The sequence below is a fragment of the Equus przewalskii genome, chromosome 10 (genome assembly GCF_037783145.1).
Source record: "Equus przewalskii isolate Varuska chromosome 10, EquPr2, whole genome shotgun sequence".
Classification (NCBI taxonomy): Eukaryota; Metazoa; Chordata; class Mammalia; order Perissodactyla; family Equidae; genus Equus; species Equus przewalskii.
In genome coordinates, this window is record NC_091840.1 from 59,005,942 (window position 1) to 59,247,049 (window position 241,108).

The following is a 241,108-nucleotide window of genomic DNA, read 5'->3' on the forward strand; positions in this document are numbered from 1 at the left end:
CTGTCTCCGGGACACATGCGGTTTGCGCTGTGTGGTGCATGTACTTTTTCTTTAGTGACATGTTGAAACCCTGCGCTTCTAAGAGCTGGATGCATGATCGATTCAGCGTGTGACTCCTCTGTGAAATAGTGGGTTTCGCACGGGGTGGTGCATGAACTCACTTCTTTATTAATACGTGTTCAAACACTGCGTTTAACAGAGCTTGGTGTGACATTGGTTCAGTATAGCGATATGTTCGTGAAACGCTATATTTAGTAGTAATTTTGGTAGATGTCCTCCTTTCTTCAATGACGTATGTTGAAACTCTGTGTTTAACAGTTGGGTGCATCATTGATTGGGTGTAGTGTGTCTCTGTGTATAACACTGTTTTAGTGCTGTGAGATTCATAAGCTTTCTGTAATGATACATGTTGAAACTCTGTTTAATGAAGCTGGCGGCATCATTGGTTCTATAGAGTAGTGTCTCCATGTAACACTGTGTTTAGGACTCTATGGTTCACATACTCCGAGCTTTAGTGGCGCATTTGGAAGCATTGTGTTTATAAGAGCTAGGGGCATGCTTGGTTTGGAAAACAGAAGTCTCCGGAAAATTGCATTGAGCACTGTGTGGTGCATCCACGCTTTTATTTAGGTTGAAATACCGTGTTTACTAGAGCCAGGTGCATAACTAATTCAGACTACTTATGTTTTACACATTCTTCTCCTTTTAGTGAAATATGCTGAAACCTTGAATGGTGCAAAGCTGGGTGCCTGATTGATTCAGGAAAGTCACATCTGTGTAAATACTGGGTTTAACACTGTGCAGTGCATGTATATATTGAAAATGTATTTTTAAATTCTGGTTTAAAGTAGCTAGGTGCATGATTCATGTAGTAAAGTGAATCTTCCATTCAACCTTCTGAGAGGCTTGTGTGTGGTGTGTGTGTCTTTTTTGAGTGGCACAGGCTGAAACTCTGCGTTGGACAGAGCCAGGTGTGTGATTATTTCCGTAAAGCACAGTCTTTGTCAATGTATTGTGTGTGGGCTCCACTTTTTAGTGAAATGAGTTGAAATACTGTGTTTAACACATCAAGGTGCATGACTGATGAGGATGGTGATGGCTCAGTGAAACACAGCACCTAGTGTGGTGTGAAGCATGTTATTACTTTCCTGAGTGACCTACGTCAAAACTCTGTGTTTACGACAAATGACTCAGTTTGGAGATGCCTCTGTGAAATAAATGTGTTCAGCATCACAGGATGCATCTACTCCTTTCTTTCGTGATATGTTGAAACTCTCTGTTTAACAGAGCTAGCTGTGTGATGGACTCAGCATAGGGAGGTCTCTGTAGAACAGTGTGTTTAGCGTTGTGTGGCACCACGTGATGACGTTTCAGTCAACGATGGACCACATATATGATGATGGTCCCACAACATTAGTACCATACAGCCTAGGTGTGTCATAGGTGATACAATCTAGGTTTGTGTAAATACACTCTGTGACGTTTACACAATGACAAAATCGCCTAACGATGCATTTCTCAGAACGTGTCCCTGTCCTTCGGCAACACATGACTGTATTCTTATTTTAGTGACCCATGTTGAAACTGAGTTTACTAAAGCTTGGTGCATCATTGAGTCCTTACAAAGACGTCTCTGAAACAGTGTCATTAGCACTGTGCAGTGTATGTTCTGTTTTCTTTAGTGATACATGTTGAAAAACCATTCTTATCCAAGCTAGCTGTGTGCCACATTGAGTGTTGTGACTTCTCAGTGAGACACAGTGTTAAGTACTGAGTGCTGTTTGTACATCTTTCTTTAGTGACATATTTTGAGTCTCTGAATTTGAAAGGTAGTTGCATAATTGATTGGTTTTATGGTATCTCCGCAAGACATGTTTTAACCAACGTTCGGTGCACGCATTTCTTTCTTTCATAACATATGTGAAAACTCAGGGTTCAGCATAGCTCGGTGTGTGATTGATTCAGTATCATACTGTGCTTCTGAAACTGTGTGCTTAGCAACATGTGGTACTTGTATTCCTTTATTTAGTGATATTTGTATAAACTCTGTGCTTAACAGAGCCAGGGGCATGATTTTCACCATAGCGATGTCTCTGCGAAACCATGTGGTTATCGTTGTGTAGTCTTATACTCCTTTTTCAGTGACATATGCTGAACACAGTGTTTTACTGAGCTATTTGCATAAATCAACGAGTATAGTGCTACATCTGTGAAATACTGTATTTAGAAGTAGGGGATCATGAAATTCGTTCTTCTGTGATACCTCTATAAACACCGCATCGAGCAGAGTTAGGTGCAGAAGGACAGCCTGGCGCTGTCTGCGAGAAACAGTCCTCAGAAGTGCATAGTTCGTGTAATTCATACTTTGGCAATCCATGTTTAAAAACTTTGTAACAGAGCTAGGTGTGCGAGAGAATAAGCACCTTGGTATCTCTGTGAAACACCATGTATAAAAGGGTGCAGCTCACCTCCTTCATTCTTCAATGATACGTGTTGGAACCCTGTTTAACTGATCTGTGTGCGCGTGTGAAAGAGCATAGTGTTATCTATGCAAAACACGTCACTTAGAAGTGATGTGGATCATGTATCTCACTCTTCCGTGACATGATTAAGCTCTGTGTTTACACAGCTAGTCGTGTGAGTAACTGAGGATAATCTTCCTCAGAAACCACTGAGTTCAGATGTGCGTGGTGGATGTAACGCATCCCTCTGGCTACAGGTTTGCACTCTGTGTCTAATCAGGCTGCGTGTGTGAGTGAAAGCACCTCATGTTATCTCTGTGAAAAACGGTGTTTAGAAGTGTGTGGTTCAGATAATTCACTCTTCTATAAAAATGTTTAAATACTGTGTTTAGACTGCTAAACGCATATCTGTTTAACTGAGCTAGTTGCGTGAGTTGAGCACGATGTTACTTATGTTAAAAACTGTGTTCAGAAGGATGCAATTCACGTACTTCACGGTTCAGTCATACATGTTTAGACACTGTTTCACCTGTCTTGGTGTGTGAGTGAATAAGTATAGTGTTATATCTGTGAAATGCCCTGTCTAGAGCTTAGTGATTCGTGTAATTCATTCTTCTGTGATACATGGCTCAATTCTGTATTTTACAGAACTAAGCACGTGGGTGAACGCGCTCTGTAATCTCTCTGAGAAGTTGTATTTGGTAGTTTGCATTTCATGCACTTCATTCTGCGATACGTGATTAAATACTATTTAAGACAGCTAGGTGAATGAATGAATCGGCATAATGTTATCTCTGTGAAACCCTATGTAGAAGCGTGTAGTTCAGGTAATTTGTTATCTCTGTGAAACCCTATGTAGAAGCATGTAGTTCAGGTAATTTGTTATTCTGTGATACATGTTTGAACATTGTGTTTAACAAGCTAGTTGGGAAGGGTATGAAAATACTTGAGTAGAAGTATGTGGTTCAAGAACTTCATTCTTATAGGACACAAGTTTCAACTATAAATTTAACTGAAACAAGCAGCTGAGTGAATGAGCGTAGTGTTATATGTGGAACACTATGTTGGCAGTGTGGTTCACTTACTCCGTTCTTCAGTGATACATATTTAATCTCTGTGTTTAACAGAACTAGGCATGTGAATGAACGGATATAGTGTTATATCTTTGAAAATCTGTGTTCAGAAGTCTGTGGTTCATGTGCTTCATTCATCCATGGTGCCTGCTTAGGCTCTTTGATAACTGAACTAGGTGCACTATCTCTGTAAAACACTGTGTAAAAGGGTTTTTAAGCAAAACATGTTAAAACACTGTGTTTTATGAGTCTACATGTGTGAGAAAAATGGCAAACTAGGAAACCGCAAGCCCTAACAATCCTTAGTATGATTATCAGTCAATTTCTCAGCAGTAATCTTGGAAAGCAGAAGGCAATGAGATGATATCTTTAAAGTACTGAGTGGAAAACCTGTTATCTGAGAATTCTATACCCAGAAAAACTGTCCTTCAAAAATGAGGGAGAGTGCTTAACACTATTGGGCTGTACACTTAAAATGCTTAAGACGGTAAATTTTGCTGTGTATTTGTTTGTGTATTTTACCACAGTTAGAAATTTTTTTAATTAAAATTTAAAAGGTGAAGGAGAAATTAAAACCTTCCCAGGTAAGCAAAAGTTGAAGGACTTTGTTACAACTAGATCCCCCTACAAGAAATGCTGACAGGAACCCTGCAGGTTGAAACGAAAGGACACTAGACAGTAACTTGAAGTTATACAAAGATATCAAGTTCTCTGGTAAAGATAAATACATGGACAAATATAAAAACCAGTATTATAGCAATTTTGGTTTGTAACTCCACTTTTTATTTTCTACAGGATTGAAAAGACAAATACATATAAAATAATTATAAATCCCTGTTAATGGGTACACAATATATAAAGATGTAAGTTGTGACATCAATAACATAAAGTGCAGGGGTGGAGACATAAAGGAAGAGAGTTTTTGCATGCAATTGAAGTTAAATTGGTATCAATTCAAAATAGAGTGTTACAACTTTAGGATGTTACATGTAATCCCCACGATAACAACAAAGAAAATAGCAATGGAATATACACAAAAGAAAATAAGAGAATTGAAATGTGTCACTAAAAAAACTAACTAAACACAAAGGAAGCCAGAAATGGAGGAAATGAAGGACAAAAAAAACCCCATAAGATACAGGAAAAAATAACAAAATGAGAAAAGTAAGCAATTCTTTATCAGTAATTACTTTAAACATAAATGGATTAAACTCTCTCATATAAAGGCAGAGATTAGCAGAATGGATTTTTCTTAAAAAGATCAAATTATATGCTCTTACAAAAGACTCACTTAACAGATGGTTCCTGACTTATGATTCAACTTATGATTTTTTGACTTTATGGAGATGTGAAAGTGATACGCATTCAGTAGAAATCATACTTTGAATTTCGGTCTTTTCTCAGGCTAGCAATATGTATACAATACTGTCTCATGATTCTGGGCAATGGCAGTGAGCCGCAGCTCCCCATCAGCCATGCAATCACGAGGATAAACAACCAACACACTTACAACCATTCTGTACTCACATAACCATTCTGTTTTCTACTTTCAATAAACTACATGAGATATTCAACACTTATAAAATAGGCTTTGTGTTAGATGATTGTGCCCAACTGTAGGCTAACATAAGTGTTCTGAGTACACTTACGGTAGGTTTGGCTAAGCTATGATGTTTGATAGATTAGGTTTATTAAATGCATTTTAGGCTTGCAATAATTGCAATTTATGGTGGGTTTATTGTGACATAACTTCATTGTAAGTTGAGGAAGATCTGTGGATCTAAAGTCACAAATCTCTTGAAAATGAATGGAGAAGACATTCCATGCAAATAGTGACCAAAAGAGAACTGAAATGGCTACATTAAGACCAGACAAAAAAGATTTTAAATCAAAGACTGCTCCAAGAGGCAAATAAGGACATTATATATTGACACAAGGGTCAATTCACAATAAGTTATAACAATTATAAACACATATGCACCAAACATCAAAATCAAAAACATATAAAGCAAATATTGACAGAATTGAATGGAGAAATAGACAGCTCTACAATAACAGTTGGAAACCTTAATATCCTACTTTGAGTATTGGACAGGATAACCAGAAAAGAGATCAACAAGGAAACAGGGATGTGAACAGCGCTCTGAACTAATTGGACCTCACGGACGTGTACAGAACAGTCTACCCAACAGCAGCAGACCCTGAGACACATTTTTCTCAGGTGCACATGGAATTTCTCAGAAGAGCACATTTCTCATGTGTTCTTGAAGATAGACAATATGTTAGGCTGTAACTTTTTTAAAAGTTTAATAAATTTTAAAAGATCGAAATCATACCATGTGTTTTTTCTGATTACATGGTGTGAAGCTATAAATCAATAATAGAAGGAAAACTGGAAATTTCACAAATATATGGAAATTAAACAACATACTCTTAAAAAACCAATGGATTAAAGAAGAAATCACCAAAAAATTAGAAAATATTTTGAGACAAACCTGAAAACACACCATACCAGAACCTATGAGATGCAGCAAATGCACCGGTAAGAAAGAAATTTATAACTGTAAAGGTTTACATTTAAAAAGAAGAAAATTTTAAAACAAACAATCCAACTTCACATCTTAAGGAACTAGAAAAAAGAAGAACAAACTAAGCCAAATGCTAGCAGGAGGAAGAAAATAATAAAGATTCAAGTGAAGACAAATAAAATAGAGAATTTAAAAAATAAAGAACATCAATGAAACCAAAGTTGGTGCTTTGAAAAGATCAACAAAACTGACAAATATTTAGCTATACTGAATAAAAGTACAAGAGACAAGATCCAAATTACTAAAATCAGAAATGAAAGTGGGGATGTCACTACTGATTTTACACAAATTAAAAGGATCATAAGAGAGTACTACAAACAATTGTTCACCAACAACTTGGATAACCTAGAAGAAGTGGACAGATTCCTAGAAATACATAACCTTTCTATTTCATGAAAAAATAGAAAATCTGAATAGATCTATCACTACTAAGGAGATTGAATCGGTAATCAAAAACCTCCCAACAAAGAAAAGCCCAGGACCAGATGGTTCACTGGTGAATTCTGCCAAACATTTAAGTAAGAATTAATACCAATCCTCAAACCCTTCCAAAAAACTGAAGAGGAGGAAATACTCCCTAACTCATTTATGAGGCCGGAATTACTCTGATACCAAAGACAGAGAAAGACACTACGAGAAAACTACAGACCAATAACCTTGATTAATATTAATACAAAAAGTAACAAAATACTCGTGAATTGAATCCAATAGCATATTAAAAGGACTATACACCTGATCAAATGAGATTTATTTCTGGAATACAAGGAAGGTTCAACATATGAAAATCAATCACACTAATGGAATGAAGGAAAAAAATACATGACCATCACAGTTAATGCAGAAAAAGTATTTGATAAGATTCAGCATCTGTTCATGATAAAAACACTTGACGTATTAGGAATAGAAGGATAATCACCTCAACATATTAAAGGCCATATATGAAAAACTCACAGCATCACGTTCAATGATGAAAACTGAAAGCAAGCATGCCTGCTGTCACCACTTCCATTCAACAGAGTATCAGAAGTTCTAACCAGAGCAATTTGGTAAGAAAAGGAAATAAAATCATCCAAATTGGAAAGGAAGAAGTAAAATTATTTCTGTTTTCAGATGACCTGATCTTATATGTAAAAAAACCTGAATTTTCCACAAAAGACACTGTTAGAACTAATATGCAAAGTAAACAAAGTTGCAGGACCCAAAACAATACATAAAAATCAGTTGCATTTCTATGAGCTGACAGTGAACAATCTGAAATGGTAACTAAGATGACAGTTCCATTTACAATAGCATCGAAAAGGATAAAATACTTAGGAATAAACTTAACCAAGGAGGTAAAAAAATTGTACCCTGAAAACTACAAAAAACTACCAAAATAAATCAAAGAAGACATAAATAAACGTAAAGATAGCCTGCGTTCATGGATTGGCAGAGTTACTATTGCTAAGATGTCAATACTACCCACAGCAATCTACAGATTCAATGCAAGCCCTATCAAAATCTGAATGACTTTTTTTGAAGAAATATAAAAACTCATCCTAAAATTCATACGGAATTTTAAGGGACCCCAATAGCCAAAATAGTCTTGAAAGAAAAGAACAAAGTTGGAGACTCACACTTCTTGATTTCAAAAGTTACTGCAAAGCGACAGTAATCAAATGGTGTGAGACTGGCATAAAGACGTATAGACCCATAAAATAGAATAGGAAGCCCAGAGATAAACTCTCACATGGACAGCCAAATGACGTTTGACAGGGGTGCCAAGACCATTTAATGGGGGATGGATGGTCTTTTCACCAAAGGTTGTTGGAACAACTGGACATCCACAAATGAAAGAATGAAGTTGAACATTTACTTTACACCATACGCAAAAATTAACACAAAACGTATCAAAAACCTAAACTAATAACTATAACATTCTTAGAAGAAAACATAAGGGGAAAGCTTTACAACATTGGATTTGGCAATGATTTCTCGGATATAACACCAAAACCACAGGCAACAAAATAAAAAAATAGATAAGTTGGACTTTATCAAAATTTAAAGCTTTTGTGCATCAAAGGACACTATCAGCAGGGTGAAAGGGCAATCCACAGAAGGGAAAAAACATTTGCAAATCATATATCTGATAAGAGGTTAATATCCAGAATATGTAAAGAACTCCTAAAATTCAACAACAAAAAAATCAAAATTCAAAAATGGGCAAAGTATTTGAATAGATATTTCTCCAGAGAAGATATACAGATAGAAAATAAGCACTTGAAAAGATGTTCAACGTTGCTAGTCATCAGGGAAATGCAAATCCAAACCACTTCACACTGAGCCAGTCCTGATGGTCTACTGGTTAAAGTTTGGTGCTCTCACCACTTCAGTGGCCTGGGTTTGCTTCCCAGTCACGGAACCACACCACTTGTCCGTCAGTAGCCATGCTATGGCAGCAGCTCACATAGAAAAACTAGAGGGGCCAGCCCCGTGGCTGAGTGGTTAAGTTCGCGCACTCCACTGCAGGTGGCCCAGTGTTTCATTGGTTCGAGTCCTGGGCGCAGACATGGCGCTGCTCATCAAGCCAGGCTGAGGCGGTGTCCCACATGCCACAACTAAAAGGACCCACAACGAAGAATATACAACTATGTACTAGGGGGCTTTGGGGAGAAAAAGGAAAAAAATAAAATCTTTAAAAAAAAAAGGAAAAATCAGAATGACTTACAACGAGGATATACAACCATGCACTAGGGGGCATTGAGGAGGGCAAAAAAAGGAAGATTGGCAACAGATGTTAGCTCAGGGTGAATCTTTCCCTGCAACAACAGCAACAACAACACCCACTTCACACCTGCCAGGATGGCTACTGCAAAAAAGGAAAACAAAAGTGAGAATAACACGTGTTGGTGAGGGTGTGGAGAAACCCTTTTGTAGACGTGGTTGGAACGGTTATGCATCTCTGGGGAATGTAAAACGGCGCAGCTGCTGTGGTAAACAGTATGGCAGTTCCTTGAACATTTAAACAGAATTACCAAATGATCCCACCATTTCATTTCTAAGTATATACTCAAAAAAATTGAAAGCAGTGGCTCAGATAGATATTTGAACACCAATGCTAATAACAATAGCCAAAAGGTGGAAACAATCCAAACGTCATCAACAAATGAATGAGTAAACATAATGTGATATATACGTGCAATAGAATATTAATTAGCCTGAAAAGGGACTGAAATTTGCATACATGCTACAATATAAATTAATACTGAAAATATTATGCTAAGTGAAATAAGCCAGATGCAAAAGGACCAATATTGTATATCCCACTTATATGAGGTGAATAGAATAGGCAAATTCATAGAGGCAGAAAACAGAATAATTATTACCAAGGGCTGGGGGGAGGGAGAATGGGGAGTTATGGTGATAAACGTTCTAGAGACAGATGGTGATGATGGTTGAACAACACTGTGAGTTGCTTAATGACATTGAACTCTACAACGAAAAATAGTTAAAATTGTAAGCTTTGTGCAGTGTATCTTTTACCACAATAAACAAAATCCTATAATTCAGAGAACAGCAAGAGTCTGTGGCATTTAAGCCACAGCTTGTTCCTTCTCCTCTGTCTCCCTATCTCACCTTGATGGAAACTCCACTCCCAAGAGTGTGTCCAAAAGTACAGGGCTCCCTCTCTCCTCAGCTCCCAGTCAAGGGTCACCTGATCTCACCAGGGTCAGGCCACAGCATTTCCCATCCTCTCCAACTCCAGGCTGAAGCAGCTAAATTCCTGACAAGTACAGTTGAGAGGTCGGGGGCTCTTTTCCTCCATGCAGCCCTCACCAAAAGGATGAAGACTCTAGCCCAGGGACAGCAGCAAGAACACTGGGGCCCTGATCATCCTCACTCCAGCTTGCTCATAGGGCAAAGGTTCTGATACCAAACCTCTTAATCTCAAGTTCGTGTGCCCAATGAGCAGTAAGCCAACCACTGAGACATGTGCTGGGAGATGGAGAGAGGCTCATTCGAATTGGCCAAAATGAAAAGGCAGGAAGATAAGTTCTCTCAAATATGCCTTAATAAAGAAGAAAGCAGAGGGTCTTTATAGAGCTAAGAGGCTTAGGAGGAGGAGTTTCAAAGAAACAAAGGGGAAATCCATGTTTCTTTCACTCCAGATAAGCCCTTGGGAAATCAGACTTCTGGGCATCGACAGTAGCTGGGGGTTGTTTATCTGGTGATTGTAAGTTCCTTGAAGACATTCTTTTTCGTCCGCAAAACAAGCTCATAAATCCTTGTGACCCTTGAGTCACCCCTCGAGTTAAACAAGAAACTAGCAAACTAACAAGATTAACTTCTTTTCATCTGTGTCTGTGTTGGGAACAAGGTTGAAGGTTTATCCTATTATTACATACCTGGCTCCAGTTCCATACCGAGGGAGGCAAGCAGAGAAGACCAGAGGCTACTGTCTGCTCAAAACCCAAAGCAGTAGCTCAGACACTTTGCCCAGGGGAAGAGCAGACCATAAGAAAAGAGAGCCCCAAGCTCTCCCCAAAGGAGTTGACTTTTATTTGAAACAGAGTTTGGAAAAGTTCAATCATAAGAGCACTCTTGAAAACAAATCTCCTCTGAATTTAGAGGAGCAAGCTAAATCATAGGCCATGTGGTTCACTGGAGAGAACTAGGGAAAGTGACAGCTAAGGTCATAACAAACCTCAAAGCCTGGCCTCAAAAATTACCCCCTGCCAGCATTTGACTGGGTCAGATTGCTGAGGAATTTGTGCCCCAGGACATCGTTAAAAACAATAGAGCAATCAGCTGGTAATTAGTGGAGCCTAAGGGCTGGGTGTGATACAAAAAATGAGTCACACAGCTAAACAGAGAAATCAAAGAAAGAGTAATGAAAGAGAGAGCCCTGCAGAAACCACTGCCATTCCAGGGTGACTGTGCACAGCCCCAAGGCTGAGCCTCTAAGAAGGGACACCAAAGGCTACACATGGCAGTGGGTAGAGTGGAGGGGGAGAGACTTCATTAAAACACACTAGCCAAGTCACAAAACAAATAAAAAGCTAACAACAACAGAAGCAAGTCCCGTAGAGGGGGCAGGGGGATCAGTATCCAGAGTTACTGCGATGTGTTACCAAAAATGTTCAATTTTTATTAAACTTGTTTTTTAAATAAGACATGCAGAGAAACTGGAAAGTAACATTCATACACAGGGAAAAAGCAGGCAACAGAAATGGCCTATGAAAGGGACCAGATATCATATTTAACAAACAGAGACCTCAAAGTTGCCATTATAAATATTTTTAAAGGAAACCATGCTTAAAGAAGTAAAGGAAAGATCAATTTCTGGCATGACAGCATGAGGAGCTCCACCGACCCCCTCCTCAGTGGAACTGGTGAAAATTATTTAACAAATTTTTTTAAAAATTTTTATTGAGTTAATGATAGGTTACAATCTTGTGAAATTTCAGTTGTACATTATTGTTTGTCAGTCGTGTTGTAGGTGCACCCCTTCACGTTTTGTGCCCACCCCCCACCCCACCTTTCCCCTGGTAGCCACCAATCTGTTCTCTCTGTCTACATTTTTAAATTCCTCATATGAGTGGAGTCATACAGAGATTGTCCTTCTATATCTGGCTTATTTCACTTAACATAATTCCCTCAAGGTCCATCCATGTTATTGCAAATGGAATGATTTTGTTCTGTTTTGCAGCTGAGTAGTATTCCATTGTATATATGTACCACATCTTCTTTATCCATTCATCTGTTGATGGGCACTTAGGTTGCTTCCATGTCTTGGCTGTTGTAAATAATGCTGCAATGAACATTGAGGTGTACAGGACTTTTGGGATTGCTGACTTCAAGCTCTTTGGATGAATACCCAGTAGTGGGATGGCTGGATCGTATGGTAGTTCTATTTTTAAATTTTTGAGGAATCTCCATACTGTTTTCCATAGTGGCTGCACCAGTTTGCATTCCCACCAGCAGCATATGAGGGTTCCTTTTTCTCCACAACCTCTCCAACATTTGTTACTATTAGTTTTAGTTATTTTTGTCATTCTAATGGGTGTAAGGTGATATCTTAGTGTAGTTTTGATTTGCATTTCCCTGATGATCAGTGATGATGAACATCTTTTCATGTGCCTATTGGCCATGCGTATATCTTCTTTGGAGAAATGTCTGTTCATGTCTCCTGCCCATTTTCTGATCGGGTTGTCTGATTTTTTGTTGTTGAGTTGTGTGAGTTCTTTATATATTATGGATATTAAGCCTTTGTCAGATATATGACTTGCAAATATTTTTTCCCAGTTAGTGGGTTGTTTTTTTGTTTCAATCCCGTTTTCCTTTGCCTTGAAGAAGCTCTTTAGTCTGATGAAGTCCCATTTGTTTATTCTTTCTATTGTTTCCCTTCTCTGAGAAGACATGGTGTCCGAAAAGATCCTTTTAATAATGATGTCAAAGAGTGTACTGCCTACATTTTCTTCTAGAAGCCTTATGGTTTCAGGTCTCCCTTGTAGGTCTTTGATTCATTTTGAGTTTATTTTGGAGAATGGTGAAAGAGAATGGTCAATTTTCATTCTTTTACATGTGGCTTTCCAGTTTTCTCAGCACCATTTGTTGAAAAGACTTTCTTTTCTCCATTGTAGGCCCTCAGCTCCTTTGTCGAAGATTAGCTGTCCATAGATGTGTGGTTTTATTTCTGAGCTTTCAATTCTGTTCCATTGATCTGTGCACCTGTTTTTGTACCAGTACCATGCTGTTTTGATTACTGTAGCTTTGTAGTATGTTTTGAAGTCAGGGATTGTTGATGCGGGGTCGGTGAGCCGAGGAGTCGAAAGAAAGATTTCTTAGACTCTTAAGATCTGGCAGTAGTGCTCTTTTATTTAGAGAGTAGAATAGCATAGGGACAGGACCCATGGGCAGTCAGAGTTTCTGCTGCCGCTGCTTCTGCTGCCCCCGCTGGCATGGGGACAGGGCCCATGGGCAGGTAGAGCCGCTGCTGCTGCCCCGAGTTGAGGGTTAGGGCTAAATTTAAGGCATAGGTATATGATTCATCTCTTTACAAGACAAAGGAAAGAACATGAAAAAAGTTAAAATGGTATCAGTGCAGGTGGGGTCTGGTCGTTGGGTGATCCCATGACTTTTAGACAAGAATCAAATCGGATTAAGTAAAGGTTAGAAAGGTTAGACGCCACCACCCTAAACCAGTTACATGAGATTGCCAGACAGCAACCAACTTAAGTTCTTGCCTTCCCCATTAAGAGTTTCTAGGGACAAGGTCATCTCTCCTTTTCTTCCTGGTACAGAGAGGGAGGCACCTTTTACAGATAGAGATTTACCTTACAAATGTAAATGTGTCCCAACAAGGGCAAGTTCCATTTCCCAGAGCCTCCTTCCCTGTCCCAGTTTATCAAAAGCAATCAGCCCCAAACAATCCCGATGCCAAAGAGACATATCTTGGGGTGGCCAATTTCAGGTCCCTACAAGGTCACCCCCCCTTCCTTCACAAACGCAAATGTCTCAAAAAGGCAAGCAAAATTCCAGTCCTTGGAGCCTGCTTCTCATCTGTAGTTTTAAAAGTAACCAGCCTAAAAATCCTCATCATAAGCCGTTTTAAAATTAAGCAGCCTAAAAATCCTCATCAATTGTGATGCCTCCCGTTTTGTTCTTTTTTCTCAGGATTGCTTTAGCAATTCGGGGTCTTTTGTTGCCCCCTATGAATTTTAGGATTCTTTGTTCTAATTCTGTAAAGAATGTCATTGGGATTCTGATTGGGATGGCGTTGAATCTGTAGATTGCTTTAGGTAGAATGGACATCTTAACTATGTTTATTCTTCCAATCCATGTGCATGGAATGTCTTTCCATCTCTTTATGTCGTCATCCATTTCTTTCAGAAAAGCCTTGTAATTTTCGTTGTATAGGTCTTTCACTTCCTTAGTTAAATTCACCCAAAGTATTTCATTATTTTTGTTGCGATTGTGAATGGTATTGTGTTCTTGAGTTCTTTTTCTGTTAGTTTGTCATTAGAATATAGAAATGCTACTGATTTATGCAAATTGATTTTATACCCTGCAACTTTGCTGTAGTTGTTGATTACTTCTAAAAGTTTTCCAATGGATTCTTTGGGGTTTTCTATATATAAGATCATGTCGTCTCCAAACAGCGAGAGTTTCACTTCTTCCCTCCCTATTTGGATTCATTTGTTCCTTTTTCTTGCCTGATTGCTCTGGCCAGGACCTCCAGTACTATTTTAAATAAGAGTGGTGATGGAGGGCATCCTTGCCTCATTCCTGTTTTCAGAGGGATGGCGCTCAGTTTTTGCCCATTAAGTATGATGTTGGCTGTGGGTTTGTCATATATGGCCTTTATTATGTTGAGGTAGGTTCCCTTCTGTGCCCATTTTGTTCAGAGTTTTTATCATAAATGGCTGTTGGATCTTGTCAAATGCCTTCTCTGCATCTATTGAGATGATCATGTGGTTTTTATTCCTCAGTTCGTTGATGTGGTGTATCACGTTGATTGATTTGCGGATGTTGAACCATCCCTGTGTCCCTGGTATGAATCCCACTTGATCCTGATGTGTGATCCTTTTGATGAATTGCTGAATTCAGATTGCCAAAATTTTGTTTAGAATTTTTGCATCTATGTTCATCAGCAAAATTGGCCTGTAGTTCTCCTTTTTCGTGCTGTTCTTGTCAGGCTTTGGTATCAGAGTGATGTTGGCCTTGTAGAATGTGCTAGGAAGTATTCCATCCTCCCTAATTTTTTGGAATAGTTTGAAAAGGATAGGTATTAAATCCTTGCTGAAAGTTTGGTAGAATTCCCCAGGAAAGCCACCTGGTCCTGGGGTTTTATTCTTTGGGATGCTTTTGATTGCTGTTTCAATCTCTTTCCTTGTGATTGGTCTGTTCAAATTGTCTGCTTCTTCTTGACTAAGCTTTGGGAGATTGTAGGTGTCCAAGAATTTATCCATTTCCTCTAGATTATCCATTTTGTTGGCATATAGTTTTTTGTAGTATTCTCTTATAATCCGTTGTATTTCTGTGCAGTCTGCTGTTATTTCTCCTCTTTCATTTCTGATTTTGTTTATTTGAGCTTTCTCTCTTTTTTTCTTTGTAAGTCTGGCTAGGGGTTTGTCAATTTTATTTATCTTCTCAAAGAACCAGCTCTTTGTTTCATTGATCCTTTCTACTGCCTTTTTTGTTTCAATAGCATTTATTTCTGCTCTGATTTTTATTATTCCTCTCCTTCGGCTGACTTTGGGCTTTGTTTGTTCTTCTTTCTCTAATTCGGTTAGGTGTAGTTTAAGATTGCTTATTCTGGATTTTTCTTGTTTGTTAAGATGTGTCTGTATTGTGATGAATTTTCCTCTTAATACAGCTTTTGCTGTATCCCATATGAGTTGGTATGGCATATTATCATTTTCATTTGTCTCCAGGTATTTTTTTATTTCTTCCTTAATTTCTTCAATGATCCATTGCTTGTTCAATAGCGTATTGTTTAGTCTCCACATCCTTGTGCCTTTCTCAGCTTTTTTCTTGTAATTAATTTCTAGCCTTATAGCATTATGATCAGAGAAGATACTTGTTATTATTTCAATTTTTTTAAATTTGTAGAGGCTTGCCTTGTTTCCTAACATGTGGTCTATCCTTGAGAATGTTCCATGCGCACTTGAGAAGAATGTGTATTCTGCTGTTTTTGGATGAAGTGTTCTATATATGTCTATTAAGTCCAATTGTTTTAGCTTTTCGTTTAGCTCCACTATTTCCTTGTTGATTTTCTGTCTGGATGATCTGTCCATTCATGTGAGTGGGGTGTTGAGGTCCCCTACTATTATTGTGTTGTTTTTAACATCTTCCTTTAGGTCTGTTAATAGTTGCTTTATGAACTTTGGTGCTCCTGTGTTGGGTGCATAGATATTTATAAGTGTTATTTCTTCTTGATGAAGTGTCCCTTTGATCATTATATATTGTACCTCTGTGTCTCTCTTTACCCACCTTATCTTGAAGTCTGTTTTGTCTGATATAAGTATTGTGACATCTGCTTTCTTTTGTTTGCTATTAGCTTGGAGTATTGTCTTCCACCCCTTCACTCCGAGCCTGTGTTTGTCCTTGGAGCTGAGGTGTGTTTCCTGGAGGCAACAAATTGTTGGATCTTGTTCTTTAATCTATTTTGCCACTCTGTGTATTTTTATCAGAGAGTTCAATCCATTTACATTGAGGGTGATTATTGATGCATGAGGGCTTAATGCTGTCATTCTGTTGCTCATTATCCAGTTTTCTTGTGTTACCTTTGTTTCTCATTCTGTGTGTTTTAGCCTACCCATTGACTTCTGCAATTTCCTATGCTGGGTTTCTTAGATTTTTCCTTATTTATGTTTTGTGTCTCTGTTCTGTTTTTCAGTTTAGTGGCTACCCTGAAGTTTGTATTCAGATTCTCGTGTATAACATAGTCCATTTTCTGGTGGTCTCTTACTTCCTTAGCCTAGACTGGTTCAGTCCCTTTCCTCCTCCCCTCCTAAATTATTATTTTCATCTCTTATTCCAACTCGTGTTATGAGTTTGTAGTTAGAGTGATAAGATCGTCTTTGCTTTGGTGGTTTCCTTCCCTTTATCCTAATGCTATAGTTGAATATTTGCTATCCTATTCAGATTCTATCTATTTGTCCCTACTCTGTGTTTTGTGACCCCTTTCTCCCTTTTTTTCTTTTTTCAGGTATGAGAGCCTTCTTGAGGATTTCTTGTAGTGGAGGACTTTTGGTTACAAATTGCCTTAACTTTTGTTTGTCTGGAAAAGGTTTAATTTCTCCCTCATATCTGAAGGTAATTTTTGCTGGATAGAGTATTCTTGGCTGAAGATTTTTATCTTTTTAAAGTCTTGAATATGTCATTCCATTCTTTCCTAGCTTTCAAGGTTTCTGTAGAGAAATCCACTGAAAGTCTGATAGGAGTTCCTTTGTAGGTTATTTTCTTCTGTCTTGCTGCCCTGAATATTCTTTCTTTGTCATTCATTTTTGCCATTTTTACTACTATATGCCTTGCGGTAGGTCTTTTTACATTGACAAATCTAGGAGATCTGAAAGCTTCCTCCACACACATTTCTCCCTCAATCCCTAGATTTGAGAAGTTCTCCTTTATAATTTTGTTAAGCACACTTTCTGCTCCATTTTCCTTTTCCACACCCTCCGGTATTCCGATAATTCTTAAATTGGATTTCTTCATTGAATCTGCTAGTTCTCACTGATTATTTTCATTTTTTTAAATTCTTAGTTGTCTTTGTTCCTCTGTCTGGAGCCATTCAGCCTGTCTATCTTCGATTATGCTAATTTGCTCCTCTATGGTGTCTACATGTGCATTCAGGGACTACGTATTCTGTTTTATCTGATCCATTGTATTTTTCATCTCTAATATTTCTGGTTGATTCTTCTTTATAGTTTCTATCTCTTTTGTGAAGTAACTCCAGAACTCATTGACTCATTTCTCTATAATTCCCTTTACCTCATTGGGTTTTTTGATGATAGCTACTCTGAACTCATTTTCACTTAGTTTACCTATTTCCAAGTCCTCAGGACTTAATTCTGTGTTTCTACTGTTTTCCTTCTGGTCTGGAACTTTTATAAATTGCTGGATGGTAGAGGAGCGGTTTTTGCGCATGATGCTATTATTCGGTTGCAGTTACAGCCTGTCACCACTAGATGTGGGTCGAGAGCCACGCATTCTGAGCCCTCCACCTTCAGCTGTGATGGTGGCGTGCACCGTGGGTTGGGGGAGGAGGGGCACTTTCTCTCGCCTGCTGACCTGGATTCCGATCAGCTCTAACTTTCTCATGTCCCGGGTCCCTGGCTTGATGGGGTCCCCACACATGGAAGCTTTCCCCCGTTAGAGGGTTTCCACTGCACAGGTGGTGGGAGTCCTGGACGATCCCCAGACACGCGGCCCCTCCCCTGCTCCTTCTGTCACTTGCAGCAGCAATCCCAGACTCTAGGGGAGGAAGCAAAGTTCTCTCTTACCCCGTCCCAGCTCCTCCGAGAGCGGCTGCAGCCTCTCTGACCTCTGTTGTTTTGCTGCTGTGGGTCTCTGACGATCTCTGTATTAGAGTTATTAGTTGAAATTCAGTTCTTCCGGGTTTTGGTTGTAGTTTGGAGGGGAGAGAGTCCCAGGTCAGCTCACCCCGCCATTTTGCTGATGTCACTCTGCCTAAAGTTTTTTAAAAATCATTCAAAGCCTATAGAAATGATCCTAATGGCAAACAGCAAGGGAAGAAATATCTATTCAAGAAAACCTATGAAAATTTGGTAAGAAATGTGAGTCTATGACATTTGAACCAAGACTGCACCTCCCTTTTTCTCTCCCCATTCAGAAATTCCACTCCAGACAGCTGCAGCCCAAAACACAGGACTCCCTCTCCCTCAGACAAGAACACAAGGCCCCTCTTCCCACAACTCACAGCCTGAGGGTTTTCTTCCCAGGAGGTGCAGGACTTGTGTCTCCTGTCCTGCCCCAGCCACCTGTTACTGAAGCTAAGTCCCAGCTGAGTGTGTTTGGGGGCACCCTTCTTCTGTTCAGGCCCTGTTCATGGAATGAAGGCTCTACCTTGGGCATAATGCACTGAGAATAACGGGGCCCCAATCGCCCTTACCTCAGCTTGTGAAATGATGGTTCCACACCAGGAAAGGGAGGCTGACAGGACTTCAGGCTCCTGCCCCACCCCAGCTCCTGGAGTGGGAGTGTCACTCAGAGAGAAGCTTTCCATTGTCCCTGCCCCTACCTCCAGAGCCCTAGATCAGAGATTTTCGCTGTGGGGGGAGCAAGTCATAAAACATGTAACTCCTATTCTCTTCTCAAATGATGTGACTTTGTTTGCAACAAAGTGACAAAAAATTTTCGCATCTTGAGGTATACGGGGTAGGTATTCTGGCCTGAACTAAAGCCTGACTTACGGCCTATCAAACATACATTGTACATCTGCTCTAACCATTAATATGAAGAATGCATTAGACATTATCCCAAAGGCAAAGGGTGCATCTTTTCTTTCCTACAACTGCCAGTATCAGCAGTCCTGAAGATGTTTCCTTTCCGGGACATCAGGGTCATGTTGACCTGCTAATCTGCAACTGAATACCTCTTTGAAACTTTGGTGAATATACATCTTGGGCATGTTTGATGTATGTCCTAAGAGGTATAAAACTGCACTGAAAACCATGCTTCTCTGGAGCACTTTCTTCCTTTGTGAAGGCTGCTTTCCCAGGTTGTAATCCTCAGCTTGGCTCAAGAAAAATTCACCTTATTGCTCCTATCCACAGAATGGTCATTGGTTATTTGCATCAAGAAAAGCACGGAGTTCAAGCCTAACATGCTCTCAAGAATGGAGGTGGCTGTGAAGAAAGGCAATAGGGAGAAGATTCATGGGTTTAATGAAAATACAGGCTCAACTGTGGACTAGCTGGTTTGCAGGAGGGAATGGAAGGGTAACACAAGTAGGAGGAGTCCCTCTAAGGTCAGAACAAACATCAAAAACTGACATCAGAAATTATTCCTTCGATGGAAACAAACTATGATTGGATTCGTTTGTAGAACAATTTACGCCCCAGGACATGGTTGAAAACAGTAGAGCAATCAGCCAACAACTAGTGAAATTAAGAGCTGGGTGTGGACAGGGCAAGAGGGGAAGAGAGCCCTACCAACACCACTGTCATTCCAGGGTGACTGTGGATATACTCAAAGCGGCATCTTTCTGAGGAGCAACAGAGGAGATTTTACACTGTGTGTGTGTGTATGTTGGGGGTAGGGGTGGGGCAGCACAATAGACTTCAGTGAAACAATCTGGCCAGTCACCAAAAAATAAACAAGCAAGTGATAATAACAAGCCCCAGAGGAGGGAAAGAAGTACCTAAGGTTGCTCCAATATATTATAAAAAATTTCTAGTTTCCAACAAAAAAAATATGAGCCAAAGAAATAAGAAAGTATGACCCATACATCCTAAAAGAGCAGCAAGAAAACTGCCTGTGAGAGTAGCAAGATGACTTAACAGAAAAACCTCAAAGGAGTCATTATAAATACATTCACAGAACTAAAGGAAACCGTGAGTAAAGAAGTAAAGGAAGGTATGATGACAATGTGGCATCAAATAGAAAATATCAATAAACAGACAGAAATTACTTTAAAGGAACCAAATGGACATTCTAGAGTTGAAAAGTACAATAACTGAAATAAAGAATTCACTAGAGGGGCTCAACAATATACTTGAACTGGTAAAAGAAAGAATTAGTGATTTTGAAGATAGATTGAGAGAAACGAAAGCCAAAAGAGAGAAAGAAAAAAGAATAAAAACAAATGAACAAAACCTCAAAGAACCTTGGAACAATATTAAATGCAACAACATAGATGTGATAGGAACACCAGAAGGAAAGTTGAGAGAGACCGCAGCAGACAAAAATATTTGAAGAAATAGAGGCTGAAGACTTCCAAAATTTACTGAAAAAACAATAAAATACACATTCAGGAAGCTCAAAGAAGTAAAGGAAGATAGGAAGACAATGTCCCATCAAATAGCGAATAATAATGAATAAATAGAAATTATATACAAGAATCAAATGAAAATTCTGGAGTTAAAAAGCACAATGAGCAAAATGAAAATTTTGTTAGGGGGCTCAACAGCAGATGTGGACTAACAGAAGAAAGAATCAGAAAACTTGAAGATAGATCAGTGGAGATCATGCAACTGAAGAACAGAGAACACAGAATGAACGATACTGAACAGGGCCTCTGAGCAATGTGGGATATGCTTAAGCACACCAACATACATGTAATGGGGGTGCCAGAGTAGAGGAGAAAGAGTTGTGGTTGGGCTAATTTACCACAATAACAAGTAAGTAAGTGAGTTGGTTATCTTTTATTATTTTTTGGCCTCTTCTCCTGACTCCTCACACTAGCCTGTTTTGTGATAGAATTCTCCTGTTTTTTGCATATGGGGAAAGTGAGGCACAGAAAGCCGTATTGAACGGGACAGGGTACGCAGCAGATAAGTGGCAGAGCCGGAACCCTGCCCAAGCCCACTCCACAGCCAGCACACTCATGTGTACGGTAGACTTATCAGTGCCCTTGAGCTGACGCCCTGGGAACATGGGTGTGACTGACCAAGCTGGGCTTTTTACCAGCTGGAGGCAAGGAGGATGCCCGCCATGGGAGCGCGGTGGGCGTTAGTGAGGGCATTAGAGATAGCCAGTTCCAGGACCTGGGTGTGGGTGGGTGATCTGAGGGAGGAGCTAAGGAAGTGGGGGATTTGCTGTAGATTGAGTGCTGTTAGAAAGCAGGGGACAGTTCTATGATTGAGCTCTTTCTAGGTGACACGGTGACCCTATTTGCGTCTGTTTTTAGACAAAATTATGAAGCAGCCTTGTTTTGCTTCATTTAATCCTGGTCTCTGAGTAACCTCGGTAAGCTCTGAGGTTGATAGTCTGTGAGGGTTTTTATGTCCCACAGAACAAAAGGGGCTGGCTGAGAGCCTCAGGCAGACTCAGGATCATATTGAGGTCTAGCTACAAATGTCAGATCAGTTCCCGGTGTCAGGGGCAGCTTTTTTGTCTCCCAGTTCCTCTTTTGGCCAAGGACAAATGACGTCAGGCCTCAGGACATTAATTCATGGTGTAAATTTTTACCCTCGTCAAGATTTTGTTGATGAAGATCAGAAGTGTGTGCATGAAACACCCTCTGTAGTTGGTCCAAGGCTAATCTCTGCTTTCTTTCTGTCGTAGGATGAGTTGTTGAACCATCTGATGTGACAACGGCTGTGTAGAAGCATTTAAAGCTCTGGACAGGGCATATAAACCAGCTGTAAAATAGGCAATTAACACAAACAAAATGGCAATTAACGCTTGCAATGGGTTCCAGAATCTAGCTGAGTCTGTTTTAGACACTCTGGTCCTTTTTCTTTCAGCTTAGTCACCGACTGCTCCATCTGCCCTGGAGGACTTAGGTAGGCGTAACAAGAAGTATTTGCTGGAGCACTAACTCCCCTTCACTAGCTGAGAACAAATCAAAGCCTGCATGATTGTCCGTGACGCTTTAGTGCATGATGCATTTAGATCAGTTTGTTGGGCCTTCGGAACAGAAGTGCCATCATTTCTGACTTTTGTGAAGGTTAGAGACAAGTTTGAACCACCTTTTCTAGCTGTTTTATTCCCTTTGCGGGATTGTATTTGTAGAGTATGCATGAACAGGGAACCACTTATCCCTTCTATAAGCCTTTTAAAAAATAACTTGTGTTTATTTTGTTTTAGAAGCTTCTGGATGCTCTTTTCAGGACCTATGATCGACTGGAGGGCGGTAGTTTTCAACATCTGGATACCTCCAACAATTGCTCAGAATATACAGGATAAGTTAGAATATTGTAGACAAGTATAAGGCTGATGTCCACATGAGAGGTAATATCCTACTGGAGTCCACATTATATTGGGAGTATAAATATCCTTTATTATAATAAGAATGAGTAATTGGACATGTGTTTCTAGATTTATGGTGCCTTGAGCCTTCACTGATACCAATACAGTATTTCAAAGTGGCCTTTTGCTTAGTGCTCCTGAGGTTTTTTTCACCCAGCAATCTGACTTGGAACTTGTAGACTGAACAATTGTTGGCGCTCATTCAGGGCTGGGAAGAGTTCCAGCACGGAAAGACATTGTAAGACACGGGGCTAGATACTGTCTTCCTTGAAAGACTGTTGTACTTTGTTCTGGAGTACAGCTAAGCTACTAGAGATCAGTTTGATCCTTTCAAGCTGTCTGTTAGCAGAAAATCCCACACTTTTTAAAGGAGTTCAGCAATACATTGGGCCAAACAACGTAAAAGTCACAATGTCTAGCTCCAATTAAAAATCAATAGGCATAACTCATAAAGGAAGGAAATACTGACATGAGCCGCTACATGGATGAACCTTGAAGACATTACGCCCGGTGAAACTAGCCAGTCACAAAAGGACAAATACTGTATGATTCCACTTATGTGAGACACCCAGGATAGTTAAATTCATGGAGAGAGAAAGTAGAAGGGTGTGTGCCAGGGCCTGGGGGAGGGGATGAGGAGTTAGTGTTTAATGGGGACAGAGTTTCAGTTTTTTAAGATGGAAAAAGTTCAGAGACGAATAATGGTGATGGCTGCACAACAATGTGAATGTTCTTAATGCCACTGAACAGTATACTTAGAAATGGCTAAGATGGTAAGTTTCATGTTATATATATTTTACCAATATTTAAAATTTTTTCCGAAAAAATCAGTAGGCGTGAAGAGAAGCAGGAAGAGAAAATATATTTTCAGGAGAAAAATATATCAGCAGAATCAGTAAGAGATCTGTAAGAGACAGAGATGATGGAATTCACAGACAAAGACATAGAAACAGCTATCATAAATGTGCTCTGTGTACTCAAGAATGCAGAGGATCAGGAGAGAAAGAGAAGCTATTAAGAAAAGAAAGACTAGCTGGGATTAACAACAGAGTAGATATTACTGAGAAAAGACAGAGAAAGAATGACGAGAGAGAACAAAAGAAAATCAGCAACTTGGGACAATGTCAACTAGTCCGGCGTACATGTCGTTAGAATCCTAGAATGAGAGAAGCAGAAAAAAATTGAAGAATGATGTCCTAAAATTTTCCAAATTTGATGGAAACCAAATTTGATGAGATCCAAGAAGCTCAATGAACCCTAAGTACAGGAAACATAAAGAGAACCACACCAAGGCACATTCTATTAATAATTAGTTTAAATGTAAGTGGCTTAAATTCTGCAAACAAAAGGCACATATTATTAGATTGGGTAAAAAAGCAAGACCCAAATATGCTGTCTATAAGAAACCTACTTTAAATATAAAGACACAGATAGTTACAAGTGAAAGAATGAAAAAAAGATATACCTTGCAACCACTGAAGAAAACGCACCTGGGGTACCTGTATTAACATCAGACAAAGGGGACTTCAAAAGGAGTATTACCAGGGTTACAAGAAAAAATTTCATTATGCTGCATTCAAGAGGAAGACATGGCATTCCTAAATGTGTGCATGCCCAAATGACAGGACTTCAAAATACACGAAGCAAACCCTGATAGAACTGCAAGGAGAAAGAGACAAACCCACAAGTACAGGTAGAGAGCACAGCATCCCACCCTCCTGGGGATAACCAAGCAGACAGAAACTCTGGAGCGACGGAGAAGTTTCGGCAACACTATCAACCACGGTGACCTAATTAACATTTTCAAAAGACTCCATCCAACAATGAAGAATCCTTTTAGACTGTTCCTCTTTCTCTGAGGTTCCAACACAGGCAGGTCCTCTGATCGAGCAGGAGGTGTTCTTGCTTTCTCCTGATTCTCCTATAAGCCCACAGGGGAGAGACCTGCTGTGGAACTGAAAGGCTGCCATAGTCTACACTCTGATGGCGTGTTTGAGGAGGGCCCTGGAAAAAGGCCCCTGACTTGGTTACTCTGTGCCTTCTTATGGGAAAGGGGAATGGCAAAGGGTGGCAGCCTCACACCGTGCTGGAGAAGGACCATGACAAAGCACATCCTTGCACCGCTTTGGGCCTAGAGAATACTGACACTGGTTTAATTGGAGATACAGACAGGATGAAAACGGCTTACGGAAAGCATAAGCCATGACCATGTGTGACACACCATCCTTCGGAAGGGCTCAGGTAGAAGAAATCAAACCAGTCACCAAAAAAATTAGAAAAGTAAGGGATAGTGTTTAAAGAGGGACACTCCTCCTGTCATACTACCATACTTCCAGCTGGCAGGGAAGCTGAATCTGAGAAAGACAGTTGGCCACTGTGGAGATTTGTACCAGATCGTAAAGAGGTAAAAGCTTTTGTTGTTTCATTAAGTAATTGCAACTTTTCTGACTTTGATTCTGTGGTCTGCAAAATTTTTCTCCGTAGTTGACCTATGTTCTGCTTTTTTCTTTTTTCTGTCCCTCTAATTAATGAGTCCAAATTCTGGTTTCTTTTTACCTGTGAAGGAGTCCAGCGTTTATAGCAAAGGATTCCTCAAGAGTTTGGGACCCCTACTATTTTGTCATTTTGCAGGAAATCGTGGGGAACTCTGCCCCTCCAGGGGGATCTGTAATTATCCAGTGTGTAGTTGACTTGCTGGTAGCCTCAGAAACTACAGCGCAACACAACACCGACTCTTAGGCCTTGTTACAATTCCTCACCTCACAGAGACATAAGGCCTCATTAGACAAACTGCAGTATTGCCAAACTGAGGTCAGATATTTAGGGCATTTTCTGTAGAAGGCCACAAAGTGTTAGAATCTAGGAGTGAGCCCACTTTGCAGATGAAATGGCCTACAACAAAAAAACAACTTAGACAATTCTGAGGGACTGGCTGGATATTTTCCACAGTGGGTTCCAGCTTTTGCAGAACAGACAAAACCCTCTGATTGGTAATAGAAGATCCTCTGATTTGATCCCTAGAATCTGAAGAAACTTCTGAACAACTGAAATTGGCTGTAGTCTCTCCCCAGGCTCCGAGGATTCCAAATTTTGAAAAAACATTCCACATGATTTCCCATGAAAACAAAGGCACTGCTACCAGAATTTAACTCAAAAGTTGGTGTTAGACTCTTGACTAACAGTGTATTTCTCAGTATTTCTGCATGCTCTGAGCTGCGGCAGCAGCAGCCACACTTATTGGAAGGGCTCAAGCCCTTCTCAGGGTCATCTGACTTATCCGCATGTCCCGCACGCAGGGACAGCTATCTTTCAAGTGCATAAGACCCAGCATTGTAGGTGCCAGCAGACTAGCTATGAGCAAGCGTTATTATCCAACCCAGACGCTGTGCTTGAGAGATGCAACGTCCTAAAACTCTGCTGCCCCTTTACCAGACCCTGACCAAAGAGCCAGTCGTGGCTGTACAATGGCAGCAGAGGAAGACGTTAGGCCTTGACCTGATTCGTCTGACATTCTTGTTCAAAGTTCAGATCTAATCATGTTTCCTGCTGGGTCATGTGTCAGGATGAAAACTGCCGAGTTAAGACTTCCTGCGTTGTGGTGGCTGCTCGTGAAATCTCGGAAGTTTAGGGTTTGCCCAGAATTAAACCAGTACAAGCCGAGTGAACTACTAGCAGTTGCTTGGACCACAATTCTCAGTTCAGGACTTAAATTGAATCTACATACTGACCGTAAATATCTGCTAAGGGTATGGCATGCAGCTGGGCAAATTTGGAGAAATGGGGCATCTTGGCCTTGATGGGAACTAAAATATCTCACGGAAACATAAGGGCTGAATTGTTAGGGACTTTACAACTCACACGTCAGCAATCATTGCAGCGTTCACATGGGGTAAAACAACAGTGTCTAAAGGAGATGGTTTTGCTGACAGAGCTGCAGAAGCCCCTGTTAAAATGCAGCAGACCCCAAACTTAGAAATCCCACTGATAATACAAGTAACTTCTGTTCATTTTCAAAAATATGCTTCACAAGAGGAAATGGACAAATGGGTTGAGAAAAGGGCTAAAAGAAATTCGACTGAACTCTGGGAATCAGCTAACAAAATAACTCCAATGCCACACCGCCCATCTGCTCGATTAGTAACGTATCATCAGCAAAGTCACAAGAGCCAGGCATCTGGGAGGGATCTTAAATGCACGGGACTCTTCCCGTGCCCACCAGCAGATGACTTATGCAAGGGCATCAGCGACATGCTGTGCGTCAGCACAATTCTTCCCACATCACTGCCCAGGTCAGTACGAGAGCTTTCCCGGACCAGCTTTGCCAGGCGCCTGGGGGTAGTCGGACTCCGTAGATTCAAGGGCTGTGGAAGGTAGGAGATTTCGTCTCATTATGGTTTGCAGGACATCCAGATGCCCTGAGTCCACTGTCATTCAGGAATCCTGTAAATCTTGCTATCAAACACCCTGTCACCCTCAGTCCTCCGGACGAGTAAACTGGATGAATCCAACTCTGAAATCTTCATTCAGCAGCCTACCAGGTGAAAATGGCCTAGAGCTTTGCCGTGAGCCTTGTTAAAAATGAGAGTGACCCTCCCAGCAAGCATGGTACTGCTCCCTTTGAACTTACTAACTTTTGTTTGGCAGGCCTGTGAATTTGGGTCTGAGACCATGCCCTGTGCCCAATTTAGCTGAATCCCCCTATAATCATGTGGAATATTTAAAAGGGCTTCTCTCCTCTCTAGAAACCCTGAGACTCAAAGTCATAAGGACCTGGAAGGACCCACAAGAGGAGGTCTGCCACCCCACCTGCAGGGAGATGTGACGGACAGAAAGGTGCTCCGGAGGAAAGACGGCCGTCACCGCACTGGGAGGCACCCTTTGCAGTGTTTTGATATGGCTGCCAAAGTGAAGGAGAAATCCAGTGGGCTTCCTGCTTCTGAGGGAATAGAGCAAGGTTCCCACAAGGACTTGAAACTTAAGTTTCCTAGCATCGCTGATATTGGTACTTGAACTCAACTGAAAAGAGCTTTTCTGGTGAAGTTATTATTATCATAGACAGCCCTGCTGTCTTTTTCACAGTAGTGATTATCTCAATTACTTTAAGACTCACAATTTACCAGAAACAAACGTCATTTGTAACGCTGCTGGTCTTTCCTTACTCCCAGTAATAGCCTCCACAATCACACATTTCTGATCAGCTCCATACTATACTCCCAGGATAGACATGGTCTGAACATAGAGGTCCAACAATCCAATTATCAGCAAAGTGAAGCTGGGACTATCTTCCAGAGTAGTTTTTGGTAATACTAAAGTAAAAGTAACTTACATGCATTCAATACTATTAAAGAAAAAGTTATGCATGACACTTGTTAAAGCACGGTAAGGCAGACTTTATCCAAGAGGGGCCGTCCAGGCAAGGGACCACTGCGAGAGGGGCTCGCAGTGGGGAAGAGAGGTTGGGCTCAGCTCCGAATACAGCAAGGAAACGTGGGAATATATAGCCGAGGAGCAGCATGGGGGTCAGCGGATGGAAATGACAAAGAAAACATCAGGGATAAGGAGGGATTCTGGCTGAAATGACCCAACAAGAGTCTGGCTGGAGGCAGGCCAGGGGGGATCAGACAGTCTCTGGGGAGTGAGGAACCTGATCAGATACCGAGGGTGATCAGATGTCAGGGGTGGAGGAGGAGGGATTCTGGCTACACTGACTTAGCAGGAATCTTGCTAAAATTGGACAATGCGGAGACAAACACAGAAGCCCCAAAGTCAGGCCTAGTTGGCAAGAGAGTCAGAGGAGCCCGAGCAGAGCTTGGTCAAGGAGAGAACCTTTGTCAGTGCTCAAGCCCAAAATCTGATACAAAATGTCTGAGGCTAACAGTTTTCCTAGCTGGAATCGTGTCCCCTGGGCCCTCCGATTGTGGAATCTGTTTATTAAGGGGCCTGTTTGGGGCCATCCAAGGACAAAAAGACACCTATTAGATACAGCCCTTGGAGGAATAGAACAGGCAAGGTCTAGCTAATGACTTTTGATGTTAATACTTTGACTACCAAACTTGGTGCTTTGGGACAGTTACAACAACACATGGTACAATTGCAATGGAAATGGGGGGAAACTTGGAAATGGACTGTTGGGAATAATTTAATGGTGGACCCAAAACTCATCACAAAGGTCTCAGAGGTGTGCAGCGGTCCAGCAGCTCGGCAATTGGTCACAAGCTGCTCTGAGGTGTCACTGGGAGTTCAGCATGACCAACCTGCACGGTAGGAGAATTATTGATTTGGACTGATATGAGAAGCGGCCTATAGGTGGGTTTGTGCTCAAGACATATTGTAATTAGAGCCCTGGACAGTCAACACTGGAAACTACCCTGCCGAGGGGCCCATAAGAAGGCTTTGACACTAGGTAATGGCCAGGGTGTCTTTATGTTTGGCATCTGGAAAATACTATTTAGAATGCTAGACCAATTACTGAAGGGCCTAAATTATCATGTAAGTGTGGACTTACTTGTGCAATTGATGGGAACTCAGGAGAAAGGTATTGGGCTTTACAAGAAAAACTCTTAGAAAGTTGGACTATTAGGCTCTGGTGGTATGCTATTCCTTAGGCTTAGATTGACTTAAGACCTTGAGTAACTACAAAATAATACACAAATAGTTGATCGTGTGAAAGTGCAAGCAATAAAGACAACACACAGTTTGTCGAATTAATACATGCCGAAGGAGAATTTTTGCACATTGCAAATCAACATGCTCCCCCAAAATGTGGCACCTCGGCACACTGAACATTTTAAGCAGAAGGAATCTGAGAGGCAGCGGGTTCAGGAAGGACTCTGACCTCCCCTGAAAGGTCATAAGCTCTATGTGAGAGGGGCCCTCCTGTACCCGGAGGAAAGGAGAGCCACATCTCCGAAGACAGAGGGAGTGAGAGGACGCCGAGCGAACAGTTTCCTCCAGTTGACGGCACTTAGCCCACGTCCTCTTTTGCTGCATCACATTCTTCCACGGCTTCCCACTCTTCCTCAAACCCGGCACAAAAACACTCAGGCGTAACCACTTCTTCAGGTCTTTTCCCGACGAAGGCTCCCATGTCACACAAAACTCACATTAAATCAATGTGTGTGCTTTCCTCTTGTTAATCTGTCTTTTCTTACAGGGGCCCAGCCAAGAACTTAGAAGAGTAGAAGGAAAGGATAATTTTTCCTCCCCTACATAATCAAGAATTTGCTTTAAGGGGCCGGCCCCGTGGCCGAGTGGTTAAGTTTGTGCACTCCACTTCAGGGGCCCAGGGTTTCACTGGTTCAGATCTTGGGTGTGGACATGGCACTGCTCATCAAGCCACGTTGAGGCAGCATCCCACATAGCACAACCAGAAGGACCTACAACTAGAATATACAACTATGTGCTGGGGGGCTTTGGGGAGAAGAAGAAGAAAAAATGAAAAAAAGAAGATTGGGAATAGATGTTAGCTCAGGTGCCAATCTTCAACCAAAAAAATAAGAATTTGCTTTAAGCATTTGCCATGGGTATGACATGTTTAATGGTTTTTCCCCCAGTCCCATACTGCACTGCATTTTTAATTGATCCCATTGTGATTCTGATCATTTCTTTGATTTGGATTTTACTGTGAACTTGCTGAATATTTAGATGGCTGCAAAATGCCAAGAGAAAGGTAGAAACAGCAGTGGCGAGCATTAAAATTGGAGTGTCATGATAGAATATTAACAAAACGGGGGAAATTTAAGGGTAAATAAAAATAAGATTGAATTTTCTTTGTTACAAAAGGGAAAGAGAATTTTTCTCCTTTCCCTTTTCTTAGAACTTTTCCTAGAGAAAACTTGTTTTCGTAAGGACTTCCTCTGTCCTTCCAACATGTGTGCAAATCTTTTTTTTTTTTTTATTTTTTTTTATTTTTTATTTTTTATTTTTTCCCCAAAGCCCCCTGGTACATAGTTGTGTATTCTTCATTGTGGGTTCTTCTAGTTGTGGCATGTGGGACGCCGCCTCAGCGTGGTCTGACGAGCAGTGCCACGTCCGCGCCCAGGATTCGAACTAACGAAACACTGGGCTGCCTGCAGCGGAGCGCGCGAACTTAACCACTCGGCCACGGGGCCAGCCCCATGTGTGCAAATCTTTTTAAAGGCCAGAATTAAAACCCAGGAGCGTGCTTCTGAAGGGCCTGGGAGCCATCTCTTTTCAGTGTCAACATCAAGGAAGACAATGCCCATCTCCCTGTCACAGTGTGAGTTTGGCCGAGGTGACTCAACGATCTGCTCAACATGGAGATACAAGAAATTTTATTTTTCCTTCAGATAGAAGCAATTAACTAGCACAGACGGCCACCCCAATTACCAGGCGAATTTAGGGTGAACTGTGAAAGCAGGTACAGCAAATGGGGCTGTCAAGTTCCCTCGCCTGAGAAGTCCTCATACCTGAGAGCGTGCGTGTAATGGGTTGTATCTGCTCCTTATGAAAATGGTGGTGGGGCCGGCCCCGTGGCCGAGGGGTTAAGTTCACGCGCTCCATTGTGGCCGCCCAGGGTTTCCCCGGTTCGGATCCTGGGTGCAGACATGGCACTGCTCGTCAGGCCATGCTGAGGTGGCGTCCCACATGCCACAACTAGAAGGACCCACAACGAAGAATATACAACTATATACTGGGGGCTTTGGGGAAAAAAGGAAAAATAAAATCTTTAAAAAAAAAAACGAAAATAGTGGGATTTCTTTTCTGTCTTTGTAATCTCATTTTCTCATTTTTTAAATAGCAGATTACCCGTGGCACAGCCCAGTCTGGTTTAACGTTTATTCAATAATAGAACTATTTCTTTTCTACATTTGTGGAGAGAATTGTCTGGGTTGGCAGGAGATTTTATTTTTTTTAATTTTTGCCTCAACAGCACAAAGTCTGCCTTCCACATTATTGTAGGCAAGAGTTTTACCAAACGTTTTGTCTTGACATAAAATGGACCCAGCAGCATGTCTCCTTGGCGCCCCCCAGCCAGCGATGTTCAGGTTTTCATTAGAGTTCGCCCCACTTCAAGGAGCAAAGGCCTTGTTAGGCGGGGGAGGGCGGGGTGACGGCCAGCTCACCCACTTAACGCAGGGACGGCTCCTGCTTGCTCCCGGCACCGTGTAACGGCGGCCAGCGGAGTCAGGGCTCCAGCTCCGGACAGTCAAGCAGTGTTGTAAGAAAATGCCACAGACTAGGGGGATTAAAACAACAAACATTTATTTCTCACAGTTCTGGAGGTTGGGAAGTCCCACATCAGGATGCCGGCAGATCCACTGTGGTGGCAGTTCAGGGCCCACTTCCTGGTTCATAGATGGCTGTGTCCTCATGTGGTGGACCGGGCTAGGGTTCTCTCCCAGCCTCTTTATAAGGGCACTAATCCCCCTCATGAGGGCTCCCCCCTCGTGACCTAATCACCCCCCAAAGGCCTCACCTCCTAATACCACCACACTGCGGATTAGGATTTCAACATACGATACTGCGGGGGGCGGCGTGGGGGGGGAGGTCACAAACATTCAGTCCTTAGCAGGGCTTAAGAATGCAGATTCCTTTTAATTGTGGTACTGCCATCTTCAACACAAGGGAGGCCTCAGAAGCAGGAAGCACAAGCTATGTCAGCAGATCTCTAACCCAGAAACGTGTCATCTGAGAATCTTAGAGTCAGTGACCTTCAACAGGTCATAGAAGAGAAAGCAGTCAGACTTCAGCACACTGCCGAGACTTTGGCACAGAGGCCCGTGGGCTCTCCTCAATTATACAACCGATTCTAGAAGCTCAGGAAGCCCCCTAATTGGGTTTGGGACCCAGAGGCCTGGTTTTGGGGTCTGGAGAGAATTGTAGGGTGAGAAGGGCTCACCTGAGCAAGGAATATGGCATCAGGAATCCTGGGTTCAAGTCCTGGCTTCTGTCTGACTGGTAGTTTTACTGAGACCCATTTCTCTGAGCTTTTGTAAAAATAGGTACTCTCCATATTACATGAGATGGTTTTAAGGCTTCAGCGAGATGATATTTGGGAAGATGCTTTGAAGACTATAAGGCATAAGACCAATACTACTTAATATGACTCCTCTTGCCTCTGCAGAGCACTCCACACCCCGAACTCCGCGGGGCCAACGCCTCCCCTTCAAACAGCAGGGAGAAGCAGCCCCACTGCAGTTCCCTCCAGCGCCGCTGGGTGGCATTCTAGCTAGACAACACCCTCCCTCCGTGACTCCTCTGAGGCCCCTCCAGTCTTGAGCCTGCCAGCCCCCAAATCTGGGAGGTTTTGTAGCTCATGTGTCTGCCAGATGATGATAAAAGGACCCGGAAAGATGCTTCCAGGAAGCCTTTCTTGACAAACACCACACATAGTCTAGACCCACCCCACCCCGCCCCCCAGCCCACTCCTCAAAAGTTAGAGAGAATCACCCTCAGCCCTCCGTCTTCACCCCACCCATCCCCCACCTTGGCTTTGGGATTTCTCTGCATCATTATTTTGTCCCCAGCTTGCTAACTGCAGCTTCTGCTGTTGAGCCATGTGTCCCAGACCACTTCCTTCTGCCTCTGTCCGCCCAGCACTGTTTCCCAGAGCTGGACCGGATCGAGGGGAAGAAATCACCAAAGAGGAGCATGTCAATTTCCGCGCATGAGCCTCACGACACCCCTTCTGTGTCTGTGGGGGAACGCCAGCAGGGGGTCGGGAGTTCAGGGCTCCCCTGCTTCTGCCATCGGTCAACCGGGGAGTGCTAGCTGAGCCCTCCCGTCTGTGGCTTGCACCTGCAAGAAGCAGGGTTTGGATGCAGTGCCGCTGCTGTAACTCTGAGACGGGAAGCTGAGGCGGGGAGGAGAAGCAGCAGGTGGACGGCTGACCCCCCGCAGAAGCAGTTCTGGGCTCCTCCACCCTCCACGGCTTTAGGACTCCCCGTCTGTGCCTCCACTACCTCCTTCTGCCAGGACAGATGCCACCTGTTCACAGGGTTATCTGAGGCAGAAGAGACCAGAGAGCAGGGACCCTGAGTCCTAGGGGACAAGCCTGAGAAGGTGGCCGTGCCCTTGGCCTTTGGCCTGAGTGAGCCCTCTTGCATCTCTCAAGTGGGGGCCTCATACACTCAGTTCCCAGAGCTCTTGAATTTTGGTCTCCCTCTTCCCATCCACAGGTCCCCAAAATGGAGTGCCTCAGTTCACCTCTCCCCGCCCCAAAGCCCCCTGGGGTCTGAATTCAAGAATTGTTACAATAACTTAGGGGGAAGCTGACATTCAAGCACAAACATTTTATTTTTCATAGAATGCACCCATTAATCCTTTACAGCTTAATAGCCTGGAAGTCTTCCTAGTAGGACTTTCCGCCCCCTGGGAGAGGCGCTGCAACCTCAGGTTCCCTGTGGGGCTGCACCCGGGTCTCCTGCTAGGGCGCAACAGAGGGGTCTTCTCAAAGGCTCGGGGAGCAAGGGCGTGTTCAGGGTGGGCTGTGTCCCCTGTGCGGTCCCTTGCAGGACGTTCACAGACTGCTAGAGGGCTATCTGTTTTAGCTCAGCATGCAATGACAGGTGTTTTTCTTTGGCATTTAATCCGTTGCTGGGACGGCATTCCACAAAGAACAGGGGCACGCTGCCGTCTGCCCAGGCTTGACAACGGGCACAGCCACACGGGAACATCGACAGGGATCTCGTTCGAGGTGCACATGCGGACTCCCTGGGCTGAGGGAGGAGGGGCGGCCCTCTTTTGTTGTGTTGGGGCCACTTTGGGAAGAGTCGTAGGAGCGAGATCCTTCACTCTGGGGTTTAGGCTGCTGTCCACCACACCCGGACTCTTCACTTTTGCCCACTGGCCTTTCCTTCTGTCTTACCCTCATCAGTGCTCCCTGTCCTGAACACTGAGGTCACTCCACCTGGGGCTTCTCCCATCTGTGAAAGGACAGGTCCCCTCTACCCAAGAGGAGACTTCCAGAATGGCACCTACTCCACCTTCCTACAATCCAAGGTCATCTGGGGAAATACGCCAGGGTGGGGAGGGTGGACCTCACTCTCGGTGGGAGACGCTGGGGTCAAGTTTATCTGGGAACCATGGCAGGTTAGCAGTCATCTGCAGCCAGAAACCGGCCCTATAGTCTATTCAACGCCCCCAAACCCCCAAATACTTCCTCCCGCCCCAGGAGGCCTCCCCAGGGTCCTGGAGCCACCTGTATTCTCCAGTTCAGCCAGCCGCCAAAGACAGTGGGCATTCACCCAGGTCAGTGTGGTACCTGGGGACCCTCAGAACACCACCCTCAACCCCTCCTCTCGGGCGCTTCCTTCCCTACCCTCCTGGCATCTCTCCCTCCCGTCAACATCTCCTGGGGGCTGTTACTCCTCCTGGAGCAGAGGCTCTCGGTCCCCTTCTTGCACCCTCTCATCCTCTTCCTTCTCCATGCAGCCCACGGTAGCAGCCAAACCAGCACCCACACCACCCCCAACCACAGCAGCCCCCGTGGCCCCCACTGCAGCTCCAGCTGCCACCATCCCAGCCTCTGCAGCCAGTGCCGCTGCCGCCATGCCTGCGCCCACCACGCCCCCCGCCAGGCCCATGAGCCCAGCCCCCACGGCGCCCCCCACGGCAGCCAGGTGGCCACAGAAGCGCATGGTGTAGGAGTCCATGAAGATCTTGGCCTCGGCCTGCAGCTCAGCCTCCAGGGCCTCTAAGGCCTGCTCTCTCTCCTTGCACAGCAAGGCTACACCGTGGCGAGCCAGGATGGCATCCTTCTGGGTGGAGAGAAGGTTCCGCATGGTGTCGGGCAGGACCCGGAGCGCAGAGAATATGCGTTTGGTGGCCATATCCTGTGACAGGGAGGAGGAAAGAAGGCGCCCTGACCAGGAGACCCAGGAGCCCTCCCATGCGTGGGCCCCACCTGGTGGGACACCTGGCCTCCCGCGCAGCACCTGCGGGCTCACCTGCTGCCGCACGTATTCCTCAAACTCCTTTTTGGCAGCTTCCACAGTCCTCAGGTCGTGCAGCTGGGCGGCCATCTGTCCACAGGAAAACCCAGGCTACCTCCCTCCTTCTGCCTGCTCTGGGCGTGCCTATTCTTCATCACCATCCCAGGGCACTTCGACCTTGCCTCCCTCCTGGCCCTGGATCCTCCTGGGGAACTCCCTACCTCGTCCGGAGAGGTGAACCCTGGCCCCGTCCTCCCCATCCAGCCGGAGAGGTTCTGCAGAGACATCATCAGAGGGGGTCAGGGTGGGCAAGGGGCCAGGTGGGGTCTGCTGGTCCTTCGGGGGGGGTTCGCACCTTGATTTCCTGAGCTAACTGCTGCCCTGTGAGCAGGCGTCTGTCCCCCCTGGCCACGGGGCGCCCCTCGCTCCAATACCCCTGGCAGCGGCTCTTGGCATGCTGGGGGGCGGCACTCAGCACATCCAAGACATAGGCACGGAGGTGGTGGGAATCGTCATCTGTGTCTGAGGAAGAGATTCCTCCTGCTGAGGAGACCGGGGGCTGAGCAGGACCGGGCTTTGGGAGGAGAAAGGGTATCAGAGGCTGGGAGACGCTGGCTAGTGTGAGGGGGCTCCGGTGGCCCGGAGGAGGGCAAGCTGGGGAGGCCTTTGCCCCTGGGGACACTCACCTTCCGGGTTTCCGTGGGCTCTGCTTGCCCACCGCCTCCCTGGAGCAGGCAGGAGGTAACAGCGGGCTCGCCTCCCTTGGAGCAGCTCCTGAACCTTAGGGTATTTCCTGGATGACTTCTGAGAGATTGGGGAGCACTCTGAGCTAGGGGATCCAGCCTCCAGTTCTTAGCTCGCCTACAGGACCCCTCCTGGGCTCCCCTCACCTCCTGCCCAGTCCACCCGCCCCCTCCATCCCCTCCTTCTGCACCACTCACCTGGATGATGTCACCCACATGCCCCTGCCCTGCCTTGTTGGCGTGGGATGAGTCACGAACTAAGAGATCCAGGTGCTGGAAGAAAAGGGGTCCTGACACCAGCAGCCAGAGGGTGTCAGGATCTGGGGTGACAAGTCCAAAATGGGTGTCTCACCTGGATTGGCACCATGCCATAATGCCTGCCCATCACCTCAGCCACATGGACAAACATCTAGGGGCAGAGCAGAGGGTCACAGCTGGGCCACTCCAAGGACTGTGCCTCCCCTCGCCCCCTGGGCCCACCGTAGGACCCATGCTCCCGGTTCTCAGCTCCAGGGCTCTCCTGTCTCTCCCCCAACCAGGCATCTTGTGCTTCACCCTCTACCCTCAAGCCCACCAACCCAGTTCCAGTGTCACGAGATCCTAGGCCAGAACTGGAAGGCACCTGCTTCCGGTTGGGCCAGTCCCCTGGCCTTATAGTCAGGGCAGAGACGGGTGGCACCCCCAAGACCAGATGTCCCCTCACCTCCAGATAGTCCAGGTCTGTATCCTTCAGCTCCTGGGAGGTGTTGAGGATCTGGAACCAAGGAGAACAAGGAGATGGAAGAGCATCTGTGAAGGCAGAGACACTGGGAAGACCCCGGTGAGGAAGGAGCTCGCAGGCACTCCAGGCGGCTCAGGCCTGGGAGAGACCAGCCCAAGGGGCCTCCACAGCTTGCGAGGCTAGACCGGCCTTGAGGAATGGAAGGCAACCTGGGAAACGGTCCTGCAAATCTTCAGCTGTCCCCAGGGACCTTCAACGAACCTTTAGAACAAACCATGCTCCCACCTTCACTGACCAGGGGCACTCACCAGGGGCAAGCTCCTGCCCCGACCTGGGCCCATCTCCTAATCCTCCAAGAGAAGAGGTTAGCAGTGCCTGCCTCGGGGCGCCGTTGGGGTCACGAGATGGGACAATGGGTGCACGCCCAGCCCAGCTCCCGTACAAAAGTTCATGGAAGTCCTCCCCCACTGCCTTCCGCTGCAAGGATGCCCTTGACCCCCAAGGAGTGATCCCCTCTACTGCCTCCCCGAAGCAGCTTAAACACGCCCCGCAGAGCAGGGCCTAAGGGGACCATGGGAGCCTCCCGGCGGTGGGGCAGATGGCACCGCCCCCCTTGCAGGGACACCCCCAGAACCTGTTGGGACCCCGGACACAAAAGCTTGTGAGAGCAGGGTGACCATTCCCAGTGTGCTGAGGGCCAGACCCGACTGAGATGCCCCGGGTCTGGAGGAAGCTGAGCTGGGGGGGCGGGGGGCTGCACCCTCACCTGGTAGGAGCTCAGCATCGTGGTGAGGGCACACAGCTTGGTCCTTGTTTCTCTGCTGAGTTCAGGGCTCATGGCATCTCCCGTGTCTACCAGGAACACAGCCACCTGTGTGGGAAGCAGGACGGGGGACAAACAGAGGAGCCAGGCCTGCCTCACTCCACCATACTCTCCCCCTAACCTCTGCCCACCCCATCTTCTCACCTTGCCCCCAAAGATTTTCTGGGTTCCCCTCCTCTTTGACCATCTCTGTTCTCTCTCTTACCCCTCCCTGACCCAATCTTGACCTCTGCTGCCCTTTCCCCCCTCACCTTCCTCCCCTCTTTCCCCAGCAGGAAGGGGTGGCTCCACATCCATATGCCCCTGGTGAGGCTATTGGCACCCCACCTGAACCCCTGGAGGGACCCCCCTCCTCTGGGCCAGCCGCTCTCGCCGGACTCCTGTGGGGCAGACAAGCGCAGCATCAGTTGGTACATCGTGGCCCCATTCCCCTCCCAAAGCCAGGCTGGGACCCCGAACCTACCCCCCAGCCCCGCCCTTACCAGGCCCGGCAGGCCCCGCAGCAAGTGGTTGAGGAGGAAAGTCTTCCCTGAGTGCTGCTCCCCCAGGACAGCAAGGAGGCAGACAGGGGTGTCCCGGGCCAGGGGGTGCTTCAGGCAGCGGTTGATGGCCCCCATCCTCAGGATGAGGCCTCCGGAGGCATTGATTCGCACCAGCAGCAGCGGTTCTGCCCTCACGGCACAGGTCTCCTGGGCCAGGAGGAAGAGGGTCCCTGAGCATCCAGCTTTGGGCGTCGGGACCCAAGTCGGCAGTGTGTCCAACCCTGAACTCTGTTCCCACCCCGACATTCCAGAATAGGGCCGAAGCCCCCTGCCTCCTCTGGGATTGGCCCCGGGTCTCTCTGTGCCCCCCACTCCGCGGTGAGGCCGGGTCCCCTGACCTGGAGCACGGCGGGCAGGGACTTCTGCGGCAGGAGCTTCATCTTCTCCCCCAGACTCCGGAGGCCCTTCTTCTGCTTGCATATCTTCCGGCACTCGGGGCAGCAGGGTGGCTCGCAGCCCGGGACGCGGTGTGTGCTGAAGCACCGCGTGCAGAAGTCGTGGCCGCAATCCAGCGAGACGGGCTCGCGTAGCCTCTCCAGGCAGATGGAGCAGGCAGGAAGCTCCCGGGGGGCTGTGGGCCGGGGCCCCAGGCCCAGCTCCAACTTGGGGAATGGCGTGCGGGACCTGGGGTCAGAGCGGTGTGTGGGGTGCAGGGGCACAGGCCAGGGATTCAGAGGGCAGGCTGCTCCCAGAGAGACCATACTCTGCCCATTCCTCACTGACTTGTACCTCAGAGCTTAGGGATCCCAGAGTGGGGGCAGCAGAGCAGTGGGGAGAGTGAGCCAGACAGGGAGAAAGCCTGCATGGAACCCTGGGTCTGCCACACCACCACGTACCACCAGGGGCAAGCTCCTGCCCCGACCTGGGCCCATCTCCTAATCCTCCAAGAGAAGAGGTTAGCAGTGCCTGCCTCGGGACGCCGTTGGGGTCACAAGATGGGACAATGGATGCACGCCCAGCCCAGCGCCCATACAAACGCTCATGGAAGTGCTCCCCCACTGCCTTCCGCTGCAAGGATGCCCTTGACCCCCAAGGAGTGATCCCCTCCACTGCCTTCCCGAAGCAGCTTAAACACGCCCCGCAGAGCGGGGCCTAAGGGGACCATGGGAGCCTCCCGGCGGTGGGGCAGATGGCTCTGGTTCTTAGAAGATTCCTTCCACTCTCCTGCTTTCAGCTGGAGTCGGCCTCCCTGAGCACCCACTGATTTCCCCTGCCGCCTCCTCTCCAGCCTGGCCGATCCAGCCTCGAGCTGCCTCCCCTGGGCCGGCCCTCTGGAGGCTCGGGGCCACAGGCCTCCCTTGTTTGCTCCTGGACCAGGCCCACTGCGCCAGCCCCACCGGCAGGCCCTGCTACTTACCAACTGTTGCTGCTGTTTCCCATGAAGCTCCGTTTTCTCTCCTTGGAGAGAAAATTGGGGGAAAAAACAACAACAACAACAAAAAGGTTTTTAGAAGAGAATCTAGACTTCTATCTTCCTCCTGGGTTCCGGTGGCCCCTCATCCTCCCCCCACAGACCCATCCCCCAGCCCCAGGTGGCCCCTTCCTGCCCCAGCCCTCCTCCCCAGATCTCAGGACTGAAGACTTGCCTGTTTGCCAAGCCGGTGACAAAAGGAAATGACTGACAAGGCGGACCTCGGCATGGGAGGCTGGGAGTGGGGACAGGGTCCGGAAGCAGAGGCCAGAGACCCAAGAGACCTTCAGCCAGTGGCTGGTAAGGATGGCTTTGCTCCTGGAAGGGCTGGCCGAGCTGTGGCAGGTGGAAGCCGGGGTGGGGGATGGTCTCCCCAGGGGAGATGACTCCGTCAGAGCTGGAAAATAGATGTGACAGTCGGGAAAGAGGAGGCTGCCTCTGGACTCACCCAGGGGGAGGAGACAGGACTGCGGGAACCAGGGCTCCGGAGGAGGGAGGGACCGAGCTAGGCTCAGAATCCCTGGCAGAGGCTGGGATGCAAGCAAGCCGAGGTGGTGAGTCGCCATGGAGACGGAAGGGAAAGATAAGGACAGGGAGGGGGAGGGTGGATGGAAAGAGAGAGAAGCCATATGGATGCACAGGCAAAGATGAAACCGTGGGCAGTTACTGCCCCTACTGGCCCAGGCGGGGTCCTTCCAGGGACACCAAGCAGGGTGTGCAAAGGGGGGAAAGCACAGCCAGAGCTGCCCTACTGGACGAGTATTCACTGAGCACCTACTATGTACAGAGCCCTGTGATGCCCCAATACCACCTCTGGCCCTCACACCCCCGCCCCTGGGGGCCAGTCCCAGCTGGCACCAAGCTGGTCTCATTGGGGCCAAGTCCCAGCGGAAGCTTTCCTCAGCACCCTCACCCCACCCACCCACGCCTGGCTTCTCTGACATCGGCTACGTGTCACCTGGCATCTTCCCCTTTCAAGGGCTTTCACCCTGCTTCCAGCTTGTGACAGTCACCTCTGGACCTTCTAACCACCGTCTACCCCCCAGTGCACAGCCAGCATAAACTTCCACAAGCAGAGCTGACCCCATGTTGCTCAAACACCTGCTATGGCCCCTACCACCATCACGTCAAAATCCAAACCGCCTGGCCTGCAGGCACAGGCCTGGTCCCCCGCTCCAGCCTTCCCTCTCGCCCGCCCTCGCCTGCCTCTGCACCTTTGCTCTGTGTTCCCAATGCCTGCAGCACGGCTCCTGCTCATTACTCCTGAGAGACCCTCGGGGGCCCAGCTCAGGGGCAGTGCCCTCCTTGGAGACTCCCTGCCTCGTCCCTCCCAACTGGATGTGATCTCACCCTCAGGTGGCTTGTGGCTCAGGGACCTGATTTGTGACGGATTCAGTGTGGCCCAGACTCTGGTGTCAGGCTGATCCAGGCTCGATTCCCGGCTGACCCATACGAGCCGAGGTCCTGGGTGCCTCCCTTCACCTCTCCAGGCTCTGAGGGGTCACACTTACGTAGAGAAAGCCACTTGGCCAGGCGGAGAGTCTATTCTTAAGCCCTAAGCTAGGATGTAGAGGCGGTGGGGCATAGGATTCATACCCTAGAGAAGTGTGGTGAAGACCGCCCCCAGCAGAGGACACCCCTGCAGCCAGAGCTGGATCTTGTCCACCCCGGTCTTTTGCACTGGGGACCAGAGGGCCTCTGTCTGTGGGACTGAATCAAAGCCGGAGAAGCAGCACCATCGACTCAAGCCCCTCTGGGCTGGCAGTGAAGCCTCGCCTAGGATAGGAGCAGGGCAGAGCTGCATGCCCAGTCTCCCCTCTTGGCGGAGACCTGGGTTTTCTAAATCACCTGGGCCTTGCTTCCCTGGCAGGTAGATGCAGCGAGAGCTTCTGTGCTGGACTCTCATGGAAGTTCTAAACCTGCCTCTGTCCCAGCACGAGATCCTGGTAAGTTGCTTTCCTCTCTGAGCCTGCTTTCTCAGCAATGGGCAAAGCTGTAGCAGAGCGGATGGGCACCCAGTCTTCCCCGGGCCACACATTGGTCTCCAGGCCCTTGGGGTGCAGCCGGGAACAGAAGAGACAAGGTCCCCTCTAGTGGGCACATGGACCAGTGGGAGACGGAATGCACCACTGTGATAGAGTGAACCAGACTGGTGGGGGTCGGGGTGGGGCACAGGGGTTAGGGCGGGCTATCCTGGTGAGCAAAGGGGCAGGGAAAGGTTGTTCTAGGCAGAGTGAACCAGAGGGGACGTCACCCGCTGGAAGGAATGAAGGTACTCAGGTGGTGGGAACACTCACCAAGGCCAGAGCCAAGGAGGCCTGGGCATGCAGGACCTGATGAGTCATAGGAAGGGATACGGGCCCATCAATGGGTGTCCCAGGAGTGGTCCAGCCAGGTAGACGTGTGTCACAGGAGCATCATGCTTAGGGATGGCTATGTAATTTGTGGGCCTGGTGCAAAATGAAACTGCCGAGCCCCTCTCAGGGGCAGGAAAGTCAATCCCTCTCCCCACAAGTCCACCGCCCCAACCCATGGCCAATGAGTGACACTAAGAGAGGCCACCTTCATGCTGGGACATGCTCCGTAGATGGATTAGGGGTGAGCAAGAGGTCTCACCGAGTTTCAGCCCTGGGAGAGGATGGCTGCCACCCTGTCCCACCCCAAGGTGCCTGGAGCCAATCCGGGTCCCCAGTTCTCCTGAACCCCAGTTCAAGCCTCCAGGTGGTGGGAGTGCCAGGGAGTGGGAATGGGTAGCCCAGAACCCGTCCTGGGGAGGCAGTGGGAGGCAGGACATGCGGGGAATTGAGGCTCCAAGCCCCCAGTGCATGCTCCATTTTCCCATCAGACTCCACTTACGAAACTCAAACTCAGAGCTGAAAAGATCAAGTCTCCAGATGGCAACAACAGAACACTGACGCCCAGGCACAGGGCCTTCTGAAGGCTGCCCTGAGCAACTGCACAGCCACACTCCTGCCAAGCCAGCCCTGGGCACTCTGGCTTCTGTATGGACAAGAGGTTAGAAGGGCAGGGCTGGAAGCGGACAGGGAGGCCAGCCTACAAGGAGTGGAGACCCCACCCAGGCCCCAGGCTGTGCAAGAGATGCAGTGGGAACAGACCAGGCAGAGAGGCAGGTGGGAGAAACTTGGAGCTCGCTGTGGTAGTGGAGAGGCCGGCCTGCTCCTCTGCTCTCAGAGGCCCCTGGCAGTACCTGGGGTTCGGAGGGGAACCTTTGCCCAGCGAGGCCGACTACGAGGTCAGGTGCCGCGGCCGCCTTCTGTCCATTAGGCTCCGCAGGCCTGTGAGCAGTTCTGCAGTCTCTGACAATGTTTGCAACTTGATGGGGAAATAAGTGTTCCCAAACTAAGAAAAGAAAACCTCAAAATCAAAAGTAGAGCCAGCTCTGATGACCTAGGGGTTAAAGTTCGGCACGCTCTGCTTTGGCGGCCCAGGTTTGGTTCCTGGACATGGAACCACACCACTCATCTGTCAGTAGCCGTGCTGTGGTGGTGGCTCACACAGAAGAACCAGAAGAACTTACAACTACACACAACTATGTACTGGGGCTTTGGGTGCGGGAAAGGAAGAAAAAGGAGGCAGATTGGTGACAGATGTCAGCTTAGTGAATCTTCCTCTGCAAAACAACAAAGTAATACCCCTTCGTTCAGTGTCTGCTGCCCCACACATCAGCTCGCATTGTCACGTGAAGTTAGATTTACATCACACAAGTGCCACTGAGTGAGCAATGTTTATCAAGCACCTGCTGAGCACGGAGCACTGAGCTGGACTCCGTGGTGTCAGCGGTGACCAAAACAGAGAAAATAATAGCAGTTACGTGTTCATGCACAGCAGCAAGCAATTTGTTCTTATCAAATTCAACACTGTTAAAGGCTATACAAATCCTTTTTAAAAACTCGTGGCAAAATTTTAATTCCATGTAGCTATGGGGAACACTTGTCTTGACATGTTTGCTGTGATGTCAAGGGAGGCCTCCAGATGGTCAAAGGGCTGGGGGCCTGCCATGTCCCTGAGCCTGGCACGTAAGGCCCACCCAGGAGGCCCTCTCTGCCTGCACAGGACCACGCTGTCTGGAAGGGAAAGGAAGAAAGCCCACTCTGTCCAGTTCCCTGTTTTCTAACTTGGGTGAGGACTCCACGCAGGTCCCCCATGGTGCCCCGACCCCCCACAGGGACTCACAGGGACAGTGAAGACGACGCTGAGCCAGGCCTGGCCCTGCAATGTAGACAGGCCCCAGGTGCTGTTGGGGCTGAGAGGTGACTTCAGTGAGAGCGGTGTCCACAGGGAGGGGCTGGGGCCGGTGGGTGGTCCTGGGATTCAGGAACTTGAACTGAGGGGAGGGAGGGAGTTCCAGGCCCTGGAGACAGACTCGTTCACTATTTCATCCATTTGTCCCTTCATTCACCCAACGAACATGGACTGGGTCGGTGAGAGGTTCCGGGAATGCAGCCATTAGCAGCCCCGACAACGGCCCTGCCCTCAAGCTTGCAGAGAGTGCGAGAAGCACAGACTTGGACGGAGGCCCAAGGCCTATGCACTGACTGCACCCTTCAGTGCTAGTCTCAGGGTGGGAGCCTAGTTGCCTGTCCATTGGCCAACAGTCTGGTGTCAAAGCTTCCTTCACTGGACAGAGATGACTGTGGTGTCTGGATTCAGAAGGGGCCCAGGGAGGGCCAGAAAGAGGCCCTGGTGTAGCCCACCTGCCCACAGCTCAGTGGCCAGCAGGACAGCTCCCGGCTGGGCCTCAGGGGCAGGCGAGGCCCCGAGGCTGTGCTCACGGCAGGATTTCCTCTTCCTGCCCGAGGCAGCCGTTCTTGTACTGCCCACCAAACGGCCCTCCGTCCCCAGATCCTGAAGCCAAAACTCCTGGCACCTCATCTTGCCCTGGCTCCGCCCTCTCTGTGGGACCAGGTTCCTGGTAGCCCAGCTCAGGCTGCTTACCTCCTGACCTCCTGACCTCTGGCTCCAGCTTCTGGGCTGGGACAAGATGAGATGGTGGAGTCACTTCCAGAATAATCAGCTTCAGGAGGCAAAAACACAGTCTCCCAGCCTGGGACCCTGTTAGGGAGGCTTCTGGGTCCCCTGATGCAGGCGGGAGCCCCTTCACACACACAGACACACACTTGCACACACACATACACATACTCACACACTCACTCTCCTAGACCCCATGCAAATTCACACACACTCACAGTCAAAATACTCCCACCTTCCCACACTCCGTGTACATACCTACATTCGCTGCTCTCGTCTGTACAGACCCGCAAATGCTCATGCACACACATGTATACATGTAGTCACACCTACCTGCGCTTAGACTTACACACTCATTCCTTCCTCGAACATTAACACTCACAGGCATTCGGGTGTCCACCAAGACATCACACTCGTGCCCACTTACACACGCGCTCACACTTACCTCCATACATGCACACACACATACCACATATTGCGAGATAAGAGAAAACATGTATACTGGTCTCTGCCCCCGCCCCTGGCACAGCCTCCTAAAACCCCTGTCACTTCCTAAGTGATAAGAACACTAGGAGTGTCTCTGGTTCTAACATTTGGGCTTTGACCCCGTCCCTGACACAGAGCTCCTAAATCCCAAGGAATTTCCTGGATGACAGCAGTGTCTTTTGTTCTAATGAGGTGACTCTGGGGGGACTCCTGGATGGCTCCTGAATTGGGCTGATCCCCCACCAGAAAGACCAAGCCATGATTGGAAGCGTGGCATTGTCAGCCCCAGGCCCATCCTCCAGAGAGGGGAGAGGGCTGGAAACGGAGTTAATGGTTGATCGCACCCACGTGAGGAAGCCTCCAGAAATCCCAACAGCAGGAGTTTCAGAGAGCTTCTGGGAGGGTGGCACACCCCAGCTCCACGGGGACAGAAGCTCCTGCACTCGGGACCCTCCCAGACCTCCTCCTGTGTGTCTCTTCACCTGGCTGTTCCTCTGTGTCCTTTATAGGAAACTGGTAATAGTAAGTAAAGTGTCTCCCTGAGTTCTGTGAGCCGCTCTAGCAAATTGATGGAGCCCGCGGAGGGGGTCAGAGAACCCCTGACTTGTATCCAAGTTGTACAGAAGCTGTGGGGACCTGGGGACCTGCCACTTGCAATTGGCACCTGAAGTGGGGGCAGTCTCGTGGGACTGAGCCCTTAACCTGTGTGTGTGTGTTGGGGGGGGGGGGGTCTGACGCTGTCTCCAGGTGGACAGTGTCAGAACTTAATTAAATTGTAGGACACCAACTGGTGTTGCAGAGTTGATCGGTGGGGCAAAACCCACACATCTGGTGTCAGAAGTGCTGTAAGTGTGGTAGCAGTGTGAGAGGAAAGCAGAAAGACCCAGAAGAACTGTAGGTTTTTCCAGTACACATATCCTTACCCACACGTGCTGCTCCAAACACTTTGTGTGCATGAACTCACCCTCCACAACACAACCTGTGAGGGAGGTACTGTATTATTTCCACTTTACAGATGAGGAAACTGAGGCCAGAGAGGTTAACTCACTTGTCCAAGTCACACAGCTATTAATGGCGGAGCTGGAATCCAAACCCAGGCTCCCACACCCGCGCTCTCAACCACTGCATTCTATGGTTTCTTGGCTGGCAGAAATAATGTCAATTATAATAATAAACCTGGGGAAGAGCTTGTGTCCTTTTGTGTCTCAATTTGCAGTCACTTACCTCGGAGGGGGAGAAAATTATTCCAGCCCCAGTCTATGTAGAGTCTTAGAAACGGGCAACTGAGTTCTGGCTGGTTCTGACCCCAGCTTGTTTTGTGGCTTTGGGCAAGTCACTGATCACTTGGCCTCAGTTCCCTCCTGTTGGAGGGTCCTATTCCTTTCCCGCTTCCCCAGGCAGGCTGGCACGGTGGGTGCTGGTAAGCACTGGGTCCCTCCCATTCTGGTCCTGCCACCTGGATTCCTCTGCCTCCTCTGTGCTCCTGGGACCCCAGCTGGACACCCCCGCTCTGTCAGGGAGGTGTGGGCTGTGTGGAGGGTCATCACACCCTCCTTCACTGGCACAGCTCTCAGGGCCCGTGCCCTTCTCCCAGAAGATCCAGCCCATCTGTCTCCCCTCATCTTTGCCCAGCTTCCCAAGGACACTTCCTGCTGGCTGACTGGGTGGGAGAAAGTGAAGGAAACAAGCCCAGACCTGGGACCCTGGGGTTGAGGTGACATCCCTCCTGGCACCACCACCCTGAACCCAGACATGTTCTTCTCCACTCCTCCTGCCCAAGCCACTCCCAGTCCCCTGCTCTCTCCAAAGCCTGAAACCGAGCCTCCAGCTTACCTCACCACCCCCACGCCCCCAGCCACAGTCTCTCTCCCTGAATGCAAACAGCTCTTGGCCGTGGCCAAGGCAAGACTCGGTCATTCCTCATCTTCCACGTCTCTCCTGAGCTGCTTCCTCCTCCATAGTCTGTCCAGCAGGCCCACGTGCCACTCTTGGACTGGGAAGCCTGTGAAGGTCTCTTCTGCAGGTATTGCCAGGACAGCCCAAAGACCAACCCTGATCATCGGGCAAAACACGCGGTGTGCTGACTCCACCCAAGGTGTCCCAGATGCCTGCCAGGTGAGTGAGGAGTCCACCCATCCACCCACCCTTTATCCATCCACTCATCCCCCACCCACCCATCCATCCATCCATCCATTCACCCATTCTCCCTTCCTCCAACTGTCCATCCATGCATGCACTGATTATCTACCCATTCATTATCCATCTGTTTATCCACCCACCCACCTAACCATACATTCATTGTCCATCCATTGATTAATCCATGTAGCCACCATTCATTTCCCATATTCTTTCATCCATCCATTCCCCAACTACCCACCCACATCTCTCTCCATGCAGGCACACATGAATGATTTCCTCCACCCAGCCATCCACCTATGCAATCATCCATCCACTCATCCATCCATCCATCCATTCACCCATCCATCCATCCTTTCACCTATCACTTATCCACTCATCCATGTGTCTACCCATACAACCATCCATTCTTACACTTATCCATCCATGCATCCATGTTACAAACATTTATTGAGTACTATACAGCAGGCATCATGCTGGCCCTGGGAGTAAACTGATGAACCTTCAAGGTGCTTCCAGTCTAGTGGGAGAGACAAAACAGTCATTAGATGAATCCTGGGTGATAAATTCTCTGATGAGGGTGAGTAAGGGGTGAGGTACGAGGACCAAGCAAAAGCACCTCACTCAGATCTGGGCATCTGGGAAGGCATCCTACACAAGGTAATGCCCAAGGTAATTCTCAAAGATGAATATGGGTTGGCCAGCAATGGCGTGGGGATGGGTGGACAACATTTCTGGCAGAAAGACCAGCACATATGAAGACCCAGAGGTGCCAGGTAAAGAGCCTAGCTGGAGTGTAGTTTGTGAAGTGAGCAGAGGTAAGGAGAACAAGACTGGGGCGTATAGGGGCACATAAGTCCTCCACTCTTTGACATCATCCCTCTGTCCCAGCCCCACAGTGCTCTCTTTCAGGGCTCAGGAGGCCACTTTCCTGTCAAGTCGAGGCCTCTGGATGCTGTCAGGGGGTGGGCTGTGGAATCCCCAACCACCCTGGTGTCCATGCCAACATGGCCGCCCTCATGCCCTGGCCCCTCACCCCGGTCCCGAAGGTACAGCAGGATGTGGTTCCTGTGGCCCCAGGCCTGTGGCCATCCCTGCCAGGCCCAAGCAGCCTTAGGGGTTAGGCTCTTTCAGGCGAAGGAGAAGTAGGTGTTAGAGCAATGGACGAGGGCCAGGACCAGAGACAACAGAGCTGGAGGGAGGCGCCAGCTCCCCAGCAGCTGCCATATTCGGCTGGCATCTTTTAGTTTCAAGTAAAGATCAAGATGAGGCCGAGCATGGTGTGGAATTCCTGCTTTTATGAAGAGAAAACAAGGTAGGCTGCTGTCGGCTCAGTCAGGCTCCCCATGAATGAGGGCTCATGTCCCCCTCCCACAGATGGCCATGCTTACAAGTGGTACCTACTTTTGACTTGTGTTCAGAGCTGGGTGGGGGAGGGCAGTTAGCGGAGAGGGACACCGAGGCCCATCCCTGAACTCTACGGCTGGGCAGGAGACAGTCCAGATGCTGGAGAGGCCAGGCCCATGTGTGGCTGCTCATGACCCTGACTCCTAAACCTGGCTCCACCCCCTCAGGGACTTCCCATCAACAGCTGGAGGAAGGTTCGAGCTCCCCACCCTCCCTTTCAAAGCCCCCACCATCGACTCACTCCCTGGCTTCCTGAAGTAATGATTCATAATCGTAACACAGCCATCCAACATTTGCTTAGCGATTTACACTTCACAATGCGCTGCCACGTGAGCTCCTCCATTGATTCCCACAACACATGACTATTAGCCCTGTTTTTTAAACAGGGAAAATGAGGCTGGGAGAGCTGAGGAGACCTGCCAGTGACAGCGGTGGAAGGAAGAATCAGGTGCCCTGACTCGCGGGCCTATGTAACCCCTTCACCCCGCCTGCCATTTGCTGTGTATTTTATCGCAGCCAGAGGGTCTCCCAACATTCCCACCCCCACGCATTTGCCTGGCCTCGCCCCTGCCTGGGACACCCTCACTGTTCTCACCCGGGTCCAGGTTGGCTCAGACTTCCTGCAGGGAGCCTTTCCCCATCCTTCTCTCTCCCTGTTTGTTCCTCAAATATTTAGGAAATGCCTTCTAAGTACCAGGCATGGAGCTGGATGCAGGGGCTGCAAGTAACAGACAGGGTCCGTGCCCCGAGGAGCGAAAGGGCTATGCACAAAGAGGAGCCAGGCAGCGCCCTCAGCATGGTCAGTGCTGGTGTGGAAGCCCAGGGAGCCATGGGACCCCAGGGGAAGGCCCTGACCCAGATGTGGGGGGTCACTGAGGCTCAGTCTTGTGGGATGAGTGGGAGTTAACCCCCTCGTGAAAGGTATGGGGGCATTCCAGGCACAGGGAACAGCCTGTGCAAAGGCCAGTGTGGGTAGGGCTGGAGCACAGGGTGAGGCTAAAGTCAGCCAGAGTAGAGGCAGGGTGAAGGGACTGAGGTCTCAGTCAGCAGAGAACAGGTTGCGGAGGGCCATGTGGCAAATCTTGGACTTTACTTGCATGACACTGGAAAACACAAACAATTTTAAGCAGGAGGCATGTGATCAGAGCTGTGTCCTTGAACCGTCACATTGCCCAGGTGAACAGACTGGAGAGACACCTGCTGTTTTGGACAGCCTCTTCTCATCAGGGGCCTTCGAGTGTTTAACCAGTCCTCCACCAGGCCTCTAGTGACAGACGTCACGAGTGTCACTAACGCTTTGCTATCACAAATGGGGCGGTAACAAACGTCCACGTTCTTACATCACTTCCCAGCTGGGTGAGCGCGATGTAAAGATGTCCTCACCAACACAGCGCTTTGTCACGCTTTGTCACTCATGTTGATCATTGCCAATTTCAGATACCGATGTCAAAGGATGTTTCTTATAGTTAACTCAGCATTTCCAGTTTGGTCTGGAGTTTTAAGCTTATCCATCTGCCATGTTGCCTAAAACAGAGGCTTTTTGTTTTTTTTTTTATTAAAGGGGAAGATTTAAAGCATCCTAAACTTCCAGTTATAAATAAATAGTTGATGATTAAATAGCTAGACACGGTAGACCCAGGGTTACTCCAGCAAAGCTGTTGGTGGTTGCTGGGCACCCAGAACACTGTCTCTTGGACTGGGTCCATTCTGGATTAGAACTGGGGCTGTTTCTCACATACAACAGGAGTATGTGGCACCTGCTATGTGCCAGCCACAGGCTCCTGGCTTGCAGCAGACTCAGCTGGGCCTCAGGGGCTCGCTCTGGCAGCTCACCTGGCATAGCTGGCAGCAACACCAGAGGCCCCTGCCATGAGGGCAGGTGCGGGCAGGGAAGGCCCCACAAGGAGCAGCACTTCAAGTGCACTTTGAGAGAAGAGGAGAGGGGAAAAGGGACGGCGGGCACCACAGGCAGAGGGAGGAAGCCAAGCAGTGGCTGGGTGGCCCTAGCCACTTCCAGTCTGAGAGGCTTCTGGCATATTAGTAAGTGAAGTAATGCCAAAACAGGGTTATAGAATCAGAGGCATATTTTTAAAGTTTGTACTGCATGCTTTAAACAACGATAAATTCATCTTGCGATAAAAGTCTGAGGTCTAAATTTGCGGCCCTCGGTAGCTGGCCTGTGACAGGCCCTGTATGAGTTCGCTGAGGCTGCCCTAACAAAGCACCAGACTGTGCGGCCCAAACAACAGGAGTTTATTTTCTCACAGTTCTGGAGCTCGAAGTCCAAGATCAAGGTGCTGGCAGGGTTGGTTCCTTCTGAGGCCTCCCTCCTTGGCTTGAAGATGGCCGTCATCTCCCTGTGTCCTCACATGGTCTTTTCTCTGTGTACGTTGTGTCCTAATGTCCTCTTGTCGTAAGGACACCAGTCATTGGATTAGGCCCACCCGATGACCTCATTTTACCTTAATTATCTCTTTAAAGGCTCTGTCTCCAAATACCATACAGTCACATTCTGAGGTCCTGGGGGTTAGGACCTCAACATATGAATTCTGAAGGGACACAGTTCATTTCATAACGGCCCCAAGTGGACAACTAGCATGTGAATCCAGAGAGCATGAAGAGAGAAGCCTGGAGGGGCTGGCAGGGGCCAGAAAGGCCCTGGATATCAGGCTAAGAGGCCTAGACTCTGTCCCTTAATGATAAAAGGGGATAACCAGAAAAGTAGCATTTTCAGGAGGGCGCTGGCACCCTTGCTCTAGCAGTTGGCATGTAGATCAGAAGGGGAGAGAAGCTGGGGAGCCGGTATGTGGGGAATGGGAGGGGGGCAGGAGACCCCTGGAGACTGGAGCTGCCTCCTGTTAACCCTCACAACCCCCTGAAAGGGGAATGCACCTCCTCCCCATTTTACAGAGGAGCAAACTGACACTCAGGGAGGTTGAACGACTCCTTCAGTACTCACACCAGCTTCTGACATTGAAGCTTCAACAGCTAAAACAATCAGGCCTAGAGTGGCCCAACAAACATTTGCTGAATGTAATGAAAAAAGTAGAAAAGCCAAAATTCAAACATGGGGGGACAAGAAGGTAGCCTGCAGAGACAGGATGTATGTTTGTTGGGGAGCACTAACTGATGTGGGGGACAGTGGGAGAGGAAGGAGGAGGAGACAGTGGTAAAGCTGGAAGACCCCATAAGTACCTGTCTGGAGGTTCACACTGGCACTGCTGGCAGCCAACCCACCCTCACCCACCATCTTCCCCCAAAATCAGAATCTAGACTTGGCCCCAGACCCCTGCCCAACTCTGCACCACCCCCATTTCGACTCCCATACCACCCACCCGAGGTCTGGAGTATCCAGGCAGTCAGCCAGGAAGCTGCAGGATGTGGCCAGCTGGCCTAGACAACCCTTTAGTGCAGACCAGACCGGCAAAGTGGTGGGTTCCTTGGACAGCACCCAGGCTTTGGCAACATATGGGTTCTGCCCAGCTCACTGGGCCAAGTCACGCCCCTCACTCAAGCTCAGTTTCCCCAGCAGTAAAACTGAAGATAATCATTACTCCTGTGCAGGGTCACTGCAGAGAGCCTGACACGCAGTTGGTGCTCAATAAATGCTACCTGTTGATCAGCCTTGGAGGCAAGCCTGGGTCATTCACCTCACTGTGCCGGGATCTCCCCATGCGCCATTCCTCCCCTACCTTGGCTTTCAGGCCCCCCTCCCCAAGGCCTCACTCCTTCTTATTTTTCAAATAAGAAGCCAAGGGATTCCTACAGAAGCAAGACCTTAGGGAGTAGGCATGAGGACAGATGCCCAACAGATAAAGTACCATTTTCAGTTAATTTATTACATTGATAATGATGATCACACATATAACTGGGGTCCTGACATATGCTGAGCCCTTTATACAATAGAATCTCCAATTCTCCCTGCATTCCTCCAAAGGTGGGGATTTAGTTCCATTATACAGATGAGGAAACTGAGCTTATTCAAGTGCCTCACAGCCAAACCTATCTAACTTCTGACCTCCCTCCCTCCCTCTCTGTCTGTCTGTCTGTCTGTCTGTCTCTGTCTCACACACACTCACTCACACACACACACGCACACACGCACACACAGTGTTTCTCCCCGCTCTCTCACACCCCTGGCCCGCTGCTTTCCCCTCCCAACTCCACAATCCAGGGCTGGGCAGAGTCAAGTGGCCACAGCAGCCATGCCCTTAGCAATCCACAACACAGCCTTTTTGTTGACGAAATGAAGGTGGAGCCACTGTGAAATGAGGTTAGGTAACAGGAAATTAACAGCTGACCCCAGAGGTCAGGAAGGAGGGTGTCCAAAGGCTGGAATTTGCTTCTGCTTTCCGACAACAAGTCTGGCCACAGCAAGGGCAGGAGTTCCCCACCCGGATCAGATGGCCTAGGCTGCTCGATCCCAAGTGACGTTCCAGTGCCAAAGAGGAGGGAGGCGGTCAGCCAAGAGGCCTGAGCAGACTTGGGAGCAATCCACGGAGCCCAGCCCAGCACCCTGCTCCACCCCCCCCCCCGCCCCCAGCCCCCACTGCAGGGGCCACCAGGAACAGAGGACAGGCGTGAAAACCCCAGGCTGCCACTCCCTCCCCCGTCTCTCATCAATCCACCCTCCACCCGCAGCCAGCCCAGTTTTTTAACAATGTGAATCAAAATGCGTGCTTCCCAGGGCAGGGGAGCCAGCTGGGCTGCTGAGAACGTTTCATCTGGGTGCTGGCTACCAGGTGCACACATCTGTGAAGACAGGTCCACTGCAACGTATGGAAGTTACACTGCATTATAATGTTTTTAAGGGACTTCCACTTGTAGGAAGATGGAGAGGATGTGCTTTTTCCTATTCCTGTGTGAAGTACGACTAAAAACCCTGGATGTTGTATATAAGGCAAACTAAGAAGACTGAAAGGTGAAGAGAAAAGGGCAGACAGGCTGGGGACCTCGGAACCTTAGAAATGACACAGAGGTACGGTGCGCTGGGTTTTCTTTTTGCCTCACTGTCCCAGACTTGGGACTGTAGGAGCCAGAAACCTGGTAGTGCCAACAGGCACAGACAAAAAGGAGCCCCAATAAAAGCCTGTTCTCTCTGACCGAAGAACCAGGCAAGGCACAGCTGGGTGAGAGAGAAAACTCTTAAGACAATAGCCACCCTACTCCAGACACATACCACAGAAAAGATGCAGCCGCCCGCCCACCAGCAAAGGCCAAATGAAGAGCCCAGACATCACCCCCCAACCCTGTGATGTCAGAGAAGGCTAGGTAGGTAGCCTTGACTTTCCTCCCAGCTGGTAACAAGTGCTCTCCCAAATCCCAAGGTGTTAGTGGAGGCCACGTGGGGAGCCAGAACTCTCACCCCATTTAGCAGGGGCCCCTCCTGGAGTGTCAACAGAGGCAGGAGGAGGAACCTGGACTTCTGCCTTCACCTGGCATCCTAAGGCAGCGCCCCGCTTCCCCTGCCAGAGGGGCGTCCGAGACAGCCAGCTAAGACAGGTCTAAATAGGATGTGGTGTCTCCAGATTGAAAAACGTCCAGGTTTCATGTGAAAATCACTCCTCACACTAAGAACCAGGAAGATCTAACAGTGAATGAAAAGCCGATCAACAGAAGCCAACACTGAGATGACAGAGACGTGAGCGTTATCTGACACAGCCGTCGGGACAAAACGCTTCAGCAAGCAATTAGAAAGACACTGGAAACAAGTGAAAACATAGAAAGCCTCAGCAACAATAAAGGCTGTAAAGAAGAACCAGATGGAAACTTTAGAACTGAAAAATACAATAACCGAAATAAACAGCTTAAGGGACGGGCTCAACAGCGGAATGGAGTGGACAGAAGAAAGAGTCAGCAAATTGAAAGATAAAGCAAGAGAAATGACTCAAGCTGACAACAGAAAGCAAAAAGACTGGAAGAGAAAACCCCAGAGACTCAGGGATCTGGGGAACTATAACTAAAGATCGAATCTTTGTGTCACTGGAGTCCTGGAAGGAGAGGAGAGGCAGGATGGTGCAGGAAAAGCACTCAAAGAAAGAAAGGCGGAGAACTTGCCAGATTTGACAGGAGACACACACCCACCAATTCGAGAAGGTGAGCAGACCCAAACAAGATAACGCCAAAGAGATTCAAGGCAAGACGCATCATAATTAAACTTCTGAAAACTAAAGACAAAAAATAGTTAAAGCAGCCAGGAAAACAATCTTATCTATAGGGGAAAATAATGCAGATGACACCAAATTTCTCTTCAAAAACCACAGAGGCCAGAAGGAAGTGGCACAGTATTTTTCAGGGAAGAAAAATCTACAGGCCCACGTGGTTTCCTAAGGAAGGAATCCTCAGACAAAATCTTTGGGCACAACGAAAATTTGTAGTTGTTCTGGATTTAATTCAGTGCAAATATAGTTCTTTACCTCATGCTTACTTGACACCTGTCTAGATTTAAAGGTAAAACCCATAATGCAAAGTTTCCCAAAAAAATCTTTGGGACCTAGAGCCAGGCAAAAAGTTGTTAGACGTGACACCAAAAGCACAATTCATAAAAGGAAAAATTGATAAATTAGACTTAGTCAAAATGTAAAATATTTGCTCTACAAGGGACTGACCTTGTTTAGAAAATAAAAAGACAAGTCACAGAGTAGGAGAAAATATTTGCGAGCTACATTTCTGAGAAGGACTACTGTCTAGCCTATAAAAACTGGGCAGTGGAAAGGAAAGCCTCCCAATTCCAACGGGGGCAAAAACACGGACAGACATTCCACTGAAGGAGAGCTACGACAGCACACAGCACAGAAAAAGACAGTCAACATCATCGGCCATTAGGGAAATGCAAATTAAAATCACAATGAGATATCATGTATCTATCAAAACGGTTAAAATAAAAAATAATGACAATCTCAAATGCTGGCAAAGATGTGGAGAAATGGGATCACTCACACATTGCTGGTGGGAATACAAAACGGTACAGCCACTCTGGAAATCAGTTTGGTGGTGTCTCAAAAAACTAAACATGCAACTACCATATAGCCCAGAAATTGCACTCCTGAGTGTTTATCCCAGAGAAATAAAGAATGATGTTCACACAGAAACCTGTACGCAGATGTATAGCAGCTTTACTCCAAATAGCCCCAAACTGGAAACAACCCAGATGTCCTTCAACAAGTAAATGATTAAACCAAGTGGCACATCCATACCATAGCATACTACTGAGAAAGAAAAAGAGAGAAACTATTGATACATGCAACGACCTGGGTGAATCTCCAGAGAATTACATTGAATGAACAAAGCCAATCCCAAAAGATTATATGTTGCATGATTCCATTTATATGACATTCTTGAAATGACAAAATTATAGAAATGGAGAATGATTGGTGGCTGCCAGGAGTTCAGGAGGTGGTGGAGGAGGAGGGAAGTACGTGTGACTATAAAAGGGTAGTGGGAGAGATCCCGTGGTGATTGACATGCCCGGCGTCTTGACTGCATCAATGTCAATATCCTGGCTGTGATATTGAACCATAATTTTACAAGATGCTTCCACTGGGGGAAACTAGGTGCAAGATACACAGGATCTCTCTGTTTTATTTCTTACATGTGAAGCTACAATTATCTCAAAATAAAAATTCTAACTTAAAAATAAAAATTTAAAAGAAACAAGTCCTTTCCTGCTTAAAATTCTCCAATGGCTTTATGTTGCCCTTTGGATAGTCTGAAGTGCTCCTGGCTGCCAATGCCCTAGGTGGCCTGCCCGCCGCCACGCGCTCTCTCCCTTCCCTCACCTCCCCTCACTCGCTCTGCTCCAGGCGCACTGGCCTCCCCACTGCTTCTCAGGCACTGCAAGCACAGCCCACGAGAGAGGTGCCCTCAGCCTGGAACACCGCTCCCCTCCACCGTCTGGCCCACTCCTACTCATCCTTCAGGTCTCAGCTTAGATTTCCCTTCCCCGACAGGCCTTCTCTGACCCTCCAGTCTGAGTGGTCCTCCTCTCTTTCAGAGGGGACACACTGGACTTTACTTCTGTCACTGCTTTTGATGATTCAGGGCCTGCACGTAAGGCCGGCCACAATGCCTGTATTGGTGGGACACCAGGACAATCCCCTCGAAAGTGCCACTGTACAGAAATGTATCGCTTAACAATGGGAATACTTTCTGAGAAATGCGTTGTTAGGCAATTTTGTCACTGTGCGAACATTACAGTGTACTTACACAAACCTAGGTGGTATAGCCTACTACATACCTAGGCTGTGTGGTACTAATCTCATGGGACCACCGTCATTTACGTGGTCCATCGGTGACCAAATAGTTGTTATGTGGCACATGACTGTATGCTGGGGTGTCCCCTTTTTGGGCACCAGAACATGCCCTGAATTAGCTGCAGTCAGCGAACCTTCGATTAACATCAGGTTGACTCTCCTGTGTCACTGCTGGGCGTGTGAGCCAGTATACCCACTGTGGAGGGTGTGTGACCACCTCTCCCATAGCTAACTGCCCGCTACCCATGGCCCAGCATCCATGCCTGGGCACACATCTGAGGGGAGTGGCAGCTTATGTCCACAGAAGAAAGACCACGAAAGTTCAAGCAGCCTTACTCATAATAACCCTACAGGAAATAGCCCAAAGGCCCACCTACAGAGAATGGGTAAGTAAATTATGGCGGATTCACGCAACGAAACACTATAAAACAGCAGCTTTCAAAGAGCTTGTTCTCAGGGCCCCTTTGCTCTCCTACTAATCATCAAGGACCACAAAACACTTCCATTTATGTGGTTGCATCCACTAACATTGACCATGTTAGAAATTAAAAATAACAGGTTAAAAGACATGTATTTACCAATTTGTTTAAAATAACAATAAGAAACCCATCATGTGTTTACAAAAACATTTTTATAAAACTAACTGTATTTCCCAACACAAAAAATAATCAGTGAGAGGAATGGCATTGGCCTTGCATTTTTGCAAATCTCTTTGTTATCTGGCTTACTCAAAAACAGCTGGCTTCTCTTGTCTGCTTCTTCATTCCGTCTGCTGAGACGCCACACACTGCGCAGCCTCTGGAAAACTCCCCTGTACACTCATGCGAAAACCAGAGTGGAAGAGGCCATTTTAGTATTATTGTGAAAATCATTTTGATCCCTCAGAACCACTACACAGACCAGTGAAAAAAGAACAAGTCATTGTGCTAAGGAAAACAAACCAGACACCAAAGACCATATACAGATTCTTTCCATTTCTATGAAGTTCAAGAACAAGCAAAATTAACGTAAGATGAGAGGAGTCAGAGTAGTGGCTACCTCAGGTTGGGACAGAAGCGTACAAACTTGGAGGGGCACAAAGGGAAACTTCTGAGAGCCGGGAATACTCTATCTCCTGATCTGGGGGCGGTGACACAGGTGCTCCCCCATGTAAGAATTCATTGAGCTGCACACTTAAATCAGTACACCTGCTCCCTTTTCTTTATGACTGTTATACCTCAATAAAAAAGAAAAATGGGGTCGGCCCAGTGGCGCAGCGGTTAAGTGCGCACGTTCTGCTTCGGCGGCCCGGGGTTTCGCTGGTTCAGATCCCAGGTGCGGACATGGCACCGCTTGGCACGCCACGCTGTGGTAGGCGTCCCACATATAAAGCAGAGGAAGATGGGCGTGGATGTTAGCTCAGGGCCAGTCTTCCTCAGCAAAAAGAGAAGGATTGGAGGCAGATGTTAGCTCAGGACTAATCTTCCTCAAAAAAAATAATAATAATAATAACATCTAGGTAATATACCTTGAACTTGGCTTCAGCTTTATTAGTATCACCAGGATGCGACTGTCCTTTAGCTTGTAAGGATCAGAGGTCAGCTGTGAGGCCCCAGCCCCCAAAGGCATGACCACTCTCCATAAGAGCCAAGACCACCCCCATCCAGCCAGGGCAGACCTGGGAGGCTGCCAAACACCCACCTGGTGATGCCACCACTGGATCAGGAAGACCCAGTCCCATACGGGACACACAGGTGGCCCAGACAACACACCATTCCCCACCCCTGCCTGGCCCCACCCTCTGCTTGGCTCTGGGCAGGACCTGTGCTCCTACCAGACCTGGAAGGTAGAGGAATACATTAAAACTGGCTTTGGTCTTTCTCATCCTGGTGGGTCTCTTCTCTGACACATGACCAACTTTATTTTCAGAGAAAAGAAGAACTTGCTCTTAGTTCTCCCTCAGGCAGAAACTAGACTTTAAGGCTTTGTTTAAGCAGCTGAAGACAACTGTGGACAGGGCTTGGAATCCTTTACAGCCCTTCCTTCTCACGGTTTATAATTACATAAGCCAAAGCCCTTCCTCCATCGACAAGGCCCTAAGAACCTACCCCATCTCCTCGTTGAGCTCTTCCACTACATTCCCACTTTTATCCTCTCTGCTCCAGCCACCCCAACTGACTCACTCTCCCTCAAACATACTGGCACACTCCTACCTCGGGGCCTTTGCATGTGCTCCTTCCTTTGCTTTACTGTTCTTTACTCAAATATCTTCATGGCTGCCTCTTTCACTTCCTTTAATTCTTGATTCCAGGAGTATTTATTCCAGGGATCAACAAACTATGGACCAAACCAGCCCTCACCCATTTTTGTCAACAAAACTCTACTGGAACACAGCCATACTACGTGGTTATGAATTGTCTATGGCTGCTTTTGCACCACACGACCTACGGCAAGAAATTATTTAGAATAAGATGAAATGTGTAAATAATTCAGGGGTTTAAATCTGGTGGATTCATCTCTTACATTTATTTCCTCTTCCTTCCAAAACCCACTAAAAAAAAAATAGAAAGAAAACATAAAAAGTTATCAATCCTCAAGTAGTCCTGCTCAGCCAATTTCTGTGTTTTGTTTGTTTGTTGTGTAAAAATAAAAACAAAACGCTTCCATCTGGTTGTGCCGCTGTAGTCAGATGTTCTGTTCTACGGAGCAGAACACACTTCTGATCCATCAGCCATAGCATGGCCCTGTCCCCCTGGGCCCACAGAGCTCCCTAACAGGTCCCAGAGCTTCCTCTCAAACCTGAACAAATCAGCAGCAGGCATTTGGAGAAAGCCTTAGATCCTTAGATCCTTAGACACAAGAGAGTGACCAAAAAACCAAAGAAAGAAAAGGAGGAAATAGAGACAATGCAGGAAACAGAAGAAAAATTCACAGATTACAATTCATCCTCAAAGAAGAGAAGAGATATATCTACAAAACAAAACAAAACAAAACCCTGCATGCTTCTAAAATGGAACTGACTCAACAATAAGAAAACCACCAAATTTTAAAAATGGACAAAAGATCTGAACAGACACCTCACCAAAGAAGACACACAAATGGCAAACAAGCATATGAAAAGATTCTCCACATTATTTGTCATTAGGGAATTGTAAATTAAAACAACAAAATTGTACACCTATTAGATGGTTAAAACTGAGAACGCTGACACCACAAAATGCTGGTGAGGACGTGGAGCAGCAGGAACTCTCATTCGTTGCTGGTGGGGATGCAGAACGGTGCAGCCACTTGGGAAGACAGTTGGGCAGTTTCTTAGAAAACTAAACATACGCTTACCATGCGACCCAGTAATTGTGCTCCTTGGTACTTACCCAGATATAGCAGCTTTATTCATAACCGCCCAAACTTGGAAGCAACCAAGATGCCCTTCAGTAGGTGAAGGGACAAACTGTGGTGCATCCAGACAATGGAACATCATTCAGCGCCAAAGAGAAATGAGCTATCAAGCCATGAAAAGACATGGAGGAACCCTAAATGCATACTGCTGAGTGAAATAAGCCAGTCTGAAAAGGCCACATACTGTATCATTCCAACCACATGACATTCAGGAAAAGGTAAAACGACGAGAGACAGTAGAAAGATCAGGGGTTACGTGGGGAGGGTAGGACGATCAGCAAAGCACAGGGGAATTTGAGGGCAATAAAACTATTCTCCATGATACTTTAATGGTGGACACACGTCAGTATACATCTGTCCAAACCCACGGAATGTACACCACCAAGAGTGACCTCTAAGGTCCACTGTGGACTCTGGGTGACTATGATGTGTTGATGCAGACTCACCAGCTGTAACAAGTGTCCCACTGTGGTGGGGGGGGGGTGTGCATAGTGGGAGAAGCTGTGTGTGGGGACAGTAAGGAGTATATGGGAAATCTCAGGACCTTCCCCTCGATTTTCCTGTGAACCTAAAAGTGCTCTAAAAAAGCAAGTCTATTTTTATTTAAAAAGGAGCAATTTTTGAACTGCACAGTTGCAATGGGTAGATTTTATGACATGTAAATCTCCATAAAGCCTTAAAACAAGGGGGAGACGGAAAACAAAAACATTATGATACCTAATTTTTTAGTCAATACAAGTGTTAGACATTAAGGGTATACTCCAGAAATCAGAATTAAAAACACAGAGATGGAAAATGTCAGAGAAAAGATAAGAACAAATAAAGAATCAATTCAGAAGGTCCAACATCCAACTAATAAAATTATCTGAAAGAGAACAGAGAAAATTCAGGGGAAGAAAAACAGCTAAAGAAAAGGCAATAAAGAGGCATATTCTCAGCACGAGGGACACGAGCCTCCAGTGTGGAGGGGCTGCAGTGGCCACACGGTAGAGGGAAAACACCCAACCCACGGGGGACTCAAACACCAGGCGGGGGACTGCTGCTTTTCAAGAGAGGGCCTCACAGTACCCTTTCTTTCCAACTATGGGCATGCATTCGATTCCTCAGAAACCAAAAACCTTCCATCTGCATGTTCTCTCCCCAGTATGCGGCACACTTCTCACACATCAAAAAACCAAGCTCCTAAGTTACATAAATCCCAGAAGGTAGACAGAGGACAGAAGGTCGTATCTCAACAGAACCTAATCTCAAAAGCCTTCAGGGTCAAGTTCAAACATCCTAGCAGGCGCTCAATACCCTCCCCATGTCCAACCTGTCTCTTCTCCCGGCCATACCCTGAGCTCAGTCAGCTGAACTCACCCCAAACTATGAAAAGAAGTAGGGAGAGACACCAAATCCCTCCTAATTTCCCCCTTTAAAGAGAAGGAAAATGGGGCTGGCCCCGTGGCCGAGTGGTTAAGTTTGCGCGCTCCACTTCAGCTGCCCAGGGTTCCCTGGTTCAGATCCTGGGCACGGACATGGCACTGCTCATCAGGCCACGCTGAGGCGCCATCCCACACAGCACAACCAGAGGGACTCACAACTAGAATATAGAACTACATACTGGGGGGCTTTGGGGAGAAGAAGAAGAAAAGAAAGAAGATTGGCAACAGATGTTAGCTCAGGTGCCAAACTTAAAAAAAAAAAAAAAAGAAGAAGGAAAATAAGGGGCGTAGGGACTGTGTTCCCCAGCACGAAAGCCCCGGGTGGGGCTTGGACCCAGTGTCAGCCATCACCTCTGCCCCCACGGCCTTCTCTCCCAGCCCCAGCCACCGAGCCTGCTTTCCTCTTCGTGACACCTGTCACCACTGCACTTTAGTTTCCCCGTTTCCCTCTCCAGCTCCAGGAGGGCCGCAGCCTGTCTCTCCTCACCGCTGTCTATACAGTATGGGGTTAGAGTGGCTCGTGTGTCCCAGGTAAGTGTGCATTATGGGCTGGACCGTGCCCCCCGAAGGTCATACGTTGAAGCCCTCACCCTCAGTACCTCAGAATGTGACTATATTTGGAGACAGGGCCTTTTAAGAGGTGAGTTCAAATGAGGCCACTAGAGTGGGCCCTAAACCAATGCAACTGACATTCCGCAGCGCCCCCTGGGACCCGAGACACCACGTCCCCGTCCTGCCAACGCCGTGCAGGCCCTGCCCTCCACACGCAGCCCTGCTGGCACGGTGACCTCGGGGATCACCCGGCCTGGGCGCCCCAGCCACAGCCTCTCCTGCTGGCGAGCAGCCCCGTCTCTCTCTCCGAGCCCCTCACTTGACCTGGTCCGGGGGATACGCCCCTCCCCTGCTTCAGCTCTCTGCCCCTAGGAGTTCCCTTCAAAACCCCTGTCCTCACCCTTGTGTGGCTCAGGCTGAACGGGGCGAGCAGTAGAGGAGGTGGCACGTCCCACAAGAGGTGCCCGACACTGCGGGGAGACATCAGTGTGCCGTTCCACAGGCTGCCGGGCTTTTACAACAAAACCAAAGGAAGACCTTGCGTCGGCCGGGGGCCTAGCAGGAAGCAAAAGGCAGACTCAGCCTCTCCGTTTTGTTTTTAAGAGAATTTAATGAAGAGACACTTCACTTGCGTGCAGGCAATAAGGAAGCCAGCACAGGGTGTGGAGGGGACTAGCATGGTGGGAGCCATTACCATCCCAGGCTGCAGGGCCCAGGCGAGGAAATGGGGTTACCAGAGCCGCGAAGGGGGTTATGGCAGGAGCTGTAACCGGGGGTCGGGGGGGCGGCACAGCCACTGCCAAAACTACAGTCCTGGGCACCACGGGAGCCATGGAGAAACACCCAACCTCTCTCTTCTCCCATCTCCTGCCAGTGCTTCCCATCGGCCAAATCCAGCCAGAAGCCAGGGGCCATAGAACCCAGCGAGGCTCTCCATACAGGGCAGCACCCGGGCACAAAGCAGGACGGAGAAAGGTGGAGTGGAGAGGCAAACGTCCAGAGGTAGGCAAGTGACCCAAGAAGACCAGTGGGATGGATGTTCCCCACCTCCTGGAATCTGGCTCCTGAGCAGACAAAGCCATGGGCCTGCCCAGTGAGCAGCATCACCCTGACAGACTGTCCCTCCTACACCACCACCACGAGGGCTGATGCCCAGAGCCCTGGAGCAGCCTCAGCTCCCACCCGCTCCCAGTCAAGCTAGCTCTCCACCCTCCCAGCAACACCTGGAGACCCTGCAGGCCTCCCAACAAAGTCGGTCAGAGTTGGCATCTGCTGCTGGCAATGCAAAAGCCCTGATATAAACATCTTCACACATTTGAGTCCAGGGTCTTTTTCAAACAGATAATGGGCAGGGCCATCGAGTTGCCTGGAGAGCCAAGAACAAAGCTCAGAGCTTTGCAGCCCAGGCGAGAGCCAATATCACTCAGCGCTGCACTGGCAAAGCCACCACGAGCCAGCCAGAGACCCTAGAACCCAGACGCCGTGGGGTTACCACCACCCCAAGAACAGAGTCTTCATTTCCTGCTTCTCAAATCAAGAGCTCCCCAAATGACTCCCAGGGCAGTGCATCTGACTGGCTAAACCAAGGTGATGTGCCCTCGACCCAACTGCAAGCAAGCTAGGAAAGCAAGTGCCCCACTTTCCGGTTAGGAGGGAAACTCCCAAGCATGGGAATGTCCACAAATAAGTGTACCTTTTTCAATACGTCGGAGTATTTCCTTCAGACAGTATCTTCAAATGGGATTAATGCCTCTTGGGACGTACTGCCCAATTTCTTTCAAAGAGTTAAACTAATTCCACCTCGATCCAGTGAACAGAGTGCCTGCTTTGCCACACCCACACACGTTATCAGTAAGTTTTTTAAAAAACTAATTTAATAGGCAAAATATATTGATATCTCATTGCTTAATTCTCTCATTTCTTTTTTCTCTTTTTTTTGGTTCCTATGTTTGTTTATTAGTTATATTCTGCAAAAGTCTTTGATACTTGACTTAGGACGTGTTTTATTATTTGTTTTGACGACTGATTTTTCATTATTTTCCTTTCTGTAGCCGGTGCTAAAATTAGCTGGCATGTGCTGAAAGAAGAGAGATGTCTTACGATTAGGTTCAGCTGTGTCTAACAGGAAAAACAACAGCGGCTTAAACTAGATACTACCAGCTTCTCTCTCTGCCACATAGGAGGCCTAGAGAAGGGCAGTCCAGAGCTGGCCTCGGAGCCACTCCACAAAGTCGCGAGGGGCCAGTTCCTTCTTGATCACCCCTCCACCAGCCCCGACAGGGCCTCATTCTCACTGTGCAAGGCGGCGGCTGGAGCTCCAGCCATCATGACCAGCCACAGGACGGAGGGAGGGCAGGAAGAAGAGGGAATAGCTGTCTACTGCTATAACACTTCTGTTTGCATCTTCTTGGCCAAAATTCAGACATGTGGCTTCACGAAGGGAGGCTGGACAATGAGCCCAGCTAAAAATCAAGATGTTCCTCCTCAGGACGAAGGGAAGAATGGGCAGTGAGAGGCAGGGAACTATCTCTTCCACAGACAAGGATAAAAACCATGCTGAAGACAATCCATTCACGTAAGAACCACCATTATGTTTATGACAATGACAGCTAATATTTACCAAACAGTTACTAATTGTGGGCACTGTTCTAGGCACTTGATATGTATTAACTCAGCCCTTGCCACACCCCTTTGAAGAGGATCCTATTACTTCATTTTACAGAGGAAGAAACAAAGGCACAGAGAGGCTAGGTAACTCATCCAAGGTCACCCAGCTAACAGGTGGCACAACCTGCATTTCAATGCAGGCAGCCTGGCTCCAAAACCCCAGGACATGACACAACTCTGAAGTGAGGCAACTCCTACTAGCAATTACAGAACCAAGCCAAGGAGGCCAACAGGGCTTATCCAAGAGTCTTATCAACTCAGGAATGAAAAGAGGGGACCAGAGCCAGAGCTGCCTTCTTACTTCATGCCTCTGAATATTTCATTTGTTCATCCCTTTGGCAAAGGTTCTTTCATAACACACATTACATTTGCACTCTAAAGCCTGTGTTTGCCACTCCTTGGGGCAGATAACTGTATACCCAGCAGCCAGCACAAAGTAGGTGCTCGAAAGATATTTGATCTGTGAATGAATGCTGTGCCCGGCCTGCTCTGTGCCGTGCTCTGTGATGGGTGTTGAGTGTCCTGGAATGAGAGCCACAGACCCTGGCACTCATGGCCAACCAGCGGAGACTGACAGGTAGGCCCAACAGGGAACAGAGCAGGCAAAGGAAGGGGAAGCCCCACGGCAAGAAGTGTGGTGTGGCTAGATTGTACTTTATGGTCAGTATGGTACGTTGGAGCCAGACTTAAAACTCCCCTCAAGTCCAAGGTGAGAAACTCAGCCTCAGCCCTGAGGTGAGGGAGCCACCCCAGGCTTTAAGCAGGCGCTAACAGAGCAGCCATCTAGAAAGGCTGTTCTGGCAGCCTGTGCAGAGGACGGAAGGAGGGGGAGCCCAGAAGCAAGGAGATCTGTGAAGAGGCTGGAGCAGTGAGCATCCTGGCAAGAGGCTCCAAGGAGGCCTGGGGCCTGAGTGGAGGAAGGAGCAGACGGGCCTAAGGGATGGTCGGGAGGCCAACAGGACAAGACCTCGGCTCAACAGGGGCAAGGGGAGAGGTGGGTTTTCAGGGTTGAGGATGGGACACTGGTTGAGAGGCGCCTGGAGGGAAGTCTGAGGTGGGACGCCAGCGAAGTGAGCGGTTTGGAAGAAGGAAGGGGGGTGGGGTGAGGTGAAGAAAAACAAAAGAGGCCTCATGCTCGGGTGTGTGAGCCAGACAGATTGCCCAGGGAACTCTGCGGGAGGGGAAAGGAGGGGGCCTGAGGGGGCCAGAGCGAGGCGGGCTGGAAGGGGGCTGGAGAGGGGCCCTGGCTTCAGCTGGGGCAGACAGCAGTTGGACGTCTGCAGGCTGTGCTCATGGCTCAGAAATGTCCCAGCCCTGCCAGGAGACTGCCTGGCCCCCGCTGCCCCTGTCCCCCACCCCCAGCCCCAGCCCGGATCCCACATCAAGAGCTCTGAAGCTGCACCCCCCCAGCCTTCTGCTCCCCCAGAATGGGCCTCCCCTCCCCAGAACCCAGGCATGCCCACACCCTCCCCACCACTGCTCAGCCTTCCCCCAATGCCTGATGAAACACAGGCTAGGAAAGGAAAGGGAGAAAATAAACAGACATCTGAAGGGGGGCCATCAGGAAGCAGGGGATGGGCTGGGGGTACCAGGGGGCCCACAGGTCCAGGGGGCAGGGGGCGGAGGATCCAGGGAGCAGTCTGAGCTAGCAGGGAGTTAACGTCTGCGGCGCTCTGGCCTGGACAGGCCTAATGAGACACAGGTGGTCCCCCGGCCCCAGCCCCGCCTCCCCCGGCCCCCGACAGTGTAAGCGGATGCTGGTTCAGTGCCGGGAGAGGGGGGTTCTCCAGCTACAGGGGGCGGGGTTGGGGAGGCTGGCCCGAGCCCAGCACATAACTGTGGGCGGCTGCAGTCTGGGGCAGCAGACACCCAGCCGCTCTGAGCTGAACTGGCAGCATGAAGGTACGGGCCTGGGGAGGAGGACTCAGGGCACTGCGGGACAGAGCCCACCCTGTGGAGAGGACCCTTGCCAGACAGAGGGTTGTGAAGGCACAGGGAGTTTTCACGATCCAGTTGAAACTTTCAAGCTATGAGGGCACTGAGCCTGTCCCAGAGTGCGGGGTTTCTTAGGAGGGGAAAGAGGGACCAAAGGGTAGGCAAGGGGTTTCTGGCGGGGGTGGTTTGTGTGATGCGGCCACTGCAGAGAAAGCAGAGGGCTCCGGGGCTGGGGAAGGGGCTGCAGGGAGGTGACCCTGTTTTCCTGTTGCCAGGCCCTCCTGGCCCTGCCGCTTCTGCTGCTTTTCTCCACACCCCCCTGCGCCCCACAGGTCTCCGGGATCCGGGGAGATGGTAAGCAGCCCATGTTCACAAACACAGCCTGGCCATCGGGGCCGGGCGAGGAGAGGCTGGGTATCTGGGAGTCAGGCCTCACGGCTGAGCCCAGCCTGTCTCCTCCTATGAAATGGGGCAGGTGGATGAGCCGATCAGCACTCCCCTCTAACAGAGATCTTGCAGTTGGTTGTGGCAGAGTCCTTGGGAGGCAAACTGGCGTGATGAAGTGTCCTTTATGCCTTAGTGGCCTTCTCCTCACCCTCCCCGCCCCCCAGCTCTGGAGAAGTCTTGCCTTCAGCAGCCCCTGGACTGTGACGACATCTACTCCCAGGGCTACCAGACGGATGGCGTGTACCTCATCTACCCTTCAGGCCCCAGCGTGCCCGTGCCCGTCTTCTGTGACATGACCACCTCGGGTGGGAAGTGGACGGTGAGTGGGAGGAGAGGGACAGAGACCTGTTTCTAGTCCCCACTGTGTGACCAGGCTTCACCTCTGTGAGCCTCAGTTTCGTCATCTCTAAAATGGGGATAACAATACCTGTGGCATAGTTTGTGAGCTGCTGCCAACACAGGATTCCAGGTGCTTAAGGTAGGTTAGTGCATGTAATCCTCACAGCAGTCCTGGGAGGAAGGGACCTTTTAGAGACTAAGAACTGAAGCCCAGAAAGATGAAGTAACTTGCCCAAGGTCACACAGCCAGCACCACGACTCATATCCAGGCGGTTGAATTCTAGAACACCCCCCTCTTAACCTCTTCCTGGCACTCAGCAGCTGCTCACTGAGGGGCCTGATGCCAGCATGCGCCTTGTTTTAGGCCCCTCAAGTCCTTTAACAAACAGCCTCAGCATCACAGGGTCCGTGCCTGGGTGAGGCCCCTGCCCACTGGACCCCTGACCGTCCAGGCCCGTCCTCTCTGCTCCAGGTTTTCCAGAAGAGATTTAACGGCTCGGTGAGTTTCTTCCGGGGCTGGAATGACTACAAGCTAGGCTTCGGCAGAGCCGACGGGGAGTACTGGCTGGGTAAGGTGGGGCCCAGGCGGGCTGGAGGGCTGCCCCAGAGCCAGGGCCTTGCTGACCAGCTGCCCCTCCTCCCCAGGGCTGCAGAACCTGCACCTTCTGACGCTGAAGCAGAAGTACGAGCTACTGGTGGACCTGGAGGACTTTGAGAACAACACAGCCTCTGCCAAGTATGCCGAGTTCTCCATCTCGCCCAACGCGGTCAGCGCCGAGGAGGACGGCTACACCCTCTACGTGGCAGGCTTCGAGGACGGCGGGGCAGGTATCCCCCGCCTGCCAGCCTAAGGAGGGACCGTGGGGGGAGAAGCCAGGGCTGGCACTGCCCAGCTGGCCCCTGACCCCCTTCAGGCCCCTCCTTTCCCCTCCTGGCCTGGAAGGGCCACAGCTGCCTGCCAACCAGCTTGGGCCTCAGCTCTGGAGAGAAGCGGTGTCCGCTCACTCCAGGCAGCCCCGTGAGGAGCAGCTGTTTCTCTTCATTGCAGAAGCACAACTACCCAACATCTGGCTCAGGGAGGGTGTCCCATCCTGCCAGGCTGCCACGTGATGTCTCTCTCAGCGTCACTCGTTACTGCCGTCACCCTCCTCCCTGCCAGCTCGGGGCTCAGCTCCCAGCCTCAGCAGCCCCATCCCTCTTCTCCTCCGCCAGGCGACTCCCTGTCCTACCACAGTGGCCAGAAGTTCTCCACTTTCGACCGAGACCAGGACCTCTTTGTGCAGAACTGCGCAGCTCTCTCCTCGGGAGCCTTCTGGTTCCGCAGCTGCCACTTCGCCAACCTCAATGGCTTCTACCTGGGTGGCTCCCACCTCTCCTACGCCAATGGCATCAACTGGGCCCAGTGGAAGGGCTTCTACTACTCCCTCAAGCGCACCGAGATGAAAATCCGGCGGACCTGAGGGGCTGGCCCCGCAGGCTCTAACCCTCGCCTGGCTGCTCCAGGTATCCACGAGTGCTCCCTCTGCAGCCCCTGCCCCACCCCAGGGCCCCTGATACGCTGGTTCTGCTGCTCTCTTAGCACCTGCTCCTCACAGGGGGCCTTGCGGCTCTAGCCCCAACTGATCCCGTCACAGCCAGGGCATCCATCTCTAAGCCAGGCCTCTGACCCCTCCACCTGAGGCTAAGCTGCCAGCAGCTTCCCAGGCCTCCTCTGAAAGGCACGGCCATCCCAGCCTGCACGTGGCTGGGCTCCATGAGTCTCTCAGTTGCCTCTGCCCTATCTCAAAGGCTGAGACCCGGGAGCAGCTCTCCCAGACTGCAGGCTTTTGTTTTCCACCTTAGCCAGCTCCCTTACCGTGGACTCCTCCGTCTGGGGCCACCCTAGCATGTTAGACTGAGCTGGTGCAGTCTGACCAACACCCAGTGTACACCAGACCACCTGCATGTGGCTGCCATTGCCACACCCCAGCACTTTCCCTGGCTGTTCTCAGAGTATCTCCCATCCTTCGCCTCCCTCTCACCAACTTATTTCCCAGTGGTGAGCACCATGGACCCCCAGCCCCACTCACTATCATACTGAGCTTCTCCCCTGCCTGTCCCAGGCCCCCAAAGCTCAATATCAAACTGTATTTCACCACGGCTACTGCACGCCACCCTAGAACAGCCATAACCAAGGTAGGCATAGATGTGAGATCTCCCCACCAACCCCAGGTTGAGTTTGACCATGTGCGGGGGCAGAGGACCACCTCTGTGGGGCTGGAAACGGGTGGGGACTGGAGGTCTCAATAAACCTCAAGACTTTAATGAACTGGCTTTGACTGTTGTGCACGCAAATGCATTTGCTTGGCCCCCAAATGTGGGGACCTGGCTCCTCCTTGCTCCCTTACTGACGGCACGCTGCCCTCAATTTCAAAAAGACAACTGGAGTTAGGCACTGAAGGGGACCATATATTTCACGGGCCTCATTTTGATGGCAAAAACATCGTATAATAATAATAATAATAATAACAACAACAACAATAATAATAAAAATACAATACTGAAAAGGATCGCTCCGGGAGTGGGGGTTTCCTGATGGCTTGGTGGTGGCTCAGGTGACTGCTTAAGGCTGCAGGGTGGGTCTGAGATGAACCTGCAGAATAATCCAAGCCGAGCTTCCCCTGCCGGGCCCATGGCTCCAGCCCTCAGGGATGCTCCTGTGGGCCTTGGAGCTGGGTCGGCCCGCCTCTGGTGGCAAGGCACAGGCTGTGGGCCTCAGGGCTCCTGGAGGTCAGGCAGGTCAGCCAGCAGCATCGGGGAGTCCATCTGAATCTCACGCTGCAGGGACTCAATGTCAGCAGGGTTCATGCCGTGGCCCTCAAGCCAGTCAGCAAGAAGGGAGGCTGAGAGCGAGGCCGAGTCCGCTTGGCTGCAAGGGAAAGGGAAGCAGGGAGGGTAGAGGGGAGAAGCGCTGTTAGCCTAGGGGCTCCCTGACCATCCCACGGGCAAGCTCCTCCTACACCAAGAACCCCTGCCCACAGCCCCATTCTAGCTCGGTCCAGCCATCTTACCCATCCTGTGGCCCGTCAGCCACGCCCATGTCGAAAGACTGGTTTAGGAATTCCTCCAGATCAAAACCAACACCATAGCCGGCCCCACTGCCCTTTGGAGTGCCCGAGAAGACAGGGGGCAAGGGATCCTCCACCTGCAGGGGATGACAGCAGGTTACAATGCAGGCACCATCAAGAGCAGGCTGAGGTCTGCAGGGCCCTGTCCTGATGCTGCCAGTGACTGTCTGGACACCCATGGGTGACAGCACCAGCTTCGACAATCACTGAGTGCTGGCTGGGGCCCACCTCCAGGCCGGGCACTTCCCTGGAGGCATCTTACTTGCCTCCCAACAACCTGCTCATCGCCATTCTGTTCCTTCCATGAGCAGGGGGACAAATTCAGAGATAAAGCTCCAGCTCCCACTCAGTTTTCATAGAACAAGGACACATCCAAACCTCTCCCATCCCCCTGTCCCCAACAAACAGCAAGGACATCCCAAACCCATTTTCCCTGGGCCCGGATCCAGGTGTGCCCATGGCCTGGGCCTCTCCTCTCACCTGCGACTTGGACAGCTGCTGGGTTACCAGGTTGACATCGGGTGACTCTGAGGTGGAGGGCTGAGGGGCCCCCCCGGGGTCTGGAGGGGGTGGGCCAGATGGGAAATAAGGCAGAACACCCAGAGTGCTGGGGCCAGGCAGCCCGGCAGGTGGCACAAGAGACTGGGGGGCCAGGAGGCTAGAGGAGGTGGTGGTCTGGAGAGCAGGGCCAGGGATGGGCCCAGGAGGGCCAGCAGGGTGGGGAGCAGGACCAGGGGCTGGGCAGGCAGGCTGTGGTACAGGACCAGGGGTGGAGCCTGCAGGTTGTGGTGGGGGGCCAGCAGGCTGGGCTACAGGGCCAGCAGGAGGGCTGGCGGGCCGCGCTGGGGCGGGCGTTGGTACCAGGGCTTGGGCTGGTGCTGGGGTGGGGGCTGGGGGCTGGGCCATGCGAGTCCAGCGCTCCAGCAGGCTGCGATCATTGTCACTGAGCACCAGCCCAGCCAGGGGATCAGTGGAGGGGCCCCCAGAGGCCCCAGCTCCTCGCTCCTTGCGCTCCCGCTCCTGCCGACGCTTTTCCCGCTCCTTGGCTCGCTCCTGCCGCCGCCGCCGCTTCTCTTCCCGCTCCCGCTGGCGCTCCTGGGCTGTCACTGGCTTCCGAGGCTCAGGAGCTTCCAGGGGAGCACTAGGGCCATCTGCAGGGAAGTTGGGCAGGGGAAAGGTAAGAGCCTGAGGCCCTGTCCAAGTCTGGAGTCACTCCTCCGCCACCCCACCCCCTGGCCAGCCACTGCCTCCACAAGGCACCTCTGAGCCGGCTCCGCAAGGACTTGAGCAGGGCAGCTTTGAGGGCTGCCTTGGTGTTGTCTGAGATGGCACCTTCTCTCTTCGGAGGGGCTGGTTCACTGGGCGGCGGGGGTGGCTGCAGGGTCAGATCAATGGTGTCAGGCGCAGGACCGGAGCATGGCGGTGGGGCTGGAGGAGGTGACTCCATGGCACAGTCCCCACTGGAAGCCCATGGACTGGGCATCTCAATGTCGGAGCAGCCAGGCTCACTGGCCACAGGCTGCAGGGAAGGCTGGAAGCGGATCTGCTGGCGAATGCCCTCACGCCTTGCATGGAAGTCCTCAATCTCAGCCACAATGGCCTCCTTAATGCGCTCCCGGGTGAGGGCTTCACGGTCAAAGGCAAAGTCAAAGGGTGGGGCACAGTCAGGCTCATCATCAGGGTCATGATACTTGGCCAGGAAGGGGTGGCGAAGGGCGGCAGCTGCTGAGATGCGGGCGCTGGGCTCGAAACGCAGCATGCGCCCCAGCAGTGAGAGGGCCTGGCGGTCAGCACCTGGATACACTGTCTCCCAGGGCACAGGCTGGCGCGGCGGCAGGCTCTGGATGTAGGCCCGCACCCTCTCAGCCCCCACAGCCTGAATCACAGCTGGCGATGGGGTACCCAGCACCATCATGATCAGCTGCAGCTGGTGCACGTAGTTTTTGCCTGGGAAGAGCTGGCGTCTGGCCAGCATTTCACCGAAGATGCAGCCCACAGACCACAGGTCAATAGCCTGGGTATATTCATGCAGTGAGAGCATGAGCTCAGGGGCACGGTACCAGCGCGTGGCCACATACTCAGTCATGAAATACTGGTGCTCAGCGGGCGAGGTGCACAGGCCGCGAGCCATGCCAAAGTCACCAATCTTGAGCTCGCAGTTCTCATTCACCAACAGGTTGGAGGGCTTGAGGTCACGGTGGATGACCTGAGCTGAATGCATGTACTTGAGGCCCCGCAGCAGCTGGTACAGGAAGTAGCGCACGTGCTCCAGCGTAAGCGGCTGCGAGGAGTGGATGATCTGGTGCAGGTCACTCTCCATCAGGTCCAAGACCACATAGCTAGAAGGGGCAGGGAAGAGAGACATGGCTTGTCTCGCCCACACTCCAGTCCTATCTTCACCACACCCTTCTGGCTTCAGACACGTAACAGCCTTACCCTTCGACTCTGTAAGGGCCAATGGCATGGTATGGTACGAAGATTCTAGATTCTCTATGACTTTTCCATGAACTTTAGTGAAGTTGTATCACTTTTCTCTCCAGACGTAGTTTCCCCATCATAGAAAAGATGGGGGTGGACTAAACCAGGTCTGGCCAATAGGTTTAGTTTTGGGGCCATCTCCATTGTTTGGTAGTGCCTGCTTGAAAAACTATGATGAAATTACGAAGCCTCCTCCATTTTCTGTAGGAAAGTTCTGAGATTGATTAGTGATGTCTGCTATGGGAGTAGGAGGGTGCACTTATGGTATGAAAGTCCCACATTTGCCATCCTATATACTGAGATTCCATAAAACCGCCTGTCCTCTTCCTGAGGAATCACAGTCATCCCGGACAAAGCCGTAAGGGAGCACTGGTACTGGAACTGTGGGAATTTTCCCAGCCTGCCACGTTAGGTTCAGCTGCCCTCCCAGAACTTCAGCAATATGGTCCCAGCCTTCAGAAAAGGACCCAATTCTGCCTCCCTCTCCCACCCCTGCTCCTTACACAGATTTGAACTCGCCATAGGGCACGGTGGGCCTCAGGATGTCCTTGATGGCAATGATGTTGTCGTGCTTGAAGTGTTTGAGAATCTTCAGCTCCCTGAGGGTCCGCTTGGCATTGGTCACCACGTCAAAAGCGTTAGGGATCTTCTTAATGGCCACCTGCTGGCCTGGGGAGCAGAGAAAAGGCAGACAGCATAAGGCACGTGGGGGTAGGTGCGCGCGGCCCAAGGCCCCTTTCAACACCTCCCTGCCAGGATGCAAACAGCGGCCACGCGCCAAGCCCCCACCGCCCAGCCCTGAGCTCAGCACTCGCCTAAGGGCTCAGGTTCCCCCACATCTGTCCCCTGAGGCAGGTGCCAAGAGCGCAAAGGTAGCGACAGGAATCCCTGGCGCAGCCCGCTGGGGGCTGCACAGCCGGCCAGAGGCAGCCTGGACCGCAGCCCTGTGCCCACTCCGCCTCGCGCCGCGCCGCCCGCGCGCTCGGGCCAGGCTCTGCCCCGGACATGAGGCCGCCCCGGCCTCACTGGGACGGTCACGCAAGGAGGGAGCGGGCTGCCGGGCCGGCATCCAGCCCCCGCGAGCAGCACGCCCAGCGCAGCCCGGCACCCGGGCGGCACCCCCGATCCGCGCACCGGAGCGGGACCCCCGCCGGCCTCCTGCCGGGCCGCGGCCGGGGCTCACCGGTGAGGCGGCGGCGCGCGGAGGACACCACGCCGTAGGCGCCGTTGCCGATGGTCTCGATGATCTCGTACTCGTCCCCCACGTCGAAGGTCACGTCGAAGGAGCGGGCTTTGAGCAGGGCCAGGTTCTTGGCCGCCACGGAGGCGGCGGCGCTGGCGGGCTCCGCCTTCACAGGCCCGGGGGGCTCCCCGGAGCCGTCCTCGCCGTCTTCCTCCTTCAGGGGCTCGGCCATGGCGTCTGCGTGGAGACGCGGGAGAGGAGGGGCCCGCCCCCCGGGCCTCAGTTTCCCCCCTGTGAGGCGGGGCAGGACCAGGGAACTTCCGAGTTCCCGGAGCGGAGCCAGCGGGAGCCGGGGAGGGGGCGGAAGAGAGCGCGGGCGCGCGTCGGCCGCGCACACCCGGGGCTCGGCGCCGAGCGCGGGTGCGGGCGGACGCGGGCCGGCGGGGGAGGCGCCGCGAGGCGCGGTCCAGGAAGGGCGGGAGGGCGGGGCGCTCCGCTTCCCTCGCCCGCGTTCACGCACGGCGCCTCACCTCGGCGTCGCCTCGCGGCTTTCGGGGGTCCCGGGACCCCCCGACCTCCCGTCCCCGGCGGAGAGGCACTCCAGGAGCCGCTCACTCACTTATTCAAGGCCGCCGCCACCACCTCGGCGTCGGGCTCGCCCTGCCGGCCCCCGCCCCGCCTCCAAGAACACGCTCCTTCCAGCCTCTGGCCAATCGCTGGGCGGCCTCCGAGGAGGTTCCCACCCCTCAGACTTGCGGCATCCAATCCGGGCCCGCCGGCCGAGGAAGCCACGCCTCCGCCCGCGCGCGCGCGCCGCTGTCCAGCTCGCCGGCGGGAGCCGCCCAGAGGGCGCCCGGCTCTTCCCAGGGGTGTGCTCCCGGCCGGGCGCCGTCTTCTGACGCATGCGCGCTGGCGGCCCCGAGCGCGCGTGAACGGAAGGCAACGCCCCCGTACGTGCGCGCGCGCGCGGGCGTAACCCCAGCTATCGGCTCGGTCTCCTCCAGCCAGTGGTAGGTGGTCACGGGAGGTCGGAGGGGCTAAGGTGCTGGGGACTGTTACCTTGGCGGCCGAGTCACGAAATCCCCCTCTTTTAGGCCCTTCCTCCCTCGTCAGTCCCCATCGCCCGGGGGATTGTGCCCCACCATCTTCTGGATCAGTCGGGGAGCCGGGCTGTGAGAATGCATGATCCCGAGTAGAGGGTGATCCGTCACGTCCAACCACAGAGATCCAGGTCCTCCAGGATTCTAGAGCGTCCGGCCTGAAGCTGCCACTGACTTCCGGTGGCTGGTCCTCTCCGCGCAGCTTCCGGCGTCCCTGGGCCTCGGCTGACGGTTTCCCGTGTCCGGCGCGTTGTCTCCGGGCGGCGGCTGTGTCCCACGGCTTCCGCTGGGTGGGTCGCGGCGGGGCTGAGGGGCAGCGGGTGGGTCGTCCGGCCTCGGCCTCTCGGGCCAGCAGAGCCCGCGCTGGAGACCAGGTGCCCTCGCCCCCTCCAGAGCCCCGTAATTCGTTCATTCGTCCAGCACGTGCTTAGCGACCACCGTTCCCGCTCGGCCCGGTGTCCAGGTGGTGGAGGCGACGTGGTGGGCAGTGGGAGCGGGGGGAAGGTGTTAAGCAGGGGCTCGAGGTGGGGCTGGAAGGAGGAAGGTTCTGGAGTGCGGACTCCACAGGTGGCTTTCTCCACCAACTGCGAAGAGCGGGAAGGGCCGAGCTCGAGCCGGGGAAACAGGGAGGCGGAGGCTGGGAGGCCGAGGAGCAGAGGAGCCAGTGTATTGAATTAAACGAAAGAATTTACCAGCTCCTCAGAAGCCCTTCTCTTTTCTAGTGGTGACAGTTTCTTTTTGTTCACTCTTTTCCATACTTTTGCACTGAATTTTAAGAAGTTTGTTAGAATCTAAACATTAAGGTAGAAAAGTAGATAGTACTGCATTTTTAAAAACTCAACAAAGAAACATGTATTTAGGAGTATTAGGTCAGCCCCAGGATAAATAAATATCTAGTATTTAGACAAAGATCATATGGGCCTCCTGAGTTTAAAACTATAAATTTGTTTCTGATTTTCCTGACAGCTTAGTAAAAAGCCGAATTATCTGTCACACGATTTGCATTGAACATTAATAAAGAAATCATATTCATGGGAAGCGGACATTTTCTGTCACTGAGGTCTGAAAGAATTTCTCCGATGACCTTTCTTTAGGTGATACAGTGGACATTCTTCCCTGACTCTGAGGCACGTGCAGTGTAAGGCCTGCGGGGCCCCTCAGTGGAGGTAGAGGGTGTACAAAAGCAGGACACAAACACGTCTCCAGGGGGCCGGGTGGACAGCTGTGTGATGATGCTGTCTAACCCAGGAATAAAACCTGAAGTATCAGAAGAGACTCATAAACTATGTATCTTCTAAGTACCTCTCTGTGACTGTTTCAGCAAGGCAGGGTATACAAGTTACAGACTATTCCACAATCTCTGCTAGAGACTCCCTGCTTCTCATTTACCTTCAATCCCCTATGAGCTGCTTTGCCTTTCCCCTCACTCAGCCCTGAATCTGTCCTGGAAAAGTTATCAATCATCAAACTATAGTGAAAGCCAATGGACATTCTTCAGTCCTTGCCTTACTGAGCTCTGCTGCATGTGACACGACTGACCTCTTCTTTAAAAAGGAATGTTTCACGTCGTTCAAAACAATGTAAAAAGGTTTAAGTAAAAAATCTTGGTCCTTCTTCTGGATGCCTGCCTTTTTTTCTTTTCTTTTTTTAATTGAAGTACCGTTGGTTTGTAACGTATCAATTTCAGGTGTACATCATTTTGATTTCCGTATAGACTGCATCGTCTTCACCACCAGAAGTCTAGTGGCCGTGTGTCACTGTACACATGTGCCCCTTTACCCCTTTTGCCCTCCCATCCCCTTTCCCTTCTGGTAACCACCAATCTGTTTTCTATATCTTTGTGTTTGTTTGTGTACCTTCCACGTATAAGTGAGATCATATAATATTTGTCTTTCTCTATCTGACTTATTTCACTTAGCTAATACCCTCAAGGTCCATCTATGTTGTTGCAAATGGCAAGATTTCATCTTTTTTATGGCTGAGTAGTATTCCATTGTGTATATATACCACATCTTTATCCATTCATGCATTAATGGACACTTAGGTTGTTTCCACGTCTTGGCTATTGTGAATAGTGCTGCAGTGAACATTATAGTTTCTTACTGGAAATAAGAAACAAGCAATAGAGAGTCAACACAAGTAAGTACAAATACGTGTTTTTATTATCCTCCCCTTCAATATACACAAGGTAGCATTTTACATGCACTTTTCCTGAAGATCATTAAATATCCATAACCAGAGAGGTCCCTCATTCTTTTTTTATAACAGCTTTTTTGAGATATAATTCACATACTATAAAATTATTATAGTGAGCAATTCAGTGTTTTTCAGTGTGTTCACAGAGTTGTGCAACCATCACAACTACCTAATTTTAGAACATTTGCATCACCCGAAAAGAAACCCGTTAGCAGTGACTCCTCAGTTCTCCTCCCCCATCTACTTTGTGTCTCTGGATTTGCCTACCCTGGACATTTCACATAAATGGAATCTTACGATATATGACCTTTTGTGTCGACTTCCTTCACTTGGCATAATGATTTCAAGATTCATCCTTGTAGCATGGGTCAGGATTTCCTTCCTCTTTTTTTTTATTCGCACCTGTGCTAACAACTGTTGCCAGTCTTTTTTTTTTTTCCTACTTTTTCTCCCCAAATCCCTCCAGTACATAGTTGTATATTTTAGTTGTGGGTCCTTCTAGTTGTGGCATGTGGGATGCCACCTCAGCATGACCTGATGAGCGATGCCATGTTCACACCCAAGATCCAAACTGGTGAAACCCTGGGCCGCTGAAGCAGAGCGTGTGAACCCAACCGCTTGGCCATGGGGCCAGCCCCTCATTCCTTTCTAAGACCAAATATGTTGCATTGTTTGGACATACCAAATTTTGTTTATTTGTTCATCAGTTGATGGACATTTGAGTTATTTCCACTTTTTGGCAATTATAAATGATGATGCTGCTGTGAACATTTATGTACAAGTTTTCATGTGGACATGTTTCCAGTTCTCTTGGGTATATGCCTAGGGTTGGGATTGCTGGCTCATGTGGTAAACTTTTATGTTTAACTTTTTGTGGAACTGCCAAACTGTTTTCTCCAGTGGCTGCCCCACTTTACAATCTGAACAGCAATATTTGAGGGTTCTAATTTCTCCACATCCTCACCAACACTTGTTATTTTCCCTTTTTTTTTTTTTTTTACTTAGATCCATCCTAGTGGGTGTGAAGTGGTATGTCATTGTGGTTTTCATTTGCATTTCCCTCATGACTAACGATGTTCAGCATCTTTTTGTGTTCTTTGGGGAAATGTCTATTCAAATCCTTTGTCCATTTTTAATTGCATTATTTACCTTTTTATCGTTGAGTTATAAGAGTTCTTTATATATTTGGCATATAAATCCCTTATCAGATATAAGATTTACAAATATTTATTCCCATTCTGTGGATTGTCTTTTCACTTTCTTGATAGTATCATTTGAAGCACAAAAGATTGTAAAATTTGAAAGTTTTAGTTGAGATGAATTCCAATTTATCTGTGTTTTTTGTCATTGTGCTTTTGATGTCGCATCTAAGAGACCACCTCATTCTTTTTTACAGCTGCATAGTATCCATTTACAAGTGCAATCGATTTAACCAACACCCTCCAGGTGACAGTTAGATTCGTTTACATTTTTTGCTGTTGTAAACAGTGCTGTCATGAATCGTCTTGAACACACCATTTTGCGCCCTGCAATCGTATCTGCAGGATAAATAGCCAGAAGTGGGAGTGCCAAGTTAAAGATTGTGCTTGTAATTGTAAAAGTTAATATCAAATTTCTGTTCTTAGAGATTGTACCCATTTAGACTTCCACCAGCAGTATGGGGGAATGACTCACACAGTGCTTTTTAAAAGCTTGGAATTATTTGCCTACGTTAAAAATGGGGCGATATCATAAAAATCATGATTTCTGGGTTGGTTGGTTGGTATTTTCCAGAAAATCAGAAGATCTGTCAACATCAGACCTACATTTCCACATAGCAGTTATGGACTAACTGAGCAGTAGCCCCACCATTGGACGGGCGTGGGCTCTCCAGTTCACCCACCGCTCCCTGATACCTCCCCAGCACAGTTCAAGTGTCACATGCCATTTATCATTGTACTTGCACCATTGTTTTCTACATATTATTAAAAGCAGGAAAACAAAAGAGGCTGACAGGACATGTGTCAAAACAATGAAGACTATCACATGTATTATATACAAATATTCACGTCTCTGGACTCATGTCTCCTGCCTAGCCACTGTGGGCATTTGAGTTTACGATTCCTGGTTTGGGCTACTGGGAGTGTCTGAAGACTTTTGAGTAGGAAACTGCCCTTCAGAGTTGCCTTCCTGAAAAATCTTTCTGGCAAACAGCACGGAGGGTGTCCTTGAAGGAGGGAGGCTAGAGACATGGGGATTACTGTCAGTCCAGGTGACTGATGGGGGTCTGGACTAGGCAGTGGCAGCAGGAACACAGAGCATGGGTCCCTGAAAGAAGAATGTGGAGGGAGGCAAGTGCAGGAGGTGTCAGAGTTTCTGGGTAGGCAGTGGAGATGTCATCGAGATGGGGACCCCCAAAGAGGAACCGGTTGGGGTGCGTGATGCGCTCTGTGGTGGACGTTTGGCTCCAGTCCCGTCCTATCACGTGGTGATTCCCAGCTCTGATCAAGCCCCAAGGCCGTCCTGAGCTGCAGACCAGTAGCCCTCATCCTTTGGGAAGCATCAGGGAGCTCCCAGCGGCAGACTCCTTCAAACACCCTCCAGGGGCTGCACCCCCTGCCTCCCTCCCCACCCCGCTCCTTCAAACACCCTCCAGGGGCTGCACCCCCTGCCTCCCTCCCCACCCCCCGAGCCCACAGCCTCAGCCAGGGTGTGTGCTGATTGGCCAGACCTGAGTCATCTGTGCCTCTGGAAGGAGGAGGGGACTCCAGCCCCAGCCAAACACCTCAGATTGTGAGCAGCTGAGAGCCATTGTCCCAAAGGAAACCTGGGCTTTAAGGAAAGTGGGATGGGTGCTGGGCCAGTAGAAATAGCAGTGTGCCCTACCCATCCATACCTCTGCCGCCTGAGGAGGTCTGGTCAATGATGTGGATTAAGGCTGCCCCAGCTAGAGAAGCCCAAGGTGACCTGGGCTACATGCCAAACTATACGACCCAGTGGACTTTTTTTATGGTATGAATTAGGACTGCCCCAGGGAGAGAAGCCCAGGGCATCCTCACCTACATGCCGATCTATATGGCCAGATTCGTATCTAAAGTTATATGACCGCACAATAACCAGACCCCATCTGCACTGAAATCATTTAATGACTTTTTACATCATCTTTTTTTTTTTTTCCAGTAAAAATAAGTCACGTACCCATGCCTTATAAAATTAGCCCTAACCCTCAACTCAGGGCAGCAGCAGGAGCTCTGACTGCCCGTGGGTCCTGTCCCCACGCACCAGCTCTGCCTGCCCATGGGTCCTGTCCCCATGCTATTCCACACTATTCTCTAAATAAAAGAGCACTACTGCCAGATCTTGAGAGTCTAAGAAATCTTTCTTTCGACTCCTCGGCTCACCGATCCCGCATCAGTTAAGTCTGAGGAACTCAGGGTGGGGCTCTGTCCTGGAAAACTGCTCCGCCGATGTTCCTGCCTTCATTCCAGTCCCAGAGCGCCTTAATCTAAAGACACTTTGGGATCAGAGACAACCTGGTTTTGAAGCCTGCTCTGCCACATCGTGGCCCAGGCATTCGCTATTGTCTGTGCTGTGCTGGGGTCATAACCGTGAACGTGCAGCCCCGGCCCGCTCCCTCACAGGGGAGCCCCGTCCTCACCCAGGCAGCTCCTGGCCCTGTCACAGGTGCCAAGATGGGGATGCACAGGCACAGGGGAGCTAGGAGAGGCCCCTCGCTCAGCCGGGGAGGTCAGGGGTGAACATCTAAGTTGGGACCTAATGGACAAGCAAGTGCCAGCCAGGCTAAGGGGCCAGGAGCATGGAAGAGGGAAGGGGCCAGAGAGGTAGGCAGAAGCCTGACCATGTAGGACCCCAAGGCCATGGAGGGTGCGGAGACTGGACAGCCCTGACCTCAGTGTCCTCGTCTGTAAAGTGGGGATGTTCAGACCTCTCTGGTTGGGCTTTTTTATGGATTCGAGAAATGATAGCCAGGAAAGCACCTGGCGCAGAGCCTGGCCCCTCAGAGATGCTGGACCAGCAGTCATTGCTTGGAACTCCCCCCAGACTGGGAGGCATTTGAGTAACATCTTGGGTGTGTAAACATTTCTACCTTCACCTTGTCCTTCCAGAGGAGGCCATTGTCTCGGTTTACAGCTGAGAAAACAGGCTCAGCGGGGGAGGGAGAGTGAGTGACCCAAGGGCCACAAAACATGGGTGGGGGGACCGGCTGACTCCCGGCAGCCAGTTCCCATTCTTTACACACAGACACACCTCGCTGACCAACGCCAGCACCATGAATAATCTGGTTCTGTCACCCAGTGAGTGGCTGGGGCATCCGGGGGGAAAGCCCACATGGCCAGACCACATCTCACACCCACGTCTGCAGAGGCCAACGGAAGCTGCTCCCCGGTCCCCCTCTTTTGAGGGCAGGCAGTTGTCAGTCTGCAGGGCCCCCTCCCCTTTCTCCCCCGCTTTCCTCAGCCTGCTGCTCCTGGTGCCACCTGTCGGACAGGGTGGCCTGTGGAAATCGCAAACAGAATGTTCCCTCCCAAGAAGGTGGCCAGTTTAACTGATGAGCCTGCAAAGGATGCTGCCTCTTCTCAACAGGGCACTTCTGGTGCCGGTGGGACAGCGTGGCGAGGGAGGTTGGGAACAAGAACTTCCTCCATGAGCCCTCAGACCTTGCCATAGAGGTAATGACTGAGTTGTAATCACCTCAGCTGGTGACCTTAGGCAAACCTCAGCCTTCTCTGAACCTCAGTCTCATCTTCTGTGTAACAATGGTAGTGATTGAGTCCACCATCATGCATGAAGGAATCTGTCTCCCCAAGGCTGGAAATAGGGAGTTGGTCTAAATTATGACTGGTTCCAGGCCTGATTTGAAGATAGACCCTGCTGTTAACCACACAAATGGTATGGGCTGGGGGCGGGCAGGAGTCTGAGCAGTCTCGAGGGAGGGGCCCATGGCTGGAGAGGGAGCAAGGCAAGCCAGAACAGCCCATTCTCTCAGCCCTCAACCTGGAATGATCAGTAAGATTGCATCACGCTGCAAGTAACAAAAACCCACCAACCATGGTTTAAACACATGGAGATTTATTTTTCTTTCATCATAAGAAATCCAAAGGACCTTGGTTTAGCTGCCCGGTAATGCTTGTCAGGGACTAAGGCTCTATCTTCCCAATTTGCCATCATCTTCCTGACATTTTGTCCCTCTTAACTCATGGCTGCAAGATGGCTGCTGTACTCCAACCATCACATTCATGCTCCAGACAGGATAAAAGAGGGAGAAGGACATGGTGCTACATCTGTCCCCTATCATCACAAGAGCAAACACCTTCCTGGTAGCCGCCAGCAGACAGGCACTTACGTCTCCTTAGAACTGTGTCACGAGGCCACCTCCTGCTGCAAAGGAGGCTCAAATGGGCACATAGCTACCCCCAAATCAGGGTTGGTTAGGAAGGAAGAAGTGAGGAACATATTGAGTAGGTGGCCTACAGGTGAAAGGGGCAAAGCCAGGTCTACTGGGCTAGAGGGCAGGTGGGAAGCTCCTAGTGCCCGAGCCCGGATAGGCCTCTTCTAGGGGACCCTGAGGGCTGGCAGCCTGGGGGGGCTAGGTTCCCCACTCAAGGTCCACAGTCTCCCCAGTGCAACCACCTTTCTCGTCTCTCCCAGCTCTGGGAAATCCTGTGCTCTTTCCAAAAGGTGGCGGGCACCGAGGCCCCGCTCAGCCCAGAGCCCAGTGTCTCCAGATGACAAGCAGGAGGGCCAGGGCGGGGGCGGCAAGGCCAGGGCTGGCCGGCAGCTTCAGCCTGCCCCTCCCGCCTCCACCCAGCACTGCCAAGCCCAACAGGCCACATGTCACACCACGACGCCCGTGCACACTGGCGGTCACCAGAGTTCACATGTGCACACCGTCACAGAAACAGGACACGCTCATATCCACACAGGGATGCACGAGATACAGGGACCCTGCTCTGCACACACACACGGGGATGCAGGGGCACGCACAGACAACCCTCCTACATACACATTTACATTCACACTCAGATGTGCACAAGAACTCACAGAGGCTTGCATAGGCACACACACAGGGGCATATGTGTGTACACAGGAACGATACACACACAAACTGTTGGGACATACACTCTGGGAACACACGTGAGGACTTGCACACACATGCAAACACACACACACACACCCCTTCCTTCTGTGGCGCTTCCCCTTGGTCTGCTTTTACCTGAGCACACAGAGTGGCCAGGACAAGCTGCCTCCGTTCCTGTAGATCATGAGGAAAATAGGAAGGGCAATTTCCGCCTGAAAGTGCCTTACACGTGGAGACCAGGGGGGCAATGCTGATCCCACAGGGGCACAGGCCTGCCAAGCGTGGTGGGGCTTGTAAAATCCCAGAGTCAGGGAGCTGGGAGGGGGCGCAGGCGGCTGCTGCCTGTGCCCAACAAGCAGGCGGTGTGGCTTGAGGCAGCGCACACCTGCCCACAGGGCACAGGCCATGGCAGAGTGGGATCCCAGTCCAGCCAGGGGCATTTGCATGCCAGCCCCCTGCAGGAAGGGACTGCCCCCGAGGCCAGCCTGGAACTGAGTGTGGCTGGTGGAGGGAGAGCAGGAAGCCTGTCGGGAAGTCGCCGTCCCTGAGGCCTGGGTGGTGGGCTGAATTCATGACCAGCTTGGGGCCATTTGTGGTTTCTCAGCACCCCTCTCCTTGCCCCTGCTTCCACTATTCAGCACACCCAGGCCAACCACGCACCTGGGCGGGGTGTGGAAGGTGGTCTCATCTGTCACAGTGCCTGGAGCTCCACTGTTGGTGCTGCAGTCCCCCATGGTCCCAAGAGAACCCGGGAGCTGGGTAGGCACACAGGCTGACACTGCCCGTCCCAGAGCACTCCCAAGGCCTGCCTGTGCTTGTCCTGGGTGAAGGATGGAGAGTCGTATCTGCTCTGCCCTTGGAAGTCCCAGGACTTCCAGGGAGACTGACACAAACGAATGTCATCAGGGAGTCAACCTTGTAGCCGTATGCCTCTCCCGGCTCCCCCGCTGCTCCCGTGCCTTCTCTGGAAGCATGGAGAGACACGGCCATGGCTCCATCCTCTCCTCACTCTGCTCCTCCCTGAGCTCAGCACGACCATGTCCGACCCTGCTCCAGCCCAGCCCTCTCCTCTGAGCTCCAAATCCAACACCCAGTGCTCCCCAGACATCTCCCTGAGGATTCCCACAAGCCCTCCAATTCCTGTGGCCAGTACCACGCTCGCCAACCCCCCGCCCCAGGTGCCTCCTCTCAGCAAATGGCACCTCCTTCCAGGCCAGGCAGCTGGGGGTCACCCACGACCCCGCGCTCGCCCTCGCCCTCACCCCTGATCTACCACTCCAACCTACTTGGGCGTCCAGAGCAGGCCCAAATCCAGAGCTTTAGCCACTCACCCAACAAGACTGAGTGCCTACTACGCACTCGGCACTGTTCCAGGTGCTGGGGATTAGACAGTGGGCGAGACAGACGCAAATCCCTGCCCTGGAGGAGCTTAGAGTTCGGTTGAGAGAGAGCAATAAAATAAGTCGACTCAATTACACAGCGTCTTAGAAGGTGAGAGGCACCATGCAGAAAAAGAGAGCAGGTGATGGAGGTGGAAAGTGCTGATGAGGGAGGTGATTATAATTTTAAATAGAATGGTCAGAGAAGGCCAGATAGAGATGGTGACATCAGAGTAAGGATTTGAAGGAGGAGAGGGAGTGAGCCCTGTGGAGATGTGAGGGAAAAGCATCAGGCAGAGGGAACAGCAAGTGCAAAGGCCCTGAGGCATGGGTATGCATGGCATGTGTGAGGAAGCTATAGCCGGAGCAGAGTGACTAGGGGAGACAGTGTTGGAGAAGCACCATTTTTACTGCTAGCTGCCTAGTTTCAGCTACGATCGTTTCTCACCGGGACTATTGCAGTCACCTCCTGCTGTCCTCTTGGCGTCCTCTCTTGCTTCTGTAACCTGTTCCCTGCACAGCACCCAGAGGGATCCTTCAAAAAACATGGATTGGGGCCGTCCCGGTGGCCCAGCAGTTAAGTTCCCACGTTCCGCTTCTCGGTGGCCTGCGGTTCGCTGGTTCGGATCCCGGGTGTGGACATGGCACCGCTTGGCAAAAGCCATGCTGTGGTAGGCGTCCCACCTATAAAGTAGAGGAAGATGGGAATGGATGTTAGCTCAGGGCCAGTCTTCCTCAGCAAAAAAAAAGAGGAGGATTGGCAGTAGTTAGCTCAGGGCTAATCTTCCTCAAAAAAAAAAAAACGGATCAGATGGTGTCTCTGCAATAACTTCCCCATCCCACGGGAGAGACTCATTACCTGCATGGCCCTGCTCACCAAGGATGGAAGGGAGATGGAGGAGGTGGCAGTCGGTGAAGGGACCAGCTTCTCTGAGGCCTGAGGCCAAGTTCAGTGTGTGGTGGTGACTCCGGCTCATCTGGTTTCCTGTGAGACCATCCCTCTCACCTCTCTGTGACCAGACCCCTACCCAGTTTCCCTCAGATCTTCTGGAAAAGGCTGGAGGAAATGGCTGAGGGGCATCTGCAGGTCCTGGGTCGGCGTGGGTGGAGGCTGGGAGGGGTGGTAGGGTCCTGCTTGGAACACCCCAGGAGGAGGGAACGGCCATGGGGAAGACTCCCTCCCAGCGGCCGGGTGAGCCCTGTCTGAGTGGCGAGCCTGTGGGGGCAGTCATGGACCTCCGCCTTCTCTCTCCTGGCACCTACAGGTAGGCTGCCGGGTAAAACACAGGATGCCCAGTTAAGTTTGAATTTCAGATAGACAACGGATCATTTTATATCCGTTATATCCGATATTGCATGCACCCTGTACTTTCATTTCCTAATATGACAACCCTACCCAGATGGCCACACCCGCCTCCTCACTGGCCACCCAACTTTGTCCCAGCCCCTGTGGTCTCTTCCCCACACGGTGGCCAGAGAGATTCTGTTGACACCCAGGTCACTTCACCTACCTCCTCAGCTCAAAACCCTCCCGCCACTCTGAGGCCCTGGGTTATCTGGGCCTGGTGAGCTCTCCCGCCCCATCCCCTACCCGCAGTGGTGTGCTGGTAAAGTGGTTCTCTGAAAAAAAAGATTTATAAAAAATCGAGAGCCCTGATGTTAGCATTTGCCAGTTTCCATGGTGTAAACATTCCCCTTATGGCTGATTTCAAGCTACTAACGTGATGCCACTGAAGGCAGAGCTGTACACAGTTCTCTCTTATGAGTCAGTGCAAGCCAGTGTGAGCCGGCTCCAGTCTGCCTCTCTGTTCCCCAAGCATTGTCCACCTCAGGGCCTTTGCACTTCCTGTGCTCTGCGTCTGCAAGTAGTCACCCCCAGATCTATGCATGACTCAAGCCTTCACTTCTTGTGGGACTTTGTTCAAAGTCTCCTCGTCAGAGAGGCCTTCCTTCTGCACCCATCCGCATAACACTTGCCCCATCACTCTTCAGCCATTTATGCTGCTTTATTTTTTTCTTCATAGCGCTTACAATTGTCTTAAATTATTCTGAACATCTGATTACTCGTTTGTGTCCCCCACCAGAAAGTGAACTCCACGAGGGCAGGAGCTGTGTCTGTCTTGTCTTCAGCGTCACCCCGAGCACCTGGCAGAGTGTCTGGTACACAGCAGGTGCTCAGTAAATACCTGAGTGAGTGGTAACTCTAGGCTCAGGAAGGTGGTTCTCACGACCTTGATGGTCATATTTTATGCTTCAGTGGGCCGATTCAAGACATCTGCAAGAGTCCCATCCAAGTGCTCGTTCCTTCTACCCCCATCTCCCACTGAGGCCACTCCTCCTGCAGGAGCCAGCCAGATACAGACACAGGCTCTAGTCCAGCTCCACTCCCACTTTGCTGTGCAACCTTGGTGAGGCTCTCTCCATCTCTGAGCCTGGTGGTTCTGTCCCCTGTGAGGTAGCCATTAACTTCCACCTCCTGGGCTATTGTGGGGACCACATAGCTGAGTAGAGGGAGAGCACTTGCAATCTACAGGCCCTAGAATGTACCACCAGGAACCCCACCCACCCACCCACCCCACCATTTCTCACAGGGGAAAAAACTTTGTAACTATTAGAAAGAAACATCTAGAACTGCCAAAAGTACTTACAATCAGCTACATATGGTGTAAAAACATAACGCATGGTTCTGTTTATTCTGCAACAGCATTTTTAAAAATCACCAATTTTGATCAGGTAGAAAAGAAAACTGAGGAAGTCACTTTGACGATGCAATCTCCACTTAGATTCTCCGTGACTACTGCGTGGAGACAGTTACATGGCTTTATCCTATCTGGGACACTTTTTTAAAAATCCTCCTTCTGTTGTCTCTTTTCCCAGCCTTGGTGACTTTAGTCCATTAAAAATGATGTCACTCTGAATTCTCCTAGTTCTCAGCAGTCTCTCTTCTCAGGAAGCCTCGTCTGCCGCTCCTGGACCGCTGTGTCCCTTCCCTTCCCCATCTGTCTCTCCCCTGGTCTGTAATTCCTGAGATCCTGGGATGCAGTGGTGTCTCAGAGGAAGGAACCATCTGTCCAGGACCATGGAGAGCGACCGGCACGGCCACCCCCTCCCACAAGCTAGTCAGGCCACGCCTATGCCGCAGCAGGACCCAAAGTTGAGGGATTACCTATCAACAGCCGCAAGTGGTCTTTCTGTGACCTACATAGTGTCACCTAAAAACTCACCCAACATGGCAAAATTAGGAGATCTCAAGGAAACATGGAGATTTCCTAGCTGTTCGTTAAGCAGCAGAAGTTCAGGCACGTGTGGACCCAAATGCCTACAACCAGGGCTGCTCTTCTGCTGGGGTGTTAACCTGGGCTGCTCTTCTGCTGGCATGCAGCCGTCAGGCCCGTTGGCAGGCATCCATGCCAACTGGTTGGGCATACGTTTTGATCAATTGGACATCTGATCAGCTTGGTTGGTGCCCATGCCATATGAGTTATTCAGATTTTAAATACCACCCCATCCTCAACAGCTGCCTGGGGCTGAGCGTGCCCCATTATTCCCTTGATTATTTCTATGCCTGAACTGCCATGTTTTCTTAAAGCAGAGAAGTACTTCTAGTAGCTATATCTTTCAACAGAGGAGGAAAACAAAAGCTAGATGTGGAGATATGTTTGCTAAGATTGACAGAAGCATGGTTCTTCATGGAAGGGAAGAAGTGGCTAACTCAACACTCATTCTAACTGCCTTTTCCCTTGCTGTCCTATCCTATGGAGCCTGGGAACAAAAATGCCCAAGTTCCCCGACTCCTTTGCAGCTGGAAGTGTCCCCATGACTCATTTTTGGCTAACGGGGTGTGTAGGAAAGTCCCCATGCAATCAGTGGTTTGTGTAGGATGTCTGGTCCTACATAAAGTCTTGCCAGGAACCCCCATGGCTTCTGCCCCCTTCCTCTGCCTAGAATATGGTGCTATACTTGGCACTGACTCAGCCATCTTGTGGTCATGAGGACAAAAACCACATGCTAAGAAGGTAGAACAATAAGACAGAAGGACCCTGGGTCCCTGTTGGCATAAGTGAGCCACGCTGTCAGTTCTGGACTGTCTTGATGTTTGAGACAAATGACCCCTATGTATTTAAGGCCTTGCCAAGTTTTCTGTTACATGCAGCCTAACTGCCATGCCACGTGCCCAGTGAGTGATCTCCTGGCATGCCTCACTCATCCGCCTGGCTTTCACTGACATTGAGTTTGTATCCACTGGATTAATGATGAGTAGCTTTTAAAGACCTACAGTGTTTTCCAGAATTTGGCCAGCAATTCAACTTGTCTGTCTACAAGCAAGCTGGACTCCAATCACGTCATCATCTTCACTGTGGAGACCGTTGCTGCCACTTACCGAGCCCTGCTAGGTAGAGGTTTTATGACCCCCATTTTCCTGGAAACTGAGCCTCAAACAAGTTAAGCGCTCAGCCTGAGGTCAGTCACACAGCTAGCGAGGGGCAGAGTCTGCGCTGGAACCCGGGCTGCCTGACTCACTTCTCTACCGCTCCCTCTGCTGGTTACCTCCTGGAAGAAGCCGCTCCAGGCACTTCCTCCCTCGAGCTTCAGGGGTACAGAGAGCAGGCCCCGCCCCCGAGGCAGGTTTGGAGAGGCCAGGGATTCCCCTAGCCCTACAAATGACTTAACAGGAGAATGAGATAGTCCAGGCAATGCCTTTCTCTTACTAAGGTAGACCTTGAGGCCCAGAGCAACGCGATGACTTGCCCAGGGTGACACACCAGGTTGGAGATACGCTGGAGATGGGAACGGAGGGCCCTGCACCCTATCTCAAGCTGTGCCTCAGACCCAGACCTGGTTATTCTGTTGTACTGCTGGAGGCCGGGGTCCCTGACTCTTCTCTCCTTCCCCGAGTCTAGAGCCTCCCTCCAGCTGGAACCTGAGGGCTCAGCCTGGCCCACAAGGCTCCGGGGCCCCTCAAAGTGTCTCCCAAAGACCTCCTCTCACTTCTTCAGTCACTCACGCAGTCATTCGACAAGCATTTAGTGAGTGACTCCAATGCGCCCGCCTTCCATGGGTGCTCAGGGAGCTCTGATGCGCTTGGGGAGACCGAGTCAGACCACAGCCTCTTCATGGTAGGGCTGTGACCGAGGGGCCCAGAGAGAACCCCTGGACCAACATGGGGGCCAGAAAACAGGCAGCCTGGAGGGGAGGGACATCTGTCTGGATCTTGAAGTTCAAAAAGAAGCTTTTAGGCAGAGAAGGTGGAAGGGATCTCCCAAATGTGAAGGCACAGCACGTGCAAAGACAACGTGATACACTGAAGGCCACTGAACTGTACTCGTAAGAAGGGCTGGTTTTCGGTCCTGTGAATTCTACCTCAATAAAAAGTAAATCCATACAATTTTTAAGAAGGTGGTGTGTGTGCAGGCACCCAGTACTGTGAGGCTGAGGAGCAGGTGGACGTGGGCCAGCAGCAGGAGGGGCCAGAGGGACCCAACAGGCCACAAAGGGCCTCGGCTTTGTGTCACTTGTAAAATTCAGCCATGGGCCTGGCCTGTGTCGCAGTCCACAGAGAATGGTCAGGCGTTCCTGGCGTGGCCTCCCCGGGATTGCTGAGAGGCTGAGCCGGGAAGAAAGATCCATGAGGGCTGTGAGAGAAGCCATCTGGAGACCTGGAGTCACAGAGACCCCGGTTCCAACTGCTTCCAACGCCCTGTGACCTTGGCAAGTCCCTTCCTCACTTCTCTAAGCCTTGACTGCCCTGGGAAAGGACCTGGCCCCAGGGCTCCTGGGGAGGGGCTGGGAGGAGCCCTGCAGTAGGGGCTGCAGAGCCTCGTGGGGGTGGAGCGAGGGACGGTGGCTGGACTCCTGTTGCAGTTGGCCGCTCCGCCCCTCCTCTCAGACGGGAGGCAGGGCAGGGCCAGAGCCCCTGCCTGTCTGAGCAGGAGGGCCAGGGTCTGTGGGCAGGACGCCGGCTCCTACCTCGGCAGCTTCCTCTTCCCCAGGCCGGTCCCCCTTTGCCCAGTGACGTGGGCCTTATGGGGCGGTAGGGAGGGCGCATGGAGAGGTTAAATTTCCTGGGCTGACAAGGCAGCGGCCAGATCCAGTGGTGTGAGACCCAGGGCCCCTCTCCCAATGCTGCTGCTGCTGCTGCCGCCGCTGCTGTTCGGTGAGGAGCAGAGGGGAAGGGAGGGAGCTGTTGCAGAGCGGGGCGCCCATCCCTTGAGGGTTGAGTCCAGGTCTCTTAAAGATGGTAACCCAGACTTGGGTTCGAGCAACAGGAACCTGGGCGCAGGGGACAGGCAGCGGGGATGTCTAGTCTGCAGAGAGGAGCTCCATGTGGATGGGGACTGACCTTTGAAGATCCAGAGGGTAGAACAAGATTTACAGGGCAGGGCAGCTAAAGGAGGCCCAGTCGCCTTAGTAATAAGTGAGTTCCCTATCTTGACAGAAAAGCAAGCGGAGCTGGACACCCACATATAATGAGCTTCTGGGCAGGAAATCTTCCCAGGGGGTGGATTATAGGGGAATGAGAAGAGGAGATCAAAGAAGACTCCACAAAGGTGGGCTTTGAAGGCTGAATAGGAGTTCTCTAGGTGGAGAAGGTAGGGTATGATACACTAGGTAGAGAGAAAGCATGTGCAATCCCGGAGGCATAAAGAAGCATGAGTATACCAAGAGCTACCTTTAGTAAGAATAGCTAAAAACGTATCGAGCTTCAGTCCATTCTGAGTATCTGACATATACTATCATATCTAATCTTCACAATGCCTTCCTGGGCATGATGAGGAAACGGGCACTCTGAGAGGTTCAAGAGCTCTCTCCAGGCCATGCTGGACTCCACTGCCAGTGGCTTGGTTTCAAGCTGGAGGGTGAGCAGTGGGAGCTGGGGCTGCAGGTTAGTAGGGGCCTGGGTGGAAAGACGGGGGTCAGATAGGACAGAGATGAACGGCAGGATCCCAGGCCCCAGAGCTGGGCTGTGAAGACTCAATCTCCGGCGGTGCAGGGCCCATGCCAGCGGAGGCCTACAGCAGGAAGGGCCCAGCCACATGGCCTTGGCAGGCAAGCATCTTCCTGGACACCAGGTACCACTGCGAGGGAGCCCTCATCTCCCCAGAGTGGGTGCTCACAGGCGCCAGCTGCTTTGGCAGGTAGATGCAGGGGCCAGGGCGAGGGGTGGAGAGGGGCTCCGGGAGAGAGGCCCCCAGACTCACCACCTTCAGCTCTCCACAGCTGGCCTTCGTCCCTCTTCAGCGTGACCCTGGGCGCAAATCGGCTGGCACTGGATGCTTGCGAGAGCATGTCCAGCGTGGAGGAGCTGCTCCTGTCCCCAGGAGGGCCCGAGGGCTCTGGGCCTGGTGGCCTGGCCCTGGCCCGGCTGGAAAGGCCACCATCTCTCAGCAGTGCAGTGCAGCCTGTGTCTCTGGCCACTAGCCCCCAGCCTTCCCCCTGGCCGCAGCTCTGCTGGGCCCAGGGGTTTGATCTTGATTTTGGTGAGGATGGGAGCAGATCCCTGGGATGGCTGAGGGCAGCGGGGGACGCTGGACTGGGCAAGGCAGACGTGACAGCCAGGGTGGAGCTGGGACCCTGCAGAGGAAGTAATCCCCAGAGTCCCTGAGCCCCAGAGAGCCACCAAGCTCTGGCCAGCTGCCTGGTGAGCACCATGGGCAGGGCAGAGGGCGGGCACTGACACCTTGCTGTGCCTGAGTCAGCTTCCAGCCCCACCAGCTCAATGGCTGGCACTGGGCACTCTCCCCGCCCCCTCTAGGACTGCAGTGTGTCCCAGATCTCAGTAGGCTTGAAGCTTCCTTGAGAGGACTTCAAGAGTCTAACGGAGGATGGAGCTGCACTAAGAAGGAGCTGGGGGTGGGGAGTGTCAGGGAGGACTGGAGCCCCAGGAGGGGGTTGGGGGTGCGGGGGTTGGGGGGGAGACTTGAGGCTTTGAGGCAGGGACGAAGCCTTGCAGTATGTTAATAACCAGCAGGGCAGGACTGGTGCAAATCTGCAGTATGTGGGTCTCGCCTAAGGGTATGCCCCCTCCCCCACCCCGCCCCACATGCAGATCCCTACATCCCACCGAAAGAGCTGCACAGTGTCCCGCTGGAACCGCTGGACGTCAGCTCCTGCAAAGATGCCTTTCGCCTCCAACCTGACTGTCCCAACCTGAAGGTCAGCCTGCCCAAGGGCTCCCAGTGCACCAGGCTCCCCTACAGCTACTCCAAACTGGTGGTAAGGATTTCAGCCCTGCCCCGGGCAGGCATCGAGACGCACCCTCCCCCACAGTCCTTCCTAATGCCACTAAACCTGGGAGAGCTGGGCCTGGTCACCCTCCCACCCGCCTAGGGTCTCTCATCCCACAACACCCAGAGAACTGGCTTAGCTGCAGCCCTGATGGCCACCCCAGAGTTTCCAGGCTGCTGGGGAGACTCCCCCTTTAGGTCCTGTTTGAATGTGAGGCAGCCTTTGACACAGCCAGGTTTTAAACTACTGGGTGCCCCCTGGTTATTTGATAATTGCAAGCATTTTGTTGAAAACTGACTTTGGTGTAATACTGAGCCTCAAAAGCCACAAGGAGGAAAGAGTTGGGCGAGGTGGTAGAATTTGTGGGAGGAAGCGTTTTAACCGGAAAGAGAGCCTGTGAGGGGTGAGGAGGGGGTATGACCGAGTCCCTGGGGAGGTGGACAACCCTGCCAGAACTGCGTATGTCGCACTTGGGCTCCCACCCATTCGGCCTCCCCAGCCTCAGCCTCGCCCGTCAGTGGTGTGAACCCTGGCTGCACAGTGCCCTCCCCTAATCAGGCATCTCTGCTCACCTCCGGTGGTGTCCAGGCTGGCTGTGACCCCGCCTTCTCTCTCCTGCACAGGTGTCTGATGGGGCCCCCCTGGTCTGTTCCCAAGGCAGAAACTGGTTGCTGCAGGGTGTGATGACCTGGAGTCCCTGCTTGGGGACCCGCCTCCCTGAAGTCTACATGCCTGTGTATCCCTTCCGTTCCTGGATCAGAGAGAAGGTCTCTAACGCCACCTTCTACACGTTGGCTAAGAAGTGCCCTCTGATCTTGCTCAAGACCAGGAAGAGGAGGCAGTGAGCCTCTGGAGTCCTGGGTTTGAATCCTGGCTCAGTTACTCACCTGCTGCTGTGACTGAGTCCCAGTCACCTCCCCTCTCTGAGTCTGCTTCCCTTTTTGTGTAGTGAAGGTATATTCAATCATTCACTCACTCAACAAGCCGTTACCACTGCTTACGATGCGCCAGGCAACCAGGACTCCAGATCAGCGCGGCCCCTGTGCTCATGGAGGCTAGATATGGCAATAATAAATACGCAAATACGAACCGTGGCGAGTGCTAAGAGGAACCAGATCCACGTGTTAATAGAAGCCGTGACCTACTGCGGCGGCCAGGGAGTGTCATTTGAAGTGTCCTGACAGAGCCGTGGGCTCTGTCACTCTTCCCCCGACGGCTAGGTGACTAGGAGACCAGCGCTGCCCCTCCCTGAGCCTCAGTTTCCCGCTTCACTTTGAGGAGCGGCGGCTTGAACTTCAGGATTCTTTGGTCCCGCCCAAGTTTGTTCATTACACTTTCTCGGGGACGAGGGTCTCAAAGGCCACAAGGGAGCATCCCCTTGACCCGACGCACAGCGCTGCTCCCGCAGACGCCGCAGAGCCGCGCGCCCAGGCCTCCGCGCTCCCAGCCCGGCCTGCGGGCCCCCGCCGCGCCCTCCCCCCGGCGCCACAGCGGCCTCTCGCGGCGGACGGCTGTCGGTGCCGCCGCGCTTCGGGGCGGAGCAGGGCGGAGTCCGGGAGCACGCACTCCCGCGGGCGTAACCGGATCGGGCGGGGCCGCGTTCTCCACGATGGGCCCACGGCCGAGCCCGGGCCTCGCGCGGACAGGGCCCGGCGTCCCCGAGAGGCGTGGGAACACTGGGCTCCGCCCGCCCGCAGGCCGCCGCGACTGCGCCTGCGCACCCCCTCTCGCACGCACGCGCCTTCGCTGAGGCCCCCCGCGTCCAGAAAACGTGTCCCGCGCGGCGCGCCGTCTGTTTCCAGGGCAGCCGGCGCCTCTTAGCAACGCGCGCGCAGCCGGGTCTCCTCCCCGTCCTGAGCCTGCCATGGCGGCCGCGGGTCCCAGCGTCTTCCTGCTCATGGTCAACGGACAGGTGGAGAGCGCCCAGGTGAGCGGCCTGGACCCCGCCGGGGCCCGTCCTGCACCTCCGGGCTGCTGCGTGGCCCCCGAGAGACGCGTCATTCCCCCGAGCCTCTCTCCCTGGGTTAGGCCGGGGAGGGGACCAGCATTTGCGAGGTGGCTGGGAATCCTTATCCCGGATGTGCGGGTGTGGAACAGACCTCGAGAGCCTCAGCTAGTACCGAGGCCACACTCAGCCAAGCCCGTGGCTCCTGGCTCGGATCGTGTCTGCTTTGTTGAGCCACGGCCAGGAGCCCAACGCGGGTGTAGCGGGAGGAGCCGAGGCTTGGCTGGCGCTCAGGGCCTGATCCTCAGTGCTTGAGCCCCCGGCGCAGGGAGTGCCCCGCACTCAACTTTCGGGTCCTTGAATTTGGGTTAGAATGACTTGGTTAATGTGATCCAAGGACGGTGGTGGCCTGGAATGATCCAGGGAGGGTGTGTCTGTCAGATGGACTCCTCTCCATCACCCTACACTTTATAAGAACCATTATATATATGTAAAATATTTAAGACATATGGCACGTAAAATATACGCCAAACTCCATGCTCAGCACTGCTCATGCAATCCTCACAGCCCTGTGAAGTAGGTGTTACTGGCATCCCCAACTGACAAATGGGAAAAAGCTGGGATTTGAAACCTGGTCTGTCTGACGTCAAAGCTTTGCTCGACTGCCCTTCCAGGCTGTTGGAGATGGTGTTTATTATTATTATTGTTGTTGTTATTATTATTATATTATTCTGAGAATGAACTGAAATGGTTTAGGTAAAGCTCTGCCAGGGCCTGGTGTCTCCTGCCTTCCTGTTTCCTCAGGGATGCTGCCCCATACTCCCACTCTGTCCGCCTCCCCTTTGGCCTAGTGCCCAAGACCGGCTCCCCCTCTTCTGTTCTGTCCCATTAGGGGCCCTGAGCTGGGCTTCGTCTTGGTGTCTTCTCTCAGCACCCACCTCACCCCTCCTTTCCTCCCGATGCTCTAGGCCCCTCCCTGTCTTTAGGTTTTCAGCTCCAGCCGTGCGTATCCTGTGTCCTGATAGCACACTGGGTTCTCAGACCTTTCACTCAGCACCCTTCCATTAGATCTCTGTGCCCACCCCTGGGCCAGGCGCTGGGGACCCAGAAACGTATCACCTGTTTCTTGTTCTCAGTCTAATGGGGTTGACGGAAATAAATGCAGGCAATCAATACTTTGATGGAGGGAAGTACGAGGGCCTGAAGGAGCCAGGAGGTGGCCCTTAAGACAGCCTGGAAGTCAGGGGCAGGCTCCCTGAAGGGTAAGTTTTGAAAGACGAGCAAGAGTTTGTCAGATGGAGGCATGGGAAGGGCGTGTCAGACAGAAGGCAGAGCCTGAGCAAAGGCCCAGGGGCAGTAGCAGCCGTGGACTCTCCCTTGGACTCCCACATCTCGGGCCCCAGCCCCGCCGCTGCACTCCGTGTCCACATCCCCAGCTGTCTCATCAACCCCACCCGAGGGGCCATGTTCAGAATTCCTATCAGCTCACCACCATGTTGGCCTCAGCATGAGTCCCCGTGAACAGAACCCGTGTGTGCTTGTTTTCCAGTTTCCTGAGTACGATGATCTCTACTGCAAGTACTGTTTCGTGTATGGCCAGGACTGGGCCCCCACGGCGGTAAGCTGGCCTGTTGGGCCTCCCTAACTCACAGCCTGCGTGACTATTGGGGTTTCTGAAGGTGGCCATCACACCCCTTCCCTCACAGTTCACAACCAGTTGAGAGGTAGTTTGGGGGGTTGTAGATGTGAGTTTATTCCTGGTAAAGCTGGAGCAGAGAATGCAGCCGCCAGTGGGCTCCCTGACCCCTCTCCCAAGGCCGTGCTCACTCACATACCCTATCCTGGGAGCTTGCACGTGGCAGCAAAGAGGAGTGTGTGGACAGCGCAGGCAGGCAGGCCCCAGAGAGCCAGCCTGGAGGTGGCTGAGCTGCAGACACTCTGGGCCAGTCCTTTTATTGTTTGGCCTCTCCTGAGCCCATGGGGAGGACTCTGGAGCTCTCCTTCCAGGACTTCCCCAGGAACAGTCTGTCCCTCCCAGGAGAGGGCCTCTGATGGCAGCTTTGGCCTGCACCACACTTTACTGTCTGGAGAGCACTTGTTTAATCCTCACAGCAGTTGAGGAAATGGAGGCTCGACTTATTTAAACTCTCTGAGCCTTTTTCATCCTCTGGGTGCTGGGGATGCAGAGTTGACTGGGGAACAGTGGCCGAGGCAGGGAGAGCGTCACCACTTAGAGTCTGCAGGTGAGAGCAGATGGCAGCGTGGACAGGGCGCAGCAGAGGGGGTGGTGAGAGGTGCTTGCATTTCAAGTGTATTTTGAAGATGGAACCAACAGGTTTTACTGCTGGACAGATGTGGGATATGAGAGAAAGAGGAGGTAAGAATAACGCCAAGCTTTGTAGCCTGAGCACTTGGAAGCGGAGTTGCCATTCAATGGGAAGACTGTGGATAGAGCTGATTTGGGAGAACTCTCCAGAGCCGAGCCTGGCGTGTGTTCCCACTAGAATCTGAATGAAGATGCAGGGTCAGCAGTAGGGATGGGGCCATGCTGATCTTGAGTTCAGGCTGGAGGCGAGGACCAGGCTGGAGACACATGCTTGGGAATCATGCACACAGACCACATCGAAAACCCTGAGACTACTGAGATGCCACGTGCAGGTAGACGAGTGTCCAGAGACCGAGCACAGGACACAGCAGACTAAGGAGGAACTGGCAAGAGTGATGGAGCGGGAGCCAGCCGTGAGGAGGAAGGACCCAAAGACCTGAGGAGTCCTGGAAACCGAGTGGAGGAAGTGTGACAGGAAGTGGTCAGATGCTGCTGGTGGGCCACGTAAAATGAGGACAGAGAAGTGACCTAGATATGACAATGCTGAGGTCACTGGTGTTACTTGCCGAAAATTCTCTGGTGGAGCGGGGGCCAGTAGTCAGGTTGGAGTGGGTTCATGAAAGAAGAGCAGAGAAGGAGTTGGAGCCGGGGAGCATCGACAGCTCTTTGAAGATTTGCTGTCAACGGGAACAGAGAGTGGGTTGATGGGTGGAGGAAGAAGTAGTCGAGAGAGTCTTGTCTTGTGATCGAGAAGATAGCATACACACATCTGCCGATGGAGCGATCTGGGGAAGATTGGTGATGGAGGAGAGGGCACCGATGTGCTGGAGCCCTTCCTTTCAGTCAGGCGAGGGGACGAGACCTCGTGCACAGGCACAGGGTGGCTCTGGAGGTTGTCACGCTCTAATGAACTGAAACGGTAGAAGACCTAGGAGCTGCTCCATTCTCTCTTAGTTCCCTTTATGTGAAAGTTAGTGTCTTGGCAGAAGAAAGTGAAGAAAATAGCCCTGCCAGCTGCTGCCCAGGTAAGGGGAGGGGTGTGGCAGCCTGGAACTTGGACGCTAGCTGTCACTGTCATTGTCCTTACAGGGTCTGGAAGAGGGCATCTCACAGATCACATGCAAGAGCCAAGACGTGCGGCGAGCACTGGTGTGGAACTTCCCCATCGACATCACCTTTAAAAGCACCAACCCCTACGGCTGTGAGTCCGCAGGGGCCCTGCAGGGAGGGGAGGTGCCCCAGGCAGTCTTGGCCTCACCCTGCCCACCACCGTCTGCACTCAGACCTTCCCTGCCGGTCACCTGGGCCCTGCACCAGCCTTGTCATGCGTTTTCTTGCCACCTGGCCGTTTCCCCTGCTTCCTCCTCCCATGCACTTCATCCGCACGCTGTGCACGTGCCCTTTGGGAAGTTCAGCGTGACCGAGGTGAGGCCCCAGCCTGAAGCCTTGGACAGCTCCGTGCCTGTGAAGGGCAGAGCCTGGTGTCCAGGGCTGCGCAGTCTGGCTGGAGAGCTGACCCTGATGTCTCTCAACTTCCCGTCACGTGTTGTGCTCCAGCCAAACCCAAACCACCTGCGTCTCCTTTGCAAGGCCCTCAGGTCCCCTTTTCTGAGCTGTGGTTCGTGCTTGTCCCTCCGCCTGGGATACTCTTCCCACGTCCCACCACTGCCCTCCTTCCCAAAGCCTCCCTTGCTTCAGTAGTTACTTTCTACTTTGTCTGGTGGTGGTGGTTCGCTCTTGCTTAATGGACGCCTACTGTGTGCAAAGCCTGGAGTCAGCTCCAGAGGGCTAGGAATACTCTCCCTATGTGGCTTGTCCAATCCTTTCTGGTGGATAGATTTCTCTCTATTTCTTTTCCCATATTGGGAAACTGAGACTCCACAAAGTGACATCCTTTGCCTTCAGCTTTACCTCTAGGAGCCGAACAAGGATTTGATTTCAGGACCATCTCATTTCACAGTCCGGGCCTGTCTGCTGTGCGTGGCCAGGGCCCAGGCTTACCGGGTGCAGAGGGTCTAGAGCAGGGGCTGCCTAGTGGTCCTCCTGGGCAGAGACTGCTGTCCTAGTGTCATCATCCATGAGTAAGAAACTTGCGTGGGCTTCCTGGAATGGGGCACTAGGTAATAGACCAACCTCCTCCTGCTGAGCACAGCTAGGACAGGCAAGTAAAACATTAAAAAGCAAAACCAACAAACAACTGCTTGAAAGTATCAGAGAGCTAGCAGAGTAGTGGAGATTTACCAGGTCAAGATCCAGGAGAAGAACAGAAGTGCAGAGACGTCGCCCTACTCACATCTCCCCTAGGGGTATCTGCACATTCCAGCAGAGGTGACCGAGAGCTGTTGATGACTTCTGACAGCCTCTCTGGGCTGGGGGCACAAGAGTCAGGAAAATCCCGGCAGCTTGGGCCAAGACCTTACAGAGCGGTGCCCTGGGAGGGAGAAAGGGAAGGAGAGCAGCCCCTGCTCATTCCAGACCTTGAACGTGGTTGCAGAACTCCCGGACAAAATGTTTGCAAACTGAATCTAGCAGGATACGAGAAGATTCTACATCATGAGCGTGCGCCAATACAAAGCTTCTGTCACATCCAAAATCAACCAGTGTGATTCACCACATTCAAAAGAAGAAAAGTCATGGTCCTCCCCGTAAATGAAGAAAAAGTGATAAGATTCAACATCCATTCCTGGTAAAGACTTAGCAGACTAAGGAAGGAAACATTCTTAATCTGATAAAAGCTATCTATAAAAAACTTAGAACAAACATTACTTTTTTTAGTGAAATATTGAAAGACTTAGATCAGGATGCTTGTTATCACCACCAACATTGTACAAATAAAAGAATTAGAAAGGAGGAAGAAAAGTGTCATTATAGGGGCCGGCCCTGTGGCCAAGTGGCTAAGTTTGCACACTTCACTTCATCAGCCCAGGGTTTGACCGGTTCGGATCCTCGGCGCGGACATGGCACCGCTCATCAAGCCATGCTGAGGCGGCGTCCCACATAGCACAACCAGAAGGACCTACAACTGGAATGTACGACTATGTACTGGGGGGCTTTGAGGAGAAGAAGAAAAAACAGAAGATTGACTACAGATATTAGCTCAGGTGCCAACCTTTAAAAAAAAAAGTCATTATCCACTGATGACATACTTGTGTATGTAGAATTTCCAAAATAACCTACAGATAAATTATTAGAATTAATAAATTGGCATGAATGCTAGATATAAGATCAATATAAAAAAAATCAGTTGTTGGGGCCGGCACAGTGGCGCAGCAGTTAAGTGCGCACATTCCACTTCAGCAGCCTGGGGTTCACCAGTTCGGATTCCAGGTGCGGATCTGGCACCACTTGGCAAGCCATGCTGGGGTAGGCGTCCCACGTATAAAGTAGAGGAAGATGGGCGCAGATGTTAGCTCAGGGCCAGTCTTCCTCAGCAAAAAGAGGAGGATTAGCAGCAGATGTTAGCTCAGGGCTAATCGTCCTCAAAAAAAAAAAATCAGTTGCTTTCTGTGTAAAAATAAATATGTATGCTGTTCTATATGAAAAGCAAAATATTTTAAAATAATTTATAATTATATCGAAATATAACTTATTCTACCAGATATGAAACTTTAATTATAAAGCACAATAACTAAGACAGTGTAGTTTGGCACAAGGATAGATGAACAGATCCATAGAGGCCCCAAGACAGACCTAAGCCCTGTGGATGATGGATTCATGAGCAAGGAGCACTATAGAGCAGGAGGGGAGAGAGTTTGATGGACCGAGAGTCTGTGCTGGGACAATTGGACATGCGCGCGAAAAAGTGAAACCCGATTCCTGCTTCGTGTCGTGCATTCACGAAAGTCCATCCCAGGGGTGTATAAATGTAAGTGTGAAAAGCAAAATAGTAAAGCCTCAGGAAGATAGCCTGGGAGACTAGAGCTGAGCTCTCAGGGTAAGGGAAGAACTTTTAAAAGGACTCCTTACAGGAGAAGATCCATAAATTTGACTATGCTAAAACTAAGGGCTTCTGTTCATCAAAAGACATCATTAAGAGTGAAAAGACAAGCCACAAAATTCATTCACATACTACAGATCAATGAGAAGAAGACCATCCAGTAGGAAAATGGGCACAAGACTGAGCAGGCATTTCACAAGAGGACGTCCAGGTGACCAAGAAATGGGCCAAGGCCTCAACTTCAGTAAGAACAATTCGAATTAAGGACAATACAAGTTAAAGCTAAGGCGAGCTGCCAGTACTCACTCACCAGAGTAGCTCAAATTGGAAGGATTGAGAACACCAAGCTTTGAGGAGGGTGCAGAGCAGTGGGGACTCAGATGGCACTCTGGGGGGAGTGGGGGCGTCCGACCCCTGTGGAAAACAGTGTGTTCTTTTAAGACTGAACATATGCATACCCTGGGCGCTTCCCTTCTGGGATATGTGCCCAACAGAAACGTGTGCACATGTGCACCGAGAGCTTGTACAAGAGTGGCAGAGTGCTCGTGGCCTCGCATCCGTGAGAGCCCCAAGGAGAAACAACCCGTGTGTCCATCAGCACTGGAGCGAGCCGAGTCGTGGGCCGTGCAGAGGAGGGTGTCGTCCAGCACTGAGAAGAAGCAGACCCCAGTGCGTGAGACGATTTGGATGAACTCACGAAGATGACGTTGAACTAAAGCAGCCAGATGGGGGCAGAGGGGCCGAGGGGCACACATGTCTGGGGACGTAAAAACCAGACTGTTGGTGGTGAACCCGATGCCGTCTATACAGAAACTGAAATAGAATCATGTACACCTGAAGTTACACAATGTTATGAGCCAATGTGACCTCAATAAAACAATTTCTTTTAAAACAATTTAAAAAGCAGCTGGATACAAAAATATTTGTACTCTGTGATTCCATTTATACAAAGTTCAAAACAGCGGTAGAACCAAGTGCCGTGTTTGGGATGCATTCTTTGGTGGTGAAACCCTAGAAAATAAGTGGCTTCCTAAAATTCAGAGTAGCGGTTACCTTTGGGGGGTAGTGACGGAAAGGGCTATTCCAGGTGGCTCAGAGATGAGGAGACTGAGGGGCAGAGAGGGGAGGTAATTGCCTTAGGCCAGTGCTAGTGGCCACAGGATCAGAGCCTGATAGGCCAGCTCCTGGGGCCTCCCTGGGCCTCCCTGCCTCTCCTGTCACCTGGGCAATGATTCGTCCCCTGAATATGCTGGCGGAGGTGAAATTACCTAATATGCCTTGATGTCAACAGCGAACAGGTGGAATTGTTAACATTTTAAAGGGAGGTGCATGGAAGCCCTTTGCTTTCTGACCTCTCCCACAGACACCCCAAAACCAGCTCCTCTCTGGCCCTTGAGCCCGTGTGGTCTGTCCGCCTCCATCAGAAAGGAAGCTCCCAAGAGTGAGACCTTTGCTCAGCGTGCAGCTGGGTCCCCGAGCCATGAATAAGGCCTCCTGAGGCACTTCCTGTGTTTGTCGAAAGACTGAATTGGGCAGCATCCGAGCTTGTGACTTCTGGGCATCCAGACTGAGCAAGGGGCCAGGCCAGCAGATTCTGGCTCCCCCAGCCACCTCGCCGCCTCCCTGGGTCCTGGGTTGGCCGAAATGCTTGGTGCAGCAGTGCCAGGCACATGTCTACTCTCGCCCTTCATCACACCCACGCCCCTGGCGCCTTGAGTGTTGTCCTCCTTGCTCTCTGCCCAGCACCTTCCCCTTGTGCTGTTTCCTCATGTGCTGACCCCTGCCTTGTCCTTCCCAAGGGCCGCAGATTGTGCTCAGCGTGTACGGGCCAGACGTGTTCGGGAACGACGTGATTCGAGGCTACGGGGTGGCGCATGTGCCTCTCTCGCCCGGCAGGTGGGTCCTCACTCTGAGCTCGGCCATGCTGGCCCAGGGACCTGGGCACCTTCAGCAGGGTTTTTCTGGGGACAGACTTCACCTCTAGGCTGGGAATGTCCTGGGTCCCCAGAGGGACTGAGCTGGCTTGGGGGTGGGAGTGCAGCCCATATCTGGGAGGAGACCCAAGCGGGTGAGGCTAATGCTGCTGTCCGAGCACAAGGTGGGGTGGGAGGGAGTGTCGGAGGGCCCGGCAGGGAACATGGGGACATCCTGAGAGGGGCTGGGTCTAGCTACAGATGCTTCCCGGCAGTTATGGTCTGGAGTTCAGATGCTCGTTCCTTCCCTCCTTCCCTCCCTCAGTGTCCTGTGAGCCCCCACCGATGCCCCTTCTGGGCCTGGCTCTGCTGACATCAGAGGACACATCTGTGTCAGACACACGTGTGATCACATGGGCCCTGCCCTCAGAAGCCCCCAAGTAGTAGACATGGATGGAGAGACGTGATTCTCTTGTGGAGCACAGCGACAGGGTATAGACGCACAGTGTTCCAGGGCACAGAGGAGGGCCAGGGTTAGCTGGCCTTAAAAGTTGAGGAGTTTGTCTAGAGAAGGTGGAGGGAGAAGGAGCAACAGCAGGTGCGCTGAGCGCTCTGTGAGTTACTGTGGAAAGAAAAAGTGCCAGATGCCGGGGGGAGCCTGGACAGGAGGAAGGGACCAGGGCGGCGAGGGGCAGGACCCCAGGCTCTGAGGAGGGGACAGGACCAGGGCAGGTGACCACAGTCCTGGGAATTGTCAGGGGCTTCCTGGAGGAGGGGCATCCAAATGGGGCCTGGAAGATAGCAGAGATCTTGGACATTTGAAGAAGCGCGGGGGCCATCTGAGGTGCATGGTGTAAGTTGGGACCCCAGGCTTGGTTTCTGTAACCCTCAGCATTCTCCCGACTCTTTAAAAGAAACAAGACTCTCATGGGACTCTGAGCTCTGCAAGGTTGGGCCCAGGCCCGCTGTGTCCACGGCGCTCTCCGGGCCCTAGTGCCTGGCATGGCCCTGTGGGCACGGTCAGCGCAGGCTGCACTGGTTGGCCTCGGCACTGACTTGGCGCTGCCAGATCCGTGAGAGCTTCTGCTTGCTGGAGGCTCAGAAAGCTCCCTCGCTTTTCTCTTACTCAGCACGTCTGTCTGTGAAAACATTTGTTTCAGGCACAAAAGGACCATCCCCATGTTTGTCCCAGAATCTACATCTAAACTGCAAAAGTTTACAAGGTGAGTTTTCTACACGTCACCCCGGCCCCTCCTCCTGACATGTGGTGGGAGTGGTGGGAAGCATGTTACGTCCACCCCTCATTTGTGCCAGGCAACCTCTCCAGATCTTCAAGCTGCTCCGTCTTTTGGGGACAAATGGAAACGGACAAATGGGTCCTGTGGGGTTGCTGAGGGTCACTGGCCCCCTTCGGTCCCAGCAGCATAAGGCCATGCAGTTTTACTCTGTGCCCTGTTAGAGGTCAGTCAGACAGAGCAGAGAAAAACTTGTCAGATGGGAAAGTGCTCATAACATAATGTGACATTACAAAGGTGCGATAGGAGAGCGTACAGCAGTAACAACCAAACACCCTAAAATACCAATAATCCTAATAGGTACCTTCTGTCAGTCAGTTGCTAAAAGCCTTCACGTGTGGAAGCCTCTGCAAGGAGGTGACGCCTGAGCAGAGACCAGAGCGGAGGAAGGGGCCAGCGTGGGAGGTCTGGGAGGAGACGTTCCAGGCACAGGGAACAGCATGTGCAAGGCCCTGAGGAGAGCGCAGGCTTAGTGTGTTAGGAGCAGCCAGGAGGTGGGTGTGGCTCATAACTGGTGAGCAAGGGGGAGTGTGGGGAGATGTCAGGGAGGCGGGGGCTGAGACACAGCCTGCGGGGGTGCTTGTGGACAGATGGCGGGGAGACTGGCCCTGAGGCCTCTTGCCCTCTGCCACATCCACGTAGGAGCTGGAGGGCCGGCTGGGCCCTGGCTCACTGACTCAGGCTTGGGGATGGAAGCCCCCGTCAGCTCAGCTCAGCTGCAAGCCCCCCGTGCTCCCCAGCAGGTCAGGCGGGAGTGGGCCTGGGTGAGGGGGAGACGGAGGACCACCTGGGTTCCCGGGCAGCCGCTGGCGAGCAGTCTCTTGCAGGCCTGGCCAGCATCAGGGTGACACTTGGCCAGAGGCCTGCTGGGTGGAGCGACAGCGTCGGGCCCGAGCCAGAGAAGTGTCACTGAGCTGTGGAGGCTGGGGAGGGGACAATTTGAGTGCCCGTTGCCCCTAGAAGCTCTAGGAGGCCACCATGATGGGAACGGGCTTATTAGCCAGATGCCCTGGGCCAGTGTAAGCTGGAGGTGACAACATCCACCGCACGAGGCTCTCAGGAAAGTGGGGAAGGAGGGCAGTGGCCATCAGCGGGTCCAGGGCAGGTTAAGGTCTTTGCGAGTCCACACGGCCGTCGTGGCCAGGGCAGTCATGCAGCCGCACATCCCGCGGCTCCGAGGGGAGAGTTTGGGCCTCGCCGCACGATCTCACTGAGGAGAGGGTCCATTGCTGGAAAAGTTCGACTTCAGCTTGCCGAGCAGCCAAGGTTTTTGCCGATGCCTGGGGACAGCCGGCTCGGTGCAGGGGCCGTCTCCCGCCCTCTGGAGGGGCTCTCAACTGCCAGGCGGCCTGTGCTTGGGTTACGGAAACTGGGGAAAGGTCCGATTAGTGAAGACAGTTTGATCGACAAAATCTTCCCAGAATGGGTTTGTGGAGACCACTGAGTGACCAGCTCCGGCAGCCCCCTTCACTCCCCCAGAGACCCTGTGGCTCTGATCCGATCCGTCCCTCCCTCGCTCCCTGGCACCCTCCACGGCTCCCTTCTCTGCTCTCTCCCACTGCCTCCCAGCCCTCCTCCTTCAGCCTACGTGGCCTGCCCATTTCCACTCTCAGCTCCTGTGTTAGTTTCTCATGGCCACTGTAACAAATTACCACAAATTCGAGGGCTTAAAACAACGGAAGTTTATTTCCTCATAGTTCTGAAGGCCAGAGTCCAAAACCAGCATCAGGCCGAAATCAAGGTGTGCCCCGAGGCTCTGGGGGCCAATCCTCCCGCCCCTGCCAGCTTTGGGTGGCTGCAGCCTTTCTTGGCTCGGCATCACTTCCGTCCCTGCATCTGGTCAAATGGCCTCTCCCGCCTGTACCAGATCTCCCTGGGCCTCTCATAAGGACACTTGTGATGGCACTTCGGGCCCACCAGGATAATTCTGGATAATCTTCCCATGTTAAGATCATTAACATCTGCAAGGATCCTTTTTCCAAATAAGGTCACATTCGCAGGTTCTAGGGACTGGGACCTGCTGTCGTCGGGGCTGTTCAGCCTACAACAGCACCTCCGAGCTAGTCTTCACATAGCAACACAAAGCGTTTTTTGAAAACACAACTTCAGAAACTCCTCAGGCTCATCTCTGCATTTAGGGTTACCTTCAACTGGAAGGCCACGGGGCCCCAAGTTCTCTGGCCCTGCTGACCTATGCCCTCCTGCCACCCGCCTCCCCTGCCTTGCTTCCTCCAGCCCCTGGCTCCTCCCCTGCCTGGGCCCCTGCCTGGAGCACTGCCCTGAACAGCCTGCCTCTTGCCTCCCACCCGCCGACCTCAGAGAGAAATGCAGTGGCCCTGGTAGCTCCCTGTGTTTGCACCTGGGGTGTGCCAGGCTCACGGTGGCTGGTTCCTGTGGCTTGGTCCTCACAGCGGCCTGCTAGAGCCACGCTCCTCAGATGGAGAACTGAGGTGCCGAGAGGTGGTGATGCCCATCCAGCCCCGGCTGGAACCTGGGTTCCCCGTTTCCCCTCCCTGTCCTCAGGGCGGGGCCTCCGGGAGCCTCCTACAGACAGACCTGCTTCCCTCCCAGCGCCCAGTGGCCCCAGAAGGTGCCCTGCCCTGGGCAGCACCGGGTGGCGCCGCCTCCCTCAGGGCGTTGGGTCCAGGGTAGACTCACCCAGCCGCGGCCGGCTCCCTGCCCGTCGGGCGATGAAGGCGGCCTCTCCTGGACCGCTGGAGCTGTGCCGCAGGGCGCCAGCTTTTACAGGAACGCAGGGACCTCCAGCGGCACGGGGCCCCGCCTCTTCCACATGGGAGGCCACAAGGCCTTCTTGGCACCCCGCTCTGCCCAGGTGGTCACATTGTTGGCCCAGGAGGTGGCTCTGGGACAAAGCCCGTGTCTGCCTGGCCCACCCAGCCGGGAATAGTGCACGAGTTTGTTTCCGGCTCGAGTGGGTGTGTCGGAGGCGAGGCTGCTGCTCCCGAAGGAGCTGCCCCGGTGCAGCGCCCTGGGGCCTGGAGCCCGGAGGCCATGGGCACATCCTGCTCCACTGCTTCCTAACCATGGCCTTGGGTGAGTCACTGGACTCCTCTCCGCCTCTGTAAGGCGGGGATGCACAGAGCAAGGCTGCTGTGAGAGAAGGCAGACAGCAGGGGTCAGGGAACTTCCCCGGGGTGACGAGTTGGATGGCGGTGTCTCTCCCTGCAGATGCGTGCACCTCTGCAGGTGCATTGCAGAGTGAAAACCATAAATAGCACGGTTAATGTTTTGTGTGGCCGTGGACGGAGTGCCTTCACCTGGGAGCCCCATGAGGTAGGCACCGTTATTATCCCCATCCCAGTTGAGAACACTGGGGTTCAGAGACGGGAAGTGACTTGTCCTGGATCCCACACTGTTAAGAGGAAAGTGGAGAGCCCAGATCTGGCCCTCTGCCACACCAAGGATGCTTGCTGAACTCTGGGATGGGGCCTCCCTCCCAGGGAGGAGGGGAGGTCACACTGTCCCCAGGTCCCACTCCCCTCGCCGACCTCAGCTGCTGTCACCTTCCTTGGATTTCCACCTGGTTCAAGCCATGCCCTCACGCCACCCCAGCCCGAAATCTCCCTCAGCTTTCATTCTCAGTGAATCAAACCCGTGGTTGACCACCATGGGAAAGCTTGATATCCTGCCGAGGAGGAGTGGGCTGCGGAGCACCACAGGTCTGGAGAAGCCCCCCCGGGCCTCCGTGGAGCCCAGCAGCACCGCACCCGGCCTCACCTTGCAGAAAGCAGAGGGCCTGGGTGTGGGAAGGCTGCCCAGGGCCTGGCCCTGCTGGAGGGGTAGGAGGAGGGCTGCTGGCTTCCGAGGCGAGGAGAGAGCCCGGGTCCAGGGTCTGAGGGACACCCAGGCTGGGGCCGTGCTCATCCAGTGTTCTCCTGTCTTCCCAGCTGGTTCATGGGACGGCGGCCTGAGTACACAGACCCCAAGGTGGTGGCACAGGGTGAAGGCCGGGAAGGTAAAGCTTGATCTCCCCACTCCCATAGGCAGGTTGGGGCCTAGGAGGGACTATGTGGGCCCCCAGGAAATGGGGTGGATGCCAGGGATCTGCCAGGCACGTAGGCATTGGTCCTGCAGGAGCAGGGCCCAGGAGTTTCCCAGAGCACCTCCCAGATGTGGGCCTGGTTGGAGGGTTTGCCATGTCTGTCTGTCCCTGCTGCAGCCCCTTCACCTCCCAGTGAGGTTACAGGCCGGGTGCTGTCCCCATTTTACAGGAGAGAACACAGGCTGAGAGATTCCCAGAGCAGCCTGGGTCTCTCTCTGCCCCAGCCTGACTGACACTGCCCTTCTGTCCCCAGTGACCCGTGTCCGCTCCCAGGGCTTTGTCACTCTCCTCTTCAACGTGGTGACCAAGGACATGAGGAAGCTGGGCTACGACACTGGGCCTCCGGACACACATGGCATTTTGGGGCCCAGCCCCCCTCAGGGCCTCCCCCGGTGAGGGCCCTTCCACCGCCCGCTGTGCAGGCCGAGCAGCTCTCCGAGAATGCAGGGCTGTCCTTCCGCTGAGCGTCTGCCTGAAGTGCGGCCGGCGGGGAGGGGGACCTTATACAATAAAGAGTTACCTCTTCACAGAGCTGGTCCAGGCCGCCTCCTCTCCCCTTAGCAGCCCCTCCGTGGGAGCAGGCCTCCAGGCCGGCCTCCAGCCCTTCCTGAGCTGGGCCAGGACCTGCCCTCCTCCCCGCACTGCCCAGGGCATGGAAGTTGCTGGGAGACGGCCAACTAGGACGTGAGCCTTGGCCCCACGCTGGTTCTGCGCCTCGGGGCTGTGTGGCTTTTTCTGCGCCTCAACAAGCTCATCCCTAAAACAAGCGCATCGTCTGCCATGGAGGCTTCGGGACTTCTGCTGGACCTGCTGAACCAGGGCCGCCTGCTTGGTGCCTGGCACGCGTGGCAGCCGTGCTCCATGACTGCCAGCCTCCCCTGGCAAGGAGAGAAGCCTGTGAGTGGGACCTGGATGGAGAGGCCCCCAGCCAGCACTCTGCGCCCAACTCCGCACCCAGAGCGGGGCTGCAGACCCCCGACGTGGGAAGCTGCTGGGATTCCACTTCTGCCAAGTCACAGCAGGAGGGGGAGCCCCGCAGCCTGCGCCCTGTGCCCTGGGAGCCCAGCCCTCAGCACAGCTGTGCTGGAGGCTCCCTCCCGCCCTGCCCTCAGCCTGAGGCTGGGCCGGGCAGAAGCAGCGTGAGTGTGAGTGTGTGTGTACCCCCTCCCCCTCCCTGGCCTTCACATGCCCTGGGCAGGATTTCAGGGAGCCCCGCCCCCCAGCCTGGAGGTCACCAGCCTGGCCACTGCACATTGCCCTGGCTGTGGTTTACACTTGCCCTTAGAGACCACACGGACTGCCTTGCTCTGCCCTTGTCTCACTTGGTCATCTCGGCACCCGAAGCGTGTGCCGCCTGCGGCACTCCAGCCCTGCCCCCAGCTTTGTGCCCTGGTGCTCCAAAGGCTTGACAGCCTGTCTTTTCCTCCAGCTATTTTGGCAACATCACTGTCCACGTGGATGATCCTTCCCACGACTTGGCCTCTTCTCCAGCCTTCTCCCCTGCCCTATGCCCCTCAACAGCTGCCCGTTCCCACGGTCAGAGCCTGCTTCTCATTACCAATGACACCATCGCCTGGAGAATGTGCATCCAAGCACCGTCTCCCAGACGGCCCCCTCCCTGTGTGGTCCCCGCTTCCACCGTCCTCCATTCCGTCCAGTTCCTCCAAGCCACCGACACACCCCTCTGTGCGGACTGTCGCCCCTTCCTTTCCTTTCCTCCCTGCCCGAGTTTGAATTCAGCTGCCATTTACGTGCACTTTCCCTTCAGACACCCTCAGCTCCTGTGCCTCTGGCCCTTTATCCTCCTCTGGCCAACCTCAGTCCTCGTGAAGGCTGGCCATCCATTAAGGCCGCGGCATGGTCTGAGCGTGGCCAGCAGGAGGGCTGCCCGCTAGGCCCTGGCCAGGCCTCCATCAGCGCTCCCAAGCAGTCCCCTTTACTTCCTAGTCAGCTCTCCCGCATTCCCGGAGGAAAACGCACACCGTTTGTCCTCTTCAAACCTCCACTACCCCTCCCCTCGGCCGAGTGCTCGCGAGGAAATGGAAACAGAGCTCCCTCGTGTTCCCACCGCCACCTCTGGCACCAGCCCACGTTTGCTGTGGGCGCCCCCGTCCCACTGGTCCTGCCTGAGGACCACAGTGCACGAGATCCAGGCCCTCTGGCTTCGCAGGAGTCGCTCCCCCGCTCCTCCCCTCCCGCGCTGCGCTGGCCTCTGCACGTGTGCTCCTCCTTTACGGAACCGCCACCCACAGGAAGCCCCTGGACCCTCCGCGTGCTGCGCCACGTCTCCGCCTGTCCTGTCGCGGCGCCTTGAGGGGCTGCGTCCTGTCCCTCAGCTCCACTTGTGCCTGTCAGCCTTCTCCCTGTCACCGCCCAGAAACACCGTCCTGTCAAGTCCATGTGCAAGTCTCAGGTCACAGGTACCGCCTGTCAGCACGTTTGACATAGTGACTCACCCTCTTCTCATTACATTTAATTTTCTAATTTTTAATTTTTTCAACATTTTATTATTAAAATGTTTAAATAGAAAAGTTGAAATAACTTCAGTAAACACTCATATACAAACCCCCTAGATGCTGCGATTACCACTTTCTTGTACTGTGTTTCCACATCTCAACTCCTCATCTCTCCATTAATCCATCCTGTTTTAGTGCATTTTAAGATGCAGAGGGCCAGCCCGGTGGTGCAGCGGGTAAGTGCACACGTTCTGCTTCGGTGGCCCAAGGTTCCTCAGTTCGGATCCCCGGTGCAGACATGGCACCGCTTGGCAAGCCATGCTGTGGTAGGCGTCCCACGTATAAAGTAGAGGAAGATGGGCACGGATGTGAGCTCAGGGCCAGTCTTCCTCAGCAAAAAGAGGTGGATTGGCAGCAGATGTTAGCTCAGGGCTAATCTTCCTCAAAAAAAAAAAAAAAAGACCAGTCCGCCTCCTGCCTATTTCAGCATGCTTGCCAGTAACTGGAGCTCAGTATTTGTTTTTAGGTGTGTTTTTTCTTTTGAGGGAAGATATACATAGAATGAAATGCATAATATTAAGTGTACCACGTCCCGAGTTTTGACAAATGCACCCTCGTCCCCGTCAAGGTACAGGAAGATCCCATTGTCTGGGAAGCTCCCTCGTCCTCTTCCCAGTCCCAGCAGGACGACATAGCCAGGCTTTGGAGGCTGAGGGCATGCGCTTGCTGCATCTGGGAACTGGGGAGCGGGGTGGAGATCTGTGACCATGTACAGGAGCCACAGTCAAGGCATGCGGCCCCCAAGCTCCCCCTCACTTGCTGTTCGCTCCGTTCTCCGCTCTCCGCTGTGGCAAAGCTGTGTGCTCACCGGCCCATTTCCTTTTTCTCTGCGCTTAGGAAGACTGCATTTCCCAGGCCCCTGTATCCGGGTGGGTCCCCGTGTGAGCTCTGGCTGAGGAAATGTGGGTCAAAAGGATGTTTGCCACTTAGAGGTCTGACCAGTTTAAAACCTCCCATGAGCCATCCTTCTCATTCTTCCTTCTCCACAATGGCACATCCTGGGGCCTGGATCACCAAGCTGCCAGGAATATCCCCAATGGGCATTTTGTGAGTGAGGATCCTTTACTGGGTTCAGCCAGAGAGTTTGTGGCTCGTTTGTTCCTGCAGAGCCCATTCTATTCTGATTATCAGGAGTGGGTATCTGGTATGACCAAAACCAAACCAATAGGAACGCATGTGGCATTGGCTTAGCAGCGGGTTGGCGGGCAGGAATAACAGAGAGAAAAGGCTGGACAGCAGGACAGAACTCTGGGTGAGACCCTGTGCTAAGCCGGGAGGAGGCCACGTGCCCGCTAAGCTGACAGCTCCAGGAGAGGGGGATGGCAGGTGTGCCTTGTGCGGTGGCTACTGTTGGCTCCATGTGGAAAGTCATCACGGTAAAGAGATGAGCTCGGGAAAGAACTGGCCAGTTTGCAAGCAGAAATGACAGGAAATAAATAGAATCCAAAAATTTTGGGCATCAAAAGGTTGGAAAAGGAAACTGTTTCTAGACCTCAAATGGGAAGAGAGAAGATTGAGGAATGCTTTGAGCAATGAAGGCCTGGTGGGACTTCTCATCTCATCTGGACGAGTAACTCAGCCTTTTGGTAAATGTCTGATTAAGAAGGTGGCCTTCCCACCATAATCCCAAACGCCTCACAGTAGTTCCCATCAGGTTGAAAGAAGGCTGGGGATAAGGCAGCAAGGACATAAAGCAGGCTCATGTGTAGGGAAGAATTTTATGTGTGGGCTTCCAGTTCTCTATTGCTGTGTAGCAAACCACCCCAAAACTCTGTAGCCTAAAACCACCACCATTTCTTTTCTCTCATGATTCTATAGGGGACTGGACAGGCTGCAAGGAAGCCTCCTCTGGGGGAGGGGATGTGGTTTCGTGTATACGTGTTTGCTGACCAGAGGGCCAGCTGTGACAAACCCATTTCCCATCCCCCTGGGCACAGAGGCAGCCAGCACTTCCTTACCCCCCTGCACCTAGAGGGAGCCGTGGGGCCAGTTCTGGCACTGGGACAAGGGTGGAGGCCACACACTCCCACGCCTGGCCCCTAGGAAATCTCTAGCACTTTTCCCTCTGCTCACTCGTTCCCTTCCATGGCAACCTTCAGGGCTGTGTTTCGAAGGTGGCAGTGTCACAAGATGAAATCAGCTGGGGTCCCCAATCACTGGCGAGCTGCCCAACCAGACGCTGGACTTTGTGAGAAATACACTTGACTTGTGAAGCCACTGAGATGTGCTTTGTTACTGCAGTGTAAGCTAGAGCACCTGGACGAACACACCTCTCACCTGTCCTCAAAGTGGACCCCTGGCTGACCCAGCCTCTGGCGAACCCCCCCAGGTCCCCCGCTGAGTCCTGCTCCCCGAGCGGGCACCAGGCCAAATGTCGAGCACAGACGTGGGTGTGCAGGGCAGCCCCAGAGCAGAGGCCTGCGCGCCGGCCCCGGCCTCCCTCACCACCTTTCCATCTGCGTCTCCCTCCGCCCGGCCTTGCCTTTGCTGTACACACTCCTACGATCAGAGCACCTCTTCCATCTTTGCCTGGCAAGAAATTTCTGTCCTTCAGCTGTTGTGCCTCCCCTGATCACAGGTTCCAAAGGGGACAGGTCCTCTGCCCCAGTCAGCTATTGCCACAGTGAAGCTGCACAAGCCACCCAAGAACCAGTGGCTCCCACGGTCACTCTCTCACGAACATGCAGGTGAGCCAGGCAGCTGCTCAAGCGGGAGCTCTTCTGGCGGCATGGCCGCGGAAGAGGAAGCCAAGCCCGTGGGCTCTGGAAACGTGGCCTTGGAACTGGCAGGCTGTCACTTACACCTCATTCTAAGCAAACCTTGTGGCTCAGCCCAAAGTCCATGGGTGGTGAAATGCACCCAACGACAAGGCCATGGCACAGGGTAAAGGACTATGACCAGCACTTGCACCACCTTGCCCTTGCAGACCACTTGTTAGGGTCCTGAGGGCTGCCTTCTAGCCTCTTTCCTTCCCTGATGCTCAGAGGCCCCTGTGGGCACCAGGACCGGGCAGTGGCCTTGTTAACTGCAGGCCAAGCTGGGTTCCAGAGAACCGGCTCCCCCGCCTGCCCACCCCTCTCCTGTGTGTGGGATTGATAAAGACGGAGAGAGGGAAAGACGCAGCCAGACACCGCATCATGATACAAATGATAAATTATATTTATACAGTAAATAAGTATCAATAGTCAACACAAGTTCAAAACCAGCCACCGGCCCCTGGGACTGAGAAAACAGCTGGGTGACCCCCGCTACCACGGTGCCCTTGAGGAGGGAGCTCGATGGCATGTGTACAACATGCATGGCAGCGGCCGGTGGCTTCACGATCAGTGCAGCGGGCAACAGGGTCAAGGCGCCTGGGGAGGGGCCTGTGCCAGTAGGTGGGGTAGGAGTCTTCTTGGGCCTTGGTGGCTCAGTGGCTGTAATGTTGGGGCCTCAGAGTCACATCAGGAGGAGCCTGACTGTTACAAAAGAATCACTGCCCCACGGAGACGAGTGGTCTGCTGACTGTGAGGTGGTCGGGGTGCACCATCTGAGTGAAAGCACCTCCCTGGGGCAGCATCCTGCCCCGAGTCCCACCCTGCTCCACCCTCCCCCAGGCCGGAAGAGGCCAGGCCGTGAATGACTTCAGAGCGCACGGTCCAGCCCCACATCTCCGGCTCTGGCAGAGGCACGGCTGGGCAGGAGCTCTGGGCAGGTGGCTCCTGGAGCCACTGGCAGCCTCCGGGGCAGCACGGGTGAGCTCTTTCCCAAAGGCAGCAGGAGAGGGCCTGAGCGGGCAGCTGTGATCAGCCTGCGCCTCCTGGCGTTTTACACCTCTCCCGCACCCAGGGCTGAGGGTCCATCTTCTCTGGAACCAGAGAGAGGGGTGAAGGGGCCCCGTCCCCCTCGGAGGGACCACCAGGTGGTCAGCTGCCCTTGGAGTTGAATTTAGAAGTCCACGGTGGAAAGTGAGACTGGAACGCCTGCCAGGCGAGCGGGCCGGACACAGGACTCGGGGGAGGTACGTTCCCTGGGGAGAAGCAAGTTGTTTCCGTCTCTGATTTGTGACCTAACACTTGCTGGACAGTGGTGGGTCGGGTGGGGAGAGGGTGGTAATATTAGTGCATATTTGTTAAGTCATTGTGTGAGAATGATTTTTTTTCTTCCTCTCCAAAATAAGAGATGATTATTTTTAAGTCTACAACGTGTGACTGGAGTAGCAGGTGGGTGGATCAGGGCCAGCCCTGGTCCCTCACCTCGTCCCAGCCCCGGGGCCATCCCCCAGGAAGCCAAGGGCCCAGAAGTGCCGCTGCCCCCCAGACAACTGCTGTCTCCTCACCGTCCCCATCTGTACCCTGAGCGTGGAGTGAGACAGGAGATCAGAGAGACACAGGTTCAAGGCGTCTCTTCCACTCAGCTTTCCTTGTGAACGAAGTCCTCATCAATCCGTGCACGCCTTCAGTTACAAAAAGGAACTCACTGATACAAACTGGTGAGTCACATTCATACGTTACATTGTTTTCTTTAACTTTCTTGATGTTGGTATCTCGGTAAGAAGAGCCTCTCTCTTAGGATCTAGCCCAAAAGGCTGAAAGTCAATCCGTTTGGTAATTTACCAAGAGGGGGAGTTAAAGAAAGGAAAAGGCAACTGGAGGCTAGGATTTTTTGTTGCTGTTGTTGTCTTCTTTCTAAATAAACATCATCTTTTATGTGTAATCAAATTCCCATATTTTTCCCTATAAAGAATTTGCTTTAGTTTTTCCATAAGGCATTTTTTTGTCTCTTCCTATTTAAATTTTCTTACAGAGTTAAAACCATAAATAAGAGGATTTAAACCACTAACATGACATGTGCCCATATCTTAATTCAGCCAGACCTGGTAAATTCTATCAAAACTAGACAGTTAAATAAGAACCACCTTATAAAAATATTAGCCAAAAAAAGACTATTAGATAATTCTGCAAACTCAAATATGAAACTGTGCAAACGGATGCCAGCATAGAGCCGCGTGGCAGGGTTACGCTCGGGTGAGTTTAAAGCTTGCTCTAGTGGACTTAGTTCGAGTCGCTCCACAGCTGAGTGTTTACTTTGAACTCACACACGAGTCAAAGAAAAGTAAAATATACACAACCACTTCCCCAAAAGGTCAGTGTCTAACGGAGCCGGCACTTCATTCTGTCCACACCTGGGACTGCCTGGGGTGTTGCTAGGGCTGGGGGGCAAAGACAAGGTGGCCATCCCAAGTCCTGGGTGGAGGCAGTGGCTCAGAGACCCTCAGGCTGAGGCTGGGGGCAAGGGCAACACTGAGGACTCCCGCCTCCTCGTCCAGGGCCCCAGAGCGCCAGCTGATCTGCACAGGAGCCAGGACCCCGGACCCCGTACATGGGAGGCAGCAGTGAGGGTGGCCGGGCTGGGGCAGGGACCCTCCCGTATGCTGCAGGCTGCAGACGGGGGACAGGTGAGCAGGCCGCCTCGGAAGGCTTGGAGACCTGCGTGCTGTGTCCGATGTCTCAGCAAACCTGCCGCCACTGAGTCCGAGGGTCGGGGCTGTAAAGACAACCCCTTATCAGGGGGCCAGAACTGGAGATCCCTCATAGCCGCCCCAACTCTGAGATACCATTCCACAAAGGACAGTCCCTGCTCAGCACCCTCGGGCAGAGATGTTCTGGGCACTCGCTCTGCGGCAGGTCCCAGGCCCGGGCACTAGAGAAGGAAAGGGTTGGTTGTGCCACTGGCCTGAGCTGCCGACGGGGGGATGCCCACACTGCCCACCATGTTCATTGTGGTGGGGCCCAGTGGCGTCAGGGAGGAGCTGCTGGCTCCCAGAGCTGGGTGTGAGGCCGTGGAGGTCACAGAGGCCATAGCCATGGGCTCCACACCTGGGCCAGGCCCGAAGGACGTGCTGGACCCCAGGACTGGGCTCCCCCGCAGCTGGTTCAGCGTTGGTGGCTGGGGCTGGTTCACCTGGAAGGGGTTGACAGGGGCCGAAGCTGCAGCCGCACCTGCGGAGAGAGCAGGAGGGGCAGTGGCTCGAGTCAGAACAGCATCCATGCCCAAGTGCAAGGGCTGGAAGCACACAGCCACTGGGAGCACAGGCTCTCAGGGAGCCCACCCTGCAGGGACTGGGCGCATCCTGACTCCTGCTCTGCTGCAGCGCCCACAGCAGGCCCATGTGCGAGCTGAACACATCTCCAGTGTCTGGATGAGGAGCCTGAGGCTGTGAGAAGCCAGGAGACTCATCCAGGGTCACAAAGCCTGAACGAGGCAGTGCTGGGAACATGCCAGGCTTGTGGGGTTTCAGCTGCTTCTCAAGGCTGGACCCCAGGATTCCTTTAGCCACAAACAGCTGGCATTGCTCCCTTATTCTGTTTGTCAAGCTCTGTGACCAAGGTGCCTGGGAGAGAGGAGAGCAAAGGGGATGGTGGGAACTACAGTGTGTGGCTTGAGAGTGGCAGTCTCCGTGCTGCACCCTGGGACCCTGGCATAATAAAGGCTCTGAGAAGTTCTGTAGTCATGAAGCATATGCAGCTCTGTCTTACCCAGTGTTTCCAGAACTGATCAGAAAGCTTTTTCCCCCTTTTAGCAAAAACATCTATTGATTCTCTGCCAAAAAACACAGGAGCTGCAAGCAGTGAGTTTCCAACGCAGCCCAGCCCCTGCTCACAAAGGCTGTCCAGCAGGAGACTCGGCGCCACACTGCGGGGAGCAGGCCCCACTGAGGGCACACTGACATTCTTGCATCAGCCCCTCCCCGTAACCCTAGGAAGTGGGCTCTGCAGATCACCCCTGGTTAGAGACAAGCAAAGTGAGCCTCCAGAGCAGGACAGTGACTTGCTTGAGGCCCCCCAACTAGGAAGGGTCTGAGCCAGGACCCCACACATGACAAATGACAGCCCAGAGTGACCTGGGTGGCCTGGAGAATGGCCCTGGAGGTCCAGCGGGGCTGCCCAAACCTCCTCCACCTTGGCTGCAGCCCCCAGGGACCACGAACTGTTTGCAGACAGCACAGTTGCCCCAAGGCCCTAACAGAGCACCCCTGAGACCCTGGAGGAGGCTGCCGATGGACACAGCCTGCTGGTGGAGCTCTGCAGGGCCCCTGAAGGCTCTCTGGGCAGAGGCAGGCACCCTCCAGGGGCAGGGATGGGGCTCCAGGCTGGCTTAGGAACCTGGGTTCTAATCCAGTTCCACCCAGGGAGTGAGGAGCCATAAAGCCACCCTCCCCTGAGGGCAACCACAGCCTTAGCCACCTCAGGATGGCAGGGTTGAGTGGAAGCCAGGCACTCCACACACCCCACTTCTGCTCTACAGTCCCCAACTTCAGTCCTTGGGTCCTCCTCTGTAGGGTTCTATCAAGGGCAGTGGCCCAGATCTTCAGATCTCCTTGTCGTGGAGCAGGTCTAAGGCTGAACACCTTGTATGTGACACATTCCTGTCCTTGGGGAGCCCAAGGCCGTGCTGGGGAATCTGGGGAAGGAAGAAGGCTTCCAAGAGGAAGGCATCTGTCTGGGCTGAGTGCTTAAGGACGGATCTGATTTCCCGCTGGAAAAGAGGCAGGAGACACTCCCGGCAGAGGGAACAGAAGGCATGTGCGTGAGGAACGTTAGGAGGGTCTGAGCACACAGGGAGAGAAGGAGGGGTGGGGCCGGGCCACGAGGGCCCTGGACACTAAAGCAAGGGCTGGAAGCTTGTCCTGCAGCCCACATGGAGCCCCACAGGGTGGAGAGCAGATCTTTAGACAGAGCCTGCCAGCAGGAAGATGGATTTAGGGGGTGGGAGGGTGGAGTTCCTGGCCCCGGACAAGGCAGAATCCAGCCATCAGGGGTCAAGTGAGGATCCTTGGGTCCCTGGAGGATGGCCCCGCCAAAGGGCCCCATTACACTCCACCCAAAAGGGGGGATGTTGGGGGGCCAACCCTGGCTCTCCCTCACCCCCAGCTCCGCCCTCTTCCAGCTGACCCAGAACTGGTGCTTGCTCGAGGGTCTCCCTGGTTGGGGGCACCAAGTCAGGAGCAGCTTCTGCTCAGTGGGCTCAGCTGAGGAGAGGGGCTGTTTTCCAGCCCCCCTTAACTGAACAGCAGCTTTCAGGCCCCAGCCCACAAGGCCCTAGAGAGGCAGAAGAGCTGGTGCAGGAGCTCCCTGCTGGCTCCCCTACTTCCCAGCCCGAGGCGTGGCGCACCACTCAGTGTGGTGCCCGCACATGGGACATGCCCTCACGTGGGACACAGCGGGAGGAACCCCCTCGAGGTAGAGGAGAGGTTGGGGCCTGAGGCCTGCCCCAAACCCATTCTCAGGAAGAGTGGACAGCTAGAGGAAGCCCCAGGAAGCGAGCATACCTGGTGCCAGGAAAGGGTTGAGGGACTGGGCTGGCACGGCTGGCCTGGTCACCAGTGAGTCCAGGTTCACCAGGGCTGCGTTGGGGCCCAGGAAGGACTCGGGTGTTTTCCGGGTGCTGCTGGGCTTGCTCGAGGCGACGGTCAGGGGCTGAGACTCAAAGGGGTCAGGGCTTGCAGTTCCATTGTTTTGGGATGGCGGAGAGGCCACCGCCTCGGCTACAAGACAAAGACACACATGGGCATGGTGAGCCTGGAGGGCAGGGCCCCGAGACTGGTGCACCCAAGCCTGCCAACCCCAGGCGCGTCCAGAGCAGAACACAGCCATTCCCCAGACATGCGAGTCCCTGGGGGACACGAGAGCTGTGCAGAGGATGGGGATGTTCATTGCAGTGTCATTTCCAACAGCCCCAAACTAAAGACACACAGTCACAGGGCAGGTCCCATTATCCACTAAACACATAACCAAACCCCAGAGCGCAGGGACAAGAGAGGACTCACTGACAAGGAGCAAGACCTGCACCAAACATCAAGTGAGAAAGCAGGGGCAGGACAGTTGACAGCACAGCCCTGCAAACACCTTAGGAGGTCGTTCTGATGTTATTCTGGGTGTGTGGCTGGGCACAGGTAATTCACGGTTTTTATGTTTTCATTTTCTAAATTTTCCACAATGAACATGAATTTCTTGATAGTTAAAAAGAAAGCCAATTATTTTTTAAAATTCAGCCAATAGAGGGTGTGTGAGACAGGCCAGGCCAGTGGCAATGTGGTTGCTTTGCCAAGATGCAACGGGGCAATGCGTATAGAGGTTCTTAAAAATGGTCATACTTTCCACTCAGTAATCCCATTTCTAGGAATCCAGTCTCGGGAAATAATGCAAAATGTGAACAGGGATTTAAGCACAAAGATGTTCACCACAGCATTATTTACTTTAGCAAAACTTAAATTCAACCTAAAATGCCCTCCCCAAAATTAATGATTAAATTATAACTGAGCCATACAAAGAGATACTACATAGCTATGAAATATTTTCTAAAGAGTTTTTAACAACATGAGAAAATATTTTCATCCTGTTACTCCATACAAGTAGGGGGGCAGCATTCAACTCTATCTGAGTGTTGGTGGAACAAAGACCATGTGGAAGAGCTCAGAGAAAACACTGGAAGGAAACACAGTGCTGAGGGCAGGTGGAAGGATTAATGATGATTTTCATTTTCTCCCATAGACTTTTCCACATTTTCTACCATGGAATACTTCTAGAACTGGGGCAAAGGTTTCCCACGTCCACGGAAGAATGTTCACGCGGCGACGCCACGTGCCTTCTCACTGAGGACGGAGGGCAGCAAGGACAGCTAGGCTGTGCTTTGGCCTGCGGAGAAGACACACGGAATCTTGTTGCTTTATTAATACAAGAAGCAGCACGTTCTAAGTTGCCTCTGGTCCCCTGAGCTGAGAAGGGGCGGAGGAGCTGGTCAGTAGTGCCAGCCTGCTCATACCTTAGACCAGGAACAGCCAGGCCTGTGGCTGCAGCCAGGGGGAGAGGGGAGGAAGTGGGAGAGAGGCAGTAGGGGGTGGGGCGTGGGGGGCACAGGGAGAAGCAGAGAGAGGAAGAGAAAGGAGAGAAGTTGCTCTATGTGGCTAGGAGGGGTGGCCCTGAGATGGGACACAGGCTGCCCAGCTCTGTCCCCAGCCCCACTTAGGGATGTGTGAAGAAGGCGTCCAGGCCTCCGCCCTCTGCGCTCTACCCTGAGCCCCTCCCAAACCGGGGCGCCCAGGGGAGGAGCTGGGCCTGGAGACTTGATGGTGGGTCTCCTGGACGGGCTGGGCATGAGTGGCAGCCAGGGGTGATCGGGTGGGCAGGGATGCGGGGTCCACGCCCAGAGCCGGGGTTGTCTGGAAATGGTGGCACCTTTGGGCAGTGGGAAGTTGGGAGGAGGAAGGTGAAGAGAAATGATGGCTCCGACCTGGGGGTGGCGGCCGTGCTGGGCAGGCCAGGGCAGTGGGCTTCTGCAGGGAGACGGGGGCCCTAGGGGAGCAATGCTGAGACACAGAGTGACCCAGCCAGGAAACCCGGGGCCCAGCACGAGGAGAGAGTGAAAGAAAAACTCAATCACATGACTTTTCTCTGCTGATGTGTGAATTCTTGCAACTAGACTCTTTTGGCTCCCAAGATCAAAACACAAAGAAAATGCATGAAGTTGACAGGTTTGGGGAGCTGATGATTATTTCCACAACAACTGGGTTGTCAAATGCACAGGACATTGTGGAAAGCATTACCACCTTTACATACCTGTTTTTTTTGAAGTTCGGAGGTTGTCGAATTCAGAAAAGTCATCTTTAATTGTACCATTCAAATTACTGAAGAGATCAAAGGCCCCTAGGCGACATGAGAGGCCAGTGACCGTGGGCGCACCACGATTGGCTTCTCTGCGCTCTCTGCTTCTGCTTGCCAGTCTACAGCGGCAGCGGGCAGGGCAGCGGGCAGGGCAGCTCCCCGCCTCAGGGGAGAGGGTGGAGAGCCAGAGGGGAGCTGGGAGGGAGCGGGGGAGGGGCCGGGCCAGGGTCTCTGGCCTCCCTGTGCACAGTGTGGGGTGTTCATCTGCCACCGCTCCCATCACCCCCACCCCAAACTGAACAGGGGGCTAATGGTGACACATCTGAGCTGGGTCTAGAAGCTTGACAGGGCCAGTAGGAAGCTACTGGAAGGAGTGCCTGGCAGGCAGCCTGCCCAGGGCCCCCTCTGGAGGGAGGTGCGGGTGCCCAGAGAGCCTGATACCTCACCCCCTACACTGGGCATGTGGCATCCAGGGATCAGGGAGGAGGGCAGCAAGTGCAGGTCCCATGCCAAGGAGCCTCGAGAGGGGAAAGCGCTGGGGCCCAAAGGGGCTCTCGGCCGCTGGGTAGGGTGAGGTCTCACCAGAGGTGGACACAGGCTTGGCAGTGGAGGCTGCAGCCCAGGCGTCGGCTGTTTTCCCAGCACTGGAGGCAGGCTGCTGCGGGGCTGCCCAGGGGTCTGAGCTCTTGGCGATGGAGTGTGTGCTGGTCCCAGTGGGCACTCCCCACGGGTCGACAGAGGCAGCTGGCTTGGCACCTGTAGGAAGGTGGGGTAGAGCTCAGAGATGCCCTCAGAAAGTTCTGGGCATCAGGCATGAGAAGGGAAAAGACAGTGGGCCATGCAAGCCACACTGGGGTCTGGGCCCTGTGTCTGGTGAGGCAGCCACCCAAAGGGTGCTGTCCCACAGCAGCAACGGTAAAGAGAGCTGAAGCCCAGGGCCGACAGCTGTTGGGGGCTTCCACGCTGCGGGGTGTGCTGGGCCAGGACTAGCTGGACAGCCCCAAGAAAGGGAGCAGAGAGGAAACAGCTGAGAAGCCTTCCAATCTCCCCACCACACATGGTCTTGCAAAAGGATCCTTGAGCTCAATTCAAGCCTGCCTCCCACAGGGTCCACAGGCTTCCTCCTCAGACAAGAGCTGTCCCTGGCATTCGCTGCTCAAGCCTCAGGCCCAGGCGGCCTCCTCTCCCCACCAGCTTTGAATGGTTTCTGCTTTTGACAGAAGGGTGAATAAAAGAGATGAGCACAGAATAAAGAGGAAAAATAAAACAAACGTCTATGTACTGACCACCCACTTAAGCAATAACGTTTTCAAACTGTGACTGACAGGTCAATTTAGTAGGTCACAACTGGCTTTTTTGTTTTGAGGATAGAACAGAGAACACCTGAGCAAATCTGACGTAAAGTGTCAATCCTGCTGGGAGATTCTTCTGCTTCAGTTGCATGTAGACACACATGTATTTGTGTGTGTGCAGACACACAAAAGGCTCATGTGCCTCCTTTCTTCTGGGAGAACATCACAACCAGTGTTTGAAAGCCACTTGCTGCCTTTCAGGAACCAGAAAGTGCCTCCTCCAATGGCAGCCCCAGCCCAAACTTCATGAAGTGTGTTAGCCCTTCTCTTGATTTTCTTTCTCAGTTTTTCACGTAGAGTTACCTTTAAACAATACCGTGGTTAGCTGTGCCAAGCGTCTGAACTTTATATAAACGGAAACACACCGTATGTCTTCTTCTGTGACTGGCTTTATCAGCTTATTTGGAAGATTCACCCGTGTCGAGGTGTGGCTGAAAGGTGTTTCTCCTCACTGCTGTGTCACGTCCCACTCCACGGTGGGGTCACAACCGATGAGTCTGTTGCAGGCACTGGTTTGGTTTCGCGTCGCTTTGCTGCTTGCTCTTGCTCACACCCCGGGCGCATGCGTACACATGAGAACTGCAGGTCAGAGCTCCTGCCCCTTCACTGCATGGTACCAGGGACGTCTCCATGTGGTCGTGCCAACTTCCACTCCCACTGGCCATGGACACAGGTCCCAGGCTCCGGGAGGAGCCTCATAACCTCACATGCCATCTCACTTTCTCACGTGTGCCAATCTGGTGGTGTGAAATATTACTTGCCCGTGTTTTGACTGTGTCTCCTTGGTCCTTAAGGAAGCTGTGCATCTTTTCATCTGTGTCCAGGGCCCCTTGAATCCTCTCCTGTAAAGTACCTGCTCCAGTCTTTCCTCTACCTTCCTGTGCAGTTATCTTTTTTTTATTCTTTTGAGAGAGTTCTTTCCATCTTGTGAATACTGATTCTTTTACTTATGTTACAAATATCTTCTCCCAATTTGTGGCCTTTCTTTTCATTCTCTTTGATAACAGCAAAATTCTTAACTTTAATGGAGTAGAACCCATGGGTATTTTCCTTTGTAATTTGTGCTTTTTGTGACATTTACGAAATGCTTCCCTACACTGGGCCCTCAAAGCTATTCTTCTGTGGTAAGGTCTGAAGGATTTAGAGTGTGCCTTTCACATCTCCATATTGGACCCCTTAGTAATGGATTTTTGTTATATGGTATAAAATAAGGGTTCGACCGCACGGTTTCCTGTATGACTGATGAGTCACCCCAGCACTCTCTCCCCCCTGAAGTCGCACAGTGCCTCCTCCATCGGAAGTCAAGTCTGCATGGACTCCTCACTGGGCTCTCCGTTCTGTTCCACTGACCCACTTTATCGGTTTCCATACCTGCACTTTCTTGACAATCCTCACAGATATTATGATGATAAATCTTGATATCTGGCACAGCAAATCTCAACCTTGGTCTTGTTCTTCAGGACTATCTTGGCTATTCCTGGCCCTTTGCTCTTCCATATTCATTTTACAATCACTTTGTTAAGTAAAAAAAAAAATTAAAATTAAAACCTTGGTGAAATTTTCATCAAAATTGCACTGAATCTCAGATCAATTTGAGGAAGGCTGTCATCACTATTAGACCGAGCCTTCCAGAACAAAATCACAGGACATCGCTAAGTCTTCTTTACTATCTTTCAGTGAAATGCAATCTTTTTTACTTTATCCTTTATCTCCATAAGGGATTTATACAACTTCTGTAAAATGTATTTAGGAACTCATCTGTTTTTTTAAAACTCATTTTCTATTTATTGTTATGCAAAAAAGTTTAACTTTGTATACTTACTTTTGTATCCAGTAATCTTGCTAAACTCTTAATTCTAATAATTGAAATTCATCCTAATTACTCTTATAATAATTACAATAACTCAATTCTAATCAAGTGATCTGTGGAAATTTTTGGATATTCTATGTACATGATCACATCACTTGCAAATGATGACAGCTTCGTTCTTGCTAGTCCTTATGCTTGTTCCTCCGTCTTCCTGTCTCAGTGTGCTGGCTGGGACACTGGTCCCGGCACAAAGCAGGAGTGCAGAGTCTTGCTCCTACAGGATCAGCTTTCAACATTTTACCACTAAATGGTACCATTTACCATAACAGGCTTTTTTTCCTTTTAGAAGTCCTTCATCAAGTTATGGAAGTTCCCATTATTCCAAGTCTGCTAAGACTTTTACAGAGAGCAGCTGATGAATTTTATCAACCTGTTTCTGCCTCTCTTAAGAGGATCACATGATTTTTCTCTTTGGGTCTGTTAATGTGGTCCATTAATACAAAATGACTTGGTCCTTGCGAACAAAGTGTTTCAGGGTGTACTGTATCATTTTCATATTTTTCTCATTTTGGTTTTGCAATTGTTTCTTTGCTTAGGATTTTTGCGTCTATATTCCTAAATGGGACTGGCCTGATGTGTCTGTTCTCACACTGTGCATCGCTGTCTGGTCCTGGTGTTAAGGTTATACGACCCTCATAAAATGAGGAAGAATACTCCCTACTTTCCTATCCTCTAAAGGAGTTTGTATAAAAGTAGAACTGTTTCTTGAAAGGTGAAAACACTTGCCAGTAAATTCTGGGTGCGTGTGGGGGCGGGGGTTTTCTAAGTAAGTGACTCAGTTTCTTTAGAATTCTTTAGTAATCGACTCGGCCCTCAGATTCTAGGACTATCCCTATTTCTAAGTCTTCCCTTGTTCTTCAGTCAGCTTTGCTAAGTTTTCCTTTTTGAATTTACCCGTTTGATCTAAGTTTCCAGGTCTGCAAGCACAGAGTAGACCAACAGCCTCTTCCTCCCCACTGAACCTCGGCAGCATCTGCAGTTACATCCTTGGTGTCACTCCCAAGAGTGGGTGCCTTTCCTCTTGATTTTCTGAAATTAATCTTGCCAGAGATTTGTCTAGTTTATTACTTTTCATTCACCAACTCTGTCTTTGTGGGTATTATTTGTGTTCTAATTCATTAATTCCTGTTCTTATCCGTATTATTTCATTCCTTCTACTTTATTTGGGTATAATACTATTCTAACCTCTAACATTACCTCGTTAATCTCGTGCCTTTCTTCTTGACTTCTTGACTTCTGTAAACATTTAAAGCTACAAATTTCCCCTTACTATTGCTTCCATTAACCCACAAATTCTGATATGAAAATATTTACATTATTTGGTTCTAAATAGTTCTGATTTTCATTATAATTTCTTCCTTGACTCAAGAATTCTGTTTTTAAAATATCAAGTGTATAAAGTTTTTCTAGTTATCTTTTTGTTACTGACTTTCAACTTGAGTGAATTGTGGTCAGAAAATATGTTCTATGTGACCCCAATTTTCTGAGATTTGTGGAGGCTAGCTAGCTTTTTTGCCTAGCACGTGATCTTTTTTTGTAGGTATTCTGTACGTCATTGAAAAGAATGTGTATTCTCCAATTGCTGGGAACAACAAACTCACAGGCTTACGAATTAAGCTGCTCAAATTTTCTTATGTTCTTATTACTTTTAAAATATCCCCCACATCAGTTCCTACTTCTGATACTCTTCGTTCCTCCCCCAGGAACTCCCTCAGTGTTTCATGTGGAGCAGATGTGCTGGCCACAGATTCTCTTAGTTTTCTGTTCCCTGGAAATGTTATTATTTCACCTTTATTCTTGAAGAATACCTTCACTGAACACAGAATTCTGGAGGGTGACAGTTTTTTTTGTTGTTTCAAAACTTAAAGTATTTTTATTTCACCATCATTCTTGGAAGAAAGATGATTTCGCTAGCAATGGGAACCTGGAGTGACCAATTGTCTTCCTTTCCGTGCACTGTCCTCTGGCATCTGCCGTCACTGTTGAGAAGCGAGCTGCCAGTCTGACTGCTGTTCCTTTGTCCCACATGTCTGGTCCCTATGGGTTTAGGATGTTCTCTCTCTTCGGCGTCCCGCAGTTTCCTGACGACGTGTCTAAGTGGGCATTTCTTTTATTATCCTGCTGTGATTCACAAGGTTTCCTGGATCTGAGAAGTAGCACCTTGCCATAATTCTGGAAAACCCTCAGTCATTATTTTTTCAAATATTAACTTTTCTAGAACTCCAAAAAGATGTGTTAGATGTCCTGATTCTGCCTCCATGCTTCCCCAGCTACAATGACTTCCCCATGGCTCTCCAAACACATCCAAAGGCCCACCACCTGCCACCTCTGGGTCCCGCCTTCACGTCCCTCCATCTTTTCCCTTCTCTTCTTGCCTACCTGACCCCTCTGGAAGCCTCCACCTGGCTTTCTTTTAGAGCACTTCTCATACAGCACCATAACTACTCATTTGCGTAAGAGTCTCCCCTGGACTGTGAACTCCCTCCGGGCGAGGGCTATCTCCTTCCCCTGCACCAGGCATGAGGGCAGCAGGAGGGGTGGTAAGCGCCGATCTTAGAGAAGACGGGAGAATGGTCCCCTGAGCCTCTGAGGACGCACCTCCCCGGGCCCCCTCCCATGCACGCCCCTCCTTCACAGCCCCTGCAGCAGCGTGCAGGTGTGGACGTGTCAGTAGGAAGCTCCTTGGCTTTCAGAAAGACAAACCTTCTGCTAGGCGTTCTACCGTGCTGCCATCATCCTTTCTAGGCTCTGAAATGCTGGCTGGCCTCAGAGTGGCCTATCAAGCCTGTCCCAGCTACTGCCTTGACTGCCTTCTAACTTTCGGCAGGGTTAGCTGACAGTGAGCAGGGAGCGGCCCGGGCAAGAGGAGGAAGAGAGTGCTGCTCTCGCTCCTTGGCCTTTGCTCTGCCTCCAACACAGCACCTCACAGGGCCTCAGTTCTGCATCTCAACCGAAGGGAAGTAACGTGGTGGAAACAGTGTGTCAGGGAGAATGCTGCACAGCAAGTCAGAAGAGCTGGGACACATCTTCACAGCTGCCGTGATGCAATGGAGGACACGGGATTTGGTCTACAGGAAGACCTAGGACAGCTGCCAGGTTGTTTTTGGCACCCTAAGGAACCATGAGGAAGTTAACACACTTTCCTCAACTTCTCCTTGCTTACCAGCAACTGTGAGAACCGAACAAGCTCACGTCAGGAGACCCATGCTGCACGGTCCACGTCCCCCTAGCCTGTCTGTGCGTGGAGGACATGGCCGGTGGAGTCTCGTATCCCTTGCACCCCTGACCACGCTGGGTACCTTCCCCGCTTCCAGATGAGCACTACTGTCCTTTCCTTCTTGCCATCAAGAGATACTCCCTGGTGACTTTCCAGCATCCATCCCGCCTTTTTTCCTGTAGGATACTCTGATTTTCCTTGGCACGCTGTCCCCTCACCCACTCCCAGTCCCAGTCTGAGTGGGACGGACCCTGCCCTGGCAACAGGGGAGTGTTTTCGCCAGCTAAAGTCAATCTGCACAGTCACCTCCAGCCCCCACCCCCCGCCCCCAGATCCCAGAATGGTATAGGAGCCACAGAGGAACTCTCCTTATCCAGACTGGGAACATGAGGTGGGCACCCAAGGCAGCAGGACCTTGAGACTGAGGCTGGAGGGGACAGGGGAAGACATACTGGGTGGGCAGCACAAAGAGGATCTGGGTCTTGGTGATAATCTCTGAGCCACGGCATCAGCTGGCCTCAAGGCAGAGCCACCTGTCTCTACTAAAGCTGTTCGCAACACAGCATCCTGACCAGACTACCTCCCCAACATGTCCCAGGGCGGGAGCGGGCATTATGCTGGGAAGGCACAGTCCCCACCCTGCAGCCTCCATGTCATCTCATCACACAGCCACCCACACTCTAAACCCAGCCCAGAGTCCCTCACAAGGCACTCATCCCCTGCTCTTGCTCATGTGAGAATCTGTCTCCCCAGGTGGACCACGTGCTCCATGGGAGCAGGGGCTGGGTCTGCTTTGCCCACGCTGTTCCCCCTGAGCTCAGATCTGAGCCTGACACACAGAAGGCGCTTGATAACTAATTGGGGACTGAAGGGAAACAACAAAGGGAACCACAGAGCCTCAGGACTAGAAGGGGCTTTGTGGTTAATCTACTCTAACTCCCTCCAGTGAAGAAGCATTTTTGAATTTGAACACTGGGGTTCAGTGATCACTTCTTCTAGAAGGTTCTGGGTAAATGTCTGATTCAGATGCTAGAAACACATATAGCTAAGAGCTGCCCCTAATCTCTAACACTCTACCCAGAGTTTTCGAACATCTTAGATTCAGTGGGACTTTCCTCACGACGCAGCTCATGGGGCACCAGACCAGTGGTTCTCAACTGTGGGTGTCTTTGGGAATCTCTTGGGGGATGTAAGTAAATTACTGACACTGTCCTGTCCTCCCCACAACACACACAGATTCTGGGGAGGACCTGGGCATTTGGGTTTTTAGAACCTCCCCAAGTGACCAGAATGGGCAGCCAGGATGCATGAGAGCCCCTGAGCTCCTGGAGCACTTGGGCCCCTGGCCAAGCCTCCTCAGAAGTGAGGGCCCACCATCTAATGGCCCACATCGGACACACTGGCCTGAATGGATGGACACCTGGGGGGACAAGCCCTGCCTCCCACAGACAGATGGTCCTTGGAGTCACCTTACTCTATCTGAGCAATATTTGGTCAACATTCACCAGGCCTAGGTCCTGCCTCTGAGAGAGAAACACAGACATAAGCAACTGCAGCCAGCAAGGGGGTCATGGGCAGCCAGTGACCATGGGATGGGGTGAGGTGGTCCTGAAGACAGGGTGATTACATCTCCCCAAGCATGGACATGTGAACCATGTTTTCAAGAATAAACAGGAGTTTGCCAGGCAGACGACAGGACACAATATTAAGTCAGGATCAGGCATTAAAGGGAATCTAAGCTGCCCTGCCAAGCAAAGATGAGTTTTGGCACTCTTTTCAGCCACCCCACCAGCCCTAGCCTTAGGCATTGTCCTCCTGACCTCACATGGGCAAGCCCCTCAGTGACCACACACACATAGGTGTGCAAAAATAGGATTTACTTCTCTATCTGGACCACCTCTCAGGCCATGAGGGTCTAAACACACCAGTTTTCCCCAAAACTGATATAGCTAAGGGTTGCAACAAAGTATTACAACATTTCTGGAAGACCTCTGTCTACATGAACGCTCTGCAATATGAAGCTGCATGCACTGCATGCATTCTAATGCTTTCTCCACAAGCTGGTGTCATGCTGAGCCCCACCATCTGGGGCTCTGAGGCAAGGCTTCCACTCAGAGCGCCCCACGGCTATGCAGCTCCACCCTGAAATTGTTTGAGAGCCTCTTCTGACACCTCCAGTTATCTCCCATGGGCCCTGCTCCCCTTTAGGATCTGTGAAACAAAAAAAATAGCAGCGTGGTCAAGGACTTTACAGATCAGCAACCTCTATGATGTACGATGTTGAAATCAACAAGCCCTGGCCCGGAAGGAACCCCCTGCTCCTATACCACCATGCACATGGACAAAGTTGGTCACAGATGGGAGAGCTCTGGATGTGGAGTGAAAGATGTGCTCAGTTCAAAACCTGGCCACCCCAAATCAGCCGGATGACCATGAATAAGCTCCTTAGCCTCAGTGAGCTTTGATGCGTTTCCATTCTGTAAGTGGTGGTTGGGGACCTACGTGCACACAGGACACTGTGCCAACTTTCTCCTCCACTGTGCACCGGGAGTCACTAGAGGCTACACACTGTGGCACCTGTCTTCAAACCAAACCTGGGGACAGTTAATGTTCCCTCCGCCTTCCCACGGGTGCCGACGGCCCACATAAGCTAGCCCGTGGGAAAGCAAGCAAAAAGTCAGGCACAGCAGGCCCCCACTGAACGCCCGCTCACAGCACGGCTGCTGGGGCCCGGCACTCCGTCCTCCTCCTCCTTCATGAATGGACAGTAGATTCACTGCAAGGCTCCTCTGTACTCTGGCCTCCACGTCCTCGGCAAGGCCCAGGCCTTGCCACACACCCAATAAATAAGTGCTTGTTGAAAGCCCGAGTGAATGACAGGAAAGGAGGACGGAACCAAGGGCGGAAAGATCAAGCAGGTTCCGGCCTCCTCCTCTGTGGGCCCATTCATAGGGAGCATGCGTCCCTTTGCCTCTCACTTGCCAGCCTGGCTCATCCCAAGCCTCATGTATGAATATTCATGTGCACAGGAAGGCAGTCACATCGTGGGGTCACGGAACTGAGCCATCATGGGGGTCATCAAGAAACCAGCAGCACCACCTGCTGCCGCCAGGGCAGAAGACAGCCTCTGTCCGGGCCTGCGCAGTGGGTGGGGGCAGAGAGAGGGCCCAAGCCAGCCAAGGCCTTCTGAATCACCAGACTGTGAGCCCTCCTCATGCCAGGTGGCTGCTTTGTGTGTCTGGAACAGAGGAGGAAGTGCCCCGCTGACCTGGCAGGCTCTAATTTCCCTCCTCTCAGCCCTTAGCGTTTCCTCCAAAGGACACTTGTCCAAGCTACCCCCAGTGCTGCTCGGAAAGAAGTGGTAATGGCAGGGCTCACTACAAACAGTGACTTTCAAAACAGTGTTTCTTTCATCCAGAGGGTGCAACTAACAGAGCTTGGGAAGAGACTCTAATCTTCCCAATTTATGAACGTGTTTTGGGACGGTGGGGTGGCCCTGAAAAGGCACATTATCGGATTTTACTAGGACTAATCCATTGTGCTCTGGAGCTCTGTCTTGGAAAACGGAAGCAAAGGGACTGTCACCACGCTCCAGTGAATTCGGGAGCTCGGGTCAGGCCGTCTCCTGCAGAGCTACTGAAAGCAGAGTGCTAAGAACTGCAAAACCACTACGTGGATAACAACGGGCTGCTGGGTTACGGCAGACAGCCCTGGGCCGTCCTGCTGGAGCCATGTTGTTTAGAGTTTCTAATGATGCCGGAAATGCTCATCATATAGTATAAACTGAAATATCTATCTATATTTATAAGATTGTATATACAATATGACCTCGACTACGTAAAAACACAAGTGCCCAGAAAAAACAGGAAGCAGATAAGCTAACATTTCAACACTGGTTCTCTCTCGATGCTGGAATTTGAGGTGACTTTTCCAGGACATGCTCACCACACAGGACTTTGTTTTCCAGGATGGCTTGGTGATTCCAGGACGAAGTGGCTGCCCCTAACTTGCTGTGTGACACCAGAGGAACTCTCTGGGCTTTGGCAGCCTGTTTTTCTCCCCAAGTTACTGGTAAAAATGCCCAGTGCATCAGAACCAAGGAGAGGGCCCTAGCCTGGGCAGGTAGCAAGAGACTGCAAGTTGGTGTCCACAAACCACATGTGGCCACCTGCAGGTCTATTTTGATTAGCCCCAACCATGTTTTTAATTTTTAAAATTCATTGTCAACATTTAAAAAGTAATAGTTTCAAAAATTTATGTTTCAATCTTCTCTTAAAAAAATTGGATTCACGGGGCCAGCCCAGTGGCGCAGCGAAGTTCGCACACTCTGCTTCGGCAGCCTGGGGTTCACTGGTTCAGATCCCGGGTGCGGACCTATGCACTGCTTATTAAGCCATGCAGTGGCAGGCGTCTCACATATAAAACAGACGAAGATGGGCACGAATGTTAGCTCAGGGCCAACCTTCCTCAGCAAAAAGAGGACTGGCAGCAGATGTTAGCTCAGAGCTAATCTTCCTTAAAGAAAAAAGAAATTGGATTCACAACAGCCAAAAAGTAGAAACAACCGAAATGTCCATCAGCTGCTAAACAGTTAAACAAAATGTGGTGTAGCTATAAAATGGAATATTATTCAGCCATAAAGAGGAACGAGGTAGGGATACACACTACCACATGGATGAACTTTGAAAACATTATGCTAGTAAAAAAAAAAAAAAAGCAGTCACAAAGACCATATGTGATATGATTCCATGGTATATAGGAAACATCCACAGTAGGCAAATCCAGAGATAGAAAACAGACTGGTGGTTGCCAGGGGCTGAGGGGAGGGGCAACGGAGAGTGATGGCTTAATGCGAATGGGGTTTCTTTCTGGGGTGATGAAACATCCTAGAATTAGCAGAGATGGTTGCACAACATCATAAATGGCTAAGAACCACTGAACTGTCCACTTTAAAATGGTTAAGATGGTGAATTTTGTTACGTGAATTTTATCTCGATTAAAAAAAATGGGAATAGCAGAGCCATGTGGGCAATGCTCAGCTGCTACGGGGAACCCATAGCCTGTCCCCAGCTGTGCCCTGGCCTCTGGCCAGCTCCTGGCTTACGGTGCCTGCAGGTGTGTGAGAAACCCAATCGCTGGAGGTGGTGCTGCCCCACCCACCAGAAGACTCCCAGCTTCCCGGTGAGGTTGGGCTCCTGGCTCAATCAAGACACGCAGCTCCAGGGCGCAGCCTTGTCCACCAGCAAAGGAAGAAGGGGGCAAACCGTTGTTCATTGAGAATATATATATTTTGTCTCTTCTGACCAAGTAATACTCACCCCTGGTGAGTAAGTCAAACAGTAAAAAAAAGGCAGACAGGGAAAAGTCTGTCTTCCCCCGACCACCGCCCAGGCCGCAAGGCCCTCCCCAGTATCAACCACTGACCCAGCATAATGCAATCCTGAGAAACTTACCCAGCTCCTAGTGTGACCGTTTTCCTCTCTGGGCACTAGAAAACCACCCGTCTGATTAATGATCCATTAGCCAAATCTGAAAGGGACTGACAGTCTTTCCTAAGGAACATCCTATCCATAACTGAAGGTGGCCGTCTCTTTACGCAAGAACTGCTATTTAGATTTAAAAATACAGTCAAAGCCACCGTCTGGAAGGCCTGTCCTCTCCTCGGGCAGCACCATGTGGGCGTTTCCAGAAGATCTGTCTTGCTGTCCCCACACGTGCTCAGCAAGACTTTACCCCACAGGCTCCCTGGGGGCACAGCACACAGGCCATGGACCATGTGGACCAACCTTCTGGCAGCCCTGGTGCTGGCCTTCAGTGAGCGAGAACTATGGACCATTTGGCCTTGGGTTTGTCCCAAGGCCCAGAGGGCTCCTGCCAAAGGGTGCGTGGGGCTCTGCCTGGGTCCCCGAGGCCAACAGCATTGCCAAAGGACATATGGGGCCTACACTGAGCTCTAGATAAGGCTGCCAGGCCCTGAGGGACCAGGCCTCTCCTCCTCCCACCCCACACTGTCCTCTCCCCTACCCCATTCACCTGCTGTCTATTTCACCAGGAGGTGCTTGTATCTGTACCCGCTACAGCACTGCATGCCCTCATGCCTCTCACCACACCCTTGCCTCTTGGTGGCCTGTCCACTCCTCCTCCTTGAAGATTCCTCCAAGATGCCTGCCTCACGTGCTCTGGACTCCTGGGCTAATCCCCGCCCCAGGATACTCTCAAACAGCCAACAATGAGGCCCCCAGAGCGCCGCTATCATACTGGTGTTCCCGTCTTGCCTACACCTGCCCAGGACCTTGAGGGCAGGACCATCACCTGTTTGTGTCTGGGTCCCTGCATGGCAGGACAGAGCCCGGTATTTGGTACATTTTGGTAAACATCCAGGGAACTGAGCTGAATACAAAAGATGGTTCCAGTCTGGGGAAACAGAGACCCCAAGAGACACAGGCAAGTTGCCACAAAATATACAATTCAAAGTTCCTAGACAGAAAGCCCACTGACCAGCCATGGGTGGCAGAGTTCAGAGAACCCAAAGGGAGCCTCCTAGAGTAGCAGGCTGGGTAGGAAGCCATCACGAGCCTGCAGGCCAAGCCCTGTGTCCAGCAGTCAGGAAACCCATGTGACCAAGACCTCCATCCAGATTAAACTGATTGTGCCACACTCAATATTTCAAATCTCCTATCACAAATTCTCTTACATTTGGCATCAAACATTAGGACTTTAAAATATTCATTTAGCCTAGTAAACTGATTTACTATTGCTTTAAATAACAAGAAGAATTATAGCAAATGTATCCCCTTTTCATTAGCAGTCCAGTTGAGCACATCATAATTTCCAGCTAATTACAGCAACCTGATTTAGATGTTTCATGCTGTATACCATAGCTTCACAATCTAGGGTCCTGGGTGCAATTCTGAGGCTGAGGGAGTTGACATGTGTCCCAGAAAAGGGACAAGCCATTTCTGATGCACATGGGAAGCAGCGAGGAAGTCAGCTCTCCCTCTACCAAAGCAGAAAATCATTCCAAATGGAAAGGAAGAGAGTGCTGCACCACAGTCCTCAGGAGGAGGGCAGCAGCCTGCTGGACATTATCGTTGGGGTCTGCAGAAGCCTGGACACCCACCGCCATGGACCAGGTGAGCGAGAGCAAGGGCTCTGCCGTTCTCCCTCACCCATCCAGCAGGCAAGCACGGGAGGCGAATGAGGGGGCTTCTTTACCGTATGATGGCCAGGGGTCCGATGTGCTGGCTGGGGCCACTGGCCCGCCCCAGGGGTTGTGCTGTTTAGCTGAAGCTGATGGGCCCCAGGGCTCTGCTTTCGGGGCAGCAGGGCCTGAGCTGGGAAGGGCATCCATTAGATCCAATAGCGTGGTCTGTTGTGGGTGGGAGCCGTGCTTTTGAGACAAAGAGAAGGGGACAGGTTTTACTTTGCTACAGTTACAGCAAATATCCATGCCATTAGCCATAAATATTGCCCGTACCTCCTTACTAGAGTAGAGGCCTTCTGGGAGGGGCCAACAAGGACCTTGAAAATTGAGCTGCCCCCCATCTCCCGTCCCATCCTGCCCACTCTCCTGCATCAGGACTTCCCAAAACAGCCTAGGCTCCAGCCACGTCAGAGCTATTTACTATGTGCCAAACGCCCCACCCACTTTCAAATGGTCCTCAGGGCTTACCAGGATAACACTGGCTTTAGCCTGGGCTATGGCCTCCAGCCAGGAGGCTGTCTTTCCCCATCTTACTCCCCCAGCCATCATCCAGGGACCTCTCTCCTAGGCGCCCTATACCCTTCCCCTCCCATGGCCACCACAGAGCCACAGCCCTGTAGTGTTGAGGGAGGTCTGTCTCCTGACAGGATGATGAGCCTGTCAGGAGCAGAACCACATCCTGGTCACCTTTGGGTCCCAAGCAGGGAGCCTGGCATAGAGTAAGGATGATGATGGCGATGAAGACCAGTACTAGGGAGAGCTTACCCTCTGCCAGGAAATTGTTCCAAAGCACTTGACACTTTGCTTAGGTAACAATCGCCACAACTGCATAAGGTGCCCTCTGTTATTCTGCTCATTTTACGGAGGAGGGAACTGAGGCACTAGTCAGTGGAGGGAATGAGAACCCAGGCAACTGGGCCCCTCGCTTGTGCCCATCTTCTAGGGTGCCCTCGGGAGAGGAGAGGAACAGCAGAGGTAGATGAGTTTTCAGTTAAGTCCCCAACTCACTCTTGCTCATCACAGGCCTGAGGATTATTTGTTGAGTGAAGAGAGAAAACAGCACCTCTAACTCACCATAGGTCACCCGTGAGCTGTGGGTTCCATCTGGGACACTGCAGCCACAGCTACAGGGCAGTCTCACACGCTGACCTTCCCAGTAAAGTGCTTACCTCTTTCTTTTTTGGAACTTTAACTGTGTCTCTTCGGCTTTCTTCTAGGGCCATCTGTAATCTGAGGTCATCACCCCGCCTGAGGCGTTCTTCCTGTAGAGGACAATGTAACTTGAAGTTGGTGGTGACTGTTAACAACATCACTACAGAACAAAGCGGTATGGCCAGGAGCAGGAAATGCAAAATTGTATTATGCATTATTTCAAAGGAGGATTTGAAAACAACTTGTAAAACAGTTACTTTTCTATTCTGAATGTGTAGCCCAGAGCGCTCCTCCCTGAGTTTCTCCTCCCTGAGTTTCGGGGTCCCAGCAGGGAGAGTGGGGCGTAGGCAGCACCAAATTGGAGAAAGGGAATACTTATTCCAAAACGGTTTTTTCCTCAAAATTAAAATGGCTTTATAATTCTTTCTAATTACAGAAGATGTCTCCTTATAAACTACAAAAATCTGACAACTCAGAAAGGAATTATAAAGAAGATGAAAATCAGCTATTGTTCCACCTCTCATTGTTCCAGAAAATGACTGTATATTTATTTCTATGATTTCTAACAAATGATTCATTACATTTAATTTATATTTATTTAAGGCAAAGTCACTATAGGCAAAAGACTAGGTCACCCTAGCTATTATATAATGATTAAATATAAATAAATACAGTCATTATATTTTAATCATTATAAATACAATAAGCCATAGAGATGTTATTAACGAAAATGGGCTCAGACTGTCTGTCCCTGTATTTCTGCACCTTCTTCCTGGGCGGTCGATAACAGAGCCAGGCAAGCACAGGGACAGATATGATGGCTGTGTATTTCCTGCTGCAGACAGAGGGGCCATACTGAAGCTGTCCACTGCTGTGAAGCTTCAGGATATTTCCGGTTACAGCGAAAACATATCATGCTGAGACAAACATCTTTGCACTTCCATCGAACTATCCCTAATATTTGTCTCTAACACCACACGACATCTGGCTCCTTCTTCCCCTTTTTAACCACAGGTCAGCAGAGACAGACCTGATAATTGCGACCAAAGGGCTTACGATTTTGAAAGGTCATTTTAACCATTCCTTTCCCTCCTTCTCTATTTTCAAGTAATGCATGCTGATTAAAGAAAACAGGAACTGAGAAAACAATTAAAACTACACACATGTATGTCATCTGACTATAAGCACTCTTATTTCCTGGGGCATTTCTTTCTAGCCTTCTTTTCCTTCAATGTTCAGATGCTCTTGGTCCATCTTACCAAACTGCCCTCCAAAGGGGCTAAGCCTGATCTGTGCCCACACGCCCTGGGTAAGGAGGCTGTGCACGTGCAGCTCCTGCAAACACACAGCCGACAACCTGGTCCTGTCTGCAGACGTGTTTCTGGGAAGCACTTCTGATTGGTTCGTCCCTTGGCAACAACTTCCCTTGAAACCCTTTCCTAAATGTAACTTTGCAAAGGACCCCTCCCTGACTGGGGGCAGTAGGAGGGAGACAAGCACTTGTGGCAACACGAAGTCCCATCTCAGTCACTTGGAGGCAGGCTCGCCTGGCACCGACCTGCTCAGCCACCTCTCTGCTCATGGCGAGCGCCAGCTGCAGCTGCAGTTCCTCCTCGCCGCTGGTCTGGGGCCTGGCCTGCTCCAGCTCGGAGGACACCCGCGGAGACGTGGCTGTAGGGGGAAGGCAAAGTCACCATATGCAAAGGACAGGCTCATGCTCAGTAGTTACATGGTCAGATCAAACCCCATTCCCATCTCACACTCACAGGTCTGGTAACAGGCCACGGCTTACGAATATTTCAAGGTTAAAATCAAGTAACCTCAAATGTGATTTCACAACTACATAAGCCACATGGCACAGACCAAGAAGATGCCTTTGGGTGCAAGCCCAGGGGTCAGGCCTCCGGGGAATTAGAACCTCAGTCTTCACCACAGAGCTGCACTGCTTCGAAGAGGGGAACAATTTCAAAGATCAGGAGGATAGTTCTTGCAAAGCTGCATCAAAGAACATCATTCAAACAAGCGCAGGGCCCCTGAGGACCGAGAACCCTACTCGAGATGTCCCCAACACTTAAGAATCTCACTTTACATCTTGTAGTGATAAGGATCATGGAAAATGAAGCCCAAACATGTCTGCAGTAACCCTGAAAATTTTTGTTTTTTAAATAAAATTCTACACTGACTTGAAAAAAAAAAACACAAATGCGGATATTTTTTGTTTTAAGTACGTACTACTTTAAACACTTGTCAGCAGCTCCTGGAAAGGCAGTTTTTATTGAAGGGGTGTGATGTGAATTCCAGTTGATCTAACCAACCCCCGGGAGAGAGGCCTCGGCACATTCACGCTGTCAGGCAGGCTGGGCCTCCCAAGTGAAACATGCTGGGCCGACAGTCATCAGGATGTTTTGCGCATTAGGGAGGTCTCGGTGCCTCCAGAAATTAGACATAAAGCTTTGGGAGCTTGTCCCTGATTGTGTGCCCACCTCTGCCCCCACCCCAGGAGAGAGTCCAGAGCTTCTCTGAAACCACCGGCTTGGCTTAGGCGACTGCAAGCTCTATCCTCCCTCTGGGTGTTTGTGCTGCTGCTCCCTCAGTCCGCCCAGCCGCTCCGCAGTTCTCGGAGCTCAGCTTCCCCTTCCGACCTCCAGGACTGCCCTCCCCGCCGCGGCTAGGTCAGCACGCCTCCACATTCTGCAGTTTGGTAGGTCATGCCAGAGTGAGGCTCTGTCGGGGAGGACCCAGGCCTGTCTTCTCATTACATCCATCCCCAAAGTCTGGCAGAGCAGTTAGCAAATACCCATTGGACGGATGCATGAACGGATGGATGGAGAGACAGACAGACAGATGGAGAATTCAATTTCATGGCTGATGAGTAGTCGTTTGAAAATGCTCTAATTGTGTATTAGTTTACTTCCTTCTTTCATTATATCCATTCTAGCAGACCCAGTTATCAGGACTCACTCACCAAATGCTGCTTCTGCCTAAGTCTCCAATCTAAACTCGCCCCTCAGGGTCTGCCTCTTTGGGAGAAAGTAAAAGGGTAGGGATGATTCCTGACCGATGAGGTTTCCAGGTGGCTGGGCTCTGGCTAAAGTGAGTAAAACAGGAGAAGAGGGCTAGGTGCCGTTGGGGTCGGGGAGGTAATCCACAGAAGGACCCGGCGAGGCTGCAGGGGCTGCTCTGGACAAAGGCTGGGGCGATGCAGGGCAGGAGACTGCAAATGGCACTACTCTGTCACACACTGAAAAGAAAACACACAGAGGAGAGCAGAGAGAGTTCATCTGGAACAGCTCTGTGCGGGAAGCACGGTGTGTCTGCCGTGATTTATTGTCAACGAAAAGAACCATCCAAAAAAAAAACGCAAAAAAGCCAGCAACCAATTGCTTCATGTCTATTTGAAGCTACATTAACAGGTCAAAGAGCAAAAAAAATGCTGCCGTTATAAAAAACACAAATATATTTTTCTAAATAAAATCAAGTTGAATTTCAGCCTAGTATATGACTTCCAATTATATTTTCCAAAGTGTTTCTTTAGGAAAAAAGATAGATGGTAACAAAATGTTCTCAAATCCATCTTAATAATTTGATTTCTTAATAATATACCAAAACAAAAGTATATTTTTTGTTGGTTTTGATTCCAAATTTGACCTATGCCAATCACAGTGTTTAAGTTTGGGCTTTCTTGTGCTCTAGAAGCAAAGACGTCACCATCCAGATTGGTGGAAACAAAGGAAGCCAGACAGTTCTGGGGGACAGTTCTGGAGGATGGTTCTGCAGGAATCTCCTCAACTAAATGTGGCTCTCCCATCCAGATCATTAACCACCCAGGCCACCGGTTTCCAGCCTCTTTCCTGATCCAAATTTTCTGAGGTTTGCTTCACAAAACCCTCAGTTTATAACAAATACAATATATCCGACATCCTTCATTTACTACCAAATGGAAATCATGAGTGAATAAAGGAGAAAACCTCATACCCCACCCTACACCCCATAAAGTGCTCTGAAAAATGAGCCCCAACTTGGCACAGAAAGCTGCTACTTGGCTGCACTGTCACAGGGCCTGATTCAGCCAGACCAGGGATCAATGGGACGGGGCTCCGAACAGGGACCTTCTGGAGAGATGAGGCCTCCCTTGTCCTCTAAGCCTTTCAGCACATCTGCAAGGCCAGACGGGCTTCAAATGCAAATGGACATGTTTATGTCTACCATAACCGATGCTGTTAGAATAATGCACAGCCGGCACATACGGAAATAGCTTACCACATCAATGTGGAAATTAAAGACAAAGGGTATTCCCCTAGATGCTGTGGTTTTTATAAAACGGATGTACAGCTCTCAGTTCCGCAGATGGCAGAACTCACAGCCACCAGCCCTGAATATCAGCTGAGCCGCACAGCAGTCTCAGCTGCGAGGGAGGATTCCAGCGGCGATGTTCTTTACTTACTAACAACATTTTGGTCCCACAAAGGACCTCTTGTGCCCGTGCACATGACAGTGAACACAGATGTGGTTGTGAGACAGGCCTGAATGGACCCTTCTGACCACCTGAGCCTGGCCCTGGCCCTGCTCTGAGGATCTGAAGGTCCACAATCACAGGGACCCATGGAAAAAGCAAGTGCCCAAGAGAGTGCCCACTCTCAGGGCAGCCGGCTGCTGGCTTACCAGCCACCCTGTGGAAGGAACAGCAGCAATTCTCAGCATAAGCTAATCACCAAAGGAGCGTCGAGTGCATCATCATCCTTGTCCTACTGCTGCGCTGTCCTTTTGTGTCCGGATCCTACCTGGAAGAGCTCAAAGTCTTCACTTGCGGTGGCCAAAATGATGCTCCTGAGTAGGCCTCATTCTTATCTTTCCTGGTCTGTTACCCTGGCTGAGAAAGCCTGAGGGGAGAGGTTGAACAGGGAGCCTATAAAAGCCCAACGCTTCCCTCAGAATACAGCCTCAGAGGAAGACCAAGCAACACCTCCCAGTGCAGGAGGACAAGGGCCTCCCACATTCACTCCACTCTGCCTGCTCCAGGCACAGCCAGGCCGAGCCTGCGTGCCTGCACCCTGGGCTGCAGGAAGGACCCTGCTTCCCAAACGTACTCCTAAACAAAGGCCAAAAGATTTTCTAACAAAGACGCTTCGGCTGGCCAATCTTGGGTAATTCTGAAAGAAAAAAGCGAAGCAGTCAAGGTAACAGAAAAACAGGAAATCACTTCTTCTCATCTGCTATGTTTTACCATTTTCCTAGAAAGTACTTAAGCAGCGTCTGCAATCACATACATTGATTAAAGGGAACAGACACTGTGGGACACGACTTTACCAGCAAACGGTTGTGCACAATGACCAGCATGACTTCTGGTGAAGCTTCAGGTACATGAGCCTTGCAGAGGGTGAGGCCTTGTCTCCACATGTCCCTGGCTGATGCTGGGCACACAAGGGACATCTGACAACTTGGCAAGAATGCAAGGTCGTCAGGCTCAGGGGCCTGTGAAGACCCTGTCTGGTCTAGCATTGTTGCCACCACTTATAACCCTGTGCCTGTCAGCTGACAAGCAGACCAGGGTTCAAATCCTGTCCCCACCAGTTACTAGCAGTGAGACCACACACAAATGGCCTGACCTCTCTGGGCCTTTGCTTCCACATCTATGAAATGGAGACCAATGGGGCTTGTGGGAGGACTCAGGAGTGTCCAAGACACAGTTGGCTTTCCCTGGAGGATGTGCCTTGCCCAGGTCATTGCTCTCTGCTCCATCCCATAACCACCAGACCACCTGGGGGCTGGAGTTCCATCCAGCACTCCCACTCTCCACCTCGCACAGCAGAAGCCACAAATGTGTATCCTGGGGGACCCTGGCCCTTCCCAGGCCTTCCGGGAGAAGCACTGGGGCTCCAGCGCAGCTGTGCTCCTCCAAGGTAGGGGCTGGGGAGCCAACACCGAGCCCAGGGCCAGCTTCCACCTGCCAGTGACCAGTTCCCCAGTCCAGCTAAGTTCCTTCCTCATTAGTGAACTGCAATCAAGGGCTTACTGGGTCTTCCTCAACATGGCGACATCTTCCTGTGGTTCCACGGGTCATTTCCTGAGTCAGCGATGACTCTCAGCCACTGAGGACACTCCCTCCCACTAGCCTGGCCTGAGCTGAGCTTTCTAAATCCGTTCCCCACGGAAGACCCTCCAGGGCCCTCACATACTACCTCATAGGGAGGAACAGGAAAGACAGCTTTTACTTGAACAGGGCAAATAAGAAAATAAGCTCAGATTACCACAGCTAACATTAAAAGAGAAAAAGATATAAATACATGGCGGGAAAGCCAAAAAGGTACAAGATGGGAAGTGCACCAAAGCACCACCACAGCCAGATCACTTTCAGGCTGTGAGGGGGGATGTGACTTCACAACAGAGGGACAAACCGTAGGCACCTGGTGCTATGGCCAATTCTTGGCCATCACGTGATGTCACTCCACCACCCATGACAGTCCTGGCAGAACCTCGGACTTGATTCCAATCCAGACTCTTTGATTCCCAGTTCACAGACGTACAGGGCGAGGACTGAGCCGAACACTGCGTGAGGCAGTGGATGGACAAACCCCAGCCAAGGGATGCTCTGCAGGGCAACTGGCCCGGCCTCTTAGTACCTTAGGGTCACGAGAAAAAGGGAATGAGCTGCAATAAGACTGAAGGGACAGGACAACCAGACGCAACATGAGGTCCTGGAGTGATCTCAGTGTAGACAGATCAGCTACAAGACACTTTCAGGACAAGTGGCAAAATGTGGCTATGGACTGCGTATTAGATGATATTGGTATTGTTGATTTTATTAGGTGTGATAATGGCTTTGTCACTCACTCTTCAGCAAGAGATGCATACAAAAGTATTTACGGGTGGAATGTGATGATGCCCATGACTTATTTTTAAATACTTCAGCACAGAAGGAAGTGAGAGCCACTCCGCTCATCCTGCCCCCATTCCGCTTCCCAGAGGAAACAGCTGTTGACATTTTGCTGTGATTCCACTCAGGAAAACTTTGAACGCACATTCCGCGTGTTGACATGCATGTGCTTCTCTGACGTTTACCCACAGGAACCACGTCTACTCCTTGCTGTGTGTGCTGCTTTTTCTTGTCTTGGCTTGACCTAGGCTGAATGTCTTGAGCCTAAGAGAGGCAGCCTAGCGTGGAGGGCGAGTCCAAATGCCTGGGCTCACATCTGGTTTCTGCCCCTTCGCAACACGTGACCTTGGCCTAGGCAGGCAATTCTCTGTGCCTCAGTTTTCTCATCTGCAGAATGGAGACAGTGCTTGCCTCCCACAGCTATTGTGAGGATTAAACGAGTTAATATGTGAAAATCACTTAGCCCAGCACCTGGCACACAACACTTGTACGACACTTACTAGCACATCAATGAACCCTCAGACTAGGAGCGGGTGCTGCTCCCCAACTCAGACCAAGGCTGAGGCAGAAAGGTAACTGGACTTGCCCACGGTCACTCAGCCAGTGAGAGATGAAGTCTGGCCCTGAGGGCCTTGCTCTTTATTATCAACCCTTTTCACAGAAGAGGTAACTAGGGCCCAGAGAAGTTAAATGACTCACTTACTGGCAGGAGAAGAACTCAAGGCCAAGTCTTAGAGCCAAACCTCATGCTTGCTCCCAGCGCCCTAAAGGTACTCTGCGACCCCCACCCTTTACAGTCGCGGACACATGCCCAGCACTCCTCTAGGCCTGAGGAAAGTCCCTGCTCTCCAGGAGCTCGTGTTCTAGTAGGAAGAGACAATACATACATAAAGAAGCAAGGAAAGGGGAAGGGCGGTGTCAGGGCAGAGGAGAGCTTACTCTGTGCGTTCAGAGGTCAGGGAAGGCCTTTCTGACACAAGATATTGGAGCAGAGGCCTGGGGCGGGCGGGGGCAGCGAGGAGGCCAGGCAGAGAGCAGATGGGAACTTCGCTCGCAGGGTGGAGGGCTCTGAGGCTGGTGCAGGCAGAGTGCACCCAAAGGGTCAGGATGGAAGACAGTGGCGGTTCCAGGGGCCCTTGGCGGGGCTTTGAGAGGGCCTAACCAGAGCAATGATGCAATCTGACAGGTCCAGGGAGCAATGGTGGGAGCTTGCGCCAGAAAGTAGCTTTGGAAGGAGGTAAGAAGCGGCCGGATTCTGACTATGTTTAATTGAAATTCTATTATACCTGGAAACATTCCTGGACCATCTGGCCCAAGGCCACAAGCAACGCTCTGTGGCTCTGCCTGGCCTGGCTCACACTGGCCCTCAGCAGCACCTCACCGTGCCACTGTGAGCAGGGCGCAGCCTCTGATGCTTCTTCAAGGCGGGGACTCACACTCCGAGTGCCTTCTTCTGACTGGGTGTTGTGGGCAGAACTGGGTCCCCCAAAACGATATGTTGAAGTCCTGACTCCCAGTACCTCCGAGTGTGACCTTCTTTGGAAATAGGTTGTTGGAGATGTAATTCGTTACCTCATACTGAAGCAGGGTGGGCCCTAAATCCAATATGACTGGCGTCCTCACAAGAGAACAGGCACAGGGACAGACACACAAGAGGAGAACACACGTGGCGATGGGGCAGGGACTGCAGCGCTGCAGCTGCTAGCCAAGCAACACCAGGACTGCAGCCACCAGCCGGAGCCAGCAAAAGGTGAGGAGTCGCCCCAGCAGGTTTCAGAGGGAGCACGGCCCAGCCGACACCTTGGTTTTGGACATCTGGCCTCCAGAAGAGTGACACAATCCATTTCTGTTGTTTTAAGCCACCGGGTTTGTGGCACTTTGTTGCAGCAGCCCTATCAGCTGCGAGATCAAAGCCTTTCCCAGAGCACATCTCAGGGCCTTCCCAGCACCTCCCGACACACACCAAAGCAGGCATCCTCCTCACGAAGGGGAAGGAACCGCACCCACCCCTGGCTGTCGGGCTACTGCTCACCTGGCCTGGCCCTGCTCACGAGCCCATCCTCCCCCTGGGCACCTGCCGTGCCAGCCTCCACTCAGTTCCTAGAATCCTCAGGCTCCTTCCTGCCTTCGGACTGTGCACTCTCCTTCTGTTCCTCAAATGGAAAAAGAAACATGTCCTCACCCCTCAGTGTCAGTTCCAGTGCCACCTTCTGTAGCACATCTTCCCCAACCGTGCCATCGGGACGTTCCACAGGGCAGAGGTTCTCATTGGCCTCATTCATCACACACTCCTCCCCCCCCCCATCCCCCAGGCATCACCCAGGCACCTGTTAGCAGGCCAGGCACTCTGCAAGCACTCAGGCAGCGTTAACAAAGAGGGCCCCTCGAGGCCCTCACCTGCACCCCTCATGATCAGTACTTATGCACTCTGCACTGTTGACCTATCCAGTCAGGCCATCTCCCCAACCTGGCGGCAATCTCTACACAGGTAGGGGCCATAGTGGCTTTGTTCCAGGCACAGAGCAGGAGTTCAAACACCTGTGGGTTCATTTTCAAGTTTAGTTTCCAGTGAAAACAATGGTTGTGACTTCCAAGGGTTCACCTCACACATTCGTCACCACTACCCTGAGATATTAGTGCTGCCACCTCAGTTTACAGACCAGAAGCTGAAACCCAGGGAAGGAGGCAGAGCGAGGGCAGCGGCCATGTTCCTACTTGGAACAAGGGTGGAGCCTGAAATGGGGGCAGGCGGGTGGAGCAGAGACAAAAGGCAGTCCTTTTATTTGTCTGCGTGATTCAAAGCCCATCCTCTGTCTGAAATAAAGGAGCAAGTCTGTGCTGTTCTCTTTGGGCTACAGCTTAAACCCTCTCCCTCACAAGATCACCAGCATGGGAGGCGGCGAAGGGAGGGCTTGTCCAAAACATTAAGCAATTTTTTCTCATTGCTGTTTTCCCAGGGGTCCCCATGGTTCCTGCTGCTTTGTCCACGGTGGAAGTCACGCTCTGGATGGAGCAACACGGTGAGGGCACCATTGGAGCTGGGAGCCATCCACAGCTCTCGAGGCCAGAGTGTGGGAGAGAGGACGGGGCTCTGCCCACCTGCACCCAAACTTGTGAGCAGGCACAGGGAAAGACACGAACCTCAACAAAGACCGAATTTACCTCTTTTTTAATTCAATCAGAAATTTAGGGGACGGCCCTGTGACCAAGCGGTTTAGGTCACACACTCTGCTTCGGCGGCCCATGGTTTCGCTGGCTCGGATCCTGGGCGCGGACATGGCACCACTCATCAAGCCACGCTGAGGCGGCGTCCCACATGCCACAACTAGAAGGACCCACAACTAAAAATATACAACTATGTACCAGGGGGATTTGGGAGAAAAAGGAAAAATAAAATCTTTAAAAAATAACAATAAATAAACAAATTTAAAGAAGTTAAACACCTACAGCAGTTTCTTAGAGCAATGTTTATAAACAGGAAACTCACTTTTAAAATGAGTGTTCTGATAGTAATTTCCAACTACTAAATTAGTAACGATCTTAAAAATTACAGTACCCATTTTGGGCTTAGGGGCTATCAACTGAGCAGTGGTCATTCATGGCTGGGGCACCTGCAAATGGGCACAACCTGTTTGGAAAGCATTTGCAATGTTTCAAGAGACAGAAGATGCTGATACACTTTTCCCACTAATCTCACTTCTGAGAACTCTACATTGAAGACATAACCTAAAAAATCCGTAGAAAAGCAAACTTTCCACACAAAGACATTTACCACAACATTATCTACACTGGTGAAAACCACTCTGATCATAACGATGATAATGAATGATCCACTTACGGAACATTTCCTCGGAAAGAGTGTGCGCAGTGCATGTATTCGCGTATGTAATTTACTCAATAACCCAGGAAAGAGTACTATCCTTAGCGCCATTTTACAGATTAAAAGATTAAACCATTTGTCCCCCTCCCCAAAGCCTCAGTACATGGATGTGTATTCTAGTTGTAGGTCCTTCTAGTTCTTCTGTGTGAGCCGCCACCACAGCATGGCAACCAACAGACAGGTGGTGTGGTTCCACGACTGGGAAGTAAACCCAGGCCGTCAAAGTGGTGAGTACTGAACTTTAACTGCTAAGCCATCAGGACTAGGTCAAAAGACTTAAACTTGCAGAAGTTAGTAACCTACCCAAGAGTTAACCTTTAAAATGAAGTGTACTGTGTAGCAACATGAAAAATGCACACAGAAAGTGAGGTGAAAAAATCAGACTGCATAATTCTATTATTTCTCCTGGGGATCCGGTGGTAAGGAGTCAGCTGAAGGGCAGCCACTATACAGGGTCTGCCGTGGCCTCTGCTCACCCTATCCCACTATGTGCAGAGTAAGAACAGCTCAATGGTCACAGAAGCTCTGAACCCCCTGCCCGGCCCCCTGCCAGGCACTACACTTGGCACACTGTTGACACGTCTGCCTCTGCTGAACTGGAAGCCCACTGAGAGCAAGGCCTCAGCTGCCAACCGTGAGCCCCTTACTGCTCAGTGCTGGCCCTGCCACACACAGGCTTACAAAATGAACAAATGAACACACTAACCATTTGAGAAATGTGCTTTGGAAATGTCATGTGGTTATAAATGACACTTGTATAATGTTGTTCTATTATCTACATAATATAAAACATCAGATTCGTTCTGCTTTCATGGAACACTATTCAGACCTGTGATCCACATCCGTCAGTACAGCTGCCTTTGGGGGATGTGGGTCTTGATCTGGCCTTCAATTCCTCTCCAGATTAAGAACCTGTTTGCTTCACCCACAGACAGACGGCCATAACAACACCGCTCAACTGCAGGCTCCAAACCGCCCATGCTCAGTCCAGGCAGCCAGGACCCTAGCACTGCAGATGGCTGTGCTGCTCAGTATGGACACGAGGAGCGACTGACTGTCCCACATCAGGCGAGGATAAGTCAGGAACTGCACCCAGCGGAACACTGAGCGCAGCTGTTAAAATGTTCACAGGATTGGGGAAGAATGGAGAAAATGCTTCTGTTACAATGTTATGAGACAAAACCCAGGGATGCAAAGTTGCATTTACAATAAACTGCAACCCTGGAAGACAAAATGCTTAGGAAAAAAGTCCAGAAGGAAGTAATACCAAGATGTGAACAACAGTTGTCTTTGTGTAATAAGATTACAGGATACTCCTGTCTTCTTCTTGTATTTTCTACCCTATCAAGAATGGACACGCACTACTTTTATAATGAAAAAACTAGTAGAGTTTCTTATTTCACATCCATGCCAAACTTACCAGTTAGAACTGCAGAAGGAGGCCACCGAGTGAACTCATCTGAAGGGTGCCAGCTACTCTGCTAACAGCCGGACTAAGCTTTCCATTAGCAGTCAGCAGGAGGAGACTAACCGAATAGGCAACATCGATTTCAAGCTGCTGAAGGGTGGAGGATGGCCAGCTGACTCTGACTTTCTGAAAGGGCACTGCTACCGGTCAACAAGCGAAGGGACAGGGAGGAGGAAGCCTTCAACAGAACAAAACCTGACACTGAGTCGGCCACTGGAGCAGCAGTGCTCAGCCCCGGGTGAACCTAAGCACTCCTCCTTCTGCACCTGGCCTCCCTGGGCTTCATCTGGATCCTGGACTCTTGTCCAGAAACGAAAGAGAAAGTGTCCTCTTTGGTGTTGGTGGCTGAGAAGTTCAAAGCCATCTTTGGCTCCATCTCCAGCAGTTGTATATGACCCTGGTCTTATCTTATTTTCTTATCCTTATTTTCCTTTTGCCCCAATTTCTTCTGGTATCTATTTAATCCTCTGGTATTGCATGTGTTTTGTAAGCCAATACCAATCCTTTCTAGAGTGAAGCAGGGCAAATAGATGAAATGGTCATAATCTCTAGTATAATCACTTGGTCAGTCACTGTCTATGATATGTGAGCAGGAGCAGCCCTTGTCTAAGGAGCTCTCAGCCCCAAGGAAAGGCTGGCCTGATGGGAGCACTGACATTCCCCTGGAAGCATACGTTAGCCACACCACAGAGGCCACTTTGCACCAGCCAGAGTGCTGAAGGTGTCACTGAGACGGTGTCCATCAGGACAGCCCAAGATCTGGCTGCAGGCAGTGGCACCCACCCCATGCACCTGCCCCATACAAAACCCACTGCTGCCCACTTCATTTCTGGGACGTTAGGTTGGTTCTGATTCACCCAAGGGAATTAGAGGGCAATGAGGATTTCTATTCTCTTTCTTCCTTCTTTTTTCTTTCTTTTTTTTCCCTAAGAACGAGAATGCTGGCAGTTGACCTCCCACCCAGAAACCCAAGGCAACAAGCAACATGGGACACATTCACGCCACAGCAAGGCAAGGCAAGTGCAGCTCTGGCTTGAGAGACCACTTCAGGGAGTGCAGCCAAGGGAGCTGAGAATGAGAGCTGGGCATTCCTTCTCTCACCAGCCCTCCCTCGGTGGAGACCAACCCAGGGCCCAGAGATGCGGAGAGTGGGAGGTCTCGTCCCTGACTTCAGAGCTTCCAGGTCAAAGGACAGCGGCAATCTTTATGTTCCAGGTCTCCACCTTGACTCATGGGGATGATTCTCCCAACCTCCTGTGGCCCCTCTGATGGGGGTTCCCACTACCCCAAGAACTTCTGCACTTTCTCCATGGCCTACTGGATGTTGTGACCAGACCTACAGAACGTGGGAGGGTGAACAGGGCCCTGGGTGGGGGTAACAGGAAGGCCGTTCACACCCATTCCATCCAAGCCAGCTGCACTGTCTGTGTGGTCTCAGGCAAACCCCAACCCCTCAACCCGAGAGGCCTCCTCAGGGCCCCACAGCTTCGCCCGCACACTGCAGTCCTAAGCACCAGGATCACGTAAGGTAGCCAACGCAGGCACGCCAAAGACTCAGCCTCGGGTGGGGAGGGCAGCTGGTGCACCAGGGGTCACAAAAGGGTAAAGTACACAGAAGCGCCAGGTGAGGCCAAAGAGCTGAAGTCATCTCCTGCCCAGAATTCTCTCCCAAGTCCTGGACTTCTCAGACCTTCTCCACACCTCCACCTGCACGTCTAGTAGACACTTCGACATGTCCAGAATGGAACCCCACCTCTGCTCAAACCTGCTCCACTCATAGCCACCCCCATGTCAGGTGACAGCAGCTCCACCTCCCAGGTGCTCAGGTGGCCGTCATCAAAGCTGTCCTCAACTCCCCTTTCACCTCCATCCAGCCCTCCAACAAGTCCTGCTGGCTCTCCTTTAGAATGTACCCAGACCTCCACAGTTCCATCAGGTCCAGGCTCGATCATCTCCCACCTGGATAAAGACAGTGCTCTCCTGACTAGTCTCCCCAGGCCTGTCTTGCCCCATACATAGCCAGAGGGTCCTCTTAGGCCTTCTCATCCCTAAATCAGATCAAGCTCTTCCTCAGTTCCAAACCCTCCCCTGCCTCCCCAGCTCACGGAGTAAAAGCCAAAGGGCTTCCAATGACCCAGAAGGCCCTACACCAGTCTCCTTAGGGTGTGATCCACGACAGACAAGTATAGGGAGAGAGAGCATTTGGAAACTTTTCTAGCCATCTGACATTGCTACAACATCCAAACACTGATACAAAAGTATCAGCCTGAGATGGATTAGGAACTGAGAGAAATGCTTCCTGCCAGAAGCAATCTGAGAAGCATGTCCTACACCTTCTCCACGCCTGCCCTCAGCCACACTCCCACCCTCACCTCATGCGCCACTCACCCTCACTCAGCTCTGGCCACACCGGCTGCCTTCCTGTTCCGCAAACATTCTGAGCACATTCGCACCTCAGGACCTTTGCACAGCTGCTCCTGCCCTCTGCCTGGAATGCTCTTCCAGACCTTCACACAGCTCCCTCCTCCTCCTCCTTCAATCCTTGCTCCGACATCACCTTCTCAACAAGGCTTGTTCTGACACCCTCCTTAGCCCTGCAGACCACCCTCCTGCTCCTCATACTCAGCTGGGTTGTCCTGGTTTTGTTTGCTGTCTGCTAGAGCACTCATTACATTACATGCTGTATAATGTCCCACATCTATTATCTCTCTTCCCATTAGTAGTGGCAGGGGGCTCTGCTTTGTGCTTAGCACAGTGCTGGCACACAACGGGAACTCAACACACACTTGTAGAGTGAACAAGGGAATGTGGGAGCCAGAGCGGAGCTAGGGCAGGCTTCACAGAGCGAACCCAAAAGCAGTGCCCCGAGGCAGACTTCACAGCCCTGAGCTGGCAGAGAACCAAGGACCAGCAGGGAAGGGAGCTGTCCGCCATGTCAAAGGCTCTGGGGTGAACAGTGCAGGGACTGCTGGGAGCCAGAGGAGCTTTCTGAGCCCCGGGCTCAGGGTATCATTCATAAAGATGGAGGGTAGATAAGAATGGGAGAGCCTAATAGCCAGGAAGCCAATCAGAAAGCTGGCACTGAATTGAGGCCATGCAAGTAGAGATGAAGGACAGAATCTGAGAGGCTTCCAAGGTCAGATCCACAGATGTATGTGGAAGTGAGAGGGACGGAGGAGGCACAGGGAGGATCAAATGCGTACGCTACGTCAAAGAAGCTCTTCTCAAACCTCATGCACACTGCGGGCCATAACCTCCCGGCCAGGCCTGCTCCCCCATAAAGGGGCCAGGGCCTTCTCAGCCATCTGCCTCCACTCGCCCCCTACCCTGAGTCTGCACCTGTGCCCACCACGCCTCCCCTGCAGGTTCTGGGGTCCTAAGTGTGCCCCTCACAAATGTCTCCCCTGAACCATAGCCTGAATTTCACGAGACCATTTTCTGAATGGCTGGTGTCAGTCTGACTGACTTCTCCTCTGCTGGATTCCAAGCTGGTATCTTCAAAGCAAATCTGCAGATGTGCACTTTTTTTTTTTTTGAGGAAGATTAGCCCTGAGCCAATATCCACTGCCAATCCTCCTCTTTTTTGCTGAGGAAGACTGGCCCTGAACTAACATCCATGCCCATCTTCCTCTACTTTATATGTGGGACGCCTGCCCCAGCACAGCTTGATAAGTGGTGGGTAGGTCCACACCTGGGATCCAAACCGGCAAACCCTGGGCCACCAAAGTGGAGCGTGCAAACTTAACCACTGCGCAACCGGGCCAGCCCCAGATGTGCACATATTAAGAACCTACCTTACACTTAATACTTTGTTAGGTGCTAAGAAAAAAACAGAAAGGAGTCATGGGACAGGTCCTGCCCCCAGACAGCTCCCCATGATGGGGAGGGTGTGAGATATGGAGAAGAATGCACACACGAAAAGGTTACAGGATGAAACATGACACCGTGTGACACCTGTTTGTCCAAAACTCACTTGGGCCAGGAGAAATTCTCCCAAAAAACCCAAAACTCATTTTTATCCTTAATTTCTACCAGAGCTGAAGGAGAAAAGAAATCCACATGGGGTCTATATCTTGAGCAACTTGTCAGATGTGTGTGTGCAGGGGAGGCAGCCAAGCAGAGGGAACTGAATGGGCAAGATAGACCAAGACCGACCTGCTTAGGCAGGGCACCTGGTCCTGGCCACAGTGGGAGCAGCAGGCAGCACTGCTGAGGCGGCTCAGCCTGATTTTAACATACAAATGTCTCAGGAAAGCCTGCCTGCCACCAGGAAAGCTAGAGGGCCAGGTGAACACAGTTAATCACCCAGACTCAAAACAGACCTTACCAGTTACTGGATAGGTAGAACATGGGAAAAACACAAAGGGAGCTCCTGGAATTCTGGGGATCCCTGGGAACCTGCGGGAAGAGGCCCGGAAGATCTGGTGGGAGAAACGGGCACGTAACTCAAACGCCTCCGGGTGATCCTTCAAACACACTCTGACCTTTTGCATTCTCTGAGGTGCAAAGCTGGCCCTCCTTACAAAATCCTGTATAAACCGTTAAAGGAGGATGAAGGAAAATCTCCCAGAGCTAAACAGAGTGATCACACAAATCCCCAAGTCAGACAAGCTGTAATATTAATGAGGCATGAATGAACAGTAACCGTTTCCAGGGCTGGATAAAGGCTGGCCACCTTATCGGGAAGTCGCAAAAAGGCTCTCCGCTGGTGCCCCTTCTAGTAAGAGCAGAAGAGAGCAGGCGGCTTTCTGCTCTGTGGCGGGGCCCCACTTGGGACTGAAGGTAGATTAGACTGAGAGCATTTTCTCACAGACAACAGTGAAAAATCTGTTTTCAGTTTAATCTGCAACAGTTGTAGACTGACCAGGATACATTATTAATTAGCCAAAAGAGAAGCCCCATTTTTAGTTACCCATTCAATTAGGTATCTTCAAACACTGTGACCTAGAATTGACAGTACAGCTAACTCTCTGTTTACCACGGTGATGGGGATTTCAGGAAGGACGGCAGTTAATTGAGAAGCAAAAACAAGCCCATCCTGTCCTCAGCGAGGTATTGTCACTGCATCAAGGACGGTGGCCTCCAGCAACTGTCCCCTGAGGCCCTCAGGGCTGCCCACGCTTCTGGCTCAGTCCTCCGCCACGCCTGGGTCTGGCAGACAGTGGAGCCCCTTCGATTTTCAGGGCAGGGGGACAATCACCCCACGCCTCCCCCAAACAGCAGCTCCCCTATTAGCCCTTCAGCAGAACTTCTGGCAGTGACGCGTGATGGCGTGAGGGGAGCATGGCTAGGCCATGAGCTCCTAGGGAGGGAGGAAGACAGGGGCTCTGGGGCCACTGGAGGTTGGACCATGAGGCCCAGAAGGAGACAGGGAGAGAGTTGGCTGTACTGACACAACAAGCACACCCCCAGCAAGCAGCCCAGCATTTCTAGGAAGGAGAAAAGCAAACCGCCGTCCCACCTCGGGCTGCGCGGTCACAAGTGAGGCAGGGCTGGGACCAGTCGCCATTTGGGCGGGAGGCCAGCCCCAGGTGCGGCAGGAAGGGGTGGCGCTGGCTCAGTGGCTGCAGCTCCTCACTCTGACCCAGCGGGGCTGCTGTGCGGTGCTGGGGGCACAGTGAGGCCTCGGGTGCTGTCGGGCAGGGACACACACACATACACACAGAGAAAGACATGCCATTAGAGGGAGAGGGAGCGGCAGAGGTGCGGGTGAGGCCAACGCCCCATAGGCTCAGAGATGGTGAATAGCCAGCTGACCACATTCTAACCTGAACATGCAGCTGAAGCTCAACGTCTGAGGGAACCAGAAGCTGTTAGAGCTGGGAGCATGGCAGCATCGATCAGGCCAGTGGAAGGCTGGCAGGACGTGTGACTGGGTGCCCGACCCAGACCCCCAAGCTCCTGCACCTTCACCGCCTCTCCCAGCACCGGAACGTCCCACAGACTACTGATGAGATGGACCCTATTTCAGCTCCTCGCTTTCTATCCTCTGGCCTCTTGAGAAGAATGACTGCAAAACACATGTCGAGAGAAGAACAGCTCCCATGGCCATATAGTACAGCCACAGTCACTTCCCAAAGGGGAAGTCAAGGTGGCTTGAGACCAACTCAATTCAGAGGGCCTTTCTGGAGGATGGAAAGAGGCTCCTTGACAGAAAAACAACAACTTCATTTCTTAAAGGGCAACCTTCATTTTCTGATGAAACCTAGCCCATAGGGAGACCTCTGGAGACACGGGCTCCATTTGTTCCGAGTGGTTTCATTAAGGTCACAACCTTTGCTTAAGTGGAACAGTTCTAACTAAGTGGGGAAAACAACAATAACTAGAAATAGGACAATAAAACACTAATCTCTCCAAGCTTGATAATAATTTAGAATTCCCGGGGGGGGGGAGTCTGACTTTACTATGCAAATCTCCTATTTGACACATTTCTCAAAATGCTGCAGTACAAATACTGCTGGTGGCAGCACAAAGTCAAATTGAAACCTGCAAAAGCAGGAAACCTGAGTAAGTGGTCTGGTAACAGAAGCACTGACTAATAAGCAAGGGTTGACAGGGGTTTGCCAAACTACAAACAATGTCCTTTAAAAAAAGAAAGAAAAAAGTTTTCTGTTATGCTGACATAGTGTTACTGATTCCAAAAAGAAAGGGTATGGGGACTTGAACTTCTGTTTTTATTACAGCCAGAAAATACAATTTCTGCATCACCCACCCCACCCAACCCCTGCAGGCCACCAGGGCTACCTATCTCAACAGCATACTGTGAAAGTAGAGGGGTGCCATTCCTGGGACCACTTTCAGTGAATGGCCAGGATGCCAACACAGCTCACAGAGACCAGATTCCATCATGCCCTGAACTCCACTTCTGTTCCCTGAAATCTCTTCTAAACGTTGGGAAAAGACCCAGAGTAATCCGAGATGCAAAACGAGAAAACAGAGCAGCACACCTAGCATAGACCCACCCATGCCACCAAATAACCAAGAACTTTCATCCGCATGTTGGGAAAGGAGGCCTTGCCCACACTGACACCTGCAGAGGTTTTTGCCTTCTCCTTCTTCACGTGCGACAGAGACATACCATCTTACCCTCCTTGATGCTGAGAAAATACACTGAGCCAGTCAGGAGACCTGCAGCCCAGTCATTAGAAAACCACTTAATGTGAGATGAAAGAAACAAGACTATCCAGAAAGAGCATTCGTTTCCTCCTAACTACCAAATACAGTCAACTCCCCACTGTTTGTGCAGCAGGCCAATCCCTTGGCTCCAGCCCTTCCATGAGGAGGAGGCAGACAAGATCTGCCCCTAGGCCTGCCTTTTCCCCAGGGGCCAGCCCTGCCCAGGTGTACAGAACCAGATCACACAGTAGCGAGAGACTCTCGAGACCCTCAAACCAGAGCAGCCGAGGGGCTGAAAGCCCCTTAGTAACTGTAACTCGATGTAGCCCAAGGGCATTGTTGTCTGGGCTGCCAAAAGCTGAGAACAGAGGATAGATGTAAGATCTCACTCAGCCCAAGGGCACCCACGCTACCCGTGGCCAAGCGCTGTTGCATCTGTACCCAGCGCACTCTGGCAAGGGGCAGGGGAGCGCTTCCACTACTCACAGCCATGGTAGGAGGCCGGCGAGCCCCCAGCCTTGCCATACTCCTGCTCCGAGTAGCTGGTGGAGAGGTTGGGCTGGCTGGAGCCACGGCCGAAAGTGATCTGGTTGCTGCCCATGCCGGTGGCGACCTGGGCCATGCGCTCTTTGGTTTTGAGAGCCTGGGCCCTCTCAGCCTTCAGACGCTCCTCATCCTTGAGGAGGGCCACCAGCTGCTTTGACTTCTCACGCACGTTGATGCCCTGGTCCTTGCCATCACGGTCGATATACTGGAAGTCCTTCAGGGTCTGGATGGCGAAGATGTTCTCGCGGCACTGCTGGGCCACGCGCTCGGAGCCGGTCTTGATGAGGTAGTCCAGCAGCGTCAGCGCCTTGTACACATGCCGCCAGTTCTTGCCATGGTCATTGAGCCGCTTCCACACCATGCTCATGATCTCTGAGAAGGCCACCACATTGTAGGTCAGGTCAGCGATCTCAGTCATCAGAGAGCTGGAAGGGCCCCACGGGTCATTGGAAGTGGCTTCTCGGACTTTTATTTCAGCTTCTGAGTAATTGTTCACAATGTTTTTCATCTGGCGTCTGATAGACGAGGTCGTCATCTTTAATTTTCTTTGTTACAAATGTACAGCCCTTCAAAGAGAGAAAATTTCCTGTCCTGGGCAAGATCACACCATGCAAAGTTCAGTCTCTAACACATCTGGAGCAAGATCCCTGACAGTCATTTCCTCCGTGGGAGCCTCAGGTCCAGGAAGCCGGAAGCCATGACCTAGAGAAAGAAAGAGAAGCACTCACTGCGCCATCAGCTCCTCCAAGACAGAAGGAGGCTCTGGCTTAGACATTTTGTGAACAGAGGCATTGAGGTCTGTCAAGGGGCAGTGAGTAAACACACTCCAGCCTCCCTAGGATGAGAGAGAGTCCAACTTTCTTTCAAGACTAAGATAAGCTCAATATTACAAGTTAATAATGAATAAAATTTTAAAAGTAAATAAAATGTAAACTCAACTTTAAGCCATTGGAAGAGAAGTAAACAGTATGACTATTGTTCTGTTTTCAAAACACTTCCTCTGGAATGGCTCTTCTATGGATTGTATTTTCACTGCGTGGCAAAAGCCAGCTACAAAAGAATCATAAAGTTTGGAAAGGTCAGTCCTAACAGATTTTACATTACCTCTGGGAGCAAGAAAGCCTCTCATTTCAGTATATCGTAACCCAAAAATGCCTATCTACACCTTTAAAATTGCTTCACCTTGGGCTTTGGTCCACCATGATTCTAAGATTCTAGCTGCCCAGGGAATTCTCTGTGAGCACTGCTTTTCTCCCGACTTTTTGTAAAAGTTTCCAACTATTCTTCTAGAGCACGGGTAAGGCCCTCCACTGGGCTTTCAAAAGTCTCCAGCACCTGGCCTGAGCTGTATCACACACCCTTAGAAATAATCTGGTTCTGGCCCAATCCCCTCATTTCACAGAGGAGAAAACTGAGGCTCAGGGTTACACATTAGCTGGTCCACTCAGCCCTACAAGCACGAACACTTCTACCCGTCTCTCCAGAGCAGAAACACTGTCCGAGCTCAAGTGAAGTCCACGTCTCCAAGAGTGGGCTCTGCTCCACGAGTTTGGGGACCCCCATATGGCTTGCTTACCAATGAGCACCCAGCACCTAGCGCTGTGCCTGACACAGATATAAATGTTACTGAATAGATTTATGAAACAGATTAAAAACTGTGTCCCTGTCCTGAGGAAGGCCACAGTCTGGCAGGGGACAGAGGTGAGCACAGGGGATCTAAGGATGCAAAGCTAGAACAACCAACCTAGCTGGCTGTTGGGATTGCAAACACAGGCACAAAAAGGACTTTCTGCCAGAAATAACCCTCAGTATGGTCTTCAAAGCTGAGGAGACCTGAGCAGGTGGAAGGGAAGTGGTGACACAGGTTATTCCTCAAGGTGAGAAAACAGGCCCAGAAGACGCCAGGGACTGCCGAAGATAGAGCAGCACAGCTGGGGTCTGGCCACACTACCCACTGTCCTACCATCCCCCACCCACATCCCCAGCTATTGCCTGCTGGGCTCGTCTGGCCTGTGAAGCAGCTGTGGCAGCCTCACGCCAGGCTGTCCCACGTAACGCTTACGAAACCTTCTGGGGAATGATTATTCTTCCCACGGTACAGATGAGGAACTTGAGGCCTGGAGTTATGAGGTCAGCTGACTAAGGTCAACCAGCTAGGACCGTCCTCTCTCCTCTTGCAGGGGTCCTTACTCTCCAAGCTGCTGCGCTGCTTCTGCTAGAAAAACAACGGACAGCTCCCACCTTCCTCACATATAGCCTCAGACAGGCAACGGACACATCAAAAGAAAAAGTAAAAAAAAGGTGTCAGGAGCAGGAAAAGCAACAGGAAACGCAATGATCACTCATCACATGTACCCATACAAATAAGAAAAAGGCAGCTCATAAAATTTCATCCTGGTGACAATCAATACATGTGCTCCAGCCAAAAGGGCCTTCTCTCCACCCTCAAATACACCAAGAACTCTGCCTCCAGCTGAAACCACAGGAGGGGCTTCAGCTGAAGGCAGGCCTATTCTGCCTCTCCACTGATCTGGCCAGCTCTCACAAATCCTCCAAAGCTGTAGAAGGACCAGGGATAAAAACTTTCACAGTGACCCACACATTCAATTTAATTAGGTTTTTCATTCACTGCTAGCAGAGGTGGGATGTGCCTGAAAAGGAAAAAAGAACACTTTGATTTTTAATGAGCATCTCCCAGCTTAAAGTGCAAATATTTGTCAAAATCAGTAGTAACATTTGGATGGACACAATGCCCAGGGGCCTTACGATGTGCCAGGGACCACCAGGCACTTCCATTTGTCATTCCATTTGATGCACAGCAGGTGTGACTGTCCTGCTTCTTGGAGAAGCAGGGAGAGCTGGGATCCAACACTGAAGAAACCCTGGGGCACCTTCCTCCAGGTCAGGAAGCAGCATCGATTAAGCAAGAGAGCAAATGGTCCTGCTAAAAAGGCCTCAAACAGTTGAAAATATAACGACAAAACCCACCATTTCCTGAGGGAGAAATGATGTGCTAGGCTCTGCTGCCCCTCCTCTAGCCTGGCTGCCTTGGGGAGTGGACCAGAACGGCTGGACTCGGTGTCCTCCGAAGGGAGAAGCAGAGGAGAGGGCCCAGGTACCTCTGGGCAAAGGCTGGGAAAGGAATGCCAAACAATTTAGAAAGAGGGGCTGTAGACCAAGGTGGGGGCTTTCTCTAACAGGCTCAACTTGTAAAGATATCTGTTGGCAGTCTCTTTGAAACATTTAGGCTTCAAGAAGGAAAAAGCTAATGAAATATTTGTTATAGTCAGAAAAGACATGTAAAGTCTATATTAATTTGAATGGCTGCCTGCTATTTTCTTAAAAGCTATAGACAAGAACAGCTTTCAGGACAGGCAAATGGTGAGAAGGGTGAGATCTGAGAATGAGAAATTCATGACAGGACAAAGGACAGCAAATGTGCCTTCGAGAAACCATTTTCAAAGTCAACTGAGTTACACACCTCACCTGAGACTTTGCAGACGGGAACTGCCAATTCCAGCCATGAGAGAACCTGGCCACAGGAGGGGGGGCTGCAAAACCACAGCAGTGACAGCCTGGGCACAAGATGTCCCAGGTTGCTCCACTTAAAGATGTGGACCTCTGTGGCTCAGTTGCGCCTGCCTATGTGGACCTCAGACCTAGCTTTTCCCATTTTAAACCTCTCCCCCTCAACCTCAGGATTTAGCTGTAAACACTTAAACCTTTCCCCTCCCAGCAAAAATCCACCAGGCGCTCCCTCCTAAAAGCAAGCCCCAAACACACACCATCCTCAAGTAGACATCCTGTTATTTCTAGAACCTGAGTTTTGTTTCGTTCTCACTCCTTTTTGAATAGTTTGCACGCTCCACTTTCCAAACTTTCCTTCTCAATTTGCCAGTTTTCTTCCGCTTCCAGCTTGCTGAGCCTGAACTAATGCACATGCAAAAGCAACTAAAACAGGAGCATTTGTTACCTTCTGGGCTCTTCACTCAAGTCTGGGGAACTGTGGTCAGTTCACAAACATCCAATCGTTTATTAAGGACCTCCAAGCCAGATATGGGGAAGACGTGGGTGAGGGGGAGGGGGAGGTTGTCAAAATAGGGAGGAAAAACAAACTTTGCTAAACGTTTAGACCAAGATAGCCCCAAAAAAAAGTAGGAGGACTCGTTTTCAAAAGCTAAACACTGACAGCTAAAGGGACAAACACCATTAGAACATCAGTAACTAGAAATGCCTTTAGAAATCTAGTTCTACTGCCAGATATTACTTAGAACTACTTTACGGTAAGTGGTAAATGAAGCACATGAGTTTGTATAATCGGTACAACTTTAAATATTTTTGAATGGAGACAGCAAAAAGACTTCAAGTTGAGATTTACTATTCAAGGCAAACAAATCTTTCTGCACCTGCCAAAGCAGCTGGAACAGGAGCCAGAGGACATCCACTTATTTTCCTGAATGAGGTGAGCAGGGACTCCCAACCACCACAACCTCCACCATACCTCCCCACTCCAGCCTCAGCCTTGAAGAGCCTGTTTTGAAACTGTACTAATTAAAAATTCACTTTGTTAAGAATCAAGGTTTCTGGGGCCAGCCCTGTAGCCGAGTGGTTGAGTTCTCGCGCTCCACTTCAGCGGCCCAGGGGTTTGCCGGTTTGGATCCTGGGTGCAGACATGGCACTGCTTATCAAGCCATGCTGAGGTGGCGTCCCACATAGCACAACCACAAGGACCTACAGCTAGAATGTGAAACTAGGTACTGGGGGGCTTTGGGGAGGAGGAGAAGAAGAAGGAAGAAAAAAAAAGATTGGCAACAGATGTTAGCTCAGCTGCCAATCTTTAAAAAAAAAAATTAAAAAGAAAAAAGAATCAGTGTTTCTGATGCACATGAGAAAACCACTGGTAGCCACACCGAGTCAATAAAATCAAACCACGGGCAAAGAAACTGAACATATCAGCTGGCCTGGAAAGTCTCACCGTGGCCAATATACATTTCTGTTGGGACTCCCAAAAGGCCTTTGGGAGCTTCGGAGACTCCACATCAAAGCCAGTCTGTTCAGTATGAAAGGGGACTCTCACTTTTCTACAGTCAGTCCCCAGTACTAGGGAAAGTTCTTTAAGCCAAAGAATATTTCATGTCCAGCATTGTTTCTGCCTGTGCAATACCCATATCCCCTTATCTCAGAAAGAGCCTCCGTCTTTGGTGGGGGAAGCGGCCAGGAGTAGGCCCAGCCCAGCCCAGGTCCAGTTAATCAGAGCACCATGGGCCCCCAGCCATGGTGGCTAGATCAGGGGCGGGTTGACAATCCAGACCGGGCCACTAGAGACCTCTCTGGACGGGCCCTGAAACTACTGGGAAAGCAGCAGGGTTGGTAGGGGCTGGAAGCCACCACAGAGCCAGGGTTTACCTAAGTCTGAAGCCTACACAGAAGCAAGCAAGGAGCCAAGAGATGGAGAAGGAGCAAGACAGGACATCATTTGAACCTCTAGGTCCACCTACGCCTGAAGCCATTTACCCTCTGCACTCCTCAGCTGCATGAGCCAATGCGGTCATTGTGTAACCCACAGCAGTGTGTGCTTTCGTCATTTGTAACAGCAAGCCCCGTGCAACAAGTACCCTGAGAGGAAGAAAGCCAGCAACAGCCAAACAACAAACATATAGAGCCTGGGCCTACGCAGAGCCTCAGGTAGAAGTGCAGGGACGCCAACCAGGCTCTCCTCACTCACGCCTGACCCACAGCCCCAGGCTGACCAAGGAGCTGCGTCCTTCCCAGGGAGGCTCATCACTCCTCAAAATGCAGGCACCCCAGTCAAAGCCTGGGATCATCGCTCTTTGTCGAGAGTGGCTTATAATGGTGACAACAGAGTAACAGCTGGATCACTACATCTGCAGGGGACAAGCTGGGGAAGAAAAATTCTGGCGTATTTGAAACACAATCAAAATTCGAAACACAGTGGAGACTGGAAATAGATTGAAGAAAACAGCAAATAGAAAAAACCTAAACAAACAAAAAATTCCAAGGCTAGAGTGATGCCCCTGGAGGCAAGAAAAATTCCATAAAAATGTGCTCTAAGGGCCTGCAGAGCTGGGTGGGGACATTCCTTCCAAACCTAGAGTTCCCAGTCATAGGAGAAGAGGAGGCTTCCCATGGTTCCCAGCAGCCCAGGCGGGTCCCTGGTCAAAGCCATGAGTCTCTCAGCCACTGTGCTTCTGTGACAGCAAGGCGTGGGGGCCAGGTCCTATCCATCGTGGTCTACCCCAAATCCCTCACCAAATCCCTAAGGCGATTTTGATAGTGGCTTTTCAGGGATCAGGGATCATTATCAGGGATCAAGACCAGCTATAAGGGAACAGCAACAATTGTCTCTCCCTCCTCCCAAAACCTAACAGTCACAGGTCAACCAACGCTGACTGCGACAATCCACGCAAAATCAACAAACAGTACTGGGCGAATTGAAGATCTTCACTCCAGACAGCAGCTCAATCTATCCGTGTCTGGCAGTCTCCAGCGACTTCACATGTACTCCATTTTTCTCAAGGCAGATGACAGGAAGAGCTGTGGGAAGGGTAGATAAACCAGAATCTCCTGGGCAGACTGTTCAAAACTCCAGACACACAGTAAATTGGGGGCAGCCCTGAGGGGATGTGACACCTGTACAAGCCCCCATAGTGATTTCTAGGCATCCTGAAGTGAGTGCCAGGGGGTCACCGTATGATTCACACAAACACTAAGTGTGTGAACTACTTTGCAAGCCTTGATTAGCTGGCTCTAGTTTCCCTGTGCGTACGGACCATGAGTTTGGAAATATCTCCATCTTCCTGCTGGGGAAAAGGGTACCACAGCCATCACAAGGAGGCTCAGTAAAGGGGTGGCTGAGACCGCAGCTCATGTGACCAAACTGAGCTGGCTCTCCAGAAGACAACGGTCCAGTTAGGACAATATGGACAGTGCCACATTCTTTTCCACAGTAATCATTTCAGCCTAAAGAGAAAGGACTATTATGACTGCATCAGCCAAGCCAGCAATAACTTAGAGCCTAAGAACTACTGCTCACGCAGAGGGGAGAAGTGAAAAGGGAAAAAACCCTTTACTTTATAAACACCAGAAAAACAGTGAGTTACAGCCCAAAAAAGAAATGTCCTCTTCACTAACTGAACATGGGCTGGAAGTATGCCAATGAATGCTTGTTGGGTAGAGCAGTCAAATTTTATATCACTATCCAAAAAGCAGCTTAGAAAAAAACTTGGATTCACATACTTAAAGAATTTCGAGGGAAACAAACGTTTTAGATGACCTCTAGATGATAAAGCAGGTAAAGTTAAACTGCCCATGCACTCTCCTCTCTCCCTTCTAGGGGAGGAAAGTCAGCAAACCTCCCACCAAATGGGGAGAAGGCCCCGCCCCCATGCTGGCCAACAAGGCCCTTCAGGAGAGGCAGGAGGGCCTCCTGCAGAGAGCCACCTGGGGAGCTCCCCCAGGATCTGACAGTCACTGGAACAAGCACAGGAGAGCTCCAATCAGATGTCAGACAGCCTCCCATGACTGTATGTGTCCTTAATTTTTCTAAAAGCAGAAATCAAGTACTGAAAACAGACATGAGGAATTTCCTTTTTCTTTACCTATGTGCCCTGAGCATTTAGTCTCTGGGAAGAGCGGCCTGTGGGTGCAGATTACATAGGTGCTGAAATGCAGTCATTTTTAAAGATTGTGTGAAGCAAGGACCCACGTTAGGAAACAGGGTTCTGGCCATTCTGGCTGCACCCTGGCCATCTGACATGGTCACTTAGCCTCACTCCCTGATCCAGGAAGCGGGGGTGTGACAAGCTGCACCTCCCTCACAGGGTCGAGGATCAATCAAACACCCTGGCAAGTGGACCTAGGGCATGCAGAAACGTGGAAAGGAAAAAGAGAATTCTTAATGCTCCCCCACCTCTCTTCTGCTCCTCAAACTAGTTTAATCACGGACAGCATTCTTAAAAAGTCATGCCGAAAAGCAAACAGAGTGGTGTGGTAGAGCGCACAGAATCAGGAGCTGGGAAACCAGAGATCTGGATCCAGCACCGTGACCACTCTGCAGCACCAGGCAAGCCAGTGACCAGACTCCTTGCTTCTAAAATGATGGGATAGACCAGTCGCTCTCCCCAAAATCTTCAAGTCCCAAGGTTCCCTTTCTAACAAATGGCTCAATTTCCTGCCGTCTCTATGGTGTCACAGGGGAGCTCAAGCTTGCGACCACCCTTAGCCACAAGTCAGTGACTGAAGGGCTAGAATTCCAGCCACAAGCCTAGCAGTGGATGTTTCTCTTGGCCTGTGGGGTTCCATGGTCGGCAAAAGGGTAGGGCTTCCCGTAGGCCTTTGGAAGTATGAAGAGCAGCCCTCAGAACTCTTCCTTCCTCCAAGGAAGGCAGCTTGTGTGTGACCCCTGGGCCAGAGTCTCCATTTCCGACACGCTGTGACTCTGCTACTAGAAATACCCACTAACGGCAGATGGCAATGCCACCCAAAGACTGGGAACCACAGAATGGGGGCATTTGACGGCTTCACATATCTACCCCACCCCATGGGGCAGGCCCAGCTATGGATTACCATTTGATCAGTACAATTTTCCAGCTTGAGACATTTGAAAAAAATGCAGAGCTGCATGGGAAAATTTAGAATTCCCATGATTTCATGCTTAATTTAGAGCTGGCTGGTTGCTGCGGTGGCGCTAAGTGCTGGGCTGTCGCCATCTCTCAGGAGCCAGGGAGAGAGTGGCAGCAAAGGGAGGGTGAGCCGTGGATCTTGTGGCCAGGACCCCACAGACCTGGTCTGAGGCACAGCAGTGACCTAAGACTTTTCTCAAAAGGAGCTCAAGATGCTTGCCAAGAGGAACTCTGCGGGTAAGGAACAGGTATTTCCACATTGTGTAGGCACAAACCAAAGCCATGACAAAAATGAGTGGTTTGCTCACCTCTGCCCTTGAACCAGCAGTTGTGGGAGGTCATGTCTGACTCTCTCGACGGTGGCTGTGAAGAACAAGGCAGATTTCCGCAGGCAGTTAAGGGAGTTACTTCTATGGACTTCAGGTAGGGGCGGCTGATGCCTGCTGGCCAGACAACTCACAGGTGGGACCTTGGTCCCTACCCCACCCTAAATAGCATGGGATGGGGCAGCCAGAGACCAGAGGACAGGCTCACCTCAGCACTAGGTTAAAGGATATGCCAAATTATCCTACATTTGGGCCCTGGGGAAGGCCACGTCCTGAAGGTTAATTCTTTATGTGCCACTCACGTGCTGCACTCTCTTTTCCAGTCTCTTCCTTATTACTGAAACAATCTGCTGTCACCTCAGAGAAACTCATGTGCCAAACTGGCCCTTGCCTCCCACTCTACCAACCTGCTGTCTCCTCTGCCTGCCATCCTTCCCCATGACTGTCACTAGACTGCTCTTTCTTGTCATTTTAGACCGCAGTTTAAACATCACCTCCTCAGAACCACCAGTCACTCTATCAAGTCACCAGTTTTCATTTTCGGCAGAGCCCCTCTCTCTATGGCACATTTTCTTGCCTATGCACCTGTTTGTTTGTTTATCTCCTATGCCCCTCATGCCGTCTATGAAAGCAGGGCCCTGCCTGTCTTCACTGCTATCTCCTCAGTGCCTAGAACAGAGCCTGGCACACAGTGAGTGCTCAATAAACATTTGATGAGTGAATGAACACAAAGGCAAAAAATAAGAAAATTTTAAAAAATCATCCCTAATCCCATCTACTCAGACCACCAGAATTAAGAGTTTGGGAGCTGTTCTCTCAGTTTCTGTTTCCCTTTTGGGCTCTATCACTTGAGTTAAAAACAGCTGCTATACTCCAATTACTGACTGCCTGCCCAACGATGAACTTTGAAGACAGGAACTGTCAGACCTGGTGCTTAATGAATGCTCACCACAACGCATAACAGCCACCACTGAAGCCTGGGCCCCACAGGGCAGCACATGTGTCTCAGGGCAGAGACGACTCAATGTGCCCGAGAGCCTGGGCTCTGGAGCAAAGCCAGCCAGCCTTGGGCAGCATGTAAGTGCTAAAATGGCTATTTCTTGGGGCTGGCCTGGTGGCGTAGTGGTTAAGTTCACACACTCTGCTTGGGTGGCCCAGGGTTCTCAGGTTCAGATCCTGGGCACAGACCTACATACCACTCATCAAGCCACGCTGTGATGGCATCCCGCATATGAAATAGAGGAAGGTTGGCACAGATGTTAGCTCAGGGCTCATCTTCCTCAAAAAAACAAAGAAAGAAAGAAAATGGATATTCCTTATTCTGACCACATGGATCGACATTCTGCCTTTCCAGCTGGGTGACCTGAGCAAGCTGATGTGCTCTCCTGAGCCTCTATGTCTCCACCTCTCAAATGCAGGTACCGACAGCTGCTGCTCAGGGTTGCTGTGAGGAGGTGCCTAGAGAGGGACAGCAAATAATAGGTGCCCAAATATCTGCTTCCTCTCTGGCCGTGCCAAAGTGAGAACGTCTATAAAGATGTTTCTCAGCATGTCCCTGAGGCCCACTCTACGAGGACTTCCAAGGCAGAAGATGAGAGCCCACAGAAGCGCCTCCGTGACAAACATGCTGGGCTGAAACCACCTAGCGGTTTGGTAGGCACTCTTATCCACAAGCATCTCCTTCCTGACCATACAGACAACCTGTCAGACACAGTGACCAGTGCCTGCTCTTCTCCTTTGCAGCTGGTACTTGGAAGAAAGGTCTCAGATGTGCTAACTCTTTGATACTAGTAATCATAATAGAATAAACTAAGAATAGTAACAGGAAAAGAGGCTCTCTAAATAGAATCTATGCATACTAACTGAACTCTGACTATACGCCAGGCACGTTCTAAGGACTTCACACACGTCTACTCACTGAATCTTCCTAAGAATGCTACAGGGAGTTATTATTATTATTATTATCCTCATTTTATTTTATGACTATTATTATTATTATTTTTTTTTTTGAGGAAGATCAGCCCTGAGCTAACATCTGCTGCCAATCCTCCTCTTTTTGCTGAGGAAAACTGGCCCTGAGCTAACATCCATGCCCATCTTCCTCCACTTTATATGCGAGACGCCTGCCACAGCATGGCTTGACAAACAGTATGTAGGTCCACACCTGGAATCCGAACCACGAACCCCAGGCCACCGAATGTGCGAACTTAACCGCTATGCCACAGGGCTGGCCCCATCCTCATTTTATAGACGAAGTTGAGGCACAGAGAGGTTACATAACTGGCCCAAACTATAGTGCCAGCAAGTGGCAGGATGAGGATCTGAACGCAGACCTCCAGCTTTTGATCCCATTCTCTTAATCCCTATTCTTATTCCATTTGACTTCAGACAAATCTAGTGCTCAAAGTCATGAGAACAATGAATTTTCTCTTGCTGAATCTGCAGGCCAAGAAAGGTCCCTCTTCTCTAGATGTTTAAGGGGCCAGAAGATGGCAGAGAAGCAACTATTTTCCTACGGCAGTTCAGCTGGCCAGAGGAGATCCTTCCCCAGGCAGCTCACCACGCCAAGCGAACAGGGGCAAAGACGCTGGAACTGGAAGGGCCTCAGAACTGGTCCCATGCGGACACCAAGGCCCAGAGTGGTTTAGCGCTTACCAGGATCAGAGCCTGGCATTCCCAGCTCCTTCCAGCACAGTCAGCAAAAGGAAAATGGTTTTAATGCTCTTCAAAGAAAGCTTAACCTTGAAATGTGTGCGCTTTTACAGATTGGCAATACAATGAAATCAGGCAAGGTGGAAGTCTGAAATACCACAGAGACTCCAAAACTATTTTTAAAAAATTGTTCTTCAGAACTCACATCCTTAAGCAATGCTGTCTCTCTGGCTATAACCACGTCTTCTACTAAATCAGTTACACCAACTTTAACAACTTGAGAAGTCTGCATTATTCCTCTGAAATGGCTGTTGTCATCTGAAATACCACTCAGAAAAAAACAGGTCTCAATGCTGAAAGGTAAACTTCCTTTTTTCGTACAGAGTAAAATATTATTTCTCTCCTTCCTCCTCTGCTGGAGACATTCCCAGTGTTTTATTTACTCTGCAACACTGACTGGATACATCAGGAGGAAATGTTCCTTCTAACTCGTAAATGTCAAGAGTCTGCCCTAGAAAAGACCTAAGGCAACCCTAATGTCTTCCTGCTGCTCCTCGGTTTTCGTAAATTTTTATTATGTACTGTTGGCTGCATATAAAAGAGTAAGTGCAAATCATACGTGAGGCACAAACAAAATGAGCCCCTGTGACCCGAGGTCCCCTCAAGGCCTAGAGCACGACCATGTGCCCACCCAGGAGGTCCTTCCCCTCGCCCCCACCCCAGCTCCAGGCAAACAGCTCAGGTTCTGGATTCTTCAGCCCCTTGCTTTTCAAAAAAGAAAATAATTTTACCACATATGTTGTAAAACTAAATAATATATGATCTTCCACAACCTGCTTTTGTCACTCAATACTATGCTTCTGGGACTCATCCATGCTGCTACGTACAGCTGGCTGTGGTTCATCCATTTTCACTGCTGCATAATATTTGCCTATGTTCATATTTAACAATTTATCCACTCATTCTGCTGTCAATGGACATCTGGATTATTTCCAGATTTTTGCTATCATGAATAATGCTAGTATGTGCAGTGTGTCTCCTGGGACACATGCACCAAGTTTTTCTAGAGTATGTTCCTATGAGTAGAACTGTTCATTCATAGGGTATACAAATGTTCTCTGTGCTAAATTTTTAAACTAGTTTTGCTGACGTGTTTTATAACATCATTTTAGCACTACTGCACGAAGTCATGTTAATGGTTTAGTTGCTACTAGATTCCACAAGAACTTGTCTCACACTCAGTGTGCAAAAAACAATGCCAACAGTCACAAGGATTTAGGGAAGCTCAAGTCTGGGCTTCTGGTCTGGACTAGGGGGACAACAATCACACAGGGCAACAAAAGCAGATTCCAAACTGGGTGCTCCAGGCAGCGCATGAAAAGATCAGGACAGGCTGTAAGATGTCAAGTGTACCTGAGGAAATGCCGATGAAGAATAAGAGGGACGAGCAAGTGTAGCAGGGAAAGGAGGCCACTCGGGCAGAGAGCAAGGTGTGTGGGAGTGCATGGTCTTCAGGCTGCAGGTACAGGCTGGCTGAGGCCACACGGTGAGAGCCTCACTCAGCACGCTATGGAATCTGGACACGCCAACTTTGGTTATCCACTTTCAAGATTTTTGCCATCTCCTCCAAATAATAACGGCTAACACTTATAGGGTACTTACCATGTGCCAGGCACTGTCCTAGGAGTTATGTCTTTTAAAATTCTTACTGTAAGCTGCACTATTGTTTAATATTTTTCTTTAAATCAATTTACTTGTAATCTCAAATACCCACTTTAAGTAATACCATATATGAAATCAGGTATCATTGTTATGGCATTTTGGGGGGTAGGGGTCTTTTTGTTTTGTTTTTATTGGGATACAACTCATAATTCAGCATAAAATTCACAATTATTTAAAAACAAAATTTATTTTTAAACATATTTATTTTAAAATTTAATCATTTAAAAATTGTATTTATTTTAAAATTTAAAATTTTATTTTAAAATGAAATTATTTAAAAATAAAATTATAATTCAGCATAAAATTCATTTTAGGGGCCGGCCCCGTGGCTGAGGGGTTAAGTCTGCGCACTCCGCTTTGGCAGCCCAGGGTTTCACCGGTTCGGATCCTGGGCATGGACATGGCACCGCTCATCAGGCCATGTTGAGGCGGCGTCTCACATGCCACAACTAGAAGGACCCACAACTAAAATATACAACCATGTACTGATGGGATTTGGGGAGAAAAAGGAAAAATAAATAAATAAATAAAAATAAAAAATTCATTTTAAAGTGTACAATTCACACTTAACAATTTAGTATATTCACAATGTTGTACACTCACCACCACTATCTAATTCCAGAACATTTTCATCACCCCCAAAGAGAACCCCTGGATCTATGAGCAGTCACTCCTCACGCCTCCTTTCCCTCAGGCCCTGGCAGTCACTCATCTACTTTCTGTCTCTATGGATTTGCCTATTCTGGACATTTCACATAGGTGGGACCATACATAGCCTTTTGTGTCTGGTTTCTTTCACTTAGCATATTTTAAAGGTTCACCCAGATTGCATTATCTATCATACTTCATTCCTTTTCTATGGCTGAATAATTTTCCACTATATGGATATGCCACATTTTATTGATCCACTTAGCAGCTGGAGGACATATGGGTTCTTTCCATTTTTTTGGCTATTATGAATACTGCTGTTATGAACATCTGTACAAGTTTTTGTGTGGATATGTTTTCAGCTTTCCCGGGTATGTACTGAGGAGTGGAATTGCTGGGTCACATGGTAACTCTATATTTAACTTTATGGTATTTTTAAGATAAAGAACTATTAAAATGAGTAACATTCAACTGCGTACCACTTAACATTATTTTAGGAAATACCACTAAAGGCAAAGCTACTGAAGTTGGTCTTTGTTTTGTTTGGGAGCAGAGTAGTGATCTGTCAGAATGGTATTTCTGCAATCCTGATCAAGCAGCAGCAGGGGGAGAGGACTGTGGGAGACGGGAGGAAGATGAAGTTAGGCCCACACCAGAGGCGATGCGAGGAGACTAGGGCCTGAATCCGTGCAGCAGGGGAATGGGAACAGGCCAGAGAGGACATAAACACAGAGCGGGAAAATCAACCCTGGACAGTGACGTGCCGGCATGGGTGGGGCAGGCAGGCGAGGGAGCAGCCAGGAGGACAGAAGCACCTTTAACAGAGCGTAAAGATGAGGAGGGTGTGCAGGTTTCAGGAGAAGGAAAGAGGCAGAATAAGCAGTTTTATTTCAGACAAATGTAGCTGAAAGTGCTGGCAAGACAGACACGGAGAATGGATATGGCCAAGTGGCAGCTGGTGCCTAGGGCGGGGAGGGGTGCTGGGGCTGGCATGTTCCCCTGGGAGGAGAGGAACCAAGGGGAGCAGAGGAGTATGGGGACGAGGATGCAAGTCAGAAGGAGGCAAGTGGCCATCAGCAAATTTCAAGAAGGGCCAGAAGCGGGCGGAGACACAGGAAACCATCCAGTGCACGGAGTGGAGAGCAGAGAGGTTTCGGGGAGTAATGCTAATCCACAGAGACACATGGGGCCGGCCCAGTGGCGCAGTGGTTAAGTGCACACATTCCACTTCAGTGGCCCGGGGTTCGCCGGTTCGGATCCCAGGTGCAGATATGGCACCGCTTGGCAAGCCATGCTGTGGTAGGCATCCCACGTATAAAGTAGAGGAAGATGGACATGGATGTTAGCTCAGGGCCAGTCTTCCTCAGCAAAAAGAGGAGGATTAGCAGCAGATGTTAGCTCAGGGCCAATCTTCCTCAAAAAAAAACCCAAAAAACAAAAAACAGGGACACAGAAGAGTCCAGAGGAGATAGCAAGAGACCTGCCTTCAAGTACCACGTACGGCAGCAGGTAGCTGAGACAGCTGTGCCCTCTCCTAATTACACCAACAAATGGCTCAAATGCCCTTGCGGGGAAGGCCACAGGGAACCTCTCAGACTTGCTGCACCGTGGCCCATACCTCTTTGGCCACCTCCCTGTCTCAGGACAAATCTGAATCCATCACCCCCAACTCCCCGGCCTGCCTCCAATTCCCCTTCCCTCCAGGGATCCTCTGCTGGAGGACCCACCACCTGCTGCCTGGCTGGGCGAGCCAGAGGCCTTGGAGCCTGCCTGGGAAGCTTCCGGTTCTCCCTCCACCTCTCCCTCCTTCCTCCCACGACCTCTGGACTGCAGGCTCTCAGGGGACAGAGGCTCCAACTGTCTCCACACTGCTTCTGCCTCATAGGGCCTGGCACAGCGCCTGGCACACATCTGCTATAGGAATGAATGACTCCACAGGCACCGAGTACAACCCCCACCTGCTTGCGTGCCACCCCCACCATCTCTCTGCCCCTTCCCACACCCTCACCACGCTTCCAAATCAAGGACCTGCAAATGCTCTTATGGAATATAAAACACGGCCTATCAATATTGTTACAGTTTAAAAATAACAACTTGGTAGAGTGGAAAGATGGCTGCTCTCCCTACCGCTTTTCTTTTCCTTTTTCTTTTTTTGCTGAGGAAGATTCACCCTAAGCTAACATCTACTGCCAATCTTCCTCTTTTGTATGTGAGCCACCACCACAGCATGGCCACTAACAGACAAGTGGTGTAGGTCTGCGCCCAGGAACTGAACCCAGGCCGCCAAAGCGGAGCACAATTAACTTTACCACTAGGCCACCAGGGCTGGCCCCGCCATACCACTTTTTAGTCGCCTGGACAAATCTCAGTTTCCTCCTCTGGAAAATGGAAATGGTGAGCTGCGAGCCCCACACAGTAACAGACCTGAGTTGTGTGAACTGGGGTGAAACATTTTACTTCTACGACAGGCTCCAGGTTTGCCCACATGCTTCTGACTGACCCTCACCAGGCCCCACTGGTCCCCTTACCACTCTCCCCAAAAGAAAAGCAGAACAGGAGCAAGCTGACATTCCAGGTTGGGGGGCATTTCTGAGTCAATTTCACACTAAATTTAACAAGCAGAAACAAACAGTAGCTTGCATACCACATAATTTTTTTAATTCTTAAAAGATTAGAAGTATGCTGCCAAATGTCAAAACACAAAAGCCAAAAAGAAATTAAAGCACTTCTTTTCCTTTTGGTTTTATCTCCATTAGCCAAATGCTTTGTTCAAACAAGGTTTCCACTGCCATTGTCCTCCTTTGTTTAGAAAAATAATAATAAAGGGGTGCACGTCCAGCACTGATGACTGAGTGTGCATGCAGATCTGCCCAGTTTCTCCAGTGCCCAGAAAATGCACCAGCTTAGAAATTCGTTGTGCCAGAGGCTGAGGAAGAACTGTTTACATGCCTAAGAATATTCAACCGGCCACGTCAATGCCACCAACCTCCTCCTCCTTCAGCTACCCCGGGGATGACCAGACCGAGAGAACAGGGCAGTCCTTCAGCACATTTCTGCTTCACAAGGAAAACATGAACCAAAGGCCTGGGGAAGGCCAGGGCCTATTCCCTCAGTGACCACAGGCTCCGCCGCTGCTTGTCAAACTCACCAAGGTGACAGCTGTAATGTACTAAGTGTCTATTATGTGCTACAAATCTGCAAAGCAGGCATTTTACAGATGAGAAGAGAGAGGGTGAGGAACACAGAGCAAGTCGCAGAGCTGGGGTGAGGTCTGTGCTCCCTCTACGCCTGTGAAAACCTAGATGAGTCCAGTCCTAACCTAGGCCAATTTAACTTTACTCCATGAGGCTGCCCTCTTCCTCTCCAACATCATCACACACTTCCTACGCCGCTCCTTGGAAGAGTCAAGGTATTTCCACCAACCAGCTTTCAAGGTCCACCCATCAGTTCCAGGTAATTTCTAACCTAGAACTCCCACCTTACTAATGAGCCCTTTCCAGAGTGACCTTTCAACACAGAATCATCTCCTGGGGCCCGGGAATGCCCATTTCTCTTTTCTGTAGCAATCTGTTCCATTCACAAGTATTTCCAGTTCACCACCTTCTGGGCCTGTGATAGAAATGCATTTTCCCACCCCCTCCGAAGTCAGTCACGGCACAGGGCAATAAAATGTGACAGAAATGATGTGTGTCACTTTCTGTCGAACACTTTAAAAGCCACTGTGCAATTCTCCACATTCCCTTCCCAATGTGCTGGTGAGGGTGGAAGCCTATGTCAAGATGGAGCCTCCTTATCCGTCCAAGAGAAAGGAAGACGTGTCCACACACAAACTCACACTCCAATGTTCACAGCAACATTACTCATAGCAACCAAAAAGTGGAAACAGCTTTGTCCCTCAACAGATGTATGGGTGAACAAAATGTGGTGTGTCTATAACATGGAATATCATTCAGTCTTAAAAAGGAATGAAGTAAAGATATATGCTACAACATGACGACTTTGAAAACATGCTGAGTGAAAGAAGCCAGACACAAAAGGACACACATTGTACAATTCCACTTACATGAAGTGTCCAGAACAGGCAAATCCAGAGACAGAAAGTATAGTAGACGGACAGTTGCCAGAAGCTGGGGGACAAGGTGGGGGATGACTGCTTAATGGGTAAGGGGTTTCTCTGCAGGGTGATGAAATGTCCTAAAATAAGACTATGATGATGGTTGCACAACTCTAAATATACTAAAAGCTATTGAACTGTATATTCGAACAAGTGAATTTTATTGCATGGTACACAAATTATATATCAATAAAGCTGTTAATAACAACCAAAAAAAGATGGTGCCTCCATCAGCCTGCGTCCATGAACGATTACAACGACCACACACCGGACACGTAGCATGAGCAAGAAATAAGCCTTTGCTGTGCTGAGCCACTGAAACGCGAGGGGCTGGGTGCTTTCACAGCATCAAGCAGCCCATGCTCATACAGACTCAAACACATCCATACTACTGTATGTTTCTGTTGAAAACGTGTCTGCGGCCAATTACTTAAATTCCGGGAAGGACGCCAAGGTTGTGGTTCTGTCCCAGTAGGAACCAGACTCTGTCCCAAGGCCACAGTCTGAATCTTTAAACACAGAAAATGGAGTGGGAGGTACTTAAAGAATCTGGTTAGATCAGAATAATTTCTAGCCTGAAAAAATACCTACAATTCATAACACATTGAACCAAACTTCCAAAAATATAAAGAGCTCACAGAAACTGAGAAATAAGCAACCAATAACCCAAGAGAAAAATGGGAAAACTGTCCACAGGAAAATATAAATGGTCCTTAAACATATGACAACATGATCAGCGCACATTTCAGAAAAATGCAAATTAAAACTATATTGAGATACTCTTTACACGTGTCAGACTGGCAAAAACCCCAACATCTGACTATACCTTCTGCTGGCAAGGCTGTAGGGAAACAGGCACTCCTACTTGCTGGTGGGAACACAAAATGAAACAACCCCTGTGGAGGGCAATTTGGCAAAATCTATCAAAATGACAAATGTGTTTACCCTCTGACCCAGCAACGTCCCTAGGCTACCCTACAGGTCCACCTGCACTGCCGGAAAGGACTCCTGAGGCACAGTAAGCTACCCGTGGCAGGCATGTCATAAAACAGCATGTCGGAAAACAGCTCGAATGCCTTTGTATAGGGGATGGAATTTAAAACAAAACAAAAGGAACAACTTCTGTTCTTCCAAAAAAAGGAACAATTTCACAATACTACATAGCAATTCCCTCTCTCAGAGAAAGGGAATGACAATGATTCTCTAAGTACTGACATGGAAAATCTCTAGGCTACATTGGTAAGTAAAAATCAAGGTGTAAAACGATGTGTATAGGGTGCTATCTTTTACTTAACAAAAAGGGATAAATGGTAGGGGCCGGCCTGGTGTCACAGTGATTAAGTTTGCACGCTCTGCTTTGGTGGCCCAGGGTTCAGCAGTTCAAATCGCGGTCGCGGACCTATGCGCTGCTTATCAAGCCATGCGGTGGCAGGCGTCCCACACGTAAAAGACAGGAGGATGGGCATGGATGTTAGCTCAGGGCCAACCTTCCCCAGCAAGAAAAGGAGGATTGGTGGAGGATGTTAGCTCAGGGCTAATATTCCTCAAAAGAACAAAGGTGGGGGAGGGAGAAATGGAAATATAAATTTATGTTTGCTTTATTTGCATAAAGAAACACCGGAAGGCTATTCAAACTACTAAAAGGGTTTATCTATTAGGGAGAAGGGGGATAGGGCAGATGAGATCAGAGGCGAAGGGCAAGATTTCTTCAAATATACTTTAGTGCGCTTTCATTTTAGAACTATGTAAATGTACCGCCTGTTCAAAAGAGCATTACATTTTTAAAAAGTCCCATCATTCAAAAAAAATTATCAAAGCTTTTGGCCAAAAGGTCCCAGATGCCAGTGCCATGAGCAGCGCAGCCATAACCGTCAGCCCAGCTCTCTCCGTATCCCTCCACCCGTCCAACGGTCAGAGCCCTCCACTGATAGCTGTGAAAGCTGGAGGGCAGGGAGCACAGACAGTCCTGCATCTGTCCCTTCCAAATCCCTCAGACTTCAACACCTGGAAGGCTGTGAACAGCCTGTGGTGGCTTCCCCAGCTGTCCGCACTCCCACCCAACTGGCTATCCAGCTGGTCGGCATCGTCCTTCTCCCAGACAACTCCCAGCTGCAGTTGTCCACTCCCCTGCCCTGCCCACAGATTCATGCACAATCCTCTTCCCCTCCAAGTGTGGCCTGAGCAGGTCTGTGTCTCTAATCATCAGGTGGCAGGGTCAAGGAAGGGAAGAACAAGAAGCTCAGAGCTGCCAACTGTGCAGCAGCTGGATCTTCAGCACCTGCTACGTGCTGGGCAGCAGCACCGCACTGGGGGGTGCAGATCAATCAGACAAACTTCTGTCTGCAGAGAGCTCACGCAACAGCCCACGAGGAGCAGGGAAACACAAACAATGATACCCAGATGGAAGCCTAAAGGGTACCGGCCAGGCATGGAGCATGTGAAGGAATGGCTGAGGTGGGTGAGCAGCAGTCACAGTGCATTCCAAGCAGAACGAGTGGCTCAGTACCCAGCCTGGCAAGTGAAGAGAGGAGAGCAGTGAGAGGTGAGGCCAGAAGAGAGGGTGGCAGACCAGGCAGGGACAGCGCTGGACGCCAGGGGCAGAGAACCTGGACTCCTCCTCCAGGCGTTCAGAGTGAGGGAACACAATCTCAGGGCCCGTCTGAGCACGCGATCTCATCCACCTCACTCCAGGATTGCCTGGGCCTTCCACCTGGAACCCAGCTCTCCTCACCACGTCCTGGTCCAGCCAGCCTAGCCTCTGGTAAATCAGGGAAGTGGGAAAGTGTAAAGAGGAAAAGCAAAAACTGTGAGTGAAAAGGAAAGGCGTTGGCCCTCAAAGGGGTGATATTCATTTGTCTAGAAATGTCCCTCTGAAGCGGCTCAATGCTCAAAAGATGACAAATCAATGCGGTGCTGTGCTCCTGCTCAACAAAAACAACAGCAAAGCCGTATTTCCAGATCACCTACTGAAGGGGAGAAACCGCAGCAGTTCCAAACTGGATTGCCACGAGCCTCACAGGGCAGTGGTTTTTAAAACCTCTTATTCTGATTCAGAAGCCAGTGTGTCAAGGAATGAGTTTTTTCTTTTAAAGAAGAAAACATTTGTTTCCCCTCTCAAGTTTTAAACCACTTTTTTCTCTTCCAAATGAAAAAAAAGAATCCTTCATAGCAGGCTTTCAATTTCTATTAAAAGAATGTCTTAAATATCCACCAGTTGGTAGTGTAATGTAGCACACAAACGCAAACCTCCACTTGACAAGTCTGTACCAAGATGCCGCCACCACCAGGCCCTGCACTGCACCCTGCCCACTGCACATGGCACATTGCTGCCTTCCTGGGGTGTGCAGTCTCGTGGGAAGGCCAACATCTTTTTACTGGGTTGACTCTAACCAGCCAAGTGGGCCTGACATGAGTGGGCAGGGAATCAGGGACCTACCTCTCCCCAGTGCGGGAGACCTGCTCACAGGGACTCAAACAACCCCTCTGACTGTGCATATGCAACTTCAATGCCCAGGGCCCCAGAGGGAAATCACCAGACACTGACATGTCATAGGTCACCCTGAAGTGACCCAGTTGACCTACAGCCTGGACTAGCTCTCTGAGCTGGATCAGAGTGAGCTGGTAAGCCTCAGGCAAACACCATTCCTGAGGAATTGGCCCATCTTCTCTTCTGGAGACTCCAGAGAGGTGATGAACCATTACCAGCTTCTCATCAGCAACCCAACCCAACCTCTCCAAGGGAAAAGATACATCCAGAAACAACAAACCCACTTGAATGCTGCTCTTCCCTAAGAATACAATGTCTTGAGGACACAGAACTCACGCATTCCGGCATCAGGAAGGACTTGGATATCACTCAGTCCTACTCTCTCATTTATACCAAAGACGGGGAAACTGAGGCCCAGAGAGCATGAAGTGACTTTGCTCAAGGAGCTGTTGATCCCACTCTGGAAGTCTCTGAAATGCATGCAGTGCTGTCGGTCTTTGGTTGCACTTTTCAGCCCTGAAATCACCCTCCTCACCAGACCAGTTCCACCTCCACACTCCCGACCTCAGCACCGGCACTAACCGGGTCTCCTCCTCCCTCACCCACATCCAGCTGGTTAATAAACCCTAGCAAGCGGGCAAAGCCCTTCCCCCAGCAGAGTTCCCTCCTGGCCTCCTGGAGCCCCTGGGGGCTACAGACAACGTGCAGCAAAGGAGGAGGGGATAAATCATGCAGGTACCTGAACTCTTCCCAGCATGGCCATTCAAGGGAAAGCTCTGCACCATCCATGATGGTCACACAGGCCACAAAGACCCCTGGGTACTAAACAAACAAACAAACAACTTAGAGAAAGTAAACCAAAATATAACAGCAATTACAGTGACAAGGCTATAGGTCAAGTCCTGGTTTGGTCCTTCCTACTTAGTGAACTTCCCAAATTTTCTCGATGACCATTAAAGCAGGCATCCTATACATTCTCCATGAGAGCACAAAAAAAGAAAATCAGCCTGGAACTACTATATTGCAGGCACCCTATTTTGGTAGAGCTGACTTTAACACAGTCTTTGAAAATTCTTGATAATCAGATGGTGGAGAAGAAAAGAAAAAGTTAAGATTTTTGTTCAAAGTCAAAAGAACTAAATGCAAATAATCTGGATTTTTCTAGGGACAGAGGGAAGAAAGAATGATGTTTGGTTTTGTTTGTTTAAAGAAACATTTGTTTCTCTTTCTTCAAGTGTTCAAATCTACCTAACACCTTGCAGTCAGGTTACACAGTGATTTCCTGTGCTGCTTGCCCTCTTTTGCCAATAAAATACACTCTTTCAAGCTAAGAAAGAATGTGCTTTCGTTCATGATTTCTTGTTTCTCTTCCAAGCAGGGAAGAGTGCTTTTTTGTTAAAGTGTAGGAGGGATCAGATTAGTTGCAAAGACCATGTTTTACATTTTCTCTTCACATGCTGAGTTGTCTCCACAATCACATTCTACAGCAAATGGTATGAAGTATAAATTAGGTCCCAGGTATGCGACTTGGGTCCTGAACGGCCCAGAAGACCTTGTTGCAACGCTGTGTACCACTAGGCAGGCCCCAGATCCTCAGAGCAAAATTTTCAGGCACTCCTCCCCACCCTGGTCCAGGCTTTGGTTGTTCTGGCCAAGGAGGAGCCCCTCAGAGGTTTCCTACTGGTTCCACTGGCAGGAAAACAATTGGAAGAACCACATAATCCTCTTTACTCGGCTTCTCTGAGCTCACTACATGGTCCTTTGGGCCAGCTGTCCTCCCAGACTCCATCCCTTCTATCTATTTATCCCTGCCTTGTCACTAAAAAGATGTAAAATGGCCTACAGCAGTGGTTCTCAACCCTAGCCACACGTTCGAGTCTCTGGGGAGCTCTGGAAATTTACTTATGCTCAGACCCCATCCAAACAATTAAAACAGAAGGTGATGGGGACCCAGTGTTGGTACTTCAAAAAAGAATCTCCCCAGGTGATTCTGATTAAAGTACAGTTAAACAAGTTGAGAATCACTGGCTTAGAGAAATCCAGAGAACATAATGAAAAACAAGTGAATGAAGAAACCCAGGCAATAGGAAAACAGAAGGGGAAAAAAAAAAAGCTGGGCCAGAAAGCAAGGTCAGAACCCAAAGTGCAGCCCACACTAGAGATGGGACAAGTGACTGGCTCTGAGCTGAGCTTCCTAGTAGCCAAAGCAAAGAGGATTCACACTGTCTATAAAATAGAAATAAATGAGATTCACAGAAGACTCTCCTCGTCCGGGGACCTGAGATGAACACCTCTGTGGGGGATCAGAATTGGTCACCTCAAAATATATTTCTTTGCCTTGATTATTTTCAAGAACAAAAGACTCTGAAAGAGACTTTGACCTTCCCCCTAACTGCCCAAAAGAATTTAAGATAAAAGGCCTGTCCCCAGGACAGGCCATCACCATAGATAACTCTGAGTGTCAGTAGACTGGTAGACTGGGAGGGTCCTTGCTAAGCCCATTCTTATCAAAGTTCTGTTTACCAAACATTTGCTTTTCCATGTCCATGTAAATTGCCTCCCTCCCCTTTCAAGCCCCAGACACCTATCCCCAACACCCTCTTTTGTCTTTAGCTGAAGATGATATTTAAGGTGGCAGCTTGGCCATTCTGGCAGGTTACCCAATTTTCCTGGGTTTCTCCCATGCATACATGCTATAAAGCTTTGTCTGATTTTCTCCTGTTATTCTGTGTCATGTCAATTTAATTAGCAGGCCAGCCAGAAGGACCTAAAGTGGGTAGAGGAATTCTGTCCCCCCCCATACCTCCCTCACACCCTCCAGAAAAGGACACACAGCACGATGCAGAGGAGAGTATGCTCCTCAACACTGTGATCATAACCAACTAAGAAGCAACATAGGGCCACTTCTCACCCCATGGAGCAGACGTGGAGCAGGGCACCCACCAGTCAGCATCTGGCTACTCCAAGTTGCCCACTAACTCCTCACTGGAAATTAACTGTAACGGAAATCAGCGCTGCACGTAAAACACCTACCAAATCCACTTCATTTTCCACACCGACAGCAATGCAGCTAACCTGCCGTCCTGAACTCCTGCCTGCTGTTGTGAACGCATGAGGGCACAGACTCTCCGTATAGCAGTAAGGGGACTGACTCGGTATCCAGGAAAACAAGCTTTTCCGTCAACGGCTCTCATGAAAACACGGAGAATGCCAGGTCTGACCCCATAACTCAGGAGGGGGCAAAGCCCCAGAGACTGCTGAGAATTCCTTCGATGCCAGTGCTCAGAAAGGCCACTGTCCACCCTCAGACCCACAGCTGTGGTGTCTCAGGTCTAAGAAGAGCAGGGTTTGTCCCTCAGACGCCAGCTGTTAAGCAGGCCACACAGCCAGCGAAAACAAAAAACAGCCAGAAGAGTCTTCAGAGCCCCTCACGCACTGACATCATGTATTGTATACTTTTCTATTATGCATATCATACTTCAGTAATAAGTGCTTTTTAAATGTGTGTGTTGAAATCAAGGAATCGAGTAAATCACCATCCTGTCCCCTCATACACGATGACATTTTCTTTTTGATCCACGCAGTACAAATTAACTCAGGTGCCAATTAAAAAAAAAAAAGATTTTGTATGAAGATGGTCATTATTCCACAACTGAAAAAAATCAGCTTCAACCCCAGAGCATATGAAAATCAGAACAAGGATGCCTGGTGGTCAACCTTCACTTAAAAGTCAGTTTCCAAAGAGTCCACATCTGTTAGCCAGACATCCTGAAGTTCTTATCAGTGAAGTGAAGTCTGAGATTTGCTTTGAAATAATCCGGGGGAGGGGGGGCGGGGAGGAGCCTGGATTAAAATTGTTGAAGCTGAGTGATAGGGGTTCATGGAACTCTTCTACTCTTACGTGTTAGAAATCCTCCATAACTAAAGTTTTGCTTTGTTTTCAAGCAAATTTCCAAAGATTTTTAACAAGCTGGATAAAACTCTGCATAGATAAAAGAACTAGATGCCCTTAAGCTGTCAAATTCTGGTGGCTCAACCAAGCATCCTCCACCTGAGCCCCACAGCGCGGGGTCACCTGGAGCAGGCCAGTCTATTAGAGGCCACACAAAGAGCTCCATGGAAAATAACAAGGGCCCCAGTTTAGACTGCCAGGCAGTGGCCTACAGAAGCATCTAGCTTAGTTTCTCACACTGCAAACCAATACACTTGCTATCTGGGCCTCTGAAATACCTGCCCCAAATTCTGCACAGCTATCAGCTGGGGTCCAGGCAATGTTTGGAAATGAGGGAATCTTCCACCAAAATGCCTTTAACAGAGCTCCAGAACCTCTCACCACTGCAGACAGAGCTCACCTCCCAGCCAGGGTGTGAGGAAGCAGGATGCTGCCAGACCCTCTCTAGATGCAGTAGGAGGTTAATATTGCAATTGCCTCTTCACCTGTTTCTCCTCCTCCGGCTTCTAGAACTAGACTTGCAGGGGGAGGCAAGGTCATGTATCTCTATCTCATTCCCTGTTGTGTTTCCCGTGTCTGGGAAAGTGCATGGAACATAGTAGATGTTCAACTAAATGCTTGTTGTGTGATCCTGACTTTTGATGGATACTGCTCTAAAGGTACATTACAAAGACCTGCTTTTCACAAATACCAATGCAAGACATAAAATAGAAGGCGCCAGAATGTACTGGTGTTGGGTGCCAGAAAAGGAGGGGACAGGAGACAAGGAGTCATGGTACAAACAACATCACCTAAAATAGTATCAGAGATGCTCTGGAATGTAGAAGCCTGGGTTAAGGAGAGGGGGGCATGGAGACGAGGGGAGAGTGTGTGCCACGCAGAGCAGGGTGCAGGACAAGGCTCTGGGGGCAGGAAGTAGGTTGTAGGGGCAAAGAGGAAGGCACCAAACAGGGAGGTAGGCAAGTTCCACCACCCGGAACACAACGCTGCCATGACTGGACTATGTGTAAGGCCCTGGGTCCCTGGAGCAGCATTCAGGCACTGAAGAGAAATGACTGGGCACCATGGGAGGGGTGGGGGCTGTGAAGAACTGGCGCAGGCAACCCCATCCAGAGATGGCACTGACACTGGTGCTGACCCACTGTTGCCAGGCAACAGTGCGAGCCCCCCACTGCCAAGTGTTCTGATTTGTCAATGAAGCTGCAAGTCTGGATTGCTATGTAAGACCTCCTGATTTTCATGTTAGCAACTGTAGTAGACACAATAACGGCCTCCCAAATATGTCCACATCCTAATCCCAGTTATGTGGCAAAGGGGAATTATGGTGGCAGATGGGATTAAGGTTTCTAATCAGTTGACCTTAAAATAGGCAGAGGATCCTGGATTATCCAACGGGCTCAACATAATCACAAGGGTCCTTAAAAGTGGAAGTGGGAGACAGAAAAGTCAGTGTCAGAGTGATGTGTGAGAAGGACAGGACTGGCTATTGCTGGCTTTGAAGACAGAAGGGGCCACAAATCAAGGAACGTGGATGGCCTCGAGAAGCTGGAAAAGGCAAGGAAACAGATTCTTCCCCAGAGCTTCCATAAGGCGTAGCCCTGACTACACAATGCTTTCAGCCCACTAAGACCCATACTGGACTTCCAACCTATTGAACTGTGCTGTTTTAAGCCACTGTGTTTGTGGTAATTTGCTACAGCAGCCAGAGGAATCTAACACAGCAACTAATTTTAATTCTTAAAAAGAGGCACAGTACAGCCCCCCCAAAAATGCATATCTGAGCTGGACCCACGGACCACACTGAGGAGAGGTGGGGGCTGGGGCCATCTCCTGGGTACCCAGCCCAGAGCCTGGCACACAGCAGCTCTCTGACACACACCCCAAATTCACTGCTAGGTCCCTTACCTCGGCAACCTGGTCAGAAAGTCTCCGGGGATTTCTGGAAAACAGAGCTGCTTGACTGTAAGAGGTTCTATTCGCAAGGGACCTGTCAAGCACAGCATCAGCACGCTGCCTAGACATCACCCAGCGACCTGAGAAACTGGCTTGGAGTAGAGGATGGAAGGAGGAGGAGGAGAGAGGACGGGCAAGAAGCCTTTCCAACTCTACCTTCTCAGGTAAACAGAAAAAAGTGAGGGCTTTTCAGGTCCCTGGGGAAGCCTCCAGTCCCTCCCTCCCAGCCACCCACAGGGCACTCTCTTGCTCACAGTGGTTCCCCAGCACCTACAGCAATGAAATCACTTTCGGTTTTTTTAAACAGCAGAGGAACACTTCTCAAATGAGCTCTTTCCAGTTCCCCATCTTCAGATGAGAGCTGCTCTGATCAGAGGTAGGGTGGAGGACCCACGTCCCTGCCCACTCAGCACCAAAAAGACCGGACGAAAACCAGAGCCCGACTCAAATCACACTAAGCTCTCCGCCTGTCCTGCCCGGCCGGCCTGCAGTGGGCCTCTGGCACAGGTCCAACCCTTCCTCCTCCACACCCTTCTTGCTGAGCCCAAGCTTGACATTTCACCCTCAGGCCTTGGCACAGCGCTGTTCCCCTGGCCAGGATTGCTCTTGTCTCTGTCCCTGAGAACTCCCACTTTTCCCTCAAGATCCTACTTACATATCATTTCCTCTGAAGCCTTCTCTGACACCCAGGTTCACTCTCAGTGTCTGACACCACTTTCCAAACTTCCCTCTTCCGGGACTGACATTACTTGTCCCTCTGTCAGGAGCCACTCTCTGCAGACCATAAGCTACTGGAATGCAGCAACTTACATCTTACTATCTACGTATTCCCAGCCTATAGTTCATAATACACATGTGCTCAATAAACATTAAATAAAGACTGAATGATTGGATGATAAACTAATTTTTTTCTGGAAATACCATAAATTATGATATTGTGATATGCATTAAATGTACCAGCTAAAATCTTACTACTTTGACTAAAAGGTGAATCTACCTAAATTAGGAATCCTAAATCCAACTATCTTTAATATGACTACTTTAAAGAAATGCAGTTTTAAATTTTATAAGTAATGTCTGCTACAGTCATTACAATTAGGGGCGTAGGAAGGAACCTGGCTCACAGGCTTGAATGAACAGATAAGAACTCTCTGTGCCTGCTCCACAGACCTGTTTAAAAATCAGACTGAAGGAGGATTACCAAACAGGTGGGTCTCAATCTCTTCTCCTGCCCTCACCTTGTTTACTCTTTGCTAAACTAGCTCCCCTTTCCCAAGGTGGCTCAAGGACAAGCTTCCACAGCCCTGGTGGTCATCTCTGTCTGTCTCTCTATGGTAGGATTCCACCTTATGTGCCACCCCTCCCTCTTTTCTCAAACCCATCCACAGTCACTCTATGGTAGCTCAGGGTCCCAGCACACCATACCTCATTACTGCAAAGGCTTCTTGCTTTCTCTACCTCCAATTGTTTCCCAGCTTCTACACCCTGCCACTCCTACAGGCTCCCCTGAGCACACAGTTCAGTTTCTCAGCCCACACAAACTATTATAATCATCTAGGGTACTTCTAAAAAACTACTGACTCCCCCTCCATGGTCTAGGGTGGGGCCCCATCACAGGAATTTTTAAGCAGCTTTCCAGGCCACGTGATTTGCAGGTGCAGCCAAGGATAAGAACTGCAGGCTCGCAGGGTCACATCCACACTTCCCAGCTGGCACTGAGGCCCCTGCCTCTCCCCAAACAGAACCAAACTCTGGCCTCCCTTCACTCTGATATATACCCTTGTGCTGTCTCTGGAACTGTGACCTATCCAGTCTCGTGAAGGCAGCCTGGCCAGGTCCTTGCCCAAGGGAATTATGCCACTTTGCAGGTCTCTACCAGAAGGCCCCTCCCCCAACACGTGAGCTCCCTACTGCCAACACCACCAAATCCCAAGGCCACTGCCTCATCAGAGCCAGTGGCCATCCAGCCACCTCGGTCCTTATTGCTCTTGGCAAGCATCCACTGGGCAGAGCTGCTTCTGGAGCCTGTGCCATGCACAAACCCCACACCCCCCAAACACATGCAGGCACCTGCCCAAGCCCACCCCAGGCTTTGCCTCCTGCTGTTCCCTCCATTTGAAATGCCTTCCTACCTGCCTTCCACTCCCAGACACTGTTCCCTGTCCTTCGAGGTCCAGCTCAAATCCTACCTTCTCCCCGACTCTTCTAGACTTTTCTCCATTCTTGATCTGACAAAGAATCAAAATCACAGCTCAACAAACCGCCAGCTTCTGTCTCACAAATATTAACTTTGTCTTCTCAATTAGACTAAGTTCTTGGTGGCAAGAAACATGGCATTTCACTTACACCCATCACATCACTTTAAGTCGAGAGACACGTGTTGCATATTTTCCAGGCTGAGACTGATCTCAAATATTCTGCCCTATTGTCAAGAAGTTGTCCTTGATTTGATGCCCATACCTCTATACAACCAGACTGCCTCTCATAAAGTGGGATAAAAATTATTTCTCTGGGGGCCGGCCCAGTGGCACAGTGGTTAAGTTCGCACGTTCCACTTCTCGGCGGCCCGGGGTTCGCTGGTTCGGATCCCAGGTGCGGACATGGCACCGCTTGGCACGCCATGCTGCGGCAGGCGTCCCACATATAAAGTAGAGGAAGATGGGCACGGATGTTAGCTCAGGGCCAGGCTTCCTCAGCAAAAAGAGGAGGACTGGCAGTAGTTAGCTGAGGGCTAATCTTCCTCAAAAAAAAAAAAAAAATTATTTCTCTGATCATCTGTTTCCCAAATTTCTGGATCCAAGGTATACTCATTGTACCCAGGACAGCTCTGGGTATTAAACAGCCACTCACAGAGGACCTGATTTCAAGTAAAAATGTGACTTTTTAGTCTGTCAGTATTCCTTTATTGCTATGACTTTTTTTTGTGGGGGGCGCAGAGAAGGGGACAGACTTTGAGTACCAACTTTTAGCTGTCACGATTTATTCAACAAATTGGAGTCCAAACCTCCAGGGCCTCCCAAGAGCGCAGGGCAGGTACTGACACATAGCTGTTTACCATCCCTTGGCTTGGGAGCTGCAGGCAATTTTCAAACCCTGGGAAAACGATCACACCCTAGCCTCCTGGTACATTGTGAGACCAGAAAAATGACCCATTTGCTAGAAGTCATGTATTAATTGCCTAGTGAGGAAGGAGATACCTTATATTTTTATTTATATGTAACTTTTTAAGACTATCAAGTTCTTCTGCATGAATTTGATCATGTTTTAACAACAGCATCACCAAAGGATTTTTTAGTCCTTAATTCCCACGTGTCATGTTTACAGAATCAAGATGCAGAGCTTCAGGATTACAGAATAAAAAGAAATTCACTCCCTCAAAGAGCAACTTGGGCAATTATTTTAACACAGCTTTGCAAACACAAAAACTCCTACCAGCCCACACAGACCTCCTCCCAGTCAACCCAGCTGGGGTCCCCTCAGGTCCCTGTAGTACACATTCAGGCAACTCTGGGTGTTAGAATTTACCTCTGTAGCCCTGGACAAGGCGGTGAGGTGCTGCCCTGGAAACAGCTCATGAGGCTTCAAAAACAGACAGGTGTGGGACTGAATTCTGGTCCTGCCAGCCACTGGGTGGATGCACGTGAACAAGCTTGACCCCTCTGAGCCTCAGCTTGCTCATCTGCGAAACACCTACTTCCCAGGGCTATTGTGAGTGAGGGTAGAGTGGGACTAGGGGAGCACGTGGCCCAGCTGCAGAGTGAGGTAGTAGAAATAATGTGGTTCTGAATCTGACACAGTTGGCAACAAATACCAGCTGGGGCACTTACTGGTTGTGTAGCCTGGGGCAGGTGGCTGAACCCCTTTGAGACTTAGTTTTTGCATATGCAAAAAAGAGAAATGGTGACAGGCCTTGCAGGATCATGATGAAAATTAAATTAAATATTGTGCATAAAAGGAGGAGTATAGAGCTTGGCACACGGGAGACATTCAAAAACCATCAGGTCTCAAACACACACGCACATGTTTTTTGATAGACATGCTGATAATTACTATTGAAGAAAAATAATTTTTTTTCCCCAAACTCTAAACACCAAAGACTATTAAATCAATCCGAACTGTTGGAGGGGGTAAGAGTGACTTCCATTAACACCACCGGCCATCCCTAATGGCCCCGTGGGAGTCTGCTCGGTGCCCAACATCACTCCCCTTGCCCTTTCCCAGCTGCATTTCTAAAAAGCCTTGACAGCGAACATCTTGCTTGATGTGTGAGAATGATGAACCAGCTTTTCAAACAGAATCCTAGATTTACTGTCTCTTGGAAGGACAAGGAGGTCTTAAATTCCCTTCATTAAGGAAAACAACCTTACTAACCCAGAGAGTGATAATACCTGTGACCACATAAAAGAACAAAGTCAAAACGTCTCTTTGAAAAATGAAACTCCCTTCCCAAGTGTCACGCCATCATCTCCTGAGCAACATTCAGAGCATCTCAGAGGCAAAAAGGAACTGCTGTTCTTGAGTTTCCCCTGCACAGCCAGCCAGTGCCGACACCTTACACACCTTCTCACCCAGTCCTCTGGGCCAGGGCTCCCAAAGCTGCTCCCCAGACCAGCAGCATCAGTAGCACCTGGAAACTAGTTGAAAATGCACATTTTCAGGCCTCACTCCAGACCTCATGAATCAGACACTCTGGGGGTGGAGCCCGGCAATGTGTCTACCAGGCCCTCCAAGAAACACCGCTAGTCTATTCTGCAAAGTGGTTATTATTAGCCCCACTTTAGAGATGAGGAAACCAAAGCCCAAAGCCACCGAGCCAGGAGGCTAATTTATACCCACATCTGATTCCAAAGCTTTTTGTCACATGACCTTTGTAGCCAAATTGTCTGTATCATTTGGTGTCCTTACCTACTGAACCACCAGGCTGTGACGATGACATTACCTTAAGAGGGGTGGGAGTGACAGGAACGATGAGGCCTGCACTCAGAAGTGATTAATTATAGATGCTTTTAAATCTACATCATGCATCAGCCCTAAATGGTCAGCCACCCCGCAGGATGAGCCTGCTTTGCCCTGCTCCGTTTATCAGCCGGGCTGCCAGGAAGAGAACATGGGGAGTCCCTTCATCTGCAGCCCTCTGTGCACCCAGTTCCCAGCACTGCTTCAAATAGAAAGAGAGTTAAGTTACCTGTTCTGTCTCTAGGGGGCTTGAAAGTGCAGCACACTCAGCCTAGATCAGGAGCAACAGGAAAGCTCTCCTGTGCCCAGGCACAAAGCAGGCTCCAGGACCTGGGGGTGCTGGGAATGAGTCACCAGAAAGAATCCAAAGCATGTGCAGGGAGCATTGTAACAATGTTGCAGATCTGGTTCAAAGGAGGCGGGCTTTCTTCTTTTTTTATTTTATCAAACCCTAAATCTAGCCTCTATCAGTTCAAGCGGTCCATTAAACTCGACATCCAAACCACAGGGCTTTCACAGATCCTAAGCTTAGAAAAAAGACAGAAATCTCCTCATTCACAAGTCCCAACCTTCTAAATGAACTTGGTGATTTTCAGATCACAAGTTTATCCTATAATTTAAATGAGTACCCATTCCACTGTGGAGCTTTCTATAGGAGTTGGTGGAGTAAGAGGGACGCAGGTTCAGGAAGCACAGGACCTAGGTTTGACTCCTGTCTGTGCCAGTTCCTCCAAGGTTACTCAACGTCTCTGGGCCTCAGTTTTTCCACTCATAGATAGGTGGTAATCCCTATGTCATATGTCGATGTGAACACAAAATGAAAATATCTTAAAAAAAAAAAAAGTCTGCAGAAACAGCTCTGCATTTCAAGACATCAAAAATTTAATGCCTGACTGGAAAATAGGTATGGTCAAACAAGTCCCTAGATACGTGTTACAGAAGACATTCCCTGAAGCTTGTGGACGCTTACTTCACTGTATTTGTTTTTCTAAGATTCTATTTTTAGACACCTTGAACAAGCTAACTAAGACTGCAGAAAATTCCATTGAGGAACTTATCAGAAGGCTTGTCAATTTCCAAAAACTCAACAGATGGACATAGACATTCATTTCATAATGCATCTGACAAAAACAAAACGTGCTCTCCCCCACCCTCCACAGTCTGAATTACATCATCCCATGATATTCAGTCCACTGTCAACATGCAGAAGGGCTGTAAGCAAGTCTCTTCACCCCTGTGAGACTAAGTTTCTCCAATGAGATAACAGGTATAACCATATTTTGGGATCCAACAGACCCGTTCAAATCCCAACCCCACTACTTACTGGCTATGTGACCTTGAGCACGTGACTTAAGCCCCTGGGTCTCAGTTTCCCCAGCTGTAGAAGGGGGATAATACCCATGTGACTTACATATAACTGCTGGACCAACAGCAGTCATCTTTGCAAGAGTAAAACAGAACAGCGGAGCCTGTAGTAAGGGATCGATAAAAGTTTGTCCCCAAGGCTACTTATTTACACCTCAGACCTTTACTGAGCACCTACCACACGCCAGAGACTTGAGCTGGAGAAGTAAAGAAAGACAGGATGATCATTGGCTTCAAAGATGTCACAGTGTCACAAGAGCCCCAGACACACAGACAACATAATAAATGCTCCAACAGACTGTTTGGGGTGGTGAGGCTTGGAGAGCAGAGGGGCGCAAACAACTGGTGGAGTTGGCTGGCAAAGGCTTGACAGAGGAGGTCTGTTTAAATCGAACACATGAGTTGAAAGTTGAGCAGACAACCGAGGGAGTAGGACTAGATAATTCCTTATATCCTCCCTAACCTCAAATTCCCCAAATCCAAGCCCTTTAATTTCTCCAAGGCTCAGGGTCACCAGGTACTCATGCCATAAAATGACAGCAACAATAGTCATTCACACCCCACAAATACGACAGGAAGATTCTGGGGAACAGTGAGAACAATTGCCAAAAAGCTTTGAAAACTTTAATGCGCTTCCCAAGAGTATGACGACAATCACATGCAAGAAAATCTCTTAGCACTTTAGTCCACAAAGAAATGAAAGGTGCCACTCCTCCTAACGAAATCTTAAAAAAAAAAAAAAAGCCCATTCATTAAGTTCAGAAAAAGCCAAGCCGTTAGAACAAATGAGAGGCCAAAAAACTGTCAACCACTTTTGCAGGACTCCTATCACAACCCCAACTCTTAGGAAATCCACACCTTACTACAGAAGATAGCTACGTTAAGGGACAACTGCATTTCTACAGAGGATTTCTACCAAGGATGAGTCATTTTTCAAGACTGCATATACCATGCTAGGCATCATCACTTGACAGTTTTACATTTCTTCACACCTCACACATGTACTTGGTGCAACCCAGCTTGCTGGGGACAAGTTCTCCACAGAGCTCCCCATCTGCAAGCCCTGAGTCCAGGGAGGGAAAAGGCCTGTGTCAACCAGGAGAGATGAGTACATCCCATAGGACAATCCAAACCTGCTCCCGGTCTAGGGGCTTGTGGGATGCAGCCCTGAACCATGCCCTATAGTAATCTGCACTTTACCAAACTCTTTAACAGCCAGGATCTCATCCAATACTTACAAAAGAATAGCCCAGTGAGACTGGTAAGGATGACTAACCCGATATTAAAATTAAAGAAACAAATAAGCTTTAAGAATGTAAGAACAAAAATACAGATAAATAAAAGATGAGAAGATCTTAGTGGCTTTTCCAACACAATGACTTGTCCCAAACATAATCACTGGAGCAAATACCATTCAGAAACAAACTGTAGTCCCTTTTGATGTCCATTTAAATACAGATGAAAACTTAATTATCAGTGCAAATTCAATCACTGCTGTGCAGGATTCAGTATATGATTTTGTCAGCACCTATCATCCGCAGTCTAGAGCTACAGGATGCACAAGTTTTCTGCCAAATCTTCATTATCTTACGTAATTGGGCGGGGTGGGGGGGTGGATAATTAAAATTCACCTTTTTCAATTAATTTACCCTTCTGTTTCAATCCCTTCTTTCACGGGACATTTTCTGGAGGTGGAAAAGAACTCATACTTCTCATCTTTTCCTGCTCATTTGCTTGAGTGAATGTTAAAAATAAACGAGGAAGAGAGTAAACCTGAATATCTCTCTCAAAAAAATTCTAAAACGCTGTGGAGAAAGCCCCGAAGACCACGCTTCCAGTTCTGGCACTGACACGGTATCGCTGTGTGTGACCTAGGGCAAATCACTGCATCTCTGGGCCTCAGTTTCCCCCATCTGAACCCTAATGATGGTTGAGGTCCATCCTCTCTTCAAGCACAGACTTGAAATGCGTCCCTAGGGCAGCAAAATAGTGAAGGGACCCCAGACGGAGCCCCTGGGCGGAGGAATGGGTTTTCACAGGCCTCGGCTGGGGTTTCTGAGGAGAGCAAGCTGCCCTCCCCACTCCCCCGCAAAGTCACTGGGCCAACTCCAGGTCGCAAACAAAAACCTGTTGGCACCGACTCCTCTAGGAAGGGCCAGCCTCTCCCAACGCGCCGCGCTCCTGGGGAGCCGCCCCAAGGAGAGCGAGCGGAAGGGGCTCCCGGAGAGGCCGGCCCCCACGCACCCATTCACCCACCCGATTAGCCCAGCGGGACCGCCGGGCGGGGTCTCTGCCATCCCACGCGGAACAAAAGGCAGCTGGAGCCTGGCTCTGCCGCCCCCGTCCCCGCTGTGCAGTGGGGGTAGGGGTGGGGGTGGGGAGGGAGAACCTGGTCCCCGGGGAGGGGAAGGTGGCCCCGCTCCAGCCCAGAGGAGACGGGGGACGGGCAGGCACCCCGGACAGAGGGCCCCCTCCTTCGATTTCTGGAGGGAACGGGGGCTGGGCTCTGCACAGGGGCGGGAGAGAAGCCAGTCTGGGCTCTGGAGGAAAGGGGCGCCTGGCCCGCGGAGGGGAGGAAAGTGCTTCGGGGAGGAGGGGCGGGGTTGCTCCAAGCTGAAAGGTGGAGGGCGAGGGCCTGGAGGGGGCTCCTGGATCTGGGGTGGGAGTAAGGGGAGCCCCAGACTCCGAGGATGCAAAAGGAAGAGCGCCCTGATAGGGAAACGGGGCTCCTTGCAGCGGAAAGAGAGATCCAGATGGGGAGGGGGCTATGCTCCAGCCCGCGGAGCGGGGCTTGGTCGGAAAGGAGGGGTCCCGCCTGACGTGGAGACCCCGCTGGGGCAGCAGGGGAGCACGCTCTCAGGGGCTGGCTGGGGGGCGCGGGCCTGCGCTCTGGGGGCGTCCGCCCCCTGGGGAGGGGAGGGTCCGCGCCCTGGGGCCCTGCTCCGGCCCCCGAGCCCCGCGGGCCCTGGCTCACCTCCGCTCCTCCGGGCCGGCGCGGGTGCGCGGCTGCGGCCGCCAGTAGCGCTGGGGAGGCGGGAGCGACCGGAGACCGCGGAGCCGCCGCCGCGTCTAGCTCCGTTTGACACCCACACACCAGCCAACATGGCGGCCGGGAGGGGGCGCGCCGGCTGCGTGCGCGCGCCCGCAGGCCCCGCCCCAGACCACAGGCCCCGCCCCCGTCCGCGCAGGCCCCGCCCCGCGACCCCGCACTCCCGCGACCCCACGTGGGCCTGTCCCGCCCCCCCACGGCGCTCCTCTGCGTACGCCCGCATTCCCCAAACAGCCCCCTACTGCCTACTCACGTGTCCAGACGACCCCCCAACCGCCGCTGGAACCCCGGCAAATTCGTACCCGAACCCGTGCAGTCGGCGGCCTGCGCTCAGACGCACCCCCAGTCCCCGCGCCTCGCCGCCGTCCACCGCCCCCGAGCCCCTGGTGCAGAGCTCAGTCCTCAGCCCGGCGGCGCGCCGGGATACCGGGTCGGATCAGGCTTCTCTCGGGCGGGCTGGAAGGGCGAGGGGCCGGGGCGCTGCGCACAGGAGGCAGACCAAGCTGCGAGAGAGGCCGGCCTCACAGCTGACCGCCCCGCCCCGGTCAGGCTGGGGTAGCAGAGACCCCTCACAGCGGGGCCTGGGGTATGGATCAGGGCTGCTAGGATGGCAGGCGGTTCCGTCCCCGCTGCCTGTGTTCCAAGGAGGCTCAGGTGACATCAACGCCACGCCAAGCTGTGGTTTCAGGAAAGCTGTGTCCAGAAGTCCCACTCTGCCCTCATTTCCTGAGGGACCTCGGGCAGGTCACTGCACTTCTCTGAGCCTTGAATTCCTCCTCCCTGTGAAGGAGCCTGATGGACGAAGGCATCCCTTCTGTCCTCACAAGCTGGGATCTAGACTGATGAGGATTTTTAGGCTGCTTAATTTTAAAACGGTTTATGATGAGGATTTTTAGACTGGTTACTTTTAAAACTGCAGATGAGAAGCAGGCTCCGAGGACTGGAATTTTGCTTGCCCTTTTGAGACATTTGCGTTTGTGAAGGAAGGGGGGATGACCTTGTAGGGACCTGAAATTGGCCACCCCAGGATATGTCTCTTTGGCATCGGGATTGTTTGGGGCTGATTGCTTTTGATGGGCTGGGACAGGGAAGGAGGCTCTGGGGAATGGAACTTGCCCTTGTTGGGACACATTTACATTTGTAAGGTAAATCTCCACCTGTAAAACGTGCCTCCCTCTCTGTACCAGGAAGAAGAGGAGAGATGACCTTGTCCCTAGAAACTCTTAATGGGGAAGGCAAGAACTTAAGTTGGTTGCTGTCTGGCAATCTCATGTAACTGGTTTAGGGTGGTGGCGTCTAACCTTTCTAACCTTTACTTAACCCGATTTGATTCTTGTCTAAAAGTCATGGAATCACCCAATGACCAGACCCCACCTGCACTGATACCATTTTAACTTTTTTTCATGTTCTTTCCTTTGTCTTGTAAAGAGATGGATCATATACCTATGCCTTAAATTTAGCTCTAACCCTCAACTTGGGGCAGCAGAAGCTCTGACTGCCCATGGGTCCTGTCCCCGTGCTACACTATTCTCTAAATAAAAGAGCACTACTGCCAGATCTTAAGAGTCTAAGAAATCTTTCTTTCGACTCCTCGGCTCACCGACCCCGCATCATAGACTACCCTTCTCTGGCAAAAATATAAGATGGAGAGGAGGGGAGAAAAGAGGAGAGAGGAGGAGAAAGGAGAGAGAAGGGAGAAGAGGGGAAGGAGGGAGAGAGAGAGATGGGGGCGCAAACCCACATGGCCATTTTTCCTTTGAACAGTCCAACACTGGTAGTTCTAGAAGTAGAAACCCCTCCCCACAGCCTGCTGCCCCTCCCACTGCTCGGTGTCCCCAATCCAGGAGAGTGAATTAAGCCTTATGTGCCTGCCTTGTGTCAGGAGCCTGAGCTCCCCATTTGAACGTGGTCCACCTCCAACCCAAAGAAGGCCCTCAACCAGTGCAACACTCGTTCTAAGCCAAAGCTCGCTCTTGGGGCTTCTGAGAGAGCAGAGCTTACAGGAAATCATGGGCCCTGCCCTTCAGATGAGTTCTGCCAGCGTATGGTGTGTACCCTGTGCAGGCTGGAGCACTTTGAGCATAGACTGTCTAAACCTGCGCTGCCCGGGAGGACTTCCGGCAACGATGGAAATGTTCTCTAGCTGTGCCATCCACATGGAAGCATTTGAAAAGTGGCCAGCGTGCCGAGGAACTGAGTTTCTAAGACCTTATTTAACTTTAATTAATGAATTGAAATAGCCGCAAGTGGGTAGATGTTGCCATGCTGAACAACACTGGCCTAAAACCTCACCAGAGCCCCAAAAGGTGAGTGTGCTTATTGTCTACATTTTACAGGCAAGAAATTGAGGTTTGGAGAGATGCAGGGGTTTGGTCACCCAGGACGATTTTTCTACATGCAGAGCCCGTTCCCTTCCCCACCTGCTGGCAAATCTATGTAGCCACAGAGATAAGATGCAAGCTTTGGAAAGAGAACGGGATCCAGATAAGGGGTGATGAGCCAAGTACAGCCCAGGAAGTGAGTTGGAGATTGAGCCAGGCTGGGAGTGGGGGAGGGCCTCCTGAGGCTAGAAGACCGCCCCCCCCCCCCCCCCCCGTGCAAGGTCAGAGGGGACATTCCTGCAGTCCTCCAAGTCATTTCTCCCTTCTGCACCTCTTTCAAAGCATATCACCCTCTTTCTTGTTCCCTCTCTCCGTGCATCCTGCTGATGAGCCCTTGAGGTCACAGTCCTGTTCCCATTTTACAGATAAGGGCACAGGCGACACACAGCAGAGCTGGGATTCAAACTCAGGTTCCGCCACGTCTGCAGCATGCCTTGTGGAGGAGGGTGCAGGATAAGCCGGAGGCTGTGCCCAAGCCCACCGCAGTCCCAGGGCACGGGGCCGGGGCAGACACACTCATCTGCCCTGCCTAGGATTTGGAGGCTGGCTCCAGGCACGTGATGAGGCAGAGTGGTAGGGACTGGTCAGAGTCGGGTTTCAGAAGCAGACAGACCTGGCTGTGCAGGCCAGCGCTGTCTCTGGGGTTAGGAAAGGATGGCTTCAAGGGGAGAGGCACTTCTGGGAGGGAGAGACCACGGGCTGAGGGAAAAGAATCGCCTAGTAAAGGTGCAGAAGGAAGCCCCAGGGGAAAGAGCCCTGTGCTAGGAACCCAGAAACACCCGCTGAGTTGCTTCTTGCCCTTGGCCATGTCACTGCTCCCTCCAGGTCTCGGTTTCATGGTGTGTAAAGTGGGAATAATGATCCCTCCCCCGTTACAGGATGGCAGTTCTATTCAGAACGAAAGAGCAGAGGGGGAAATGCTTTGGAAAGGGTAAAGCCCTACATGGGTGTTAGCAGTGGTTCTTGTCAAGACACAGAGCGGAACCCGGGTCAGGAACACAAGCAGAAACTGAAACACCACGTAAGTCATAAGAGAAAGAGCTGTGAGAGCTCACAGGAGAAGGCTTCCTTCTAGCTTACAGGGAGGGAGCGATCAGGGCAGACTTCCTGGAAGTGAGCCACTGGAGCTGGGAACTAGGAATAATAATAACAATAAAGCAGTGAGCACTGGGCAGATGCTGTGCGTGGATTATCTCATTTCCTCTTCACAACAACCCGGAGTCTGAGACCATCGTTATCTCCATTTCACAGATGAGGTTCAGAGAGATTCAATTATGTGCCCATGATCACAATGCTAAAAAGTGGCAATGCTGGAAAACCCAGGCCTGTCTGTTTCCAAAGCTAAACTCTTGAGAGGAATTTGAACGGGCTGAGGGGAGAGATTGCCCCTCCCCTCCAGCTCCAGAGGTGGGCATATAACCAAAGCTGAGCCAATCAGAGCAGCTCTCTCTGGTCACAGTGATTGGCTCAGGAATAGGCACATGACTCAAGACAAGCCAATGAGACTTAAGCCCAGGATTTTTGCAGAAACCATTAAAAAAAGATAAGTTTCTCTTCCCATGAGGTTGCTGAACTCCTGGAACAGCTCCACACCGAGAGAGGCAGCCTGAGAATGAAGCTAACATGGAGGGGAGTAGGGACGACAGAAAAAATAGATTTCTGCTGATATTACTTGAGCCCCTTGAACTAGCCATACCTGAAGCTTTCACCCTGGCCTGTTTAGCACACAAGCCAATACACAATACACAAGCCAATACAATAGTTGGAACTATTTTAATAGAAAACTGAACTCAAACTGGCTTAAATGATAATTGGACTCAATTGGCTCATTTAACTAAAATCTCCAGAGCTAGGGCTTCAAGTGCAGTATGATCAAGGTTCTGCCTCCATTTCTTTGACATATGCCCCCTAGACATGTCATCATTTTCTTTGGCTGGTATCTTGACTGGCTGTAAATGGGCTGTAGCAGATCCATGCCTCACATCTGTAGCCGCACCACCCAGAAGCAGACAAGCTCTTTCTCCCAACCAGCCAACCAATACCCGAGACTTGCACTGATTAGAACTTGGATTGCCTGCCCATCCCAGAGCCAACTGTGGGGAATTTGAGGTGAGGGATTAGAGCGATTGGTTAGGCCAATCGGGGCTCAACCCTGGAGCTGGGGGGGCAGAGTTATGGGAGGGGAACAGATACTGGGGAGGTGGGCAGCAGTGCCCATCACTCTAATGAGCTCCCTGTCCTCCTCCAGCCAGTTGACTTGGGTTTTCATCACCTGGTATCCAGATTCCTCACAACAATGTTCACCAACCCCATTTCCAAACAGTTTTCATTTAATTTTTTGATGGCTCCAGGCTTTTGTACTAACATTTCCTAAATCAATCGATAAACTGAGAATTCTGCTTGGGATTTACACAATGCCCTTCTTCCAAAGCTCCTATCACACCTCGTAAAGAAGTTTCAATACCTTCATGCGTCTTCCTCCTTAGGACATTGTGAGTAATTATAAAAACATAGCATCCATTTAAATAGAGTTCCTGATCTTATGACACAACATTTCTCTTCCTTGCGCACCGTTAATCTTCTGGCTTTTTCCTGTACAGCAGTGGAGATTCTCAAGAAGACGGGCCATTTTTAAAATGTTTCCTTGAATCTAGATGGACTCAGCATCTTGCCCGCATTTTCAGTCAACAGTCACTACCACTGTGTGAGACAGGGACACTTGCTATCACCGTTTTACAGGTGAGCAAAGTGAGGCACAGGGAGGAGCTGTAGCTGGTGACCTAGCTGCCAGCGGCAGGGCTGAGCTCTTCACCCAAGTCCTGGAGTCAGGGACTTGCAATTCCCCAGGGCGCTGGACAGCGTCCCGCTCAGAGCAGGCATCCTCGGAAATGTGCTGGTGCCTTTCCCCAGGAGGCCCGCGGTGCGGCCTAAAGAGGCCATAGCTCCTTTCTGGCCTCAGAAAGGCACTGTGCTCGCTTCTTCAGGAAATTCATGGACAAGTTGAACACACTCCACCTTTCTAAAGCTTTCAGCTTGGGTTGAGGGTTGAAACATGACTGCCCAGAACAGTAACACAAAGAAGTCTGCCCAAAAAGGAGCATTTGAGCTGAGTCTTTAAGGATGGCTAGTTATTGGCGAAGAGCAAGGTGGTTGGGGGGGGCGGATTGGGGGACACCACAACAACACTGACAAAACAGGCTGAGCAAAGACCAGGAAGTAGGAAATCATGATCATGGACCAGTGGTGAGTTTAGCTGGACTGCCGGCTGCAAGAAGAGAGAAGCAGGGGTTGAGTCAGGAGAGAACAGCTGGAAGGGGTGGTGGACACACACTTCTGTGCCTGCTCTGCCCTGGTGGAGAGCAACCCTCCACACTGTCAGTCCAGGGGTGGGCATAGCCCTGGTTGACCAATGAGAATGCTCATCTCCCTGGCCGTGGTGATTGGTGCAGCGATGGCCGTGTGACTCAAGCCCAGCCAATAAGAGTTTTCCTCAGGATTTTAGCTAAAACCGTCAAGAAAGTGGCCGTCTCTGCTTCTCAGGTTGTGCACCCAGGGCTGTGGAAGCCTGGAGCTGCCAGGAGCCCTCTTTGTTACCTGACAGAGACAATTCTTAACAGCTCCAGTTCAGACCAGTCCAGGACCCAGGCAGCCAGAGCTGTTGGCTCAGGCTGGCCTTGTGGTAGCTTTCTTGAAGGCCACATCCACTGTTGCCTCAAGCAAAGCTGTCTTTTGAGAGAAACCTCAAAGTCTTTCTTTCCTTTTTCTCTTCTTTCATCTATTTATTCTTTCTTTCTTTCCATATCTCTTTTTCTCTTTCTCTTTCTTCTTTATTTCTTTTCATATTTAGTAAATATCTTTAAAAATAATCTTAAAAAAATACATATACGCGTCCTACAAATAACTGACCGGTACTCCTCAAAACTGTCACGGTCATGAAATGCAAGAAAGACTGACCCCATTAGAGGAGACTGAGAAAACGAGACAGTTTTGCACAATGTGGGGTCCTGGATGGAATCCTAGTACAGAAAAGGGAGGTTGGTGGAAAAACTGGTGAAAGCCAAATAATTTCGGTGCCTTAGTTAGTAGTGTCGTAGCAATGTTAACCTCTCAGTGTTGATAAAGGTACGGTGGCGTGTACAGTAATTAGGCGGAGCCATGAAGGAGATAGGGAGCTCTCTGTGCCATATCTATAACCTTTCTGGAGATCTAAAGTCACTCCAGAGTAAAGTTTTCTTAAAATACATGCACAGAATAAAATCCAAACAGTACATCAGGACATACAGTAACAAACAAGTCTCCTTCCTGCTGCCCCCAGACCTGCGGGTGCCCCCAGAGGGAACCACTGTTACAGGGTAACAGGACTCTCCAGGGACCTGCAGGCTTGTATGTATCTCCCCCCACCCCCCACAGAAATGGTACCTCCCTCATCGTGCTCTTGTCACTTAACAGTGTCTCTCTTGGAGAATCTCCCATATCAGCATAAAGAGAACTGCCTCATTCCTAATGGCTTAGTGTATATAACCAGTCCCCAGCGAATGGCGGACATTATCCCCTGGATTCTGTTTCTAGAAACAATGCAACATACAGTGTGTGTCCTTGATTATATATGTCTGCGCTCCTGTGCAAATTTATCTGCAGTTTCCTTAGAGAGGCTCTCGAGGAGCAATTACAGAGTCTTGTCCATAGGTTACTGTGAGGCCAGGTATCCCCAACCTATATTGGGTTCTTAGACCTGAAGGTAGGATTTGAAACTAACCTTGGCAAAACTGCCAAGCTGCAGGCGAGCCCTCTGGGGACTTGGAAGCTACCAGCTGACATCCTAGCCACCTGGAGGGGTCCTCCGTTGGATTAACTGCCCTGCATCTGTCCTCCTTTCATGGACCGCCCCACAGCAGCAGCAGCCTCAAAAGCTGCCCATCAATTCTTGCTTCCGAGGTCCTCAAGCTGCCTGAGCTGCCTTTCTTCAAGCCTTCATCTTTGATTCTCTGAGCTACTTCATTTCCTTCCACTAAATTCTGTCCACTTTCTTCTTTAGTTAACCAGAATCCATTTCTGTTGTTCACGACCAAAGAACCCCATGCGGTACCTTCTCCATCCCTGTTTTACATGATGCACAAGATCAATAAACAGCTGTCACCACCATACGCCTCTGTTGCAGCCATTCATCAGGGAATATAACCAGACTCTCCTAGCTGTGGCCATGCTGCCCATTCCGAGGGCCTCTCCCTCAGTTCCTTTTTTTTTTTTTTTTGAGGAAGATTAGCCCTGAGCTAACATCTGCTGCCAATCCTTCTCTTTTTGCTGAGGAAGACTGGCCCTAAGCTAACATCCATGCCCATCTTCCTCTACTTTATACGTGGGATGCCTACCACAGCATGGCTTGCCAAGCGGTGCCATGTCCGCACCCAGGATCCATACCGGCGAACCCTGGGCCGCTGAAGCAGAACATGCACACTTAACCGCTGTGCCACTGGGCTGGCCCCTCCCTCAGTCCTTGATAGTGATTCAGCTCTGAATAAATATTTGTTAAAGTCATGCTTAAATCTTAGTTTTATTCACCCAGTGCCCTCCCAACCGCATTTTGTGTGTAGTAGAAAACCACTTTCACCCTGTGTTCCAAAATTGCTGCTGTCCCTGATATGAGGAGGCAGAAATAGAACACTTGTCACTGTGCTGGGGAGCATGCCCCTCCTCTCATCTCTCCTGGTCTGCATCACACTCTTCTGTCGGCACCAGCTGATCATTTTGGGCCAAAAGTCCAAATCAAGACTGAGATTACAGTCAACTCTCTGGGTGTGTGGTCCCCTCCAATGCCAAGGGCGTGAAATTGGGAGTCAGAAAGCCGAGGTTTAAATCATAGCTCCTCCACTCATTAAGCATTGTCACCTTTCTGAGGACCTAAGTTTTCCGACCTGTCACATGGGGTTCGTAACCCCAACACTTCACCGGTTATGAAACCTCTGCCAGAGTCATGTGAGGGCAGCGGGCGGGGCGGGGGGTGGGGGCTCAGGCTGCCCTGTCCCTCTGCTCCTCGTTTCCTCTCTGTTTCCAGAGTCCTGACTCCTGTCCTTCCTCCCCAGAAGAAAAATAGGTGGGCTTGGGTTGACAGCCTGCAGCCTGGAGGATTCCAGGAGAGTCCAGAACAACCTGAATGGGCTGAGAAGATTGCAGAAGGGTGACGTGAAAGAGCTGTGTGCGAAACCACGGGGAAGGGGAGTGCCTAAGACCAGGTGCAAGTTAGGACTCAGCAGCTGTGCAGCTTCAGGCACATCACTTGGCCTTTCTGAGCCTCAGTTTTCTCGACTTTAAAATGGACAAGGTAGTGATAACCCCTGCTTTGTCTGCTTCCAGTGGTGGTAGGGAGACCCAGACTACAGAGATGGGAGATGCTGTGCAGCAGGGAAGTGTGTGCACAGCGGGGCTGTGCAGAGCTGTGCAGGGCTGCTTCTGGGACCCACACGCCTGGCTGAGTCCGGGGTTTTCGGGAGCGCCCGTCCAGCTCGTGAGACAGGGCCCTGCCCAGGGTGTCCTCACCCAGGATGAGGAGCAGGCCGGGCAGGGCCGCTGGCCCGTTTCACAGATGAAGAAATTGAAGCCCTGAGAGCATTCAGGACTTTTTGGAAGGGCAAGGGGAATAGAATTTTCTGATATGTTGGGAAAGTTGCTTGAATTCTCCAGCCTTTCCATTTGGATGCTCTTCTCTTTGCTGAGCCATGCCATAATCTCGTCCCTTGTAAGGGCCGTATCAGTGGTTGAAAACACAGGTCCTAGGGTCAGGGAGGCCTGGATTTCAATCCAGACTTGGTCACTTCTCAGCCAGGTGACCTCGGACAAGTCACTGCTCCTCTCTGAGCCTTGAGCTTCCTCACCTGTAAAGTGGGGCCGATAAGACCTGCCTCTCAGGACTGAGCTGTGGATGGAAAGTGTGTAGTCCAGGGCCAAGCGCAGAGTAGGCGCTCGTAATCTCATGATTCAGGGCTGCTGGAAGAATGCCAAGAGGGCTGGCTCGGCGAGGAGGGGCCCTGGGCCAAGGCTGATGGAGTGGAAGCTCAGGATCTGCCAGCCCATCCGGAGACCAGGGAGCACATCTCCAGGCCGGTTCTGCCTGCCGCCTCCTCCCACGCGTCTCCGCTCACTCTCACAACCATGCTTCTCGGAGCCCCTGCGGTGAGACGCTGGGGACTGGAGCTGAAGCAGGAGTGTCCCGGGGCTGCTAGGCCAACACAGACACAGCAGCTAAAAGGCCAAGACATGGGGGCCCTGAAAGAGGGCAGGAGGCCAGTGACTCCCAGGGGCAAGAGAACACAAATGTTGGGGCCATTTTAGCCCAGAAAAAGGCAACAAAAATCCCCAAATCTTCTTCTTTCTTCTGCCTCCTACTCTCCTTCCTTATTTCCTCCCTCCCTCCTTCCCTTCCCTCCACTTCTTTCTTTAATCCAAAGGAAATACAGGTCGAGGACATAAAGCAAATATTGTTATTAACCTTTGTAAATGTGCTTATCTAAGAGGCTCTGAGCAAAAGATGAGAACAAAATTGTACCTCCATTCTCTCCGTCTGGGCTGCTGGGCGCGAGCCTCCCACACGCTCAGGCAAAGGCAGCAGGGACAAGCCCGCCAGCTGGGACCTGCCCAGGCAGCCCGAGGCCCTCCCAGGGCCCCTTGCCACCCCTGTTCTCTCGGCTTCCTTGTGATCACCCGCTGAGCAGAGTAGGAAACAGCTCCCGAGTGGGCAAGCCATCTCTGGGCTCATCTGTTGGCACTGCTCCCCCATCATCCTGCACTGCGGGGCCCCGATCATCTGGGATCCCTTAGATGGGCTGCACATGCTGGCCTCTGAGCTTCCTTGCCTGCTGCTCCCTCTGCCTGGAGCTCCCTCTCCACCCCTCAGGCCCCTTGCAGCAGCTGGCCCGGCTGAGAGCGGACAGGCTTTAGAGGATTCAGTAGGCATCCTCCCCGGGAAATTCTTTGATGGCCACGGGCCACCTTCAGGGCCTTCTCCAGCTGCTCACCCTCCTAGCACCTGCCTCCTAGATGGTGACAGACAGTTTAGGTTCTGTCACCCTGTGGTCTGGTACTTCGTGAGGGAGGGCCGAGACTGTCCTGCAAGATTCTGGCCACAGAGCCTGATGTCTGACTGTGTTCGTTGAGTGAAGGATGGAAGACAAGACATCCCCAGCGGAAGCCACTCTGTAAGCCCCAGCTTGACAGAATGTGGCTGGGTGGGAGGAGCTGGCAGCTGTACCCGGCACACGGCACAAACAGCCGGTTCGGGAGCCGCGTTGAGTCGCACGCAGCTCGGCGGCGCGGACAATGCAGGACCTCAGATGGGTGCAGGGGTGCTTTCGGAGCCTCAGCTTCCTCGCTGCAAGTTGGGGGTGCTGTCCCTTGCTGGCAGGGGGTTGCCGGAAAGACCAAAGGAGATCATCGTGTCACCCTTTGCCAGACCTTCCAAGGACTCCACATCACATGTGGAGTCAAATCCACAGCCCCACCCACCCTGCCCTGACCCCACTTTCCCTGTCTAACACTGAGCCTCCCCCACACGGCTCCCTCCCTCGCTGTCCCCTCTGCCTGGAGCGCCTCCCCCAGACCTGCAGATGCCCATCCTCCCTCCTGCCAGTCCTTCTCTCAAGCAGTCTTCCCTGACCACTAAGAGGGTGCCCTCCCCACCCTCCACCGGCTCTATGTGGACATCGTGGCATTGATCACCTGATTTCTCTGCTCATCGTCTCCCTCCCCTCTGAGAGGGCGGGGGCTTCTGTCTGTCTTGTTGACGGCAGAATCCCCAGAGCCTAGATCAGGGCCTGGCACACACTGCGTGCTCAGCAAAGATTTGAACTGATGGCTATTTGAATGGCCCCAAGAAGTGCTCAGGACCATGCCACCCGACCCAATGTCCAGGCTGCACCCCCCAGGAGTCCAGGTTCCTGCCGATGGATAGCTGGAGTCCAGGGCCCGGGCTGGAAGGCATCCACCCACAGGGCAGATGGGCCAAGGGGCCATCCCTGTGCTCAGGCGTGCGGGCTCTGGGAGCGGGGGGAGCCGCCAGCTCCTGCGTGGTGCAGATGCCTCACCCGGCTTATAGCTCGAGGGTGCCCTGCTCACCAGGTATGGGCCCTGGGGGTCCAGGCTTTCCCTGGTCTGGGCTCTGGCTTTTCCCGGGAGCCCTCTAAATTCTCTGACTCCCAGCCCTCCAGGCGGGGCAGGCCGGGGGACCCACTTGTCCCAGCCGCTTGCCTCTCCTCCGGTATCCAAGGAGCCCAAGAGGCCTTCCTGGGTGTGAGGATGGTCCAGGAAGGTTGGGGCAGAGCCAGAGAGGACTCGGGGCTCCTGTGCCAGCCTGGGCATCCCCTACTGCCGGGGATTGAACCCAAGTCACAGTTGTGGCCAAGCCCAGGTGTCAGAGGCCCAGGTTGAAAGCCAGCTGCCGCTGCTGAGGCCACACACCTCCCCGTGGCCTTGTCAAGCCAGTTGTGTTAAGAAACTCCCAGGCCGTGTCACTGTCCACTTCTCAGTTCAGCCAGCCCCGAGCACACCATGTTTAGATGTCACCAAATGCATTTCCACTTCTGAGAAAACAGTGGTTGTGCCGCTTACCCCACCCTTCCCCCTTTCCTGCAAACTTGAGTCACAGCCGCCCTGTCGGCGGGGCCGGGGTGTCTGAGTCAGCCTGGCCCAGGTTCCATCTCGACACCACCCCTTACCAGCTGTGAGCACCTGGCCACTTCCAATCCTGCCGACCCTCCGCCTGGCATCTGTGAGGTGGAGGTGTGAAGGCCCCTGCCTCATCAGTGACCGCATGGGCCAAGCCCTCTGTGCAGGCTTGTGGCACACAGGAGGTGCCCACGCGGAGACCACCACGCAGGCTGTCTCCTCGGCTCTTCCCTATGTTAGCTCATTTAACTCACATCAATCCAGTGGGGAAGGCACCATCACGATCCCACTTCACCAATGAGGAAACTGAGGCACAGGAAGGTGAAGTGACACGTCCAGTAGGTGTAGACTGGATATTTGAACCCAGAGTCCAGGCTCTTACCCACTTCCTCCACAAATCGGGGTTATAAATAACACTTTTAGGGCCTGTCCTGTGTGCACAGGGGCTGGGCTCAGGGTAGGAGTGCAATCGTGCTTGATGACTGACTGAATGTCTCCATTCAGTGCCCCCAGAAGCCCACCTAGAACAAGGATTCAAGTGCGAGTTGTTTGCTTGGATGTAATCCCAGGATTCACCTTGAGGAGTGTGGGGAAATGAGACAGGAAAGGGGAAGAGCCAACAGCTGTGGGTGCCTGGCACAGCCCTTCCGCTGTGTGGTCCTGGACCAGCCACTGTCCCTCTCTGAACCTGAATTTCCTCTTCTATAAAACGGGGGTGCCAGCTCCAGCATCCCAGGAGATAAAGAGTGGGAGGTCTCCAGGGTCTGAGAAGGGTCCCTTCTGGGCTCCCAGCTGCAGCCCCAGCCCCGGGGAAAGAGGACGTGCCCCAGCGAGGGCTCTCTGGGGGTGAAGAAGCCACAGGAAGCAGGCACAGTGCCCAGGCTGTCACCACAGGGGCCCTGGAGAAACCACATCATGGCCACCACAGCCGCCCCCTTCCCACAGTGATTTCCGCTGCTGCCTCTCCCAGGGCAGCACCTCCTGCCTCTCGTCGGCTGTCCCCTCTGTCAGCACCTGCCCCTGGAGGCCCAGCATCCCAGCGATGGCTCTCGAGGGGAGGCTGGTGGCTGCTCCTGGAGGGGTGTGCGTCAGTGGGTCTGCTTTGAAAAGCCATGGAAACACCCGTGGTTAAGGGCTGACGTCCCTGCGTTCCGGGCTGGAATCCCAGCTCCACCGCTTGTGACCTTGGGCAGGTGGTTGCGCTGCCCTGCTCCCCGCTGGCCCCATGGATCAAGGGCAGCTCCTAGTCCATGTCCCCCTGTGGACTCAGCTCCAGCAGCCCTGCCTTCCCGCATCCTCCTCACTTCCAGCCTTTGCACTGGCTGTTCCCTCCACCTGGAACTCCCTTCCACCTCTCCCTCTCCGCTTCGGTAGCCCGTGCTCAGGCGCCGGCAGTCACCCCAGTGCCGGAAGGGCAGCCGGGCCTGACCACGGCTGCAGACCAGCACCGCGCTTCCTGCCCCTCACGGCGCTCTTCCTCGAGGAGCCCGGGCCGGTTTGCCTCCTCCCCTGACCCCCCCTGGAAATCCCGTGAGAGCACAAACTTATCCTGCCTGCTGCCCGAGTCCCAGGGCCCCACAAAGGGACGGGCACGCAGTAGGAGATCAATAAATGCTAGCTGACTGCATGCATTGTTGTCGGAAACCCTAGTCCTTGGTTGACTCCTGGCTCTTCCAGGCGAGGCGTAAACGGCGCCTTCTCCAGGCAGCCTTTCCTCATTCCTCTTCTGCGTTTCCCGAATCTCCCGACCCTTCCCCATCACAGCAGCCTTCCGTCGCGGCGTCGCAGCCCAGAGGGGGACCGGCCCCGCCCCTCCATCGGCCTTCCCCTCCGGCGGGGGGCGCGCAAGCCGTCTGGAAGGCTCCGCGCGGGGGGCTCCGGCCGGCGAGGACGGTGGGCACCGGGCGGAGGCCGGGCGCGAACGGGGGGCGGCGGCGGTTCCCGGGCCCCCGGACCCTCGCGCGGGACAGGGCGGGAGACCTCGGGCTCTGCGGGCGTCTAGCGGACGCTCTCCCCAGGCGGCGGGGTGCTGTTTCATCCTTCTGTTACCTACGAGGAAACTGAGGCACAGAGGGCCAGCGGGGTCCTGTTGCCTCCAGCATCGCGGCTGACCCCCGCGCCAGGGCCAGGCTGGCCGTCCAGGTCCCCGGGCCCACAGCCCCCATCGCAGCATGTGGCCGCTGCGCCGGGCGTGGAGCCGGAGCCGGAAGGGGAGGCCACTGACCCCGAGCTCCCGGCCCCCCCCCCTCCCCGGCTGCATGTCCCTGCCAGCCCGGCCCTCCTGCCTCAGCCCTCACAGGGGCCAGGGCCTGGCCGCAGGCAGGCTCCCGGGGCCCCGTCACGGAGGTGAGACAGTCACCCCATTTCACAGGTGGGAGACTGAGGCCCCAGAGGAGCAGGAAGGCTCCTTAATTCACGCACACATCTGCTTGCCCCGTTGACCGAGGACCCAGAGCCCATCTTTGGCTGGATTGCGTGCGCCCGCCTGAGTTCAGGCCCTGCCTGCACTGCCTAGTGGCCGCGGGACATTTGGCTGAGTTGCTTTGCTTCTCTGGGCTGAAGTTCCCTCCTCTATGTGATGAGGATAAAGCCTGGCCCGGCTCAGATGACTGTGGTGAGAAATAAAATGCTCCACGTAAATTGCTGTGCCTGGCATGTAGTATGTGCTTAATAAATGCTGGTTATCATAACAGAAACATGCTCAGGCCTCCACCATCTTCAAATAAAGTCTCTCCTCTTGACCTTTACCCTCCATTGACCCCTGCCCAGCCTCTCCCTTTCCCTTCCCTATGAATTCTATCAAATACCCATCTTCTGTAAAGTTAAGAACGTGTCTGACTACAAAAAATAGAAAACAGATCACAGTGGCTTGACAAAGAGTTTATTTTCCCCTATCACGGTGAGCTTGGAGATCAGCTATGGCTGGCATTGTTTTTCCAGGCAAATGATGTCAGGGCTGGTGTCTCTGCAATTCTCTTGGCTTTTTCCTCTTGTTTGCAAGATGGCTGCTATTGCTCCTGGCACTGCACCTGCATTCACATTTAAGACAGGAAGGAAGAGAAATGGTTAAGTTTAGGGTTAACTAAAAGTATCTGTCCCTTTTATCATGAAGAGAAATAATTTCCCAGAACCTACCTCACAGACTCAGTCCCCACCAGTCCCTAATGTCTCACAGTCCCTACCACTCCCTATTTCACTCATTCACATTGCTTGCCTGGCCCTTGTTGGTGTTGGAATTTGAACCCCTGAACTAATGTACTTACTTCGCCTTCTCAGCCCTTGTTTCAGAAAGTTAACACATAAAAATACCCCTTTTAAGTATTTCATACATGTGCAGCAAAAAGTTTCCTTTAACCATGAACTCCAGCCACCCAGTCCCGTCCCTGGGGGTAAAGAATATAACCGATCCCCTGTTAAGAATTTAGAAATATTTTATGCACGTGTAGGCAACTCCACCTCTGTTTTCCACCCTCCCACTCCCTTTTCAACTGGAGTGTGAGCAGACACCGCACCCTGCTCAGCGCTTGGCTTTTTTTCATTCACAGCATCTGACAATACGGCTCGAGGTCACTTCCCATCCCGCACAGACACCTTCTTCATCCCTCTGTCTGGCTGCAGGGCCGGTCCCTCCCTCGCTCTGAGCTCCTATCCGAAGAGTGGGATTAACAACAGTGCCGACCCCAGAGGACCCTGGAGAGAACTCAGGAGCCCTGGTTTGCGATGTCTGAGTCTTGGAGACCAGGTTTACTGCCCGCTTTGCTGAAAGTGAAGTGAGGGTTTCCAGAACCAGGAAAGAGAGAAGCTCGCGGAGGAGAGCCCCAGAACAGCCGGCAAGCGCTGCACTGATCCTCACAGCAACCTTCTAAGAGAGGCGCTGTTATTACCCCATTCCACAGACGGGGGAACTGAGGCACAGAGCAGCTAGGCAACCCACCCGCACTCACGCAGCAGAGGGAGCTACAGTTAGGATTTTAACCCACAGCTGCCCCTCTAGTGCCAGCACCCAGGCGGCCGGGCACCATCCCCAGACCCAGGACCAGCTGCCCACATCTAGCTGAGCTCCAGGGCTTGGCAGGCCCACCGCTGAAGGGGGTCCTCCCCTGCACCCTCCAGGTCACTCTGGGGGAGACATCTGGGGCCACATACGTCTCTGTGCTCAGAGCAGAGCCGAGGTTTGGGGTCTCTCTATCCCTGGAACGGGGCTGGGGTACTCAAGTGACCTTAGAGACCCAGACGCCCTGGAACCAGACTGCTCTTCCCAGCTGTGTGGCTTTCCACAAGTCACCTCCCTCTCTGAGTCTCAGTTTCTTCATCTGTGAAAGGGGATCAGTAATTGCTCCTCACTCATGGTATTGTTGGGGTGTTAACTGATCTCATAAATATGGACATCAAACAAACCCGGGAAGAGCGGCAGAGGGGTCTCAGCCTTGGGGACACAGACATCGCCTGAATCCCTGCCCCGCCCTCTCTTCTCCGTGTAACCAAAAAAAAAAAAAAAAAAGGCATTATTATTATTATTGACAACATGGTCCCTCGAAGCTCTTGTGGCAGGAAGTGGGAGGGCGACCCTAGGAGTCGATCCTTCCTGCTGACCTCGTCCCAGGACCTGGAAGGGGCCTCAGACGGCCCCCTGGACCCCACCCTACAGGTGACGGGGCTGAGGCCGGCGGGGGAGGGGGCCCCTGGGCTCGAGCCGCGCCCGCAGCCGTCCAGGCGCCCCCACCCCCGGCCCGGCCCGGCCCGGCCCTCAGGCCCCTCCCGCCTGACCCCCGGCCCTCCGTCTCTCGGGGCGGGGTCGCCGCAGCCGCCTGGCCCCGCAGGGACCACAGAGCCCCGGAGCGCGGGCGGGCCCCTGCCGGCCGCCACCCCTGACCGCCCGCGTCGGCCCGCGTCCGGGCGCCGATGGAGGCTCCGCGGGCCAGCGCCGCTCGGACGGCCTCGGAGCGGGCGAGGCGCGGGGACCGGCCAGGCGGCGCCCTCCCCGGCGCCCGCCCTCCTCGAACTCCACTCCCGCTTACCCTTCGGGGTGCGGTCAACAAGTCATCTCCCGGGAAGCCTGCCGCCCTCCGCACCCGTCCCCAGGCCGGTGAAGGCCTCCCACGGGCTCCTACAGCCCCGCCGCGGCCTCGCCTCCCGGGCCCGCGCCTCCCTCCCGGGGACGCGCGTCGACAGCGCCCTCTGCCGGCCGCTCCCGGGTCGCCGCGCCGTCCCGGCCCCGTGGGACCCAGCCGGGCGCCGGCTCCGGTGCAGGTCCGGCGGTCCAGATGAGCAACGGGGCCGGAACCCCGGGAAGAGCTGCCTCGGGGCCGCAGACCCTGCCCCAGTCCCTCCCCCAGTCCCTGTCCTGCCTTCTCTTCTCCGTGTAATCTCGGGCAAATCGCCCTCCCTCTGAGCCTGCTTCCCCTTCTGCAAAATGTATCCCCCCGCTATTTCCTGAGCATCCACCGTCTGCTGGGCACCCAACTGGGCCCTGGGAATACAGCGGTGACGAGGATGAGCAAAGTCACTGCCTCAGGAAGCAGACAGGGAGGGGACGGTCAACAAACAAGTAAATATGAAGCATAGTGTCAGTGACACTGCGGGGTGAGTGCTACTAAGAAACAAACGGGGGGGGGGCCAGCACGGCAGAGGTGACACCTTGGGGGCGGCGTCACAAGGAGGTGAAGACAGTGTCCATCCAGCAGGCCGTCGGGGGATGGCACGGATGTACAACATGCTGTCCCCCACTCCTTGCATGGGTCTCTCCGCCCGGTTCTGCAGCGGCTCCTTGTCTGGTTCCTCCTCCTCCCTCTGACCTGTTAGTGCCGGGGCACCCCTGGGTGCGCCCAGGGCCTTTTTGCTGTCTACACTAACTCCCAGGGTGGCCTCAATCCCGAGGATCTAAACACGAGCTATGCCCTAATGATTCCTAAAATGCCGTCCTCAGACCTGCCCTCCCCTCAACTTTAGCCCCATGCGGCCAACATCCCCACATCTGAAAACGACTCCCCACCTTCCCCCACAGCCATTCCGCCCTCTGCCTCCTCCACAACGCTGCATCCTGCCAGCTGCTCAGGAGGGAAATCGCTCTTTCCCTCATTTCCTGCATCTGATCCACCAGCGAATCCTGTTGGCTGCCTCTGAAATGTACCCCGAATCTGACTGACGGTCCCCATCCTCCTCCAGGCCCCCAACACCCGTTACCTGGGCTGGCGAAGTGCCCTCCGCACCCGCCTCCTCTCCTCCACCCATGTCTTCAGTCTGATCCCCACACCTAACTCAGATCTCCTCCCTGCTCCGCTCAGACCCTCGCTGGGCTCCCAGCTCCCTCAGCCTTACCATGGTCTCAAAGCCACCCGTCAGGGGTACAGCCAGGTTTTGTGGGGTCTGAAGCTTCTATGATGTGGGAGGCCCTCTTTAAGAAAAAGAATGCAATCTTACGAATACAAAATGAGGGGATCTGGGAGGAAGGGGGAGTCAGACTGGAAGAGAGTGGTCTTGACCAACTGGGATAAAAATAGCTTGCTCGTCTGGTACGACCCCTTTGGCAGACAGCTCAGTGTGCCTGTGAGGAAGGGCACATGTGCCCTCAGCCAGCAGTCCCACTGGGTCAACACCCAACAAAAACGTGCAGGCATGTGCACCAAGAGACACGTTCTAGAATGTTCACGGCTCTATTCATAATAGCCCCACACTGGAGGTCCATCGAGCATGAACTGCCCATCAGCAGAGAATGGAAGGTGAGTGGGGCCTCTCCGTACCACGGACGGCGATGAGCAACAAGACCGAGTGTGTCCAACACGGTGGACAGGTGCGCGCTGCGATCCACCCGGAGAGTAGAGAAGAGAAGTGAAACGCATTGCATCTCTATAACTGACCTATGTTCCTTGAAAAATGTTTAAATTGGCTTTTCAATGGTTTTATATAAACCACATAGAGTGTCAGAAAAGGGATTCAACTTACTTTTGCACATTTTACAAAGCATGTGGTCACGTGAACACGTTGTGAGGCCCCCACTGGTGCCTTCGATGGCCTGGGCAGGCGAGGTGACTGCGGCTTGAGCTTTACTAGCTTCTCAGTGAATGTGCCTCTGTGCTGCTCCCTGTTACCTCCTGGCTTCATCTTGCCCCTCTCCCCCTCCCCCCACTCCAGCCACACTTGCCTCCTCGCTGCTCCTCAAAACCCGAAGTACACTCCTACCTCAGGGCCTTTGCACTTGCCATCCCTTTGCCAGAACACTTTTCCCCCAAATCTTCCTGTGGCTCCCCCACCTCCTTCAGATTTCTATTGGAACATCACCTCCTGGGAGAGGCCTTCCCTCACCTCCCATCTCCTTATCCTCCTGCTCTACTCTCTCCACATATCATCACCTGCCAAGCATCACATCTGGGTTACTGTGTTATCCTCTGTCTGCTCTGTGAGAAAGTAGCCCTGTGAGTGCAGGAGTCTGTCTCCTTCATTAGAACAGTGCTGTGCAGACAGTAGGTGCCCAAGACTGCTGGTTTATAGATTTTGGAGCTGGCATAGGCCAGTCCCAGGCCTGGGCAGGATGGTGCCCGTTCACTCTATCAACATGTCTGAATGTTTGCCGTACCCTGCTGTACACCCATCCTCATGCCAGTCCCAGGCTGGGCAGTGCTGTGACCCAGCAGTGGGGACCCCACCCTTGGAGACAGAAACAGCCCCTGTGATCAAATGGGGGCTACCTGGGAGGCCATGGAGCCCACAGGAGCCTGACCCAGCCTGGGGGGTGGGGTGCAGGAGAAGCTTTCAGGAGGTGACAGTGCACACAGGCCTGAGACTTGAAGAGTGGCGACTACATACAAGGAGGAAGGGTGTTCAAGGCAGAAGGAACAGCAGTGAAAAGGCCCGAGGCATCGAGGCTTGTCCAGTGGTTCAGGGTGCCTGAGAAGAGAGTGCAAGTGGCCCCGAGGAGGCCAGGCAGGGACCAGGTCGAGAAAGGGCGGAAGAATCAGGCCAAGCGGCTTGGATTTCATGCCGGGGCTGGGAGAGGCGCTGCGGCCCAGTGGTTAGCGCCTGGGCGCTGAGTCCCGCCTCCTGGGTGGGAGTCCCGCGGCTGTTTCTCACAGCTTGACCGCTCCAGGCCTGCGTGCACGTCTGTAAAATCGACGAAATGCCGCTCAGCGCGGTGTGGGTGAGAAAGCACGGCTGGAGCGCGCACCCGGCGAGCGCGGGCCGAACGCGCGGGCCGGCTCCCTTCGGGGTCGCTCTCCCGGCCCGAGAGGAGGGCGCGCGCGCAGCTGGAGCTGGGGGGACGGCAGCCCCCCTTTGGGGAGCGCTCCCCGCCGCGGCTCGGGCTCTCCTCAAATGGACCCCGAGACAAGCGCTTCAGTGCAAGGAGGGTCTCTGGGCGGCGACCCCGGGACATCGCCGGGGCTGCGGGCTGACGGCCTCGGGTTTCCTCCGCAGGCATCTTCCCACGCGGCTTCTCGGGCTTCCTCACGCGCCGGGGTCTCATCCCAGCCCGGGCTGCCAGGCGGAGAAGGCAGCCGCTTCCAGTGCTCTCGAGGGCCTGACTCCGAAGGCCCACACATTGCTTCTGGTACCTTCTCCTGGTCTGGGCCCACCGGATGGGGTGCGGGGGAGGGGTGCGGGGGGCGGCATAGGCTTCCCCTGTTGATGGGGGGGGCGGGGGGCGCGTGTGTTCAGGGAGGAGAGAAACTGGCGGCGCCGTTTGCGGAGGTAATCAACTGCAGTGGGAAGCCGTTTCCTTCTTAATTCTCTTTCGAGCCGTGCATTATATCCAGGTGAAATCTCTGTGAGGCGTTAGGGGAATTTTAAATGGCAACGTTTTTCCAAATACCGGGTGTGACCTGTTAGTGAGTTGTCAAATCAGTGCGCTGAATCCAAACTAGCAGTTTTTTAAAAGTTATTTTTAATTTGCAATTTCTGAACGTGCACAAAAAATAGAAAGTATGAGCCCGCAGTACCACCGCTCAGCTCCAACACCCACCAACATTATTTTAGTTTTTTTGAGGAAGATCAGCCCTGAGCTAACATCTGCTGCCAATCCTCCTCTTTTTGCTGAGGAAGACTGGCCCTGAGCTAACATCCGTGCGCATCTTCCTCTACTTTATATGTGGGACGCCTGCCACAGCATGGCGTGCCAAGTGGTGCCATGTCCGCATCCAGGATCCGAACCTGCGAACCGGGGCCGAGAGAGAAGCTCAATGTGGGAACCTAACCACTGCGCCACCTGCGGGCTACCCACCAACGTTGTTTATACTTGAGCACCTACCTGCCTTTGAATATGTTTTAAAATAAAATAGATTAGACAAATCAGAAAAATGAGAGTATTCTTTTGTGAAGTTTGTGCTTCGTCTTTATGTGTCTCCTAGGTCGGGATGTAAAATGTTTTGAAAACCTCTCTCTGACGCTCGGCTACTCTCCCTGTCGAGCAAAGAGCAGGCCGGGCGCAACTTCGTGAGAAACAGTGTCCAACAGCACTTAATAACATTGTCTTATTTTTATCGTAGTTTCCTTGTTATTATGTATAAAGTGACACAAATTTTCCACTTAAGAGTAGCGATATGCAAGTTTCTCCTTTAAATACATTTATTGCTATTTTAAAAGAAGTCCTTTAAAAAAGTCATCTGTTTGTAGAACAGTTTCAAGTTTTATGAAGTAGTGACAGGTCAGGGGGTGAGGTGAAAATTGGAGAGCGGAGGGGGAGGGGACAGGGGTGTGGGGGTGGCGGGGGTGGAGGGGCGCGGGGGTTGTGGTGGTGGCGGCGGCTGGGGGTGGTGGTGGTGGTGGTGGCGGCGGAGGGTGGAGGAGCGCGGGTGGGGCGTGGAGGGGGCGGCGGTGGTGGTGGTGATGGGGGCGGCGGGGGGGGGTGGAGGGGTGCGGGTGGGGCGTGGAGGGGGCGGTGGTGGTGGTGGTGGTGGTGGTGGCGGCGGCGGCGGCGGCGGCGGCGGGTGGGGCGTGGAGGGGGCGGTGGTGGTGGTGGTGGTGGTGGTGGTGGTGGCGGCGGGGGGGGGGTGGAGGGGGCGGCGGGGGGGTGGAGGGGCGCGGGGGTGGTTGCGGCTGGGGTGGTGGCGGGGGGGCGGTGGAGGGGCGCGGGGGTGGGGGTGGTGGTGGTGGCGGCGGCGGCGGGGGGCGGGGGTGGCGGGGGCGGCGGGGGGGTGGAGGGGCGCGGGGGTGGTGGTGGTGGTGGTGGCGGCGGGGGGGGGTGGAGGGGGGGTGGAGGGGCGCGGGAGTGGTGATGGTGGTGGTGGCGGCGGGGGCGGGGGTGGAGGGGCGCGGGAGTGGTGGTGGTGGTGGCGGTGGTGGGCGGGGGGGGGTGGAGGGGCGTGGGGTGGTGGTGGTGGCGGCGGGGGTGGTGGTGGCGGGGGTGGGTGGAGGAGCGCGGGTGGGGCGTGGAGGGGGCGGTGGGGGTGGGGACGGCGGGGGTGGGTGGAGGGGCGCGGGGGAGGGGAGGGGGGGCGCAGAGCGCAGGCCGGCGGCCGCCCGCGAGTCGGGAGGCGGCTCTGGTCCCCTCCGGCCCGCGCTCGCCTGCGCCCGGGCGGGTCCCTCCTTCCCCTGCCTGGGTCTCTGGCCGGGTGGGAAGCCGAGGGGGCGGGTCGGGCTTCCTCTCGGCCCCGGGTGTGTGGCCCGGGCGCTGGGCGTCCCTCCCTCCCAGCGCAGCCCCGGCCGCCGAGCCCTCGCTTCTCCGACGGGGGGCGGCCTGTAGTTCCGAGAGGTGCCGCCAGAGGGCGGAGGCGGCCGCCGGCTTGAGGGGCTGCCCGCGGCGTGGCCTGCGGACGCGGACGGCCCCCGAGCCCAAGGAGGAGCCTCCCGCGCGGCCCCGCGCCCTCCATGTCCCCGCCCGGACAGTGGTTCTCGTGGGGTTCACGCCGTGTGAATGCAATCTTCCTAGTTTATCAAGTTTTTGAATTGAGATGGTTTTTCTTCATCTCGGATGGGACCTGTGGCCCTCCCACGGGGCTGTGGGCCATTTAATGACGTAGAAGAATTTAAGGAATTTTTATTTAGCTGGCGCGTCATACCGAAAGCTTGTGAGCAGGGGGATGACGTTGGTTAAAAATGCGGGAGGAAAAAAGGGAGAAAAGGGAAAACGCACTTAAAAACATTGCCTATAATCCAATTCCTCGTCAGTAACCACAGTGGGCATTGGTATAAAGCTTTGCAGTCTTTTTACTTTTCTCACCACAAACACGTACATGCAAGTATAAACGTACGAAAGTCAGGGTTGCAAGAAATGTCACATTACTTCATTAAATTTTTTTTTTTACTTTAACTCGTGACTGTTGTTTTTGTAAAAGTAGTACATGCTCAACCGAAAAAAATCCAAGCAATTCAGAAAGTTCAAAGAAAATAAGCAATAAATCACCGTAAGTGGCATTTTATATTTCATGAATGTCATTACAGAATTCTTTGCACAGCCTCATCCTAGCTCTACAGGATGAATAGGTAGAAGGACAGTATGATTATTAAGAGTGGGATCATAATCCGTGCTATTTGTTTCTGTGTACAGTGACTTGCTTGCGTGTGTGTGCGTATGTGTTTAAAATTAATTAATAGACTTTTCAGGCAACAGTTTTAGTTTTACAAAAAAATTAGGCAGAAAGTGCAGAGAATTCTCATCTATCCCCTCATACACACCCCCACACCCCTATTTCCCTATTATTAAATCTTGCGTTATAATGTAGTATATCTGTTACAATTGATGGGCCAATATTGATAAGTAATTATTAAATAAAATCCATGGGGCTGGCCCCGCGGCCAAGTGGTTAAGTTTGTGCGCTCTGCTTTGATGGCCCAGGGTTTCGCCCGTTCGGATCCTGGGCGCAGACATGGCACCGCTCGTTGGACCATGTTGAGGCAGCATCCCACATGCCACAACTAGAAGGACCCACAACTAAAAATATGCAACCATGTACTGGGGGGCTTTGGAGAGAAAAAGGAAAAATAAAACCTTTAAAAAAGTAATAAAAATAAATAAATAAAATCCATAGTTTTTATTAGGTTTCACTCTTTGTGCTGTGCACTCCGTGGACTTTGAAAAATATATAATGACACGTATCCACCATTATGATATCATTCAGAATATTTTCACTGCCCTAAAACCCACTGTGCTCCACCTGTTCACCCGCGCTTCCTCTGGACCTGGGCCAGCTGCTGACCTTTGTGCTGTCTCTATGGTTTTGACTTTTCCAGAATGTCACATAGTTGGAACCGTATGGTCATCTAGGTTTTGTCCTGTGTTATCTTCTAGGAGTTTTATAGTTTTGTGTCTTACATTTACATCTATGATCCACTTTGAGTTAACTTTTGTGAAAGTGTGAGGTGTATATCCAGATTCATTTTTTTTGCATGTAGATGTCCAGTTGTTCCAGCACCATTTGTTGAAAAGACTGCCTTTTCTCTGTGGAATTATTTTTGCTCCTTTGTCAAAGATCAGTTGACCGTATTTGTGTTTGTGTGTTTCCATTGATCTATTTGTCCATTCTTTTGCCAATACCACACTGTCTTGATTACTGTAGCTTTACAGTAAGTCTTGAAGTTGGATAATGTCGGTCCTGCAACTGTGTTATTCTCTTTCAGTGTTGTGTTGGCTATTCTGGGTCTTTGCCTCTCTACATAAACTTTAGAATCAATTTTTTTATATCTGCTAAATAACTTGCTAGGATTTTGATTGGGATTGTGTTGAATCTATAAATCAAGTTGGAAAGAACTGACATTTTGACAATATTGTCTTCCTATCCATGAACATGGAATATCTCTTCATTTATTTAGATCTTTCATTTCTGTCATTAGAGTTTTATAGCTTTCCTTATATAGATCTTATACATATTTTGTTAGATTTATATCATAGTATTAATCTTTTTGGGGGCTAACGTAAGTGGTACTATGTTTGTAATTTCAAAGTCTAATTGTTTATTTAAGGTATATAAAAAATTGATTTTTATATGTTAACCTTGTATGCTGCATCTTTGCTCGAATTCCTCATTAGTTCCAAGAGTTTGTTATTGTTGTGGTTCTTTGGGATTTTCTATATAGACAATCGTGTCATCTGTGAACAAAGACAATTTTATTTCTTCTTTTACAATCTGTATATCTTTTATTTCCTTTTCGTGTCTTATTGCATTAGCTAAGACTTCTGGTATGATGTTGAATAAGAGTGGTCAAAGAGAACATCCTTGCCTTGGTCCTGATCTTAGAAGGAAACCATCTAGTTTCTCACTCTTAAGAATGATGTTAGCTCTAGGTTTTTTGTAAATGTTCTTTATGTAGTTGAGGAAGTTCTCCTTTAATCTTAGTTTTCTAGGAGACTTTTGGTCATGAATAGATGTTGGATTTTGTTAAATGCTTTTTCTACATCTATTGATATGATCATATGATTTTTCTTCTTTAACTTGTTGATATGATGAATTACACTAATTAATTTTCAAATGTTGAACCAGTCTTGCATACCTGAGATAAATCCCACTTGGGTATGGTGTATAATTCTATACATTGTTGGATTCAATTTGCTAACATTTTGTCAATGATTCTTGCATCTATATTCATGAGAGATATTGGTCCCTAGTTTTCTTGTAATGTCTTTATCTGGTTTGGGGATGAGGGTAATGCTGGCTTCATAGAATAAGTTGGGAAATATTCCCTCTGCTTCTATCTTCTGGAAGATATTGTAAAAAACTGGTATAATTTCCTCCTTAAATGTTCAGTAGAATTCACCAGTGAACCCATCTGGGCCTGGTGCTTTCTGTTTTAGAAGGCTGTTAATTATTGATTCAATTTCTTTAACAGATATGGGCCTATTCAGATTGTCTGTTTCTTCTTGTGTGGGCTTTGGCAGATTGCGTCTTTCAAGGAATTGGTCGACTTCACCTAGGTTGTCTAATTTGTGGGCATAGAGTTGTTCATATTATTCCTTTATTACCCTTTTAATGTCTATAGGATCAGTAGTCATGGCTGCTCTTTCATTTCTGATATCAGTAATTTGTGTCTTCTTTTTTTCTTGGATAACCTGAATAAAGGTTTATCAATTTTGTTCATTTTTTCAAATAACCAGATTTTGGTTTTGTTGATTTTCTCTATTGATTTCCTATTTTAAATTTTATTGATTTCTGCTCTCATTTTGATTATTTCTTTTCTTCTGCTTACTTGGGATTTAAATTGCTCTTCTTTTTCTAGTTTCCTAAGGTGTGTAGCTTAGATTATTGATTTTAGATTTTTCTTCTTTTCTAATATATACATTCAGTGCTATAAATTTCCCTCTAAGTACAGCTTTTGCTGCATCCCACAAGTTTTGTTTTGTTTTTTTTTGAGGAAGCTTAGCCCTGAGCTAACATCTGCCACCAATTCTCCTCTTTTTGCTGAGGAAGATTGGCCCTGAGCTAACATCCGTGCCCATCTTCCTCTACTTTATCTGTGGGATGCCTGCCACAGCATGGCTTGACAAGCGGTGCATAGGTCTGTACTCAGGATCTGAACTAGCAAACCCTGGGCGGCAGAAGCAGACCATGTGAACTTAACTGCTGCGCCACTGGGCCAGCTCCCATCCCACAAGTTTTTATGAGTTGTACTTTTTATTTTCATTTAGTTTACAGTATTTTAGAATTTCTTTTGAGATTTCCTTTTTGACTTCTGTTTTATTTAGAAGTGTGTTGTTTAATCTCCAAGTATTTTAGGAGTTTTCCAGCTATTTTTTGTTATGAATTTCTAGTTTAAATTCCACCATGGTCCGAGAGCATACTATATGTGAATTCTATTCTTTTAAATTTGTCAAGGTGTGTTTTATGGTCCAGAATGTGGTCTATCTTGGTGAATATTCCATGTGAGCTTGAGAGAAATGTGTATTCTGTTGTTGCTGTATGAAGTATTCTATAAATGTCAGTTAGATCTAGTTGATTGATGGTGTTATTCAGTTCAACCATGTCCTTTCTGACTTTCTGCCTGTTTAATACACGAATTACTCATAGAGGGGTACTGAACTCTCCAATGTAATGCTGCATTCATCTATTTCTCCTTGAACTTCTACCAGTTTTTGCCTCACGTATTTTGATGCTCTGTTAGGTGCATACACATTAAGGAATGTTATGTCTTATTAGAGAATTGACCCCTTTATCACTATATAATCTCCTTCTTTATCCCAAATAATTTTTCTTGTCCTGAAGTCTGCTCTGTCTGACATTAATGTAGCTACTCCAGCTTTATTTTAATAGCATTAGTGTGGTATATCTTTCTCTATCCTTTTACTCTTGATTTCTCTGTGTCTTTATATTTAAAGTGGGTTTCTTGTAGACAACATATGGTTGGGTCTTGTTTTTATCCACTCTGAGAGCTTCTGTCTTTTAATTGGTGTATTTAGACCATCGATGATTTAAGTGATTACTGATACACGATTCATGTCTACCATATTTGTTACTTTTTTCTATTTGTTACCCTTGTTCTTTGTTCCTTTTCTGTCTTCCAATTAAGCATTTTATATGATTCCATTTTTTCTCCTCTCTTAGTGTATCAATTATACTTCTTTTTAAAACTTATTTTAGTGGTTGCAATATACATTTACAACGAATCCAAGTTTTCTTTCAAATAACACTATATTACTTCATGGGTAGTGCGAGTAACTTATAACAGAATATTCTCAATTCCTCCATCCCATCCCTTATAATATTGCTGCCATTCATTTCACTAATCCATAAGCTATAACCACCAAGTACATTGTTACTATTATTGTTAATTAAGAATAAGCAAAAAAAGATTTTATTTTACTTTCACTGGTTCTTTATCTAATGCTCTTCCTTTCTTTATGTTGATTCAAGTTTCTGGTCTATATAATTTTTTGTCTTTCTGAAGAATTTCTTTTAACATTTCTTGTAAGGAAGATTTACTGGTGAGGAAATTCCTCTATTTTTGTTTATCCGAAAAAGTCTTTATATCTCCTTCACTCTTGAAGGATAATTTTGCTGGATAGAGAATTCTAGGTTGATGAGTTTTTTTTTTCTTTGACCACTTTGAATATTTCACTCCGCTTTCCTCTTGCTTGCATGGCTTCTGAAGAGAAGTCCAATGTATCTTTGTTCCTCTATAGGTAAGATGGGGCTTTTTTCCTCCCCTCTCTTCTGGCTTCTTTCAAGATTTTTTCCTTTGTCTTTGATTTTGGTGCCATTTGAATACACAGCTAGATGTGGATTTTTTGGTATTTATCCTGCTTGGTGTTTATGAGCTTCCTGGATCTGTTGTTTGGTGTCTGACATTAATTTTAGGTAGTTCTTAGTCATTATTGCTTTGAAGATTTCTTCTCTTTCTTTCTCTCCTCCTCCCTCTGGTATTCCCGTTATGTGTATGTTACACCTTTTGTAATTTTCCCATAGCCCTTGGTTATTCTGTTCTGTCTTTTTTCATTCTTTTTTCTCTTTGCATTTCAGTTTTGGAAGTTTCTATCGACATTTCTTCAAGCACACTGATTCTTTCCTCAGCTGTGTCCTGTCTATTGACGAGCCCATCAAAGACATGCCTCCTTTCTAATAGTGCTCTTGATTTCTAGCACTTCCATTTGATTCTTTCTTCGAATGTCCATCTCACTTACATTCCTCATCCATTTTTGCATGTTGTCCACTTTCTTCATTAGAGCCCTTGGCATATTAGTCATAGTTGTTTTAAATTCCCAGTTAGGTAATTCCAACATCTGAGTCTGGCTCTTGTGCCTGCTCTGTCTCTTCAAACTGTGTTCTTGTCTTTTAGTATGCCTTGAAATTTTTTGTTGGAAGCCGGACATGATGTATTTGGTAAAAAGGAACAGAGGTAAATAGGCTTTGAGTGTGAGGCTTCATGTGTGTCTGTTAGGGGTCAGGCTGTATTTCCTGTTTGATGTAGCTATAGGCGTCAGAGGCTAAAATTTCTTTGTTGTTGTTGTTTTTTGTCTTCTCCGTTGTATTTGGGGTTCCCTAGAGACTTCTTCAATAAAGTCTGAAATGTGGTGTTCTTTCAGCTGTATTCCCGCATTATTAGATAGGAACCCTATTGATAAGTGATAAGGCTTTGTTAAGATAGCAAGTCACAGGCCTTGTGAAGAAGAGCGGAACATGCTGGCATATTTCAAAATGGCTGCCTTGGCTCTCTTCCTGCCAGAGGCATGAGGAGACTTTTCTCCAATGTTCACTGTGAGAACCTGTTCAAGATCCTGGAGGTAAAACTCACAAAAATGTGGAGGCCCCTTCATCACCAGGCCCTCCTGGAGTTTTAAACTCTCAAACTTATCCAATGGGCTCCCAGCAACTCATCAGTTGCAGTTCAGACTTCCCTACCCTGGGAATGGGTCCCCTGAGGCTTCTGCTCTCAGGGTTCTGCTCCAGTAAGTTGTGGTTCTCTGGATCCGCCTGTCTTTCTCTCTAGTCTTGGGGAGTCATGGTTTGTCCTACAACCTCAATCCTCCAATGGATCTGAGAGGAGATGTTAATTTTAAGTTTGTTCATTTTTCTTCTTGTTATGAGATCAGGTGTGACAGTGACAACTTCCAAGCTCCTTAAATGCCCAGCCACAAACCAGAATTCAGTCTATGCTGTTCTTAAAATAAAAGCCTTAAAATTAATTCTATTGGAATTCAGAAGATGAAGTAGAAAGGTGAAACTAAACGAATCTTGGATTTGAGATAGCTTTTTTTTTAACCACAAGAAATGTGAGTTACTTAGAAAGAATTCCTCTATGATTAAGAAAGAGTTCATGAAAGTCAGTAACAAGTTGGCTGATGGCTTTTTTCTTAACCATATGTTTAAAATTTAGATGATATGAATGGCTCTCTGCAATAAGGTGACTGGATTTTTTATACTTGCAAATTTGGTTGCTTTTAACTTTGTTAACGTTTATAACGTATTCACATTCTGTTCTGTAACCATACTCCTCCCAGTTTAGTTTTGTTCTGTGTTGAAATGGATTCAGTGCACACCCTCCAGTCCTCATAGCATAGCTTTTCTTTTTTTAAGGATTGGCACCTGGGCTAACGACTGATGCCAATCTTTTTTTTTTTTTTCTGCTTTATCTCCCCAAACCTCCCCTGTACACAGTCGTATATCTTAGTTGCAGGTCCTTCTAGTTGTGGGATGTGGGACGCTGCCTCAACATAGCCTGACGAGCGGTGCCATGTCTGCGCCCAGGATCTGAACCCTGGGCCGCCGCAGCGGAGCGTGCGAACTTAACCACTCAGCCACGGAGCCGGCCCCAGCATAGCTTTTCTGTTTCTGAGTTCTTTCTTTTGATTTATCCATAGGTTGGCCAGATGTTATTATTGAGTAGTTTTTTCAAGAAAGTCTGAAGGATGCAGTATTTACTGAGTGTAGCAGTCTGGGTCTAATCAGGAGATTAGACACCATAGATTAAACAGGAGAAGTTTACTACAGTGAATTACTAACCGTGATAAAAAGTAACCATCAGGAAACTCTGTATGGTGCCCTAGTGCTGAGGGACAGAGCTCAAGGATGGACAAATGTGGAAGGGGTTCAGCTCTCACTGGGGAAGGTATAGTTCAGCCACTGGGGAGCAGAAGAGTTCTCTGGTTCAGCCATACTGCAGCTGGTCTGGAGTTGCTGGGCTAACAAGAGGGCAGTCGCTGCTGCAGGTGGGGGACCAGGAGACCATCAAGTGCAAGTGGAGGGCAGGAGATCTTCACAGCATGTGGTCCTCCTGGGGCATGCAGTAGGTGTGACCACTTGGTGTGTGACCCACTGCCCACAGGCAGCTATGTGTGGGCTGCAACATGGCCCTGGTTTCCATTTTCAAGAGGGCCGTGGAAAGGTTATCACCAGGCTGAGGCTGCAATAAGGTCGCAGACGGATCACATTCTGGGTCCAAGGCTGGGGCTGCCTCCGTCCAATGTCCTCACACCCACACCACTGACCCTGTCCTGCCCCACACCAGAAGTTGCAAGAAGCTTCTCCCTCCTGCTGTGTCCCACCAGCTATCTCCAGAAGGCCGCCACTGCGTTCATTAGAGGAGAAATGCTGAAAGGAATCCCTTTGTTTGTCATAGAGCATATATTGAAGGGTGCATTTGGAGCTGCAAGTCAATAAATTGATAACTAACACACTGAGATCCTTCACGTTTGGGAACCTGTGCCTGCCGCTTCCACTCCGGACTGGTGTTTGGGCTGGTTATAATCAAGGAGTCGGGCTCCTGGTTAAAGGTCTTTGTGCGACTTTTCGGCGACCACAGGCCATTACAAACGCTTTCCCTGGTGGCCTCGCGGGGGAGGGGCGGGGAAGCTCCCTCCCCCCAGCAGCCCGGCCCGGCATCGGGCACTGCAGGCTCTGAGGGAGCTGCAGGCGAGGACTCTGCCCCTGGCCGGCCTTCTCCTCGCCCATTTACATTCCTAGCGGGGTGCCTCCATTCCTAGGTCACTTGATCTGCGACCTCAGGCAGGGCTCTTCTCCAGGTGCCTCTGTGAGGCCTCTTTAGGTGGGGATGAGGGGGGACCACCAAGATACTGCCCCCCTGACTCAGGGCCCAGTGCTCCTCCACTCCCAGCTGTCCTCCTCCACACCCACCCCCTCCTCCTCCCTGCGGGGGGCCCCTCAACACGTGCCCTGCTCCACCTGACCCTCCACAGGTGCGCCACTCATGGGGGAAGACGGAACCGGGCCTCGGTGCCTTCTCGCTTCTGTCACCACAGTAAGTGATTAAAGCTTCGCTCTTTCGTCTTTGGCTTGTTGCTTTAACCAGCTGCTCCGGCACTGACAGCCCAGCTCCGTCTCCCAGCCCAGCTGAGCTCCTGACGACAATTTTCTGGAGGCACGCTGGCTCTTAGCATCTTGTGGCTTCGCTGTGGGTCTTCTGGCATGAAATGTTGCTGTGGAGAAGGCTGAGGGCAGCCCGATGTTTTTCCCTTTGCATGACTTGAATTTTCAGTTTGGGGAGGTGAAGAATTTGTTCCTTTGGTCTTGAAACTTTGCCATGATATGTTCCTATTGTTATGGACAAATTTTCTTTATTAAATTTTTCTGGTATGTGATATGCTCTTAATATCGATGGTTCGGTTCTTTCTTTATTTCACGGAATTTTCCTGCTATGTATGTCAAAATAGTTTTTCATATCCACTTGGCATGTCTTCCTCAGCGACGCCCATCAGCCTTATTTTGGATCTTCCTGTCTTTGTTCCTTGCTTGTCACTTCTTGCTTCTTGCAGTGATCTCTTTGTCTCTTGCCTCCGCTTTCACTCTGATTTTCTCCAGCCTTTCCTCCATGTCACTGATTTGATTTTCGTTCCGTGTCTATTCAGTTCGTGGGGTTTCTAGTTCATGCATTTGGTGTGTGGTGGTGGTGTTTGGACCACAGCTGATTACCTCGTCTTCCTTCTCCCTTTCCATCCTTTCTGTCATGGGATCACCTTGTCCATATTTTTATTAAGTTCTTTGCTAGTCAAGACACTCATGGGGAGTCTTCTGCTTTTCACTGTGTTATGCTTTCTTTCAGACTGACTAGGTTTTGTGTTGGTCGCTTTTGTTCTAACTTTGGGGTGGGCAGTAATAACGCAGCCTGCCTGGGTGTGTAGCCGTGCCATTTTCCTTCATCTTGCTCACAGGTGCTCTGGGCTTCATGCCCAGACTTTCCGTCTGGCCTCCCCTGAGGGCCTCCCGCCGCATCCCCTCTCCCTCCACTGTGAGGTGGGGAGAGATCCTTGCGCCGCCGTCTTGAGCCCTGAGATGGGCAGCTGGAAGTCCCCACTCCTAGTCAGACCCCGGCCCTCTGCCCCTTCCCTGGGCGCAGGAAGCCTTCCTCTCTCCCACATTCATTTCTGCTGCTTGTACCCAAAAAGGCGCTGACCTCTTCCCCCTCCCTCCAGATCCCTATCCTAAGCTCCTGTGCGGACTCCGTGTCAGGAGGAGAGCCCACCGTCTAGCTTTGAGCCTCGGAAACTGCCCTGAGGGAATTGAAGGGCGGGTTTCCTTCTTGGAAGGAAGGCGACTGGCGGTGCTGAGAACAAAACACAACCAAGTCACATGCAATTAGTGAGGTTTCAGGCCTGGTGACCGCTTGATGCAGGGATGGGGGAGCCGCAGGGCGTCCAGGACCCTACTTGAGCAACTAGGTGGGCGAGGGGCCTTCAAGGCTAGAGAACCTGGGGGAGGGAGAGACGGAGGAAGGGAAAGTCATGAGTTCTAGCTGGCCAAGGGCTCGCTGAGGAACGTCCAGAGGTGGTGTCCAGGAGGCGGGTGGAGCTCAGGGGAAGAGCAGGGTGACCTGTGGGGACGTGGGAGTCTCGCGCAGCAGTAAGAGCGGCTCCTGCGCTGTGACCCCTCCCCACTGCCCCCAACACACCCTCAGAAGAGCAAGACGTGACAGGTGAGAGTGGCCTCACCTGTTCTTCCTCAGAGATTCGTCTGGGCGGAACCCAGGGCTTCCTTTCCAAAGTGAGTGTCAGGCCAGGGGCCAACGGGGTGGGGTCTCTGGGCCATGGAAGGCTCTGATTCACCATATTAATGAGTCCTTTCATTCCAGTAACTCCCAGGTGTTCAAGGGCAAGTGAGGACCCAGCAATGGGTTAGAGCTATTCTCTCCCTGGAGGAGCTCAAGGACTAGGGCGAGGAAGCAGCAGACAGGGGCCAGAGGGGCCCGAGTCATCACACAGGATGGACTCCACACCTGCCCACTACTTCCCCCACCTCATCTCCTCCCAGTCTCCTCCTTGCTCACTCTGCTCAAGCCACACTGGCCTCCTCACTGTTCCTCACACACCCCAGACACATTCCTGCCTCAGGGCCTTTGCACTGGCTGTTTCCTCTGACATCTGCGGGCTTCACTCCTTCACCTCCAGCAGGCCTTTGCTCAGATGTCACCTTCTCAGAGAGGCCTCCCCTCAGGACCCACTATTTTATAAATGAAAGACCTCCAGACTTCCCATCCTGTTCCCTGCTTTGGTTTTTTTTTTTTTTCCATAAAAATAATATACTTCTAACTTCTAACATACTGTATATATATGTATATATTTTTTTTTGAGGAAGATTAGCCCTGAGCTAACTGCTGCCAGTCCTCCTCTTTTTGCTGAGGAAGACTGGCCCTGAGCTAACATCCATACCCATCTTCCTCTACTTTATATGTGGGATGCCTACCACAGCATGGCGTGCAAGCAGTGCCGTGTCCACACCCAGGATCCGCACCAGTGAACCCCGGGCCCGAAGCAGAAGGTGTGCACTTAACTGCTGCACCACTGGGCCGGCCCCATATGCTGTATATTTTTAGAGGTAAAACTCACGCAACAGAAAATTAACCATTCTTAAGTGTGCAGTTCAGTGGCATTTAATACATTCACCATGTTGTGCAACCATCACCTCTCTTTAGTTCCAGGATATTTCACTCACCCGAAAAGGAAACCCCATCATCATTAAGCAGTCACTCCTCATTCTCCACTCCCCCAGCCCCTGGCCACTGCCAGTCTACCTTTTGTCTCTATGGATTTGCCTATTTTAAATATTTTGGACAAATGGGATCATACAGCAAGTGTCCTTTTGTGTTTGTCGTCTTTTACTTTGTATAATGTTTTCTAGGGGCGTCCACACTGCAGCACGGAGCAGTACTTCATTACTTTTCAGGTTTGGGTAACGTTTCATTGTACGGATTGGCCACATTTTGTTTATGTGTTCATCCGTTGTTGGACATTTGGGTTGTATCCGCCTTTTGGCTACTGTATGTCGTGCTGCCATGAACATCATCTTCCGGTTTTTGTGTGAACGCACGTCTTCAGCTCTAGTGGGCGTATTACCGAGGAGTGGCGTTGCTGGATCCTATGGGAATTCTATGTTTAACTTTTTGAGGGACTGCCAAACTGCTTTCCATTTTACATTCCCAACAGCTGTGTACGAAGGTTCCAAGTCCTCCACATCCTCACTAATATTTATTACTTAAAAAAAGGTTTTTTTAACTAAAAAATCTTTTTAAAGTTATAAACATTCTAGTTGATGTGAAGGGTGTGTCATTGTGGTTTGACTGGCATTTCTCTAATGATTAGCGAAGATGAGCATCTTTCATAGGCTGGTTAGCTAGTCCTCTATCTTCTTTGGAGAATATTCTCTTTAGATCCTTTGCCCATTTTTAAATTGAGTTGTTTATGGTTTTTTTTTTAATTAATTTTTTTTTTTTTTTTGCTGAGGAAGATTCACCCTGAGCTAACATCTGTGCCAATCTTCCTTTATCTTGTATGAGGGTCACTGCCACAGTGTGGACACCGATGAGTAGAATGGAACTGAACCCAGGCCACCAAAGCAGAGCTCACCGAACTTAACCGCTGGGATGCGGGGCTGGCCCCCTGTGACTTTGTTGTTTTCCTGTAAGAGTTCTTCTATATTGTGGATTCTAGATCCTTATCAGATATATGATTTGCAATTATTTTCTCCCATCTGTAGGTAGTCTTTTACTTTCATGATAGCGTCCTTTGATGTACAAAAGTTTTAATTTTGATGAAATCAAACATATTTATCTTTTCCTTTTGGTGCTTATGCTCTTGGTGTCATATGTAAGAATCCATTGCCAAATCCAAGGTTATGGACTTTTACCTCATGTTTTATTTTAAGAGTTTTATGCTTTAGCTCTTATATTTAGGTCTTTGATTCATTTTGAGTTAATTTTTGTGTATAGTGTGAGGTAAGGTTCCCAATTCATTCTTTTGCATGTGCATATCCAGTGCCCCAGCATCACTTGTTGAAAAGACTATTCTTTATCCATTGATCCAAAAATCAATTGACCAAAGATGTATGAGTTTATTTCTGAACTCCCAATTCTATTTTATTGACCTATATGTGTATCTTTATGCCAGTACCCACGGTTTTGATGATTGAGGTTTTTGTTTGTTGTTTTTGTTTGTGAGGAAGATTGGCCCTGAGCTAACGTCTGTTGCCAATCTTCCTCTATTTCATGCGGGCTGCCGCTACAATGTGGCTTAATGAGTGGTGCGGGTCCATGCCCAGGATGTGAACCTGTGAACCCCAGGCCGCTGAAGTGGAGCGCACAAACTTAACCACTATGCCACCTGGCCAGCCTCTTGATGATTGCAGTTTTGTAGTAAGTTTTGAAATCAGGAAGAATGAATCCCCCTAAACTATGCTTCTTTTTCAGTATTGTTTTGGCTGTTCTGGGTCATTTGCAGTTCCATAGGGTTTTAGAATCAGCTCATCAATTTCCATGAAGAGATCAACTGGATGGCAATAGCCATCTTAACAACGTTGTCTTCCAAGCCATGATTCCATGGGATGTTTTCTAATTATTTGAATCTTTAGTTTCTTTCAGCGACATTTTATAGTTTTTAGGGTAGAAGTTTATACTTTATTTGGTAAATTTATTCATAAGTATTTACTTTTTGCTATTATAAATGGACCTATTTTCTTAATTTCACTTTCAGATTGCTCATTGTAAGTATATAGAAGTAAAATCGATTTTTTAATATGTTTATCTTGTATCCTGCAACTTTGCTGAGCTCATTTATTAGTTCTAATATTTTTTAGTGGATTCCTTAGGATTTTCTATATATAAGGTCATGTCATCTGTGAATAGAGATAGTTTTACTCTTTCCTTTCCAATGTTGATGCCTTTTCTTTCTTTTTCTTCCCCAATTATCATGGCTAGAACCTACAGTACAATGTTGAACAGCAATGGTGAGCGTGAACATTCTTGTTCCTGATCTTAAGGGGAAAGCATCCAGTCTTTTGCCATTAAGTACGACATTAGCCATGGGTTTTTCATAGATATCCTTTATAATGTTGAGGAAGTTCCTTTCTATTCCTAGTTTATGGGAATTTTTTTTATCATAGAAAAGTGTTGGATTTTGTCAGATGTTTTTTCCGAGTCTGTTGAGGTGGCATGTGATTTCTGTTTTTTCCTCTATTGCTATGATATATCACATTAATTGATATTTAGATGTTAAACCAACCTTGTGTTTCCGTGATAAATTCCATTTGGTCATAGTGTCTAATTCTTTTTATATGTTGCTGGATTTAGTTTGCTAGTATTTTGTTTAGGATTTTTGCATCCATATTCATAAGACATACTGGTCTGTAGTTTTCTTTTCTTTCATGTCTTTAGTTGGTTTTGGCATCAGGTTAATACTGGCCTCACAGGACATGTTCCTTCCTCCTCTACTTTTTGGAAAAGTTTGTGAAGAATTGGTATTAATTCTTCAAATATTTGATAGAACTCAGTGGTGAAACTGTCTGGGTCTAGGCTTTTCTTCGTGGCTAGTTTTTTGTTTTGTTTTTTTGTTTTTTTACTCCTTCAAACACTTCTTTGTTATTGATCTCTCAGATTGCCTGTTTGTCCTTGATTCAGTTTTGGTGGTTCATGCCTTTTCGGGAATTTTTCCACTTCAACTAAGTTATCTAGTTTGTTGGTGTACAATTGTTTGTAGTATTCTTTCATAATCCTTTTTTATTTCTGTAGGGTAAGTAGTTGTGTCCCCTCTTTCATTTCTGATTCTAGCAATTTGAGTCCTCGCTTTTTTTCTTGGTCAAACTAGCTAAAGGTTTATCAATTTTGTTGATCTTTTCAAAGAATCAGCTTTTTGTTTCAATTATTTTCTCTAGTTGTTTCTATTCTACTTTAATTTCTGCCCAGTCTTTACTATTTGCTTCTTCTGCTTACTTTAGGGTTAGTTTGCCCTTCTGCTTCAAGTGTCTTAGGGTTAATGGATGGGTTATTGATTTGAGATCTTTTTTTTTTTTTAATTTTTTTTTTTCCTTTTTTCTCCCCAAAGCCCCCTGGTACATAGTTGTATATTCTTCGTTGTGGGTCCTTCTAGTTGTGGCATGTGGGATGCTGCCTCAGCGTGGTTTGATGAGCAGTGCCATGTCCGCACCCAGGATTCGAACCAATGAAACACTGGGCCGCCTGCAGCGGAGCGCAGGAACTTAACCACTCGGCCATGGGGCCAGCCCCGATTTGAGATCTTTCTTAATAGAGGCATTTACAGCTATAAATTTCCTTTGAAGCACTGTTTTGATTGTAAATTTTGGCATCTTGTATCTCCTCTGATTAATTTTCATTTATCTCAAAGTATTTTATGATTTCTCTTTTAATTTTTTCTATGATCCAATGATTATTTAGGAGTATGTTGTTAAATTTCCTCATCTTTGTAAGTTTCCTGATTTTATTTTCTGCTATTGATTTCTTGTTTAAATCCACTGTGGTTGGAAAACGTACTTTGTATTATTTCTATCCTTTTAAACTTGTTAAGGTTTGTTTTATGGCCTAGCGTTTGGTTTGTCTTGGAGAATGTTCCACGTGCACTGGAGAAGAATGTATATTCTGTTGTTGTGTTCCAGAGATGTCTGTTAGATCTGGTTCAAGTCTCCTACTTCCCGGTTGATCTTGGGTCTAGTTGTTCTATCCATTTTGAAAGTGGGTTATTGAAGCCTCCAGCTACTTTTTTTTAATTGTCTATTTCTCCCTTCGTTTCTGTCAGTTTTTTCTTTCTGTATTTCGGTGCTGTGCTATTTGGTGGATACTGATTTAAAACTATTGTATGTTCCTGATGGATTGACTCTTTTATCATTATAAAAATCTCCCTCTTTGTCTAGTAACATTTTTTTTTTTTGCATCAGTGATTTTAACATGGATTCTTAGTGGTTATCAACAACTAGTCAGATAATTTTCTTTTTACACACTGCTGTCTGGATTCTGACCTGGTGTGTTCTTGGCTCAGCCCTCCCGCTCCGTTTCTTCCTTGATCCAGTCCATAGTTGAGTAACTTGTTGTAGAAGCCATACCCCACCCCCGCTGTACGTGATGCCCCAGGGTTTGACGCCTGTGGCTACCCAGTGACCACTCTTCTCATCCCTCCCCTGCAAAGACCCCTCCGCTAGCCCCCGACAGGCATCCTGCTTTAGTGTCGGGTCCAGCACAGAACATGTTCTGAGAAAACACATAGTTCCTATTTTTTCCCTGGAGCCAGCTCTCACATGCCTCTAAGCAAGCTATGCGCAGACAGACAAACCTGACATCCTAAGAAAGCCAGCCTCTCCTTCATTGCTCCGAAGCCACTGACATAGCCCATGAGGTTCCCCATCATAGAATTTCTCCTTGTCAGGGAGGCAGATGGGGAGAAGGTTGGGGCCCAGGGTGACACTATTTTCTAGCTCTGCAGGGCAATGTCCCCCTCAAAATCGTGGGACTCGTCCTGGCAGTAGTCTGGGTGGGTGCTGACCCTGCAGAAAGGGTGTTTTGCCAGTTTTGTGATCTCTCCCACGCTTACATGGCCCGGGAACACATCCATGGTGGCACTGCTTTGTGCATTGTGTTCCTTGGGATAACGGGCGTGGGCAGCCGTGAGGATCCAGTGGCCGCCCAGCAGGGCTCCACCCCTCACCCATGGATGCTGGTGAAAGCCTGCCAGGGGAAGTTTCCCCGTTTGGCTTTTTGCCCTCTGATGATGTTCTGTTTCTGTTTCACAGGGTTGACAACTTTCCCACACACCCACCATGACACTGACATCACTCTCCAACATTTTTTGTTTTAAAGTCTATTTTGTCTGATATCACTCTAGCCACTGCAGTTTCTTGTAGTTGTTGTTTCCATGATATAGCTTTTAAAAATTTTTTTTTACTTTTAATCTATTTGCATCTTTGAATTAAAAGTGTGTCTACTGTAGACAGCATATAGTTTGATCTTGCTTTTTAATCCAGTATGACAGTCTTTGCCTTTTGAAGGTATTACTTAATCCATTCACATTTAATGTTATTATTGATAGAGTTGGATTTATGTCTGCCATTTTATTTATTGTTTTCTATATGTTGCATGTCTTTTTTGTTTTTTATCTTTCTCCTTTATGCCTTTCTTTCGCATAAAGCGAATATTTTCTAATGTTGCATTTTTATTTCTTTAATTATTTTTCACTTTTTTAGAAGTTTTGTAGTAGTTGCTCTAGGATTTACCATATACATCTTAATTATCTGAATCAGTTTCTCATTTGTATTGGCTTAATATCAGTGATATATAGAAATGATACTCCTAAATAGCTCTATTCCCTTCCCCCCTTTTTGTGGTATTATTGTGTATATTGTTATATTGCATCTATTAATGTTACAAACCCAACAATACATTGTTACAATTATTACTTTACCATCTGTAGTCATTTCCTTAGCCCAACACATTGATGTGCCCAATGGTGTCCCATATTTCTCTGAGGCTCTTTTCATTTTTGTTCATTATTTTTTTCTCCATTCTTCATTTTGCATAATCTCTGTCAATGTATTTTCAAGGGCCCTTATTCTTTCTTCTGCCGGTTCAAATCTACTGTCAAGCCCTTCTAGTGAATTTTTAATTTTGATTGTTATAATTTTCAACTTCCTAACTTCCATTTGGTTCTTTTTCATAATTTCTATCTCTTTATTGATATTCTCTATCTGATGAGACACGTCTCAGAACTTCCTTTACTTCTTTAATCATGGTTTCCTTTAGTTCTGTGAACGTGTCTAAATTGACTATTTTAAGTCTTTTTCTGATAAATCTGACATCTAGTCTCTCACAGGCAGTTTCTGTTGCTTGTTTTTTGTCTTGGAGCACGGGTCATGGTTTCCTGTTTTTTTTGCATGCCTCATATTTTTTTCTGGTCAGAAATTGGACATTTCAGATAATAGATTACAGCAAATCTGGGTATAGATTTCCCCACTCTGGGGCTGCGATTGTTATTTTCTTCTTTATTTGTTTAGAGACAGTTGGGTTGTTTTAGTGAAATCTCTTTCCTCCTGTCGACGAAAATAATCCATAACCAATCTGTAAATGAAAATTTGGGTGAGTTTATTCTGAGCTGAAATCTGAGGACCATGGCCTGGGGCCTTTCTTCCCAAAGGAAGAAAGGGCACCAAAGAAATGAGGTGTACAGAGTGGTTATATACCCCCAAAGAGGGTGCTTTACATATGATTGAAATGTCCCTCCCACAATAGTCACACGATTGCCCTGTCGGCACAGTGCTTGATGGACACAGCAGGTAGTGGGTCTGCTATCTCGGAGGGCGTAGCAGGAGGCAAGTCTATTGTCTCAAGCTGGGCGGTCACAGGTGAGCGCAGCAATCAGTTTCTAGCCTAAGGAAAGATGCTTAATCCTCAAGGAGGCCAAAGTTGGGAGGGGGAGGGAAGTTGCACCTTTACCTCAAGGGCCTTTTACTCTTGCCATAGGGAATCTCTAAAGCAGATATACAATGCATGCTCAACAGCCTCAGTCAGGCCCTTTTGGAAAGACAAGGTCAGGCTGAATTATGTTTATACCAAATGGCTTCCTCACATTCTCCAATATATCCTATTGCATGCCATTTGTATTTGTCTCTCCCCATAATGTTCAGCCTCTGACATTGCTTTCCACGGAGGCATAGCCTTGGGATACCCACAGTCACCTTGGGATCAAAGTGGTTTTGGTATGACTTTCTCTCTTTCTCTGACCACACCCAGCTATTAAGCTCCACTAATTTCCAACTGATTTCTCTATTGCTTTCAACAATGCCCTGGGCCGTAAATTGTTCTACAAACGAATCCAATCAATTTCTGGCTCCTTCAAAGGACTAGCCTGTGGTCCATATTTGATTATTCTGACCCCAGAGGAGGCAGAAGGGCTCCTCCTACCTATATTATTTCCTGATTTTGTCCTGAAAACTCACCAGCCTACAGTTCAGCCTATATCTTGAAGCTCCTCCCAATTGCCTTCCCTCAGAGCCTCCAGTGTTCTTGAGAGCACTGATACCAAACCTCTTAATCTCAAATTCGCGTGCCCTGTGCAGTTAACCAATCACTGAGACATCCTGCTTGGAAATGGAGAAAGGTTCATTTGAATTGGGGAAAATGAGAAGGTGAGAGCATAGGTTCTCTCAAATCTGTCTTCACAAGAGAAGAAAGCAAGGGATTTTATAGTGCAGGAGGAGTTTTGGAGAAACAATGGGATAATCCTTTTTTTTTTTTTTATTTGCCACTCTGGATAGGCCCTTGGGCAATTTGACTTCTGGGCATCAATGGCAGCTGGGGGCTGGGTTATCTGGTGATGATAACTTCCTTGAAGGCATTCTTTTTCTTCTGTAAAATAAGCTCATTAATCATTGTGACCCTTGAGTCACCCCTCAGGTTAAATGAGAACACAGCAAACTGCTAAGATTAACTTGTTTTCATCTATGTCTGTGCTGAGAACAAGTTCAAAAAGTAATCTTATTGAATAGTTACAGTAACCCTCAGGTACCCAGTTTCAGCACCTGTAGGCTTGAACCTCTTCACCCTCTGTAGCAAAAGAGGTCAGTTGCTTTGGGAAGAGAGTAGGAGCTATCTGTTTGATGCCGGATTTCTATCCCTAGGCAAAACCTCTGAGCCAGGATTCTGGAGCTGGGGCTGGAGACAAGGGCGACCCTCTTTCTGAGTAATGCCCCTGCTATAGGATCAGAGCACTGTGTGGGAGGAGGGGAGGCAGCAGGCTGCGGTCTGCATGGCTTGCCTCTCCGGATGTGGAACCACCACCTCACGAGCCAGGGCAGGAGAGATCAGGCCACACAATACTCAGCACACTGCACACAAGGTACAGCCTCTGTTCCATGAGCAGGGGCTGGGCAGAAGGGAGCCCCCACCCCTGGACCACACTCACCCAGACTTAGAATGAGCAACAGGGAGCTGGGGCAGCATGAGAAAGGCTGACATCGTGCTCCTCCCAGGAGGAAAGCTCTTGTCCTTGGAGCTGAGGGAGAGGGGCCCTGTACTGGTGGTCTGGGGGAGACGGGCCCTGTGTTCTTGGTCTGGGGGAGGGGGGCCTGTGTTCTTGGTCTGAGGAGAGGGGCCCTGTGTTCTTGGTCTGAGGAGAGGGGCCCTGTGTTCTTGGTCTGGGGAGACGGGCCCAGTGTTCTTGGTCTGGGGGAGAGGGGCCCTGTCTTCTTGGTCTGGGGGCGAGGGGCTCTGTTTTCTTCGTCTGAGGGAGAGGGGTGCAATTTTCTTGGTCTCAGGGAGAGGGGCACAGTGTTCTTGGTCTGGGGTAGAGGGGCCCAGTGTTCTTGGTCTTGGGGACAGGGCCCTGTGTTCTTGGTCTGGGGACGAGAGGCTCTGTTTTCTTGGTCTGAGGGAGAGGGGTCCAGTGTTCTTGGTCTGCGGAGAGGGGCCTGTGTTCTTGTTCGGAGGGAGAGGGGCCCTGAGTTCTTGTTCTGGGGGAGAGGGGCCCTGTGTTCTTGGTCTGAGGGAGACGGGCGCAGTGTTCTTGGTCTGAGGAAGAGGGGTCCAGTGTTCTGGGTCTGGGCAGAGGGGGCCTGTGTTCTTGGTCTGAGGGTGAGGGCCCTGTGTTCTTGCTCTGAGGGAGAGGGGCTCTGTTTTCTTGGTCTGAGGGAGAGGGGCCCTGTGTTCTTGGTGTGTGGAGAGGGGCCCTGTGTTCTTGGTCTTGGGGAGAGGGGCCTGTGTTCTTGGTCTGAGGAGACGGGCCCAGTGTTCTTGGTCTGGGGAGAGGGGCCTGAGTTCTTGTTCTGGGGGAGAGGGGCCCTGTGTTCTTGGTCTGAGACAGAGAGGCCTAGTGTTCTTGGTCTGGGGAGAGGGGCCTGTGTTCTTGGTCTGAGGGTGAGGGCTCTGTTTTCTTGCTCTGAGGAAGAGGGGCGCAAGTGTTCTTGGTCTGAGGAAGAGAGGTCCAGTGTTCTTGGTCTGGGGAGAGGGACCCTGTGTTCTTGGTCTTGGGGAGAAGGGCCGTGTGTTCTTGGTCTTGGGGAGAGGGGCCTGTGTTCTTGGTCTGAGGGTGAGGGCTCTGTTTTCTTGCTCTGAGGAAGAGGGGCGCAAGTGTTCTTGGTCTGAGGAAGAGAGGTCCAGTGTTCTTGGTCTGGGGAGAGGGACCCTGTGTTCTTGGTCTTGGGGAGAAGGGCCGTGTGTTCTTGGTCTTGGGGAGAGGGGCCTGTGTTCTTGGTCTGGGGGCGAGGGGCTCTGTTTTCTTGGTCTGAGGGAGAGGTGCCCAGTGTTCTTGGTCTGGGGAGAGGGACCCTGTGTTCTTGGTCTTGGGGAGAAGGGCCGTGTGTTCTTGGTCTTGGGGAGAGGGGCCTGTGTTCTTGGTCTGGGGAGAGGGGCCTGTGTTCTTGGTCTGGGGAGAGGGGCCTGTGTTCTTGGTCTGGGGAGAGGGGCCTGTGTTCTTGGTCTGGGGGAGAGGGGCCTCTGTCCCCAGCTGCAGCTGTCTGGAGTGGATTATTTCTCACTGAGCTGGGATGAGGGTCCAGGGAGGCACCGGTTTGGGTTCACACACCATGGACTCCTACCTTTTTCCCGAATTTTCGGAAATCTTTTGAATAGATGTTTCTTCATTTTCTCTTCACTCCTTGCACCATTTGCAGAAGTCATAAATATTTTTACAATTTCTTTACTAGTTTTCACCAGCTTCCTGGAAGACTAGGCTTGCGGAGCCTCTCATGCTGGTCATGCTAGATGTTGATCTCTGACGGCCGAGGTTTTGGTCTTTTTTTTCTTCTGTCTGTTATACACACCAAACCTTACAGAGCTGGGCACCGAATAGAGGCTCAAGAAATATTTCCAAATGAGTGAGCAGCAGAAAACAGCTTGATTCTTCCCCTCCACGCTCTTGTTCAACTTCCCCCCTGCCCAGGACGAAAGGTCGGGGCTTTCCCTCCGATGTTTCGGTGGGTCCGTATCTGACAATAACCCCTCCCCGCCCAGCCTCTTTGGGGTGTCGGAGGCCCTAACCCGGTCTAACAATCACAGAACTCTAACTTCCATTGACCATGTGGGTCCCTCGACCCCCTGACCCTTGCCCAGCTCCAGAGTGGACGGTGGGTGGTGGCCTGTCTCTTTTCTCGTCCTGCTCTCCTGGTCTCAGGCTGCTATTCCTGACTCACCCCCTCAGGGCCAGCAAGAGGGAGGGCTGTCTGTGTCCTGCGGCTGCTGTAACAAGCCACCACGAGCTTTAGTGACTTTAACAACGCGCAGTGACTCTCTACACTTCGGGAGGCCAGATAGTCCAAAGTCAGGCTCGCCGGGCTGAAGTTGAGGCGTCGGCAGGGCCGGCTCCTTCTGGAGCCTCCTGGGAGATCCGGCCTTTGCCTCTTCCATCTTCCAGAGCCACATTCCTCGCATCCCTTGGCTCGTGGCCTCTTTCTCCAGCTTCACAGCCAGCAGCGTAGCATCACGCTTCAGTCACATTTCCTGCCTCTTCCGTGCCGAATCTCCTTCTGCCTCCCTCTCGTAGGACACTTCAGATCAGGTTTAGGGCCCAGAATCCAGGATCGTCTCCCATCTCAAGATCCTTAAGTTAACCACATCTGCCAAATCCCTTTGGCATATGAGGGAATGCTCACGGGTTCCCAAGATTAGGATCCAGATGTCTTTAGGCCATTAATCAGCCTGCCACCAGGGGGTTATGGTCTAAGGCCTGAGCAGTCTTATGTGGCTGGTTCTGCCATGGCCTGGCATGGCCAGTGGCCACTGCTGATTTTTCCTCCTGTGTGCAGCTTTGCAGGGACCTCCCATGGGGACCCCAGCTGAAACTCCCAGGATGAGACTTGATGCTCTCCCAGCTGCCAGCTCTGATGCCCCCTCGTTCTAGGCCCCAGCATCCATCCCCACTTGGGGTACCTGGAACCCCCAAGGAGGCCTCTCAGTCCAGCCCCGTTTGTGGGGTCCTATTTGTCACTGGGTGCTGGGTGCATTTACCCTCCTACAAAGATTTGCTGCTCATCTCCACACGGCTCTCGACTCACTGTGTGATGGGCAGCCCGGGCTCTGGGCTGAGACCTTGTGGCACAGGGCTGTGGACAGGCCTGAGCTCAGGTCTGCCACTTACTAGCCGCAGGGCCTTGGGAGAGCTGCTTGCCTTTTCCTGAGTGACTTGGCACAGAATGAGAACTTTGAAAAACAAAGTAAACCAGCCGCCAGGTCCACAAGCCCCAGAGGACACGTGCTCAGCTTACTAAGGGAGCTCCCCCAACTCTTGCCTCCAGGCACCTCAGATTTGGGGTGGGAGTGGATCCCAAACCCCGCCCCCTCGGAGTGCACCATTCTGAAGCTTTGAAACCCTAGCTGAAACAGGGCCGGAAAGAGGCGCCTTATAACATCCTGTCACCCTGGGGTCTGGGGCAGGCGGAAAACAGCGGGGGCCGAGAGGAGGGATGGTGAGGGGGCTCCTGGATGGGGCCAAGCCGAGCCCTGGGCAGCACCACCCGCCTGCTCCTCTTGGGGCTCCCGGGCGGGTGACGGCTTCTGCCATCTTCCTGTTCTTTCCCCTCAGCTTTTTTTTTTTTTTTTAAACTAAACCTTTTGTTTAGAGATAACTGTAGATTCACATATATTTTATCAACTTTTTACATAGGAAAATTTCAAACCTTCCGAAAAACTGTCAGAATGGCATAGTGACACCCATATATCCCCCACCTGCATTCACCAATTAATATCTGATTGAGTTCATGGTTTTTAATCTATTATCCATAACTATGTAGACACACATAGAAATATGGACACAGTCTGTCCACTAGGAAATACTTTTCTAAAAACTCATTACATATATAATGTAAATATATACTCACATTTTTTTCCGTAGCTCTGTCTGCAGAGAGGGTCTAGAAGCCATGACACCTCCATAGTAACAAGCACAACTAACACCAGCTCAATTCTGGTTTCTAAATACCATCCTCCACCTCCCGGAGATGCCAGTTCCCGCGCGGGGGCAGCAAAAGTCCTAAGGAGCCTGGAAGCTATCCGAAAGTTAGGAAGTCCTCAGAGAGCTCTGGGGACTTGTCAAAAGGACACAGAGGCAGCTTGAATGGAGTCCCACTGGCCAAATCTGGGGCAATTTGAGCATAAAATATAAATAATGTGGGGCTGGCCCCGTGGTCAAGTGGTTATGTCCGCGCACTCTGCTTCTGCGACCCAGGGTTCAGATCCCGGGCACGGACATAGCACCGCTGAGAAGGACACGTTGAGGTGGCGTCCCACATGCCACAACTAGAAGGACCCACAACTAAAATATACAACTGTGTACTAGGGGGATTTGGGGAGAAAAAAGCAGAAAAAAAGAACATTGGCAACAGTTGTTAGCTCAGGTGCCAATCTTTAAAAAAAAATAATAAGTAAATAAATAATGATAGTAATGGATTGTAATCCATTTACTAAAATATGAAAGCATGGTATATAACCATATTGATATAAATGAAGGAGGAAAAACTCACTTTTACAGGAAGAAACCCATCTGACTTCATACTCTCCGAGCATTCCCACCCCCCACAGGGTTCTCCCTTGCCCGCCCGCCCCAGGTTTGTGGCTCCTTTCTTCCCTGGAGCAAACCGCAGTTCCAAACAACGTGGCTGTGTTTCCCCACTGATGTGCTTTCTCACGGTGCGCATACAGCCATTTCAGACCTGCCACCCTGATGCCATTGTCCATAGCAACTTACTAAGGAAAGGTCAAAATCTATTTGCAGTTCCTTTTAACATTAGGATCCACATCCCACTGAAGGTGCCCAGGGTTGAAATTGGAAGAGGCACCTTCCGAGCTGGGCTGTGGTGGGTGAGCAGGAGTCCTCTGGGAAGGAGAGGGG

The 241,108-nt window shown here is 50.6% G+C and overlaps 6 protein-coding genes and 3 long non-coding RNA genes across 39 annotated transcripts; 5 read left to right on the plus strand and 4 right to left on the minus strand.

Annotated features, from left to right (window-relative positions):
- The first annotated feature begins 26,550 nt into the window (after positions 1-26,550).
- LOC139073971 (uncharacterized) lies at positions 26,551-29,665 on the plus strand. The gene is made up of 2 exons (XR_011523211.1): positions 26,551-26,912; positions 27,285-29,665. It is a non-coding gene; the product is annotated as an uncharacterized lncRNA (long non-coding RNA).
- Positions 29,666-33,782: 4,117 nt separating this feature from the next.
- On the minus strand, positions 33,783-40,234 carry RNF112 (ring finger protein 112). Of its 3 annotated transcripts, none has more exons than XM_070561149.1 (14): positions 39,854-40,234; positions 39,625-39,665; positions 38,606-38,891; positions 38,208-38,414; positions 37,977-38,105; positions 37,669-37,773; positions 36,885-36,935; positions 36,534-36,590; positions 36,380-36,454; positions 36,125-36,242; positions 35,794-35,960; positions 35,660-35,713; positions 35,454-35,528; positions 33,783-35,339 (listed from the first exon to the last, which is right to left on the minus strand). In XM_070561149.1, the coding sequence occupies exons 1-14, from the start codon at positions 39,905-39,907 to the stop codon at positions 34,869-34,871; spliced, it is 1,890 nt and encodes a 629-aa protein (XP_070417250.1). In that variant the 5' UTR covers positions 39,908-40,234; the 3' UTR covers positions 33,783-34,868. The 3 variants fall into 3 exon arrangements, with proteins under 3 accessions (XP_070417250.1, XP_070417248.1, XP_070417249.1); XM_070561147.1 differs by having other exon boundaries at positions 35,794-35,981; positions 39,854-40,199; XM_070561148.1 differs by having other exon boundaries at positions 35,794-35,978; positions 39,854-40,118.
- Positions 40,235-66,684: 26,450 nt separating this feature from the next.
- On the plus strand, positions 66,685-69,995 carry MFAP4 (microfibril associated protein 4). Its single transcript, XM_070561155.1, has 6 exons — positions 66,685-66,868; positions 67,177-67,255; positions 67,513-67,667; positions 68,160-68,256; positions 68,333-68,515; positions 68,900-69,995. The coding sequence occupies exons 1-6, from the start codon at positions 66,863-66,865 to the stop codon at positions 69,145-69,147; spliced, it is 768 nt and encodes a 255-aa protein (XP_070417256.1). The 5' UTR covers positions 66,685-66,862; the 3' UTR covers positions 69,148-69,995.
- Positions 69,996-70,114: 119 nt separating this feature from the next.
- On the minus strand, positions 70,115-75,674 carry MAPK7 (mitogen-activated protein kinase 7). 4 transcript variants are annotated; one of them, XM_070561152.1, is made up of 7 exons: positions 75,515-75,674; positions 74,456-74,692; positions 73,776-73,941; positions 72,055-73,133; positions 71,275-71,945; positions 70,738-70,871; positions 70,115-70,595 (listed from the first exon to the last, which is right to left on the minus strand). In XM_070561152.1, exons 2-7 carry the CDS (start codon positions 74,685-74,687, stop codon positions 70,442-70,444), a joined length of 2,436 nt encoding a protein of 811 aa, XP_070417253.1. In that variant the 5' UTR covers positions 74,688-74,692; positions 75,515-75,674; the 3' UTR covers positions 70,115-70,441. The 4 variants fall into 4 exon arrangements, with proteins under 4 accessions (XP_070417253.1, XP_070417252.1, XP_070417254.1 ...); XM_070561151.1 differs by lacking the exon at positions 75,515-75,674 and adding an exon at positions 74,986-75,146 and having other exon boundaries at positions 74,456-74,858; XM_070561153.1 differs by lacking the exon at positions 75,515-75,674 and adding an exon at positions 74,986-75,140.
- On the plus strand, positions 75,254-76,593 carry LOC139073972 (uncharacterized). The gene is made up of 2 exons (XR_011523212.1): positions 75,254-75,465; positions 75,550-76,593. It is a non-coding gene; the product is annotated as an uncharacterized lncRNA (long non-coding RNA).
- A 15,784-nt stretch (positions 76,594-92,377) lies between these two features.
- LOC103565867 (serine protease 33-like) lies at positions 92,378-94,518 on the plus strand. The gene is made up of 3 exons (XM_008542041.2): positions 92,378-92,687; positions 93,257-93,423; positions 94,059-94,518. Exons 1-3 carry the CDS (start codon positions 92,495-92,497, stop codon positions 94,278-94,280), a joined length of 582 nt encoding a protein of 193 aa, XP_008540263.1. The 5' UTR covers positions 92,378-92,494; the 3' UTR covers positions 94,281-94,518.
- Positions 94,519-94,977: 459 nt separating this feature from the next.
- On the plus strand, positions 94,978-109,443 carry B9D1 (B9 domain containing 1). Of its 4 annotated transcripts, none has more exons than XM_008542037.2 (7): positions 94,978-95,362; positions 96,930-96,998; positions 98,796-98,907; positions 103,443-103,539; positions 104,717-104,779; positions 108,760-108,827; positions 109,168-109,443. In XM_008542037.2, exons 1-7 carry the CDS (start codon positions 95,300-95,302, stop codon positions 109,308-109,310), a joined length of 615 nt encoding a protein of 204 aa, XP_008540259.1. In that variant the 5' UTR covers positions 94,978-95,299; the 3' UTR covers positions 109,311-109,443. The 4 variants fall into 4 exon arrangements, with proteins under 4 accessions (XP_008540259.1, XP_008540257.1, XP_008540258.1 ...); XM_008542035.2 differs by having other exon boundaries at positions 95,000-95,362; positions 104,687-104,779; XM_008542036.2 differs by lacking the exon at positions 108,760-108,827 and having other exon boundaries at positions 95,000-95,362; positions 104,687-104,779.
- A 5,122-nt stretch (positions 109,444-114,565) lies between these two features.
- On the minus strand, positions 114,566-193,757 carry EPN2 (epsin 2). Of its 23 annotated transcripts, none has more exons than XR_011523213.1 (11): positions 193,544-193,681; positions 156,693-157,454; positions 154,552-154,722; positions 138,427-138,539; positions 136,886-136,978; positions 135,728-135,902; positions 122,656-122,829; positions 122,029-122,115; positions 119,742-119,957; positions 115,749-117,411; positions 114,566-115,439 (listed from the first exon to the last, which is right to left on the minus strand). XR_011523213.1 is itself a non-coding variant. In XM_070561157.1 (11 exons), the coding sequence occupies exons 3-11, from the start codon at positions 157,285-157,287 to the stop codon at positions 117,113-117,115; spliced, it is 1,923 nt and encodes a 640-aa protein (XP_070417258.1). In that variant the 5' UTR covers positions 157,288-157,454; positions 157,692-157,802; positions 193,544-193,682; the 3' UTR covers positions 114,566-117,112. The 23 variants fall into 23 exon arrangements, 18 of the variants coding, with proteins under 18 accessions (XP_070417258.1, XP_070417259.1, XP_070417261.1 ...); XR_011523215.1 differs by lacking the exon at positions 154,552-154,722 and adding an exon at positions 165,703-165,757 and having other exon boundaries at positions 193,544-193,673; XM_070561157.1 differs by adding an exon at positions 157,692-157,802 and having other exon boundaries at positions 114,566-117,411; positions 193,544-193,682.
- A 14,755-nt stretch (positions 193,758-208,512) lies between these two features.
- Positions 208,513-210,797, minus strand: LOC139074201 (uncharacterized). The gene is made up of 2 exons (XR_011523740.1): positions 210,672-210,797; positions 208,513-208,682 (listed from the first exon to the last, which is right to left on the minus strand). It is a non-coding gene; the product is annotated as an uncharacterized lncRNA (long non-coding RNA).
- Positions 210,798-241,108: the final 30,311 nt, after the last annotated feature.

Coding starts and splice junctions, on each gene's coding strand:
- LOC103565867 (XM_008542041.2), top strand. CDS start 92,495: ATGTCCAGCGTGGAGGAGCTGCTCCTGTCCCCAGGAGGGCCCGAGGGC. Junction 92,688..93,256: donor GGGGTTTGATCTTGATTTTG/GTGAGGATGGGA, acceptor CCCCACATGCAG/ATCCCTACATCCCACCGAAA. Junction 93,424..94,058: donor ACAGCTACTCCAAACTGGTG/GTAAGGATTTCA, acceptor TCTCCTGCACAG/GTGTCTGATGGGGCCCCCCT.
- MAPK7 (XM_070561152.1), bottom strand. CDS start 74,687: ATGGCCGAGCCCCTGAAGGAGGAAGACGGCGAGGACGGCTCCGGGGAG. Junction 73,942..74,455: donor CGCGCGCCGCCGCCTCACCG/GTGAGCCCCGGC, acceptor TCTGCTCCCCAG/GCCAGCAGGTGGCCATTAAG. Junction 70,596..70,737: donor GCTGACGGGCCACAGGATGG/GTAAGATGGCTG, acceptor TTTCCCTTGCAG/CCAAGCGGACTCGGCCTCGC.
- B9D1 (XM_008542035.2), top strand. CDS start 95,300: ATGGCGGCCGCGGGTCCCAGCGTCTTCCTGCTCATGGTCAACGGACAG. Junction 103,540..104,686: donor GTGCCTCTCTCGCCCGGCAG/GTGGGTCCTCAC, acceptor TCTCTTACTCAG/CACGTCTGTCTGTGAAAACA. Junction 108,828..109,167: donor ACAGGGTGAAGGCCGGGAAG/GTAAAGCTTGAT, acceptor TTCTGTCCCCAG/TGACCCGTGTCCGCTCCCAG.
- EPN2 (XM_070561156.1), bottom strand. CDS start 157,287: ATGACGACCTCGTCTATCAGACGCCAGATGAAAAACATTGTGAACAAT. Junction 154,723..156,692: donor GCCGGCCTCCTACCATGGCT/GTGAGTAGTGGA, acceptor CCTGCCCGACAG/CACCCGAGGCCTCACTGTGC. Junction 117,412..119,741: donor CAACCCTTTCCTGGCACCAG/GTATGCTCGCTT, acceptor CTCTCTCCGCAG/GTGCGGCTGCAGCTTCGGCC.
- RNF112 (XM_070561147.1), bottom strand. CDS start 39,907: ATGCCGAGGTCCGCCTTGTCAGTCATTTCCTTTTGTCACCGGCTTGGC. Junction 39,666..39,853: donor GTCACCGGCTTGGCAAACAG/GCAAGTCTTCAG, acceptor TTTCTCTCCAAG/GAGAGAAAACGGAGCTTCAT. Junction 36,455..36,533: donor ATGGCATGGTGCCAATCCAG/GTGAGACACCCA, acceptor CTTTTCTTCCAG/CACCTGGATCTCTTAGTTCG.
- MFAP4 (XM_070561155.1), top strand. Junction 67,668..68,159: donor CCTCGGGTGGGAAGTGGACG/GTGAGTGGGAGG, acceptor TCTCTGCTCCAG/GTTTTCCAGAAGAGATTTAA. Junction 68,257..68,332: donor CGACGGGGAGTACTGGCTGG/GTAAGGTGGGGC, acceptor CCTCCTCCCCAG/GGCTGCAGAACCTGCACCTT.